This window comes from Xiphophorus maculatus, chromosome 1 (genome assembly GCF_002775205.1).
Source record: "Xiphophorus maculatus strain JP 163 A chromosome 1, X_maculatus-5.0-male, whole genome shotgun sequence".
In the NCBI taxonomy this organism is placed as follows: Eukaryota; Metazoa; Chordata; class Actinopteri; order Cyprinodontiformes; family Poeciliidae; genus Xiphophorus; species Xiphophorus maculatus.
The window spans coordinates 25,157,395-25,445,752 of record NC_036443.1 but is presented as its reverse complement, the minus strand read 5'-3'; the positions used below and the strand labels follow the sequence as shown (position 1 = coordinate 25,445,752).

At 37.1% G+C, this 288,358-nt stretch overlaps 14 protein-coding genes across 27 annotated transcripts; 9 read left to right on the top strand and 5 right to left on the bottom strand.

Moving 5' to 3' along the window:
* Positions 1-3,923: 3,923 nt before the first annotated feature.
* Positions 3,924-17,806, bottom strand: LOC102218352 (tyrosine-protein phosphatase non-receptor type 1-like). The gene is made up of 10 exons (XM_014468732.2): positions 17,730-17,806; positions 17,330-17,608; positions 16,145-16,235; positions 15,033-15,133; positions 11,457-11,555; positions 11,222-11,359; positions 10,093-10,302; positions 9,225-9,386; positions 8,977-9,137; positions 3,924-4,835 (listed from the first exon to the last, which is right to left on the bottom strand). The coding sequence occupies exons 2-10, from the start codon at positions 17,384-17,386 to the stop codon at positions 4,586-4,588; spliced, it is 1,269 nt and encodes a 422-aa protein (XP_014324218.1). The 5' UTR covers positions 17,387-17,608; positions 17,730-17,806; the 3' UTR covers positions 3,924-4,585.
* Positions 17,807-19,935: 2,129 nt separating this feature from the next.
* Positions 19,936-34,575, top strand: klhl12 (kelch like family member 12). 3 transcript variants are annotated; one of them, XM_023331962.1, is made up of 12 exons: positions 19,936-20,232; positions 21,794-22,020; positions 23,990-24,143; positions 25,284-25,501; positions 27,037-27,186; positions 27,304-27,418; positions 27,502-27,608; positions 28,979-29,174; positions 29,288-29,446; positions 31,373-31,471; positions 31,539-31,725; positions 33,762-34,575. In XM_023331962.1, exons 2-12 carry the CDS (start codon positions 21,838-21,840, stop codon positions 33,886-33,888), a joined length of 1,695 nt encoding a protein of 564 aa, XP_023187730.1. In that variant the 5' UTR covers positions 19,936-20,232; positions 21,794-21,837; the 3' UTR covers positions 33,889-34,575. The 3 variants fall into 3 exon arrangements, with proteins under 3 accessions (XP_023187730.1, XP_014324225.1, XP_023187727.1); XM_014468739.2 differs by having other exon boundaries at positions 19,936-20,449; XM_023331959.1 differs by lacking the exon at positions 19,936-20,232 and adding an exon at positions 21,449-21,714.
* Positions 34,576-35,934: 1,359 nt separating this feature from the next.
* Positions 35,935-43,127, top strand: LOC102218092 (tubulin alpha-8 chain-like). The gene is made up of 5 exons (XM_023331973.1): positions 35,935-36,026; positions 37,696-37,921; positions 38,832-38,980; positions 40,043-40,723; positions 41,876-43,127. The coding sequence occupies exons 1-5, from the start codon at positions 36,024-36,026 to the stop codon at positions 42,161-42,163; spliced, it is 1,347 nt and encodes a 448-aa protein (XP_023187741.1). The 5' UTR covers positions 35,935-36,023; the 3' UTR covers positions 42,164-43,127.
* A 3,954-nt stretch (positions 43,128-47,081) lies between these two features.
* On the top strand, positions 47,082-78,957 carry LOC102217839 (lysine-specific demethylase 5B-B-like). 2 transcript variants are annotated; one of them, XM_023343714.1, is made up of 28 exons: positions 47,083-47,591; positions 51,302-51,379; positions 51,626-51,748; positions 51,845-52,015; positions 53,504-53,560; positions 56,521-56,658; positions 56,771-56,864; positions 58,548-58,666; positions 59,602-59,760; positions 61,179-61,298; positions 61,391-61,549; positions 61,675-61,856; positions 63,632-63,794; positions 63,874-63,993; positions 64,470-64,664; positions 64,778-64,959; positions 66,187-66,311; positions 67,467-67,617; positions 67,705-67,819; positions 68,516-68,871; positions 69,171-69,309; positions 70,132-70,311; positions 71,351-71,512; positions 72,579-73,064; positions 73,149-73,233; positions 74,724-74,932; positions 76,500-76,769; positions 77,999-78,957. In XM_023343714.1, the coding sequence occupies exons 1-28, from the start codon at positions 47,439-47,441 to the stop codon at positions 78,134-78,136; spliced, it is 4,629 nt and encodes a 1,542-aa protein (XP_023199482.1). In that variant the 5' UTR covers positions 47,083-47,438; the 3' UTR covers positions 78,137-78,957. The 2 variants fall into 2 exon arrangements, with proteins under 2 accessions (XP_023199545.1, XP_023199482.1); XM_023343777.1 differs by lacking the exon at positions 53,504-53,560 and having other exon boundaries at positions 47,082-47,591.
* A 3,072-nt stretch (positions 78,958-82,029) lies between these two features.
* Positions 82,030-97,864, top strand: LOC102226994 (ras-related protein Rap-1A). The gene is made up of 9 exons (XM_005798894.3): positions 82,030-82,102; positions 84,243-84,379; positions 87,772-87,859; positions 88,427-88,495; positions 88,591-88,647; positions 88,731-88,871; positions 92,498-92,641; positions 94,267-94,386; positions 97,136-97,864. Exons 3-8 carry the CDS (start codon positions 87,803-87,805, stop codon positions 94,354-94,356), a joined length of 558 nt encoding a protein of 185 aa, XP_005798951.1. The 5' UTR covers positions 82,030-82,102; positions 84,243-84,379; positions 87,772-87,802; the 3' UTR covers positions 94,357-94,386; positions 97,136-97,864.
* A 1,592-nt stretch (positions 97,865-99,456) lies between these two features.
* Positions 99,457-109,525, top strand: LOC102217589 (XK-related protein 7-like). Its single transcript, XM_023344409.1, has 3 exons — positions 99,457-99,997; positions 104,166-104,365; positions 105,373-109,525. Exons 1-3 carry the CDS (start codon positions 99,465-99,467, stop codon positions 106,332-106,334), a joined length of 1,695 nt encoding a protein of 564 aa, XP_023200177.1. The 5' UTR covers positions 99,457-99,464; the 3' UTR covers positions 106,335-109,525.
* Positions 109,526-113,431: 3,906 nt separating this feature from the next.
* Positions 113,432-127,232, top strand: LOC102217337 (CDK5 and ABL1 enzyme substrate 2-like). Of its 2 annotated transcripts, XM_005798940.2 has the most exons (9): positions 113,432-114,142; positions 115,217-115,309; positions 118,881-118,958; positions 119,119-119,218; positions 120,293-120,461; positions 120,545-120,642; positions 122,376-122,482; positions 122,933-123,137; positions 126,219-127,232. In XM_005798940.2, exons 1-9 carry the CDS (start codon positions 113,592-113,594, stop codon positions 126,357-126,359), a joined length of 1,542 nt encoding a protein of 513 aa, XP_005798997.1. In that variant the 5' UTR covers positions 113,432-113,591; the 3' UTR covers positions 126,360-127,232. The 2 variants fall into 2 exon arrangements, with proteins under 2 accessions (XP_005798997.1, XP_023193615.1); XM_023337847.1 differs by lacking the exon at positions 118,881-118,958 and having other exon boundaries at positions 113,433-114,142.
* On the bottom strand, positions 126,556-137,945 carry LOC102226736 (proteasomal ubiquitin receptor ADRM1-like). Of its 3 annotated transcripts, none has more exons than XM_023337855.1 (10): positions 137,528-137,945; positions 136,105-136,329; positions 135,911-136,027; positions 135,036-135,159; positions 134,874-134,960; positions 133,931-134,030; positions 133,619-133,857; positions 131,957-132,114; positions 131,758-131,860; positions 126,556-128,398 (listed from the first exon to the last, which is right to left on the bottom strand). In XM_023337855.1, exons 2-10 carry the CDS (start codon positions 136,312-136,314, stop codon positions 128,289-128,291), a joined length of 1,248 nt encoding a protein of 415 aa, XP_023193623.1. In that variant the 5' UTR covers positions 136,315-136,329; positions 137,528-137,945; the 3' UTR covers positions 126,556-128,288. The 3 variants fall into 3 exon arrangements, with proteins under 3 accessions (XP_023193623.1, XP_005798950.1, XP_023193626.1); XM_005798893.3 differs by having other exon boundaries at positions 136,105-136,332; positions 137,528-137,944; XM_023337858.1 differs by having other exon boundaries at positions 136,105-136,288; positions 137,528-137,944.
* Positions 137,946-138,943: 998 nt separating this feature from the next.
* LOC102226477 (oxysterol-binding protein-related protein 2-like) lies at positions 138,944-152,724 on the bottom strand. Of its 3 annotated transcripts, none has more exons than XM_005798892.2 (14): positions 152,628-152,724; positions 152,202-152,353; positions 152,000-152,111; positions 149,654-149,729; positions 149,344-149,478; positions 148,098-148,195; positions 147,823-148,005; positions 146,957-147,064; positions 146,799-146,888; positions 145,820-145,940; positions 144,148-144,270; positions 142,635-142,758; positions 142,464-142,554; positions 138,944-140,987 (listed from the first exon to the last, which is right to left on the bottom strand). In XM_005798892.2, the coding sequence occupies exons 2-14, from the start codon at positions 152,236-152,238 to the stop codon at positions 140,885-140,887; spliced, it is 1,401 nt and encodes a 466-aa protein (XP_005798949.1). In that variant the 5' UTR covers positions 152,239-152,353; positions 152,628-152,724; the 3' UTR covers positions 138,944-140,884. The 3 variants fall into 3 exon arrangements, with proteins under 3 accessions (XP_005798949.1, XP_023193599.1, XP_023193593.1); XM_023337831.1 differs by having other exon boundaries at positions 152,202-152,239; positions 152,628-152,723; XM_023337825.1 differs by having other exon boundaries at positions 152,202-152,401; positions 152,628-152,717.
* A 1,589-nt stretch (positions 152,725-154,313) lies between these two features.
* LOC102217083 lies at positions 154,314-173,541 on the top strand. 3 transcript variants are annotated; one of them, XM_023341661.1, is made up of 10 exons: positions 154,314-155,067; positions 156,263-156,487; positions 158,938-159,096; positions 162,193-162,264; positions 162,829-163,887; positions 164,585-164,692; positions 165,902-165,951; positions 166,682-167,771; positions 168,699-168,872; positions 172,789-173,541. In XM_023341661.1, exons 1-9 carry the CDS (start codon positions 154,435-154,437, stop codon positions 168,852-168,854), a joined length of 3,552 nt encoding a protein of 1,183 aa, XP_023197429.1. In that variant the 5' UTR covers positions 154,314-154,434; the 3' UTR covers positions 168,855-168,872; positions 172,789-173,541. The 3 variants fall into 3 exon arrangements, with proteins under 3 accessions (XP_023197429.1, XP_023197435.1, XP_023197423.1); XM_023341667.1 differs by lacking the exon at positions 172,789-173,541 and having other exon boundaries at positions 158,938-159,078; positions 168,699-169,111; XM_023341655.1 differs by lacking the exon at positions 172,789-173,541 and having other exon boundaries at positions 168,699-169,111.
* c1h6orf226 (chromosome 1 C6orf226 homolog) lies at positions 171,104-173,541 on the top strand. The gene is made up of 2 exons (XM_023341673.1): positions 171,104-171,420; positions 172,640-173,541. The coding sequence occupies exons 1-2, from the start codon at positions 171,185-171,187 to the stop codon at positions 172,920-172,922; spliced, it is 519 nt and encodes a 172-aa protein (XP_023197441.1). The 5' UTR covers positions 171,104-171,184; the 3' UTR covers positions 172,923-173,541.
* Positions 173,542-179,147: 5,606 nt separating this feature from the next.
* On the bottom strand, positions 179,148-202,575 carry LOC102216828. 3 transcript variants are annotated; one of them, XM_023340973.1, is made up of 26 exons: positions 202,520-202,575; positions 200,110-200,244; positions 198,754-198,899; positions 196,722-196,887; positions 194,407-196,112; positions 194,046-194,172; positions 193,254-193,307; positions 193,065-193,102; positions 192,656-192,805; positions 191,392-191,445; positions 191,142-191,291; positions 190,964-191,071; positions 189,639-189,768; positions 188,022-188,141; positions 187,893-187,937; positions 187,738-187,817; positions 187,015-187,127; positions 185,052-185,235; positions 183,822-183,906; positions 182,901-183,046; positions 182,737-182,827; positions 182,486-182,634; positions 182,315-182,400; positions 181,163-181,232; positions 180,957-181,075; positions 179,148-180,420 (listed from the first exon to the last, which is right to left on the bottom strand). In XM_023340973.1, the coding sequence occupies exons 2-26, from the start codon at positions 200,231-200,233 to the stop codon at positions 180,279-180,281; spliced, it is 4,383 nt and encodes a 1,460-aa protein (XP_023196741.1). In that variant the 5' UTR covers positions 200,234-200,244; positions 202,520-202,575; the 3' UTR covers positions 179,148-180,278. The 3 variants fall into 3 exon arrangements, with proteins under 3 accessions (XP_023196741.1, XP_023196738.1, XP_023196748.1); XM_023340970.1 differs by lacking the exon at positions 202,520-202,575 and adding an exon at positions 202,330-202,481; XM_023340980.1 differs by lacking the exon at positions 202,520-202,575 and adding an exon at positions 201,223-201,294.
* Positions 202,576-231,972: 29,397 nt separating this feature from the next.
* LOC102216568 (nucleolar protein 4-like) lies at positions 231,973-274,232 on the top strand. 2 transcript variants are annotated; one of them, XM_023340641.1, is made up of 11 exons: positions 231,973-232,415; positions 252,182-252,337; positions 256,640-256,751; positions 258,575-258,684; positions 261,358-261,499; positions 262,646-262,926; positions 264,222-264,407; positions 266,030-266,218; positions 266,304-266,426; positions 267,928-268,117; positions 271,640-274,232. In XM_023340641.1, the coding sequence occupies exons 1-11, from the start codon at positions 232,074-232,076 to the stop codon at positions 271,873-271,875; spliced, it is 2,067 nt and encodes a 688-aa protein (XP_023196409.1). In that variant the 5' UTR covers positions 231,973-232,073; the 3' UTR covers positions 271,876-274,232. The 2 variants fall into 2 exon arrangements, with proteins under 2 accessions (XP_023196409.1, XP_023196412.1); XM_023340644.1 differs by having other exon boundaries at positions 232,074-232,415; positions 266,307-266,426; positions 271,640-271,875.
* An 11,309-nt stretch (positions 274,233-285,541) lies between these two features.
* On the bottom strand, positions 285,542-287,872 carry LOC102226225 (pancreatic progenitor cell differentiation and proliferation factor A-like). The gene is made up of 5 exons (XM_005798891.2): positions 287,726-287,872; positions 287,061-287,142; positions 286,906-286,983; positions 286,726-286,819; positions 285,542-285,924 (listed from the first exon to the last, which is right to left on the bottom strand). Exons 2-5 carry the CDS (start codon positions 287,113-287,115, stop codon positions 285,795-285,797), a joined length of 357 nt encoding a protein of 118 aa, XP_005798948.1. The 5' UTR covers positions 287,116-287,142; positions 287,726-287,872; the 3' UTR covers positions 285,542-285,794.
* Positions 287,873-288,358: the final 486 nt, after the last annotated feature.

The following is a 288,358-nucleotide window of genomic DNA, read 5'->3' as shown; positions in this document are numbered from 1 at the left end:
AGCTCCGCGTTACGTTCAGCCTTACATCTGTTTGTATAAAACCCACATTGGGGACCAAAAAACGAAAGTGTTTATCTATTTCACCTGTTTCAAGAGCGGCCAGAATAAATATTGGAATATAAAGTCCAGGTTTTAGAGGCAAGGACATTTTAATTTAAATAATAGAAAAAAAAGAAAATGGAATGAATACTAGAAATGAATGGAAAGTGTGACAAACCGGCCAACACTTCAGCTCATGCTAAAAAAAACAACAAAAAAACATTTTCTTACTGCAAAACACAAGGTTGTTTTGCAAGCATAGGTACAAAAGACGAAAACAGGAAAGAATCCAAACCAGAACAGAATATTATTTGACAGCAAGAGGTCGTTTGTACATCTCAATAGAGCCACCGTGTGGCGAATTCAAAGCATTACATCTTGAACTTCAGGAAGAATTTAAAACAATATCGCCCCCCGATGGAGTCGGTAGGTTAGAGGCAGTATGGCAGGCCGTTTTAACATAAAATCGGTTTCACAACGTTGCCGTTCCAGATATCTGAAATTAGTTATGAGATCACATATTTTACGGAATATGTATCAGGGCCATTGAGGGGAAAAAAATCTTACGTTTTTCTCAGAATTCTGACTTTTGATCTCAGAAGTTCAAAGTCAGAATTATATTTTTTGTGTGGCACTAACCCTCTTCCGGAGATATTAGTTAGTCTAGACATCTCTAATTATATTCTGACTTAGAAAAACACTTAATTGAAGGATCTGATTTCTCAAATTTGCAATTGAGATATGTTGAAAGGCATTTGTAATCTGTCAAAATTGTAATCGACTTGTAAGAACAATTCAGAGTTTAAATTTAATGCAGGTATCTTATATTACCAGTTGGAGTTGTCAAAATGTAGTTGCACCTTGTCAAAACAATTTTTTTCAACAACTGGAATGTAATTACAGATGGCAAAACGAAACCGATTTTATGGTAAGGGTTGCCATACCCGGGAAACCACAGAGAGAAAACTACAAGCCAATCAGAACCTATCACTACAAACCACGTGAGAACGTTCTGACTGCTTATTGGTCAGATGTGTCCGGCGGGAAAAAGCGCATGTAAAAGCAAAAGCTGTGTTCCGAGAAAAACAGATACCTTTTTGACATAACTAATTTATTTCTGAGTGTTTTTAAAAACTAAATTATAAATGTAATTCTTAAAAACATGTGGTACAAAAAATAGGTTTCCATTTCTGAACAGCTATTTTGCATTCGTCTTAGCTCTGGTCGATGTAAGTATACCACATACATCGACCTACTTTTACTCAAACATAAAACATTCAACTCAAATAATAAAATAATCAACCCCAAAAACTTCGAAACTCTTGTCTTATGAAAACGCAAAGGTGCAAAACCTTTTATGTTTTATATCTACAATGATACAAAATTGTACTTGGAGCAGATAACTTTAAAAAAGGAAGCAAAGTTTGTTTTAAAATACTTTTTGCAGCAATATTTTTAATTGATATTAAGGAATTATTGACTTAAAACAAGCTCCAATATCTTGTAAGTTAGTTTAGTTTTATTTCAAATGTGTGAAGAAACTAGACAAAAACACCTAGATGCTTTTGCAGTGTAGAGAAACCCGATGAATGGGAGAGTTGATGATGTTTCCTCATATAAATCTGAAGAAAAACAGGACATTTTTTTCCTTTGTTTTCTTTATTAAAAATGAAAACAACAAATGTAAATAAAAAAATACGTTTCTAAGCTCAGCATACGTATAGAAAATGGGAAAACGTGGTGCAATTACTGCACAGGTGCTGAGGTTTTAATCTGTTAAAGCAGAAAAAGAACTCGGCACACTTAAAACCTGATCTGAAATATATATATATGCTTATATATAAATTTAATAAGGGTGTGTCCTGCAGCCAGGACGTTCATACATTCTAAGGAAAGGTACAGCTGTCGGACAAAGTACTGAACTCTGTCTCGTCCCAAAGGTAAACGAATGGTAGCAGCTCAACTAATCTCTTATTTGGACAAATCCGTCGATTCACAAACGCAACATGCTTTAAAAAAAAAACAAAAACAACTAACAATCATACAGAAGAACACGGCCAGCTCAGGCTCACACCATGACACGATGAAAAATCACAGCAGTGCATCATTTTCATCCCTGTGCTGGTGTTTGATTCTTTTTTTTTTGGTTAGTTTTAAAATCCCTGGTCCCACGCTCAACCTCAGAGACCTACACATACCTCTCTACAAACTAAAATATCACTGAAAAGTTAATTTAGCTCAGTAATTCAGTTCACAAAGTGATAAATATAAAGTATTTCATTTGATTAACTTTCATGACGAACTGGTAAAAACTAGTGATGCACGATATATCGGCACAAACATCAGTATTGGCCAATTTTAGTCATTTTATAACATATCTGTGTCCGATAAATAAAACCAGGCCGGTATTAACAACCAATATTTGCTTTCATCTTGTTGGCATTCATTTCTGTCAAAACGGTACAGAAATATTTATAATATCAGTAAATACTGTATATCAGCAAGATTAGTATCCGATGTAGATATCGTCCGAAATTTTTGCCTCTGTGCATCCCTTGTAATACCCCCAAAACTCAGGTTCAAACTGCACAATCACTGAGACGACTCCTATCTTGCAAAGTCATTGGCACATGGTTAGGTTGGAAAGTTAGGTGGAAGGAAAAAGAGTGGTAGAAAATGTGCACAAGCAAGTCTAAAGTCAGAGCAGAAATCTTTGAAGACTTTAGAGCCCAATGATAAATTCACACGACCAAAGCCTCAACACGGAATCTATGAAGTCAAGAAGAACTAAATCCTGATGTTAAAGTATTTTCTTTAAAACCTTGGCAGAGCCACAGGCTCATCTTACATCACATATGAGTTTGGCTTTTTGAACTGAATTACTGAGATGAACAAACGTCTTAATGATATTTTCATTTACGTAAAAGGACACCACACGTCCTTTTTTTTATTGCTGGCAAGTTGGGTGTGAGCTACTCTGACCTTTCGCTTGCTTTACAAGGCATGTCAGGTACCTTCAGGTGAGGTTTTTACATCGACTGTGAAACTACGGATAGTATGTAGAGCCATGTGTTGTGATCCATCTCAGGATAAAAATAAAATAAAATAAAAAAATAACACGATTCTACCTGGAAACTGAAGACACGTCACCCAAAGAAAATGCATCTAGTACGTACTGTAAATGCTGCATTAATAGATAGTTCCCACAAGACCGGACGCAAGTTACCCCGGAATGCGCCATCTTGGTAGGCGACCGGTAAACAGAATTACCGATGCTTAAATTAGTCTTTTTGCGTGATCAGATCAAATATGATATGGATTGTTTTTCCTCTGGACATTAACCAGCCACTGGTTCGACTTCCCTTTTGGAAAAACCTTCAGTTTTACTTTTGGGAAGTAAAGCTTACATTTATGTTTGCAAGAGTTTTTGCAAACAATGTTTATGGGCGACGCCATGTTAAAGTACAGACTTCTTAACTTCTTAACCTTTTCCCAAATAACTGGAACACAGCATGAGTAGCAAAGTTTGCTCACCTTAACAGGATGTAATGAAAACTTCTTTACTGTTTTATCGCATTTGAATTTACACCCTTAAATGTAATAATATCCAAACATCGTTTACATCACCTACGCATAATTAATAAAGTGTTAAAGTTGCCTCTGTACTATCAAGATGGTGGCAGAGAACCAGGCTGTAGGAAGTGTGACGTCATGTGGGAACTATCTATATTTTTAACCGAATAGATTCACAAACGTACAAATATTAGGGCCATACTAAGAAAAAAAATAAAATTACAAGAGTAAAGTCATGTTACAATAATAAAGTCGTAATATTTTGAGAATAACGTCATGATATTGCAAAAATAAAGTTGTAATATCAAAAGAATAAAGTCATAATGTTAAGACTTTATTCTCGTAATTTTATGACTTTAGTCTTAGCAATTTTTAAATTATTTTCTAAGAGTGGCCCTAATATCCCGTCGTACAAAGGAATACAAAAAGTATAACTAGTGTGCAGAGATCATTCAAAATCCACACTTTCATTCATAAACTCTTTGTGTGAACAAAGCTTCTCCCTTAGTGACTTGTTTTCAGTCCAGCTTGATCAAAATCATGATCTGTTACTAAACGTGTTTAGGATAAAAATGGAAAAACATTCAAAGGTGTCATTTTGGTAAATAAGAAAGAAGAAGCGTGTAAATTAGGCAGAGGTGCTCAATGCAAACCCCTTCGCCTTAGCAGACTGACGTCTGTTTTATGTTGCGTCTGCGTTTGGGTCTGCGCACGCACACACTCACAGCCCCCCCCTCACACACACACACAAACACACACGTACATACGTTTATTTAGGATGTGGCACCTGAAAAAGCGAGGCCCTGAGCGTTGGAGATGGCGTACACACAAAGAAGGTTTTGGGTAAAGGGAGGCAGCTGACCGTTTACAACATGATCACAGGCGAACCGCGTCGACGCAGGCTGACCGGCCAGCCGAGTCCACATCATGGAACAAAAGAAAAAAAGACGACAGGAAGGAGGAAGGACAGACATCAGTGGAAATAGACGCGATAGAAAACGTAAGCGCTGAGGGCCAGCGCCGTGCCCAGGCACACGTGGGCCGTCAGAGGGGACCAAGCCCCCTTCTTCTGCTCTGCTTCATCCGTCTCGTCCTCCCCCTGCTGGGTTTTCCTCGGAGGGTCGGAGGTCAGGTCTTTGATTCCCACAGGCCCGTCCCGTCTGTCCGGAGGCGGCTCCGGGGCGGCTGGGTTTCTGTTCCTCAGCTCTGTGTCTCCTGTAGACCTGAAAGACCAAACCAGAGGGACAGCAGAACAAAGGTTTAATTTCCCTTTTAGGCGATTATGATGGTAACTGTCCACTTCAGTTGTTATAAAAATCTAATATCACTTAAAAGATATTTGACTTGGTAATTTAATTTAACCTTCTGTCTCTTTAAAAACTCCTGCTCTTTCTGAAACTTTGCTTTCAGCACGCCATCACAACAATGCTCCTCCATGATGCCATTTACAGCCGTTCTTAGCTGAGCAGACTCATAATGCCAGCAGGTATTACAGGTGTTTAACATACATTAAAGAATCAAAGCAAAACTCCATGTATGTTTTAGATGAGGGGGCAGCATTATGACATTCCCCTCCTTCCACAGTCACTTTCCCACTTGTGGTAAATCTCACGAGAAAGTTTGTAAACGGCTTCATGGAGAAACGTTGTGATGAAGGCGAAGTGCCAGAAAGAGCAGGAGCTTCTTAAAGAGACAGAGTCCCAATTTCAAAGTTAAGTTTGATGACATGCAGCATTTTTTTAATAACAGCTGAAGGTGATGCAGTTACCTGATTCTGCTATAAAATGAAACGATTTGCCTAAAAAACACCGGCACTTTAAACAGTTTGGAAACAGCCTTATAAGATTTCGTATGATATTAGGAAAACATGTGATAATATTAGAGAAAGTCCTGACTAAATCTACAAATAATTACAACATGTTACTTCCTTACATAGAGGCTTAGTGCGGAGTCAATGATTTACTAAAAAAAATCTTGCTTTGTGCAACGTCTGCTTCTCTGCTAAAAACATATAAATGCTGCATTAATCATAACGTTGAGCTTGAGTCTAAATAATTATCCAACATTTATTGGAGTCCAGGCACTTCTTCATGATATGCAAAATATTGAGATCACAATAAATGTGCATTATATAAATCATATACAGTACATAGATATGTAGATATAGAAGTGGTCGCTGAAGACAGATAAATGATGCAGCATCGTTTCCTCTTAAACTTTACAGGAGAAGCAAAGAGTGTTTGATTTGTTTTCCACGCAGCTTCTCCATTTTGGTTTCATTTCTGTCTGATGAATAATGACGATGTAAAATCTGTTGTGTGTTTCTGAACACTTGTGGTTAAATTTAAATCAACTTTCGTATGATATTAGGAAAACATGCGTTAGAGAAAGTCCTCACTAAATCTACAAATAACTACAACATGTTACTTCCTTACATAGAAAGGAAGTAACATGTTGTAATTAAAACCTGATAAAGATCAAACCGTTTTTATTATCATGACCTGATATGTTAAACCTAATTTCATTATTTTTTATGTAAGTTACAAAGTGGCTCTGATGGGGAACAATAACACTTTACATGTTATTAGCTTTGTTTATTTCAAACATAGTCAGAATATCATAATATAAAATTTTGATAACTGTTTGAAAATGAGGTATAAACTTTTTTCATATGTCTTACTTTTTACATATTGCTCTTTATTTGAAGAAAAAGTATATATACAAACTTTTTATACAAAAATCTGATTGTTTCAACAGAAAGTTAATTTAATTCCGTTTTAATTTCTATTTTAGTTAAGTGTGGTTACTATGACTTACAGCTTAAGATTTTAGCTTCTCAGACACAAAAGACTAATTTAAAATGTCAGCAGAAAGTCACCAAGTATCACTGCAAACAAACAAAGCTGGCTTAAAACAAAGTGTATTGAATGAAAGTTAAGTGGAAGGAAAACATCTGGTGGAAAAAAGCATCAAGTGAAACATTTTTGTCAAAAACCCACAAAGACGACTATTCGTCACAGGAAGTGTCGTGATTCGTCGATGTCAGAATCACATTTAAAATCTTCGCCACTAGTTTCCTCATAGTATTCTTATCAAAACAACAAAGATAAACCATCTCAGGTGCAGCCGCCTCTCTAACCATCTATTGTCCTTACTGCTGCTACTCTTTGTGTCAAAAATGACTGCATGCGTCTTGTCTATGTTTGCTGATTGGCCCACAAAGCCAGCCAATGGCGAACCAAATTTAATTAACATTTCCAAAAATATTCTGATTCAGTAGTTTTCAAAGTGAGGGTCGTGGCCCCCTGAAGGGCCACCAGAAGGTCTTAAAGGGGCGTAAATAAAAAATTGACTGAATTGAAATTTTTGTAATCAAAATCTAGTTTATTGTTCCAATTAATATAAAATATATGCAAAAATAATTTGTTGAAATGTTACTTCCAGGTTCTTGTTTCTGATTGGTTGCTCTTTAAACTAGCGTAGCTACTGTAAAATTTACAGAAAAAGACTGAAGTATGTAATAATTATTGAATAATAAACAATCAATTAATTAATCGCACGGTAAATTAAAACAAGCTCAATAATTTCCATTTGTATGATTTATTGTTTTTCTTGTTTCTACCAAAAACGACAATTTTGTTTACAGAGGCTTCATAATTCATTTTATTTGTTGTTTTGCTTATTTGTTTTGGATATTTAAAATATCTTCCAGTTCCGGTTTTAAATATTCATTCAAATTTAAAGTTTATTTACCTTTGAGAATGTGTTTTTGCATTATATTATGTCTTTAAAATGGCCTCAAAACAACAATATTATAATTTATCGCAATAACTTATGAGACAATTTAAAATTTGTTACCATGGCAGGCCTATTGAACAGTGAATAAAAAGTTTGTGAACCCCTGCACTAATTTCCAGAATTAAAGTAGATCTGAACCAAGCAGCAGAATGAGATTCTCAGATTACTCAGAGCTGCCATCTTTTTAAATCTTATCTATTCTGCTTTTGGCCGCCTCGGTTCCTGCAAATCAGTCCGACTTGAGAAACAGGTAGACCGGGAAAAAACAGAAATAAAGAAAAACTAGTGTGATAGATGCATGCACCCATGATGGCATTAATGAAAAACGGTCCTGAGGAAAGGAAAGAAGATTATGAGGCACATTACCTAAATTAAACTGACTCTGGATGCCTTAGTTGGAATAAATCTGGATTGTTAAGAAATAAAATAAAGTAAGAAATAAAATAAGTCTGTTTGGGTATTGTCTAATTTCTACAGACAAGAACAAACCCTTAATAATAATTTACTCAAACTTCACCAGATAATGGCGATTTAATGCAAAAAGAAAAACTCTGCGTCTCAATAAATAAGAATATTATTGATTATTATATCAGAAACTCAATTTCACAATGTAAAAAGTGAAACTGATGGTTCCTTACACACACAGAGTGACATATTTCTGTTCATTTTCATTTCAATGATAAACACAATGATGAGGAAGTGCAGACATGAAAGTTATCCGGCAGCTATTTACCTCCCGGCACGAGCCACAAAAGGTCATTTCCAAAGAAGCCTGTTGTTCACAAACCGCAGTGTCCAAGCATTTCCATGGAAAGTTCAGTGGAAGGAAGAAGTACCAAAGGAGGATGGCGTAGCAATTTTAAGCAGAGTTACGTCTAAAGAATAAGCTACAAAATTATTAAAAAGTTGATTAATTTTGGTAATTTAACCCAAAAATATATAGGTTCTCTACACACAAAGTGTTTTTGTTCTTTTGGACAAATTTTGCTAAAATTTTATTACAGGAATGTTATATTATCTAGTGATAATGTTATGGGCACAGAGACCCACCACAAGCCAACAAGGCCATTTCCAAAAAAAAAACTTGCTGCTGTAAAAAACTGCTGTATCCAAGCATTTTTATAGAAAGTTAAGTGGAAAGAAAAAATGCTACGACCATATAAGGGCCTAAACAAAACATGAAAGTTGTCCCACAGACAACTGCACAAGCTAGAAAAGATATATTCCAAATAAACTTGCTGCAGCCAAGAATTTCCATAGAAAGTTCAGTGGAAGGAAAAAGTTTGATTTAAAAAAAGTACCAAAGGAGGATGGCATACTAATTTTAATTTCTAAAATTACATCTAAAAATAAACCACAATATAATAAAAAGGTGATTAATTTCAGTACTTTCACCCAAAACTATATTAGATTCATAACTTACATGTAGGCGATTTTGGCTTAAAGTAAATTATTGTCCAATTACAAGTTCCTTTTTTTCTAATTAAATTTAAAAATAACTCTGAAGGTTTCCTAAGTTATTGAGATGCATGTGTAGATTTTTAGGCCCGTATTTCGGATGTTTACCTCAGTTGGGAAGTTTCCACACGGTGGAGGAAGTCTATGTCATCTGGGAAAAAACATGGCTGCACTCGGCCGTTGTAAGGGTCTCTGGGAGGAGGAAGAGGAGGCGGCGGGGTGAACTCTGGAGGATCATCTTCCTCATTCGACAGCTCTTTCCATGACTCCTTAGAAAAAAAACAGACATATTCATGTTATTTTTATTAATTTAAGAAAACATATTTAAAAAAACTCAGAAGGGAAGAAGAACCTGCCTGGAGAGAAGTGTCTCCTTTGATGTACTTGGCACCTTCAATCACAGCAAGGTAGGAGAAGCGAAGCTGGTCTGGCGTTTGTATCAAACCCATTCGATAACGACGCATCTCCAGCAGCACTTCACGGATCCGCACCGAAGACGGGTCTTTACGGAGAGACATCTGTAAAAATAACAGAAATACACCGCTTTTACGTCTGTAAAAATAACATTTAAACGTCACTTTTACGTCTGTAAAAATAACATTTAAACGTCACTTTTACGTCTGTAAAAATAACATTTAAACGTCACTTTTACGTCTGTAAAAATAACATTTAAACGTCACTTTTACATCTGTAAAAGTAACAAAAACGCCTTTTAAGATCTGTAAAATTAACATTTAAACACTGCTTTTACATCTGTAAAAATAACAAAAACGCTTTTTAAGATCTGTAAAAATAACATTTAAACACTGCTTTTACATCTGTACAAGATAACAGCTAAACAGTTTTCAGACTAACTGAAATAATAGCTAAATACCATTTTACGTCTGTAAAAATAACAGCAAAAACATTGTTCTTACATCTGTAAAAAATAACAGAAATATGCAGTTCTTACATCTGTAAAATTAACAGCAAAATGTTTTACATTTGTAAGAATAACAGCAAAACAGCCATCTTAAATTAGTAAAAATAATAGCAAAATGCAATTTTTACATCTGTAAAAATAACAGAAATATGCCTAAATTACATTCGTAAAAAAAAAAAAATTTAAAAGCAGCAAAACAACATTTATATTTCTGTAAAAACAACAGCAGTTTATAGACTAAAACTTTGCCTTGTTCTATTGAAAGCATTAAATTACGACTCTGCTGATGAGTCTACACAAACCAAAAGGAGGCAGGTGTCCACGAGACAGAAGGTCCCGGAGCGTCCGATCCCAGCGCTGCAGTGGACCACCACCGGCCCTTGCTCCGCATTCAGACAGCCCGATTCGCGCACCTTGAAGAGGAAGTTGAGGAAGGAGGCTGGAGACTCTGGGACCCCAAAGTCAGGCCAGGTCGTGTAGTGAAAATGTAAAATTTCACGCGTCTCCTGAGTCTGCAGGGGCAGATCAGAGTGAAAACGTTCAGAAGAAATCCAGTGAATGAATGAAGGACTTTTTTTCTTTTTTTTTTGCTATGCAAATTATTTCTCAGAACTGAAAATGGCAAAGAAAAGCTGCAGTTTCAGCAAATGAAACTGAGAAAACATGGATAAGAGAAGCGAAAAGATGAAAATTTGTTTCATATGATGTTTCAGTTCTTCAGTGATCAGCTCACATACGACTTTATAGGAACGAACAACAGGGTTTCTGCAGGCTTAACCAACTCAAATTTAACACTTTTTAAGACTATTATGAATTATATTTAAGGATGGGTGTTAGTGGCAGCGCCCCCCATTTTCTGGGAAGCTTCAGCCGGGCCAGCGGATCAAAAATGTGACATTTCTGCAGTCTATCTGAGGCTCCTAGCAGCAGCTTCCTGCTTAACCCCCAAAGAGCCGAGCTTTTTTTTAACAAAATCCACGTAGCATCGTACGGGTTAGCAACAGTTAGCAGCTATTTAGCAGCAGCCTCAACGACGACGAAGTATTAGAGACATAGTGAGAAAAAAAATCTAATAAAATAATGAAAATTAAGTCAAAATATTGTGAGAATAAAGTCAAAATATAAAAAAACTGTAATTTTGTTCTAGTATTAATCTTCTATAACATTATTCTCATAATTTTATATAATTTTTTATTTTCTAAGACCCCGTCGTAACGTCTGTGGCGACTCAAACTACACAGAATACACAAAATTTCATTTTTCTAAATTAATTTTCAATCTTTTATTTTAGAAACAGGAGTTTAAGACTTCCTGATTATGCACAGACACCCTCAGCAACAACAAAAGCCATCATCACAATGTAGATTAGCATCATTAGCAGCTGGCATGGAGCTTCTAGACTCATTCTGATAATCGTGAGGAACAACTCACAGACAGATTTTCCAGCTCCAGCTGTCGGACTGTGTAGTACGATTTGATGTCCTCTGAGACGAGAGTGACCTTGAAGTTGGTGTCTTCAAAGATGACATCTTTCTCCTCTCTTTGAGGCCAATATTGGGCACATTTGATCTGAACCCAAAGGAGAATGCAGGTTATACACAAGAAACCTGAAGAAAAGGAAATGCAGAGAGACGGAGAGTTGATTTGAAAGCCAGCTGGTGCTTACAGAGCCTTTCTCTATGACCCGGTTCAGCATCACGACTCCGCGGGTCCTCTGCTCCCAAACCATCTCCCAGAAATGACCACATGTACTTGGAAGGGGTCCCTAAGAACAAACGACAGAAAAAACAACCATTTCACGACGTAAAATGGCAAATATTGTCTCACAACTTGTCTGATCATAAATCCTTTTGGATTTAGTGTTTTTACGAGAAGCCTTTATTTGCCTAATTTTATGCATTTGTTTTGTTATGAAAGCAGGCATTGTTTCTTTTGTGTGAAATTTTAATCAAACTTTTAGTTTCTGTTTAACACTAAAAGGAAAATGATAGAAAACACTGCTAACAAATCTTCCGATCCGAATTGGTAACTAAACTAAGTCCTCGGTTTAGGGCGGGCATTTATTGTTTATCATGAAAAACTTCTTATCATGATAAGAATTTCGATGTATTATTGTCTCAATAAATTTCACTTAAATATATCAAGTGAACAACAAGTATTATCGAAAATTTCATTTTTACCATTTTCTCCACTGTTTGTTTCACAAAACTATCAAATATCAGTAAATTCAAAAATATGATTTAATGCAGTTAGTGTGTGCAGTTTAGTGATATAAATCACACTTCTTCAAGTGGCGTCCTGAAGAACGTTTTAAAATGGAAATGCTTTTCAGAACAGTATTTGTGTTTGTGGCGCTACGAATGCTATGCCATACAGTTACCAAAAAAAGCAATAAATAGCTTTTCTGCCAAAAACATTTTCATTATCACAATAATATTCTTAAATTCATTTGACAAAAAGAAGACGAGTTGTTGTGCCAATTACAACAAAGTTCTGCAATGAGCTGGGCACAGGCAGTGAGAGCAGCAAAAAAATAAATAAAGTGGAGAGACGCCTGTAGAACTCAACTCCAAACTATTAGTAGAAAATCCGCCTATTTGTTGATTTTTCCATAAAGTATATCTAAATATTTGAAAGAAAATGCAGCTTGTGAAGCTAAAATACCTAGCATGCATCTTGACACACTATTGGCTGGCGTTTGCAAAGCAGCCAATCCATGAGCTCCATTTATGTTCCTTGGCGCTGATTGGCTGAACCTCCAACAGTGGCGATGAGGAAGAAAGTAGATGTTAGCTTCTGTGCTAGTGCTAACACAGTTTCCAGTGCGGGTATTAATACATATTTGGTGTTTAAACTATTGAAATACGCATTTTTAGAGGGGACTTGAGTATTCACAGATATTAAATATTCGCGGGTTCGCAGGAGTTCACTGTATTAACCAAGAAAGTTGTTACATGATTTCCTGTAAAATTTTATAAATTACTTTAAATTGTCCAAGTCAGCTTCCATTCACTGTAAATGAGGCTGGTTCAAACACAATCTGATAGAAAATAAAGCAAAAACTACAAATATGGCAGCAAGAACCAACATAAAACCTGCAAGACCAAAAAAGTTTAGTATTTTTATACATGTTTCAGGGTTTAAAAGTTACAAGCGCCCCATGAGAAAGGAAATGCCCACAACCCGTTCAGCTAAATTTGAAGATGGCTCTGATCTAATCCAGGATACAAATCAGGTCCAGATTAACCTAATATCTAAATAATCTGAGTCTCAGATTAAGCTCGACTCCTAATAAGTGTTGTTGGTGACTCTGGTTTTACTCCTCGGTTAGTCGTGAAGTCAGATCTTTCACTTTTTATGACTTCCAGAGCAAAAAGAAATGTCTGCAGCTTCCTGTCCATCTGTGTCATGTGACACTTTGTTCAGATATCCGCTCACAGCTCCGAGTTTGGTGCTGCAGTTCAGACAGTCGTTAAATTTTACAACCTTAACAGCAAACCGACGACTCTATGACGCAGGAAAACAAATTTCTTCTACACATAACTAACTGGAACTGAACTGAAACAGGTTACGAACCAAATCATCAACAAGCCAAATCAAAACAGGCAGCATGCTAATGTTAGCCTAGCTCAGGATCTGTAACCTTTATGACCTAAGAAGGCATTTTGTGAAATCAAAAAAAAAAGCTTGTTCAGAGCCACAAATGTCACAACTTTTTTTTTTTTTTTAAAGCATCTTATACATTTAGAAAAGAAAAAAAAATTAAAGATTTAAAATAAAGACAAATAAAGCTTTGCAAAAGTAGATGGATATGTTTTTTTTCTCTGCGGTCTGGATAACGATGTAAAATTAAGCGTCCTCTCTGAGAAACATGGTGGTGGCAGCATCATGGTAGAAAAGTTTTCCAGCTCTAACCGAAGCACAATGTGGTCAGGGTACCTGAACAGAAATGCAAGCCACACTTTTTAGATTTTTATTTATAAATCATTTTTACCACCATGTTTCCTTCCTCTTCCATAATTATTTGTATTTTTGTATTTGTTGCATTTTTACTTCCACAAGGTAAAGAATAGATTAGAATATTCTCAACATTCTTTGAACATAATACTGGAAAAGTTACAGTGTGTATTTTAAATGAAGTTCAATTTATTTTTACATAGAAGCACAACTAATATCATCTGAAAGAGCTTTACATGGCAAACAGATCTATATACAGAATTCAGTTCATGCACACCAAGAAATGTATGTGTAAAACCATACTACTATTTGGGATTAAACGATTAATCGTGATTAATCGATTATTGGAAAAACCTGTCAACTAATTTAGTGATCGATTAATCGCTAACTGGAGTACAGACTCAAAAAAATGCCTTTTGCTGTAAGAACAACACACTCAGAGCAGCAATTAAGCCAAAACTGTACAAAAATCTCTGTATTTTGCATGTAAGATTAAAAACAAAAGTTTGTAAATATGATTTACCAGAACTCCTAAAGTGGTCAAATTTAAACTTCACCTGGTTCAAATTCTGTTAAAAAACACAAATCTCCTATTAAGCACCATTTTCTACCCAATTATTAATCAGTTAATGCAAAAATTAACCAACTAATCTACTAAATAATCGGGTGTGCATTAAAGAGATGCTGCTATTGCATTTCAATGTCAAATTTATTTATATAGCACTTTTAAAAAGGTTTAAAACTGCACCAAAGTGCTGTACAAAATTATAATAGAATAAGTTGATGGAAAGAGAAAGAAATAATACTTATATATATATATATATATATATATATATATGATAAAATAATGAGAGTAATAATAAGTAAATAAAGTAAAAAAAAAAAAACATCACAACAGGAGAATTACAGTATCAGGCCTCAATTAAATGCCAAAGAATAAAAATTTGTTTTAAAAAGCGATTCAGGCAATAAAGTGTGAAATAAAATTTGTTTGTTTTGTTTCTTTATAATGCTTTTCTAATCTTGCATAAAAACACTCAAGTGGTAAAATGAAAGATCTGCACAGTGTAAATGTTTTTATCCGATTAAATCAATTCATTGTCCAAATAATCATTAGTTGCAGCCAATATGTCACATAATCCAATGTATTCTTACATTTTACTGAAAGGTTTGCTGGTAGCTTTTAAATTACTGTCAGGCTGTGCAACATTACAGATAAGTTTTATTATAATACAAAGACATATTCTGAGTAAAGGCTACGCATTGAATCTCCCTGGATGCTCACCTGAGTAAGAATATATTTCCTCTGCGCTTCTTCTGCAGTTATTAGGCTGGCGTTAATGTAGTCGTTTGGACCCAGCTGCAGGCAGATTCTGCTGTGGTCAACTGCAGAGAAACAAACAAAAGCAACAAGAAACTTCATCTGGTTTTTGTTTTTCCAATTTTAAATCGATAACAACCGTCCCACACAGCGTCCTCCCCTGGCTGTGAGAAAAGGGCGTCGCTGGACGGGACTAAAAACAGACACCGTGAGAATCTCACCCTGAGAGGTACCAGCTCAGGGAACGTTTTGAGATAAAAACGTAAACAGAACTACTTAGTTTCGGGTTCCTCATTTTCACATCTCGTTAAATGCGAATATGAAAAACCGTAACTATTTGCAACGCCGACTGCTCAATTTTGCACGGCTCATTCAGTGTGAAGAAAAGAGGAAACCACCAAAGATCAAATTTTAAACTCTGTTAGCTGCTTAGTTTATTAGATAATAATGTTGAACAATAATATATATATGTATGATTAGGAGGAAACATAACAGTAGTTTAATGGAGAAAAGATAATGAAGCAATAAAGTATAAGAAGTGGATTTTCCTGTTTCCTATTAAATGATTTGTGAATTTTATTTCATTTCAACCAAGTTTTTAAAAACAAAACAGACAAAAAACAAGCAATCAGTATAACAAGAGAAAACATGAATACATAACCAAGAAAAAAATAATTAGCTTAGCACCACTTTTCTGTTTGAAAAAGAGTAGAAAAGAGTAAACACTAATTTAATGAAATATATTACTTACCGACTCTCATAACAAGACAAGAAAATCTACTAGCCTTTAATAATATAAATTATTCTAATACAACGTCAGAATAATTACCAACTCCTTGTTAATTTAACGCATTAGAAAACATAAACTTGGGTAAATTTTGTGTAAAATGATTTTTAAAATAGGATCAGGACTCTACCTTTAAATAATTATTACTCTGCCAGAGGAGAAACGGGAACAAGCAGCTGCAACGATGTTATTGGTCAAATGAAAACACGACGCGTCTCAGTTAGCATGGATATTTAAGTGGTTTTTTTTCTAAATCTGACCAGGTGAAGAAAGGTGTAGAGCAACTCACAGGGGCTGACGTCCCGGTAACGGTTCCGAGTCTTGTTTTCGGGAAATTTGGCAACCTTGCATGGTAATTCACAAGATTGCTGGCGAATGTCCTGTGGCAAAACAAACCAAAAAAGATGGTTGTGTGACTCTTAGTGTGACTGCAAGGTTTGAAAAATCTAAATTTATGCATGTGTGCAAAGAAAGTCTTGTGCAGGGGGGAGGAGGTTCTTCCTTCCTAAATTTTGTACTTGTCAAGTTTTTTCATGTTGAAGAAGTTTATGTAAAACATAGAAACGTGTAGCTCACAAGTTTACTAAACACTCATCATGGGTATGAATATATAAAATTTAGTCCTTCTGATATTTATTTTAACCATTCTTTTAACAGGGTGAGATGATTTTAACCATTTAAAGTTCTGACACAGCCAGTTTATAAAGTCCCAATATACCCCAAAACATAAACCTCTAGTTATATAAATCTTTTACAAAGCAGAAATTTCCACAATATCACAGATTGGCCTAGTTCAAGGCCTGTTAATTATCATGATTGATTGCAGCTTGTAGCTTCTCAATACATCATAAGCTGAATTAATCAATACTGAAGGCTATGGGCTATCTAAAATATTAAAGGTAAGATAATGTGAGGTAATTTTATTTATATAGCACATTTTCAGTAACAAGGCAATACATTGTGCTTAAACAAATGAATAGTCATTTCTGAACTCTTACAGATTGAAACAACTGAACACAAGTCGTTCAGATGTGACACCAATGATGCAACAGAACCTCTACAACTGACCTCAACCAGGTCAAAAAGGTGTAAACTATGCATAACTATCCGGAAAAATAATACGGTTTTTGTTTGTTTTTAAGCTACTTAAATTGTAAGATATATAATTATCTTACAAAACTGTTAGAATAAATAACTAAAAAACCCAAATTAATATAGCATCCACGGTTATTCACATGTAAAACGTGCATATGGCGAGAAAAAACAAGTCATTAGCTTTAGAGAAGGTTTCTGTTGACAGAATAAGATTATTAAATGAGATTAAAGACTACAGATTAAAGCTCTGTGATGGGACGTACTTCAAAATACATACATACAGCAATAACAAAACATAATAATAATAAGATTGTCCCTAAAACATGAAATCTTCGCCCTCGGCTTAATGTTTCCCCACCACGATCAGCACAGTTCAAACCTCATATACGGAGTTCCAAGTCCCATTTTCGTCGATTTCCCAAAACTCGGCTTCCATCGCTGCCGCCCGTTCTTGTTCCCGAACCCGAAAGGTAAAACCGCGGCTTCCCGGTAACAAAGCCGTAGTAAACTGTAGTTAAGCAATTTCCTGCGTTAGCTCCCAACTGTCCGGCTGCTGGTAGCTAGCAGTAGGGCTGCATAGATCGCTGCCTCGGCCTGTTCTTTAGCGGAAACACGCCGCTAGCTCCTCCTACGCAGCGCAGCTGCCGTCCTTGGCTGGCTAAAAGAGAGCAGAGTGGGGTTTTAGTAGAATTAGCGAGCTTTTCTGTGATATCCGAAGTTGATTTACAAGTTCTCGTCATATTCGGAGTACAACTCCATTAGTAGGAGGATCCGTTTACCATTCTTACAACAATGGCACAGACTGACGTGAGAGGGCGCGCGGAGGCATCTTGCTTCTGGAAAGAAATGCGTACGATTTGTGAGGGAGCGCGCACGCAGGTTTACGTTGAGTGGAAAGGTTACGTCGTCGTGTCCGCCATATTGGGAGTGGAAAGTTCGCTTTGAAGGCAGTATGTTTGAAACCCGATTTGAAGAATAAACTTTGTGTTTATTTTTATATTTAAAAAAAAAAAATATATATATATATATATATATATATCAATCAATCAATCTTTATTTCAGACACAAAAGAGGTCCATAGTAAAACAAAAAGAAAAGAAAAAAAAAACAAAAAGAGACATGACAGTCACTGAGCCACAAATAAATGATGACGCCAATGTTTCCACAATCTTGAGAAAAATCTCGCTGTACTAAAAACAGGGTTTACTAAAATTGCTATTATATTATTGTATGACACGGGTAATCTACACATACATTTATACATGAGATTCCTGAGCGCAGCTGCACATGTGGGAACAGCGTTATGTGCAAACATGTGGCTGGCACTGCTCCATCTAGGCACTTTGAGTATATATATATATATATATATATATATATATATATATATATATATATATATATATATATATATATATATATATATATATATATATATATATATAAAACATTATTATGTTTAATAACATATGCCACATTTATTAAACGTAATTACACCAGTATTGGTAGTATTATAATATTACAATAGTAATATTGGTAATGTACTACAATTATTATATATTGGCAATATTGATAGCTTTATAATAATATTACTATTTTACTATTATAATAATATTAATTGCCAGTATTGCTGGTATTATAATACTACCAATATTAATATTATTATACAACCAACTGGATGTATTATAATACTGTTATAATTTAAACATATATTATGTTTAATATATGGCTCCTGGACATTAAGTATTACAATACTACCAATATTGGTAACATTATTAGCAACAGTGGTAGTATTATATATTGGTAGTAATACTACCAATAGTACTATTGATGGTATTGTAATACTACCAATATTTATAATAATATATTGGTAGTATTACTGATAGTACTTAAAATATATTTAGTTCTATAATTTTGTTGCAACAAATGAAACCAGAAAAATAGACAACACACCACAATTTTTTCACTCACTAACATTAAATCGAATTTTAAAAACGTCAATACAATACAATTTTATTTATAAAGCACTTTAAAACAACACCACTGGTCAAAGTGCTGTACACTAAAATAATTATAAGACAAATAAAAAAAACAACAGTTAACAAATTAAACCAACATGTCAAGCTGACTCAAAAGCCAAAGGAAAAAAAAGATTTAAGAAAAGATTATAAAAGAGGAAGTAGATCTGCCTGTCTGATTTTCAAAAGCAACTTTTTCCCAGGTACTCCGACTTCCCCAAAAGACAGTCCAAAAATATATATGTTTTATCAAAAAGACCAACCTTAATGGTTTTAAGTCTTAAGTGTGTATATATATTATTGAATTAGAGCCAATGTATAAAGAACAAAAATAATAGGAAGAGTACATTTCCTCCAAAAACTCATTAATTAATGACTGAAATTTTTTAGAAAAAGACAAGGAACTTTCTAAGTTTGGAAAATTGAAAAATTTATGAAAAAATGTCAGAAATGTTCATGTTTTTTCTAGAAAATTTCTGACATTAATCTCAAAATTTGAGTTTCCATAGTCAAAAATGTTTGACTTTTGGAAATGTTCTCAGTTTCAACTTTGGAAACTCAAACATTTCCATATTTTTTCTCAAAATTTTCTGAGCTTAATCCAAAAAAAATTTTTTTGATCTTTTTCTAGCAAATATTCTACTTTTTAAACTCAGAAATAGTTTTTTGGGGGGGGGGTTGTTGTTGTTTTTACAGAACATTTCTGAGATAAATCTCAAAACTTCTGAGTTTCAAAAGTTGTTTTGTTTTTTTTTACCTTTGGACTTTGGAAACTCAGAAATGTCCATGTTTTGTTTTTCTTTTATAAACTTTTGTAGAAAATTTATTCCTCCTATATTTTTTTTCTACAATAGATCTTTCAAACGTGCACAACTTTGTCTCACCAAAAGTGCCTACCACAATATGGCGGCCACGTTTACGTCCGTCCCTGACGCTCATGCGACGTCTATTCTTCGATCTCTATGTCTGTTTACGTCCCATCTGAGGAGTCGTTGCTGCTGCTGCTGTTTCTTCTGGTGGTCGAACTGTGACCTGCTGCAGCTTAGTTTGTATATAAAGATCGTGTCCGAAATAATATGAGTTTAATCTGAAATTGTAGACGTTTACGTCCCCGACGAGGCCGAACGTGGTGTGAGTTGACAGGGGCCATGACAGATTAGACTAATTTGACAGCCTTCAAGAGCTGGGGGGGACTTTGGTGCTACTAACGTTAGCTAGCAAAGCAACTTAGCTTAGGCGCTTTGAATCTGCCTTACTGCCACGACAGGTATTATGCAAATTCTTGCCAAGTTGTTTGTGTGTGTCGCTTCTTGTGTTGTCTTCCTGGGCCGTGCAGCCCTCTTCATATCGCTGTGCTTTCCTGAGTTTGTTGTCTGGCGTTGGCGTTAGCCGTCAGCTGTCGTTGACTGCTGCAGACTGTTAGCTCATGTGTAGCTATAGTTATTGCCTCCCAGTGGTGGAAAAAGTGTTCAGATCTTTAAACGGTAAGTTGTATCTCAACAAACCCGCATGCAAAAAGGATTGAAAAAAAATCTTTATAGTTTTTCACTAGAGGAATTATGAGTAGGAAGTAATCCTCTCTATATTTTTATGAATAAGTTCGATTTTGTAGTTTTTCAAAAGTATTTTGGATGCTAAACAGTCTTATTTTGTATATAATAAGTACAGTTGTAACAACTAACAATTTTTGTAACTTGTAAATTGGTTGGATTTTCCTCTGCAAATGTAATATCAGATATAGGGCTGCACAATATATTGCAAATACATTGTCATCATCGCAGTGCAAGTACAGTATGTGCAACATTAATATATCAAAAATAACTGTTTTGAGTGCAATAATTGTTGGCTAATTTATTCAAAGCAGGGATGGAGGGCTCAAGACTGACCTCAAGCTGATTTTTTTCTTGGTCTTTGTCTTGGAAGAACTGGCCTTGACTCCATTCCTGATATAGCAAATCTTTGTTATTCTCTTACTGCTTTTGTGTTATTTATTTTTTATTTATAATACACCTATTGTGCAATGTAAGCTGATGAATTCACTTTATTGCATGTGTATCTAGATTTTATAACTTAAATATTATTAGTTTAATACCAAGGAGTAGTTTTGGTTATGTAAATTAATGTTTTTACTTTAATTTTTGCAGTTTGGGTTATACAAAAAAAAAAGTCCTAAAATATTAGTCTAACTAATTGAATCATTCAATTTTGGTCTTTTCAGAGAACCGACTGTAACTCAGTGACTCCATGTTTCCTGAATTTGGAATCGTAGATGAAGATGAAGAATAAATTTTCCTCTTAAAAAACTCAGAAATTTTCTAAAAAAATATTTTTAAAAAAGAAAGATAATTTTTTAGCTCTAAAAGTAAAAAAAAATTCTAAACAAAAAAAAAAAAGAAAGAAAACTGTGACATTAACTTCAGAAATCTTCTAGAAAAAAAGAAAATTTCTGAGTTTGAAAAGTTGGAAATTTTCTAGAAAAAATTAGGAAATTTTTATATTAATCTAATTTAAGCATTTTTCATGCTAATGTAATATTTAGCAAAGTGGAAAGAATTCTTACACCAAACTCAAATGCTAAAAGCACAGATAACAAAGAAAGGGAAGAATAAAATAGGCATGTTTGGCAACTGATATTGAAGATTTTTTAATATCATGCAGGTCTAACAGACAAAAATTATATTTATTGCATTCACTAAAAGATGAATGTTTCTGTATATCACAGGTTAAATGTCTCTAAAGGAAAACCCGGGTATGTTAAACTAGTTTTGTAGCGTTGGGTTCAGTTTTAATTCATCTTTTCTGATCCTTTTCCTTTGGTTTTCTTTCAGATTCCTGTGGTAGTTTGAGATCCTTGACGGATTCCGGTGGCAGCATGGCTCCCAAAGACATCATGACGAATTCCCACGCCAAATCCATCCTCAATGCAATGAACTCTCTACGCAAGAGCAACACGCTCTGTGACATCACTCTGAGGGTGGACAGCACCGATTTCCCGGCTCACCGGATCGTCTTGGCCGCCTGCAGCGACTATTTCTGTGCCATGTTCACCAGCGAGGTGAAAATGTTTTTCTGTGTTACAAAGAAACATGATGGCTGCGCACCAACTAGGCAAAACTGGAGAAAAAAGTTATGATAAATTTAAACAGAATGGAGTGTGAGAGAGCATCGTTATTCACACATCGTTATTCACAATATGCTTTGTAAAGATGTCCGTGTTTGATAGATTTCGTATTGCATATTTGATTTTAACCAAAACAAAGAAAGAAAAACATACAGGTCAGCAGTAAGGCTCCGTTCACAAAACAGCGACTCAGGTCCAATTTTTTTTTACCCCCCAACAAATTAGATTTGTGTCACTAAATCGCATAACTGGATAAGGGTTTGGTTGCTATGAGGCCAATAAAGATTTTTTTTTTGAATATTGAGAATGGTATAAATAAGTTCCAACTTATTTATACTGCTCTTGATTTTTTTTATGTAAATGAAGTTTGATTTCCTTTCAGAAACAAATAAAAAACTTACTTTTTTTTAGCTAAGGTGGGTTTAGAAAGTTTATTTACAATAACGGTTTTGTTGATGGACTTCCTTCATTATTCCACTTACTTTCTGCAATACATTAAACAACCATTAATCATCATAAATAATGTATGTGAGAATGTGGCTGTCTTATTTATTAGTTTTTTGTTTGTTTGTTTTTTTTTTTTTTTTGTTTTTTTTACCAGTTATTTGTTAATTCTTACATTGTGTGTGAATTGTGAGATAGTTATTTTTTGTTTTTAAGCATATGCACTGACTGATGGCACCTTTTAAATTTCGTTGTCCTTGTGACAATGACAATAACGATTTATCTATCTATCTATCAGTACAACTGTCAGTGACACAGCCCCATAGCATGATGCTGCCATCCCCATGTTTTAAAGTTGGAACTGAGTTTGTATTTTTCAACACTTCATCTTGACGCCTCCAAGCATACTTTTATCAGTGAAGTGAAATTTATACATTTTTGTATAGTTTGACCCTAAAATCTCTCAGGAGGTATTTTTTCATCTTCCTGTTGGTGGCTTTGCATTTCAGTCAAACTCAAATGTCTCACATTTGTAACTGGACCCGTTTTCTTGTTCAAAAATTCAATACTTCCTCCATTGATGACAATGTCAGTGTCGCTGCAGCAGGTGTCAGGCTTGGTAGTTCCTGGCTTGTTTCTTATGCTTTTCTCTTAATTTTTTCAAACAAATTTAAAAGGATATTCAAAAAGGATGACAATCCCAAACAAACATTATAAGTCGCAGTAGAAAAAAAATAAACCAAGCTGTTGGTTCCTAGTCAGTGAAGCCATAAGTTTGATGCTCTCCTCTTGCAATCTACTTGATCACAAAAAGAAAAAACAGCCTGGATCTTCTTAAGGTTTGACTGTTGATTTCAAAAATAAAAACGATAAATTATCCACAAAAACAATAAAGACTAAAAGAATACGAGTGAGGTCATTAAACTGTGCTTCTATTCCAACTCCTATATAACTACACTCCAAAACCTTGTTAATTATCTAATAAATAAATATGCAAATTTGCTAGCGGGCCTTTGTATAATCTCTAATATTTAAAATCCTTATGCATGAGAGCTTTTAAACTGTAAATTATCAAACTGTACACATTTTATTCACTTTTGAGTAATCGTTTTAATCCTAACATACTTAAATCATGATAAGAAATATGAGTTTCTGTAGAATAGGTTTCTACACAAGCTAGCATAAAGCTTTTGGAAAATCATGAACTCGACAAAACTGAACATTTGAAGATTATGCTCAAAATACAAATGTAAATTCTACCAATTCTGGGTGAAAAGTGTGGTCAAATGTGGCAGAAGCTTGTTTAAGCCAATAAAATGCATGTAGTCAACATCCAAGTTGCTTTTAGCCAAATGTTAATGGGGTTGGACTTATATTACTGAGCATTAAGGTGTGTGTGGATCTTTTGGTAATAAGTTAAACTAACCTCCTAATGTTATATCTCATTGTAAACCTGCAGCTTGCAGAAAAGGGGAAATCTTTTGTCGACATCCAGGGACTCACGGCATCAACTATGGAGATCCTGTTGGACTTTGTGTACACAGAGACGGTGCTCGTCACCGTGGAAAATGTGCAAGAGCTGCTCCCTGCAGCATGTCTGCTTCAGCTTAAAGGTACCTTTTGTTCATGGATGATTGTTCCACTTTAAATTCAAAGTTTATTTGATACAGATTGCCTTTTTAGTATCTGCACAGGTTATCCTCAGTTCCTATTTCCCATGGCGATTGAAAAGGTTTAGAGAGTTTCTTCAGCTGTAATTAAGCGGTAGGACTTCTGTGGCATTGAAACTATAATTAGATTTCTCTGTGATAGTGATTAAACTTGGCATCATTTTAAAAAAATAAAATTATCTCTGCTCTTCCATACTCGAGATTTAAGTCATTTGCTCATTAATCGATAGATTTATCTGTCGATTAATCTATCGATACAATTAATCAGATTTTTTTATCGACTAATTTGTCAATAGATTAATTGATATATTCCAGCATTAATCAGTAGATTAATCTATCCGATTATTCTACAGATTTTTAACTTAACCACTTAAGACTTTTTTTTATAAATTATTAGAAATACATTAAAACACTCAAATAAACAATCAAATTCCTTTTTTAAATTGGAAAACAACGCAATAATACTTTAGTGAAGCTAAAACGATACGACTTGAGGAGTTTTGGCTAATACATTTTTATAGATAAAGGTGTTTTAGAATAGAATAGAATAGAATAGAATTACTTTATTCATCCCAGCAGGGAAATTACTTTGCAGTTACAGCAGCATAGAGACAAGACACACAAAAACCACCACTGAGTAGCAATTGTAGACAAGATAAAATAAAAATAAAATATAACATGCTGTCAATATAAAAAGCAGCTTAGAGCAGTCCTTGCAAAGATTCAAAAAATGCAGATACAGTATGTATATGTAAATGTATGTACAGCAAGTGTGCCACAGTGCAGTTGTGCGAAATTGGACTGATTTGTGCAGAACAATGATTTAGCTTTTATTGTACAGTGAGATAATTGCAAAATGTATTTATTCTTATACAGTTTTGGCTTGTTTACTGTTTTTCTTTTCACCAAATGGCTTTTAAAAAAAAATCTTTATAGTCCATTTAACGATTAATCAATTACCAAATTTGTTGACAATTATTTCACTAATCGATTAATCACGATTAATCCGATTAATCGTTTCAGCCCTAGCAGAGATCTGTAATGACTCTTGTTTATTTGCAAACACATTTCTGTTTTGCTCAGGAGTGAAAAGGGCGTGCTGCGACTTCCTAGAGTCTCAGCTCGATCCGTCAAACTGCCTGGGGATTCGGGACTTCGCCGAAACTCACAACTGCCTCGACCTGATGCAGGCCGCAGAGCTCTTTTCCCAGAAGCATTTCTCCGAGGTGGTTCAGCACGAGGAGTTCATGCTCCTGAGCCAGACAGAAGTGGAGAAGCTCATAAAGTGCGATGAAATCCAGGTAGGACAGCTTCAATAGCAAGGTTTCTGTTCTGCTGGGCATTTAAGTGTTAAAAACCTGCACTAATATTGTTGACGTAGTGCAAATTTAGCCTGATATTTGCAGCTTTCTTACTATCTGTCAAGAACTTGTGCAGGAAAAGTGAACAGCAAGTATCAACTCGCTTTAATCTCACCACTACCCACCTCCCCTCCTACCATCCACCCGCCATCTTTGGATTTGTGGATTGGCCTGACAATGAAATTGCAGAGGACTGAACCTGATTAAAGTTTGCCTTTGTGCTCAGGAAATTCCTGTTTCCCAACCACATGCCTTGTTTTGTGAAAACACAGTTATTACCACAGGATGATTTATAGATCATCAATTGTGTTGAATTATCTTTCCTGGGATTTTTGTTGGTTTTAAGAGAAAACTAGACTACACATGTGAAAACACAGTCACGGATAATTTGCACTCAGTCAAAGCGGACTCTGTCATCTTTGAGGATTTTAGGGCTTGTTTCACCTTTGGCTGATTGCACTGTTACATGAGCAGATCGTGCTTCGCTTGGTGCAAGAAAATGATTGAAATTACGGCAGTCCGGAAGATCTACAGACAATCTGTGTGAGAGAGAAAATCTGCTTCATATGAAGATTTTAGAGAAAGAGAAAAAATCAGACCTTAACTTAACAGTTAGTTACCATGAGCGACGTGTGAATGTGAAATGAATAAATAGTTTGTGGTTGCAATGCGACAAAATATGAAAAAAAATCTAGAGGTAAAGACACAAGCTGATAGTCTCTCTCTGTTTCAACTTTATGTTGACAAATTATAAATTTTGCACATTTTTATACTTTCATTTGGGTCTCAACTGCTTCTAAAAACAGTCCAAACACATAAAAATAAAACACCCAGCTGTTTTTCAGGCAATAAGTTACAGCTTTTTGATGTCTGGAAAATGAGCCGTCTCAAAAACCTCACTAGTGTTAAGTCACACGGAGTAGTGCGCCGTTACCGAGCAACTCACACAGAGTTGCAGCACGTTTGGTCAGCTGGTTTTACCGCAATATATGCTGTACAATAGCTCCTGGAAAAGACAAGTGTTTTGTTGTTGACTTACCATCCAGAAACCACTCACTGCATTCCTGTTGGTTGTGCAGGAGGCTCTTCTAATGCTTTTCAAAGATGTACGGTTGTATAATTACGCATCTGTTTGCAGCCATTTCCACATGCGAGTGTAAATGTTGATTTTTGGTGGCGTGGCCAGCAGCAGCTTATCTACATTTAAAGTGACAAGAGGCCATAAAACAGCAGATTAAACTAATTATCTAGGAATGGTTTTGTGCAAAAATGTAATAGTTCATAGAACCATCCTAACCTGTTTAAGAAAGCATAATACGTCACCTTTAACAAACTTTAGCTTTTTGCGTTGTTAAGTTATGTGTAAATGACTGCATTTCGTTTTTATGCAAAATTACTCAACATTCAGCTCCTTGCGGTGGAACAGCTTCTCTAAACTTCTTCCTTTAAGATGTTCTGCTGTTGTTTGTGTCCAGGTGGATTCAGAGGAGCCTGTGTTTGAGGCCGTGTTGAACTGGGTGAAGCACAACAGGAAAGAGCGAGAGCCCTACCTCCCAGACATGCTGGAGTTTGTCCGCATGCCGCTCCTTACCCCCCGCTACATTACAGATGTCATTGACGCTGAGGTGAGCCAGGCGACCTACAAACAGATTGTTGTGTAATCAGGCGCCCAGCGTCAGATGAAAGATCTCCTGCTGAAGCATTTATCACACCATAATTAAACAGGTTTTCACATGTTTTAGCCTCTCATTCGATGTAGTCTGCCTTGTCGAGACCTCGTTGATGAGGCCAAAAAATTCCACTTAAGACCGGAGCTGAGGAGTGAGATGCAGGGTCCTCGCACACAAGCCAGATTAGGTAGGAATCCTGCTTTCAACTGCAATTTGTTTAAGTGCACGTCTCTGATTTTCAAGCATTTTAATCACACTGTTCATTCTTAGGTGCCAAAGAAGTCCTGTTGGTTATAGGTGGCTTCGGCAGCCAGCAGTCGCCAATAGATGTAGTCGAGAAATATGATCCCAAAACCCAGGAATGGAGCTTTCTGCCTGTGAGTGTTAAAATTTTGAAGAAGCAGCTTGATGTTTTAATTCTCGGGGGGATGTAAACAATTAATCGACTTATGATTAATGGTTTGTTTATTGAAGCCGTCGATAACAAGGGACAGAGCAGGCTATACTTCTTGAGAAAACTAAGATCCTTCCGGGTTTGCAACAAGATGCTGCAGATTTTCTCTAAGTCTGTTGTTGAGAGCATCATCTGTAGGGGCAGCAACATCAGAGCCAGGGACCTAAAAAGGCTCAACAGCCTGATAAAGAAGGCTGGTTCTGTTCTGATTCTGTTCTGGGGACGACTGTGGAACCTCTGGAGATGAAGATGCAAAGTAGAATTCTTCATAAAATCAAGAAGGTTATTGACAGCCATGACCATCCTCTTCATGAAACTGTCTTCAGTCAGAGGCTTCTTCAGATTTGCTGTAATACAGACTGCTACAAGAGCTCTTTCCTGCCAACAGCCTTCACCATCTAAAATAACTCTTTGAAGAATCTGAATTAATTAATTATAACAACTGTTAATTTACTTTTGGGATCATTAAAGTACTTTTGAATTTAATGTAATTATTATATTAAAATTACTTCCGATCGATTAACTGATAGCGTCCGCTTAGATCTTCTTTTAGGGTTGTAGTTTGGCCGCCATCCAGCAGAGGGCGCCGCTGGTGATTTTAAGCGGAGCAGTCGATACAGGATACAAGATGGCGAAGCCAAATCATAACGGTAAAGAGAAATGGCCCAGAGTCCGGTGTGAGACGGAAAAAGCACTCGATGCGGTTCTGTTTTGAAAAATAAACACTTAAAAAAAACCTCCTCAAGTTTAACATTAATAGCGCTTATTCAGCGCAGGAGCAAAACGGAACTGCGTCAACGGCTTTAAAAAGTTACTAATGTGTTATGAAGGCGAGGATGTGAAAACAGAAAATATCGCAGAAAAACTGATGATTCTAGTAAACACGGTAGATTTTGAAGACTGTCGTCAGTTAATGAACTTCACTAAGCAGTTTTAACATCGGATCCGCCACAGGCTGTACTTCTGCTTGAGCATTTTTCTGTTAATTGCTATGCAATAAATACATCTACATTTAATAATGTGGAAAAAACATAATTTTAAATTTATTCAGTTAGTATTTAATACAGTTGAGTCAAAATAGTCTTAAATTTTATATATTTATTTTTAAATTCAGCATAATATGAAAAATTTTGCCCTTCATGTTATGCAAACTTGGTCAGCCTTCTTGATACAAGAGAAAACTAAAATTTTAAAGAAAATGTCCACTTATCAATTGATTAACCCAATCAACTTAAGATAAACTTATTAATTGATAACTTGTATCCCTAATGCTGACTTGTGTATCCAAACCAGAATATCGCCCGTAAAAGGCGCTACGTTGCCACTGTGTCGCTACACGACCGAGTTTATGTGATCGGAGGCTACGACGGTCGGTCGAGGCTCAGCTCGGTGGAGTGCCTGGACTACACCGCGGACGAAGACGGCGTTTGGTACACCGTCGCCACCATGAATGTACGCCGCGGCCTCGCTGGGGCCACGACCCTGGGAGGTAAATATTTTCAGGTGGTTTACCATCAAGATAATTCTTTAAATAATCCGCTTCAGGAATAAAAAAATCAATAATTTATTTACTCAGCAGTTATATTATTTGGCTTTCAACAGATATGATCTATGTTGCCGGTGGCTTCGATGGCAGCCGTCGGCACACCAGCATGGAGCGATATGACCCCAATATTGACCAGTGGAGCATGCTGGGAGATATGCAGACTGCTAGAGAAGGCGCTGGCCTGGTAGTAGCCAGTGGGCTGATCTACTGTCTAGGTATGGTGTTCATCCCTAGACTTGGGGCAACTGTAGCTATGTGGGTAGAGTAGTCATCACAAGAGTAGTCGTCTTGTGATTGGAAGGTTGTAGGTTCGATTCCAGCTTCCTCCTGTCATGTGTCAGTGTGCCCTTGGGCAAGGCACTAAGCCCCAAATTGCCTACCGATCTGCGTGTCGGTGTATGAATGTGTGAGTGTTTGTGTGTGCGACTGGGTGAATGTGACTCTAGTGTAAAGCGCTTTGATAAGATAAGATCATTTTATTAGTCTCCCATAAGAGAAATTTGTCTTGGAAACAATTAAAGCTCATCCAAAAGGACAGTAACCATAAATAAATACATAAAAACAAAAAATACATAAAAGTACAAATGTCAGATCGGCAGTACATCCCCATAACCATTTCCATTCGCATATAATACATCCTCTACGTGCTTGAGTGGTCAAAATGATTGGAAAAGCGCTATATAGGTTCAGTACATTTACCTTTTACCATTACCATTTCATAAAATGTCTTCTTACACCACAGTTGTTATATTGTTTGCCTTTGAAATGCAGGTAATTCCTCAAAACCTGAACTATATTTAGATGGAGAAAAATGTGTTTTCTCTTTTTATTAATTTTTAAAGCGGAACCTATTGTGCAAAATTCACATTTTGCAAATTTTTAATCCTCCATTTGGGTCTTTACTGCTTCTAAAAACAACCCATGCACCTAAAAAAACAAACACCCAGAATGTTTTTGTAAAATGAGCCATTTCAAAAAAACCTCCGAAATGTAATATCACAAATAAGCAGGCACTGCCCTTCACCTAGCAACCCCAGCTGAGTCCAGCCTGTTACCTAGCAACCCAAGCGGAGCTCCAGCATGTTTGGTTAGCTGGTTTTACCACTGTATGCGCCTATACAATGGCTGCTGGAAAAGACAAGTATTTTGTTGTTGACTTACCATTCAGAAACCACATGCTGCATTCTTGTTTGCTGTGCAGGAGGCTCTACTAATGCTTTTCAAAGATGTACGGTTGTATAATTGGTTATCTGTTTGCAGCCATTTTCAAATGTGAGTGTAAACGGTGAGTTGGGGGGCGTGGTCAGCAGCATGTTATTTGGATTTAAAATGGCAAGATTCCCTAAAACAGCTCAAAGCACAACATAGTCAGAACTGTGCAAACTAAAATCTCATTATCTAACAGTGATTTTGTGCATAAAATGTAATGATCATGTTTTGTGTAGCTCATAGACATATCATAAGCTGTTAGAGGAAGTGTAATAGATCACCTTTGAAGTAAAACATAAAAGAATTACAGTTGACATGGACAGCCCTTTAAAAATAGTTTAGATATCGAATAATCTAACATTCGATATCTAAATGTTAGATATTGAATGTTAGATATCACTGCTACTTGACCATTAGTTCAGTGACAGTCCTGTTCTGTGCTGAATATGTCTGTAGACACTTTGGACTTCTCTTCTGTTGTGTATATTGCGCCAATTTACAACAAATGTCGCCACAAGGCACTTGGCAAAGCAAAAAAGTAAATTTAATCCAATCATACTGACAAATTCCAAGTCAATTACATACATATCAACTGATCGCAGTTATATAAAAAAGACAGTCATGTTGAGTTTATTATTCAAATAAACTAAAATGTTTTCTATCTAAGAAAACTCAGCAGATTGCATCAAGTCATCAACTTGCGGCATTCACTCCTCCTGGACAAACAATCTTGCGTTGTTTGATTGACTCTGCAGCAATCCAATGTTAACAGCTGCAAAGCTGTGGAACTGGAGTGAAAAAAATCCAGATCCATTTTAATATATGATAAAATGAAAAAGAGTAAAGACAATACAGCTTTAGAAACATATAAAGTTGTTATAAATAAAACCAGTTATAGATCACATTAATCTAAGCAGCTTTTCTCTTTCCAGGTGGTTATGATGGACTAAATATCCTAAACTCAGTGGAAAGATACGACCCACACACGGGTCATTGGACCAGTGTGACACCCATGGCCACGAAGCGGTCAGGTGAGTTATGAAAACAGATTAAAACATGAATTTTACTCCTCATCTGACACATCCAAATTGTCTTCAGGGGCTGGTGTGGCGCTACTTAACGACCACATTTATGTCGTGGGAGGGTTTGATGGCGTTTCACACCTCGACTCGGTGGAGGTTTACAACATCAGGACAGACTACTGGACCACTGTGGCTAGCATGACGACGCCACGGTGTTATGTAGGAGCTACTGTCCTCAGAGGACGACTCTACGCCATCGCCGGGTGAGATTAAACGTTCTTCCCTCTGTATACGTCTCAACTTGGGAGGGATTAGTTGTCCTTTTTAATTTCACCTTATTAGCAGTGGCGACTACATTTCCGCTAGTTCATTTTCTAGTTGGGGCTGTTGCTAACTTTTAAAACGTCTAGGGCACTTAGCTTCCCATAAGTTAATTTTTATGTTTAAATTCTAAAAACGCTAATTTACTATCAGTTGAATAAAGTTCAATATCTGAATTCTTCAAGTAGTTAGCTGTTTATATTTATGCTCTTATTTTGAAGCGGGTGACGACTGCTAGCGTAACAGTTCTGTTTCCTATTATTTCGTCTCTTTTTTTCCAATAACTGTATTTCAAATTAGAATTGTACAGAAACAAAAAATATATGTGCACTATATTAGGCATTGTAGAACATGTATGTAAAAAAAAAATATGCTGGAGCGTGAGGTTTGTTGCCTTCAAGGGAAGACAATTTGAATTGAAGTTAGCGCTTTAGCATTAGCTTCCACTAAATAATGTGCTGGTGTAGCGCTTTAGCGGAACTCATGTTTATTATTAGCGCTTTAGGGTTAACGTTTTAGTTAGCGGTTCCCATCATTACTTATTAGTTATGTTTTTTGTTTTAGTAAATCTAATGTGTTTTTTAATATTATTAGTGCGAGGGGGGGTTATATAAATGACTTGTAGTAGTGTTTTTTTTCCATCAGATAACCTGCGCTCAGACTGACCTTGTTCCTGCTTGGATGTAAAAGACTCCCAACATTAATTTTGCTCTCAACTGCGAGGCGCCAACACTGGAAGCATCAACTAATATCTCCACATAATACTGACATTAGTTTGGCTTTAGTCAAATCACAGAGCAGAGTCACGCTGGGTGGTACATGTTGTATTTTTTGCACCATATAAGCTTTCACAACCCCTGAAGCTCAAACAAAGTCTTTACACCCCTTTTGTCTACAGTACTTAAAGAAACAAGCCTCCTCCAAGCGGAACTTCACAATGGTTTAAGAGTAAATGGGTTTTCTTCACTATTTAGTCTATCTGTGTTTTACTAGAGGTTCATACTACAGCTGAGATTTTCAGAGCATGTTGCTTTATTGAACAGAGAAGGCCTAAACTGTAATTTATTATGTACTTTTTCATGTATTTTAGGTCTTTCCTTCTACTTTTTTCTCAATTATGATACAGGGTCTTTAATGAAGCAAAGCGATGCTGACAAATACTGAGAAAATGTATGTAAACTTCTGATTTTGAAGACGATGAATAAATCTGTATTCTTTAATTATTTTATCATTAGGAAATAGAAATAATTTTGGTCATTGTAACTGGCTTAAAACGAGAAGTTTGAAGTTTAAACTTCAGACAGCAAGAAGAAAATTATATGTGTATTTTTATTCTGGTTTCAACAAAAAAAAAAAAACATCTTACAACCTACATTTTACACAGTTTTGTACTTCTATTTGTGTCTCTACTGTTTCTAAAAACACCCAGCCATTTTTGTTCGTCAATAATTTAATGTTTTTTGTTGCTTGGAAAGTGAGCCCTTTCAAAAAAACTCCTGATTCTTAAGTCACAATGCTGTTACCTAGCAACCCATGCTGAGCCCAGCCCATCACCTAGCAACCGGCGGCTTAAAAATACCTCATTCTGAGACAATGAAATCTCATTATCTAAGAATTATTTTGTGCAAAAAATGTAATGAACATGTTTTGTTTAGCCCGTGTTTTGTTTGTTTAGCCTAACCTGTTCAAGGGAGCATAATAAGTCACATTTAAACAGAAATATTAAAATTACGTAACAAAGATATAACTACAAAATAAGTTTTCAAATGGCAATTCAATTTATTAAGTTAAAAATATCCAGACGATATTCAGACTAATAAAGAAAATAATTGCCTCACTGTTAAATTCTAAATAAATTGTAAATAGTCCAATTTTTCAGGGTGTTCATTTACTACATGCAGAGCTGTTACTGCCTGACATTTTCAGAAACAAAGTATGAGTGCATACTGGAGACTCAGTCCCTCTGTTTTTCCCCTAGATACGACGGGAACTCCCTCCTCAGCAGCATCGAATGTTACGACCCGGTTATCGACTCCTGGGAGGTCGTCACCTCCATGGCAACCCAGCGGTGCGACGCGGGAGTCTGCGTTCTGCGAGAGAAGTAACCCCCTGGTCCAGAAGAAGGACGAACACAGGAGGACAGGCAGCTAGACGTTTTCTAAAATGTCACTACTAACAGAACCACGAAGGAAAGGATGCTAAGTTTCCAGAATATGCAAGCAGAGGGTTGGGACTGCGCTACAGAGATTGAGACTTTGCGTCACTTTCAAGGAGCCCATCTCCACTTGCATGAGTCTGCAGTGGTGTCTGTTGTCACATGTGAGATTATTTTTTCAGAAGTGCAATATATTTTTACCCATCAAAAGAAAAACTGTGGAGCTGATTAAGACTCCTGCTGCTATTTGCCTTATAACTTTCACCTGCATCAAACACGTTGCCTCCCATCTGACTGATATTACATTGTCTTATTATGGAGTGAACTGATTCAGCATATGCATGCTCATCAGTGCGCAATAATGAAAATGGGACTTTTAGATGGAAATCGCTTTGACACAGAAGGTTTATTTCTTTCATTCAAGTTATATTTTGAGATGAATATTGGTTTAGAAAACGACTGAACTGTGCTATTTTAATTAGTTGGGTTTTTTTCTCCAATTCGGCAACATTGAGAGATCAAGGTCTTACATATCAGATGCATGTAATTTTTTTAAAGATTTAGACAGACGTGTAGGATACAAAGCCTGAATGTCACTGTTGTCTGGAAAGCAAAATAAAAGTTCTCACAAATGATAGATTTGGGAGACAAAATGTTGCATTGTTGATTCACACAATGAGTCAGATAGGATAACATTTCAAAACAGCCTTAAACAGTCAGTGCATTTCACAAAGTCAGTTACTCAGTGTTTTAACTGTCATGCAGTCATAGCACAAATTCCCTTCATATTTCTTGTTTTAAATGGTAAGTGTTTTTGTTGGGTTTCTGAGGAGACACTGTCAGAAAATGTTCTCAAGCATTTTAATTTGGTAAAATCCACATGAAATTTTTATTTTTAACCTGCAAGTGCTGTGAACTATCTGTCAGTTTGCCCTCTGACAGATTTCTCTGAAACTTCATCTGCTACCATCTTATTTACCTTTTTTGGGGGTAAAAAAAGGTAAATTTATGTATGTATGAATACCAAAAATCATACATTTTGTTTTATTCCAATTCAAAAATAACTGCCCCTTCTGAAGGTTCAATCCGTTTTTGCAACCATATTGCATAATATCAAGAAACATTGTCGTCTGTATTGATAATTCTTAGATACACCAGTCTTTGAGGAATTATTTCTTAAGTTGTTCTAGTTTCACTTACCTCATACATTAGCCTTACAAATAGACCTAATATTTGCTTATTTCTTCACCTTTTGTCTAGTCAAAATCAACAATGAATTTCTTTTCAAAGGACTTGGCGAGTTTTCCCAGCGTTGAAGTTCTCTAAGGTTTTGCCCCAAAAGAGGCAAAATGAATAAGTTGCAGCAAATAAAAATATGTAGTTGATACTCAATCTATCTCATCAATATATAAATTAAAAGGTTTAGGTTTAAATGTGGAGTTTAAAACATAAAATGTTCCAACACTAATTAAGTCCCAATTAATGTTGGAACCTAATTAAAAAGTTTAGGCCCCAACACTGAGCCTTGTGGTACTCCACATTTAATGTTTGAGCTCCGATAAGTCTTCAATAAACTGTAAAAATGATTTTCTGGTTAAGTATTCAACAACTTGAGAGCTACGACTCTTTTTCTTTTCCCATAACGCTGTTATTTTAATATAAGTACAACAAAAGTTACTACTCCATATTTTTTATAACTGTTTAGATTAACGGAAACTCCAAACTATTACATTAAATTCAGATATTTGTTTTTTTCTGATTCTCGTCCATCAAGCTTTTCTGATGCAAAGTTTGATAATGAATGAAGATTTCAGACACTTCCACGAACAAAAGCGAAGTTCTGCGTATTTTTCCTGACGTCTGCAAGTGACAGCAAGCCTTAAACGCGACCAAAACGGCGCTTTGTGTGTGAGAAGTGGAATGATGTCGTTCCCTCCCTCCATCTGTCTGCTCCCTCCTCCTGAAGCCTAAAATAAAAAGCGACACACAACGCCGCGCCGAGTAGGATGAGACGCATCCCAGGACGTTACAGGGCAATTTCACTGTCTGCAAAATAGTTTTCTTTCGTCACCTGGATCAATCAACATGGTAAGAAAAAAAAATATGTTTTTTAAATGCATCATTCTTCTGTTTATTTTCACTGAATTACCTGGTTGCAATATGTCATATTTTATCCAATCTGAAAATGTAATGACACCAGAACTACACTTTACTTGTGAATGTGCAAGTTTGAGGAGAAAACTGTTTTACATTTTAATCCTTCTGAGTCTGGTTGTTTATCTTACAAATGTCATTCAACAGTGAAAAATCATCTAATGGGATGTTCTCCCTCCAGAGATGACAATAAATTCTCAGCATGTTGAAACACGACTGCTGGAAGCGCTTAGAAAAACATCAGACTGCTGTAATAAAGCTGGTCTGTGCTCGACTTTTTTTTTTTTTTTACTGTAATCCAAATTACTGAATGCCATTTGTTTTTATAACTTAAAAATGTTTGTACATAAATTAGCGAAAAGGCCCATCTAAAATTAATTCAACTCAGTTTATTTATATAGTTCCAATCAGAGGTGGTAACTAGTTGTACTCAGTTGCATTTACTTGAGTAACTTTTTTGAAAACAATTTCAGTTAGGAGGAGTTTTAGAACACAATACTTTTTACTTTTACTTGAATAAAGTTTCTGAATACTCTACTCACTGTGAGTAACTTCATCATCAACAAACATATTTTAACCAAAATTCATCAGACAAGAAAACACACCTAGAGTTTATGGTAGAGTGGGACCTCTTGTTTATACACAAGCTTTGTTTTTCTTGTTACTTTCTATTATGTATTTGAAGGTCAAGAAAATCCAGTAAGTACTATATATTGTCACAAAAAGTACCTAACCTTGTTCTAACACATGACAAGGTTATAAGTTAGAACAACATATAACCTACACACACACACACACACACACACTACCTACTGTAAATATTTGTTTAGTAGTTTGAAGTGTTTCTTTCTTCCTAAATTTACAGTGTTGTCAGAGTTTATAATATTTTTTTTCATTTCTGTTGTTAAAGTATCAGAATTTGCACATGATTTAAGACTTTGTTTTCGTCTAACATTTTTAAATGCAGTATAAAATCAGGTGCTATGATGAGACAGTCAAGTGACCTTTTTATGAAATACTTTTTTACTCTTAATTGAGTAATTTCATGAGTCGCTACTTTTTACTTTTACTTGAGCAAAAATATTTTTAAAGTAGCAATACTCTTACTTATGTAAAATTTTTGGTACATTTGACATTTTTGTTTAGAAATATTCTGTAATGCCCGCTTAAATTTTCTTTGTGTGCTTATTTTAATTAAATCCAACCACACAATGCAAATAAATAAGAAAATGATCATTTAAAACAATTTTCCTTTTTTCAATTTATTTTATATATATAAATAAAATGTATAATAATTCTATCTACATTACATTATATAAGTATTTAAATAAAATAATTCACATTAAATACTTTTGACAATTGTAACATTTTAGTTATTCTTGTGTCTTTCTTTACCTTCATTTAATATTTAGTATATTTGTTTCCTCAGGACTACACATGGTTTTATTTATTTTTATATATTACTCATCTTTTGGTGCTTATGAAGCAGTTATTAGTTGCCCATATCCTTATTCTTAAATGTTTGTGTTGGAAGTGACTGATTTGTTTTTTCTGTATTTTTTGCTGCTGGAAACGTTCGTCTTCTTTACATTTTCCTCCACAGAGAGAGTGCATCTCCATCCATGTGGGCCAGGCAGGCGTTCAGACAGGAAATGCATGCTGGGAGCTGTTCTGCCTGGAGCATGGTGTCGGTCCTGATGGTGTTTTCCTGAACGGTCCTGTGGCTCCGAATTGCCGTGAAGATCCGTTCAACACTTTCTTCAACACTGGGAGTTTTGGTCGTCACGTTCCCAGAGCGCTCTTCGTCGACCTGGAGCCCACAGTGATCGGTGAGCAGATCCTTACAGTCCTAATAGTATTAAACTAATTTTAATTTTCACTTCCTGCCAAAGGTCTGATTTGCAAGTTTCTGTCATGAAGACAATATATCGTGGACAGGAAATCTTTTCCCTTCCTCTTTTCTGTCTTCTCACCTGAAGTTTTAGTTCTTTGCTACAACACATTTTCAGAGATTACTATGTTTATTTAATGTTCTTGGTAAAATAAATCTCTAAAATTTCTCTGATTAATTGATTTTGTTGGCTGAAAGTCAGTCAGAGGGAAAGTAGCTCAAAAAGCCCACATTTCATGTCTTCTCCAGGGCCGTTTCTAGCTTTGTGGGGGCCCAAAGCGAGATGCTGTTGGGGACCCACAAAAATAACTTTTATAAATAACTTTTCAGCAAGATAATGGAATAAATTATTCCTTAATACTGATGGAAAAAGTACTAGTTCTATAGGCAGATTATTTCACTTACAACATTTTAATAATCTCCCAATAAAACTAGTACGTTTTCACCAATATTATGGCATTATTTACTTAAAACAAGCTCCTATATCTTGCTGAAAAGTAACAGATAAGTTAGTTCTGTCTAATTTCAAGTGTACTGAGATATTTGCATTAGAAACCAAAAATACTCGCTAAGACATTGTTTTTGAAGTGAAAACATCAATCCTATATATGTCAAGAAAAAAGACAAATTTTGAGAGCTTAAACATTTCTGCTATAAAATCTGAATAAACAACTTGCGAGACACAAAACCTTGAGGACTGGATTTTGTGACAGGATATTTTTTTGTAGAAATTTTCTGAGGTTTTTTTGCAGACATTTTACCCATGGTTAAAGCAGCCAGCTGAAATGAAAACTAAAACAGACATCCAGTTAGATTCTGCCTTTTCTGTATTTAATTTTTCTCTCCAGACGAAGTGAGGGTTGGGAAGTACAGAGAGCTCTTCCATCCTGAGCAGCTGATCTCTGGAAAGGAGGACGCGGCCAACAACTACGCTCGAGGACATTACACCGTCGGGAAGGAAATCATCGATGGAGTCATGGAGCGTGTCCGGAAAATGGTCAGTAATTAAATGTGGGAGTAGCGCTGGACAATGCATCAATACTTTGTAATAGACACGTGATCAGTATCAATAGATAATACATTTGATAGAATATTCAATATATAGAATATTGACTGAACTCCTTTTGTAGAACTGCGCAGCATTCTGGAAGATGTAGGCAGAGGAAAGGCTTTAGCCAGCTAAGGAAGCTTAGTGGCATCACCTACCTCACTCACTCTTAGGTTGCCTAGCAACTCATTCATTCTTTGGTTACCTAGCAACAACCTGCTGAGTTAACTTGCACAGCAGCAGTATAAGGTTCCGCCACTTTGTCTCATAACTGCTTAAAAGTAATGCGACCTGTATTTGATCTTTTCATGACAGTCTGAACAACACAGGTCGGATTCTTTTCAAATGCGACCCAGGCCACTTGGGTATCCCATTCGTATCCATTTCAAATGTGACCTAACGTTCTGGTCACATTCATCTGACCTGAACGTCATTGATACTCGACAAACATCACTATTCTGCAGGAAGAAAAACAACCATGACAGACTGTAATGAGGATTAAGTTGTTAATATGCTGCTCCGGTTGGTCAACAACTTCAAATGTGTAAGCTATCCTCCACCCTTAGCATCCATGTTTACTTCTGCTGAGCACTTCTTCTTTTTATGGCGATTGGCAAAACACTGAGAATGCAGATGCTATTGCGCCCTCTACTGTGCATGCGGGACACTTTCAGGTCGTTTGCCCGTTCACACTGGAGATCACATACAGGTTGCATATATTTGAAAGAGTGAACGGCCACGGCAAAAAAACCCAATTTGACAAAAAATCGGAATTGGGTCACTTCAGACTGCAGTGTGAATGCAGCCTAACAATAATTTAGAGCAAACGATGTAATGAACAAGTATTTTATAGCCCATAAACCTATCCAAACCTGTTCAAGGAAGCATATAGGTCACGTTGAGGTTTGCAACAAGATAAAATGTGAAAAAGTTCAAGTCTTTTATTTTACCTACTGATACTCCTGAATGATTGGCCGTACTTTTTACCAACTACTGCCTTTATCTTCTCAGACGGATCAGTGCACAGGCCTGCAGGGTTTCCTCGTCTTTCACAGCTTTGGAGGGGGCACCGGCTCCGGCTTCACCTCCCTCCTAATGGAGCGTCTCTCACTGGACTACGGCAAGAAATCCAAGCTGGAGTTTGCCGTCTACCCAGCACCCCAGGTCTCCACTGCGGTGGTGGAGCCCTACAACGCCATCCTGACCACCCACACCACCTTGGAGCACTCTGACTGTGCCTTCATGGTGGACAATGAGGCAATCTACGACATCTGCCGCCGCAATATGGACATCGAGACTCCCGGTTACATCAATCTCAACAGGCTGATCGGTCAGATCGTTTCCTCAATCACCGCCTCGCTTCGCTTTGACGGGGCTCTCAACGTTGACCTGACGGAGTTCCAGACCAACTTGGTCCCGTTTCCACGTGTCCACTTCCCGCTGGTTACCTACTCGCCCATCATCTCGGCTGAGAAGGCCTACCACGAGCAGCTGACCGTGGCGGAGATCACCAGCTCCTGCTTCGAACCAACCAATCAGATGGTGAAGTGTGACCCTCGTCGCGGCAAGTACATGGCGTGCTGCATGCTGTACAGAGGGGATGTTGTCCCGAAGGATGTGAATGCCGCCATAGCTAGTATAAAGACCAGACGCTCCATCCAGTTTGTTGACTGGTGCCCCACTGGCTTTAAGGTTAGCTCCACAGGACTAAGCTTAGAAATAAAACAAAAAGTATGGAAATTTGTTTCTTTCCCAACTTTGTTCCAGGTCTCATCTCTGTCTGTCCTTCCTTTTTATGTCCTTTCTTCCTTGTATCCTTAATTTCTTCTCTTCATTTTTTTGCTTTATGCTTCCTTCATCCCACCTGATTTCCTTATTTCATTCCTTCCTTCCTTTTTGTACCTTTTTCCTTTCTTGCCTGCCTGGCCTCTTATTCTACCCTCCCTTTCTTTATTACATCCTTCTACCATTGTGTCCACCATCCATTTCTTCCTTGTGCTGTTCTTTCCTTCCTTGTACCCTGTGTAGGATGTGCCATCTATGTAGGGCACAAGGAGTTCTGTTACTGCTTTGTATCATTCTTCCTTCTCTTTGCTATATCCCTCCTTTCTGCATTCCTTCATTCATTCTTTCCTTCCTTCCTTCCTTGTGTCCTTGCATCCTTGACCTACCTGCATTCCTTCCTTGCAAGGAACAATACCTTCCTTGTTGCAAGAAAGGAATGAAGGTAGACATCTTACCTTCATTCCTTAGTTGTCTCCTACCTTTATTCCTTCCTTGTGTCCAACCTGCATTCCTTCCTGGTCTACTTCTATTTGTTCCTTGCATTGTTGCTTCCTTTCTTGTGTCCTTCCTCTATTACTGCCTTGTCATTCTTACTTTTCTTCACTCTACCTTCTTTGTGTCCTACCTCTCTGTTCCTTAGTTGTGTCCTACTACCATTGCTGCCTTGTCATTCTTCCTCCCCGTCCTTCCATTCTTGTCCCACCTCTGTTCCTACCTTGTTCTTCCTTCAATGTGTCCTACCATCCATGTGTCCTTCCTTGTATTATTCTATCCTTTCTTTTCTTGATTTTATCCTACCTCCATTCCTTGCATTGAGTCCTCCCTTTTCCTTCTTTTTCTTGCTTCCTGTCCTTTATGTCCTATTTCCTTGTGTCCTTCTTTCATAGCCTGGAAACTCATTAATTTTCATGTTTTTATTTTTGAAGGACTGGAAACTCTTAGACCTTGAGTCTAGACAATTATGGTTCTTTATCAAGAAACATGGAAGAACCTTTCACCACTATAAATATCCGAAATGTGACTCCAGATCTCTTGTAAATGTTGTCTTCCCATCCACAGGTGGGCATTAATTACCAGCCTCCGACTGCGGTGCCCGGCGGAGACCTGGCCAGTGTCCAGAGGGCGGTGTGCATGCTGAGCAACACCACCGCCATCGCTGAGGCCTGGTCCCGCCTCGACCACAAGTTCGACCTCATGTACGCCAAGCGTGCGTTCGTTCACTGGTACGTGGGCGAAGGCATGGAGGAGGGGGAGTTTGCCGAAGCCAGAGAGGACCTGGCCTGTTTGGAAAAAGATTACGAAGAGCTGGGTCGGATGAGCTCCGACTCTGAAGATGAAGAAGTTTAATATCCAGATATTTCTAAATATTTTCCAAGCTGGAGCTAAATAGAAAATATTAGAGTCTTGTAAAGTATTACTTTTCCAAGCCTGTTGTTTGAGAAGGCACAAAATGAAACCGGATTTTAAATGTACTTTGAAATGAACTGAAGTTAAATTTGTTTTGCAGGAACACAATTAGATGCTGCTTAAGGAAGGTGCTAGCTTCATCATTTACCTCTAATCCCACTATTGTAAGACTCATTCAGAAATTCTAGAAAATTTTAACTAAAACCACACAAGATACTTCATAGTTTAAAACCTACAACACTGTTACACATTACTTTGGTATTAAATCTGTTTTTTGAGGGGGAAAGTATGTACCACCTCTGCTTTTTAATTTCTTCTTTTTGCTTTTATATCACATTTAAATTGTCAAACAAGACAATTCAATTTTAGACTAATTCAACTTAAATGTATACAAAAAGTTATTTTTAATGATGAATTTATTTATTGATGAGGAAAAAAACTCTTATGGAAGCGCTTATCTGCCACGGCTTAGAAATTAATGCAAAAGCAGTTTCTCTCGTGATAAGATTTTAAAATACATCCCCCTTATAACTTCTTACTCTTTCTTCTAGATCAAGAGTTTCCAAAATTTTCCAATACAGCCCCATAAACACAATTAGCTTTTGGTGGGGGTCACCCCTTTTGCAAACCCACAGACAGTGCTACAAAATATTTAAAGAAATATGAACTTTTCTCATATATATTCCCTATTTAATAACTATTACATTCATTTAACATAAATGCTGCCTCATACCTTCTAATTTTAGTTGGCCATGAGTTCTTACGGTTTTTGCATAGACCTTTCCATTTCGGGCTTGCTAGCTTAACCAGCAAAGCAGCTTGGAACTTTAAATGGCAGCCAATCAGAAAGATGAGAACGGTAAACATTTAAATAAATGATTTTAACTTGTGTTTTTTAATTATTTAAAAATAGATTATATTTTAAGATAAAAATATTATTAAGAATTTGTGATTAAAAGATATAAAATTTTTCTGTTTCCCTCTAGCTTTCTGAGGCACCCTAGCGCCCTCTGGTGGCTTCCATTTTAAAAACACCATTCTAGACATGACCATTCTCATTTAAACAAGAGCATATTTTGGTTTTGACTATATTTAAAACTTGTTAAATCAAGACCAAAAAACATTAGTTAAAAAGAGAATGTTTCTTGTTATGATCAGTTTTATGTCACAGTTTCCTCTTTTAACAGAAGAGGAAACTTTTGTTAAAAGAAAGTTATACTGCTCATATTTGTTTTCCTAGGTGTGGGTGTTTAATGCTTTCCTTGTTTCTTTTCTTCTTTCTTTACTGTTTATTTTCATGGGGACAAGTGATGAATATAAACAAAAACATAACACCACAACATTTGTAGATGTGATGTGATTTACTAGTTTACACTTTAAAGATCATAAATTATAAAATGTCATACATAACATAGATCCTAAAATAAAATTCAAACAAACCACAATGAAAAAAGGGCAGTAATTTCTCCCTAATCCAGTTATTGGTTATGCCACCCTGCTTTCAGGTGTTTTCAGTAAGTGGCGATGAGTCTTTTTTTACATTTCTGTGGTGGGATTTGATCCTCTCTATTTGGCAAATTTGTTGCATTTCAGCTGGATTGGAGAGTTTTTGGGTGTGAGCAATCTGTTTCAGATGATTCCACATCTTGACCCTCGAATTTTGGACTTATATTTTGTTTTTTATTGGCTTTAGATCATTGTGTTGCTGCATAACCAAAATCTATTTGAGGTTATAGTCTTGTACTGATGGCCAGGCATTTTCCTGGGGGGATTTACTATTTTATCTTTCATGGTCCTGCCATTACACCTGACCCTCAGACCATTACACTACTTGTCTTACAGTCTGTACAATTTTCTTTTTCTAACATGTTGTCTTAGTTTTATACCAGATGTAATTGAATACACACTTTCCAAAAAGTCCCTCCTTGGTTTTCTTAGTCATCTTAGCATTTTCCCCCCAAAAAGCCTTTTGGGAATTAGCAAGACATTTTATTGGAGAGTTTCAGATGGACCTTTGTGTTCTTTTTAGTCAGCAGAAGATTTCCCCTTCATACTTTTCCATGGATGTAGTATTTGCTCAGTTCATGATTCATCCAATCACAGCAAGTCATTATAAAGCAGCAATGCAACCCCGAACCATCATTGCTATCACATATGCCTTTGGTATGGTGTTATTTATCTGAAAGTCTGTTGTAGTTTTGTGCCAGACGTGATAAGAAACCCACCTTCCAGAAAGATCCACTCTGTTGCATTTAGGGAAATGTGATCTTTTTCGTCCAAAATGACTTTGGCCTTTAAACCGTCAAACTTTAGACAGCCCTATTTTAAAGGCATCATTAAAGGTGACAAGTACTATACCATCTGTGATTTTGTTTTAAAAAAATAACAAAAAAACATGTATTTCTTAACATGAGATTTTCCCCTGCTGTAAATATACTCTAAGTTGGATTTTCTATGTTTTGACAGTATTAAATGATGCTACTCCCTTTTAAAGTGCATTACTCGTGTTGGTCAGCGATGCCAATGAATGCCGTCAACACTAGATAGCCAAATGTCAATAAAGTGCAAGTTTTACCCCACAGAAGGAGTTTACAGTGAAGCCAATTGGAAGGTCATCACAATATGTATGGAGATGGTTGACAGAAGGCCAGTTCATTAGTTAAAATGGTGAGATCGGCTGCTTATATGGTTTGGAGATGACCAACAAAAAGACATAATGTTTGAAGGCTAAATTAAAGTTTCAAGTCAGGAATGCATGAAATGAAAAAACAGAAGGTTTTTGTGGTGAAAGAGGACAGATGTGACAGAGGTGTTTTCTGGAAATGGAGAGAGATGGAGGCGACTCCTTAAGAGAGCAATCAAAGGAAGAAGTAGTAAATGTTTTTGTCAAAAGGTAGAACAATGAACAGCAGCAGATGGTGAGCTCTGACCTGAACATAATGGAGTCAGTCTGAAAGGACAGGAAGAGACTGACTGACTGAATCCACTGAACTGACTTCTTTGACATGTTCGACAAGTCACAAGAAAGACTCAATCAGTTTGGTGGTTCTTTTAAACTCATCATTGGTATGAACTTTTTTTTATTTTAAATCAATTAACACACACAAAACAAAGTCCTGTCAAATTACAGGAAGTCTTGTGTACATTTGTGAAATATTTTGTTTACGTTATGATGTGTTTAAGCCAACCAACTGCTTTGCAACTGAAAAACGTGTCTGTGGTTGTTCTGCTGTTCGGCGGCAGATGTTTCCAACCGTTTGTGAGGAACAACCAATCAAACTTCCCACTCTGGCTATTTAAACAACGAGTCCCGGCCAGCCTCTGAGGTGTCACCTGCTCAAGATCCATCCGCGAGAAAGTAAACATATTACATCTTTTTTATTATTCAAATTACTTGTATCCCAATCCGTGTGTTTTAATTACCTATCTTTATGAATCGACACGCCATTACTGTGCGTTGTCACCAGCTGCCAGTTTCAGGTTATTGACGAAGTGGAGGAAAAGTTGGGAGTCGTTACATCTGCTGGTGTATTACATAGATTTTACACTCATGAAAAGGCGTCGCCTGGTTGGCTGATCGTGTAATGACGAAAATCAAGAATCCACAAGAAACAACCTACCATCCAAACTGTATCCAAGTAAATAATATGTGTAAAAATATTCATCTGAAGTGCTAAGGTCATATGAACACATCTTGAAGGATGTACATGTTTTAAAAGTGAAAGTAGAGTAAAGCCACGATGCATAATGCCAATTAAACATATTTTATATTACTCAGTAATAAAGCCACTTATTAATTCAGAATAGAAAAACATTTGTATTATTACTGACTCATATGTACACATATAGGGCCTACTACTGAATAAAAGAAGGAATTGGTCTTAGTTTAATATATATGTTATCATCATCTATGTTTGCAATTAGACAAAACATTTTTTAAAAGTTTTTTTTAACAAAGTAATCAGTTTCCTACAATCTGTGCATAAGACTCAACAAACATGTGGAAGAAAGTGATCTAACCAGATGAGAGAAAAGCTGAATACCACAGTTAAACATGGTGGTGGTAGCATCATGCTGTGGGAATGTTTTATAACAGGGATAGGAAACCAGTTTCCATATCAGAGTTGATATTAAGATACACAGACCCTCAGGTAAAATTTCTAATAAATTAAAAATATTACTGAAAAGTTCATTTATTTCAGTAACTCAATTCAATAAGTGAAACAAATCATAGGTTAATTAAACATAAGGATGCTTTCATACCTTTATTTTTCTTAATTATGATAATCTTCTGCTTACAGTTGATGAAAATATCCACATTTGAAATAATATTACATAAAGTCATGACCTCCTGCACTTAATAATCTATGTTTACAGAAACGCCAAACAATCTAACTTGGGTCCAGGACTGTAGCCCAAAAGATGTACACCACACTTTTAAGATTTTCCTCTTTTTAAATGTGAAAAGGACAAGCAAGGCACTTTATATTAGTGAAGAATGCTAATAATGAAACAAGAGAAGTGTCCAAACTGAAAACGTTTGGTATTTTTTTCCTATGGGTGGGTGGGTTTCAAACTAAAACAACTTTAATTTCATTGTTATTAGCTAGTTATTTCGAAACTGATTTGATTACCATTTTTAATCAAACGTTGTTTTTAATAATATTTTATTTGTAACTTTTTAGGACTTTGTAACTGACTCGCTCTTTCACGTTTGGGTGTTGCCTAATGCATTATGAACCTACTAAAATACCTTAATTTCATCGCACTTCTACTAAACAACTGGATGTATTCTTTTCCATTATTACTATTTACCACGAATAAAGTCAAACATCTTTTAAGGAAGTACATTGCAAAACAATTAAACGCCCGTATACAGCAGTTATTACAGTGCAAGACTGCAGAGAGTGATGTATCTGCCGAGCATCACGTAGAACAGTGCGGTGTCTAGTTTTTTAGGCGGACGTGCTCACTGCCTTGGAACATTCTCTTCACTGTGCGTGGATGTGTGTGTATGTGTTTCGGTTAGATGTGTGTGAGAGTGTAATCTGCCTCCTCTCGTGTTGATGTCGACGCGCTGCAGGCCGACTGTGACTGGTGAATAACCGGAACAAAAAAAATAATAAAAAAAATTAATAAAAACAACAAAACACCTTCAGCCTGACCGCAGCACGCCGATCCCCTGAGTCACAACTCCGCTGGGTCCCGAACGACCATGAGCCTGCCTCGGCCGGACGAGTTCAAGCCTCCCCCGGAGTGCCCGGTCTTCGAGCCCAGCTGGGAAGAATTTCGAGATCCTTATGCTTTCATCAACAAGATCCGGCCCATCGCAGAGAGGACGGGGATCTGCAAAGTCCGGCCGCCGCCGGTGAGTGCGCCGAGTTGTTTTATTCGGTTTCTGAGGGCGCGGATGCTGAGTTAGTTCGGCTTTAGATGGACCGAGCGCTAGGATTTAAAGGGACTGTTCAACATGGCGGATACACACCGCGGTCCTCATTCTTTGTGCTGCAGCCGTTAGCTTCTTCTCATTTACCCTGTCCTAACCCAGATATACTGCTCTAGTTGAGGTGTACTAGCAGTCGTGTGTTTGTTGCGGGGTGTTAAATCCGGATTATAGTCGGAGGTCAATAAAGCCTCGGTGGTGGTCCGGTCATTGATCCTCTCTGCTGGCAGGCTAACCTTAGCTATACCTGTCATAATGAGGCTATCAGCTTTGACACCAGCAGCTATGCGGAAGCTATTCGGCTCCTGAAAGCATAACAAGAAAATACGGATGATAAAAATAAAGTGAATGACATTTGGCTTCATCTTTTACCGTGTTTGTCCTTTTAATGGCCTTAAAGCCATGAAGCTGACTTTCATAATTATTAATTTATTTAGTTGAAGAGCATCCACAGAGTGAGTCCCATCACTTTCATGGTCACTTTCTAACAAAAACCCGACCCAGAGTGTGTTTAATTTTTAATTCACACGTTAATATATACATATTTTTAACTGTTATGTAAGATGTTCTTGTTAAGTATGGATTTTTAAAAAGTGGAGGAAAAAAGTCCATCCTACTAAATCAAGTTATGACCTTTGAAGTATTGCTAAAAGCGCAATATTGCTAAACATTTTATTGATGCAGGCTATAATGATATGAGCAACCACATAATCAGCCAGGGTTCATGTATGAGCCTGTGTTGAAGGGTGTTGTCCTCCATGTTGGCTTTGTGGTAAGCTGGACTATTGAGTTGAGTCTTCCATCTGGCCATTTTGTCTGTCAGTGGGGGATGTTGGCTACAGACTTAAAGCAAAGAACTTGGGGCTCATTTTGTTACTTTGGGTGTTTTTGACACTGTATATATATATTTGTTTTTTTTAAAAAAGAAGTGTTTACATTACAAAATGATCTACAGGGTTGTGAAAAAGTATATCCTCCCATACAGACTTCTTGCGTTTTTATTGTTTTTGTCCCCCTTACGCAGATTTTAACACCAGTTGAAGATCAGCTGAGTAAATAAAACATGTGGGTTTTCAAGTTAAGGTTTCATTTAAGCTAGATGAACCATTCTGAGCCTTTGTGAAAAAAGTAATCAGTCACTAATCCAAATAATCTGGTGACAACTATGCAGAAGAACATTGCCCCATTCTTTTTTTGTGAATCGTCTTAATTTAGCCACACCGGAAAGTTTTAAAGCATGAGCAGCTTGTTTAAAACCATGGCAGAGCAGATATAATTCTGCGATTTGACTCAGCTGCTACATAACTTTAGCTGCTTTTTTGTTTAGCTATTCAGTGCTAGACTTGGCCGTGTGCTTTCAATCATTGTTCTGCTGCATAAATCAAGTCAGAGGTGAGTAGAAGACCCAAAACTTGTACTCACGTAAGAGTAGCATTTCGTTTTTGTCCAGAACAGTCTGTAATGTTATTTTACACATTATATTGTGTAAAATAAAGTGAATGTGAACGGAAGCAGCTGGAAGTCTCACTTTTCTACGTACAAGCAGATGCGAGCAAAGTGCCCAAAAACTCAAATAAGAGAACCACTACTTCCACATATTTTTACTCAAGTAAAAGTAAAAAGTAGCATTCAAGAAAATATTCAGCTAAGAGTAAGAAAGTATTTAGTAAAATAAAATTAGCATTTCAAATGTAATGTGTACTTAAGGTGACCTTGAGTGTTGAGTGTACAAATAAAATGTGCTATTATTATTATTATTATTATTATTATTATTATTATTATTATTATTATTATTATTATTATTATTATTATTATTAACTGATCATAGCATTTGATTTAATACTTTAATTATGTAATCAGACAGAAAAAATCTAGTTATGTGTAAACTCTGATATTTTAAAGCCTAAAACAAAAAAAAATATAGATAACTATTACAAATAAACATGTTCAAGCTGAATAAACACTTTTACAAATAAATATATTTCAGTATAAAACTTACAAACTAATACTTACAGTATGTAATGCATATTTATGTTCAAACAAGGTAAAAATACTTCCAGTTTTCACTTGACCTCCAAATAATATTTGGATAACAAAGCTTGTGTACAAACAGGAGGTCTCACTTTAACATAAAGAGTAGGCCTGCATCTGGTGCATTTTTAGTTAGAATATGTATATTCTTCATTCAGTGAAGTTACTGTCACTGGGTAGAGTATCCTGAGATTTTACTCAAGTAACTATATTTATTCTTCATAATAATATTACTAAAGTAAAAGTAAAAAGTACGTAAAACGACTCCTAAAAGTAAATTTTTTTCAAGTACCTCCGCTTAAGGTGAGTAAGGTTTTCCTATAGCAAGTCATTACACTTAATCGTCCCAGAGCATTACACTACTACCACCATACATGACTGTCTGAAGGTTTTTCTGAAATATTGTTAGTTTTATTCCAGATTTAATGGGATGCAAACCTTCGAGAAAGTTTCACTTTTGTCTCATCAGTCCACTAAAATTATTCCCTGGACTCCAGCAGTCTCTCTCTATCTTATTGTTAAATACCATACCATACCATACCAACTTTATTTATAAAGCACTTTAAAACAACCACAGCTGATACAAAGTGCTGTACATCAAAACACAACATAACAATAAAAAAAACATAAAATAAAAACTTACAGTTTAAAAACAAAAACAAAAAAAAAAAAAAACATACAATTTAAAACTAGATCCCGCTAGAGTTAAAAGCCAAATAAAATAGATGGGTTTTAAGACGAGCTTTAAAAGTGGACAGTGAAGGGGCCTCCCTGACCTGCAAAGGCAAGTTGGCAAGGCAAGGCAAAGGCAAAATCATGAACTCTGACCTTTACTGAGGCAGGTGAGGCCTGCACTGTTTTTTTAGATGTAGTTTGGCATTCTTTTGCGACTTCCTGGTTGAGTCGATGATTGCTCTCGGAGCAGTTTTTATAGACTGGCTACCTCTGGAAGGGTTTCATGTTTCCTTTATTTGTCGATAATGACTCTCACTGAGAATCACTGGAGCTCCAAAACCTTAGAAACGACTTTTTGACCTTCCCCAGACAGTCATCTGCTCTTAAATCTGTTTAGATTGGGGCATGCTTCTTGACGGCTTTTAGCCTACTTCATGTTTCTAGACAGGTTCTATTAACTAATTTCCTAAATGTACACATGTAATTCTAATCAGGCTTGCTTGATTCATAAAGCTTTAGTCATTTTAATTAATAAAATTCTATTTTAAAAACTGCATTTTGTATTTATTCAGGTTATGTTTGTTTAATGGTCTGGACAAATTGGCAGAAATAAACTGTGTTAGGCGATTAGTACTGTTTATGTTCTCTATCAGCTGAAATAACCAATAAACTATCAATGTTTTAGTTTATACGATTATTTAAATCCAAAAAAAGCCTAGAGTTAGAGTTTAGCGTAGCATTCCTTTAAGTTTGCAATTCAGAGCAAATTCAAAAGTTGCTTCTTTCTTAATAGCATAAAAAATATTTAAGCAATAGTTTTGTTTGTTTACGCCTTGGGCTGGGTGTAAAGATGAAAGGGTGAATCCCGTCTGCAGGCTGCCAGCTATCATGACCTCCATGTTTCTTTATGTGTCATTGTTGCTCTTCAGGACTGGCAGCCACCATTTGCCTGCGATGTTGACAAGCTTCACTTTGTCCCTCGCATCCAGCGGCTCAATGAGCTGGAGGTGAGTTTTGTTTTTCAGATTATGTCAGATGTGATTTTACTATTATCGGTCTCTGCATCTTTTTGTTTTTTATTTATTTGTTTATTTTTAGATTTTAGGTACTTTAAAAATGTTTTTTAGCATAAAGTAACATTTTTTGGTAAGAGGATAATGCTTTTTCTATTAAAAAAAGATACTTTAGGTCATCATACTGTGATTTTGGAGGAAATAAATATAGATTTTTTGTTTATTTTTGTTTGTCTATAGGCACAGACGAGGGTCAAGCTCAATTTTTTGGACCAGATTGCCAAATTTTGGGATTTGCAGGGATGTACCCTGAAGATCCCTCATGTGGAGAGGAAGATCTTGGACTTATATAAGCTAAACAAGGTGGTTTATTCCACCTCTCGTTATTCACAAACAGATACAGTATATCTCATAGAGTTCAGAAACAGACACCACTGACATGACTCTGTGCCGTTTCAGCTCGTTGCAGATGAGGGGGGATTTGACATCGTCTGCCAGGACAGGCGGTGGACCAAGATCGCAGTTCAAATGGGCTTCTCTCCCGGCAAAGCCGTCGGTTCACACCTGCGAGGGCATTACGAAAGAATCCTCTATCCTTACAATCTGTTTCAGAGCGGAGCTAACCTGCTGGTGAGTTGCACGCATGTATCGGCATGACAGCAATCTGCAGTCATCATCTGAAATGATGCTGTTTGTGAAAAATGTGTAAAAAAAAAACAAACGAAACGAGCAGAATCCAAACCGCTGTGCAAAAGATTTCTGTGTGATTTGCTTTGGAGAAAAATATACAGTATGATATCGTTTCTTTAAGATAATTTTGAATTCTGCATTTCTAAGTTTTTGGTTTGTTACTAAAAGTGTGGATATTTAGTCAAGTAGGCTCCAACTGCAGAGGTCTACCATTCACCTAACTTCGCATGTCCCTGCACTCTCACTGTGACTCTCAGATAAATTTAAGAAGTCATATTTAATTTAATTTTAAACCGAAAATGCAGTTTTTAAACTCTGGTCTGATTTATGTGCAGGGTGCTTGAAAATGCTTGAATTTCAATTGATTTTTTCAAGGTTTTTAAAGTGCTTGATTGCTGTATAAATCCTTAAAAGTGCTTCATATTCGAACTGCACTGTTTTGTACTAAAGTGTAATCTTACGTTTGATTAAAAGTCTAAATTTGGAAAACATTACTTACAGTTGAAACCAGATATTTTTCTACATGTAATATGAAAGTCTGAAGTTAAATCAGACTAAGCTTCTCTTGTTTTTAGGTCAGTTAAAATCACCAAAAGTATTTAATGTGATATAAAATTTTGTTGTATTTTACCTTTACTTTACCCCTGATCTAGAACAACTGAAACAGTTTATTTGTTTTATTTTACTCCAAAATCTTTCATTAGAAATGTTAGAAAACTGGAATTTTTTTTAGAAATGCTTGAATTTTACTTTGGGAAAAGTTTACAAACCCTTAATTTTGTCGCAATAAATCAATTAATTACATGATAAATTAAGACAAAGTCAATCACTTCCATTTACGTAAGTTAGTGCTTTTCTCTTTCTACCAAAAACTGGATGATGAAAGTCTTCAGTCTGGTGTTTTGGTCTCAACTAGCCATTTTTTTGAAGGACAGTTTTGTTTACAGAGACTTCATAGTTAATTTTATTTGTTGTTTCTGTTGTTTCATTCATTTATTTTGGATATTGAAAGTGTTTTCCACTTCTAGTGTTAAATCTCCTGTTGTAAAATCAGTTTAATCTGATTTAATGTCTGTCTTTTTAATCATCCTATCTAAAAATCTGCTTCCTACCGTAATTTGTCCAGCATTTTATGTATCAACGTTATACTACATATAAAGAGAATGTGTGGCGTAAATCTAATGTGACAGAAATCAATGTGCTTTTTTTCTTCTCTGTATAAATATAATTAGTTCAGGGTGCAGGAACTAGTACACTCTGCCGCTGGAGCCTCTTGTTATAGTTTAGTGTCTTGTCATGACTTTAACTGCATTTGCACCGTAAAAAACAAAGAGAGCTTCTGTGATATTTGACTTAAATTGGTTCCGTGTGGCCGCTTGGACAGGTCACTCTAAAATGTTTTATTACCAAAGCTCTCTTTTGCCTCAGGCACAAGAACCAGCTTCCAAACTGATGCGTTTGGAGGCTGATCCTGACCTTGAAAAGGTACGTTTGAGTGACAATTACAAAGCTGCTAAAGCTTGAAATGCATGTCCTGTGTGGGTGGCCGTTGTGCCATACTTCCAGCTTGACTCGGCTGTATTTGTTCTCAAGCTACCTCAGTGTTACCACGTGCATCCAGCAGCCGCTGTGGTTTTGTTTCTGTGCCAGGTAGAAACAAGGTCAGAAGTTAAAACTTTGTGGAGTTCTTGACTCTTAGAAAGACAGGAGGAGGAGTTTTACTGTTTGAAAGCACAAAAAGACTCTGAAATATCAGTTAATATAAAATCCATTCATCTCTCCACCTGTTGTCTGAACCCGCAGAGGAGCTGGTGCACGTAATATATAATGACTAGCAAAAGTATTCACCCCTGTTGAACTTCTCATGTTTCAGTCGCAAACTTCAGTGTGTTTTAACTACATTTAATGTAGCGATGGGACTTGATTTAAATTTTTAGTTAATTGCATTTTAATCGAAATACAGCTCTGGAAAAATTAAGAGACTACCTAAACTGATCAGTTTCTCTTTATAGGTATATATTTGAGTAAAATGAACATTGATCTTTTATTCTATGAACTACTGACAACATGTCAGTAGTTCAACATGTTATGTTATGGTTTTATATCAATAAAATCATAACATAATACATGTTATGGTGAAAATAACAAAAAAGACACAGTGCTTTCAGACCTCAAATAATGCAAAGAAAACAAGTTGATATTCATTTAGAAACAACAATACTAATGTTTTAACTCAGGAAGAGTTCAGAAATCAATGTTTGGTGGAAAAACCAGGAGGTTTTTGATGGGGTTCAGTGCTGTGGGCTCTTCCTTTTTTCCAGAGCTGTATATCGACAAAATTAACATTTTAAATAAAAAAAACCTTTTGTCTGCTAAATTATTGAGTAAATACACATGTGGGATCAACAATAAAATATATTTGCTGATCTTTATCTGTTATTTAGCTTATTCAACCATCAGATTGGTGCTTTCAAGAGTTTCTGGAATCCCTGATCGTTCATACAGAGCAAAAATACTAAATCTTACCAAGTATTTTTGTCTAGTTTCTTGTACAAATATCTTCGTTTTGTTTTATTTCAAATGTTCTAACTTACAAGTAACTTTTCAGAAAGATGTAGGAGCTTGTTTTAAATCACTAATTCCTTAATATTAATGACGAAGTATTAGTTCCATTGGCAGATTATTTCATTTATAACAAGACATTGTCCCATGTTGTAAGTGAAATAATTAGCCAATAAAACAAGTACTTCTTCATCAATATTAAGAAATTATTTACTTAAAACAAACTCCTATATTTTGCTGAAAAGTTACATTTATAAGTTAGTTTCTCTTATTTCAGGTTTACTAAGATATTTGCACCAGAAACTAGACCAAAAATACTTGGTTAGATTTTGTGTTTTTGCAGTTTGTAACATAATACTTATATAATTATTACTTAAAATATATTGAACTCTGAAGTTGTGAAGTCACAAAATGTGAAAAAGTTTAAGCTGTGTGAATCTTTAGTTTTTCTGCTATTTTATTTTTTTAATTTCCAGAAGTTAATATCTCATCTTGTTTGGCTGAACGTTGTTTGAACTATTTGTCCTCCATTGTTACTTATTAAACCTGAAAAGTTAAACACCAGGTGAACCAGGCCTCAGCACAAGCCTGAAATTATTTTATATTTGACATATTTGTCTTGTTTGAGGTGCCAAACGCTCATTAACCACATCCTTCTTTTGGCCTTATTGTCTTCTGGCTTCACAGCCAGAAGACATTCCCCTAACATTACAACTTTTTTCTGGTAATATTGATCCTTTATTCCCGAATAATTTAGACTTTTTTGCCGTATGATTTTATTTTTATAATTTTTGACTTTGTTCTCATAGTTGTAAGAAAAATTGTACTGTGTATATAATATATTATGGTAGAGTTGACATGAATTCAAGGGTCAAATAAACAGAAGCTGTCAAACAAGATGGCCGTCCTCTGAACTATGGAAACCCCAGGAGTCCATTGGTGGAAAAAAAATCCAGTATATGAAGATTTTCCCAAAATTAAATCTTCATAAACTAAAAATATAAAATTGATTTATCCTATCACAAGTACCTTCACCAATTGACTTTTTAAGTATCACAATGTAAAATCATACCATTTACTGCAAAAACACAAAATCTTAAATAATTTTGGTTTAGTTTCTAGTTAAAATATCTTAGAACACTTGAATTAAAAATATGAGTATTTTTATGAGTAGATTTTAAGCAAGATATATGATTTTGTTTTAAGCTAATAATTTCTTAATATTGATGATAGAAGTACTAGTTTCACTGACAGATTATTTCTATAATTTTTTTGTTTTATTTTTTCCCCCTCCCCTCCAGGTGGTCTTTTTGTGGGCTCTAGTGTCCCTTATATGAAAGTAGGCTGACAGGAAAGGAGGTAGGAGGGGGGAAAACATGCAGCAAATATCGCCGGGTCCGGGAATTGAACCCGCGACGGCCGCATCGAGGACTCAAGGCCTCCAAACGTGGGTTGCGCTAACCACTACGCCACCACAGCACGCCAGATTATTTCTATTATAACAAGACAATTTCCCATGTTATAAATGAAGTAATCTTCCAGTGGAACCAGTACTTTTCCATCAATATTAAGGAATTTTTTTCACTTAAAACAAGCTCTTATTTCTTGCTGAAAAGTTACTTGTAAATTAGTTTTGTCTTATTTCAAGTGTACTGAGATATTTGAAGTAGAAACTGGACCAAAGCTTCTTGGTAAGATTTTATGTTTTTGCAGTGCATAGACTCATATTAGCAATATCCTCCCAGTATCTTCTGACTTGTATCTCGTTCTGTCCATATTTATAACTTCCTCATGTCTGTATTTGCAGGTATTTCCTGTCAAACATGCAAATCCCTGCTCATAGCCAGCAGGTTTGGGTTTTAAACCGACTTTGTTTCCCTCAGTGTGTCCAGAAACCCGACCAGTCAGTGGAGAAGATGAGCGGCGAAGAGCCCAAGCTGCAGGAGCTGATTCAGAGAGCGCCGGCCCCCCCGCCTGATGTTTGCCCAAGCGCTCGCCGAGCCAAGCGCATGAAGATCGAGGTGAGAGTCGCTGCGGCTTCACTTTTCACCGCGGGTTCCAAGAATAGCTTCACAGTGTTTTTTACTGTTTGAGGTTGCCTCTAGTTTCACTTCTTGTTCTGTGCTGGTGCAGACTACCTGTGTGAAGACTGAGCCAGGTGAGATGGGGGATAGCAAGCCCAATCTGAGGAGGAGGATGGGCTCTATTGTCGTAAAGCAAGAACCAGGTCAGACTCTTCATCTCAGACAGCAAAAAGTAAAGCATGTAACTGATTTAAAGCTGCAGTATGTAACATTTATATAAGAAAATATGTACTTTACATGTTTGTTAAGACTGTCACTATGTTGTGAGACAGATGAGCTCCTCTGCCTGCTCCCAGTGCTCCCAGTGCTCCCAGTGCAATCTAGAAACAACCAATTAGAGCTAGCATAGCCTGTCAGATAAACAGTTTACCTGTAACTGTAAGTTGTTTCTCCACCATTAGCACAATTAGCAGCAACTACATGAGTATGATTTACAGCGCTAAGACCCTCCTCTTTGCTCTGATTGGTTGTTTTTGGTCGGGAGCGGAGCATTTCTTCAGACGGCAATAGTAGCTCAGGGAGGAGGTCGATCTTTTCACAGACTATCTGTCTCATGTTAAACTGTTACGACATGGTGACAGTTTTAACAAATATGTAAAAAACAACAACAACATTTTATACAAAAATTACCTAAAGTCATATTCAATAAATATGATTATTTAATACTTAGTTTTTTCCAGTAACTCCAGAAACACATAATATAGATAAATTACATAAAGCTTTATCTCTGTTATTTATGATGATTTTCTGCTTCCAGCTAATGAAACTTCAACATTTAAGATTAGAATGTCATAAAAATAAAAAAGTAAATACATAAACTTATTGAAAAGTGTTTAATACTTGCTTAAAGGTTGTTATTTTCAAAGCGTTCCATTAATCTGACAATCAAGCCACATCAGAAACAATATTCTGATTTATTAGCAGGTGCTTGAAATCCTTGCAAAGGTGTTGTCAAGGTTTGGAAAGTGCTTGATTTATCTATAAAGTCCTTGAAACTGCGGAGTTTTGTAATATAATGCGATCAAACATTTGATTAAAAGCCTAAATTTGGAAAACCTCACTCACAGTTCAAGACAAATATTTTCATACACCGAATAAAAAGACTGACACATTTTTTTTTCACTCTCTGAAGTTAAATCTGATTAAACTTCTCATTTTTTTAGGTCAGCTATAATATCCAAAATTATTTCTGTTTGCTAAATTCCAGAAAACTTAGAGAGAACGTTTAAAAAAAAAAATCGTAACGATTTTTCTACATTGTGTTTAAGCATTTAATTTGAGCAGCCAGATTCTTTATCTTAACACTTTTTGTAAATATTATTTCAGTGTAATAAACATTTTTTTTATTCCTAATTATATTTTAATTTATATTATCCCTGCTGCAGAATGTAGAATGTTATGACCAGGTAATATCTGGCAGGTATTATTAATAACAATAATAAATGTTACATAATAGTGAATTTAAACTGTCTTATTTAGCTCATTTGTATTGCTTTTATCTCCATGGTTTGGTGCTGGAAAAGTTTGAAAACTTACCTTGAAAAGTGCTTGAATTTTATTGTGGGAAAAGTGTACGAACCCAGGACTAAATATGATAATATTTTACAAGAACATTCAGAAATGACTGACAGGGAGCTTCTACTTCCCAAAATGTAACAGGATCAGTATAATTTACTATGAAATAGACATACAAACTAAGAAAGTATAGCTAAAGAACATTTTATCAGATTTTAAGTTACAGTTTGCAAATAAGGAACTAAAGTGAATTTATATCTAAAATATGAAAGCTGCTCTTTGTAACGTTGAGTTTTCTTACTGACTTGCAGAAAAACCGATTCCCATTCTAGTGAAACAGGAACCAGTCGAGTTTAAGGAACCAATAATCGAAGCAGACAAATTCAAGTCCCGCTACAAGAAGATGATTCCTCTCATTCCTCCGAGTCCAGTAAGTAGAAACATCCTCAGCCTTGAGAAGTTCAATAGCTGAATAATTGATGATGATGAAAGCTTCAGTTGAACGTCAGATACCAGCGTTCATCAGCCGCCTCATGAAGGAAACGTTCACTATTATTCCTCTAGAGATATACACAGTCTGTCATAGTTTCCAAAGCTCAGAGGTTCAACAGCTCTGGTTTGGAAATGGAAATGTCACAATTAAAATGATGGATAAAAAGCCAATCATCATTGTACCATTATTAAATGGGAACTATTGTGGAAAATTCCCTTTTTGGACGTTTTTGTACTTTTATTCGGGTCTTTGTTCCTTCTAGAAACAGTCAAAAAATGTCCTTTTGGTTTCTGAAAAACCAGCCGTTTCAAAAACCTCCCAGTCACAGTCAGTGGGTGCTGAGCTCCGCCCACTTCATTATTAGAAGACAACCATGTTTGGTTAGCTGGTTTTACCCCCATATGGGGAAAAAACATGTTTTGTAGTTTATTTATCGTTCAGAAACAGCTACTGCTGCTTCCTTTATGGTTCTACTTCTCTGATCCTGCCAGGAAAAGTCCAGAAATTTTCAGAATTTAAGTATTTTCCAGAATCAGTTACTACTGACTATGGAACCAAACTCTAAAGCATCCATCCGTCCGTCCGTTCGTTTATTTATGTGAACTTTGAACATATGATGAATTACATGCAGATCTCTTAAAAACATCTAATTGTGCAGCTGATCTGCTCAGTTGTTGAAGATAATTTCCATTTAAAAACAAAGTGAGACGTTTCAAACCTTCTGGCTTTAAGCTGCTGTGGATCTGAATGGACCAAAGTAAACTCTGTAATGTCTCATCTCTGAAAAGCCTGCTTAAAGTTCAGCAGACGTTTCATTTTTTTTTTGTTTTTTTGTTTTGTTTTCAGTTGATATATCTGCCTTTGTCTCCCAGGTGGATCTGGTAGTGTGTCTGGTGTGTGGGAGTGGCGGCGACGAGGAACGGCTGCTGCTGTGTGACGGCTGTGACGACAGCTACCACACCTTCTGTCTGATCCCCCCGCTGCACGACGTCCCCAAAGGAGACTGGAGGTGCCCCAAGTGTCTGGCTCAGGTGACACAAACAGCACATGATGTCAATACACTGTTTATATAGAACTGAAACAAAGTGGAAATAGAAGATAAAGTTACTTTATTATATAGCAACATGTTTATATGTTAGGAGGCAAAAGTAATAAAGAACCAACTGATGTATTTAAAGAAAGATATTTGATTAAAAAAATGCAGGTTTTAGCTGTTTTTCAGATATTTTTGATGGAATAATGTCACTAAATATCCTCGAAAGAATGACTCCAAAACAACCAGTAATACTTATTTAGAAATTTTTGGGAACCTGTGTGTATTTTTCAGAATCAGTCGTAGTTTATTGTTCACTATTTTGAGCCAAAGAAGAATTTTGACATTGACTTCAAGCGCTCACAGCGTACAAACATTAGGTTTTAGGTTTGATTTTTTTATAGCATTTTTGACAAATGTCAACCTCCCATAAAAAAAAAATGTGTTCATTCACTTTATTACACTTTATTGTTATTTGTTTTTAAACCTAAAAATTCTTTAAACTTAAGAACACATTTTCTATAAGAGATTTTTTTTTCAAAAGATCATGTAACATTTGCAGCCCTCAACAAGTGATTGCACAGTTTTGTTATAAAGTCCATTGTTTGAATAGCCTAAATTTTGAAAGTGTTACAGTTGAAAGCTAACATTTTCATATATTTAATTTAAAAAAAAATTTTTTCCTCTCACTGTCTGAAGTGAAATCAGACTAAGTTTATTTTGTTTTAGGTCAGTTAGAATGACTAAAATTCATTTATGAGGCATAAAATTTTGTTACATTGTACCTGCTGTAGCATGTCAGATATTATCACAAGACATGATTAATAACAGTGTAATCCAAAAGTGTAATGCTGGAAAATTCTCAAAACTTACCTTGAAAATGTTTGAAAAGTTCTTGAATTTTACTGAGGAAAAAGTGAACAAACATTGATTCAGACTTAGTTTCACTGTAAAACAAAATCTTACCAAGTATTTTTGGTCTAGTTTCTCATGCAAATATCTTATTTCACTTGAAATAAGACACAATAACTTTCAAGTAACTTTCCAGCAATATATAGGAACTTGTTTTAAGTTAATGATTCCCAAGTATTGATAAAAAGTATTGAAAGAATCAAATGATTATTCCACTTACAACAAGACAACCAGTACCTTTTCTTCAATGTTAAGAAATTATTGACTTAAAACAAAGTCCTATATCTTCCTGAAAAGTTACATGTATGGCACTTTTGTCTTATTTCAGGTGTAATAAAACATATGCAATAGAAACTAGACCAAAAGTACTTGGTGACATTTTGTGTTTTTGCAGCTTGGAGTTTCCATCTTATTCTGAGAGGCATTAAAAGCTTAAAGTTTTTATATTGCTGTGTTACATATTTAGGATGTAAACATAAAACCGGTATTTAATTGCACCTGCAGGAATGCAGCAAACCTCACGAGGCGTTCGGGTTTGAACAGGCACACAGGGACTATTCTCTGCGTGCGTTCGGCCAAATGGCAGATGCATTCAAATCTGACTACTTCAACATGCCGGTTCATGTAAGTCTTGTATTTTCCTATGTAAACATCCTCATCTGTGTTGCTTTAAGCCTTTTTAAATTCAGATTTCATCCCTCTGGTGCTGGTGACAGATGGTACCCATGGAGCTGGTGGAGAAAGAGTTCTGGCGCCTGGTTGGAGCCATCGAGGAGGACGTTACCGTGGAGTATGGAGCTGATATCGCCTCCAAGGAGTTTGGAAGCGGATTCCCCATCCCAAATGGAAAATTTAAGGTTTCCCCAGCAGATGAGGTATTCTCTTTATGTCAGAGGAATTGTGAGCAGTTTTGATTGCATTTCTCTGCTTTAATCCAATTTATTACGAAGAGGTGGACTTATTACAATATCACATTTGTTGTGTTTTTCGTCTTCTGCAGAAATACCTCAAATGTGGCTGGAATCTGAACAATCTGGCGATGATGAACCCATCGGTTCTGACTCATGTGACTGCTGACATCTGCGGGATGACGCTGCCCTGGCTTTATGTTGGCATGTGCTTCTCCTCGTTCTGCTGGCACATTGAGGATCACTGGAGCTACTCCATCAACTACCTGCACTGGTACAAATACAAAGATACACTGCAAAAACACAAATACAGTTTGACAAAGGAAACTCAGAATTTTGCTGAAAACACAAATGTTGTTAAGACAAATTATTGAATAGTTGATTTTTTTCGGGAGTCAAATATCTGAAAATACCCCAAACTTAACATTATACCAAGTAGTAGTAGTAGTAGTAGTAGTAATAATAATAATAATAATAATAATAATAATAATAATAATAATAATAATAATAATAATAATAATACAAATAAATAATAATAACAATTCATAATAATAACCCTTTATTAACCAGATAAAAAACATATTGAGATCTACAATCTCTTTTTTAAGAAGGACCTGTTAGCACTGTTTACAAGTATCAATAAAAAGAAATAAAATTTCAATCCTAACTTTACTGGACAGAAGATGAGCACATTCCTGACACACTGCAAATACACAAAATGTCACTAAATATTTTTTCGTCTAAATTATGATTAGTATACTTGACATAAAACAAAACTAAAGTACAAGTAACTTTTGAGCAAGAAGTAAGAGGTTTTTTAAAGTCAATAATTCCTTCATTTTGATGAAAAATGTCCTATTTCACTTATAACGAGACCTTTCCCCATGTTATAATTTAAATAATCTGTCAGTAGAACTGGTATTTTTTATCAATATTAAGGAATTATTGACTCAAAATGTGCTGAAAAGTTACTTGTAAGTTAGTTTTTTATTTACTTTTGAGGTGTACTAAGATAGATGCACAAGAAATTAGACAAAAATACTAAAATTTTGGGTCTTTGTAGTGTAATCATTTAATTCAAGTGTGTAGAACATGGGACACACACTGCAAAAAACCACCAAATCAAGAATTATTTTTGTCTAGTTTCTAGTGCAAATATGTTAGTACACTTGAAATAAGACAAACAAACAAGTAACTAAAAAAGTACAAGTTCCACTGGCAGATTATTTCAGTTATAACATGGGAAAATGTTATGTTATAAGTGAAATAATCTGCCAGTGAAACTAGAACTGGGTTGCTAGGTGACGGGCTGTATTTATCTGGGGTTGCTAGGAAACGGTGCAGTGCCTGGCCCTTGTTCATGAAATAAGTTTTTAAAAAACCTACCAGTGGAACTAAAACTCTTTCACTAATATTAAGAGATTATTTACTCAAATCAACTCCTATATCTTGCTGAACAGGAGTTAATAATTATTTTATTTTGATTTAAAAAAAGTACTAAGTTCATTGGGAGATTATTTCACTTATAACATGGGAAAATGTTATGTTATAAGTGAAATAATCTGCCAGTGAAACTAGAACTGGGTTGCTAGGTGACGGGCTGTATTTATCTTGGGTTGCTAGGAAACGGTGCAGTGCCTGGCCCTTGTTCATGAAATAAGTTTTTAAAAAACCTACCAGTGGAACTAAAACTCTTTCACTAATATTAAGAGATTATTTACTCAAATCAACTCCTATAGCTTGCTGAACAGGAGTTAATAATTATTTTATTTTGATTTAAAAAAAAGTACTAAGTTCATTGGGAGATTATTTCACTTATAACATGGGAAAATGTCATGTTATAAGTGAAATAATCTACCAATGGAACAAGTACTTTTTATCAATATATTAAAAAATTTATTGTAAAGTTACCTTTAAGTTAGCTTTGTTTCATTTCAAGTGTACTGACATATTTACACTTGAACTTAGACAGACAATCTAACATTTTGTGTTTTTGCAGTGTTGTTTCCTTATTGCTGCTTTATTTGTGATGCTGTTGTTCATGTTTAGGGGCGAACCGAAGACCTGGTACGGTGCTCCTGGTTTTGCTGCCGAGCAGCTGGAGAAGGTGATGAAGAAACTGGCTCCAGAGCTGTTTGAGTCCCAGCCGGACCTGCTGCACCAACTGGTCACCATCATGAATCCCAACACTCTGATGGCGCACGGCGTCCCGGTACCCGCTGCTTTAGTCATCACCTCGGTCTGTTTCACATCTCCTGAATAAAAACCAACAACTCGTCTCTCTGCTGTAGATTTACAGAACCAACCAGTGTGCCGGTGAGTTCGTCATTACGTTTCCCAGAGCGTATCACAGCGGCTTTAATCAGGGCTTTAACTTTGCTGAGGCGGTCAACTTCTGCACCGTGGACTGGGTACGTAGCTTTACTCAGAAATACTTATTTAAAAAAAAAAATTAGAAATAACAAAAGGAAAACTTCAACTTTAAAGACAACATGGTGGATTTTCTGGAATGGCCCAGTCAAAGTCATTCTGATATATAAAGATAAGTGAAAATTTTAGTACTTTAAGAATAAATATGACAACAATTCTTAAGTAACAAAAAATAACAAAATCAGGCAGAAGATTTTTGTTTCCAAATTAGTTTCTTTCAATAAAAAAACTTATACAATTTTAACAAAAACTGCAGGTGTGTGTCTGTGTCTGGTGTATTTTTGGTTAAAACGTGCTATTTTTTCACTCAGTGGGTAGAAAATCCAGAAATTTTACTCAAGTAAAAGTAAAAAGTGCAGTGAAGTAAAGATAGTCTTTAAAGTATTTTTTTTTCCAAAAATAAATGTTACTTCTTATTGACTAATTGGAACTTGTTTTTTTGTGGTTGTACATCCAGATGCCCCTGGGCAGGCAGTGTGTGGATCACTATCGTCTGCTGCATCGGTACAACGTCTTCTCCCACGATGAGATGGTGTGCAACATGGCCACCAAAGCAGAAACTCTCAACGTGGTTCTGGCCTCGGCCGTTCACAAGGACATGGCCCTCATGATCAAAGAGGAGCAGGAACTGAGGGACAAAGTCAAGAAAATGGTACAGTGGTTCACATTTTCTATAAAACCTACAGATTTTGTGCCAAAAATTAATATTTCCTAAAATGAAAAATGTAAAAATCATATTCTGTTGTTTTTTTTCAACGCCATTAGGGGGTGGTGAACTGCAAGGAGGCAAAATATGATCACCTCCAAGATGATGAGCGTCAGTGTGCCAAGTGCAGGACCACCTGCTACCTTTCCGCCATCACCTGCCCCTGCAGCCCAGGTGTGCTGGTCTGTCTCTACCACATCAACAGCCTCTGCTCCTGCCCCGTCTCCAACTACACTCTCAAGTAAGAACTGCTGGAAAAGCTTCTTCTCTCTCAGTGTTAGTGTCGCTGTTAGCACTCTTCTTCAGGCGATCTATCCTCCTAATGAAACTGTCGCTTAGATCAGGGGGTTCCCAAACGTTTCAATGCTGCGTTAGCTTCTGGCCCTCAGCAAACCCACAGAAAATACTACAAAATAGCTAAACATCAATTTTTAGAATGTTTTTTTTCCCTTTTATTCACTTTTCAGTAATTATTTAATTCATTTTGCGCACTTCAAAAGGACAAAATATTACCAAGTATTTTTGGTCTAGTTTTTAGTGCAAATATCTTAGTTTATTTGAAATTCGACAAAACTAACTTACAAGTAATTTTTAGCAAGATATTGTTCTATGTCAACAATTCCTTAATGTAGATGAAAAAGTACCAGTTCTTTTTATTGATTATTTCACTTAAAGCACTGGAAGAATGTCTTATTCTAAATGAAATAATCTGCCAGTAGAACTAAACTTTTTTTCATAAATATTAAAGGAATTACTTACTTAAAACAAGCTATTGTGTCTTGCTAAAAGGTTACTTACATGTTAGTTTTGTTTTATTTCAATTGTATTAAGGTATTTGCACTTGTAACTAGACGAAAATACTTAGTAAGATTTTGTGTTTTTTGCAGTGCATATGTGCTGCTTCATGACTTCTGATTTTAGTTTTGATGAGTTTTGAGGTGGAAATGTATTTATCAGGTTTGTGTTATAATATATTATATTTTAAATTTTTCCAACATAATCCCCTCTTTTGATTATTAAAAATATGGAATATTTTATATTCATCACATCAAATTTTATTTAATCTCCACAGTTCCTATGTTTTCTGCAGCAGGGCTGCTGGACGGTTCCTTCTGTCTTTTTTCTTTCCAGAAACTTTTCCATTTCAGGATAGAGAATCAGCTTTATAAATTTGACTGGCAGCCAATCAGAAAGATAATCATGGCAAACAACATTCTAACAAGTTATTTAAATTATATTTTACAATAATGATAGAAAATCAGATATTTTATTTTTAAAAAGTCATGTAATTTTTATTTATCCTTTTTGTTCTCATCTTAAATCCAACTCCCTGAGGCCTTCCTAGCGCCCCCTGGCGGCCGCACTTTAAAAACCAATGCCTTAGTTATATATTTTCCTCTAAAAGTTGCTGCATCATGGATCTGCTGCAGTTCCAGAGCTAAATGTGGAGTTGTGTTTGCTCCTTCAGCTACAGATACACTATGGATGACCTGTTCCCCATGATGAACGCCGTGAAGCAGCGAGCCGAGCTCTATGATGAATGGGCCTCTCGTGTCACTCAGACTCTGGAGGCCAAACTGGAGAAGAAAAAAGGTGAGTAAAACAAAACGTTAAATAAGTGAAGCAATAGTCTCAGATATTTAGGTTTGATATCTGCTGTTTGTGTTAATCTAAATCTAAATTAGCTGCATTTTTTTCCATGATATGAGCTGAATGAGCTGGATTTGTGATAAAAACTAGGGATTTATCGTGTTTTCTTTTATCGTGATACAGTTGTTATCATGATAGGAATTTTGATTTTTCATTGTCACAATAAATTCCAATTAAGGATGTTTGAAGTCCCCCCAAAAATGTCTGTATTATTATGATTGTTAGTTGTACTACACTTCAAAATCTTGGTAAAATTTTGTTTTTAGCGGAGTAGTACAACTAACAATCTTGGCAATTTTAATCTAGTTTCTACTGCAAATATCTTAGTACACTTGAAATAAGACAAAACTATCTTACAAGTATTTTTTCAGCAAGAAGTAGGAGCTTGATTTAAGTCAATAATTCCTTAATATTGATAAAAAGGTATTAGTCAGAAGTGGAATACTCTGCCAGTGGAACAAGATATTTTTCCCATACTATAATTTAAAATGTCTTGTTCCTCTGGCAGATTATTTCACTTTTAACTATAACTCTTTCATCATTTTTAATAAGTTATTGACTTAAAACAAACTCATATATCTTGATGAGAAATTACTTGTAAGTTAGTTGTGTCTTACTTCAAGAGCATTAAGATATTTGCATTAAAACCTAGACAGAAAAATGGTAAGATTTTGTGATTTTGCAGTGTTTTGTCCTCTGTTAGTTCAATGAGAGTATTAATAAATATCAATAAATGTAAAAATGTGATTAAATGCAACTACTGTGTGCAGTTTAGTGATGCAAATCACACTTTTTTATGTAACTGATGTCCTAAAGAAGCGATTTATAAATGTGAATGTTTTTAAGTATCAGTATTTTTGTTTGTTGGGCTACAATTCTTGTCATGCAGTCACAGCCACAAAGTTTCCTAAAAAAAGAAGTAATAAATAGTTCTTATTGCCACTTTTATCCTCAAAATAGTCCCACAAAATACTGTGATAAAGTTTTTGTCCATACTGCCAACCCTTAGCTGTGTTTCATTCCTCTGCTGAAAACATTTCAGTGTTGGGTTGTGAAGGCGTTAATCAGACGGCGTCTGACCCGTCGTTCTCTCCTCAGGTCTGCCCGTCTTTCGCTCTCTTCTCACTGAGTCAGAGACCAGACTGTTCCCCGACAACGACCTGCTGCGGCGGCTGCGGCTCGTCACACAAGACGCAGAGAAATGCGCCTCGGTGGCTCAGCAGCTGTTGAACGGCAAGAAGCAGACCAGGTAACATTGTTATAAAAGTTAAATTTGTTTATAGGTGTTCGTTCCACTGTGTCAGCATTATCAAGTTGAGTCTCCCTGTTGTTCCAGGTATCGGTGTGGAAGTGGAAAATCTCGCAGCCAGCTAACGGTGGAAGAGCTCAGCTCCTTTGTGAGGCAGCTGTACAACTTGTGCTGCAGCCTCCCGCAGGCACCTCAGCTCAAGGTACGGCAAGGAAAAGGAACATTTCGTGTAGTTTTTTTACGTTAATGTCACAAATAAAATATTTTTCTAGGGATTTTATGTCGTTTTTTTTGTAAAACAATTGTGAAAAAAATAATAATTTCAGAACAAATCAAAACATTTTTGGGGGGTAAAGTTTATAAACTACAACACAAAAACAAGAAAAATGTCAAGAGTGAAACTGAAACTAAATTATCAATTCTATACTGATATCAAATTGATATTATTGATATTTTGGATTGATCTGCCCACCTTTAGTAAAAATGGCTCTTTGGATTGTAAAGTTTGCTGTCTTCTGTGTGGTTTAGGTTGAGTTTTATCCTGGGGTATCAGAGTGAAGGGGTCAATGCAAATACATATAACACTTTTCATTTTTTAATTAGTAAAAAAAAAAATTTCTTAAAAACATTATATTTAACAATTACTGACCACTTTGTGTTTGTTACATAAGATCCTAATAAAATACATTGAAGTTTGTGACAAAAAATGAAGGAAGTTTATGACCAGCGGCAGCAGTGACGCCTGCAAGAGGGGGCTGTTGGGGGCCTGGGACCCCTAGAAAAATAATAAACAAAAAAAATTAAACAAGGTACTACTATTGTATACTACTGTGTGGGTGTGTATGTATCATTAAGCAAATGTCAAAAAGCAAAATAATTAATGCTTCTTTTCATTTAGGAACTCTTGAATCGGATTGAAGACTTCCAGCAGCACAGCGAGAAAGTCCTGGTGGAAGAGTCTCCCAGCGTCGCAGAGATCCAGAGCCTCCTGGACGTCAGCTTTGATTTTGATGTGGACCTGCCGGAGCTGCCGCAGCTCCGGGAGCGGCTGGAGCAGGCCAGGTGGCTGGAGGCCGTGCAGCTGGCCAGCGCCCAGCCCAACACGCTCACCTTGGAGGCCATGAGGAGACTCATTGACCAGGGAGTCGGCTTAGCACCGCATCCGTCCGTGGAGAAAGCCATGGCGCGCCTCCAGGAGCAGCTCACCCTGTCGGAGCACTGGGAGGACAAGGCGAGCAGCCTGCTGAAGGCCAGGTGGGCGCAGCACCACCTGATACATGGCTGCAGCCACTTCTCCGTTAATCTCTATCCATATTCTGCTAATGTCGAAAAAAATACAATTTCTTTTTAAAGATACATAATTCCTGGAACAAAACAACTTTTCAAAAGTTTAACAACAAAAATCTCAGGTTTTAAACTGTGTTTGCAGCACCTTATAATTTTCTTTGTAGGAATCCTATGAATGAAGCAGAAACACATTCATTCATATCGTCTGCTGCTAAATAAATAACATGGATCTGACTGAAATCGTGATGTTTTATTTCCATCACCAGGCCGCCTCACTCCATAGAGACTCTGAGCGCTGCTGCTGAAAAGGCCTCCGTCATCCCAGCTCACCTCCCAAACTGTCTGCTGCTGAAGGACACCATCAGGAAAGCACGGGAGTGGCTTCAAGAAGCCGAGGAGCGTCAGGTGAGGAAATCCTTGAAAATACTTGAATTTCATTTAGGCGTTTTCAAGGTTTGGAAAGTGTTTCATATGTTAGATTAAAAGTCTAACTTAGAAAATGTTACTTACAGTTGAATCCAAGTATTTCTACGCACTGGATAAAAAGACACACATTTTTTTTCACACATTAACTTGTGTGAAGTTAAATCAGATTAAGCTCTTCTTGTTTTAGGTTAGCTGGAATTACCGAAACTGTTTCTATTTACTAAATGTGAGAAAACTTGGCAAGAGTATTTTTTACAGAATTTTTTTGTATCTTTCTTTGTATATTTTTCTTTGTTTAGTTTGAGCTGGAAAGTAATTTACGTTAATATGATTTGCTTGGATTGTTTGAGCATAATGAATATTTATTATTCCTAATGACAATCAGTGACTTATTGATCTGCATAATTGAAATAGATGTTGGCTTATATGTTTTAAGTGAAGGACTGTTATTAAAATTTGGAGATTTTTTTTTGTTAAATTAGTGTTTTGTTCTTGGATTAGTCAGATTTATAGGGTATAATTTTGTGATATTGTTATGTTTGTCATATTTTAGTTTACATTGTCCCTGCTGTAGAATGTGGAATACTATCTCAAGACATTTTTAATAACATTGATAAATTATGTAATGTAATAATGAATTGAAATGCTGATTTTTAGTTCATTTGTTTTGTTTTTATCTCCAAAGGTTGGTGCTGGAAAAGTTTGAAAACTTACCTTGAAAATGCTTGAGAAGTGTCTGAATTTTACTGTGGGAAGTGTTCAAACTCTGAGTTTTCCACTCAAAAGTTGTGCTTCCTTCAGGCCAGCGGCTGCATTTTGATGGCGGACAGCCTCTCCGACATGCTGCTACGAGGACAAGCCATCCAAGTGCAACTGGAGCCATTGGACCGGCTGGAGTCTCTGATGGCAGATGGGCAGAAGTGGAAAGAATCTGCAGCCGCAACTTTCCTCCTAAAGGACTCGACTCTTACATTGCTGGAGGTATTATTGTACGGATTATAAATCCACACAAATGTTTTCTTTATCTACTACATTTTACTGAAACATGTCCATATTTAAAATCTGTCAGAAAGTGAATGGATGAGGTTTGAAATTTGTTGCGTCCAGAAGTGATCTGAGCCTCTGGAAGAGCCCAAAAACACAAAATATTACCAAGTAGTTTTGGTTTAGTTTAGAAATAAGACAAAACTAAATTACAAGTTGCTTTTCAGCAAGACTTAGGAGCTAAATAATAATTAATTCATATTGACAAAAAAGTGATTTTTTTATTAGTGACATAATCAGCCAGTGGAACAAGACCGTTTTTGGCAACATTTAGTTGATGGGGTGTGCATATGACTGATATGAGACTGTCATGAACATGAAGGAGTCCTCATAAATGTTTGCATTTGTTGTCATGAAGTATCATTTGATAAATAATGACACTTCTAATGCAAAGGTGCACTAAAAGTTGCATTAAAAGTTCACTAAAAGTGTAAACTTTGCATTAATCAGTAAATAATGACACTTTTAATGCAAAGTTCCATTGAAACTTGCTGTAAGAGTCAATTAAAAGTGTCACCTTTGCATTAAAAATGTCATTATTTACCAAATGACACTTTATGACAACAGTCATAACAAAGTCTCCTTCATGTTTGACAGTCTCCTCTCAGTCTTATGCACAACCTATCAAATAATGTGTTACCCATTTTTTCCCATATTAAAGGCTAAAAGTTCTAGTTCCACTGGCAGATTATTTAATTTATAACAAGATAGTTTCCCCATGTTAGAATTGAAATAATCTGCCAGTAGAACTAATACTTTTTTATTAATATTAAGAAATTATTAATATTAAAACAAGCTTCTATATCTTGCTGAAAAGTTACTTATTTTTGCCTTATTTCAATATTTTTATTAGAAACTAAACCAAAAATACTTGGTAAGATTTTGTGTTTTTGCAGAGTAAATTAAACACAACAGAGGTATTTATTATTTGAGTCATCAGTTTTAATGTTTATCTATTTATGTTCTTTTAATGCAGGTCCTGTGTCCAAGATTTGAAGCTGGAGCTGTCGGTTCTCCGAAGAGGAAGGCCAAGAAGGGGAAAGAATCCCTGAAAAATAACAAAAAGAAGCCCACACGACTGAACTCTCTCAGCGATGTGGAGAAAGCTCTTTCAGAGACCAAGGACTCTACCTCTGCAGTGAGTACAGAAAATCCCATGGAAGTTGTTTAAAAGTTAAATTCATATATTATATAGAGCATTACACACAGAGTTAAATATTTGAAGTGTTTATTTCTATTCATTTTGATAATTATAGCTTACAGCTAATAAAAATGCAACATTCAGTATCTCAGAAAAGTAGAATATAACAATAACTTTTCTGAAAGGTTTGCCCATGTACGCTACAGTAGACGCAGTCAGTTTCGCTCCTTTTGTATCACTGCATTTATGCGGCGTGGCGTGGAAGAGGTCAGCCTGTGGTTCAGCTGAGGTCTAATGGAGGCCCAGATTGCTTTGACAACTCCCTTCAGATCATCTGCACTGCTGGGTCTGGTGTCTCTCTTCTTCCCCTTAAATATTAGTAAATGAAAAAAATGCAGAATGTGCCATTTTTTTCATCATTAATTGCTAATCACACTAAAACCTGTGTGCGACAGTTTTCTTTTAGCAAAAGAAGCATCAGTACAATAAAACAAATCTATCTCTAGGTCTCCTTGAGTTTTCTGAATGTTCAATATTAGTTGAACATTCAGAATATTATCTAAGCTGATTACAGGTTTAAATTCATTAACCGCCCCAATACCTAACAACCCAAGTGGAGCTCCAGGACGTTTGGTCAGCTAGTTTTACCGCTGTACAATGGCTGTTGGAAAAGACAAGTGTTTTGTAGTCAACTTACCATCCAGAAACCACTTGCTGCATTCTTGTTGATTGTGCTGGAGGCTCTACTAATGCTTTTCAAAGATGTACGGTAGTATAATTGTGCATCTGTTTGCAGCCATTTTCACATGCAAGTGAAAAACTTTGAGTTGGGGGGCGTGTCCAGCAGCAGCTTATTCTGATTTAAAGTGACAGAGGCCCTAAAATGGCTCAAAATAGACAAAACTGACCAGACTGAAATTTCTTAATCTAAGAATGATTTTGGGCAAAAATGTTAATGGATATGTTTTGTGTAGGCCATAGATCTATCCTAACTTGTTCAAGGAAGCCTAATAAGTCACATTTAATCTGTGCAAAAATAAAACTGATTCATTTCATTAACCAGATGGCGACTCTGGAGGAGCTGCGCGTGAGGGAGATGGAAACCTTCTTCAATCTCAGGGCGGCGAACGAGTCGAAGCTCCTCCCCACAGCGGACTGCATGGACCTGAAGGTGTGTTTCTGCCAGAAGGCGCCCATGGGAGCCATGCTGCAGTGCGAGCTCTGCCGGGACGCCTTCCACAGCGTGTGTGTCAGGGACCCGGCCGAGTCGCGCGAAACTCAGCCGTGGCTCTGTCCGCACTGCCACCGGTCCGAGAAGCCCCCGCTAAGCAAGGTCCTCTCCCTGCTGGCGTCCCTGCACGGCGTAGGCATGCGTCTGCCAGAGGGCGATGCCCTGAACTATCTGGTAGAGAGAACTCTTAACTGGCAGCACCGAACGCAGCAGATTTTACAGACGTGTAACCTGCCGGAGTTAGAGGAGAGACCGGAAACACCTCCAACACTAACCCACTGGGTGTCGGGCTGCGACAACACCCACAACAACACTCAGGTCTGTCTTCGGTTAGTCGTTTTCTTTTCCCAGCCAGCAGCTAGCCGCGGATGCTAATTCTTAGTTTGATGTTTCTTCTTTCAGGCTCCATGTTTGACTCCAGAGTGGAACAGGACAAGCCACACTCAGACCGTCTTTTACACCGAGCAGAGATGCATCCCACTGCAGGGTCCGTGTTCGCTCAGTTCAGACTTCAAATCAGAAGCTTGTTCTACACACTTAAATTAAATGACTGCACTGCAAAAGCACTAAATTTTAAAAAGTATTTTTGTCTAGTTTCTAATGCAAATATGTTAGTACACCTTGAATAAGACAAAACTGACTTACAAGTAACTTTTCTGCAAGATGAATAAGCTTGTTTTAAGTTAATGATTCCTTAAAATTGATTTTTAAAAAGTAGCAGATTTTTTTTCTCTTATAATAAAACATTTTTCCCATGTAATAAGTGAAATAATCTGTTACATGACCTGGTACTGTTTCATCAATATCAAGGAATTATTCATTTGAAACAAGCTGCTACATCTCTGGGGAAAGTTACCTCTTAGTTAGTTTTGTCTCATTTCAAGTGTATTAAAATATTTGCATTGGAAACTAGACCAAAAATAAAATGCAAGAATTTGTTTTTTGCAGTGCAATCATTTAATTCAAGTGTGTAGGACAAGGGACACACACTGCAAAAACACAAAATCTTACCAAGTCATTTTTGTGTAGTTTTGTAGTGCACATATGTTAGTGCACCTTGAATAAGACTAAACTAATTTACAAATAATTTTTCAACAAGATATAGAAGCTTGTTTTAAGTCAATAATTATTGATCATTGATTTAAAAAAATTCAAAGCAGTAGATTTTTTCTGATGTTTTGAGTGAAATAATCTGCCTGGGGAACTAGTACTTTTTCATCTATACTAACTCCTATATCTTGCTGAAAAGTTACTTGTAAGTTAGTTTTGTCTTATTTTAGGTGTACTAAGATATTTGGACTAGAAACTGGTTCCACATTTTTTTTTACTTCTGATACCGATACTGATATCTGAGGTTTAGTATCGGCTGATACCAATCCAAAACAGATTGTCAGCTTATTTGACATAAAACGTTTCTTTTTATAAACACAGCCATAAATGTACCGAAATGCAAATTTATTACAAATTTTGCACCAGTACAGCACACTACACAATTGGTTAAACTTGTAAAAACAGCTAAACTTTAATTAATTCAACTTGTGCAATTATGAGTAGAACAGACAATATAAGAAGAAGCTGAAACTGATAAAACAATAGGTTGACTATTTACATTTTGGTCAAACATGTAAATATAAAATGCAACAAACTTTCTTTCAATGGTTCAAAAAGTACAGTAAATTCTGACCATAATGTAAAATAAATAATAAAACATGGAAGCACAAAGCAAAGAATTAGACTGAATAGATCTGCGCTTATTGATCTGGCATTGTCACTAATACCTAATCTAGAATTTTTTTACAATATCAGGACTGATACAGATATCAACATTTGATCGGTGCATCTCTACTAGAAAACAGACCAAAAATACTTTTACTAGATTTAGTTTGTTTGCTCAAGAACTGCAGTTTGAAACCGCTGATTTAAAGGAGGAATCCTGTACATTTAGCTGAACCTCTCTCTGTTTTTTTTTTTCTCCAGGCCTGAACTGCGAGCTAGAGGAGCTGATGGTGGAGGGGCTCCTGCTGCAGGTGTCGCTGCCGCAGGTCCAAAACCTGTACCACATCCTACTGGACCGAGCCAACAGCCAGCACTCCAACAGAGCCGCTTCGCCGGCCGAGGAGGAGCCATCAGAACACAGCAAACACATGCAGTTCATCTCTCAGGGAACAAATATGGCACTGAATGAGGTAAAAATAATCAACCTCAGCAAATAAACCAAATATAGCTACGGTCAGCACTGTTTGTTATTTTAATAAATTGATTATTAGTTTTGTTATCGAAACTGATGAATTCCTGACCTATCCCAGGGAAAGATTTATTACAAAATATGGCATTTATGATGTTAATTTTTCTTTCTTTCTGTCATTTTCTTTTTGCCTTCTGTTTCTATCCATTCATCTATTATCTGGTATTTCCATAATATTTTAAAACTGCTTAGTGCTGACACAACTGACATAAAATCATAGCGAACTTAAGTATTTTAGATTTTTAAATGATGAATTCTGTGTAATTTTCCACCATATTGTTTACACTACAAGTATATAACTTTTCAGCAAGAAATAGCAGCTTGTTTTAAGTCAGTAATTCCTTAATATTGATGGAAAAGTACTAGGTCTACTGCCAGATTATTTCACTTGTAACATGGGAAAAATATCTTGTGTAAATTAAATAATCTCCCATTGGAGCTAGTACTTTTTTATCAATTTATCAAACTCTCCAGGAAGATATAGGAGTTGATTTGAGTAAATGATCTCTTAATATTGGTGAAAAAGTCCTAGTTCCTCTGGTAGATTATTTCACTTATTTCATGAGCAAGGGCCAGGCACTCCACTGTTACCTAGCAACCTCAGCTGGGCCCAACCCGTCACCTAGCAACCCAGTTCTAGTTCCACTGCCAGATAATTTCTTATCTCCAAGTTATAACTGAAATAATCTGCCAGTTGAACTAGTACTTTTTCAGCAATATTCAAAAATTATTTACTTAAAGCTAAACTAACTCACATGTAGCTTTATTTTAAGTAAACATTTTTTCAATATTGATTAAAAAAGTAGTTGTTTTTTTTAATTTTTTATTTAACAATACATTTTCTCATGTTATAAGTTTAATAATTTGCCAGTGGAACTAGTGCTTTTTTAAGTAAGTTTGTTTTGTATAATTTCAAGTGTACTAAGATATTTGCACAAGATATTAGATCAAAAATTTTTGGTAATATTTTGAATTTATGCTAAATTATTGGGGGGAAAAAGTACATTTTCAGATTACACATCAAAAATACAAAATCTTACTACGGACTTTTGTCTAGTTTCTAAAGCAAATATTTTAGTACCCTAGAAATAAGACAAAACTCACTTTCAACTTACTTTTCAGCAAGATATAGCCGCTTATTTTCAGTAAATAATTCCATAATACTGATTTTTAAAAATGCCAGTTCTACTGGCAAATTATTGTACTTATAACAAGACATTTTTCAAATTTTATGAGTGGAATAATCAGCCAGTGGTGATATTTTTTTCATTAACATTAAGGAATTATTGACTTAAAACAAGCTCTTATGTCTTACTGAAAAGTTAATTGTAAGTTAGTTTTTTCTTATTTCAAGTGTGCCAAGACATTTGCATTTTAAAGTACACTGAAAATACTTGGTAATATTTTGTGATTTTGCAGTGAATCTGCCTCTTTCCTCATTAATAGTTTCAGGTGTGTAACAGAGTTTTACTCTCGGTGAGTTTTATCGGGACTGATTCTGTTTTCAGGACGGGAGCGACGACACAACGGACGCCATGACGGCCTCAGAAAGGAAGGCGAAGAGGCGTCTGGAGAGGGACGGTTTACCAGACGCAGAGAGCAGGGGGAAAGATAAAAAACACTCCCACAAAAGACAGAAGGTGAATAAAAAGAAGCTGCAGCACCGGCCGGCTTCTACCTCGTCCTCACCGCGCTCCGACTTCTCCCAGTCCGACGACTCTGACGAAGAAATGGCCGTGTGTCCCGCTGAGAGCTGTCTGCTGCCCGAAGGAGACGAGGTGAGACTCTAAAGTGATCACTTACACTGAAGGGAGGGAAGCCAGTTAAAATCGTGTATATAGGTGCTTAAAATCCTGGAAAATTCTTGATTTAAAATTGGGCTTTCAAGGTTTGGAAAGAGCATGATTTCTGTATCTTGAAAGTTTTTGATATTCAGATTGCACAGTTTTGTGATAAAGTGCAATCTAACATTTGATTAAAAGCTTAAACTTGGATATCACGTTATTTACAGTTAAAACCAGATATATTCATGCACCTAATAAAAAAATAGTTGTATATTTTTATCACTGTCTGAAGTTAAATCTGTCTAAACTTTCGAGATACAATCATCAAAATTTATTTTATTTGCTAAATGCCAAAAAACTTAGAATATTTTTTGTAACTTTTTCTAATCTTCTTTATATGTCTTTGTTTAATTTGACCACAAAGGTAATTTATTTTTATACAATCTGTTTGAATTGTTTCAATATAATGAATATTTATAATTCCTAATCGGGAATAATCAGTGAATTATTGATCTGGGTGACTGAAATAAAGGTTGGCTTATATTTTGTAAGTTAAATAGCATTATTGAAATTTGAGGATTAATTTATTTTTTTTACTTTTTTTGTATTTTGTCTTTAAGCATTTAATTTGAAGAGGAAGATCATTTACTTCAACACATTTTGTTTGGATTGTTTCAATGTAATGAATAGTTATTATTCCTGTTTAATGTAGGATACTATCACCAGACATTATTAACAACAGTAATGAATGATGTGATATATAACAATGTATTGAAGCTGTCTTCTTTAGTTCATTTGAATTGTTTTTATTTCCAAACTTTGTTCCTGAAAAAGTTTGAAAACTTACTTTGAAAAAGCTTGATAAGTTATTGAATTATATTGTGGGAAAAGTGTTCAAACCCTGATTATACAACCATTGAACCATCATTATTGTTTGTTTTAGTGAAAGGCAGAAGCTGCACAATCTTTATTTGATCAGAATAAACAAAATATAAAACATATATGAAAGATTTTTATTCTTTTACTTATAAATCAACTTGTGTGTGTTTCCTTCCTTCATAAAGTCACATCAAGGCCCTGAAAATGTTCTCGGGACAAAACCACAAACTGATTGAGTTGCAAACAACAAAACCTGGGACGTTTAACCTCACAGATCAAACAGTTTTTCTTGCTAAAACTGATTTTTTTTCCCCCTGTGGTTTCTGGTCCTTGTGCCGCTGCAGGTGGACTGGGTCCAGTGTGACGGCAGATGCAACCAGTGGTTCCACCAAGTCTGCGTCGGCGTCACGGCGGAGACGGCCGAGAAGGAGGACTACGTTTGCGTCGCGTGTTCGCTGAACGATCGACAGACGAGAAAGTGAAGAAAATGAATTTTTAATTATTTTTTTTTTAAGTTTTTGGGAAGTCTGCAGGTCCTTGGTCCGTTCCTGAAGCGTCACTGATCCTGTCCCCGTCCCTCCCCGACACAGTCCCACCTGTCTGACCCTTTTGTAACAATGGTGCTATCTCCTCTTTGACTTGTCGTCCAGAACTATAATGTCTAGGGTTTTTTTGTATTTTTACATATATTATATATATATATTTCTTTCTTTCTTATAAATTGTTTGTGGTTGTCTAAATGGAAAAAAGAAACAAAGGACATTAAGTGTGCTGCATGGGTCTGCATTTCATCGGCACAACGGAGTCTTACACCACGATACCCCAAGTAAAAAGCGCTAAGGATTAAAATTTATCTTCTTTGGAGCCTCTTTGCATGTTTCACAGAGTTATGGGGAATAAAAAGAAGTTATTAACCCCAGTAAAAATAACTATGATTGCTCTTTGTTTTTCTTTAAACCTCGTTGTTTAGTCCATGCATCTTAATATAATTATTCCCGTTTTTGTTTTTGTAGAATAGGTTTTATTTATCTGAGCAATATTTGTTTTGTTTTTTTTTTTACTTTGATGGCTTGATCTCTGCCAAGTTGTGTTTTTAGCGATGATGTTGATGTGATGTAAAGAACGTTACGTGGACGGGTTACGGCTGCGGAGACGTACCAGAGCACGCCGAAAGAAAAACAAAAATAAACGAAACACGCAGCTGACATGCAGATCCGCAGGATGGTAACCGCGCATACGATAGAGAGGAAAGGTGAAGATGTTACAATTTATATTGTGGAATAAAGCCCTTTTGTTCTATGGAGAGGTTTTCTCATTTCACTTGGTGCAAAAAAACATCATAAATATTCTCCATTTATGGATTAATTCATTACAGACTGCTGCAATTATTTAAAAAAAAGATTTGAGTGAACAAGTTTGAATTTATCATATTTATTCAGTTTTTTTCTCCTGATCCACACAGTAACAAACATTTAGCTAAACCAGTTGAGAGAACTGGAAGGTTACTTTTTTTTTAATAAAAAGTGAAAAGATATATTTCTTAAATCATTTGCCATTTTTATCTCCTCGGTAATAAACAACATCTTTATAAAGTACCGGTAGTCTTAATTTTGTAGAAAAGGAGTTTTGAATTATTGTTGATCCAAAATATAATCATAGTCTGTCAGTTGTTGTATTAAATGACAGATAAATATTTTACAAAACTTTTTGGGGGAGCTTATTATGATGGAGTATTGAGGCTGTATTAAGAAAAAAATAAAAACATAAAATTACAAGAAAATAATCATGAGATTCTAACAATACAGTCGAAAAAGTCACTAAAAAAATAAAAAATAGTATGAGAATAAAGTCAAAATACTATAACAATAAAGTGAAAATAATATGAGAATGAAGTCAATACTACAAATATAAAGTCAATATAATACAAGAATAAAGTTGTATTACAAGAATATAGTCATAATATTATGATTTTATTCTCCTGTGACTTTATTCTCATATTATTTTGACTTTATTCTTTCGTGACTTTATTCTTGTAATATTATAACATCATTCTCATAATTTTATTTTTAATCTATTGTTTTAGCGTGGCCCTAATACTGTGTCTTTGTTTATTGTCCTTGTTTTTCTTCTTTTTTATTTTTATTTTTGTACTTTTTACAACAATGGCTGCTGGTTTTAGCATGTAGTGTAATAAATGAAAACAGGAACATTAATAAAACAAGCATGATTTTGTCTTGTACCTAATTACAAGTTTAAAAAGATTTTATTTGTCTGTAAAAAAATATAAAATTAAACCTCTTGAATTTGCTTCATTATTGAATTGTGGATGGAGGGGCCAATTAAAATCATCCAGAGGCCCACTAATGGCCCCTGGGCCACACTTTGGAAATCCCTGATCTAAACTCTTGAATAAATACTTACACCCTACAGGTGTTGCAACAGAAACCACATTTATGTAGCCGTTGGCTGGAATAACTAAGGCTCCCTTACAGGCTCAAGCTGAAATTCTTGTATTGGTCAAATAGAAGCGAAATCACAAAAATTAAAATAAGACGTTTTTGATTTAGTTTTATTTATTTGCTAAATTAACCATTCAAGACTGAACGTTTCGACGACACAGGGAAATTCCCAGTACCGTAATTCCACATCACTTTGTGCTATCTGAAAAATTCCAACGGTTTCTGAAAGGGGAGACGTTGCGTTTTCCAGTCAACATTGGGTTATTACGGTAATTTCACTAACGCCATAGCAGGAAGTGAAATTAATCTGAACTGAGTTCATAACAGCTTCCATTTTAATTAAAGTAATAATAAATGTAAACAATACGAGCAATCGAATCTCAGCACATACAGAATTAAACAAAGATATAAACTAATACAAGGAAATTATTTAAAAGAAAGTATACTTGCATAAAAAAGTTACCAATATTTCCATATACCATTTAGTTTTGTCTGTTGCATTTAGTTATAATTATTTTTGTGCTCATAAAGTATTAAACAGTTCACATGGTCAATTGGGTTAAGCAAATTTCAAAACCAGTTCTGTTCTTTCGGTTTTGCTCTTGGTATCTTCATTATATCTGGTTAATGACCGGAGTTGTTGCAAGATCCTTGTTTGCTGACTTGATTAAATAAGGGCAGGAACATTTTGTTTTGAAAGCATGGCAACACTCCCTCTGCAGAGGAGCTAATAATATCCTGCAGTCATAAGAATATGAGCGGCCTCAGTGATAAACCCAACTCCCATATTTAGCCAGTGGAACAAGAAAGAAATACTTCAAGGCTAACTCATCTGATCCATTCAGTCAGAGAACAGAGGACAGAGAAGGCCAGTCGGAAAGGAAATTTCTACTCATGATGTGACACAAACAAGCATTACAGAGGAGAGGTCAGAGGTCAGTATCAAAAACCATGAAATGTAGTTTCTAAAAAGGAGAGCCAAGCAGTGCAAAGCAAGAGAAGCACAGGAATTTGGAAGGAAAACAATAAAAAAGTATCAGATCCTGTAGAGGTTTTCTAGCTCATCACACTGAGAAGTTTTCATTTATCAAGTTTTATATTTAATGAAATTATTTAGAAAAGTGTTGAGAATTGGTTATTTTTCCAATTATGTCATTTATATATAGTACATTTTTATTTTAGCCTTTAAAATACCAAAATTTGCGCATAACATTATGTTTTTTGTCTGTGTGATGACATCAAAAATTATGTTGTGATGTGTACTAGAGTAATTTCTTAGAGTGCTACTTTTTACTTTTACTTGAGTAAAAATATGTGTTAGTAGTGCTACTCTTACCTGAGTAAGATTTTTTGGATACTCTACCCTCCTCTGCTGAATTGATTGTACAAAGTGAGACTTTCAGCTGCTTCCATTCACTAGTGGATGGATCAATCCAAAAATATTGATAAATTTCAGTTTCAGACTCTCTCTTGAAAATTTATTTCATTTTTGGGTTCTGAACTCTCAGTAAAAAATGTTTTGATTTGATTTGCAATTTATTTAAGACAAAATGCTAACAAATTTGTTCTGTATTTTGTAGCCATCTAAAAACGTTGTCCAAAATTCTGACCCAAATTTTAACAGAATAATTCAAAGGAAAAACCAAACAAAAAATCCCCTAAAGGTTAGAAATTTGATAATATATTTTACACAATATAATGTGTGAAATACACATTATATTACAAAATACAGCGTTTGCTGTCACGGTAGAAATGAGACGCTGACCTCCATATGGATCAGAATAACAACACTGATCCGCATTATTTTTCTGCTGCTTTTAAATTCCTGAGTGAAATGCCTGTTTGTTAGGTCTCCACGCTTTTATCCGGAAAGTTCATTTCTATCGTAACTTGGATCGCTCTGATTGGCTGCTTCTGCTCCAATAGCAGCCACAGCCGGAGCTCTCCGCACATTCAGTCTGATTTAACACACTCACATAGCGGAGCACGGTGAGTCTCTTCAAAAAGCTGATACATCTGGAAAAAAATAATAATTTCAAAGCTAATTATCTAAAGTGTGTCTTTGTTAGATTAGTAGTTATCGTGTGAGCTTGTGTTCGTTTCCTAGTCCTTATTTGTTTATGACTTATATCCTCAGTTGTAGAGAAGCAGTGCTGTGGGTAATATAGCTTAGCTATGGCTAACAAGATAGCTAGTGAGTAACTGACGAGTTCTCGACGCAAACTATGTTTTCGCTTCAAGTAATCGTATTTAATTATACCCAAGTGGTCTTCAAGCTTTTAGTGGTTTATCCGCATACCGATGTTAAACACAATAATGACTTGGAGCTTAAACTTTTGGGATAAGCTAATAGTTTCAGAGGAGTGACTAATGCTAACTGGCTAGCTAGTTAGCACCCCATTTTGGCTAAAAAGTACAGAAAGCCCAAACTGCGAGCCAGACACCAGGAAACATAAAACTCTGGCCTTTGTGCTTTGAGGAAGTTTGGTTAAAATTAGTTACCACCTTGAATGCTGCTAACTACATTTCCAAATATATTTACAAGGCTACCAATAAACGCCGTTAGTTAGCATTTACCTGAGTGTGCTAACTAAATGCTAGTACATAAGTTGTCAAACTTTTTCCTGGTCAGCTACTTCTAGTTTCTGTTTACCCCGTCTCAGACTTTGCGATAAATCACGGTTTGGTGTGCTTGTTTTTGTTTGCAACAGCTGTGGATTTTTAAACGGTGTTAAAGTCTCAGTGTTGGGGTTTTTGAAACTAATAGCCACACCCTTCCCTTCCTTTCGAAACCAACTACGGTACAAGATGCGAGTTCATTTTTATTGGTAACTTTACAGCTGCTCTAACTTTTGGTGTTTTCAACTGAGCTCCTAAATGAGGAGGTTTATAGAAATTGTTTTAAATTCAGATAGAAGTGTATCTGATCGTTTGAGTCGAGCTGAAATCCCCCTCCCTCCTCTGTCGCTGACACATGATACTGTCTGTAAGCTGAAGATGTTGTCCCCTTTCTTGCCACTGTGGGAGGAAAATTAATACCTTTTGTTATAAATGGTTCAGATCAGCCTTTTTTCATACTGAACGTACCAGACAGCTTTAGTAATTTGAGAACTTTTGTAATATAAAGTTACAACATAATTTTAACTTTGTCTAAATTAAGATAAAATGTGCAACAAATCATGTTAAGATATAAACTAGTCATCTGTTTGTTCAAATTATAAAGCTAAACGCAATGCCATTGTTTTTTTAATCATTGAGTAACTATTACACTTAAAGTTTCCTGTACATTTAGCAATGACATGCTAACAGAAACATATATATTTGTATCTTTACATTTGATACTGGTAAGCATGAGCTTGAAATAGCTGTTTATGAAGATTAATTTTTTTAAAAACATCTTTCACAAATGCACTCTTTGGGCTTCCGTAGTTCAGAGTGATGCCAGTCTGCCCAGTGACCTGTCATTTTGATTTACAGGCATGTTTTACAGCTTGTATTAGTTGTACTTTGAATTCAGGTCAACTCCCAGAAGGGATGATTGGCGGGATTGGGGGGCAAGTTTTTGAAAATATTTCTGTCATTTATAATTTCTTTTTAAAATGGATTTTAAAAATGTATTGATTAAAATCAGATTTGGTAGGAAAAAATATCAAAAATGTTATTTTTAAGCCATATCACCCAGCTCTGCTTATTTTAGATATTTATTTACGGTCACGCCTACCACTCTTTTTGCTCCAATCCTTGATTTATCACACTACCAGCTGAGCTATCTCCTTAAAAAGCAGCTTTTTTATTCGCTGTTGCTTAATGGTCTAACAAAACCCTGCTTGATTTACATAAAGATGACAAGAATTTTTAATATCAGCCTATGTATCAACCTACATGCCAAACATGAATGGATTAGAGATGTGAGGATAAGTTTAATTATTCAGTGCTAAATTCAGGTTCCTTCTCAAACTTGAAATGTTTTATCTTAATTTTAGCATTTAATTGTAAATGTTCTCAGCCTCAGAATAAAATGATCCCAACATTTTAGTAATGCTCACTCAGGTTTACCCCGTTTGTAATTCGATTATTATTTGTTTGTGTATTTTTTTGTGCTGACTACTTTCTTATTGTTTACGTTTAGGAGCCATTTGGACAGATTTGTTCGGCTTCGCTCTCTGGTTCCTCTCTACATCTCGTTGGCATCAGTGAACCTGAGGATCCATAGGGCCTTCTTCCCCAGATGTAGAGGGACTTTCTATCATTACAACTGTGTACAAGGTAAATGAAGCAGCTTTATTAGAGTAAATGAATTTCCTGGTGGTTGTGAAAGCCTTTCATCAGTTTTACATTATCTCACCAAAATTTGGAATTAAATTATTCATTTACTATTGGCAAGAACATAGAGACTCCTTATTATGAAAACTAAGAGCGGGCGTGGTAAAAAAAAAAAAAAAAATCGCCAGGCTCTGATACGCCTACCTCATTGTGTCTCATTTATAGTCAGGGGAACATTTCTGGTACTTATCTGGTGTAAAAATGTAGAAGCAAATTTGTGACTTCTACTTTAAGAGCACATGGCTCATCAGCCATGTGCTTTTGTTACCTTTCTGTGCACCCCATCCTCTGTTTTTGTGAGCGTTCGTCACGCGTACACTCTCTGATCTCTGTTTTCTGTCTGTGTGGCGTACTTGAGTAGATGAGAGTCGTCACAATGGCTCTTTGTGAAGACTGCTGTGTGCCTGTCTCTCACTGTGGTGCTTCAGATGTCGTAGTTAGAATTGCTAATGCTGGCCGATTGCGACAGAGTGGGTTTTGTATTGTTTGTCGCCGCATTTGACAAAGATCCTACTGACCTAGCATAATTATTACATTCAGAAGTTTTAAAACAGGATTTTACTGTAAATCTCTCCCCCACTTTGACATTTGATGCTAGAAATGTACATTTGTTTGTTTTAAGTTCAAAATTATGTCCCAAGATGTTTTATTTGACTTCATGTGTTCAGCTTATGTAAGTGGACCATATCATGTGTCATTCTCTTTTTTATCACTTGATATGTGTCAGCATTTTGTTAGAGCTTAACCAGGAAATATGTCTACAATTGTATTGTATTGTATGGTTTATTCATCTCTACAGATATGGAAACAATGAAGAGCCCACTGCATTGAACCCCATTGAAATCCTCCTGGTTTTTCCACCAAATCTTGATTCCTGAACTCTTCCTCATTTAAAACATTAGTATTGTTGTTTCTAAATTAATATCAACTTGTTTTCTTTGCATTATTTGAAGTCTGAAAGCACTGCATCTGTTTTGTTATTTTGACCATTTCTCATTTTCTGCAAATAAATACAAAATTTTTGCTTGGAATTTCAGAGACATGTTGTCAGTAGTTCATAGAAAAGAAGAACAAAGTTCATTTTGCTCAAACATATAGCTATAAAGAGTAAAATCAGAGAAACTGATCATTTTAAATTGCATCTTAATTTTTTTCAGTATTATTGCTTAGTCACAGCTGTATGGTTAAATCTCAACAAGCACTAAACTATTACAAAGATTTACATTTTTAATTTGCATAAAACACTCGTGTCTTTATTATAAAATGTCGGTGGCAGCTTCTTTTTGTGCCAAATCTTTTTTCTAGGCCATTCAGTGTTTCTAATGTGTGTCAGGCTGATGATAGGTTACTCACTGCGACCTTTTTCTTCTGTATTGCAATGAGATGAAGCTATTTGTGAAACTGGAACACTTAACAAGGGCTTGAACTTCGGTGTGAGATTGCAGGTGCTGCAAAAAATTTATAATACTTAAATATTTCACGCTGATTTACAGTGGTGTCACTTATTTATTTTCATTCAGTAAAAACCGCCTCAGAAAAGTCTGTTATTATGAGCATCAAGTTACGTTTAATCATCTAAACTTTACGTTTCACAGCAACCAGACTCATTGTTTGATACTCACACCCAACCATTACTTTAACAAAGCTTGCGTCTGCTTGCAAGTGAAGCTAAAATGGCAAACTTAATTAGATCTGAGCTGCTGGTATAAGAAACTGAAGGAGGAAGTGAAAGAAAATGAGTCAGAATATATTCTAAAATGAATACTGTATGCAGAAAAATCAACATTGTCATCATTTTACATGATTTTAAATCTTGTGGTGTGAAGATTATACTCTTTAGTCCTGTTTCAGAAAGCTGCTTGATCCATAAGACATCAGTTAGGTCTGGTAAGACATTCTGTTCATCTCAGAAGGTGTTTGCCTGCGATAAACAATAATGTTGTCTTGAGACTATTGTCAAGTATTTCCAAGACTTTAAATGCTAATAAACTTTTAACACTGGAACTGGAAGACATTTTAAATATCCAAACTAAACAAACAAACAACAAATAAAATAAATTATGAAGTTGCTGTAAACAAAATTCCTAGAACCAGACTGAAGACTTTTGTCATCCAGTTTTGTTGAAAGAGAGAAACAATAAGTTATTCAAATGGAAATTGACTTCATTTTAATTACTCATGTGATTAATTGATTTATTGCTTATTGTAACCGGTCTATTGAAGATTTATTTATCTTCATACCTCAGCAGCGTTTTAGATCTATGTAACCACTTACAATTAAACAAGAAGTTACCTATGAGCAGCTAATTAAGAAACTGACTTATATTAAACTAAAATGTGATCAAATTAGTTTGGTTCCATTGTAAGCATGTCGGGCTGCCAGACTTTTCTTGCTCCCCGCCAGGCTAAACCTTGTTTATTTAGATTTGCAGTGAGAAAATGTTGATGTGAGCACATATATATTTGTGAACAAATAACATGTGCTGTTTATGTTTACATCTCATACTTTTCATCTGAATTTGCAGTTTGGTAGAGTTTATGTAAATGAACCACACCAATCAGCCAATCACAGAGAGCTTTTTCCCCCCGTCCAATCAGAGTATTTCTTTCAAATTCTGTATTTGCTTGGCTAACTTACCACAACCAGAAGATCAAAATGCTGCATGAAAAGTCAAACATCACTAAACATCACAGTAGGATTTAGAGAAACAAAAGAAAACTTTATACAATAAATACTCAAATTTTGCATCTTAAGAATACTTACTCAAGTATTCTTAATCATCATTGTCCATCTTAATACATTTTATTTTAAAATTTCACATTACTTATTTAGGATTTAACTGAAATGCAAAAAATATTCATTTGAGTTGCTTTTTTTGGTGTGTTTACCTTTTCTAAAACTCAGATGTTGGTGTTTAAGTATTCTCAATAGCGTCTTACAATAACATAAAATTACCATGTCATATTTCTTATCAACTTTAAATATTTGTAATACAAAAACACATTTTAAGTTTTTACATTTATTTTCAGTTCTGACTTTTTAATTTTGCAAAAATAAGCAAGAATAATTCAACAAGACAATATCAAGGAAATATCATGATTTTATGATTAGTTCACTGTCCTCAAAGTGCATCAGACACTTTGTTTTTCCAAACTATTTAAAATACTTGTATATATTTTGAGTCATAGCTGATCTGTGATCAATTCTGGGATATTCTCAAACTATCTTTGTCATATTTCAGTACAGTCTTTTCCCCCTGTCTATGTCTGTGGAAAGGTGGAGAATGTCTCCATCTCTAAATTTCTCTGACTGATTTCTGTCTCTGTCTTTTCAGATTCTTGTGCTGTCCAGTGAAGTCGCCCACCATGCGTGAGTACAAGCTAGTCGTGCTTGGATCAGGAGGTGTGGGGAAATCTGCGCTAGTAAGTATTCCTTGGAAGATCATTACAAATGCACTGCAAAAACACAAAATCTTTCAAGTATTTTTGGTTTAGTTTATAGTGCAAATATCTTAATACACTTAAAATAAAGCAAAATTAACTTACAAGTAACTTTTCAGCAAGATTCTGGAGCTTGTTTAAGTAAATAATTCCTTATTATTGATGGTAAAGTGCTAGATTTTTACTAGAAAATGTCTTGTTATAAGTGGAACTATTTATTTTTTTAGCAATAGTAAGGAATTATTAACTTAAAACAAGATCCCATATCTTTCTGAAAAGTTAGTTGTAAGTGAATTTGGTTTTATTTCTAGTGTCGTAAGATATTAGCACTAGAAACTAAAACAAAAATACTTCATAGGATTGTGTTTTTGCAGTGTATCCAGCTGTGATTTGATTTAATTGGCTTTTTCATTTAAAGTCATAAAAATAGACAAAGTTGAGACAAAATCGATGTGAAATTTTAATAAAGGTTACTGTATTTTGTTAAAATATCATTTAGCACAATTTGGTTACCACTTTTAATTTAGTGTTGTTCTTGGTTGATTCCAGACAGTCCAATTTGTGCAAGGCATTTTTGTGGAGAAGTATGACCCTACTATAGAAGACTCTTACAGAAAGGTAAGGGTTATATTAAAAAAAAAACTTCTTGATGCCTCCTGAACATTATTAAATTCGTCTGATTACCTCTAAATTCTTCTTTTCTGACATAACAGCAAGTTGAGGTGGATGGGCAGCAATGCATGCTGGAAATCCTGGACACTGCTGGAACGGTGAGTCTCGTCTGCCGCTGCGTTTGGCTTAAAGAGGCCCTACAGGTTGCTGATGCTGTTTCTCCTCTGCTGTTGCTCTGCAGGAACAGTTCACAGCGATGAGAGACCTGTACATGAAGAACGGCCAAGGCTTTGCTTTGGTGTACTCCATTACAGCACAGTCGACATTTAACGACCTACAAGACCTGCGGGAACAAATCCTGCGAGTAAAGGACACCGAGGATGTGAGTGCAACACGTTTTTAAAACTGACAGCCAAACAATCGGAAATCTGAACTCTTTCTGAGAACAAATAAAGGCGAAATTCACATTTTGTACTTTCTTACACTTCCATTTGGGTTTCTACTGCTTCTAGAAATTCACCAAACGCTTAAAAAAACACTCAGCCCTTTTTTTTTTTTACAATAAGTTAAAGTTTTTTAGTGGCTGGAAAATTAGCTGTTTAAAAAACCTCCCAATTGTTAAAAGTTATGCTGTTACCTAGCAACCCTAGCTAAGCCAAACCCTTGTTACCTAGCAACCCAAGGAGCTCCCGGACATTTGGTCAGCTGGTTTTACTACTGTATGTGCTGTACAATGGCTGCTGGAAAAGACAAATGTTTTATTGTTGACCTAACCTCCAGAAACCACTTGCTGCATTCTTGTTGGTTGTGCAGGAGGCTCTACTAATGCTTTTTAAAGCTGTACAGTTGTGTAATTGTGCATCATTTCACGTGCGAGTAGGGGGTGGGAGAAATGAACTTAGAATTTTATTTTGATTTTATCCTATTCTTTTCTGAATTGGCTTCGTTTTTCTGATTTATATCACTAAATAGCTGCACATTTAATCATATTATCAAATTTACAGACCAAACAGTGGAGAAAATGATAAATAACATTTCCAAAAATGTCAGTTTAGGGTTTTTTTTTCCAATAACATTAATGCAATTTTTTAAGACAATACATCAAAATTCTTAGGAAAAATTTCATAATAAATGATAAACGTTAAATGCTAACCTTTAAGCGTGAACTTAAACGTTGAGTTGGGGGGAGTGGCCAGCAGCAGCTAATTTGCATGTAAAGTGACAGGAGGCCCTAAAACAGCTCAAAATAAGCAGAATTGAGCAGATTAAATCTGATTATGTAAGAATGGTAAAAAAAAAAATGTAATGAACATGTTTTGTGTCGCCCAGAAACGTATCCTAACCTGTTCAAGGAAGCATAATGGGTCGCCTTTAAGACTCCTGTAAAAGTAGGAGCTATGTCGTCGTTGTAGAAATGACTCTGCTTACATCTTTTTGCACATCAGTGTGAACCCAGCAGGCTTTAAGTTCATCCCCCACCTTAGACTGACGGCTGAGGGGGACAGCAGCTTTGGGAGGAAATGTCAGAAGTGCTGCTAGATGCTATCTGCCTCTTTCAGTCTTTGTTTCTTCACCTTTTGATTCAGGAAGGATGTACACTGAGCTGAATCTAAGCTGTTTTTAGTCAGAACAGGATGATAAGCATCTGATCTTCTCAATTCAGTGTCATTAATATAATCCACAATTTTAAATTGTTACTGTTTTATTAAACTGTTGACTTATTTATCAATTAATCTGTAGAAATGGCTGATTGTCAAGGTATAAAGTGCCACTTCCTGTGTGACAAAAATGAATATTTGTTTTAATTTTAGCCACAGTTTAACAGGTTGTGGATGTCAAGTATTGTAAAGCCAAACAGGAATCAGAAATGTTTGTTCAGTCATGAGTGCAACTTTCTAAAAACAACAAAAATCAGTTTTTTACTAAACTATTTGTTTAAAATGTAATTATAAACCTTCTAATTTTCTCTTATAGCATTTGTACCTATAATAATAATGTATTGTTTACACGTTTGACCTGGTTTAAATTAAAGGAAAACACTAAAGAGCTTTTAGGTCATACAAGATTATAATGTGTTGATAATGATGGGCACATTCTATGTATTGCAGATCTGTGTTTTTTCTCATATCCTTTAATTTTCTGTTCTTCAGCTTTAAAAACTATTTTTATTGTTGTAGGAATGAAACAGTCACTGTCATTAACTTATTAGTAATCACTGTCCTTACAGAGTCTTGCCATTTTAAAGTCAGTTTAAAATTAAAAATGTATTATTTTATAATTATGTTGACATTTTATCTCTTATTTTTATTGGAGGATGCAAACCTCATGTTGATTTATTTCCATATATGGTGGAAATGAGTCAAATAAGTACCAATAATCCAATCTCACCTTTGAGCTGGAGGTATGTTTATAAAGCTTTCCCTTTATGTTGCATATTTTTCTTTTCTTTAACAAATATGACCCATAGAAATTAAGGGAGAACCGACAGCTGCCAGCAGTCGTGACATAATGCGAAGTACTTCTTAGGAAAGCAAATGTTGACAGTGATAACCTGCATGAGTCACCCGTAGGTGTGTTGATCTCCGTCTGTGCAGGCCGAGGAGCCTGTCTCACTGGTTGTTGTTATTATACGTAGAAATTGAGCTCGTTTATTAAAACGCATCAAACTGTGGATGTACGGTTGACCGATTAGCGAACTTCACTCCCGGTAAACGAAGACGTGATGGTTGTTATTTATTAGCCAATCAGAACCAGGCCCAAAAGATTCGGTTTGCTTCCTAATTTTTGGTAAGCGTTGAAATAATTATGCAATCCCAATCAAGAGGCAATAGTTTTTGTTTAACAACACTTTCTTTAACAAGCTGGGAGTAAGAATGAATATGAGTTCTAAGGGAAAAACTGAAGCGGTCAACTCACAAAGATTCATCTATTTGTGTATTTTTTTTTGCACATATCTCCAAATTATTTACAGAAAATCCGTCTGTTGTTTTTTTATTTTTATAAAGGGTATCCAAGATTTTCTAAAGAAAATACACTGGAAATCCAAAATACCTTGGTTCAATTAGGTGTGGGAATTTATTGTATCGTTTATCATTTATCTTAAAAATTTGGATTTATTATAATAAAATCCAATTAAATTATGTTTAATCCTCCTAGACCGAACGCGTCGGTGACGACACAGCCGAATTTGCAGTACCGTAATTCTGCGACACTTTGTGCTATCTGAAAAATCCCAACGGTTTCTGAAAGGGGAGACGTAGCGCTTTCCAGACAATATCGGGTTATTACGGTAATTTCACTCCCGCTGTAGCAGGAAGCAGGTTTTTCTTTGGTTTAATCTAATGAGACACTCTTTCAATAGACGGTAAATTGCAAAAATAACTTGCTAGATATTTTTGTTATTGAGAAATGGGCCAATATATTTAATTACAGGACATTTAAAGAACTTCGAACAATTAAAATTTCCAGGCGGAGATTTGAAACTCAGGCCATAAAGAGTTTAAAAAAACCAAAACTGTCCTTAAGGTCGAGATTGTTTATTTTTTTCACTGTATCAAGAAATATCAATAATAATATCAATATCAGAATAAGTACAGAATCGTGTGGACACTGAGCAGTCACCACGTTCTCCACTTTCAGGGTTAATACTATGACTCTGTTCTGTTTTTTCTTTACATGAAAAAAGATAGGAAACTGAAAGTGCCGAATTAAACAGGATTCACCAATCATATAATTAATGTATAAAATCTAGCACTTGAATAGAACCATAATTAAATTTTACTGGGATTAATTTAATTTATTTGTAAGGGTATTTACATTTATTTCATTATATTATGATAATCTCTTCAGGTAAAATTAACACATTTCACCAGTATTAGAAACTTTCTTCACTGCTGTTGGAAGCATCTTGAATATGATTATTGGGCAGGTTTATTTTCATGAGCCGATGAGAAACCTTTTCTGTTGCTACATGACTTTAGTCTTTATGTATTTATTCTGATCGATCAGGTTCCGATGATCCTGGTGGGGAATAAATGTGACCTGGAGGACGAGCGCGTGGTCGGGAAGGAGCAGGGCCAGAACCTGGCCCGCCAGTGGAACAACTGTGCCTTTTTAGAGACTTCAGCTAAATCAAAGATCAATGTTAACGAGGTAAGTCCGAAATCAACGTAGAAGATGCATTTTGTATAGAAATGTTAATTTAAAAATGCTTTTCAGTTTTCAGTGAACTAATGTTTGCGCTAAATGCAGGATTCATCCAAGTGCTTAAAGTCCTTAAATGCCTCAATTTCAAGGTTTGGAAGTGCTTGATTTCTTGAGAGAGTTTAATATTCAGACTGATAAAGTGCACATCTAGTGTTTTATTAAGGCCTAAATTTGGATATGATGTTATTTACAGTTGACACCAGATATTTTCATAAACCTAATAAAAAAAATTCTGACTGTCTGAAGTTAATTCAGGCTAAGCTTTTCTTGTTTTAGGTTGGTTAGAATTAGAAAAAGTATTTGTTTTTGCTAAATGCCAGGAAACTTAACCAGAACATTTTTTAAAGATTTGTTTTTTATGTGATTTTTCTTTGTATATTGTGTCTAAATGTTTATAATTTATTTTAACATCATTTGTTTGGATTATTTCAATGTAAGCAATATTTATTGTTCCTAAATATATATTTTAATTTACTTTTTCAATACAGTTGAATGTAGAATACTATCACAGGACAAAATTAATAACTATAAATTAATAAAATTATATCTGAACTGCATTTCATTGCAGTTTGCATGTGCAACTGAAGTGTTTCCATATTTTCTTGTTGAATCAAATGTTAAATTAAAGGATTCTGCTTTGCACAAAAACTGATTTCTGTTCTAGTTTTTCCGTTTGGATTGATTCAATGTAATGAATATTTATTATTCCTAATAGTTCAAATACTTTTTGATGTTTGTAATTGAAATTCACATTGACTTATATGTTATACGTCAAACAACGTTATTGAAATTAGGGGATTTTTTTGGTAAATTTGTGTTTTGTTCTAAAAACAGTGAGGTGTGACAAACATTTCTAAAACTGGACATTTTCACTGTTTTAACACTAAATCTTAGCAAGTATTTAGAGTTCTAGTTTCTAGTGCAAATATCTTGGCACATTTGAAATAAAACAAAAACTAACTTATCAGCAAGATATAGACATTTGTTTTAAATAAATAATTCCTTAATGTTGATTTTAAAAAGTGCTTGTTTCACTGGCAGATTATTTAACTCATAACAAGATATTTTTCCCATGTTGTAAGTTAATTTATCTGCCAATGGAACAAATACTTTATCAATATTTAGGAATTATTTACTTTTTAAAAAGCCTCTGTATCTTGCTAAATTGTTCCTTATAAGTTTGTTTTATTTCAAGTGAACTAAAATATTTGCACTAGAAACTAAACCAAAATTACTTGGTAAGGTTCTGCAGATTTAAGTGTTTTTGCAGTGTTATATTTTATTTCACCTTGTCCCCGCTGAGGAATGTAAAATACTCTCACAAAACATTAAAACGGTAACAAATTATATCATATTATTGTATTGTAACTCTTTATTTTTTAGATAATTTGTATCGTTTTTAACTCCAAAGTGCTGGAAAATTTAAAAACATACCGTTAAAATGTGTGAAAAGTTCTTTAATTTTACTGTAGGAAATGTATATAACAACATTTGACAGTGATTTATTCCAGGTTGCCCAAAATTCTGTTTGTATGTAAAAATCTAAGCGAATCCCCGTTTCTGTGTTGCAGATTTTCTATGATCTGGTGCGACAGATCAACAGGAAAACGCCGATGGAAAAGAAGAAGACAAAAAAGAAGTCGGGTTGCACGCTGCTCTAAAAACGCTCTCCCACGGTTGCTCCAGGCCAGGTGAGTGGGAGCTTGGACCGAATTTATTCCAGACGTTCGCATGGCTGCCGGGCTTTCTGAGCTCCGGGTTGTTACCGAACATTTAAAACACGCAGCAAACTGACGGAGTATGAGTGAAGCTTTTTTCCTGTGAGCAGAAATATTTTTATACTTTGAAAAACAGAACGTTTTAGGAACCAGAAAACTTCTGTAAAATGCATAAAAATTAGCTGCGATTCTCCGATCATTTAGAGCTTGGTCTCGTTTTAAAGGCAACATTTTGATTATTTAACCTGCACTGCAAAGCATATTGCAACGGTAGCTGCTAATTTTTTAACATTTTTTTATGTTGGACTAGACTAACTTTTATTTTTCTCATGTGAATTATTTAACAAATGAGGCATTAGATCAGTTTCTCAACTTTTTGGGCCAGTGCCCCCTGTCCATTATCCAGGTCCCTCATCGCCCCCCATTAAAGAATTTGTAGGCTTCTTTGCACTGAATAGTATTGTATTATTAATATTACTATCACTATTGTTCCCAGATAAATTATTTTTCTCTGGGAATTTTTTATTTTTTTATTTTTTTTACCCCCTACGGTGCGGTCAGGAAGCGTATCGATGGAGAAAAGCAGACTGACGTAAACCTTTTAAAACAACGGAAAAAATCCCGGTATTTTGATGATTAAAATTCAAAATTGCTGTGGTACAACTACCGTTTCATGCCGGATCACTTTCAACACTGATGTTAACTATATAAAACAAACGCTCTCTATGGTATCACCCATGGAGGGATTTCTTTATATAAATTGGTTCATTTTTCTGAGGGATAAACGAGTGTATCGTGATTTTCGTCATTACATGTTTATAAGAGCGATATTCCGTTGTCCTTCCATGGAAGCGTTCAGAAGATCAATAAAACACTTTTTGATATAAGTTGCTTTGACATGATCACAGCACTGCCAAAACATAGGTACAAAAACCCTCCATAAAACATAAAATATCTGACAGTCAGACACCAGACAAGTGAATCACATCAGTTGGTGTAACGCTGAACTGATGCTGTGAAGCTACCAGTAGCAGGAGAAGCTAACAAACGCTGAAGAGAAGGAGAGCTGCCATCGATACAGTTGCAGCCAGGCATGTTTTAATGTTGCGCAATACAGTTTTAGCAAGTTGCTCAAAGTCTGGGCGTGCTGTGGTGGCGTAGGGGTTAGTGCGACCCACGTTTGGAGGCCTTGAGTCCTCGACGTGGCCGTCGCAGGTTCAATTCCTGGACCCTGCAATATTTGCCGCCTGTCTTCCCCCCTCTTCTTCCCCCTTTCCTGTCAGCCTACATTCATATAAGGGACACTAGAGCCCACAAAAGACCCGCTGGAGGAGTTAAAAAAAAAGTTGCTCAAAGTCTAAACTGGTATTGTAGTGTGTAAAGTTTACCTTCGAGCAAACGCCCCCCGCCGTCCTCTGAACGCCCCCTGGGGGGCGGTATTGTCCCAGTTGAGAAACGCTACCTTAGATGCAAGCCTTTACTACTGCAAGTTCAAACTCGATAATAAAATTTATTTGGTTTTTTTTGTACAGGTTTTCTTGACTACATTAAATACGTCTCTATATGTATAAACTTAAAAAGGTTTTAATTCCTGAATCCTTCAACATTGTCATACAGAAAACTAAAAGTCACCTCAAGCGTAAAATAAAAAAATTCTATGTTAATGCATTTTATGTAATTTGTTAAATAAATTATTTGTTTTTTGGCATCTCAAAATTTTTCTAATATTGTATTAAAAAGGCTCCATTGTTTAAATCAAAAATCTACAAAAAGCTCCAATTGTTAATCCAATTAATTGTCAGGATAATCAATAACTAAAATAATTATGAGTTGCGATTAATGTTGACATTCTGAATCAAACTCATAATTTAGACCACGGAGTTAAAATCATTTGAATAATTTTTTAAAACCATTTTTTATCTGATGTAACTAACAAATTAATCAAATATAGATGTCACATTTGGTGTTGGTTTAACAAATATAAATTCTCATTTTCCATAAACAAAACCCAGTTTCATTTGATCATAAATTAATTATTTAATTGGAGCAAATTTCTTAAACATGAAATGTTATTTCTGGATCCGTTATAGCAAAGTAACAATAACTTTACCTGAATAAAGATGTGATAAACAAGGTCTGGTGCTTTAGCTATAAAATACACCAAACAGCTAGCTTTTCTTTTTGTTATGAATAAATCTTTATGGAGCTTTTTGGGAGCCAAAATTAATATAAAAGTGTGTGGGGGGCCACAAAGGGTATTTTAAAATAAACTCTCTTTTTCTACTCCATAATAAACTAAAGTCGAATTTTAAATCAAAGGTTTTGTACAATTGAGTTGTAAGACGGGCACAAATGTCTGTATTTTTGTTTTTGGAAGGTTGTTTTCTTTTTCTTAATTGATGTGAATGTGGCAACAAATCAATTCATTCCATGATAAATTAAAACAAACTCAAAAATTTCCATTTGCATGATTTGTTGTTTTTATCTTCCCACACTTTGAACACCCGTGATCTAAATAAAAAACAAATTAATTGTACATTTTGAAAATAATTGATTATCTGATCAGAAATTATTATTGAGCATTTATTGAGTATTTAAAAACTGTTCTTTTAACCCTCCGCTGAGCTAATCAGACTAACGGCATGAATGAGAGTTTTCAAAGTGAATATTTCATATTTAATTTTATTTTATCATGACGTTGTGTTTCTGTTTTTACCTGCAGAATGATGAACTGTTTCCCGGTGGATGGTGCCAGCATTCCAAGTCCTCTCCAGAGCATTTTTGAAAAAGGCTGGCTGAGAAAACCACACCATTTGCAAAACAGCAGAAGGCACATACTTTAAAGAAAAAATGTTTTGCTTTTTACTGGCAGAGAAAATCAACCTCTTCTTGTATTGTCAAGCCTGACGACAAAATATATTTTTCTTCTTTTTGGTTTTTTTTCTCCGAGGTGTCTTTTCTTCTGGAAATAACAAAGTAAAAGAGGAAACTGGATTTGAATCCTTTTAAGGGAACTAATGAGAATTTTATTATGAGTAACAACAGTCTTTGGCATATTGTGACAATATATTTGTAAAGGAATCCATGTAAAAATGTTGATCTTCTTGTACAATTCTGCACTAACTTTGTCAATGAAGATGCATCATTGTCCATAAGTTACTCGCTCCTACTTACAAGGATGTGTATTAATAACATCTCTCCTAAGTGACTTTGTTTTATATTGAAAGCTGCAAGCCTTCCTTATTTCCCATAATATATTCTACTTCCATTTTTGCATAATAAAGTTAAGGAAATTAGTATTTTATAGACAGATGGGGTAAGGGTGCGCTCTGATTTGTGTCGAGGTTGAAAACGTATTGTACTAAACCACCTCTAATACTGCTTCTTCTTACCCTGTCACAGATGATTTTCCAGCTTTTATGAATGATTAAATTTTAGTACATTTTCATTACTCTTGTTTTTGTTGTTGTCCTTCCTGTTTAAGGAGAAGTTTGCCAGACTGAAAGTGTAAGAGGAGCGTTTCCTGCTGGCAGAAATGACTCTGATTCAGCAGATTAGGATTGAGCTGAGAGAGGAAGCAGCAGCAAAGAGGAACCCAGACTTTTGGCCTCAACAGCAGGCAGGATGTGAAGTAAAAAGCAGAATCGAAAACTGACTGGGGGATGAGCTTGAAGGCTCTAGAGCGGATGTGATCAGATGTTTAGAGCATGTCACCATATTGAGTCAAATTAATTTGGGACTTTATGAAACGTTGCTTTAAGGTAAAGCTGCAAATGGTAGGAATGGGGGAAGGAAAAGTCAAAATACAGTCCTGTAAGCTTACAGACAAAAAAATCTATCAAACCTTGAAAATATGACGTGCAGGAAAAACAAATTATTTTACCACCTGGAAAACTTTAGAGCAAATCCGAACAATAGCACAGGGGATTCTGGGTAAATATGATCAGGAGAAATGGCTTGCTTTCTTTTGCCAAAGAAAACAAAGGCAAAGTCCTACATCTAAAGTTTGTTGAAACTATTTGTTTTACATTTTTGTTAATCGGAAAGTTGCACTCAGGCTCACCTTCTACATTCACATCAGCTGTTTAATCCGCTTTAATCCAACTCTAGTTTGCTTCTCTATAAAGTCTGGTTCGTTTGGGGGAGTGTGGATGAGTAATCAAACTGTGATGTGGACCAAAAAAATCAAACTCCTAAAAACCTGGGTCTCGGTATGGTTGACGTAAAATCTGGTGCTGTTTAAATGCAGAAGTAAAAGCAAAACGAACCAGAGACCGCTCCAAAAGCAGGAAGTGGACTGCAACGCAAGGGATTCTGGGTGAATACAACCAAAGTGAACATGAGAGTCTACTATTACAGGGAGAAACGGGCTGTGGTCTTTATAAAACAGAAATCATTCAACTGCTAAAATTTGCCGCTACTGTTTACATTTTATGAGGAAGGAAGTTATGCTGGTCTTCTTCTGAGGTTATGGCCTTTCCTTCAGTCGTTGTTGGTGCAGCGCCACTGCAGGCAAGGAGGGGAACAGTTGATCAATTAGTTTGGATGTTTGATACGGTGCAGTGTGAAAGTGAATGCACCAGCTGAAAATTTTGCAATTTTGGTCCCAAGTCAAACAGCCTACCGGACTATCGAGTGTGAAAACATCCTAAAATAGAAACAAAGAAGTGATAAAAAGTAAAAAAATAACTGAAACTAAAAGTCCAAAAGCCATATCAGTAACAATTTAGTATCTAAAATTTAATATCCTCCAAGAATCGTTTTTATAGTGTACAGATTTCGCTGAATTTCCGTGTAGTAGATGGACTCAGACCCCATGTTGAACAGAACCTTCACTGATGCAGTGAAATCCAGTCTGATACCGTTACACCAGACCAGCAGCTTTTTGTGCCTTTAAATTGAATTAATCTGCATTAAACCCGGTGATTGATCAGCGGCGGTGGCTCCCCGCCCTCCTTACCCGCTCCTCCTCCCCTCACACGCGGCCCTACTGGCTGCTCGCCCCCTCCCCCTCGCTTCCATCATTTTCCCATCTCTTCCCCTCAACAAACATGGCCGCGAAATCTGATGGTGCTCCTGCCTCTCCGCGAAACGAAATCCCACCCGAGTGTCCCGCCCGGTCCGAACCGGCACCGCCGGAGCGCTGCGTGAGCGAGCACCGGTACAGCCTGCAGGACTTCTGCTGGACCCTCTGCGTCCTGCTGGTGTTTTTCTCGGACGGGGCCTCAGACCTGTGGCTGGCTGCCGACTACTACCTGCGGAGGGAGTACTGGTGCTTCGCCTTGACTCTGGTCTTTGTGATCGTCCCGTCCGTGGTCGTGCAGGTGTTGAGCTTTCGGTGGTTCGCCTATGATTTCACGGAGTCCGTGGAGAGCGGCACGGCGGCGGCGGCCGTGGTGGCGGCGGCGGCGGGCGCAGAGGGAGGCGACTTCAGCACCAAGGACAGCGGCGAGTGGGGCGCTGGCCGGGCCGCCGCGGTGCTGCCGGGGCCGACCGGCGGGGGCCGAGTCCGGGGCTGCTGCAGAGCCTTCATGTGGGTCTTTCAAGCCCTCATTCACATTTTGCAGCTGGCGCAGGTCTGGAGGTGAGTCGGAGATCCGAGAGGTTCGGATCGGAACACCCTGTCTCTGGTTTTTGTGTTTAAGTCCAACATCTCTTCCCACCTGATCATTGTGGTGCCAATGTGGTTTGTGTCTTTTGACATTTCTCCCAGGTTTACATGGGGATTAAACTCCACCCTCTCCTCCTCAGCCCCTGGCCTCCTTGGAAAATTAGAAACACATTCACATGGACTATTCCATTGATTATTCCGACGATTAATCGAGTAATCAGACATAAAATATGGATATATTCTGCACATTTTTCATTTAATTACTAAAAAATGCAAATACACAATTCAATTTGGATTTTTAAATAATAATAATAATAATAATAATGAAAAAATTATAGCCTAAAATGCAACAACATGGCATTCATTAAATGTACGGTTGATCATTTGAAGCAAAGGATTCATCTAAATACTTCTAACATCAACATGTGAAAAGCTCAGGTCTTTCTGCTTGTCTGCAAAGTCCAATATCTTTCCCCACTTTTTTATTTAAACCTGATCATTTTGGTGCCAAAAGAGGATGATTGTGCTTTGTGTTGTTTGACATTTTTCCCTGGTTTACAAGGGGATTAAACTCCACCCACTCCATTTTGCCTTGGGTCGCCACCTCTTGGAAAGTCATAAACACATTCACAAGTATTCTATTGATTGTTCTGAAAATTAATCAAGTAATCAGACCCAAGAATGGGCCATATACTGTAGAATTTTTTATTTAATTAGTCACGTTTCTTTTTTATAATATTAAACATATATAAGGAATTCAAATAGACAAATCATTTGTTGTTAAGCAATTGTATTGCCTACAATGTAGGCAATACAATTCTTAGCATTTCATAGCATTTCTTTACTGTACACTTAATCATTTGTTGCAAAGGATTCATCTGCAGGTAAATATTTTTAACATCAACGTGTAAAAAGACCAACTATTTCTGCTTGACTAACATCAGGGCAGTGTAGGACTAACCTGTTTTTTTTTTAATTATTATTCAATAAATAATTAATTAAGCACAAGGTGTTAAATAGGACAATTACTAACATAATTTGAACCAGGTGAAGCTAAAACTATGCCACTTTAGGAGTTCTGCAACGTTTTTACAGAAAAAAGGGTTTTCAGTCCAGCCTCACTTTATTTTGGTAAATTATCAACTTTAAAAATGTTTATATTTTCTGTTCAGTTTTGACGTAATTATTGCGCTGAGTGTGTTGTTCTTTCAGAAAATGCTGTTTTTTGAGTCTGTACACTAGCTTTAATGATTAATCAATTACTAAATGAATCTATTGATTATGATTAAATCGATTAATCGTTTTCACTTTAATAATATCATTTTTGCAACCTTTTTTTGACTTATAAGTCGCACGTTAGTATACTTTGCTCTAAAATATTTAGATCTGAACCTATTTATGACACATGCAGCCATAAACTCCCCAGATGGACAGTAGTAGGTCTGTGGGTCAACAACTCGGTCAGTGATGGTGAGTCGGGGCTCAGGCTTAAAGTCCTCTGATAGGTTTTGACAGGCTTGAACTACTGCCAGTTCAAAGAAACATTCAGTTGTATGACGGGTGTGAGGCAACACTCCCATTATGAGACACATATATATAAATACTTGGCATTTGGTCATGTTAGAGAGGGAGAACTTGGACTCATATGGCTTGATTTACCTGTAGAACAACACAGTGTGTGTGCTTCTGTGCCTTCTCGCTTCCTTCCTCTTGAGACAGCAGTATTGATCCCATACATCCGCCCGGAGACTGAGACTGAGTGAGTGTGTCCAGGAGCACATTAAAACGTTGTGGCAGCACAGAATTACCGGTAATGCCATTAAAGCTGTTGTGTGTGTGTGTGTGTGTGTGTGTGTGTGTGTGTCCTGTCTGAATGTTGAAGAGGATTAGCGCTGTGTGTTTTACCTCGAGCTGTTAACTCGCGAATGATCTGTCACTGATACACATTTAGTCAGGTGAACTGGGATCAATTGAGGCCTGCAACCTGAACTGAATGTCAGCTCACATGAGATGTGATATGGGAGGGTTGTGTCATGGATAGAGTGCAGTGAAACCATCTGTGAGTCTTTGACCCTCATTACTCCACATATGCACCGTTCTCTCGTTGTGTGTACATTTCAAGGATCGCTTTGTCTTGAAGAAACTGAGACAAAAAGGGGTTACAACAATTTTATGTCTTACAGGCCTTAAAAAGTCTTAGACGTGTTTACCTAAGGCTACGTTAACACAATTCTGATATTTTATTTATTTATTTATTGGTGCAGTCGTTCACATTTCCAAAGACATTCGACTTCTGCAAACGACCTAGAAGAGTCCCTCATGCGCAGTAGAGTCACAGAGAGCGTGCTTAGTGTTTTGCTAGCCGCCATAAAAGAAAAGAAGAAGAAGAAGAAGAAGAAGAAGAAGTGCTCAGTGTTTGCGGAAGTAAACATGGATGCTAACGGTGGAGCATAGCTTGTGATTTTAAAGTTGTTTTCCATCCGGAGCCAGCAAATTAACAACTTAATCCTCATTATCACCCGCCAAGTTTATTTTTCTTCCCGCTTGCGCGTATCAGGGCGCAGAATAATGACGTTTGTCGAGTATCAATGACGTTCTGGTCGGATGAATTTGAACTGGCCGTTCAGACACGTTCAGACCACATATCTAAGTAGCCTGGGTCACACTGGAAAAAATCCGACCTGGGTTGTTCAGACTGTGATGAAAAGATCACGCACAAGTTGCAATAAGGCAAAAAAAAAAGTTTACAAAACAACCAGGGAAATTAGAGGTTTAGAATTTATATAAGAAAAATTATTTAGAGGAAACTAAGTGAGCAAGATGTCTTGAAAGTCAGCAAAATCATTAAAGCTAAGCTAAAGATTAGCTCTGCTTCAATAGCATTAGCAGACGAGCAGAAGCTAATTCCAACTGAAAAGAAATGCATTCATAAAATAATCTGCTTTTATTTGTAAAAATGTTAAACGTGTATCCTTTTTTCCTCACTGCTTCTACTCCTTTGTGTTGTTCTTCGATCACATGAAAAGCAAATAAAACCCACTGAAGGTTGTGACTTTAATACGACAAAATGTGTCACTGCACACCGTCTCTGGTGGTTCGCTAGTCTCTTCTGACTCTGTTTCCCAAGGCAATTACAGACATTTACTGCTTCAGTGCGCTGAAATTTATCAGCGTTTTTCCAAACATGTCCAGTTAAGGTGAAGTTTGTCATTTGAATTCAGTAATTTTGCATAAAAACAGCATTAATTTGGATTTGTTTTGTTCTGTTTTTGTGACAGTTTTTCCTCTTTCTGCAGCCTTGGTCCTTTTTTTAAAGGGAAGAGATTAAACACAAGCTCAATATTCCTCTTTCTGATCTCAGCACAGAAAATATAACTTTAGAGAGACTGAGATTTCAAAGGGGTGTTCAAAGTGAGACCCCGGGGCCATTTTTCTAATTTCTGAGATTGATCTAAAAATTTCTGTATTTTCTCTAGCAAATTTCTGACTTTTCAACCACAAAATAAGTTTGCTTGTTTTCTTCATAAATTTCAGAGATTACTCTCAAAATCTTTTGGTTTTTTTGCAGCAAATTTTCAGCTTTTTAAACTAAAAATTTTTTTTATTTTGTGTTTTTAGAACATTTCTCAGATTAATCTAAAAACATTCTGAGTTTTATCTAGCAAATTTTTGATTTTCAAACTCAGAAATTTGTTTTCCTTGAACATTTCTGAGATAAATCTGAACATTTCTGAGATAAATCTGAACATTTCTGAGTATTTTTTTTATTTTGGAGCTCAGAAATTTCCATGTTTTTTTTCTAGAAAATTTCTGAGATTAATTACCATATTTCTTAGTTTTTTCTAGCAAATATTCAAATTTAAAACTCAGAAATTTCTGGGAGGTTTTCTAGAAGATCTCTCTTAGAAAATTTCTGAGATTTATCTGACTATGTCTGTGTTTTGTCGCAAAATTTGGACTTTTGCAGATCAGAAAGTCTCAAGTGTTTTTCTAGAAAATTTCTGTGATTTCTGAGATTAATGCAAATTTATTTGAAAAAACTAAAAAATTTGGAGATTAAGTTAAAAAATGTTTGACTTGTAAACCTTTTTAACCTGTAACTCTCACCATGATGGTATGTGAATCTTCCTCTGACGCTCAGGTACGTCCACGCCTTGTACTTGGGGGTGCAGAGCCGTTGGCATGGCGACCCCGAGCGGCGCCACTACTACTGGCGGATGATGTTTGAGAGCGCGGACATCAGCATGCTGCGTCTGCTCGAGTCCTTCCTGAAGAGCGCTCCTCAGCTGGTGCTGCAGCTCAGCATCATGATCCACACCAGTCAGGTTCTACCTCTTCAGGGTGAGTGGGCCTCGTTGACCGAACACCACAAACACCATTACCATTCACAGTTTGACAGATGTGAAGACGAAGACGATAACAGACCCCAGACTTCCTGGTTTCACTGGGATTTTATGTGTTAATTAGACCAGGAGTTCTCAAACCTTCTCGCCAAAAGAGCTTTAACCTCTGACCCCCTTGGCAAACCCAAAGACAATACAACAACATATGTAAAGAAACATCAACCTTAGAATGTCTTTCATCCACTATTCCATAAATATTACATTCATTTAGCATAACTGCTGCTTCAATCACACCACATTAGAAAATCTCTGAGATTAAGCTCAAAGTTTTCAGAGTTCAGTTCAGAGTTTTTTTCTAGTAAATTTTCCACTTTTGGAGTTCAGAAATTCCTTGTTTTTTATTATTATTGTCTGAGATTATTCTCAAAATTTCTGAGTTTTCTCTTGAAAATTTTAGACTTTTCAAACTAAGAAATTTCCTTGTTTTTCTAGCAAATTTCAGAAATTCATCCAAAACTTTCTAAGATTTCTCTAAAAAATTTTAAAGTTTTCAACTCAGAAATTTCCACATATTTAGTAGAAAATTATTAAAATTAATCTTAAAATTTCTGATTTTTTTCAAGCAATTTCTGTTTCTGAATAATCTCAGAAAGTTTCTGGACAAAGTATTGTGAGAATTTTTTCTGAGTTTGACTTTTCAACTCAGAAATGTGTAATTATTTTTCTAGAAAATTTTATCAGAGTAGTGAGAATCAGAATTTGTTTTTTTTTTTAAATCTGACATTTTTGATTAAAATTTTCAAGAAAAAAACTTTCCAAGAATGTTTTTTCCCAAAAGTAAAACATTTTTACACTTTTGGATCTCAGAAATTTCCAAAAGTGTTTTTTAGAACATTTCTGAGATTAATGGAAAAAATTCCAGATTTTTTCTTGGCAGTAAATTGCTCCTCTTTATTTCTATCTAGTTGTCCCTATTACTACCCTGTTCTTGTCTCGTCTCTGCAGGGATTTCTGCCTCCGCCTCGCTACTGTCCCTTGCCTGGATGATCTCGTCCTACCAGAAAGTCCTGAGGGACTCGAGAGATGACAAGCTCCCCATGACCTACAAGGCCGTGATGGTCCAGATCCTGTGGCACCTGTTCACCATCGGTGCCCGGGCGCTGGCCTTCGCCCTCTTCGCCTCCGTGTTCCAGCTTTACTTTGGCATTTTCATCATGGCGCACTGGTGCATCATGACCTTCTGGATCATCCAAGGCGAGACGGACTTCTGCATGTCCAAGTGGGAGGAGATTATCTATAACATGATGGTGGGCATCGTGTATATTTTCTGCTGGTTCAGCGTCAGAGAGGGCCGCACGCGCTGCAGGTTGCTCATCTACAGCCTGACGGTGTTCGTGGAGAACGTGGCGCTCACCGCCGCCTGGTTCATGTACCGCGGTGCGGCCGAGCGTCACGGCGGCCCGGACTTCTACGCCGTCGTCATGGTGTGCATTGTGGCCAGCAGCTACGCGCTTGGCACCTTTTTCATGTTTGTGTATTACTGCCTGCTGCACCCTGACGGCTCCATGTCCGGGTGGGGCTACATAGCGGAGAAGGAGGTTCCCGTGGAGGTGCTGGCGTCACCGACCTCCAGCCTCCCACCGGATCTAATCGGCAGCCCGCCGAGGACCCTCCAGAGAACTAAAGGCTTGGACAGGGAGCCTGGGGTGGACGGAGACGTGTTTAAGGTGCGCCCTCTGCGGGGCGCCAAGCCCCCTGTGCCTCACCTCAAACCCAGGACAGAGGGCCCCGTCATCCGAATAGACCTACCGAGAAAGTTATACCCGGCATGGGACGCTCATTACATCGACCGACGGCTGCGTAAAACCATCCTGGTGCTGGAGAGCGCAGCCCCAGTGACGCCGAGGATTCAATACCGCTGCCTGAGCACAGCCAAAGAAGTGATGGAGTACGAAACCACCGTGTGATGTGCCGGAGTTGCTGTGACTCAGCTGGACATCCCGCCTTAAAGTGAAGATGGCAGGAGGAACTGCTGTCAATGCACAGTCTGTTTCAGCTCCGCGACCTCCGATTGCTCTCTGTGCTGAAGAAGAGAGAGGTGGAGGAATGCGTCTTTATGTTCTGCTAGAAAAAAGAAGGGTTTAAAAGAAATTATGTTGTGTATAGGGCTGGGCGATAAATAAATTTTTATAAATTTTTTAATATTTAATTTCAAAATTGATAAATTGTGGAATTAAATATGCACTCCTTGGTGGCGTCAGCGTGCCCAAGCATTTTGTTTCTTGTTTTATTTGGATTTTGGAATCAGGTCTTCTATGTAGAATTAAGACCAGCCCACAAATTTATTTTTTAATTACGAGGATAAATTCATGTTTTTCAAACACAACAAAACAACAGAAAAATTAAAATGAGGAATGCTGAGCATCTTGCGAAGTTATACTTTGGAATAGGTTTTAACAGATAATACTTAATAGAAATACTTAACCTTATAAACACATCAGCATCAAATTATTATCAGCAGCAGGACTTTGAAATAGAGATGCAAACAGTTACACGACTTATAACTAATTGTCGATTAATTGTTTCAGATTGCTAATAAAGTTAAACCTTCTTTTAGCGTTGTAGTTTGACCTCCATCCAGCAGAGGCGCTGCTGGTCATCCTTAGCCGTAGCCATTGATCCAGAAACAAAGATGGCGGCATAGCATAACAGGAAAGAGAAATGACCCGAACACAGTCCGATGTGATGCAAAATTAACTTTATGCGGTTTTGTTTTGAAATATAAACACCCGACAAGCTTTTTAAGTTTCACCTCAATAAATTTTGTTTGGCCTAGTTGTTTTTTCCCAATTAAAACGACTTATTTTCAGATGTTTTTTCTGTAAAAATTGTATTTTTATGTAGCTAACTTTGACTATATTCTCGTAATTAAACAAAAATTCTCATACCCTAATACTCCGTGGTAATCTTAAGGGATGATTAAAAAATATTTTCTATCACTTGTAATTTCTTTAGCGAGAAAAAACTAATCGGAAGTCTGATTTGATATGAAAAGATCGGAGATTTCATTTTTAAAGCCATATCGCCCAGCCCTAGTCGAGTACTGAAGGTGCATACTTTGGTTTCTGTATCAGTTCTCAGGTCATGATGTGGCACAAAGAGGTGAGGGAAAAGCACAGGCAGGCAGAGAAATGTTAGTTCCTCCGCCGTGAGGGAAGCACCAACCTCTGCAGAGACAAGCCTTGAAACACGCAGGATTATTTATGGCAGCTACAACACCGCTGAGTGAGTACGTGAGGCTGATCAAAATTTAAGCCTGCAAACAACCCACAAGATCCACAGCGCAGGTAGTTTTCTTGGTTATTGTCATTTTTCAGTAGCTTTTAGTCACGTTGCAAGAGAAGAGTGGCGTGTAAAAGCAACAATTTGGGCTGAATGTAAAAACTGTGGACAGTGTGAATATTTATTTCAAGGCTTTTTACGCATTTTCATGCTGTTAGTAGGATTTTCAACATTCCTGTGGTTCTAGTTTATTTTTATTTTTTTTAGTTAAAATTGAAAGAAAATTTGTTTACAAGCGGGCTGTTATATCGTTCATTTCTCTTTTAAGAATGAAAATGCACTGAAAAACAAATATCTTGTGATTTTTATCATTTTTACGGGGCATAAATGTGATGGACTTTACATGTCCAAATAAAAGCCCATCTTAAGCAGCAAAAGCTACATGACAGATATATTTAACATGTAAATTATTGTATAATGAAGAGGAAGTTTTAGGGACACTGGTGTTTGTTATTGTTACTGTACTGATACTTTCTTAAAGGAACTATCTTAAAAAATGTAGAAAAAAACTAACAGTTCCCAATCCTGAAATCCAAACATCAAAGCTATGGTAGTAGTGATGGTAAAGACACAAGATTTAGTCTTACTTTGAATGCTTTGCAGCAGATTTCTTGACATTTTTTAATATTAAAGAACAAATTTCCAGAATTCTCAGTAATTATAATCCCATTTTAAAAATATGAATACTAAACAGTCAGAAAAAAAATGGAGCCTGCAACAACCAGAGATGGATGATATATTGGTAGTCGGATGGAAGGATGGATGATGAGACAGATGGACAAATGGATGTTCTTGATAGTTGAATGGATGGATGGAGGAGATATTGATGTATGGATGGATGGATTAATGGATGGATGATTAGACAGATTAATTGATAAATTAATGGGTGGATTAACGGACAGATGAATGGATTGTTAGATGGATGAACAGATGAATGGTTGGATGAATAATAGATGGGTGGATGGTTGAATGGATGGATGGTTGGATAGATGGATGAATAATTAGATAGATGGATGGGTGGATTCTTAGACAGATGAACAGATGGATGATTGGATGAACGAACAGATGGATGTTGGATGGATGGATGAACAGGTGGATGGTTGGACGGTTCATAATGTGTTTCAGATCCTCTAAATCTCTTTGTGTGTTTTAGTTTCCTCAGATTGAACTGAACTGAACTGGATCTTTTCCAGTCCACCATCTGATCTCAGTACGAGCTTTTTAAACCCAAAGCTAAAGAAAACGTTTGTTTCTTAAATTACACCCAACAGGTTCTGACCCAAACTCTTACCTGGGTTGTTTTCCTTTAGTGCAGATAGAAAATGGACATTTCTGAATTTTGTGTTTTCGGGGTGTGTATTTGTTTGTGAGCTTCACACACGAGTGAAGATGGTGGGACTGAACAGGGGGATTATGGGTAATTAATCTGAAACTGTGTCACTGAGATGCTTCGGTTCTCTTGTATGATCTCGGTTTGTTTTCCCAAATGACTCTGAACAAAATCCACCTCCCACAGAGACTCTTTTTAAAATTAATTTTATTTTTATTTGCATTCCCTGCTGCGGCTTCCTGGAAGCCGCTCAGGCTGTAGTTACGGTGCTAAAGGTTTGAGTCCATCATGTGAGAACCATAAAGTGAACCATAAAAAGTGCTTGTTGTGGCAGGACCTGGGCAAGGCTGTACCTCAGAGACAGAGCTGGAATCAAAAAGCCTTAAGCTGGTCGTGTCAGACTGTTGCTGTTCTGATAAATAAAATAAAAACAAAAATTGATCAATAAGAAGGTGATGATAATTTCATTGTGGTATTGTTGCTAAAATAAAGAGCAATGTGTTTACCTGAGTTTCACTTTTCCTGGCTGATTTAAACCATAAACGTATCACAACTCTGGTAGGATGTTAAGTCGGTTTAAACTTAATTAAATTATTTAATCAAATTACCTTAAAAGAATTAAATGGGGTAATTATAAGTAAAAGTACCTTCAAGTACACAATAAAAGGATGTTTTTGTTTTTCGTAAACAAATACCTGCACAAGTTTAATAATAATGTGAATAATGTGGAGATTGAAGAATGTTTGCAGACATTAATAAGCTTTTATAATTGGCTGAATGGATGAAAATTCCCCTCACTAAGAGGATCTATTATTCAAAATTCACAATTTACGCATTTTTGTGCTTCCATTTGTGTTTCAACTGCTTCTAAAAACAGGCAAGCTCTTAAAAGAAAACAAACATTTTTTGAGAATAAGTTAACTTTTTTGGTATCTGGAAAATGAGTCGTTTCAAAAACCTCCTGATTGTTAAAGGGGCAGTATTAAGTAAAATTTACCTTTTTGGGCTGTACATCATGTTGTAACAGGCGTGTCCAAAGTGTGGCTCACAGGCCATTTGTGGCCCTGGAAATAATTCAGTTTGGCCCCAGACCACAACTCAAGAATCTTTTTAAAAATAGATTGAAAACAATTGATGACCCCAAAAATTGGAAATTCTGTGTTTACAAATTTAAGGCAACAGTCCAAAGTTTGGATTTTTAATTATGTACATATTTCATTTAAAAAACTGTTTTACAAATTTTTAAGTCAATGAATTTTGTGGCCCACCAGTAATTTAAATGTGCTAGTTTTGGCTAAGTTTGGACACCAAAGTATTATAAGGTTATTCACTCCTCAAAAGCATACCTTGATTCTTTCATGAATGCTTAAGAAATGCTTTAATCTACCATTCTCCCACGCAGCTCCTTCAGACTAGCCAGCAGCAATTAGCAAACACCTGATGGAACTGTATATCAGCTGGGCTCAGTATAGGGGCTGCTTCTCAGTTCAACGCTGTTAGAAATGTTGTGAAAGGGTTAATAGAAGAGCAACGTGATGACTTCCTGAGAGCAGGATTTTCTTAAAGAAACAGATGCTCAATTTCAAGGCTTTAAATTACAGTCAAATTTATTTTAAGTCATATTTAATAAATAGAATTTTTATAGCAACTGAAGTTAACATAATACTGCTCCTTTAAATCACATTCCACTCTGTGAAATTAGAATATAATTTATGCCTACACAGTAGAAAACAAGGTTCTAGTGCATTAAGAGTTAATATGGACTAAATGAAAAGTAAGATCCAAAAATAAATCTCTAATCGTGACCAAGAAGATGTTGCTGGAAGGAAACAGGCACATTGCAGCCGTCACTGATAACATGCGGCTGCGTGTAATTTAAACGAGCGGAGCAGATGCTCATCTTTAGTTCTGCAGGAATGCACAGGGGGACACTTTGGGTTTGGTGATTATGAAGCTGTTTTCCAGGGTTAAAAGGCATCTGTCCTCAGAGCGAAACAAATGCAGATCAGCTCATTAATACACAGGGAAAGGAGTCTGGATCCTAGTCCAACTGGAAATTCATGGGTGAAATTGTAGAGAACAAATTGTTCAGCTATACGAAAAATAATTGATTTTCCTCATAAAATTCATAGTTCTCATAAAACTCAAGCTGTCAGAAGAGCCGGAGGATGTGCAACAATTGGAGGTGGTTTATTTTATTGCATATGTTTAATTAATCACGACAGAAATGTGCCATTAATTACAGCGTAGTTACATTTATGTCATATGTTTTATTATGCCAGAAAGTGAAATAGTTTTTGTCGCTCTTAAAGGGCCAGTGTCTTATATATTTTCTTGTGTTCCCTTGTTGAACACCTGATTTTAAAGAACTATTCGCATTTGCTACAAGGCAAAACAACTGCAAAAACACAAAGTCTTACCAAGTATTTTTGTTCCAGTTTCTAGTGCAAGTATCTTAATACACTAGAAAAAAAAACTAACTTAGTTACAAGTAATTTTTCAGCAACATATAGGAGCTTGTATTATGTAAATTATTCCTTTACATTGATGAAAAAGTTGAAAATTGGCAGATTATTTTACTTATAACAATAAATCTCCCCATGTTATAAGGGAGAACAAGTTCTTATATCTTGCTGAAAAGTTAGTCTATTTCAAGTATCTCACTAGAAACAAACCAAAAATGAGCTTTTGCGTTTTTGAAATGATCCAGTGAAGATCCAGTATACAATGAAGTAGGGACGACAGACAGTCACAGAAATACACAACATAACTGACTTATTACACTTTTTGGCATGTTGACAAAATGGTAATTAAAGTTTTCAAGAAATTACTTTCAGTTTCATTCTTACAACCCAACAACTGTGAGTCCTAGATGAAACTCCAGGCCAAACTGTCACACTAAATACTGTTATTAGTTTTAAATACCAAACAGTTGATTTTGCAGTTTTTATCTGACAGTCACAGGTTGAAATGCAACCGACTTATTCACAGGTTCCAAATAGCTAGGAGGTGCATTTGGTTTTATGGTAAGCGTTGATATGAAACCGTGTTTGAACATGACTGAACGGGCTTCAGGTCTACTGATCGTTAAATTAGTGCAAGGAAACAAAACAACTACAGCTGTACACTTTAAAACATAAGACCTTTTCCTAACAAGATGATTAAAGAGTTGGTAGTCAGATATCGATGGTTTATGATACAAGAAGGCGTTTATCAGCTGTTCGGGCTTATCTTGAGGGTCGCACATTTAAGCAAGACTTTTTAGCTCGTCATAATTACAAAACTGTATTTCATAGTCATAACTTTGCTACCTCATCATTACAAGATATATTTTTTACACAGACATGCACATTTTCAGAAGAGTTGTTTTTAAAGCAAACAGTTTAATGTGACAGAGCATTTAAATAACTTAAAAGATCCCAGGATGATGTGTATAAGTTACAAATTAATAGTTACCACTCTACTTCACTCAATTTGTGTCATACAGATGGATTCATTTCTAAAAATATGTCTATAACTATAACTTGGCCTGAAACTTCCAATAATTCAAACAACATTCTGCCTGTTAATAGAATAGAAGTATTTTATTCATCCCAGCAGGGAAATTACTTTGCAGTTACAGCAGCATAGAGACAAGACACACAACAACCACCACTGAGTAGCAATTGTAGACAAAATAAAAATAAATAAAATATAACATGCTGTCAATATAAAAAGCAACTTAGAGCAGTCCTTGCAAAGATTCAAAAAATGCAGATACAGTATGTATATGTAAATATATGTACAGCAAATGTGCCACAGTGCAGTTGTGCAAAATTGGACTGATTAGTGCAGAACGATTTAGCTTTTATTGTACAGTGGGATGGCATGTGGCAGGAAGGATTTCCTGTATCTGTCCCTACGACAGCGGAGCTGGAGCAGCCTATGTGAGAAGGTGCTCTGCTGTCTGTCCACTATGTGGTGGAGAGGGTGCTGTTAGTGGTTAGTGGTTAGAATAAAAGCCAGCTAATTGACAAATTAAAGTAATTTTATTTTACCTAGTTTTCAACTTTCTTTGTGTTTCTAACGTTTTTTTATTATTATTTAGGCCTATTTTTATCGGCATCTGGACTTTGTGAGAGACAAGTAAGGGTCCAATAATACAGTTTTAAGGTGCAAATTATGAAAAGACATATTTGATCTATGTCACTACATTATCAAAAAACAATAAGGAATCATCATTCATTACTTGAAGTTCTCAAAACTAACAGATGTATTTCAGTTGGTGGACCATAATAAACACTTTATGGAGACTAATATTTAAAATGGTCCACGTATTTCAGATATTACCTTTAAAATATCAATTTTTGCCTGACTCCTCCCTTCCGGTGCTACACCCAATCAACTGCCGGCAGCGAGGGGATTTTCTGAAGTACCCAATCACCTACGCTTATTTTCAAGGTTTAAGCTGCATAATTAGTTTAACAACCAATCACGTCTAAGTGGGAGTGGCTAAACTGCATTTACCGGTACTCGTTGCCTTTGTGCTCAACAGCTGCATTTTCAGAGTAGAATGGCGACCGCTCTGTGCGGTCTGCAGTCTAGTAACGGTAAACAGACGAGAGCTCGTCGAGAACACCGGAGGAAGACAAAGGACTCCCTCAGGAGACGGGCTGCTATTTTCTTCCTCAGCAATATTTCTCTCGATGGAAGACCCCAGGGTCAACCTACCGCTGGAAATGCCGACCAAAAAGCCGGCGAGGAGACCGGACTCGGGGACGGAGAGGGCGGCGCGGCGGTTAAGCCCCTCCGGACGGATAGCGGAGGTCCTGTCAACCAGGTGACAGACCCCGCAGCGGAACCAGGGAGCGGCTCGTCCTCCAGTTTACCCGGGGGACTCGGTTTTGTCCGGCCTTCGTTGGTAACGTCTCCTGGACCGACTACCACCAATTCTGTGGGACCCAACGAGGTATTTTTAGAAACCTGCGGCGCGGGAGAGATGCAGCTTCCGGGTATCCCGCTGTCTCCTTTGACAAGCGGACACCAGCCCTGCTCCCGGGCCAAATCAACGCCCGCCGTCCTCAGCCCGACCCCGGCCGGAAACTCTCTGGATTCCCGGCAGAGGTGAGGCTTGTTGTCAGTGTGTCACCACGGAGCACTGTGGGCCTCCAAACGGGCCACTGACTTCCGTATTAAATGGTTTTGATTCGCTCTACCAGGGGAATTCACTCATATGCTCCAGATTGTCTCCTATATAAATTATCTATAACATTAACTGTTTTGATGTTAAGTTAGAAAACTGTGTTCATTCCCCCTTTTACTTACCTCCCAAAGGCTGTTGTATAAAGCTACTTTTAATAATAACAGAACCTATTGAAGGCCGGCCCGATGTATAAGTAAGCCTATAAACGATTAATAAATTAATCAGATTACAAATTAAAATGAGCTTCCATCCTAATGATTAATGTTTTTGAAGGGCAATTTTGTTTACAGAGACTTCATAATTCATTTTATTTATGGTTTCAGTTGTGTGAGTTTTTGAAAACTGTCTGTTTATTTATTGTTTTTGGATATTTAAAATATCTACCAGATCCAGTGTGTAGTGTCCTGAACAACATTAACATTTATTAGTCTTTGAGAGGGAAAAGTTGCACTGTTATCCCATTATCAATACTTGAAAAAGTACTCAAAACAACAATATTAATTTTGTTTAGTCTTCATAATTCATAATATTTATTGTTTATTCTGGATATTTAAAATGTTTTCCAGTTTAAGTGTTAAATGTTCATCAGAATTTAAATTTTATTCATCTTTGAGAATGTGTTCTTGCATTATTCTGTCATTACCGTTATATTACCTGTAATCGGTCTCAAAACAGCAATATTATCATTTATCACAATAACTTCTGGGACAATTTATCGCCCAGCAAAATTTGTTGTTGTGACAGTCCTAATTATTTGTAATTTTTTAAAGAAAAAAAGTGAGAAAAAAAATTGTTAAAATTGTAAATCGAATTTGGTATAAAAAATAATCACATTTTATTTTCAAGCAATATCGCCCAGCACTGTGGGCCCCAAAGAAAATTCTGCTCTGGGTTTCAATTAATCTTTGGCCGGCCCTGGAGCTGCATCACATGAATGTTCTGGGTTTGCCTGTGAAATCGCCCAGTAAAGCCGTCTCTTTCTATTTTTTGTGCAGGCAGAGGAACATTTCTGGTTCTCCTGGACCCAAGGTGCCAAAGAAAGTCCACTTCATCAAGAGCATGAGGCAGTATGACACAAGAGGAAGCAGGTATGTCTGCTTTAAAATCACATTTAATGAGCAGAACACAGAAAAACTAAATCTGTTATAATATTCATGAGGGTACTTTGGTAGCAGCAGCATAATGCTCCTGCATAGAGTTGTTGTAAGCTGATTAATTCTGGTACAGAGGCTACAGAGAAATAACCGGGATACACAGCTGCTGTTAGGGGATTGCCACGGCGAATTTAATCACCCTTGGAAGCTCAGCAAAAGCCAAAAGAGGTGCAGTGAGGAAATCTAACACTGTATTGCACCAGCGGTAAGGTTATCCCGAAGCAAGAAGGGGCTTAGATAACACACTGTTGGTGTCCGATTAGGCTGGTTTCTCACACAACTTCAGAAAAGTGGATGCCATGAATATTTTGGCTTTACACATGATTAGATATTTACCTCTACTTTTCATACTTGTCATCATCTCCTTCATATTCATCTCCACATGCTTTCGTTTGTTTGTGTTTATCCTGCTGTTGAGTGCAAACTAAGTGATCCTAAACTGTCCCACAGGTTTGAGTTTCTGTTTTTGTCCCGACGGGAAGCGAACCCGTTTAGATTGTGTAAGTTAAAGACCTCAAACTCCAGCAGATGCTTGTCAGCTCTGAAGCTGTGGGTGTTTATTGGCAGGTTTTTACAGCAGCATGTCTTTGTTGTCTTATGAGGAGCTAAAGCCGGTGTGTTGTGCATTTACTAGTTGTGGTGGTGTCATAAACACTGGGAGGAACTAGTTTCTCCACATTTTACTCCGTACAGAAGCTCTATAGAGTCAGAGTGTGTTTGTTTATGTGTTGTGTTTCAGCTGATTTGCCTCCAGCCTGTGTCTCTTTACCAAAACAACTCAGTCTCAGAGAGTTATACAAGATATAACTAAAAAAAACAAAACACTTCTAGACAATTTTTTTACAGACAGAAACAATTCTGATTGGTTTTAATTTGTTTAAATGCTTCACTTTATCAGGTGTGCACATCACCTCAAAGACAGCAGCTAAATATTCAGTTAAAAGATACTTTATTTATTCCGAAAGGGAAGTTAAATGTCATGCAAGCATCTTTAAAGAGTCGTTGATGGTGATGCTGTGGGCAGGAAGGTTCTCCAGTAGCAGCCAGTCTTGCAGCGACCCTAAAGAGGCCTCTGACTGAAGACTGCTTGTTGCTGCATAGCAGTCTCATGACATGCTAACAGCTCAATTTCTGGACAGCAGAGATGATATTTCACTGCTAATCCACCTAATTTGATTTTGTTGCCTCAGATGTTGGAGTAGGAGATGGAATCAATTAAAGAGATGGTTTGGGATAAACGGGATACATCTAGAGATAAATTTGCGGTCCTAGTTTATGTTTTATTTGAGCTTTTGAGATGCTAATCGGTTTCTCCCACTTGTAAAAACAATACCTTGTTGCCATGGTGACACATCACAACAAACGTCCCTAAGTAAAAAAAGTAAGAGAAAAATCCTTCCTGCTTCATGGCATCCAGAACAACAGGGACTAATTGTCCATACATGCAACGCCTAAACCAAAAATACGACAAATAAAAATGTACAAAGTCTATCCCATCATGAGCTGCAGATTTCTAGAATTGGATTATAAATATAAATATCATTTATATTCTATCTCGGCTTGTTCCAACCTGCACAAAAATCATAATCCTTCTGTACATATATTAATTTTTAAATCTCCATTCAGCTCCGTTATACAGTAAAATAAAAAAAGTAAAATATCCTTTTTCTAATCAACAGTGAATAAATACTACAAAACAATATTTACACTGCAATGTATAAAAAAGTACATATTTTATAATGATTAGCTGCTGTCTGTTCTAAATTTGACTGATGGCAAACAAAAGTTTGAAATTCATGCATGTGAAACAGAAAGTTTCTGAACCTTCTTTCTCTTTCAGTTTTGTCTGGTAAGAGGCCCCTGATTCAAATAAACCTAACCAAAATAAAACGCTTCGCCTTTATGTTACAATTAAAAACAACAATAACATTAGCAGAGTGCTTCTCTGTTAAAATACAGCTGCTTTTATAGTTAAATTAAACTCTTTGCATTGAGAGGTTGACTTTACCTTTGTGCAGCTTAAAATGTTGTTGTTTTTTAGTGTTTTAATTGTAATAATTACCAATAAATTTTATGGTGAAATTCATAAATTTGGTTTCCAGTAGAAATTTGAACACACAAGAATTCAGCACAGAGACACTTTCCCTCAGAAAGTCCTCCATACATGGTGGAAAAAATATATAATTCATGCTCCACATTTCTGTGAAAAAGTAAATTATTAAGGTGCATAAATGTAAAAAAAATGAATAAAACAGCACTTTACGAGAGCGACTTGACTTCATTTGACCTGCCGAAGACTTTGTGAATATCTAACCCGAGGCTGGTTGGTGTTTGGCACTTTCTGAAGATCCAGACCTCATTATTAGCTCTGTGACTTGACTGTGATGGTGAAAGTGAGCCTGGTGTCGTTGCTTTCAGTGGTTTTTCACAGCCGTGTAGCTTCACTAGAAACCGTCTCTAGATGTGGCTCTGTGACTTATTTCTGTGTCATTGCTAGGGATGGGCGACATGGACTAAAAGTCCAACAAAACATTTATTTATTTTGATAATACTGATGATAAATGCTAATTTAATGTCTATTTTGGTGGTTATTTGATTGGGTTGTGACTACGGCTGCAAGTGTTTAAGTTATCAATTATTCTGACGATTAATCAATTAATCGGATTTTTAAAAATTGCCATAATCTGCAGACTTTTTGATGCAATTTTAGAAATATATTAAAAGCTGCAATAAACACATAATTCAACTCACATTTTAAATAAGAAAATAAACATTTTATTGCCTAACATGCAGTTTTATGTCATTCCTTTAGTGAACGCTTGATTTATTTGTAGCAAAAGACGCATCAGCAGCAAAAAAAATGTGAAAAACTCAGAGTAAACATAAATTCCGTTTAGGACTAATCTGGTGATTATATTTTGAATTATTTCATAGCAGAAGGTGCTTTAATAGAGATTAATCAACATTACTGAAATTCATGACAGTTTAGTTATGCAGGAATTGGCACAATAGCTAAATTTTAAGTAAGTAAGCAGAAAAAACATATTTACAGATGGGGTTTTTTTATCTTAAATGCTTAAATTGTATTTTTTTTGTACAATTTAGGTTTAATTACTGCTCTTAAGCAAATAGTCATTTTTTTGAGTCTGTACAATCAAATTAACGATTAATTGATTACTAGATCAAGTATTGATTATTTCAATAATAGATTAATCTGATTAATCGTTGTGACTGCAGCCCATAGAGTAATATAAAGGCTTCGATATTGCTATTGGTTTCTGCTCTAATGGAGAAAAACATAAAATTTGATTAGTATTGATCTCAGTAATGTGTAGTTTTCATGTTTTGCGTATAAATTTAAATTCCCATGGCCTCTCAAGGTGATTGCCCATCCCTGGCCACTGCAGCTGATGTCTGTGGTGTGTATCCTGGCGGTTCTTGTCGCTGCTGTCTGTAGACTGACACTCCATCTGTTCTGTCTGCCTGTTCACGCTGTGTCCTGCAGGATCATGCTGATTTGTACCAAGCGATCGCTTTATGCTGCTTTCTCAGTGCTGCCCTATGGAGAGAGAGCTCACCTCAGGTACTAAGAACGCAGCTACCTCCTCTTCTCCCAGCAGGGAGCAACACCACCCACCCTCACTTTTACGTTCTCATCATCCACCCGTCTGACCCACGTCATTCTCGGAGGAGAGCCTGGTTGGCGCCGGGAATTACGTAGAAATGTTTGTGTGTTTGAACAGTGACCCGAAGCTGGACGCTCAGAGGCAGAGGCTGTCCTCTGTGGTGGCTGCGGATCTGCTGCCGTCGCTGGAAGGAGTGGAGCTGGGCGCCACCGGAAAGGTAAGCATCCAACCGTACATCCAACCGTACAACCAACCATCCAACCGTACAACCAACTAACCATTAATACAAACATCCAACCGTACAACCAACCATTCATACAAACACCCAACCATACATCCAACCGTACAACCAACCATCCAACCGTACAACCAACCATTCATACAAACATCTAACCGTACAACCAACCATCCAACCGTACAACCAACCAACCATTCTTACAAACATCCAACCATACAACCAACCATCCAACCGTACAACCAACCATCCAACCGTACAACCAACCAACCATTAATACAAACATCCAACCGTACAACCAACCATTCATACAAACACCCAACCATACATCCAACCGTACAACCAACCATCCAACCGTACAACCAACCAACCATTCTTACAAACATCCAACCATACAACCAACCATCCAACCGTACAACCAACCAACCATTCTTACAAACATCCAACCATACAACCAACCATCCAACCGTACAACCAACCATCCAACCGTACAACCAACCAACCATTCATACAAACACCCAACCATACATCCAACCGTACAACCAACCATCCAACCGTACAACCAACCATTCATACAAACATCTAACCGTACAACCAACCATCCAACCGTACAACCAAACAACCATTCTTACAAACATCCAACCATACAACCAACCATCCATCACACAACCAGCCAATCTGCACATCATCAATCTGTCCATCCATCCATCCGTTCATACAACCATTTATTCATCCATCTATCCAACCAACCAACCAACTCATGTGTATTCTGTAAAATAAGCTTTAGTAATTAAGTGCAAAATCTGCAGATTGTCTTTTTTTTGTCAGATCTCCTGATTAATAGTCAGAATAATTGATTACTAAAATAATCATTAGTTGCAGCCCCCAGCTGTATGTAAACATCTGAGCTGTATAGTGTGAATTGGAGAAAATCCATAAAAAATTCAGCATTCAGCATCCATTTTTTGTTTTTTAAAATCCTTATAAAAGTTTTAGCTTAGTAATTACAATAACCAAAAAAAATAAAAGATAAATGGTACAATTTCTCGTTTTCAGACGGTGTCGTACGCTCAGCTTCTGTTCCCGACCAACGCCTTGGTGAGGCAGAAGAGCTGCAGCGTGTTGGAGAGCTGCACATCTCAGACTCCTCAGAGTCGTTTCCGTGGCAACGGACAAAAAGGCTTCACTCCTGCTCGTCCAAACAGCGGCACACCGCAAGACCCATGTATGACTCCAAGCTTATGCACACACACACACACACACACACTTCCCCCCAGCTCTGATGGTTCTCTGGATTCTGTGTTGCAGACATAGAGGAGGTCGGGGATTATGACCCCAACCTGCTCAGTGACCCCCGGTGGCCGTGTGGGAGACATAAAAGGGTTCTGATATTTGCATCATATGTGGTGAGCAGAGCTGCAGCTTCCTTTTTTTGTTCCTGATTATCTCTGTGGAAATAAAAACAAAAAAAGTGTTAAATTGTGTTTATTTTTTATTAGATGTAAAAGAAAACGCTGCAGAAATCAAATTACATTTTAATTATTTAATGAAGTTTTGATTAAATTCTAACACATTTCATCAAATTAGATTATAGAGTTAAAATAAATCTAATTCCCCTGCAGTTTGAAGAAAAGTTAAGACAAATCCTCACAAGAGGCCGAGTTGAATTGTTAAATTATGGACTTTTGTTTGTTTTTAAAGGGATCTATAATACAAAATTCACATTTTAAATGTTTTTGTAATGTTATTTGGGTTTCTGCTGCATCCATTTTTGGTAATAAGTTACTGTTTTTGGAATATTAGCCATTTCAAAAACCTCCTGACGCTGCCCCGTTACCTAGCAACCCTAGCTGAGCCCAGCCCATCACCTAGCAACCGAAGCAGAGCTCTGGCACGTTTGGTCAGATTAGGATAGGTCTATGGGCTTTACAAAGCATGTTTATTACATTTTTCACACAAAATTATTCCTAGATAATCAGATTTTAGTTTACTCAGTTCTGCCTGTTTTGAGCTCCTTTCAGGATGAGGTGTTTTAGGCCTCCTGTCACTTTAAATCCAAATAAGCAGCCGCTGGCCACACCCCAACGCAATGTTTACACTCACATGTGAAAATGGCTGCAAACAGATGCGTAATTATACAAACCGTACATCTTTGAAAAGCATTAGTAGAGCCTCCTGCATAACCAACTAGAATGCAGCAAGTGGTTTCTAAATGGCAGCCAACAAGAAAAACTCTTGACTTTTCCAGTAGCCATTGTACAACGCTTAGAGCGGTAAAGCCAGGTGACCCAACATTCTAGAATTCTTCTTAAGTTGCTAGGTAACGAGCTGGCTTGGATTAGGTTGCTAAGCAACTAGAGAGTGCCCATTGAATGTGACTTAATCAGGAGGTTTTTGATATGATTCATTTTCCAGACACTGAAAAATATTAACTTATTACCAAAAAACAGCTGGATGATTTGTTTTTTTTAAGCACTTGGTTTGTTTTTAAAAGCAGCTGAGACCCAATTGAGGTATAAAAATGTGCAAAATGTTAATTTTGCATTATACCTTCCCTTTAAAATTTGTGACAAACAAAGCAATAACAGTTAATCTGTAAGAGCAAAACATGTTAAACATAATATGAACAGAATATAACTCACACAGAAGGTCGTATCCTGGTTTCTCTTGACCATCTGGACTCTCTGAGGTTGGTTGCAGAAATCAGGATACAGGTTTTATTTGACTTGTAAATCGTTCAGTCAGTCCGCCGAGTCTTTACAACCTCTGGAGAGAGAATACCTCCTTTATGCCGCGCTCATGTGATACTGTATCCTTGTTGTGTCACGTGGCAGTAACCTTTAGCCCTTAGTGTGTGTGCGTTTGTTTGTAATACCTTGTGGGGACCATTTTCCTGACACAGTACGTTGTGGGGAGCGAAGCCTGGTCCCCACAAGGGAAAACGCTGTTTTTGGGTCAGGGATTAGATTTAGGACTAAGGTGTGATTTGAGTTTTGGTTAGGTTTAGGCTGTAGAAATGAGTGGAAGTCAATGGAAAGTTCCCACAAAGATAGCCATGCAAACGTGTGTGTGTGTGTGTGTGTGTGTGTGAAAACCGCAGGTTTGTATTGAGCTGCTGGTTTATTTCCCGTCTCTGCAGACGACCATTATTGAATACGTGAAACCGTCCGATCTGAAGAAGGACATGAATGAAACCTTCAAGGAGAAGTTTCCTCACATCAAGCTGACACTGAGCAAGATAAGAAGGTGCTTCTCTTCTTCTGTGGTTTTAGAATCGTCCTCTCTCAACATGATCACACTGCAAAAGCACAAATTTTGACCATGTAAATATGGTCTAGTTTCTAGAGTAAATATGTTAATGCATTTGAAATTAAACAAAATTAACATAATTCCTTAATATTGATGAAAAACTCCAGTAGCAGATTATTTAACTTATAATAAAACATTTACCCCATTTCATAATAGAAATAATCTGCCAGTGGAACTAGTACTTTTTCATCAATATTAAGGAATTACTCACCTAAAAAAAGCTCCTGTATGTTGCTGAAAAGTCAGTTTTTGTCTTATTTAAAATTCGATATTTGCACAAGACACTAGACCAGAAATACTTTTGTGTTTTTGCCGTTCCGACCGATACAATTTACTCTTTGTTTGCAAACAATGGAGTAACTGTGACTTCTTCTTCTTCTCTGCCAGCCTGAAGAGGGAGATGAGGGCCGTGAGCGAAGAGTGTGGCCTGCAGCCGGTCACCATAGCGATGGCCTTTGTTTACTTTGAGAAACTGGTACTGCAAGGTCGCCTCAACAAGCAGAACAGGAAGCTTGTGGCGGCCGCGTGCGTTCTGCTGGCTGCGAAGATCAGCAGCGATCTGCGGAAACCAGAAGTCAAGCAGCTCATTGATGTGAGTAAACAGGCTAACGGCGCTAACAGGATCTGATTTAAAGACTGCAGAACCTTTAATAACTAGACCCTGAGCGCTTCATTCACCTCAGGGGTATTTTCTAAACAGCTTCTCCTTATTATCTTGTGTAGTTTATCTGAACAAAATGTAATTTAAGAGCTGGATGATCTTATTTATATGGTGAACCAGAGAATGTAAAGATGTTTAAAGGTTTATATGCATCAAATTTACATCAATTTACTAGGCTTCATCAACAGCCTTGTAATTAAAACAATCTGGTTCTTTTTAACAAAAATACTCAAAACTTTCTCAAAATGTTGTGTTGCAGCTACAGGCAGAAATATTTGTTCAGTCATTATCATGTCTCTAAAGAGAAGCTGCTGTTTTGGGGTTTTTTGATTTTTTTTTAAGGTGGATTGCTCACAAAACGACTTGCGTAATAATTAAAAATAGGTCTGCGACTAATGATTAGTTTGGTAATTGATTTTTGTATCAATTATGGACGATTAATTGCATAAAAACGGACACATTCTACAGATTTTTCTTTTACCACTTAAGTGTTTTATACAGTATTATAGATATAATAAAGGATGCAAATAAACTAGTTGGCTCATTTTTAAATAAGAAAATAAACATCTTGTTGTCTAAAATACAGTATCATACAGTTCCTTTAGTGAACGCTTGATCATTTGTAGCAAAGGATTCGTCTGCAGCTCAAAGAAAAACTTCTAACATCAACATTTGAAAAGCTCAGGTCTTTATGCTTGACTTAACATCAATATAGTGAATTGCTAATCTGTTGCTCTAGTGCAGGGGTCTCAAACTCGTGGCCCGCGGGCCAACTGCGGCCCTCGGGACGATAGTTTGCGGCCCCCGCCTTAATATGAACATTTAATGTTAGTGCGGCCCGCGAGTTTGACATAATTGGCACTTTTCAGTGTTGTGTGCGGAGCTGAACGAACTTACCAATCACGGTGGAGTATATTGCTCTCGGGGGCGGGACATCGGCCGGGCCTATTTGCATTTTCTGTTTGTCATTATTTGCATGCGGTACATGCGCAATTTCCGTGGCCGCTCCCGCTTCACGTGCTTCAGCATCCAGTCTAGACCCGGAAGTTGCTGATCAGTGTAACGTAATTAAGGTTAGGCGCTGTAACGCTTGGGTTGTGTTTAAGGGAGGAGAGGAGGCGGCAGATTCGTCAGAACGGTCAAAAACTCACAACCACACTGGTACTGGGAATTCCCCAGTGTTGTCCTTTAATAAATACGCTCTTCACCAACCTTACAAAGCCGGTTGAACGGCTGCTATATTATCAGACATGAAAACGTAGCAGCGTCCAAACAACCCGTAACATTACTGAAAAGTTAGGGAGCTAACATGTCCGACTAGCACGTTTCTCCCACGCTCTCTACAGAGAAGCCTTGGCGCATACTTCTGACATCATTAGCAATACTAGAGTATCTTAAAGAGACACTACACAATTACGTCTGTTACAAGCGCCTGACTACGGCCAAATATGGTAATAGGCAATCAGAAAGGTTCGGCTGAGGAGACCGTGTGTGTGAATGCGGCCCAGCCTCACCCAGACTCTCAAACGTACTCTCCAGCGGGTAAATTGAGTTTGAGACCCCTGCTCTAGTGGTTAATAGAAGATTTATGTTTTGTTTTTACAGAATTAGTACCAGGTGAAGCTGAAAATGCACCATTTTAGGTGGAACATATTTAAAGATAAAGGAATGTTTTTTATATCTTTTGCACAGTTTTGGCTTAATTACAGCTCTCACTATGTTCTTTCAGCAAATGGCATGTTTTACAGTCTTTATACTCCAATTATTGATTGTTGAATCATTCGCTTATTTAGTTATCGATTAATCAGTTCATCACGATTAATCTGATTAATCGCTTCAGCCCCAATTAAAAACTGCAGCACTGATGATCTGCTTATAAAACAGTGGAAACTATTTATTGTCTTTAATGCATTTACTTACTTTAACAGATATGTTTGTCTCTAACTGAGAATTAACAAAAATCTGATTTCTGAATGTAAATAAAATGTAAAATAGAGGCTTTAGATGTTTCTTTACACATCAGTAACTGAGTCTATTTAGTTATTTAAAAGCAAACACTGAACTTTTACCCCATAAAAATAACAAACTGAGTAATTAAAATCATTGCTTTAACTCTAACTTAACTTTAACGTTTTTATATCAGTTTATTTGCTCCAGACACAGCAGGTCATCTAATGATCTCCACTTCTGACGCGTTTTTCTCAAACTGAGCTTTAAAACTCTTCCAGGATCTTCACTGCTGATTGGTTTAGGCTGCTCTACCTGTAGTTTCCATGGCAACGGCTGCTGCAGGAGAATGAAAGCTGCGACTCAAACTAAGAGACGGAGTAGTAACCATGGCGACGGGGTTCAAAGTCTTGACATGCTGTTTGTTGAATGAAACGATTTCTTACGTTTGATCGGCCGTCCCACAAAGTCATGAAATTCAACATCAAATGCAGTGATTTTTAAAAAGTATGTACACCCCCCGTCCCATCGCAGAAACAAACTTTAATACGTTTAATTAGGATTTTATGAGGGAAGGAAACGAGATGCACAGTTTTTAAACTTTGTAGAAATATAAATATTGAAAATGTTGAGATTGTTTAAGGTTTTGAAACTTTAAAGTCTGTATTTTAAAAAAGGCTTTTGTATTTATTTTAACTTAAACATTCTGAAGATTACCTTTCAATCTCGCTTTCTTTCTTTTCCATTTTTCTCTCCTTTTACCTTTTACTTTCTTTTTGTTCTTTTTCTCTTTCCACCTATTCTTTTTCTGTTTCTTCCTTTCTCTCAGAAAGATATTTTTCTCTTTGTCTTCTGTGCTTTCATTTTCAGTCTGTTTTGTTTTTCTCTATTTCTCCTCTCTTTACTAAATTAATAACCCTCTCAATAAATCACACTGAAGTGTGTGCTTGTAACAACATTTTGAGAATATGTCTCTGTCCTGGTTTGACTGGATTAGTTCACCAGGGTCGTGTAGTCGGTACCTGAAACTTTTCCTCTGCGTTTTGTCTCCTGCTGGACGAGCAGAAGCTGGAGGAGCGTTTCCGGATCAACCGGCGGGAGCTGATTCCTCTGGAGTTCCCGGTTCTGGTGGCTTTGGAGATGGGACTGTACCTCCCAGAGAGCAAGGTCATGCCGCACTACCGCCGACTGGTGCAGCAGGGTTAGACGGGCCGCCGCAGGACCGGACCCGTCACCTTTTATAAGCTGTGCTGTTTGAAATAAATGATTCTGTTTCTATTTATTTTAAATGCGAGGAGGGGGAATCGTTTACATTCTTTGTCAAACACTGTAGGTCGTGAGCGTCTCGAATGTCTTTTTGTACGTGAAGATCCAGTCATGCGCTCTATGTTAGAGATGTTCATTCGGCACGTTAAATGTGCTTTTACTTTTGGTTTCTCGTGATGCATCTTTTTTAAAACACCATAATGTTCTTAACTTGTATTTACAGGTAGTAGTGGCTGTGATTTGTGTGTTTTTAAGAGGCAAAAAGAGAGAAATGTAGCTTTGTGGATTTTTATTCTACAGGCTGTTGTATTTAAACTTCAAACGATAGATTTTTTAATTGGGTTTCTGACACTGTGAAGCATTTTTAGCTGTGAGAACAAAACTCAGAAGGCTGAGAAGTGACCTTTAATTTAATTTAATCATCTTGTCTCACAGCGATTCATATTTGTATTGAAAACAGGATGTTATTGTGGCAGCTCTGACTGGTGTTGGTCGTCCTCACGTGCTGTAATACCACAGTGGTGTCACATTTAAAAAAACGTATGTATAGTATTTACTGTTTGATGTAATTCTGCAGGGATTTGTTTCGTTTGTCTTTCAGTTCTCAGGAATTTAAATTAATTTCAGTAGCTCCTAAAATCCAACCCAAAGAAGTTTTTCCATTGGAGGTTAATGGAAAACAGCTGATTGTAGTTTTTTTCAGTGCACATGGGTGGATTTTAACATTGTATCTCCTAAGATTTTAGCATTTGTGTGAATATGGTGAAAAAGTGCCTGAAAAACCACAGTATCAGTAAAACTGTCCAAACATGATGATTTTAGTCTTTTTATTTTTTCCCAGTTTTTTTTTTTTTCCCACAGACACAATTTTTTCAAACACTGCGTCTCCAGATAATGATGACCTCATTTAGACGTGATTCAGTCAAATGTAGTAAAGAGAGTTTGAACTAAACATCCAAATCTGCAGGACGTGTTTAAATCTAGCATATTAAGTGTTTATTTTATTATTTCAGGATTATGAACAGAAAGTTACTCTGGTCTAATCCAAAAAAAAGCTTAATTGGAAAACTGTGTTTTTCCAATCTTTTTCCACCCCAAAATCTCCATGGTAACCATTCAGCTCTTCATTCTGAGCTGCAGCTTCCAAATTTTCCCCAAACTCCTTCAAACTAGCCAGAAGCAATTAGCAAACACCTGGTGGAGCTGCGCATCAGCTGAGCTCATTATAGGAGCTACTTCTGAAACGGTGGTAAAAAACGCATGGCTCCTTTATTAAAGAGTTCACAAAGGAGCCATGTCATAATGACTTCCTTCAGAAACAGGAGTTTTTAAAGAGGCAGAGGCCCAATTTCAAGGAGTTAAATTACAAAGTCAAATTTCTTTTGTCATATTTGACATATGTAGCATTTTTATAACAACTGAAGGTAATAACGTTACTTGATTGTGCTATAAAATGTCACCATGTGCCTGAACAACACATACTTCCCCTTTAAAAAGGCAGAGGCCCAATTTTTAAAACGTTATATATCAAATGTCTGGTTTTCCCTCCTGGGGCCGCTGCCTCCACCACCTAATCTCAGGTAAACAGATGATTCATGGATTTTTAATCCAATTTAAGACAGGCTTTACCCAATCTGTTGCAAAACAAGCAGTCATTAAAGCATCAACAAAGTTTTAATTTAGATTTTACTGCCTCCTGGAATAAGGACAAGTTAACATGGTGAGACAGACATGGAGTCATGTCTACAGATGAGATCAGCTGAGGCTGGAGCAACAGTTACCACATCAAGTCTTTAAGTAACAGAAACTAAGCAGCAACAGGTAGATAAATAGGTATAAATAATAGTGTTAGCCTTCCTTAAAGAGAATTTAGTCCAAACTCATGTCTTCGTCGTCGTCCTTCTTGTCTTTGGAGTCGCTCTCCTGGTCTGACTTCGTCTCTGTCTCCGTCTCCATTGCTTTGGCAAAAGCCTCCACATCTACAAGAAAACGTGAGCAAATAGTATTAATTTAAATAAAACATCTTTGAATACGAGATTAAAACACTGAACAAGGAATAAAGGAACAATTCAGGAAAAACGAATGAGTTCAAACAATCTCTTCTATCAACCATAATGAGTAAGAGTCATTTCCCAGATTCTTCTAACCGTTCAGGCCAGACAGAAATTTAAAGAGGGGCGGCAAAAGCAAATGAGATGGATTAGCAGCGCTTGCCAACAGCAACTTGTTTCTGTGGAATATCGTCTCTGCTGCCCAGAAAATGAGCTGTTAGCACATCATGTCATAAAACAACCGTCTTCAGTCAGAGGCCTCTTCTGATTTGTTGCAAAACACTGACTGCTAGTGGAGCTTCTTCCTGCCAGCAGGATCACCATCTGCAACAATTCCTTTGGGATAATAAAGTATTTTATAACCTTATAAATTACCTTATTCAATTATTTCAAATGAACCAATGAAAGGTGTATTAAAATTATTATTTTTAAAAGAACTTTTAATTTGATAAACAATCCTGATCTGAAAGTATCGTCTAATTTTTTAACATGACTCTATATATGAGTCTAATGTTAAGTTTCTCAATAAATGAGCAAAGAGGAGCAAAGTGCACCGTCATTGTTGATGCTTCAGCACCTGCCAGCAGGTGGTGCTAGTGTAGCATAAAAATAAATGAAGACCAAACAAACAAAAAAAACGCAATAAGTACTATAAATATTGTAGTGATATCACAGATTATTCAGGTTAGGGAAATGTTAAATTAATGTTTTAATGTAAAATCCTAATTTGCAAAAAAAAAAAGTATAGATGTTAATTGTTTTGTTCTAGAGTAAAAATCACAGTTTAATCTTTTTAAATCTAATTGGAAACATAAAAACATTTTGAGCAGGTCTTCAAACGCCCACCAACCACAACTCAAGAATAAATCAGGACAAAACTACAAGTTTTAAACTAGAAAATTTCGGAAGAAATTTAGCCGGGGCCTGCCGAGGCGCGCCCGTGGGGTTTGGGCACGGCGTCGTCGCTACAAATCGGCATCGACGCTAAAGAACGCCGCGACGTAATCAGTGGCACGCGGAGAACCGCAAGAACGTTAAGCGAGGTGGACGTGCACCATTCGGTACGATTTAAAATGTTGTCAAGGCTTTTATTTTGGAAGTTTTGTTAAACTTCATTTCAAAGGGACAAACTAATCCCATGCGTAATAGTCCTTGGGTTAAAATAGTTATATAATGCTCAAAACACAAGTAGCTGATGTAAAAATATTCAAGGCTTTTATTTTGAAATTTTCAGTATGCTTCATTTTAAAGTTCCGAACTAATACCACGTGTAAGAGTGCTTTGGATGAAAAAGTCACATAAAGCCAAAAACAGCAATTAGCTGATGTAAAAATATTCAAGGCTTTTATTTTGAAATTATTATTATGCTCCATTTTAAAGTTCCGAACTAATCCCATGTGTAACATTGCTTTGGATGAAAAAGTCATATACGGCCAAAAAGAGCAATTACGTCATGTAAAATATTCAAGGCTTTTATTTTGAAATTTTCAGCATGCTTAATTTTAAAGTTCCAAACTAATCCCATGTGTAACAGTGCTTTGGATGGAAAAGTAAAATAAAGCCAAAAAGAGCAATTACGTCATGTAAAAATATTCAGGGCTTTTATTTTGAAATTTTCAATATGCTTAATTTTAAAGTTCCAAACTAATCCCATGTGTAACAGTTACTGAGTTAAATCAGTTATATACAGCCCATAGCAGCAAGTAGTTCTAAAGGCCAGTTCAGTCCTGATCTGTTTCAACTGAGGATAGATAGAACTACAGCGATGCGTATTTGTAGTCCTGACCACCAGCCAATAGCCTCTTGAGTTCCGTTGCTATGGTAAATAATGGTCTCAGCAGGTGTGAGCTGTGAGTCATACATGCTCAAACACACAATTGTGTGTTTGAGCCTACACGTTTTACTGAAAAAAAGCATTGGAAACAAATCCTTCGTGTTCGGGAACCGTAATACATATTCGAAAAGCGTTTCGAGCGTATGAGAGGCCTATGTGTCTTCTGCTATAGTCCCGAGATTCATATCTGTACCTCAGTCAGAGCATTTACAGTGATGAGAGAAAGAAATGTTGTGCCCAGATCTGAAATTCTATTCAAATACATGGGAGAGAGCCTCAGACAGCCTCAGAAAATCCTGTCGCATGACTTTGCTCTGAAGCACCGTGACAGAAAACCGTACGGTCTAGATAAATTTCGAAAACATTTTACCGGAGCAGACAGGCGTATCAATGTCAGGACCGATTTTGATACTAATCGTGCGATATTTGTGGGCGTGATGGCGATTTCAAAAATGATTTGGGCTGAAAAAGTTGTCTTCATCTCTCACTCTAAGCAGCCAGAGACGCACTCTAACTTTAGGAAAAATGAGAAACTTTGGGTCGCTTAGAGGCAAATTGTGGACAAACCGTAACTGGTATCGACGAGCCATCTTCACTTTCGAAGAGATCACAGACGTATCTACAAAATGAAATTTGAATGGCATTTCTAGGTGAAATTGTGACGACATAGAAAATCCTCAAAAATAGGGTATTTCTAGGATTTTTCCCATTGACTTATAATGGGGTTTTTTTCGTAGTTTTTTGCGAATTATGTCGCCACGTTAAGCCCAAATCCCACCAAAAGTAATAGCTGGAATGGCGTGAATTTTCTGCACGTTTTGATACCTCATTTGTAGGTGTGCACCCAGCGGTACGAGCCGCATTAACGGTTACGGAAGAAAAATAAAGAAGAAGAAAGAAACACTTTCTCCGACAATAGTAATAGGTTCCTGCCATTGCTTTGCATGGCAGGCCCCAATTAAAATCTATTAACAAAAATGATCACAAAGTGACTATTGTTTCTGGTTTCCTTCCATCGTCATGGCAACAAGGACCACATCTACTCATCGACTCTAAATTTCACCTAAATCTGCTTTTAATTGCTGCATTAAAACTTGGCTAAATACAGAAAGTGTTTTATGATGATTAGTTTTTAGTGTTCAGTTCTTGCTACTACTTTTCAGACAGAAAAGTTGAGGCAAGTTATTTATCTTGTTCCTGGTTACTTGTCTTTTGCACAGAGGTTCAAATAAAGTGTTTGAACTTTATTCAAAGTTTTGCTTTTAAAAACTTGCTTGAAATAATAAGATGAACAAAATTAAAATGTTTAGTTTATTGTTGAGTAGTTAACAAAAAAAATGACAATATTTTTTGGTGATTTTAGTTTTTAAAAAGGACATTTTCCGACCCGCTTTTAAGCAGATGATTTTGGAGAACATTGAAAAGTTTGGGCACCTCTGGTTTAGAGACTGACCTCCTTTATTGGCAGCATCTACAGCCTCAGCTGGGAGACCAAACTGGTTCATCAGAGGCCCCAACTGGCCGGACGCCAGAGCGCTGCTGAACATGCTCATAGCCTGAACAGACACAAAAACCAAACACAAATGTTAGAGGTGAACAAAAACGAGCCGAGCTCACGGTTTTAATTCCTGATCGGAGGACGATGTTTGTACCTGCTGGAACTGAGGCGAGCTGAGCGTGTTGTGCAGCTCCTCTGAGCTCTGCGGCAGCGACTCGCCGGACGGCAGGTAGGGCGTCAGTCTCTGCTGCACCTCCGGGTTGGCCAGGATGGGAGCCATGACCTCAGGGGTCAACACACTGGCCAGGTCCACTGCAAGAAACAAACACACCAAAACTGGTCTTTATCTTTTTGTGCAAGACATTGGCAGCAAAACCTTTTGAAATGCTTTTTCCCTTTCTGGCATTTACAAATTCGCGACACGACTTTTGCCGCTGAGCGTTGCAGTGAAACACAGCAGCTGTTTGGGTTTTTACAAAGTTTGATGTTTTAGAAACTCAATGAGGCTTTTTTCTGATTGGATGGTTGAAAATGTTATTGTTCCCACTTCAATTTGGTCAATTACTAAAGTATAAATCAAAAGGTTCAATACAAAGTTACACAAGATTTTTACTATAAGGTCAATTTTTAAATGAAAAAAACCTGTAAAACAGTAAATGTAGGAAACAGCAAATGTAGGATAGATGGATGGATGGATGATCAGATAACTGGATGGATGGATGATCAGATAACTGGATGGATGGATGGATGATCAGATAACTGGATGGATGGATGATCAGATAACTGGATGGATGGATGATCAGATAACTGGATGGATGGATGATCAGATAACTGGATGGATGGATGATCAGATAACTGGATGGATGGATGGATGATCAGATAACTGGATGGATGGATGATCAGATAACTGGATGGATGGATGATCAGATAACTGGATGGATGGATGATCAGATAACTGGATGGATGGATGATCAGATAACTGGATGGATGGATGATGATCAGATAACTGGATGGATGGATGGATGATCAGATAACTGGATGGATGGATGGATGATCAGATAACTGGATGGATGGATGATGATCAGATAACTGGATGGATGGATGATCAAATAATTGGATGGATGGATGATCAGATAACTGGATGGATGGATGATCAGATAACTGGATGGATGGATGATCAGATAACTGGATGGATGGATGATGATCAGATAACTGGATGGATGGATGATCAGATAACTGGATGGATGGATGGATGATCAGATAACTGGATGGATGGATGGATGATCAGATAACTGGATGGATGGATGATCAGATAATTGGATAGATGGATGATTAGATAATTGGATGGATGGATGATCAAATAACTGGATGGATGGATGATCAGATAATTGGATAGATGGATGATTAGATAATTGGATGGATGATTAGATAATTGGATGGATGATTAGATAATTGGATGGATGATCAGATGATTGGATGGATTTATGGATGACTAGATAACTGGATGGATGATCAAATAACTGGATGGATGGATGGATGATCAGATAATTGGATGGATGGATGGATGACTAGATAACTGGATGGATGATCAGATAATTGGATAGATGGATGATTAGATAATTGGATGGATGATCAGATGATTGGATGGATGATCAAATAACTGGATGGATGGATGGATGGATGGATGATCAGATAATTGGATGGTTGGATGATAAGATAATTGGATGGATGGATGATAAGATAATTGGATGGATGGATGGATGGATGGATGGATGGATGGATGGATGGATGGATGGATGGATGTTCCCCTCCTCACCTCCCTGGCTGCTGGCCGGGACATTCATGGTGGCCAGGATGCTCTGCAGGTCTCTGAGCTGGATGGGCTGCGTGGGATTGGCTGCGGCTGCAGCAGCAGTGGCAGCAGGGATGGAGAGGGTGGAGGCTGTGGGGGAGGGTGAAGAAGTGGCCAGGGGGGTGATGGGAGTGGTGGGCACCTGGGTGGAGCCCAGCCGGCTGGGGGTGGAGGTGGAGGTCGGCGTGACGGCGGTGGACGGACTGGAAAACAGGAATCAGATCAGAGTCAGCCTCCATTTGAAGCTGCTTCTATAATGAAAACACACTGAGGCACCTGGTGGTGGAGTTGCTGACTGCAGGAACGCTGCTGCTGCTGCTGCTACTGCTGCCCAGGAGGTTGGCCAAGCCCGGCCCGGCCAGAGCCCCCAGACCGCCTGGCATCAGGAGAAACACACATTACCACTACGGCTGAAAGTTACCAATTAATTCATCCAACCTTGATCAAATGAGCGGCCATTTTCTTAAAAACCTGAGCTTTCTCTTGTGTCAAGAGGACCGGCCATCTTTCCATAACACAAAGTGCTACATTTTTCATATGCTAAATTTAAAAAATTTAAGAAATGTAACATTATTTTGTGTTAGATGTATTAAAAATCAAACTGAAAAAAACAGGAAATTGTACTTTTCTCATATTAGAGTAGAAAAATAAAAAAAGTAAAGATGTCCATTCAGAAGCACCGTCTGTTGTTGCTCTTTAAAGAAAGTTAAAACTAAGCTCCATGAAGTGAATTAACTCACGAAAATCATGTTTTTCTCCCCACCATGTTTCCATCTTTCCGCGTTACACCTTTTCTCTCATCACGTGGTCTTCGTAGCAAATCGGTTATTTTCATTGATAAAGTCGACGGGGTTCCGACAGGCAGCTCAGCTAAATGAGCGCTATTAAAGATTTAATGAATTTGTCGAGTGTTTATATTTTGAAACAGAACCGCATAATGTGTATTTTTTTCCTCACACTGGATTCTGTACGGACCGTTTCTCTTTTCCGTTACAACATGGCGGCGCCACCATCTTTAATGGGCTTCAACGGCTCCACTTACGGATGACCAGCGGTGCCCTCTGCTGGATGGTGGCCAAACTACAACACTAAAAATACCGTCTAACCGGACTTTATTAGTAATTTAATCTGACAAACAATTAAATGACAATTAATTATAAATTTATTGTTTACATCCCTAATTACAACAAATTATCTCCACACTGCTGCCTTCACGTACCGATCCCCCCCAGTCCAGTTGGTCCAATGAGCTGCATGAGCTGGTTGTGACTCATGTTGCCCAGAAGGCTCTGCAGACCACCCTCACCTTTAGAGAAAGAGAAGAAGGAATAACAATCATGCAGAGCTGAGGGTTTATCATCATAAAGTTTAAATATTTTACCTCCCAGTGCAGACAGGTCGTGTCCTCCGCTGCCGCTGCTGCCCAGAGCGCCTGGGATGGGCGGGTTGTTCAGGTACTCGTTCACTTTGCGGCAGTACTCATCATCCTTATCGTTTTTCGGTTCCTGAAAACAGAAAATAATATCTGGCACACTACAAATTTTAAGTAACTTTCATTGCTGTCATAAAAGTATACACAGCTTTTGAATTTCATGTGACAATTCTATGCAAAGTGGATCATTGGTAAGTGGAAGAATGACCATCTTCAATTTTTTAAACAAAAAATATTTGAAAAGGGCGAATGATCTGATTAATCCACCCTTGTATCTATTATTCTATTGATTAATTGATTAATCGGATAGAAAAAAAAACAATCTGCAGATCTTTCATTTAATTAATTAAGCTTTTTTTTTTATACAATACTAGAAATACATAAAAAGATTCAAATAAACAAATAATTCAATTTATTTTTTAAATAAGAAAATAAAATTTTTATTGCTGAAAAAGCAACAACACATTTAGTAAGTCTGAGCCGGGTGAAGATAAAACTATGCCACTAGAGGAGATTCGACTAAAATATATTTACAGTTCTGGCTCAAATACTGCTCTGAATATGTTGGTTTTTTGAGTCTGTATACTCAAGTTAACAATTAATTGATTACTAAAGTAGTTGCCGATAATTCCAATAATCAGTAAATCACGATTATTGCAATGAATTGTTTTCGCTTTTTAAAAAATTAGCTCAACTTTTAGTGGAAGTGCCAAATAGCATGAAACAACCTCCAGACAGTCTGTGGAGGACAATTGTTGCCAAAAATGTTCCAAGAGGAAATTAGTGATAAAGTCAATAGAGTTTAATGTGTTTTGGCTTCAAACCTGCATCCAGAAGAAGAGTCTTTTAGAGCCGGCTTTAAACTTCAGCACGTAAACCCGTCCGGTGGTGCACTGGTTGACCCGTTTAAACTCACAATCATCAGGGAAGATAATCAGGTCCTAAACGGAGGAATCAAGGTGACATTAGAAAACCCAGGTGCAGGTCAGTTTGGTTAAAAATCCACTCTGTCACCTACATCATCCACATTTCCGGTGGTGCGATCCTTCCAGCAGAAGTGGATGAGGGAGTCATCCGTCTGCTGGATGTAGACCTGACCTTTACGCTTGTCGGGGGTCACCGTGCTGCCCTTCATCGTCATCTTACCGGCCCGAAACTCCACCAGGTATTTGCTGGAGGAGCCGCGGGAGCCGGACACCAGGCTGGGGAACAGAGCGCCAGACGCCATGATGAGGAGGACGGTCTGCTGCAGGAAGTGAGAGACAAACATCTGGAAGGTGGTACGACTCCACAGCTCTGCTCGGAGGTTTGCATGAACTCTGCATCAACATGGACGTCTTGAGATTGGTTTTGTGAGAGTTTTTTTGCAGGATTACTGTTTATAAAACTACAATGGTGTTTTAGCCATTGTGGCTAGAAGAAAATGAGTCAATTTCCACCTATAAATCACAAAGATTTTCTAGAAAGACAAAAACATTTGACTTTGAAAAGTCAAAAATTTGCTAGGAAAAAACTCAGGAATGTTGAGATTAATCTCTGAAATTTGAGGGGAAAATTTTTTACATTTCCGAGTTTCAAAAGTGGTAGATTCCCCCGCCCCCCAAAAAAGCCCAGAACATTTCAAAAAGTCGAACATTTTCAACTTTTCAAACTAGGAAATTTTCTTGTTCTTTTTTTCTAAAAAAAAAAACCCCAAAAACTTTCTGACATTAATCTCAAAATTTCAGAGTTTTTAACAACCTTTTTCAACGTTTCAAACTGAAATTTCCTTGTTTTTTCTAGGTAATTTTTTTAAAAAACAATCACAAAATGTAATTGTTTTGCCATCAACAAGAAAGAAAAAAAAAATTACCAAATTTTGGCAAAAACGTACTCCTCTTTTTTCTATGTAAACTGACCCTAATATGCCGTTATATGAAACAAAAATATAAAATAACTGGTGCAAGTTTAAATTTCTCCAGTCCGTGGATGGACATTTAACCTGAGGAAATATCCTATTTCAATTATATAAGCTTACCAACGCGGTAAAATGAATTTTGCATGCAAAATACTAAGATCAAGTCCTCTGAGTGAGATTTAAGATGTAAGATTAAGAATGAAAACAGGTTTGATATTAAAAAATATAAAAATACTTCTGATGCTTAAAGTCTCATGTGTTTTTGTTTCACAGCTTTATCTTGGTCGGACTATTCTGTGGAAACTGATATACGAGTGTGAATCCAGCTGGAAGCAGACTTGTCCCAGTTCTCCCATAAAAACAGATGAACTGGAGCGGAGTCCTGCCGCAGACATGACTCTGCATCCTGCATACAGAGGTCTGTTTCCAGCTCCGAGCCGTCACCGCTCAGCTACGGCTTCACATTTCATCTCCACCGACTTACCAGGCAGCCAGAGCCGTAATTCAGACCAGAAACCGGGACAAAAACACAATTTATACTCACATTTCTGTCGGAATTATCCTTCAGCTGCAAAACCACCGAAGTCTGCGACGCCTGTTGTGATTGGCTGACCAGCGGAGGAGCTTCGTTCTGATTGGCTCAACCGAGCGTCAACATGAGGGCGTTTAAATCTGCTGCGCATGTTCGGTAGAGATAACAGAGTTAGGTTGACACATCAAATTAATAACATTTATTATAGCGCTGGCAGTGTATTACAATTAAATTAGACTAACACCAAACACATCAAACTAAGAGATGAAAGAAGGTTAATAAAATAAATTTATGTTATCATTATATTTTTACTACCTAATTAGTTTTATGCGTGTTTTACATCAGCAGCTGCATGAAAATAAATATAACCAATACAAATATTACTCCGAGGTTAAACCAGGCTAAAAATGCACTAAGATGCAGATTGTTTTCTAAATTAATTTCTTATTTTCCTTAATTGTGAAAGATACTGAAAACAAACTTTAGACAAATTAGTGAATAAACAAAAATTTTTACAAATCATATTAAACTTTGATTATTAAAATGTAAAATATTAACAAAATGCTATTATCGATATTTAGATTTGTTAAAATTGGATTATATGGAAGTGATTGCTTTATAAAATGTAATAAATTTGACAATCAAAAGTGATCCAAAAGGCTAAAAACATAACCAAAAATGTTTTATATGATTTTTTTAAAATTAAATACAATAAATAAATAAAATAATTAAATTAAAGCTAACAAAAAGACAGATAAAACATTACATTTAGACTTTCAAAAGCTGTGAAAAAATACACCAAAACTTGTCATTTTTTTCTTATTCCTTATTTAAAATAAGATTTTAAAAAAAAAGTTTTTATGTCAATATGTATTTTTTTCCTTTATACCTTAAGTATATGGAAAATAATAAGTACATAATCTCAAACATAACACCAGCTAAAGAATTTAACCTTAAGTGAATACTTTCAAAATAAAAATAAATGTATTCTAGGGCTGATACAAAAAATCAAAACATTTTAGAAATAAACTAATTTAGTAATTGATTAATTGTTAACTGGAGTATGTCAGATGTAAAAAAAAAAAAAAAAAAAAAAGCCATTTTGCTGAAACAACAACACTCCAAATGCAAATAAGCCAAAACTGTATAAAAATATATACATTTAGTATTTAAGATAAAAAAATAACTGTCTGTAATTCTCTCCAGTTCAGGCTGCATCCAATTCCATTTCTGTAAAATAAAAAAATCTATTCAGCATTGTGGAGAAATAAAAAATAAACTACTATATACAAAAAATAAATTTAAAAGAAAAGCAAACAAGAGAAAACAATCTATTTTCTAACTGAAACACCTATTTTTAAATAATTGAAATCTTACTAATTTTCTGATTGAAACACCAAGAAGACCTAAAAACCACAACGAAGCAGCTCATTTTGTAGTCCATAATTTATTATTTAAATATGCTTGTATGCATATGGTTTTGTGTAACAGTATGAAGGGAGGAGGAAAAGAACGAACAATGTAAACATTATCGACAAAGTAAAGAGACACGGGGGTAAAAGGATGAAAATATTCGTCAGATTGAACCTGCAGGCTTCGAAAGTGCTTTAAAAATCAGAGTAAAGGGAGAAATCTTACTGTACATATAAGTGCATAGGACTGTGAGCGCTCAAATGCGCAGTTTTTATGCTCAACAGCAACAAAAATCTGCTGCAGCATCTACTTTAGTGTTTTACTTTCAGCACTCAGTGTATCTGAAGAGGAAATTAGAGTTTGAGGGTTCACATTTCAGGAGGGCGGAGAGGATGGATCGGTTTGCATAGGTTCACGGCGTCTGCAGCGTCCCGGGGTCACGAGGCCAGACTGAAAACGAAACTCAGACTTCTACATGGAAACTTAAAGCTTTGTCTGTCATGCAGTGCTGCGCCTCTCCTTTTAAAGCCAGAGCACACAGACGCTTTCAGAGCAACATTTCCCTTTTCTTTTGATTCTGTTGTGTTTCAACTAAGAGACAGTTTGGCATCATTTTAAAGGTGCAAATTAGCTTAAATTCTCCACAAAAAACACAAAAACACATCCATGCCAACATTCTGCTCCGTACGGAGCCCCCTAAGGGACATGGGAGATTTTTTTCTTTTCCCTTGAAATAATGTACTGGTCCATTCACAACTGAATACTGAAATATTTTCTGCTGTAATGTAAGATTTTTGTAAGGTTTATCCATGTGTGTTAATATCTCTTTGTGAGATATCTGAAGTTTTCTTTCTTTTTCTTTAACGATACAAATGCTATGTCCAAAATGCAAAAGCAAAACAGGTCAAACATTCGTTTTACATACCTTCTAAGAAATAAACAGAAACTTTCTCTAAGGAGGAAAGAAAAATACATCTAAACTATTTTTGAGTTATTTTCATGGGTAATAAAGTAATCTGAATGTTTTGATTGTGTCTTTCGATTGGTAGTCTGATTGGTTTACAAACAAAGATTACCAAAGATCTAAGAATGTTTTTGTATAAAAAATAGACCAAGGTGTGTTTACTAATTTGTCGCGAGAGAACGCAAAATATTATTTTTCATATGTCCTCTAGGGGGCTCCACAGCTCCACGTTTAAAAGTTTAGAAAAAGAAGAAGCTTAATAATCATTTAGTTTTCTTAACTGGTTTTCTGACACTTTATTTTTTTCTGTTGTGTTTTTCAGAGCATAGAGGTGAGAGGCAGCCACAGTGTCAAAATCAGATTTTGTCCATAAATGTTTCTATACTCAGTGCAGGAAATCATTATTTATGGCTCTAACTTTTCTATTAGCATCTTGGTGAACATGCAGGCACCATTTTATTTTTTGTTCTCTACACACAACTATATATTTGTACCGACAAAATCTGCTTACAATAAACGTAAACATGATTAAAAGCAGCCTTTTAAAAAATCTCTATTCACAGAAACACTTGTGACATTTTAAAGATGCGTAGTGCTGAATAAAATAGACATCTAATGTCAGAGTTGGTTATATAAAAGTAGCAGATGTGTTTAAATAATCCCTGATATTTAAATGCAACATGAAGTGTTTGTATGACCTGAACTAAAACGCTTCTGCAGCTCGTTTGTGCTCGCAGAGCTCACACTGGTGGCTTGTTTAAAACCCTTAAATGGCGAACGGTTAGCGTAAGTAACAATGAAGATGTCTGATGTCAACGTTTCTCTAAAACTCTCCTGCAGAGCATGTTCACAGTCGCTTAACGGTTTGCTCCAACAGAGACACAGTGCCGGTCTGAATAACCTGCCCAGTTTTCAAGTCGCAGAGATTTGAGATGCCGAGAAATAAAGTGAACATTTTCCAGAAGCGCAGAGAGTTTCTCTCTTTTTTTGTGTCAGTAAATGTTGGGACAGTCCGTGTACTTCCTGTCAAAGTATCCGCCTGTGTACTGCCAGTCCTCAGCTCCGGTGAAAGGGTTTGTTCCCATTCGGAACCACCTAAAGGGAAACAGACAAAACCTGCCTTTAGAGAGAAATCAAAAGTTCCTGGAGATACGAAAAAATTTACCTTTGACCTTTCTAAATAATAATGCCACTACAGACGTCAGCGAACGTTTTAACAAAACATAAGAACTGAGTGAAGCTCTAACAAAATGGATGTCAAATGCTTGTGAAGCAAAAGTTTTTGTTTGTGCCGCTATCACTTTAAAGATTTCTTAACAAATTCAAATTTAATTGTATGGGCACACAAACACAAATTATCACCAAGTATTTTTGTCTAGTGTTTTGAGCAAATCTCTTTTTACACTTGAAATTTGAAAAACTAACTTACAAGTAACTTTTCAGCAAGATATAGGAGTTTGTTTTACATCAGCATTGATGAAAACGTTCTAGTTCCAGTGTGAAATTATTTCATAGATAATAAGACATTTTCCCCATATTATAACTTGAGGCCTTCCACACAGACTCACTTTACTAATATAGGAAGTTTCTTGACTTCCTATATTAGTCATATAGGAAGTTAGCAGCCTATATGACTAATAAGGCCATATAGGAAGGCGACTGATTGCACTGGATTTTATTTAGGGGTATCAAAGTAAAGAAGACTGGCAGCCATAGGCGCCGGAACAGGGGGAGAGGGCAGGGGGGGGGGGCAACTTTACGTAGCGAGTCTGTGTGAGTCCGTGGAGGTGCGCACGCCAAAGCCTAAATGTTATTGGTCAGTTTACTTTTGTAAATTTGGCGCTTTTTCTGTAAGCTAAAAAATGAATGAGTGGAGTTTGAATCCCCCCGTAGTTCTAAGATTGGTTGTTTGGATCCTGCCAGAGCTTTTTACCATGTGTGGTTCTGGTGGGTCGCCGGTTTATGAGCTTTGTGTGTGTGGGGTTTGGCGAACTGAAGAGCTGACGGGTCACCCAGTTGGACAACCGTTTCACCCGCTACTGGTGCGTTCACACCGATGGTGTAACGATGACAAAACCTTCATACAAACTCTGCGTTTTAATACCGTCGATCTCTTGTATTCAGCTGTTCTTAGGTCGGCTGCAGGAATTTATCCGTCGTTTACATTTCTCCAGGTTTGAAAATGGAATAAAGTCCATTCTGCCATCTAAATGCTCTGTGTGAAGCTGCCTTCTGCATGTTCCTCACCGACAACTTAACATTTTTTTCTGATTATTTCCCACCAAATCTCTATGACCGCAGCGCATTTAATAGCAAACGATCATCAAATCTAGCCAGACCGCAGCGCATGGTAGACCCAAAAACATTGTCCTCTAGGTAAGGGATGTTTACTGTTTACTTCGGGGCAAATTGCAACAAAACCACTGAATTGATTGACAGGTGTCATCATATAAATTGAACAAGTGCGCGCGCCTGACATTCAAAGTGCGCAACAGAGGTGACGAAACACCCCATGAACCCCCCAAATCAAAAATTAATCCAGCGCCGCTGCTGGCAGCTATTAGCTCTGACCTGGTCGACCACTCCTCGTCATCCTCTGATCGTTCTCTGCGTGCAGCCCTCTGTTTTTCCTCTAATCGCTCCTTCTCTGCACTAGCTAAATCTGAAGAAAGCAGAAGAATCAAGAGTAATAAAACGAATTTAATTAATAAAACATCAAAATGTTGTTCTTTGTTTACTTACTTATGTCTCCATGTTCCATGGCTCTAATGTCGGGCCTGAGCCGGCAGTCCGTTGGCGCCAGCAGCCTCTCCATCCTGGGCTCCAGCTCGTTTAGCGTCACAGCAAAGCTGGTGAAGTTATACATCTGCCAAAAAGAAAAAACACAAGACGCCTGAAACGTTTACACTCACTGGGTCAACAATTCCCCCAACAAACCAAATGAACTCACTACAGTCAATAAAAAAAACTAAAAATGTGCTCCAGAAGGACACAGTAATAACTTCACAATCAAGCCAGGTTTAATAGCCAAGCCAGCCCAAGGCATTTGAGAGATAGGAGGCTGCGCAGGGCCTCCACATCACCGGGGGGCCCCCAAGAGCACCAAACAAGCATTATAAAATATATACAAGTTTAAAATAACATTGAACAATGCAAACTAAATGCTATTACACATGAAAATTTTTTTTCTATATTGTTTTATAGTTGTTACACAAATAATGGTGAACCTCTGTTGATTAACCAGGATATCCCACTTGTTTACTGTAAATTTAGTTTTTATCAGTTGATGTTACGTTCAAATAGTTAAAATAATATTTTAAACGCCAACCTGCATTTCAAAATCTAAATTTGTTTTTAAATTTGTTATTCCTGTAAGGTTAAAATAACCATAATAAAGCTGGTATGATGTAAGCTAACTATAAATGATGCTAAGGATATTTAGCTTAGGAATGATGGTTTGTGGGGTCCCAAATGAAAATCTGGGCCCCAAAAATGTGTGGAGCACACGTTTTCGAGCATCTACTCAAAATTTATATGGGTTCATTGTGCATCATCTGCGTGACTATGGTAGCAAATCTCACTGCTTGTTATAACTTGAGCTAATGGAAGCATGTATATATTAAATTAGAGGGAATTCAGGAATGAGCCTTGTGGTACTCCACATGTGATTATTATCATTTTTGGTGAAATGTTACCTATTGATACAAAATCGAATCAGTTCTCTAGGTAAGACTCAAACCAGACTCCAACCCAGCTCACTTTTCTAACATTTTCTCAGACTTCAGTAATCGGTTTTATGTTGGGGTGTAAATACTTATCTCAGATTCAGCAGTAAATGACAAAACAAAACGTTTCACATCCACTGAAAATATGTATAAAAAAAGATATTGTGGTTTGTGATACAATAATATTGATAGCATCAGCAAAATAAGCCTCTGTTATTAAAGATATTGATAAAGTCCAATCAGGTGATAGAAGGTCGACTTAGTAATTGTCTTTATGTGGCTCTGAATGTTCAGAGCCTTCAGAGCTCTATTTTTCATCTATTTTTTGTTTGAGATGAAAAATAGACGATGAATCGTCAGTAATTTTTACTCGAAAGTGCAGAAAGGATGAACCTGCCCTGCTGGCAGGTGCTGAAGTTCAGCGCTGACAGATTGATAACTAATCAATTAAAAGGTGAACACCTTAAATCCTCAAAATCAACGTCAAAACGTTTCTGATTCCTGTGATGAAAGCAGAGCTTAGCGCCGACCTGTGCTGAGTGACTGGGCCGCGGCGTTACCCTCCACAGTAAGGCACTTCCTGGTATCACCGTCACCGTATCCTGAACTTCTGGCAATTCGTCGTCCTCCTCCTCCACTTCACAGCTACGTTCCTACACACACAGAAAGATTAAAAAAAAAAAAAAAAAAACACGTTACGTTCAAACCGTCGAGGCCAAACCAACCGAGTGGACGGTTCAGTGCAAACAGGTGAATCATGGGAACTACGGTTACCACAAACTCAACACGTTTCAAGCAACAGCGACATGTCATTGCAAGACAACATGGTTTAGGAGCTGGCAATGATCTAATCAAACAAGTACACTGTAAACATAACTAGACAACAGCAGCAGCACACTAGAGATATCAAACACTCTGTTACCTTACCTTACACTAACGCCACTGCGTGTTATTGTGAAAGGAAGAAATACCGTTTGAGAAAACAAATTCAGTGACATGTCAAACAGGTTACTGACAATCGAATGAGTTTACAGAAACGCTCCCTTCACGCCGGATGGAGACCACGCAACATCAGATTGTTGGAAACGTTTTGCACATGTCCAAGGTTTCCCCCAGTGTATTATAAGCCTGGAGGGCCATCAGGCTTCACTTGTGTCCCCACCAGGCTTAGCATTGTTTATTTATTTAAATCTTTTTAAAATGTTTGCATCTTCTAAGACTTTATAGTTGGTGTTCAGGTATTAATTTTCCAGTCTTTCAATAACATATTTATCGAGTGATATTTTCAAATTTCCTGTCAACTTTAAACATTTTATAACTCAAAAACACGACGGGCTGAAACAAACTCTCCAACTATTCAAGAGGCTTGATTATTAAAATTCCTCGAGGAAAATTACCTGCCTTGAAGCTTCATTAACTTAAGTTTTATTATTTAGCGCACCGCGTTCCGGCCGGGTGATTATTTATGTTGCGCAGCGCTCTCACTTCTGCCCAGGAGTTGTTGACAAAAGCTAAGTGTTACCAGCATAATGTCAAATTTTCAAGTTCGGTTCAGTACAGAAAAGTAATTGTAGGGATGAACAAATATGAAATTAAAAAGTTTTATTTAAAAGTAGAAAAGGTTACAGTCGCTGGTATTACATTTTTAATCCATAGGTGAAACAAAGATTTTGGATGCTGACTGAGAAGTGAGACTTATCTCTGTTTATTTCCAGGTCACTCTGATCATATTTACGGTTTTTTAATAGATCAATAGATGAATAAGAATAGTTAAAGTTTTGATTACCTTTGACAATTCCAGAGGAGGAACTTTAAAACAATAATCCATATTTTATGGTAAAAACTTTTACAGTTTATTTTGTTGAAACCAAACACCTTCAAAGCAAAAAATAAAATTATTTCCATGGAGGAATAAATATTTTTAGAATAAATCAATAGTCATAAAAAAAGAAAAAGTTTTAGCTGTGACATTTATGCGCTAATTTGTGTTGGTCTATAACATAAAGGACCAGAAATACAAGAGAAATAGTTCAAGTGTTGTGAATATTAACAGAAAAAAAACTTTTTTAATATAGCAAAAGCAGTAATTTAGTCCCAAATGATTAGCGAGCAGCCGGGTCTCCAGCCGGAGTGAAGGGAGGCTTTTCTGCTCTGCAGACGATCACAGGTGAGAAAAAGCAAATTGGCTCAAAGGTTTCTTACCTGCTTCTTTGGGTCGCTCCCCGTCTTCTTCTCTGCCTTCTTCTGTGTTTCATAAAGCTTGGGGTCGATGCTGTACATGCACTCTGTCCACTTCCCGTAGATGACTCGTCTCTTCTTCTTACTGGTCCAACCACAGCGAAACGACCGGTTCAGAAAACAAACAATCACACTTTATGCCTCACAGACTGGATTCAGGAGGGCTGGGCGATTCGGCTGTAAAATATCTTTTTGATAAAAATTTTAAAAAAGATTTTCTTTTTTTAAGAAAAAAGATAGTTTAAAAATATTTTTTTAAATAAAATTTTAAAAATAAATCTTATTTAATTTCTTTAATTTTCTCAAAAAGGATTTTCTTTTTTAGAAAAGTAATTTATTTTATAATAAAGAAATTGCTGATAAAAATACTTTCACAAGCAGCTTCTGTGGGTTGTACGGAGTTCGAGAATTTGTGTTAATTATGAGAATGAAGACAGAATTTTAGCAGAATAAACATACAATTTTACCAGAAGAACATCTTAAAATGTTGAGAAAAAACACATTTTAATTAGAAAAAAAGACTAGTGATAAAGATCGATCTGTGTGTGTGTTTGTTTTCAAAATAAACTCAAAGTCCTGATACGAACAATTTGATGCTGATGAATTTAAAAATTACATATTTCAGTAAAGTGTATTGCAAAGTGTAACTTCTTATTTGCCATTCTAATTTTTTAAATATTTTTTAAAGGAGCTCCTGATATCACGACTTTATTCTTGTAATATTATGACTTTTTTCTTATAATAAAAAAATATTTGTAGCCTGGCCCTAATACTTTGTCGTCGAGTTGACCTGAATTCAAAGACCAAATAAACAGAAGCTTAAACAAGATGGCTGCCTTGGGCAAGCTGACAACACTCGTAACTATGGAAACCCAAAAAATAAATGAATAGATCAAATGGATTAATCGCCCAGCCCTGGTACCTCACCTGCTCCTGTTCTCACCTTCTGTCTTGGATAAATCCCTCGACTTTGTGAAGATCTTTTCCAAACATCCCACATGGTTTAAAGTTCAAGATGCATTTATCTCCAGTGCTGAGGAAATCAAGGCAGCATGAGGGATAAATACTCATAAGAAGCTTTTCTAACATCAGTAACTGTACCTGTGGTTGACTATTTCCACTGTTCCGTATTGTTCGATCCAGAGTTTCCCCAAAATGATGTTATGGATGCAGCACATTGGATTTGTCCAGGTGTACGCCTCTTTATGTCTACGGTAAAAATGCAGCATCATAAGCACAGTCTTGATAATCCAAGAAAGAGCCAAACTTTCACATTTGGATTAAATATAAAGCTGCTTCCTGAACAACTAGCATCATATTTAGCTAATTCCTCCTGAAACCAGGAGGAATTAGCTAAAAGTAACTCAATCTGAAATTATTGAGTTTGAGTGATAATCATCAACTAATGTAGTAATCGATTAATAGTAAACTGGAGTACACAGACTCAAAAAGAAAGCCATTTGCAGAAAAAAACAGCATATTTAGAGACATAATTAAGCTAATTTGCTTATTTGTTCAAAATATTTTTGCAATAATGCATATTTTATTTGTATTAAAATACGCAAATAAACAAATCAGGTATAAGAAAAGAAACATTTTATGACCTAAAATGCAATAATATAGCATTTCTTTAGTGAATTTGAACTCCTCAATGCCACTTGAGGAGTTTTGGGTGAAACATAATTGGAAACAAAGGTTTAAAATAAAAAAACATAAATAATAAAATGTTTCTTTTCTTATTTAAAAAAATGAATTATTTGTTTATTTGCATATTTTTAATATTTTATAAAAATACTGTGGTTAAAAATTAGTGGTTAAATGAAAAACCTGTAGAATGTGCCAATTTTGCTCTGATTAACAAATAGAATTGCCAAAATAATAATCAGTTGCAGCGTTATAAAGTAAATAAAATCAACAATATGCACAATACAGGCAAAAATTTATTTAAAAAATGAGTAAATGCTTACTTTAATAACTCCAGCGTCATTGTGCCTTTAGGCTCAGCTTCAACACTTTTACCCCAGAACTTCAGCTTTGGGTAGATGGAGCCATGAAACTCAAACTCCTGCTTCAGAGACTGAGCGTGGAAGGCACTGATGGGGGGATGATGGCTCACCTGCTCAGAGATCAATCTGTATCCTTCATCCTCCCTAAAATAATAAACATACAAATCAATTAGAAAACAGGCACAGAATATTAGAAAAGCTGGTAGATATTACAATAAATATATCTAGGGTTTTACCTTATCAGTTCATACGTTTCCCCCAACAGAGGGTTAAATGGCTTTCCAGTTCTCTCCCATTGAGATGCTACAGCGGAAACAGCAAAGGCAGCAACAACCTGCCACCCACATGAGGACTGGATCAGAACGATTTTCACCGATCACGCTACTTCACATCTGACTTGCATAATAAAGATAAAGATGGTGTAAGAAAACAAAGTCTCTGCCTCTTTAAAATGTGATACGCTAGCTAGCGCTAGCTAATACACAGGTTAAAAGAAGCTGTGTTGTAAATCAGAGATTTCAAATATGTCAGATTTTCAGCTTCTGGGTCAATGTTGTTACAAAAACAACTTTTTAAGTAATTAGATGCATTCACATGCTATGCAGATGCTCTGTCTGCGCTAATGAAGAAACACACCTTGTTTTTAATTATATCAGCTTATAATTACTTATGTTTTTATTTATTTGTTTATTTTATTCATTTACAGTTTAATGTGAATATGTTACATGTTGATATTAACAAAATATTTTGGATAAAAAGGAGAACAAATATTGATCTTAAGCACAAAACACTCAATACATACAAAAACAACAATAAAAGATATAATATCTATGTAATGATACTGCAGTTTTAGTTCATATATGTTATTACGCTTTGATAGAATATTATGTTTCATTATTTCAATAAAGGTCAAACTTGACCTACTCTTACTTTTCTTTTTTGACTAATTTTTCTACAGATTTGTTCCATAAGCATTAATACAATGTGACATTTGTTTGTTTGTCTTAAATCTGTAATTATCGCAACTTATGAATACATTTTTTATCTATTTGGCCACTGACTTAAACGGTGCTAAGAGCATTTAATGTTCAGGGATTAAATATACATAATAATAATTATTAGAAAAAGAGAGTAATGCTTTTCTGACAAAAAACGCTACATTTTACACCCTTCATCTCAATAAATACACATTAAATATAATCGGATGGGTCATAAATGATAAAATAAGGACTTGATCCTGGATAAAATGTATTTGTTTTCTTCATCTTTGCACCAAAACCAAAAATTTGTATTTAATATGTCAACATACCTTAGAAGAAAATAAGCAGTGATTTGTTCCATAAGAAAAAAAAAATCAGATTTTCTCACGGATCATTAAAGAAAAGTTTTCCAGGTTTTGGAGCCAAACAGCTCATCTAGGTCAGTTTAATTTGTGATTAAACTGCAATTATTTCCAGAGGAAATAAAAGATAAAATCCCTACCTGCATGCGGTCGACGGCGTCCGACAGGCTGCAGGCTTTGTGGATGAGGTGAGTGTGCTCCATGTACTCCGAGATTCTCTGGAGAAAACTCAGCGGCTCGTTAAACACAACCGGCATCGCGATTTTGGAAAGCTCCTGCGATAGGAGACAAATCAAATTCATTCAAAATTATGGCAAAACATTGTCAGAAATAACTGGAAATGTCACTTTTTAACAATTACGAAATAAAGTTGTGAGAAAACTTTAACATTCACACAACTCTGCTACCGTTTGGATGAGTTTGGGGTTTTTCGCAAGGCGAAGGACTCACCATTCCAATGCATTTCTTCAATATGCTCCACACACTGAAATTGTTCCTGGAGATTGTTTCTGCAGGCAGGGCTTTCCTGGAGCACATTTTGACAAAAGGATATTAAAAAAACTTATAAAAAGCAGCCAAAAAATTTTTAAGAATCATTAGAGTCAAGCTGAGAATTATTACTTTTAAATTATGAGAATAAAGTTGTAGGACAAAAAAGCTGCAACATTACCAGAATAAATATTAGGAGAATAAAGTAGTAATTTTATGAGAACTCCAACACAAAAACTAACTAAAATTAAAATGAGGAATATTGAGCATCTTGTGATTTAATAAATAACTTTATACTTTTGTATCAGTTTCATAAATAAGGAAATATTTAATGTTTTAACACATCAAAATCTAATTATTATCAGAAGCAGGACTTTAAGGCTATTGTGAAAACAAACTTGTCGTTTTGGTCACATCAGATCTCGACAACTATCACAGCTTTTTTCTCCCATTTGTATGCATTTATTCTGATAATATTATGACTTTATTCTCATAATTAAAAAATTTATATATCACACTTCATTTTAAGTAATGGTAGCTCCAATTGTATAAAAACATAATTTCTTTTATCCAGTTCAACTTAAAATACACTAAAATGTTTTCTCAAATCAAAACTTGTTTGAAGACATTCCTACATTCAAACAGTTTACAGATTACATTTGTTATATAAGATACTACCAACAATTACCTTCTGTTAATACAAACATTCAGACATTTTCTGAATGTTTGTATTAATTATCACAAACAAGCTAAAATGTGAATAAATGAGTAGATAAAGACAGATTAAAAGCCTTCTTTATCTCTGAATGATTGTGGCTCTCTAGGGATTCTTCCTGTTGCACGCCAGGCTGTTTATAATAGTCACGGCCATATTTTGTATTTTGGGTCTGAAGGAAATCTCATTCTATAACCTCATTGTGTTGTAAACAAAACCCGACTGAATACTGCGACACCGCGCTCTCTGCATGCACCGCCGCCTGTTTATTTTTACACTGTTTCCAGGAAAGCCAACTCGGTGGACTCCACATTGACTGTTCAAATATCTTCTTTATTTATGTTTACTGTAACAGGGTATTTAGTTTTTAATTAGTTTTCACTTTGGAAACATTCAGCTTGCTCCTTCTTTCATATTTCAGCCTTTAACTCTATTTACGGTAAAATAATTTACTACTTTTTTCTGCCAGAAACCCACATATAAGGTTTACTTTAGACACGACTCTTATTCACTAGATTAAAACATTTCTACGTCACAAGCTAAATTACTCCAAATAATCAGAGCAGCCGCTGTAAAATGTAAATCGATCAAGTTTTTAAACTTTTATATCAAATATGATGTAAATAAAATCAGATCAGAGTACAAGAGTGAGACAAACATTCACCCATCCAAACCAATATTGAACCAAAAATAACAACCTTCAAGCAAATATTAAACATACCTTTAACTTAGCCCACACTTCTATATTCATTTTTTTAATTGATATTCAGATCTTAAATGTTGTGTTTTCATTATTTGTAAGTGAAAAATAAATCATAATTACCGAATAGAAAGGTTTTAAAACATTAGTCCCTGTGTAATTACATGAAAGATGCTGAAATAAATTAACTTTTCAATAATATTCTAATATATTAAATGAGTCTGTTCATGTTACATGTTACTCTTTGGGAAATCAATATCTTGCCTAAAACTTCTAAATGAAGCTTGTTTTTGACAAGTGATTGGATTTGTTCAGCATTAAAATATTAGTCCTAAAGTATATTGTACTGAGTTCCTTTAAATAAGGCTAAAACAACCCGTTTAGGATCTATTTTAGACCAAAATAAATGGAATATTGACCAACATATTTGATGTGTGGTGATGATTACAAAATGTAACATCTGTTATTTGTTTTTACAATTGTTGACTCTACTTTGTGTTTTCATAATGTAAAGCACTTTGAACTGTTGAAATGTGCTATATAAGTAGACTTGATTGTTTGATTTAAGTATCTAGAATAGAAAAAAAGCAAAAACAAATTCAAATCTGTGTATAAAATTATTGTAGATAAAAAGCAGCTTTATGTTGCATGATGAACTCATATAAATTGAACAAAAAAATGGCCAAATTAATATAAGGAGTTCATTCATTGAGATTCAATAATAATTCAATGCAAACTGCTGGAGTTCTTTAGACAGAAACACTTTGATAACACCAATTTGATCAATGATTTGATTGAAACTACTTTTTTTTCTTACTGTAATTGGATTCAGATGATGGGTCCATGAGTTGGAGCAATATAAATAAAGTGAGTTGAATTGATATTCTCTCACCTGCGCTCCCACAACCCGTTCTCCTGCGTGCTGCTGCCATCGGTCACCTGTTTGCTGTCAAACACCAGGGCATCTTTGAAACTGACCTCACAGGAATCATCAGACTCCAGTCCTGGGAGTTTCAAGAAACAGAAACCCATTTCATTCACTGAATCATTAGGAGAAACCATAGCGATGCTACGCCCCTGTTAGCCAGTCTCACCTGTCTCAGCGTCGAAAAATTCCTCCTCGCTGTTCATACTGAGCAGAAAAAAAGGTAACAAAATGTTACTCAGCAGTCATGTTTCCACCGACGGTCCAACGTTTCTGCTGCCCCGCCTCCCTGCGAGCATCACAGACGGCCACAAACACGACCTGTAACCCGGACAGTTCTTTAAAACCACTTGGTGGAACCGAACATCGCTGCAACAGAGGTTGTGACAGAGACAACAACACGTTTTTGGTTCGCCTTCAGCAGCAACGCTCCTCACAAAGTCTCAGCTAACGGCTAACTAGCTACTAGCATCGCATCTGGAGACAGTTAACAGTGATCTGGACCCGAGATTAGCTCGTGGCACCGACACGTTTACACGCAAACACGTGTCAACACTCTGACACGAACAATTACACACTGACACGGTACACCTACCTGTTAATTTGTGTCAGTTTGGCCTCGGCTTACATAAATAACTGAAAAGTGTAGCGCCTCTGGAGCCTGCCGGAAGTGGGTGGCAAGGACACGGTGATTGGCAGAGCCTCCAGCCAATCAGGTCACAGCTAGGAGATGCCTAGAAATAGAAGGCAAAGAGCTGCTATTTTAAACTCACATCAATAATAATAAGACATGAAAATGGAAATGTATTCCTCCGCCAGGCTGAATTTTATTCTTCAGACATAAAGAATAATATTTAATTTTGTCGACATCTCTGAATAGATTTGAAGTAAAAATAACTAAAATCAGAGTAGAAATACTTTGACATTTTTAGTCATGTAAAAGTTAAAAGAAGCAAGAAATTACTCAAGTAAGAGTGAAAAAAGAAATCAAATGCTGCTCAAGTACTGAATAACTGATCAAAAACATTAATCATTTAATATTTAAAAATTACATCATCGAAAGGACCCAAATAGTTATGTGGGAATTTTGGTATTTTAGGGACCAAAATTAGAATAATTAATATAAATTACATAGTTATAATATAACAAAATAGGGAAAAAATACTTTTTCCATAATTTCAGTTTTTTTCAATATAAAACTCACGAAGCTTTAACAAAAGCTGCAGGGGTGTGACATTGTCTGGCAAATTCTAGTTAAAATTTTGTTTTCATTCAGTGAAAATACTAACAGCGGAATATCCAGAGATCTTACAAAAGTAAAAGATACTTCTTAATAAAATAACTCAAGTAAAATATACAGCATAGTAAGAATACTCGTATAAGTCATTCCTACCCCCCCAAAAAATCAAGTAAACGTAATTGAGTAAATCTACCAAACCTTTGTCAAAATAAATACCATGAATCTGAAGAAACAGTGAATAAAATAAAAATATTTTTTTCTTTTTTACTGATGCCCACTATATTTATATTTTAGGAAATGTGCGCCTCATTTATTTTAAAAATTAAAGGGCTTGAATGACTAAATATTTTCTTTTTTAAATCTAAATCAGCCAGAGGGTTATGAATATTTTTGTACTTATAGATCTTATAGATTTATATAGATCTTATCTATATACAGGTTAAGAAAAAGTCGCTCAAAACTCAGTGAATTTCAGAACAAATTAGTCTGTTTATGAATTAGTTTGCTTTCATTTGTTGCAGACAGTGTGGGTTTTAAAATACTGACACCACTACAAATCTTCATATTCCTCTGAATGTAAAAATTGTTGATGGGTTATTGTGATGGAAGCTGTTCACCAAACATGTAGAAAGTAATTATTTAGTTGCTTGTTTGTTTTTTAATAACACAAACATTTTCTAAAAGAGGCTGAACATGCAACCTTATTTTAACAGGAAATGAGTCCAGAAAACAAAACTCTGTTAAAATAGAAAATTTTCTCAACTATAAAGACAAAAGAGAGGATTACCAATACTGAAAACGTTTGGATTATCCTTAAAACTATTCAGAGATTACATTTCCAAACCCTTTACCAGGATATGAACATGTGGAGTCATGACTCAGATATTGAGTCATTTGTTTTTGCCGCAAAGAATGTTGAGAATAGTGACTAAAAATGATGGGAAGAACCAATAATCACCGTGCACCGTTTTATTTTGCAATGTAACCGGAAGTCATTTCCCCCAACACGATTTATTTCTGTCTTTACGCGCGGTGGAAAAGTTTCAGTCTTGGAGACGCAGAGCTCTTGGCCAAACATCCTCCAGCAGTGAATTTTGAGTTATAACACTGAAATATGGTATTTTCACCCCGAAAAATATTGTTTAAAAACTAGAAGAAGAGAATGACTAAAGACGATAAAAGCGCAAAGTCTGCGCTCCGCAGTCAGAAGCAGTCCAGGACGCAGCAGCAGCAGCAGCAGCAGCAGCTTTTGGTCCAGAAGAAGAAGAAGAGACTGACAGGTGAAGAGGACACACAGTCCGGTCAGTGGGAGAGTAAAGCAGACATGAAACCAGCCGGACCGCAGAGAAAGCAAGCGGGGAAACCCTCTGGATTCCCCGCGGAGAGCCACCGGAGCCCCGGCGCGCAGAGGAAGCTGTCGGACGCCAGCAACGCCTCGGAGGATCTGAGCAAAGACTCCGGCTGCCCCTCCGGGAAGCAGTCCTCCTCGGACAGCAGCTCGGAGGTCTCCGACTGCGCCTCGGAGGGCAACAAGCGCGACTCTCCGAGCAGCGATAACGAGTTAAGCTGGATCGACGGCAGAGCTTATGAGAGCCCGGACAGCGGGGGGACGCGCCAGGACGCGCCGTGCTGCGCAAAATCTGCGGCAGATAACTGCGCACTCCAGCCTGATGCGGCGGCGGCAGCGGGACTCGGTTCGGGTAAAACAGCCTTCATGGATCTCCTGACGGGGGAGACAACCGAGGAGCTGCAGAGGGAGATTGAAGACTTGAGGTCAGAGAACGAGTATCTGAAAGTAAGTCGGAGCTCAGTGCGCTATTTATAATGTTTTTAATTCCCTTTGCTGATTTTCGTTTGGAATAACTTAATTAGCAAATTTGGAGCATCTTTGAGTTAGTTTATTCTCCACAAACTTCAGATTTCCAGTATTATTTTGCGAAAGTAACTCTGCTTAAAATTTAATGGCTATATATATATATATATATATATATATATATCACATCACTAAGTTTCTCTTTTTTGTATATCTTAAATTGTTTGCACTATTTTTGGTGTTTCCTTTCATTTCAATGTACATGTGTGGCAAGTAAATTCTAATTTTGGCATTTCGGTCGTCCTCTCTCACACGTCACAACTCAACTATTGATCACAATATCTAAAAACCAATAAAGATGAAGTTATTGGCATATTTTCTTCTAAATAAATGGCAATGAAACGTCAGGTTTTACTGTTAATTTGTTTATTCTCCATAAAAATGTTGGATCTTGTGGTCAGGGTTGGTGGGAAACCTTCAATTATTGTTATTTTTAAGTTAAAACTTGAACAACATAACTTCTAAGTAAAGATTGAATGTATAATAAACTTCATTATTTAATAATTATTTCTTCTTATTTTTTGTTAGAAAACCTTGTATTTACGTAAAAAGCAAAATGAAAATATGAATCTTAAACTCCTTCCTTTCTTTAGACATTGAGAATAAAAAAACATATCTTCAAACTAGTTCTGTCACTAGAATACATTTTGCTGGACCTAAAATGTTCCTAGAAGTTATTTTAATAAACAATAATATTGTTGTTTTGTGTACTATAATGATAATAGCACAATAATGCAAGTACATAATTTAAGATCAATGAACTTTAATTTCTAATGAATAATTAACACTGGAACTGGAAGACATTTTAAATATCTAAAATAAATAAATCAAAACAACAAATAAAATTAATTATGAAGTCTTTGGAAACAAAATTGCCCTTCAGAAAAAGGAGCTGGTTGAAACCAAAGCACCAGACTGAAGAATTTTGTCATCCAGTATTTGGTAGAAAGAAAGAAAAAAGAAAAATCATAAACTATGCAAATGGAAATTGTTACATTTATTTTCATTTACCATGCAGTTAATTGATTTATGCTTGAAACTTGACCAAAAAACAGATTTTTTTCAAAAAAGCCCCTTTATTTTCCCTGAATCAGACCGGCTGTGTTGTTTGCCGCAGGATGAGGTGGAGGAGCTTCGGTGCGAGATGCTGGAGATGCGCGACATGTTCCAGGAGGAAGAGGTGTACCAGCTGCAGGAGCTGCGGCTGCAGCTGGAGCAGGCCAAGAAGACGTGTCGCATCCTGCAGTATCGCCTCCGCAAGGCCGAGCGGCGCAGCATCCGGGTGGCTCAGACGGGGCAGGTGGACGGGGAGCTGGTCCGAAGCCTGGAGCACGACATAAAGGTCTGAACCCAGCAGGAATCAGTCTGAAGTGATTAATTGTGATTAATTGTGGTTAATCAATTATTGAAATAACCGTCTACTAATATAGTTATTGATTAGTCACTAACTGGCGTTCAAAGACTCATAAGAAAGGCCATTTGCTAAAAAAACCCCAACAAAGTGAGAGCAGTAATGAAGCCAAACCTGTAAAAAACATAAACATTTTTAATTAAAATATAAATAAAACCCCTGTTTTTGTAAATACATTCTCTCCAAAACTCCTCAAGTGGCAGTTTTAGCTTCCCCTGGTTCTAATTCTGCAAAATAATCTCCTATTAAGCATCTTTTGCTATTATTTGGTTAATTCAAAAAATAATCAACAGATCTGTGAAAAAATCAAGGTGCTTTGCCTTCTCCCAGTACAAACTAGAAACAACCAATCAGAGCTAGGAGGCGGTTCTTAGTGCTGTCAATCACTCCTGTGTACTCTCCCTCCTTCTTTCTGCTAAAGATATTTACCTGACGGTGGATAAATGGTTTTTCTGTAATAGTAAGTTGTTTTTCTGCCATTAGCAAGTTTAACAGAACGTGCATGAAGTTGATTGGCAGCGCTAAGACCCGCCTCCTGGCTCTGATTGGTTGTTTGTGGCCGAGAGCGTTACATTTCTTCAGACAGTAATAGTAGCTCAACGTAGATGTTCAGGAGATCAATCTTCACAGATTATCTGTCTCATGTTAAACTGTTATGGTGACAGTTTTAACAAATATGTAAAAAAAACAAACATATTTTCATAAATGTTACATGCTGGAACTTTAAATAAAACATCTGCAGAATATGCCAATGATTTATCCGATTAATCATCAGAATAATTGTTAGTTACGGATCTAAAAACTAACTAAACCAACAGTAAAAGCTCAAACTTTTTCTGCGTGAATCATCAAATTGACTTTCAAAACCTTTTCTCCTGTTATTGCTTTTATTCTGCATACTTGCTCATACTGACTGGAAGAGCTCAATCAGTTGACTGTAGCCTGATTCATGGATGTTTGTGCTGATATAAAGTCGTTCCCGCTGCTCACCAGGACCACAGTCATGTCATTAGACTAAAACAGCCTTCTCATGCATCCTGTTTATATTTTTAACATACAGAATTGTAATTAGGCGCTGACTTGCTCTCCCATCTACCAGAAACATGAAAGTGTAGCGACTGTTGTTGAATGTTTTCAGTGCGGTGCCTGACCTGACTCTGACTCCCCCTCTGCATTCACTCAAATGGAGAATTCCCGTCACAAGAATTTCCTTGTAAAGTGTGTCAGCCAAGACCAGCTGCTGCAGAAACCGCGCTGCACGAGCTCATTAAAAATAACGACACTACTGCAGAGTGGAAGCAATCCACTCTGCTTTTTCCCTCACTGGAGTTGCCGGTGTTACACCAGATTCTGTTACCACTGCATATTGTGACGCTGTTGCATTTCAACACTGTGCTTCGTCAAAAACATAAGCTTTATGGGGCCGGGGGGGAATAAAAAAATCCAAACAAAGAATCATCAGTAACATCTGACCGCTAATATTATGACTTATCATATATTGTAACCACAGTGTAACTAGTAGTAACTAGTTACATCTACTTAATTACATTTACTTGAGTATCGTTTTGGAAAAAATTTACTTTTAGGAGAATTTTTACTACACTGCACTTTTCACTTTTACTTGAGTAATTTTATCATGAAGTATCTCTACTCTTACTTAAGTAAAATTAGTTTTAACATTGTTTTAACCAAAACTTCACCAGACAGACACACACCTGCAGTTTTTGTTAAAGTTTTGTAAGTTTTTTATTGAAAGAAACTGATTGGGGAAAAATATATATTTACCAGATTTTGTTATTTTTTTAGTTACTTATATAAATTACTGTTATTTTCACCCTTAAAATACTAAAATTTCCACTTAACTTTATATTCTGGTCCATCTGATTATGTAATTTTTAAATATGAAATGATTCTTCATAATTTGATCAGTTACTCTGTACTTGAGTAGACTTTTTTTTAACCAAATACTATTTTTACTTTTACTTGAGTAAAAAGTATGTTGAAATAATTCTACTCTTACTTGAGTACAATTTCTGGGTACCTTGTTCATTTCTGACTGTAACTTATAGTAAAATACAAAATATTTAAACCAAACTGTTTCTGCTGCCTCTCTCCTTCCTCCAAAGAGTAAAAAATAACTATCGGATCACTAATACTATAACGTTACATTTTATTATTCAAAGGAAGGAGAGACTTAGCAGAAACAGTTTGGTTTAAATAGTTAGTATTGACTAAATGCCAAATATTTTTAAAATATGATACGTGCTGTAAGTATGGCAAAGTGTGGTGGAAAAACTGCAACAGCGCCCCCTACGGTCACAGTTGTTACACAGGATATGACGTAAGAGCTGTTGCTAACCATCTTTTCGTTTCGCTCCCAGGTTGCGAAGAGCGTCTCCCTCCGCCTCTACAACGAGCTGGAGGCGGTGCAGAAGAAAAACTCCCAGCTGGAGTGGGAAAACGAGATGCTGCGTGAGAAAACGCAGGAGCTGGAGGTCGCCAAGCAGGTCCTGCAGAGTGAGGTGGAAAAAGCCAGAGAGGTGACTTTTATTAAAAGTCACCAGTTTAACCATAAAATTGCGCAACGTGACATTTCGAAAATAAATTTGCTTAAACATAGAGCATATAACTTTTAATTAAAAAATGTTTATATATATATATTGGCTAAAAGTATTGCCATGGAGTGACAGTAGGTTATGAGGCAGATTTCGTCAAACAAGATGGCCGCCATGGACGTACTCAGATCGCTCTGAAGTATGGAAACCCGAGGAGCGCATTGGTGAAAAAAATACAGATTTTCCGACAGTTAAAGCTGCAGGTTGTAACTTTTATGACGCTGTCAGTCAACGTCATGTAGTCGCTGCTAAATGTGCTAGTGGCGGAGAAACAAGTTGCCATTACAGGAAAACCGTTTATCCAGAGTCATCTGTACTTAACTAGGCTAGCAGTCATGACAAGCTATGTACCGAGAGAGGGCGGAGGAGATGCATTGTTTTGCAGATTATCTGTTGCATAACAAACTGTCAAAACATGGTGAGAGTTTTAACGAATATATACAAATCTTTTTTTTTTAAATAAAATTTACATACTACAACTTTAAGAAATGATAATTAAAACAAGCTGCTACATTTGATTGCACTTTAAAAACACAAAATCTTACCAAGTATTCTTGGTCTAGTTTTGATTGCAAATATGTTGACATACTTGAAATAAGACAAAACTGACAGCCAGATATAAGAGCTTGATTCAAGTAAAGAATTCCTTCATACCGATGAAAAAGTACTAGTTTCACCAGAAAATGTTTTCATTTATAAGATGGAAACAATGTCTTGCTAGAACTGAAATAATCTGCCAGTAACTAGTACTTTATTTGTTTTTAAAGAAATATTAAATTAACTTAAAACAAGCTCATATATCTTGATAAAAAGTTACTTATAAGTTAGTTTTGTCTTATTTCAAGTGTACTAAGGTGTTTACACTAGAAACTAGACCAAACATACTTGGCAAGATTTTGTATGTATGTTGTTTACATGAAATATTTTCATTTAAATTTATACATAAGTTGCTCAGTACATGAGTCACCTTTTTACCAAATACTTTTTTACTTTAACTTAAATATTTCCTTGGACGGTTATCTTTTACTTTTACTTAAGTAGAATATGTTAAAGTAGTGCTACTCTTACTTGAATGCATTTTTTGGGTATTTTGACCTCTGCTTGTAGAAAAGTGAGACTTTCAGCTGCTTCCATTCACTCTCGCTCTATTTTATACAATATAATATTGTCATAAAGGCTGTTCTGGTAAAACAGTAGGGCTATTCTTACTCCTTACTCAGCCCACCCCTGTCTGACATTGGTGATTGATTTATAGTTTCCAGATATACATTAGATCAGGGATGCCCAAAGTCTGTCCTTGAGGGCCGGCATCCTGCACGCTTTAGTTCTCTCTCTGGTGGTAGTAACAACCTTTTCAGCATGTCAATGTTCTTCTTAGGCCTTCTAACGAGCCATCATTGGATTCAGGTGCGTTAAACCAGGGAGAGAACTAAAACATGCAGGGTGCCGGCCATCGAGAACCGACTTTGGGCACCACTGCAGTAGATGAAAGTAAAGCTTTCAGCTGTAATAAACGTCCATTTTTGTGGTCAGGCATCATCCTCTCCGTTACCCACCACCGCTGCACCCATCCAGCCAGCTGTCCCCTCATCCCTGGGTAAGGCGACCCTCAGTGATATGAGAGGAGGGCTGGGCGGCAGCTGCTTGGTGCCGGGGATGGGTGAAGCAGCCCGTTGGTATGCTTGGGCCAGAACCCTGAGCACAGCTGACACAGTCGCCTGAGATGACAGAAAAAAAGGCACAGAGATTACAAAAATAGACCCTCTGTGACTTTCTGCCGTTCTGCTTACAATAAGCTGGGCTAAATCTGGATCAGGACGTATTATGGCATCCAGAAAGGCGTCGGTGCCCGCATGCACTGACCCAGAACCTCCATCAAACGTTGACGATTCTCCAGCACTGAACCGTTAGGCTGAGTTTTACCCATTTAGATCCCTCGACCATCTTGGAGGACGGTGACATGTGTTCGGTTTAATCCTGGATTCAGCACTTTGGCTCTGAGACAGCCGCTAGTCTCTTTGATCCCAGCAGTGAAATCCACTTAAATTACCTAATCCAGGGGTCTGCAACCTGTGGCTCTGGAACCGCAAGTCGCTCTCTGCGACTTCCACAACGGCTCTTCATAATCTTTGGCTGGAAATAATGAAAGAATAAAGAAAAGTTTGGCAGTTTTTCTATTTTTTATTGCATTTTAATACAGAAATAATTAGATTAAAAGTCAGAATTCTGAGAGAAAAAAATATGAATTCTGACATCAAAGTCGTAATTCAGAGATTTTATTTTTTTAATTTTCTCTCTTTCATCACCTAAAAATAGAAATAAAATAGCGACTTCGCACAAATAACAAATTTCCTACTGTAAAATATTCATCAAAAATTACAAGTTGTCTATTTCTGAAACATCATGCTACGCTTGTGGCTCTAAACAAGTTTTATTTGAGGGCAGAAATCTCTGTATTTTAAAGGTTGCAGACCCCTGACACATTGCAGAGAGAAGTGAAGGAGAACAAACATTTCAGGAACTGAATCTGCTGTTGTTTCACACATGACGTGGTTAAAAGTTTAAAAAAATCAAGTGGAACTAGTATTTTTTTTCATCAATATTAAGGAATTATTGACTTAGAAAAAGCTCTTATATCTCACTGAGAAGTTACTTTTAAGTTATTTTGTCTTATTTCAAATGCACTAAGAAATTTGCACCAGAAACTAGACCTAAAATATTTGGTAAGATTTTAAGAAATTAATTTACTCAGTAAGTCAATACTAACTTTTTCCTGCCAACAGTCATCAGTAGCTACAATAACTCTTTGAAGAATTTGAATTCATTCATGACTTACAACATTTAATTTCCTTTTGTGATCAATAAAGTATTTTTGAATTAGAATTTAATTGATCTTAGTTTCTAAAATCAAAAAATCAGTAAAGTAATTAAGCTACGATGCCTGTAGGTTCAGTGAAGTATCAGGATGACTTAAAAGTTTCTGCTGAAAATCTCAACTGAAGCGTTTCTTTTCTTTCTCAGAGCACGTTGAAAAGGAGAAGCATCCGATCAACGGTCAGCAAGGCAGAGAAGCGACTTTCTCAGCAGATTGAGGTATTTTCTTCTTCTGAAACTTTCAATACTTAGTTCTCATGAGACATCGCACTTCTGTGAACCTTGTAACTGACAGCCATCTTGGTAGGCAGTTGCTATTGAGTTGCTATGACAACAGTAATCCAGCCACCAGCTTTGAACTAAGCTAAATTATACATAGATCTCAAGTGATGTCAACTTTGTAGCTGACAGCCATCTTGGTAGGTACCATAACTGGCATGACAGTTGCTATGACAGCAAGCCACAAGATTAGAACTAGCTCTTGCCTCATTTCGATCCAAATTATAAACAATAGACGTATATTACAAGTATTACTCAATTACACCTCTGTATAAAACAAGAATAAATATCAGTGCTATTTACTACAGTCCTTACTGTGGAACTAGCAAAATTAGCTTAGCTAATGTAGCTTTTATCTGAAAGCTAATAGGGACATGTAACCAATGTGTTTGTTAAAATGTACTTACTCACATGGGTCCACTATGCTTTGCACTGTTTTTGCCTACCAAGATGGCGCGGATCACTTCTGTTTCACTTCTGTCGTCTCTGATTGTCTCGTTGAAGGAGGACAGCACTGACCTGAAGTGCCAACTCCACTTTGCCAAAGAAGAGTTGGCTCTCATGTGCAAGAAGCTGACCAAGCTGGTGTCAGACAGCGAGGCCATGCGAGAGGAACTGGCCCGATACCAGTCGACGTACGGAGACGTAGACATCCTCCCGCTGCCTGAGGGCAAACACAGCTCTGCCCATGGCAGGGAAGCAGAGGTCAAAGTTCATTTGAAACTGGTGGAAGAAGAGGCCACGCTCCTGAGCCGCCGCATCGTCGAGCTGGAGGTGGAGAACCGCGGCCTGCGAGCGGAGATGTGTGACCTCAGGGAGAAAACAGGAGGAGAGGAAGACACTGCTGATGAGAATCCATCGCTGACTGCAGCAATTAAAGATGGAGAAATGAAGAACCAGAGAGAGAAACCAGAGGAAGGACAAGGGAACGCAGGGGGAGAGTCGCTCTGCAGCCAATCGCAGACGGACAAGCAGATCAGCAAAGGTCGGGAAGGTCCGGTGGGCGGAGAGCAGGAGTCTCCATCCAGCCAGGAGAGAGACGCTAACCAGACAGCTAGTGCTACGCTTAAAGAGATGGCCGCCAAAGACTACGAGTTTCTGCTTGCTCTCAGAGATCATGCCTGCATTTTATCTTCAGCCATTCAGGTTCTGTCGGTGCCGCCCAGAAACGGGCACAGCTCCCCTTCGTCGTTTTCCCTCACATCTCCGATGGACGTGACCCCAACCGTCCAGGCACAGCGACATCTAACGGAGACGCTGGAGCTCCTGCAGGCCATGCTGCTGGCCTTCATCGAGAAGATGGATGCTCTCCTCAGGGGCGACGAAAAGGACCCTCAGAAGGAGGGACTCGCTTGGGATTTTTCCTCTTTTCTCTCGGCAAACTACGAACGTTTGAAGGAGTTGCATGTGGAAGAAGTCTGCAGCATGCAGGCGAAACAGAAAGCGAAGCAAGGGGAAGTCGTGGACGGCCGGAGGGATCCGAAGCTGCAGCTGTCGTTGCATATTCTGTGGATCCTTCATCAGTGGTGCAACGTCAGAGGAACCAATCTGGAAGGAAAAGAGGTACAATGGAAAACAGATGAAATATTCAAACCTGTGGATTAATTGATTTATCAGATTATTTTTTTAAAACGGCACATTCTACAGATTTTTCTGCAGGTGAAGCTGAAACAATGCCACTTGAGGAGTTCTAACTATTTCTATCCATTTATTTACTGGCTAATCAAAGAATACTCTCAGCTCTACACTGTATTTATGATAAATTAATTTCTAACACCTGAGCTTTTCACATGTTTTTTAGCTGCAGATGCATTCTTTGCTACAAATGATCAAGCGTTCACTTAAAGAACGCTATTTTATTTCATTTTAGGCAATGAAATGTCTATTAGTTATTTGAAAAATTAATTGAATTATTTGCTTATTTGCATTTTTAATGTATTTCTAGGGTTAAGTTCAAGTGGTCAAATGAGAAATCCAGTTTTCTTAATTCAGTTAATCGTCTGAATGATTAGTAAAATAATTGACTAGGTGCAGCCCTACTTGAGGTATTATTTTTTAAGTTACTCTACATTAAATGTCTACACAACTTTCTCCAGAGTCTTAAGTGTTCCTTGGTCTCCGTGGTTTGTTTCAGATTTTACTACTTACATATTTTCACTTTCCTTTGCAGCATGGCAAAGTGAAAAGTTGTCAATTATTGCATGTTTTTTTTTTTTCCAAGCTTGGTTAAGAACGTCTCGTTTTCTGTTTTTATCCCCAGTGTAGAGATAAAACCCTGTCAGCGCTGCTCGGGTTGCTGCAGGACCTCAGCGCCGAGCTTCGAGATGACAGCAAGGCGAAGTCGGCTGCGTGTGAGGAGGCAGCCGAGGTAACGGTGCCGCTCAGACTCCAATCCTCCCGCTGAGTGTGAGGCTGTCTGACACAGTGGGAAGTCCTCCCCATGATCTCTGTCTCTCTGCCTGCTTCATGAGAAGACTCATGCCAAAGTATTTAGGGTAATCTCTTGTAGGAGCTGCAGCCAACCGGGACAGACGTGTTCAGATATACAAACTATATGCAGGAAAATTCTCCAAATGGAGCTTTTCTGCTTTGCTGTTCACACCTGATTTTTATATTAAGCATCTATAGCTTCAAAAATTGCATTTTATTATTTATTTTTTCCCTCTTTCTGAGAACATTTAGTCTGCAGTGATGAAAAGACTCTAAAGGCATGCCAGCAGCTTTATGTGGCAGCGTTTCAGCTTCAACTTCAGCAGGATAACATGCTGATAATGTGACTTATCACCATTATTGCTTTTAGATTCGTTTAAGTCGGATTCGTGATTACGGGCTGCACTATCAGGGAGGATCCAGAAACACAGAAAATGGGGTTTGTAGACTTCAAGAGCCAGCCTGGTTATTGACAAATATTAACAAAAAACTTTTATTACTAAGAAATTACTCATTAAGCTAATTTCCCAGGGAACCACATGGAGAGTCTGAACTCATAACTGGTGGGTCTCCAGAATGGCTGCTCATACATGTGGTCAATTATATACAAAACAAAACAAAATATTAACATAAATACTATATCTAAAGACATAGTACATTTAAATAATAATTAGCAAACTAAATTTGTGCTTTAGTTTTAGTCTTTAAAGTTAGCGCTTTAGCATTACCATCCGCTAAATTCTATGTTGATATTTAGCTTTGCCTTTAGCACAACTAGCTTCCTAGTTAGTGGTGCCCACCACTGCCGGTTTGACTTCCTTGTGTCGTAACTAGCTTCGTATTGGACTGTATATTCATGCATTTATAGAATTGGACAGATTTGCTTATACATTTTGTATCAGATTTATAAAGTATATTGAGGTTATAATTCTGTAAAGTGGTGCTGGACAAATAAATTGAGTAAAAAAATGCAAAATAGCCCTGAATAAGGCAAAACCTTATTCCCATTTGAGGGAATTGGAGACTTTAAGTGGCTAACATGAGCAATAGATCTGCATTCAGTTGGAATTTAGCTAAAAAATCAACAGTTCAGATGAAGCATTAATTTGCTTTATTTGTTTAATTTGCTTTCTCTTTCTTTGCTCAGCTTTCCGTTGGTGCCGTTTTCCATGATGGGCAACATGTTGAAGATCGCAGGTCGGTGTTTTCCTTTTGTTTGTAATGCTTTGCTAGCAATGGTAAAAACTACGACAACTAGATAACAAGGTCAGGAAAAAGTTTTAATAATAAAAAATGGTGACAGAGAGGGAAGTGGGTCAGTTATGCTAGCTTGACTTTTACAACCATAAGATGTAGAAGTGGTGCAAAATTCAATGCGTTTTGGTTCAGTTAAAAAAAAAGGCGACCTAAACAGCAACTCCGTTACTGATTATAGGTAGAGCAGGAGTTTAAATTAGCTAATCAATCACCTGTGTGTTCAGACAATCACTTATTAATAATCGTAAAATAAACATCAAACCTAAAACTGTAACAGACTGAATATTCTGTTCTTTGTGTGGGAAACGTTTGCGTGTTTTTTGGTGTTGAATAATGACACATTAGTGGAGCTGTTGTCAGTCAGTTGCTATGGCAACGAGACACAGAGTGAGAGATGAGAAGAACAGGAATGGTTTTGAGTTATTCTTCAACGGTTATTTTCCCTTTGCAGCGGCACACTGCACTAAATAAATAATACCTACATCTCCAGGTTTCATTTTGTTGCGCAGCTACGGATGCCAAGAAGAAGAGGAGCCTTTTTGCCCTTCGACATTGTTCGCGTGTGCGCAGTTTCCAGATGTAAACAATAACATGCAACATGTCTGTAAATAATCAATTAATCGCGATTTGTCCGATTAATTGTTTCATTTTTCGCTTGCTGCTTCCACAGTATCTGCAGACTTCGACAGCTGTTTTCCCCACGCGGCCCACGAAGGAAGAACTGGTGCTACCTGAGCCAGGAGGCGGCCCAGCTGGACCGAGACGATCCGGTTAAGACATGGGACCACCTAATCATGCCTCTCAGCTTCCCTGGTCTCAATTTTGAACAGATGTCGACGGAGCGCAGCCACACCGCCCCAGAGAAGACAACTTTCCGTATCTACTACAGCCCCCCGTCGGCCCGCAGAGTCCAGCTGGCTCAGCTGAAGCAAAGCCCCGCTGCAGACCGGGCATCCGTGGAAACCTCGTCTCCCTGGTGCACGCCGCCGACATCCTTCTCTCAGCTCTGCCTGGGGTCCTCCGCTAACCTGAGCGACGACATGAAGGAGATCACGGCCGGCTGGAGGCAGACGGTTCACGCCGGCTCTCCGGAGAAGAAAGGGAGGATAGCAGGCCGCTGGGTGGACGTAGCCTGCTCAGGTACACAGACCCACACGAAGCCGCAGATGGTGAGCGTTGGCCAGCAGACAGATGAGACTCAGGGGTTGAGAAGCGGCTCCTCGCTGGTTTCCGCTCGCTCCCAGCACATCTCCACCTCGCTGGACGGGTTAGCAGGTCGAAGGAGCTCCACTTCCTCCCCCAAACCGTTTCGCAGACATTCCTCATCTCCTTCCTCACCCCCCAGTTTGAGCTCATCTTTGTCGTCCTCCGGCTCCAGAGATCGAGGTTTGTGGCACCCGTCGCAGCAGAGCACAAACGGCCTCACCTGGACTCGGCAAACTGGTACCAGATCAAACCCAGCCCAGAACCAGAGCCCCTCCAAGCTGCCCACCAGATCTACCAGCGCAAACCGATGCGGCTTGGTGACCGAGTTCCTGCGCCGGGTGAGCGGCCGGACGGACAGAGCCTCTGCGGGGTCGGGCCAGAAGACGAAGAGCGGGCTGAAGAACCTGGAGCGGGCGCCGACCAGACCGCTGCAGAGGAACGACAGCGTGACCCGGATCGTCAACCAGAGGTTCATTAAGCAGAGAGAGAGAGAGGAGAAGGGAGGCAGCATGAACCAGAGAGCCAGAAACAGTCAGAGCGCGGCCGCAACAGAGGTGAGGAAAGAAACATCGTACCACCTCCGGCGGGGCTGGGCGATAAATAGGTTTCATCAATTTCTTTTGGTTTTTGAAGATAACATTTTTCAAAATCTGAATTTTTGTTACATTAAGGGTGTGGATTTCAGCACATCCAATGCAATCATCTTGTTTCACAATTGTGTTTTACAGCTTCTATTTATTTGGACTTAGTAGGGCAAATGTGGATAAAAAAACCTCAGAAATTTTAAGATTAATCTCAGAAATTTTCTAGAGAAAAACAAGAAAATTTCTGAGTTTTGAAACTCAAAGGTTTCATATTTGTGGAGCACTTTAGAATCTATAACACTAAAACAGCGGCCGAATAATTCCTCATAAATTAGGGTTGGCATAAAACACTTAACTGTAGGTTTCAGACTTTAAAAAGCTTTTGTTTTAATTTACTTAAATCATTATCAAAATAACATAGCCACTGAAACTAACAGCTACAGTGAATTTATTACGCAAAATTCACATTTTCCGTGTTTTTAATACTTTTATTTGGTTCTCAACTGCTTCTAAAAACAGCCCAAGCGCTTAAGAAACACTTAACTGGTTTTTACAATAATTTAATGTTTTTAGCTATGTGGAAAACAAGCTGTTTCAAAAACCTTGAGTCGCATTGGACAGGCAATGTGCCGTTACCTAGCAACCCCAGCCTTGCCTGGCCCCGTTACCTAGCAACCAAAGCAGAACTCTACTCTATTTCCATTCTGGCTTCATGTTTGTTTAATAAATATTGACAAAGTGGAATATGTTGTTTTTAAATTACCATCACAAGAAGGTGTAGCTCCTTTTGACGCTTTTTGTGATGGTAATTTAGAAACCATTTAAATTACAAAATACTGTTTTTTTGTTGTAATTTTTTTTTATTTGGAACTTCTTTCCTTTATTCTGTCTGACCAGGATGGAAACTACGACTGCAGCTCCAGCAGCACTCTGACCTTCTGCTTCGCTCGTCCGTCTCGTCAGAATCAGAGGCCGACGTCCATCCCGCCCAAACTCCAGCGACACAGATACTCGGCGCCAGTGGGACCTGCTGCAGACTCCAGCTGTGGCTGAGAAGACCGAAAATATATGGTGCTTTTTTAGATTAGAAAATGCCAGATAAGAACAGTGTAGGAGGGTTTTCATAGTTACTGTACAGCTGTTTTAAAAGGCAAAATCTGTTTTGTGTGGAGTGTTTAGGAGAGCTCTGAGCAAACTGTTGGTGCAATCTGAATGCTCATCTCTTTTTATAAGTGACTGCATTTACTTATCTTTTAATTAATTTTTGTATTTTCTAAATTCTATTCAATAAATTTTTGTTCAGACCGTGACCTATTATGCTTCCTTGCACGAGTTGGGATAGATACGCGATATACAAAACATGTTAATTACATTTTTTACACAAAATAATTATTAAATAATGAGATTTTAGTTTGGTCAGTTCTGCCTATTTTGATTTCCTTTCAGAATGTGCTGCAATTTTTTTTTTTTAAATTTATAGTGAATTACCGACAGCTGTGGCTGCAAGAATTTCACCGTATAAACACAGATTTTTACCGTATTTATTCTGTAAAATTCTGGCAACCATAGCTGCTGGTATTTTACCGTAAATTAGAGAATTTTTTTTGTACAGTGTACTTAAGGGCATCTTGTTCACTTTAAAAACAAATAGCATTGACACTCGCATGTGAAAATGGCTGCAAACGGATGCCCAATTATACAGCCGAACATCTTTGAACAGCATTATTAGAGCCTCGTGCACAACCAACAAGAATGCAGCAAGTGGTTTCTGAATGGTAAGTCAACAATAAAATATTTCCCTTTTCCAGCAGCCATTGTACAGCCCATACACAGGTAAAACCAGCTGACCAAACATGCTGGAACTTTGCTTGAGTTGCCAGGTGACGGACTGGGCTTTGCTTGGGTTGCTAGGTAACGGAGCAATGCCCATTGAATTTGACTTGGCATTTGGGAGGTTTTTGAAACGGCTCACTTTCCAGACACCAAAAAACAAAAAGTGTGTGTGTTTTTCTTTTTAAACCTTTTTTCTTTAGAAGAAGTTGAGATCCAAACAGAAGTACAGAAACACACAAAATGTGAATTTTGCATAATGGGTCGTCTTTAACCTTCAAAAGTCTGATTACCTCCCAGTCTTTACAGGACGTCTGCTGACTGTTTACGCCACACGCTCCTAAAAGGAAACGTCACCTTCTGAGAAGTTAATAGGATGAGATTTCCTCACTTGTTGAGGTCACCACCCTCCTCTCCTCCTGCCTCTTTATCTGTTTGACTCTTTGCTTTCAGTGATGGGGAAAAACAACAAGCAGGTCGGATATGAATTTCTGACTCTCCCTCAGACCGATCTGCTCAAACACTTACCCCCCTCACTCAACAGCTGGTCGGCTGCGGCCAACGATGGCGCCAGCACTGAAGCGCACAATCACACGGGGGTCAGATTTCCGCTCAACCACACGTGCTTAAGATCTACGATTTCAAACAAAACATGCTGAAATATCTGCTTTTCATTAAACACAACAGTGTGAGGAGCTACTACAATGATTAAAAAAGACAAATACTTTCTAACCCATATAGTAACTATTGGTTTGTTTTTTTAACAAATCACTGCAGAAAGATGAATCCAAGCCAGTAATCTAAAGTAGTCTGCAGTAGTTTTTATAATATAATGGTAACACATTGCAACTAGTAACTTGAACATATTTTATAGCAAACATATGTGTGCAGTGGAAGGAAAACTACAAATGACTTTTTAATTTTTAAAAAAAATTCAAATTCAGAAATACTTTATTGATCCCGAAAGGAAATTAAATATTGTTGTAACTCATTAATTCAAAGTCTTCGAAGAGTTATTGTAGACAGTGATGGCTGCTGGCAGAAAAGATCTCTTGTAGTGTGGTCTGTATTACAGTGAATTCACAAATTAAACTTAATCAACATAATTATTTCTTTAACCTCTTATCACTAAGGATGTTTCACATCTGATATTCTGGAAAACAAATAATATGTTTATTTACTAAGAATTTTAATAATATCACATGAACAGTTTCAGCATAAATTAATCTCAATATTTTAAATTGTGTCAAATTTAAGATTTAAAGTAGGTGGCAAGTTTACTTTGTAAAAGGACTAACACTAATCTTATACATTATAGTATGATTCAAGGATCGAGTTTAATCATTTTTCATCTTTAAGCTTGGTTTATTCTCTAAAACATTTTAGCAATGCAGATTTAACTAAATCTGTATTGAAACGCTGTGAGTGGAGATGACTGTACCAAGGGGACGAGAGGTCCCAAATCTTCTCCCTCAGTTATGCATTGAGTTTCGGTGCAGTACCACATCTCACCATCGGTGTCGCTGCAGCGGAAGCAGTGCGGTTTAAATCAGATGAAGACCTTCTTCGGCGCATTGGTCATCAGGAAGTTTTCTGTTTGTGTTCACCAGGTGAAGCTTTTGTATATATACATATATATTAATGAAGCTAAAGTAAACATGGAGTCCGTATTTTCCCGGTTTGACTCCTATAATTTCGAGGCAGATGAGCGTTTTGTCGACGGCCTGAAGACTTTAAACTACAGAGACCAAACCGAGCTGCTAAAACTGAAGTTGTTCTTCTATAACAGGTCAACTCTGTTGTGTTTACCCACATATCCATCCTCATATTTATTAACTTATTTTGTTTTCCTTAAAGCTGCTAGTACACCTGCAGTGTTTATTAGATTATGGAGATGCTTAATCTTTCTGTTTATTTTGTTAAAGTGATTCTAAGCTACACATTTTATACATTTTAAAGTATAAATATGGCTTGCGTCGTCTGCAAATGAATAAAGATAAACGTTACAATTAAAAAATCGCAATCATTATTCTTTTCTTTTTTTTTTTACTTGTTTGAGGCAAAAATAAAATAGTCAAATAAATGGATTGAAGATATGATGGAAAGCTGTAACGGATACATGAAAGAAGAAGAAATAAACATAAGTGATAAAATAGAAGGATGTAAAACAGGAGAAAAAAATCGTACTTGATCAGAAACAGCAAAATATACCTTTTAAAACAGGTGGAAAAAAATCTTAAGATATCTTGCAACATTTCTCTCTTTCACCATACATCCAGACAAGATATTTAAAGAGGAGCAGCAAAAGCAAATGAGGTGGATTAGAAGTGCCAGCCAACAACTGATAGTCATCCAGGAAATATTACAGTCTTTAATCAAAGGGTTCTGCGTTAAAACCATATTAGATTTCCCTTTTGTATTAATAAAGCATTTTTGAATTTAACTGAAAAAAGGAGACAAGAAGGTTGATCAAAAATAACACAAAACTGTTAATCAGATATGCAGCAGAACAACACATCAATAAAAAAGGAAAGAGCAATTGAAGAAAAAAATCTGATAAAATGGAAAACTCTCCCTAACATACCAACTATAAAAAATAATCGTAAGAAAATAAGATCAATGTACCCCTAATTGTGATGTTATCTACTAGTCTTGGTTGATTCCATATTCTTTTCTCTACTAAATATGAAATATCATAAATGAATTATTGAAAAGTTTGTTTTGCAAAGCCAGCATGTTCTGGTGTTAAATAAAATATTTTTGTGTTATTAAGGATCCAATAGTTCTGGGATTTTATGGTCCGGTAGGCTTGAGCTGCTGATCAAACTGGGAATCTAAAATACCATAATTAGTCTCAAACATTTGTTTTTATAGCTATTCATAATGTTTATTCTGTTTTATTTTGCTACATTAGATGTTAGCAACCATAAGTAGTATTTGTTTAAATTAATTCTCCTTTAACTGTGGCATTTTTCTTTTTTAAATCCCTCCTTTATGTCCGTCTTCAGGTTTGTGGAACCAATAGATCAGCAAAGCTACAAACAGTGGATCTCTCTGTCTTGTAACAACCAGCAGGACCAAACTGCTCAGTCAAATCCAGATTCAAATGAAACAGAAACGTCTGCAGACGGAGAAACGAAGCAGCTTTCTTTTGCAGAGGTGATGCAGCTGGTTCAAGAAGGAAAAGAAGTGCCAGGAGTGACGAAGCCGGACGTCCAGCCCAGCAACCAGAGTCCCACTCCGTCTCAGATGCAAAGAGTGCAGAAACCGTGGGAAACTACACCATCATAACTGAACTTCCACTTAAAAACCAGTGTAAGATTTAAATGGCTGAAAAAATTACATGAACTCCAAAAAGGTTTTACCAAGTAAGAAATCCTAACAGTGTTAATCTGTCGGATGCTGTGGAATCAACAGTCTAGCCATTTTTTTGTGGTAAGACTAAGAAATTAAGTTGTTAATTTATTATTTTTTACGCTTTAGTCAGTTTTACATTGACTTACATGTCCTTCAGTGAGGTTTTGTATAATGCCTGAACTTTCAGTTTTCAGTCTTTTCCTCTTTTTTGTGTGTCAATTTTCTAAAAATAAAACTTGGGAAGAAGAAAACACTGATCTAAAGATAAAAGAAATGTTCATGCTCATCCGTCTGGTCCTGTAAATTTATGCAGACTTTATGCAGGCATCTGAGAACATTATTTTGTTGTGAAACTGCTCCAGCTATAATCTGTGCCATGAATGATGCACTCTGTAACAGAAACTGCAAGTAGTTAAGTTAGAAATTGTGTCATTTTGTTGTCCCAATCTGTGTGCTCATGTAATAAACATAAAAGTTCAACTTTGTACATTTTATACAAAATCTAGATGAGGTGATATGGCTAAAAAATAAAATGTCCGATTTTTTCTTACCAGATCCAATTTCTTGTTTTAACTGATATTTTTTCTTGCCTCCTAATATAAAAAAATAAACGACAGAAAAATATTTTCTGTAGTTTCCATATGTCGTCACGTTTTCGGAAACTTTGTAGCCGACAGCCATCTTAGTGGATACAGTGACTGCCATGACAGTTGCTATGGAGTTGCTATGACAACAGTCAACAAGCCACAGACTTACGCCTCGCTCCTATCTAATTTATGAACAATACAAGTATATTACAACTATTACTCGATTACAATTTGAGTACTCTACGCACCTCTGTGTAATACTAAGATAAATATCAACGATATTGTAGTACTTACCGCCAAACTAGCAAAACGAGCATAGCTAATGTAGCTTTTTTCTGCTAGCTAAGACGGACATTTAGCCTAGCTTTGTGTTACTACATGCACTTACTCTGCCAGTCACCAGAACCTTGTTATTCATATGAAGAGTTCGTACGTCCTTTATAAATCAGTTGAAACTTTGCCTGTATGCGTCCAAAGATTTCAGGCTTAACTCCTCCATGGTATAGCACTCTGTGTTCACTAAATAGTGAACTACGTCATAGTAAGAGATCGGAGGCAGCTTGTCCACATCGTCTAACAAGTTTCCATTATTTGTCTCAGCAGCGATTTTGTTGATATATCTTTCTCTTGCACATTGATCAAAAATGTCAAGATACTTTCTGTTTGTTTGTCTTGAAACCATGAAGTCATATTCCTTGCTCCATGCTTACCTACTAAGATGGCGCGGATCACTTCCGGTTCAGACTTGTGACAATCATATTTTTAATTCTAATTACGAGAATATAGTCATGATATTTGCAGAAAAAATATGCAATTTTAAGATGGAGTCAACAGGATCTGATGTGAGCATCACATCAGTCCCTGCGGTTTTCTTCAGAATAGACTGAATAAACCAAACCAAAGTATAACTTCACAAGATGCTCAACATTCCTCATTTTAATTTTTGTATTCTCATCAAATTAATACTTTATTCTGGTAATATTATGACTTGTAATACTATAATACTAGTATATTACTGGTACTTGTAATACTGGTAATACTATTCTTGTTCGGGCGTGCTGACATCACTGAACTATGGAAACCCAAGTTGGTGGAAAAAAAAAAATCCTGATTTTTCAGAAATTAAATCTTCAAAAACCAAAAAGCTGGTTTAAGGTGAGGTCAGTCGTCAAGTCAGGATTTTACAAAGTTAATCTCACTTTGTGTGTCATTTACAGTTACATGTTCTCCTAATATTGTTTTAAAAACCAGTGAAACCATCAGAGAGAATTTCATACTTATGGATGAACAATAAATGTTATAATCTGGCTTTTAGGACTTAACAGCAAACAGAAAGGTAAATAAATAACAAAACCACACCTTCTATGATGAATCCCACAGATTTATTTATTGTTTCACATGAGAATCAACTAGCGTTGTTTTTTTTTTTCCTACGTTACTTTAAAACAAACAACTGAACAGTCGACACGCTACTGAGAAACCCAGCTTAACTGAGGTGATGTTAAAACTGAGTCTCCTAAGGGACAAAACTAAAAGTACATAAAAAAACATCAGCACCATGAGTGCAGCACCATCATACGAAGAGCGAGGTAAGCGTGTCATTTCAGTGCATCCTCTCATGCATCCGGAACACACTGAAATGTTTGTCAAACACATGAAATGACACAGACCCACTTCCTGATTATGCACCATTACAGTAGATAGCATGTAACATGTAATGTGACCAAAAACAACAACAACAAAAAAATCTGATTTAAGCCCACAGGTTATTTTTGTAAGTTTAGGAGTTCAGAGCTTATTTTAAACTCTGAACTTATGTTCAGAGTTTAAAATAAAACAACATAAATCCTGATGACAATGCATGACTTAGATGGTTTTCCTGGAGCATAAAATGAAACTTTCCATGTCAGGTTTTTGGCCGCAACATCATTTAGCTAACAGACAAAAGTATTGACAATAATTTGATTATTTTTGAGATCTGGATAACAAAAATGTTTTGAAATTTGAGACTTTATTCCTTTTTCTGTCATCTAGGATAATCGATATGAAAGTTTGGGCTTATATCTGCTCTTATGGCTGATAACTGATATTTACAGATATGACAAATTACGTTTCTCTACACTTTTGACACTGTGTAAAAGTAACCACAGAAACCACACTGCAAAAACACAAAATCCTACCCAGTGATTTTGGTCTAGTTTCTAGTACTAATATTGTACTATACTTCAAATAAGAGAAAACTAACTTACAAGTATCTTTTCAGTAAGATGTAGGAGAAAAATACTAGGTAAGATTTTGTGTTTTTGCAGTGTATATTGCTTCTCATCCCATAATGCTTTGCTGCATCACTATCATGGTAACATGACCAAACAAAAACATGGATGAAAAGCAACAAGATTAGTTGTTACCATCAGCCCAGTTTTACTTATACATACATTTTGACAAAATACTAACATCTGCTGGTGCTGATATATTGTACAAATAAAAATGTTCCTATAAAAATAGTAAAAAAAAAACCCAAACATTTGCTTTTAGGTAATAATGGGTAAAAGTACATTTAATTAAAGTAGAGATGCAAAATATATCAGCACAATGGTATTGGTCTGATAACTAAAAATGTGCTAATATTAATTTCCATCTTATTGGTGTTTTTGTGTGTGTTGGATGAATAATGATATTCATCCAGTGCAAATTTTCAAATCGGCACAGACCAAATTTGAAGATTACAAAAAAGCCAAAGTTTACATATAATTCATCAACTGGGTCTGGTTTAAACTTCACACTTACTATTGATAGTCCTGGTTTTATTTTTAGTTTTTAGAGTTTCAGGAAACAAAAACATCAATGTGTATGTATTTTATCATATTCGAAATGTTTTGACACGTCGAGGTTTTGCAGATTTTCAAATGGAGCTGATCTGAGTTTGTCCAGATGCTAAAAAAGCTTTTAGCAAACTGACGAAATAGAAAACAATTTTATTCCCTCATTGCTTATGAAACATACAGTTTTCCACTAAAATATCCAAAATCTTTTAAAAACCTTTTTTTAAAATCTAGAAAGCTAGAGTGTAGAATCGCGTCATATTCAGAAATTGAAACGATTATTGTAAAATCTTAAAATATGTCACTATGAGAGTTAAACTGGTGGAAAAATTCAAGTTTTAAATCAAGGATTGACTTTTAGCAGATTATTTTCCAAAACACATCAATCAAGCATTTCAAGTATCAAATTTAAGGCTTTCATTATTTTCACTGCATATTTTATGTAATTATTTTCTGTCTCTTTTTATCAAACCGAAGAGAAACCGTTTTTTATTTGTTTACCTTAAAGAATACTAATAGGGTAAAAATGATAACATGTTTTTTATTGAACTAAATCTTGCAAAATTTACATGATTTAAAAATTAACCAGGCTGAATGTTGATTCAGATGTATGTAAATTGTAACATGTAGAGGTGGAGAAAGGTCAATAATTTTCCACATTTCTGATGATCTATCTTTAAAGAATTTGATAAAATTGTTTCCTTATTTGCTTTTTTCCATCAGTTAACTGGAATTTTAACCATTTACAATCTAATTTATGCTTTTTATTGAATAAGCTGCATATTACACCTCAAAGCTATGTGTATTATTTCAAAGCTACACTCATATTTAGCTTTTATTCTGCATTTTGTATTTATTTCAACACAATTATGTGGCTCAACTGGTTAAGTAAGAAAACCGTTGATACAGTACTTTAAGCTCAGTTCCTACTTTAGATATTTACTGCAGCAAAACTCTACAACTAAAATATTGTTAACAGTCACAGTTCATTTTTGCATACACAACAAAAAGTCCTTGAAAAACACAAAAATGTAAGTAAAAATGCAACAAATATGAGATTGTTTTAAGAGAAAACGTGGCTCCACGCTGGGATTAATAAAATGAGTTACACAGAAAAACCAGAAAGTCAACAAATTTCATTTTCATTACATATATATTGATATATAAAAACTAAACAAACTGAAACTGCTGATTTAAAGTCAGGGTTGAGGTAGAGAGCGAGGCCTGCGCCACAAAGTGAGTGCAGTGGTTCTTTAGGTCGTCCTTCACACTGGATTAAAACCAAACCGGGACAGAAAACGGGGGGATACTGGTGAGATGTTTATAAAAAAAATAAAATAAAATGGCAGGTTTATCGGATGCTAAAAATGAAACTACAATAAATCAGTTTAAGTTATTTAATCCTGTAAAGTTAAACTGAAAACAAACAATGTGCTAGAAGGAAAAGTAAATAACAGGTATAATCTGAAAAGTTATTTTTAACTTTTTCTCCAGTTGTTTGTTCAACGAGAGCATCAATATATATCAGTAAATGTAAAAATATGATTACATGCAGTTACTGTGTGTAGATTAATGATATAAATCACACTTTATATCACTAAATATAAGCCAGTTTCAAATGGGAATGATTTTTTCTAGAGCAGTGAAGGCTGTAACATGCAGTCACAGCCATACAGTTACCCAAAAAAAGAAGAAATATATTTCTTCTTTTAATCATAATTTTCATCATTGTAGAACATATCAAATATCAGGATAAAATTCTACGTCGCCCAGCCGTAGTGAAAAAACCTGAACTGGATTTCAGGTTGATCACATCCACTATAATGAACCCAGGAAGACTTAGTGCTGAAACTGAATCAAATTTGCTTCAACGAGAAAATGTGCAGACTGTAAGTCACATGCCAAAACTGTAACAACATTTCATCACCACAGCCTGGCATTTTAACAGTTCTGAGAGCCACTGCAGCTTTCAGATGCATTCCTGCTGCAACACACCTGAATCAAAAATAGATCATTTATGTGGAGATAAATTGGGGCCATAAAATTTGTTAACGTTATTTTTAAGCTGAAAAAATAATCCTGAAACTGGAAAAATAAGTTTAAAACTACTTTTCAACTTGACAACAGAGCAACTGGACAAAAATATTTCCTGCTGTTGTCATGGTAACTGGAAATGTCTTTAAAACATATAATCTACAGTTACCTGTTTATCACAAACAGGGTGAGAAGTTTGAAGCTACACAAAAAACTTTAAATCTAAAAAGTATATATATACATATATATATATATATATATGTATATATATATATATATATATATTTTTTTTTTTTTTCAGTTTAAAATATATTTTACAGTTTCAAATTTTTTTGTGTTCCAAATTATTTTTTGGGTTCAACATTAATTTATTTCAAATACTTTTTTTTTTCAGTATCAATTATTTTTCAGTTTCAAACCTTTTAGTGTCAAAATTATCTTTAAGTTTCAAAATATTGTTCAGCTCCACATACTTTTTGTTTTAATGTTTTATTTTTGTGTTAAAATGTTTTTGTTTTAAAATTATTTTTTCAGTTTCAAAAGTAATGTTTCAATTTAATTATTTTTTCATTTTCCCAAACTTTTTTTTTTTACCCCTCCAGGGTGTCTTTTGTGGGCACTAGTGTCCCTTATACGAAAGTAGGCTGACAGGAAACGGGAAGGAGAGGGGGGAAGACATGCGGCAAATATCGTCGGGTCCGGGAGACGAACCTGCGACGGCCGCGTCGAGGACTCAAGACCTCCAAATATGGGTCGCGCTAACCACTACGCCACCAAGGCACGCCCCATTTTCCCAAACTTTTCTTTAAATTCAATATAAAGTGAACAATCTTTATGGCCCCATTTGAGCTCCATAGTTTACCTCCTCAACATGTCATTGAGGTCTGCAGACGCCTAGTTAACACTCATTAGGTTCAGTCGTGTTAAATCATTAATCAGGACATCGGTTCTTGCGGACTGACATTGAACAGTGTGTTAATTGCATTGTAAAACTGAAATTTTCCAAATTTGTCCTGTTTTTGCCTTGTTACAGTAGCAAATGTAGGTCATCTGAACCTTAGAGGGGTCTCAGACACAGGGATAAAAATATATGTGATAATTAATCACAGGAGTGAGCTAAACTTTGCTTTAAGCCGCAATAAAAATGCAAAAGCCATAGATAAGGCCTGGAAAAATAATTTTTTAAACACCTGGATATAAAAAAGAAAAGCTAATTAGGATAAAGTATCTGATTGCAGATTAAAATGGACAAAACATCAAGCAGGAGTTAAAAATTAGCTTTTTGGTCACATGATTAATCTAATCTCAATAATTTCTTTAACATAACTGCAGATTAAAAAGTACTTTATGATGCTGATTTATAATTGTGTTGTGTTTATACAAAGTTAAAAACTGTGTGCGGTTAATAGTGTTTTTAAATAAACTTATTTTGTTTCTAAATCAAATCATGTAGCAGATTGCTGCTTTTCTAGTCAGTTTGTGCTGTTGCCATGGCGATGCAAAATTGTAAACATGTCAGTAGTGATGAAAAACCTGAGCTAAACCTGGAGATGTGGCGCTAATTGTCTCATCTCACTTTGTGACACAGGCCTGTGTTCTGAGTAACACCATCGGATCGCAGCATAAAAAAACAAAAACAAACAAAAACACAAATAAGTAGAAAAATAAAACATGTAGAAAGACGACCCTGGCTGCTGGCAGTCAAAGGGTTAGAGAAAGTTAAGAGACAAAACGCCAAACTGGATCTAAAGGAGAAAGAAGCCCAGAGAATCTAAACTATTAAAGCACCAAGAGATAAGGCGTTGGGTTTACCGCTGCTGATCCGCCTCAGGATCGCCTCACTGCTCCTATTCACATTCAAAATAATCCTTCAGCGGCGCGAATAAGTGGCGAATCACGGGAACGCTCCAGGAGCGACCCAGAACCTTCTGCCTTTGCATCCGGCTCATGTTGTTCACATCAGTGTAGTGTTTGGGGAAGCCAAAGATCCTGAAAGAACAGAAAACATTCTTAAAAACAGATCAACGGTAAATAGACGTAACCGATATGAACACCTCTTTAACTCATCTTTGTTCCCAAATAAAAGCTAAACAGTAATAACAAAAGGTTTAATCTCATAATTTATTTGTCTTGCAGAACTTGAGCCATCTTATAAAAATTACAAATAGGTAGAAAAAATAACACATAGAAAGATGCGTCTTTTTACATAGGAAAACTAGTTTGAATCAAACTTTTTGTGTCAAAACACAGTGTAATCATTTATCAAAGTTGAATAGTTTCTAAGTTAATGCAACTTCTTTTTTTTCCCCCTCTTCATGATGCTTTTTAATTTTTGTATTGATACAATGTATGGTCTGGGATATACGGTAAATGAAACCCAAAACAGATGGAGTCTTAAAACCCTAAAACACTCCAAATATCAACCACTGCCATGCTGGAGTGCTGCCACTCCAGCATGGCAGTGGTTGCATTATGGTGTGGGACTGTTTGGCAGCTGGTGGTACTGGTAAACCAATGACACTCACTGTTCCATTTCAGTGCACCACAAGTAGTCCTCCTTTCCGTTCATGGAGACAGGAAGTGGCCCCATCTTCCCTTGCCTTATGGAGTTAGACTTTGTTGTGATTGTGCGAACTTTATCAAACTGCAAAATCACACCGTTAAAAAAAGCACAATTCAAACTGCAATGAAAACAATATGGAAATAAAACACATAACAAACATGAGGTTACCTTTGCCGTCCGACCAACTTCCAAACAATCCTGCAGAGTGACCTTATCATCAAGAGAGGTAGCCAGAGGTCTGGCGGAAAGCAGACAAACTTAATTTATATTCAACTTTAGAGCAGAGTTATGTTCAGCAAGGCTGCAACTAACAATTATATTAGTTATCGATTGATTTATCAATTATTCTGATGATTAATCAGATAAAAATAACGTGTACATTCTGCAGGTTTTTCATTTAAGCCTTTCTTATTCAATGCTATAAATTAATGAAAAGATGTAAATAAAGAAATGATTAAATTTCCTCTTTAAATAAGAAAATAAACATTTTAGTTCCTAAAATGCAATAATATAACATTCCTTCAGCGAACATTTTATTATCTGTTATCATTTTGTATCTGTTATGGAAAGAAAAGCGCTCAAAAATCTTATGTCTGATTAAGTATTATTATATATTTCACCAAAAAAATAAATGATAAATCAGCAAATTATTGTTTATATGTAGTTTTTTTTCTTTTTAAATCACAAATCTAATTTTGGGAGACAGTTCTGCATTTTTCTAATTAACATTTTTGAATCCTGAACAATAAAGTGTAGAATTATTTGTTGTGATCATAAGGGGATGCAACAAAGGATTATTTTAGTTATCAATTATTCTGACAACTAATTGATTAATTTGATAAGAAACTGGCACATTCTTCGTATTTTTTATGTCAACTTTTTTTATACAATATTAGATCTACATTAAAATATGCAAATACACAAATAATTCAACAACGCTTGACCATTTGCAGCAAAACAAATAAATAAAACTTCTAACATCAATAGGTGAAAAGTTCAACCCTTTCTGGTGGACTTAACATCAGTACAGTGTAGAGAGATTTTTTTTACTGAATGTGAACCAGTAAATGTTAAAAGTACGACACTTAATAAGACAAAGAAGATTTTTTTTTTATTTTAAATGCTAAATATATATTTATATATATATTTCGGCTTATTTGCAGCTCTAAGGGCGCTATTCTTTCAACAATTGGCCTGGTTTGAGTCTATATCCTCCAGTTAACGGTTAATCAACTACTAAATTATATTTTAATAGTTTACATTTAATAGTTTCAGCTTTAACACATGGTAAGGAAGGAACGTGATTGGATTAGAACGCACCTGCTCATTCCAGGTATGTTTCCCCAGAAGTATCGTGCTCTGTGAGCAGGGCTGACTTTCACTGCATCAACAAGCACTGGGTTGCACTGGGAGCAGAGCAGAATTCCCATGTTAAGCATCCACATTAACCACAGCGGTTTTACCTCCATCATGCTGTTTAAAGGTCTTCACCTCCAGGAACCTGCAGATGTCGGTTTTGTCGTGGGCGCTCATCAAAACCACGTTCTCAAAGAGCCAGAAGAATGGACGGTTGTCGTCCTCCTTTGGCTTCAACAGGGTCAGAATGCGGTAGAACTCGAAAAAGAGTCTCCCGGTGCCCTCTGCAGGAAGAAAAGGGAGGAAAAATGAGGCAATACATAACAACAATCAAATCTCAATAAACTTATCACCCCTTAAACTAAAAACATAATTTTTAGACGTACCAAAGAGTCCTTTTCTCAGTGGGTTGACCATGGACAGGTCGTTGCATGGGCTGCCTCCGATCAGGAGGTCAAAAGGGCCCCATTCAGCCAGCTTAAGCATACATAGAATAACTTAAAATCAGTTTTTTGTGTAACCTAACTTCAGCTTTAAGTGAGAGTCTCACATGTTTTCTTGTAATGGTGCGGACGTCGTTCACATATTCAATCTTCCCCTCGTGCTTAATCATTCCCACAACAATCGAGTCATCACAGATCTCAGAAGCGATGTATCTTTTGATCTTGAAGCCCAAGTCTTTGAGCACCAGATATCCTGTCGCAATGTCAAAGCATTCATTATTAGCTTTAATGAATGTTTTTTTAAGCGCTTGGTCTGTTTTTATAAACAATATGCTTCCTTGAAGAGGTTAGGATGAGTTTATGGACAAAAAAACCCATTTAACAAAATTATTCTTAGATAATGAGTTATTTTAGGGCCTCTTGTCACTTTAAATCCAAATAAGCTTCTTCTGGCCACGCCCCAACTCAACGTTTACACAAAATGGCTGCAAACAGTTGAGCAATTATATAGCCATCTTTAAAACACAAACATCTTTTCTGAATGTTAAGTCAGCAAGAAAACACTTGTCTTTTCCACCAGTCATTGATCAGCTCATAAAGTGGTGAAACCAACTTACCAGACCTCCTTGGAACTCTGCCTGGGTTGCTAGGTAACGAGGCTGGGCATGGCTGAGGTTGCTAGGTAACGGGGCTGGGCATGGCTGAGGTTGCTAGGTAACAGCGGAGTTCCAATGGAATTCGATTTAATATCTGGGAGATTTTTGAAACGGCTCAATTTCCAGGCACTAGAAAACATTAACTTGTTGCCAAAAACGGCTGGGTGGTTTTTTTAAGCCCTCGGGCTGTTTTTAGAAGCAGTTAAGACACAAATAGAAGAATAAAATTGTGCAGTTTCCCGCTGTAATCATAGATCCAACCCTTTAATCAATAAAAAAGACACTTTTGTGTAGCTCAAGCTCAATTATTGTCACACTGACACAGAAATTGCTTTGTGTTTTCATATATAAAAACATCTACGGGGAACCTACCTGTTGCAATCCCATCAAAAAGCGAGAGCACTTTGAGTGGCTTTCGTTGATCAGCAGGGATAGATGGGTAAATCCTGTGAGGCTCCTGTGGTTATTAAACCAAAAGAAAACAAAAGTTTTACAGAGAAAAAACTCAATTTCTTCCAACATTTATCAACAACACATTAGATCCAGTGGAGAGCTTTTAGGAAAACAAAACAAAACAAAAAAAAACCCTTTATTATCAAAGTGACATTATATTGTAATTTCTACAATGTAATGACAATTAAATAGAAATTGCAAAAATATTCACCGCCTTCACTGCAAAACACAAAACTTTACCCATTTTTTTGGGTTTAGTTTCTGATGCAAATATCTTACTACACATGAAATAACACAAAACTAACTTACAAGTAACTAATTAATTAATATTGATTACAAAAAAACACTAGTTCCTCTGTCAGATTATTTCATTTATAACAATAAATGAAATAATCATTTGTTGTCATTGATCAGCTCATAAAGTGGTAAAACCAACTTATCAGACCTGCTTGGAACTCTGCCTGGGTTGCTAGGTAACAGCTGAGCAATTATACTGTTACCTAGCAACCCAGGTAACACTAGGAAACATGAAAAAAGTTTCCTACAAAACACCAAAAGAAGCACTTCCCTTCACTAAGTTCAAGTCTGAAATAATTCCTCAAAAGAAAAATAACTTGAACGTAAAGAAATGAGATGTAGATGTTCGTGAGCTTTCCAGAAATCTAAAATATTTGCACTTATAATTAGCTTTTCTTATGTTTTATAATTTAATTTGATCTATTTATTTTATGTTGAGATGCTTTTAAGTACTTTAAACATTTTCACTATTTGTCTTGTACAATTCTAGTTTAACTAAAGAACTTTATGTTTATTAGTCAATGTTGCCTTTATAGACTGTAAAAAATAATAAACCTGTAAAACTGCATTGCTAAAATACAATGGGTTTACTCTGGTTTTATGCTGGTACAGTAGAGAAAACAAAGGTAAGCAGACCAGTGAAACCAGTTAGTCCGGAGTCCTGGGAGGGTTCAATGCCCAACATTAACAGCTCACAGCTGACTGCACCCATGCAAATATACTTGTTAGCATTTTATCTGCCACCATTCAAGAAACAATATTTTACAATTTCAGTACAAAGACAAACAGTATGAATGTAAAATTAGAAGTTTTTACCAAATGATGCACCATCATGTTTAACATGGTACTTACAAACTCCATGGCGCTGTTATTAGTGAATAAATCCTGAATTTTGACGCTCCAGTCTGGTCTCAGTTTGAGGTTTCCGTCGCACTGCGATGGATCACACATGAAGCAGCTCCAGGGGTCGATGTCTTTCAGTTTGTCGAAGGTTCCTTCGGCTACCAGGATGTCCAGGCAGTCCTTACAGAAACACCTGGACGAAGAAACAAAGATGGGAGGTAAACCAACTTGAAAGGAGAAGAGAGAAATGCTCTAAGGTGGACGAGACATCTTTGAGAAAACAAAAAAGATAAAATTACACTCCAGAAATCGTAATTAATCAGAACCACCAGAAGATGGGAGTTTTATTTAGATAAAAAACGATACTGAAATATGTGAGATAAAGACATACTGTGGCTGTCAGTGTATCTTTGCCTTTGACCTGACACACAGTCCAACACACATTCATGACCTCAATATGTTCCCTTAAATGACTTTCAGCTCTTGACTTTGAACATTATTATGTATACAGACAAAACACACTTTCTTTCCACAGCTTTTTACAAAGCTATGGTGATAATTCACCATAGCTCATCATTTATGTTTTGATGAGAGACATGAGATGTTTTTCTTCTGTAAAGACAAAGTACACAGTGTGTTGGCAGTAGATGGTCACTGGCTCATTGTGACAAAGAACTGAAGGTGCTGACAGGAACCATCCAACCTGGATCTCCATGTTTGTGTCAACTGATCATCCTGGTCCGTTTCTTCTCATCAGCAAAACAAATGCAAATCCTCAATGACGGATTTGTAAAAGTGAAAATGTATCCAATATGCGTTCTAGAAAAATATACGTAAATGTGTAATTAATTAATTAATTAATTTCCTCCTGAAGCATAATTTTCTCTTTTTTTTTGTACATTTTGCCAAGTTGCTGAAAGTTTAATTTGGATTCATGAGACAGACCAAAACAAAGCAGTGCATAAAGTGGAGGGAAAGAAATACTAACGGTTTTGCGAAGAGTTAGGTTATAAAACAACGTATCAAGATTTAAACATCTCATGAAGCTGTATTCGAGCCATCATTTGAAAATAGAACTCTATCAAATTCAGCCAGAGCTAAAGAGAACGGTTTGCTTAAAGGATGTTTATGTGTTATAATGGTCTAGTCAAAGTTCAGACTTAACAGCAACTGAGATTTTGCTGCAAGGCTTCAACACTGATGTTTATAAACACTCCAATCAGGTCAGGTTTGGTAAAATGTGTAAAATGAATAGAGGGGTCCCTAAAGACTCGGCTGTCTTTGGAGCAAAAGCTGGTTTCATAAAGTATGGAATTGTAGGGACAGTTGAAAAATAACACACCACACTTTTAAGATTTTAAATTGAAAACCTTTTTGAAACCCATCTTCTGCTTGACAGTTATACATAACATTCTGCTGATCTATCAAAACATTTTTTATGCATTTTGTTTTGTTGAACCCACTGAGTTAAAGCTGAAAGTCTGAACTTCAACTGCATCAGAATTGTTTCATTTAATCAATGAACCGGACGTTAGAAAATGTTAAAGGATATCTTAGCCTGTAACTTGTATGTTTATCATGACCTGCAGCATTTACAGACCCAAGAAATTATTGAAAAGTTAAAGTAATTCAGTGACATAAACAACTAGATAAAACACATTATGTAAAGTAACTACACATAGCCTTAATTTCTGTCAATTATGATGATTTTCTGGTTACATTTAAGATTAAAATATGACATCAGACCAAATAAATAACATTTTAATACAAAAATGAGAGCACTACGAAAAGTAACACTTGCCTAAAAGGTTATTTTCAAAAACTACTTTTAGTCTGACAAACAAATGAATATTTACATTTATTGACAGAAACTCTATTCATCAATAATCTTATTTGATTCCATTTATTTGCCTTCTGTGTTTGTTTCATGATATAAAAGCACTAAAAACAGAGTGAAGACTTTTGTGTTTACCTGCAGCAGCTGGCGTTCCCACACAGAATGACCTCCAAGCCCGCGCAGCAAACCGTGCAATACGACTGGTAGCCATCTTCATCGTAACGATACAGCGTCTCTGTGAAGTTCTCCTGCAAACGGAGACATTTCAAGGTTTCCCCCAGAAAACGTGCTACGCCCGGTGGTTAGGACACAACAGAGAGGATTCTTCTGTTGTGTTTTTGAATTAAAAAAGGTTTAAAGTTGACAGGAAGTTTGATAATATCACGTGATAATTATGCGTCATTGATAGATTGGAAGATTAATACCTGAACATCAACTATAAAGTCTTACAAAATGCAAACTTTTTTTTTTTTTACCCCTCCAGGGGGTCTTTTTTGTGGGCTCTAGTGTCCCTTATGTGATAGTAGGCTGACAGGAAAAGGGGAAGGAGAGGGGGGAAGACCTGCGGCAAATGTCGTCGGGTCCGGGAGTCGAACCCGCGACGGCCGCGTCGAGGACTCAAGGCCTCCAAATACAGGTCGCGCTATCCGCTACGCCACCACGGCACGCCAAAAAATGCAAACATTTTAAAAAGACTTAAATAAATAAGTAATGCTTAGCCTGGTGGGGGCACAAGCAAAGCATGGTGACCCGCCAGGCTTATAATACACTGAGAGAAACCCTGGATCTGCTGTTGAACTGAATATCTAAACTCCCGGCCCGGACGCATAAAGGCATCAAGGTGGGTTGTCAGATTACCTTGCATCTTAGACAAAGACCGCCTTTAAACAGGGGATGCTGGACATCGATCTCAGATGATGCACAAGACAAGCAGAAATCTGAAATAAAACAGTGTGTTATTAAAAAAATAAAGTGTATGTCTGAGACTTTAAATCTACAAATTGCAAATTTACCTTCAATTGTTTTGCCTTTTTCTTTCACCTTTTCTTTCAGTGATTCTGTAAAGAAAATTATGAAAAGAAACCACATGTAAGAAAACAAAATTAATGTTAAATAACTAAAATGCTTCCTATATGCCAAACCTCTATTGTAAGGGGTGTTGGGGGCTGCTGCCCTGTTTTTATAGACATATTTTCGTTTTGGTGGAGGTTGATAGTCGGAGGAAGGAGAGTCGCTAGGATCTTGATTTGAAGAGGATTCTTCTAAATGAGAGGAAGAAAAAAAACATTCAGGAAAAGCAGAAATGTTTGAGACACAGATGAAGTTATAAACAAAGACTCTCTAATATTTAACACAGAGTTCTGGAGTCAATCATTTCACAGCAATGAAGCTTACCCAAAGTCGGCTTTGGTGTACAGAATTAGCATCTGTGTAAGACAGACCGTCATGTTGTGTAGTTGCATTTATTTTCCAATACACCACTAACTAGTTTAGCTAACGGTAGTTTTGCTAACCCTAAAGCACCAACCCTAAACATTAGCTCCGCTAACACTAAAGCATTAGCTCCGCTAACACTAAAGCACTACATCAATACAATATTTAGCAAAAGCTAATGCTAAATCGTTGATACCTTCCGTGTCCTGAACTCTTATATGTTGTTATATGTTTTTTATTATTTATGGTAAAGGTCATAGTCACACCTCCAAAAACCTGCAACTAAACCTAATTTTCAGATTTTATCATCTATCTTAAAATTAAGTTTTAATGCTCAAGCTATTCAAATTATTTTCCTTGAAAGACTACAACCTTCCAGCACTAATTTGAGTTTGATATTATAATGTACATGCTCTAAAAATGCCCTTAGATATTGTATTTAAGTTTGTCTTGTTCTCTACTGTCTGTTTTATGTTGATTTTGTTTGTTTCTTGTTTTAAGTAAAGTTAAAAACAGAACTGCTGGTTAAACAGTCTTCACCCACTTCAAAACAAAAGCATGAATATAAACATAACTCTACTTGAAGAAATCTTAATCACCCAATAACCAGAACTTCAACAGAGATATGTGGAAAAATTAGTTTTGGGGAATCTAACTGCGCTAAACATTTTCAAAGTTAGCAAAAGCACCAAGTGAAGAATTAGCTCTGCGGTTAGCACATTGGCAGAAATATGACCAAATGTTTTCTCTTTGCTTAACCATCACTTCAAATAAGAACAAAAAACAAAACTGAAACGAAAATAAAACTGTGAAATTGAAATTAAGAAAATACAGAGTGAAAAACATGAAAAATATGCCAAAAACATGCAATGTTTTTATCCAATAACATTGTCAATCACAAATCCATATTCTTCTCACTCTTCTCTTTTCTTTCCATCACTTATGTAAGTACCAATAAAGACTCAAGACTAGAAAATATAAATAATTTGGTGATTCTAACTGAAACAAGAGAAGTTTGGTCAGATTTAATTTCAGAAAATGAGAAAAAATGGTTTGAGTGTCTTCTTTTGGTGTATGTAAACTTCTGGTTTGAACTGTACATTATTGGCATGCAGTGTGTGAACGCATTGGACTTCGACGATTACAGCTCACCAGAAACTGCATCCAGGCAGCCATTGTAACTGCAATATTGTATATTTATGACGTAATTACGACAAGTCTGAAATATACAATTTGTTATGTGGTTATTTTATGCTGAAAAAACTCAAGAGATTGAAATGTAGAGATTTAAGGTAGAAGGAAAAACATGTTGCCATCAATTTTACCAAGAGGTGCAAATCCCTTGGCTCCTGTAGGCAGAAATCCTTCAGAAGCCCAATCTACCATCATCTTCAGCTCTCGCTCTTTATCACCTTCTGCCTTAGAAAAAGACTTCCCAGATCGTTCAGCTGCCAACTAGAAAATAAAAATTATATGAAAGTCAGAAATAAACATATAATGTTAAACTTCACAGGAACAGGTTGGTTTACAGATAAATTTATCGCTGTGAAATAATCAAATTCATTCCAAGTTTGTCACTCTAAATCTATTTAACTTATGATTATTGCTAAATTACACACGAATCATAACTTAATTTTAACTCTTGTCTAACAATCCTTGGAAAAGTAGAGATAATTTTGACAAAAAAAACACAGTAGTAATATTTTGCTTTATAATAAGAGTAAATATAAGAAAAACTGCATTTCCTGTTTCAAAATAAGAGCTCACAACACAGAATTATTTGTATTTTTAAGCTTTTTGATTGGATTTTTTTCCCAATTTCAAGCTAAAAACAACTGATTAACTGATTTTGTAAGGACACCGTTATGCCTTACAAAAGCATATACAGCTCTGGTAAAAACTAAGAGTCCACTGCGCTGAACCCCATTGAAAACAACCTGGTTATTCCACCAAATATTGATTCCTGGGCTCTTCCTGAGTTAAAACATTAGTATTGTTGTTTCTAAATGAATATAAACTTGTTTTCTTTGCTTTATTTGAGGTCTGAAAGCACTGCTTCTTTTTAGTTATTTCACCATTTCTCATTTTCTGTTAATAAATACTTAATTTTTGTTTGGAATCTCACAGACATGTTGTCAGTAGTTCATAGAATAAAAGAACAACATATAAAAAGTAAAATCAGAGAAACTGATCATTTTTAGAGGTCTCTTAATTTTTTTCCAGAGCTGTATATTTGGTTTAAATATCCGGAGATTCAACTAATTTTTCTATTCGTCTTGAGAAAACAGCTCAAGCTCAGTCAGATTTTATGGAAAGCATTTCTCAAAGACAATTATTGCCATAGATTTTTATGTCTAGCACATGGATATTCATTGATCTACACCACTGTAAATCTGGTTGTATGTTTAGGGTCACAGTCCTGCTGGAAGGTTAACCTTTGGTTCAATCTCAAGTCCTTTCCTTAAACTTTAAAACTATGCACAATTTTGTGTCAGCTGTTTTGAGCCATGGTGCAGATTTCAAGTTGTGAGTAAATAATGCAAAGGGAAGGAATGCAGATAAGAGCTAAAAGACATAACAACCATTGAGGAAAGTGAAAACATTCCCTTTCCATGCTGGCTGCGGGTAACAACATGTTTGTTCTGATTACCTCACAGATTTGGTAGATGGCGTCCTTATAGACCGGCAGACTGGCAAAGGAGTTTTTGCAGAAGCACAAAGTGAAGAAACTAAATGGCTTCAGCCTTTCTGTGCTGACCTGCAACAGAAACCCGACACTCAGTTACAAATAAATATTAAAAATTAAAACTGGTAGCAGCAGATTTTACCTCTGAAAACATCCCATCGCCGAACCATTCCACCCTTCGCATGCCTGGAGGAGCGTGCTTGGATTTCCATGGCATCACCAGTCCAGGCCACATGGACATCCCAGTCAGTTTCCCCCACACCAGTTCCCCCACAGAGAATCCTTTCCCATCCTGCAGAAAAACAGAAGAAAAACAAGACAGAGACATTTCATAAAACCGGGTGTCCGGTCTGTAAGTTAGATCAACCACACTGTCAGAAATGGATAATTACCTGGTATTGACCTTTGGATGGAGTGTTTTTACTGGACGGAGAGATTCCTTCAAGCTTAAAGAAATATCAATGAAGTCAAATTATTACAACTAACTTGAAAAACGTGTAATTTTTCTATGGTAGAAAGCTTTAAGTCGGGAGTGTTGAACTCAGTTTTATTTTGGGCCACATCAAATATCTAAATGTTTTTAAAGGGCCAGAATGTATTGATAAAACCCATCGAACTGTTAAAATATCTATAAATAGCTATTTGTTTTTTGATTCAATAACTGTTGCTTAAAATTTAATAATTTTGAACATATGTTCTCACTGATCAATTCATCCAGGATTTTGTTTTTTGCCCCCCCAATCAAAGTCACAGATTTTGTGGCGCTAATTTAGGAATATCTGTAAGGAATTTTAACAATATTTGCACTAATGTATGTTGTTTTTATTAATTGCCATATTTGTCTTGGACAATAACTCGACATCAAGTAAAGCTGAGGCAGCAGTCATTCAAACCCAATGTTTTTGGTCAAGTTTGAGAAAAACAAATGCAGTAAAAATGTAGGGATTTGTTGATTTTGTGTGAATTTTGAGAATTTGTGAAAAACTGGAGGGACTAATTGATGTAATTTGGAGTCTGGGGGGCCACAAAAAAATCTCCAGTATGCCAGATTGGCCCCCAGGCACTGAGTTTGACAAATGTACTTTAAGCAGTATATGCTCCAGTTTTGTTCACAAAAAGTATTTATATTTTTATATTGAATGTCTGCAGTAATTACTCAGACCCTCCAGGATGTTGTGATGTGTGTTTTTCTGATTGTTGCAGCCTAAAATCACAAATTTTGCAGTACTTTTTCCAAAAAGTTGTGATTTTTAAGCCTTAACATAATCTTAGAAAAAAGTTTAAATTGTTGACCATAACCTTCCCAAGACGGACTTTAACATAATTAATACTACAGACGCAACAATCCGATATTTTCTGTATCGGTGATGAGATTGGAAAAAAAAAGAGTGAACATATGGCCGATCCAGAAGGGCAGATCTATTCCATCTAATTCTATGCTTTGTGCTCTGTGCTTTACTTTCTGAGGGGTTTGAAAGAAGGTTTGTTGCTATTTACTTTCACACGTTTGACCAAAGTAATCAACCTCTTATTTTAGTTTCTTTAACATTTATTTCGCATTGGCTCTTATACTAGTAATTACACTGACTGAACAACTTAATATTATAATGGTTCCTGCAATAAATAGCTCTGTATGTTACAAACAGGTATACCTACCTCTTCATCTATGGAGTCCGCACCACTTTTGCGGCCTTTAATTAGGCCAATGGGTTTGGACCAGGTACCAACACCAGCCTGAAAGACTTTTCGGGCCTGTGGTTTCTGGCGTAAGCTGCTCTCCCAGCCATGACCTCCCCTCCAAACTCCCTGAGACAAAACACACTCTCATTTCTTATCCAAATACCATGCACATGCAAATACACAAACAAAACAGGAATGTCTTGATGTAGGACAACCAAACGTAACAGTATACACTGATCAAGAAAGTCAGATAAGAGGTTTAAAAACTGGATCACTGGGGGGAGATTCAGATGTTTCTCAGGTCCAATAGCAGAGTTTAGATTTGCATTTATGGTCTATAATCTAATCAAAGTCAGATAAGAAGCAAATAATAAACATACATTACCTCATGTGACAGAGAGCCGTTTATCAAACCATCACAATCTAAAGAAACAAAAGGTACTTTATTACTGATGGCATCAGACACTTTCAGTGCTTACTTTTTAAACTTTGAAGGCTAGAAAGATTTTTTAAATGTTATCAATAAAAATTTATTTATACAGGTATTTAGGCTAATAAACGAATTCATTTTTACCGTTTATTTTGATAAGGCGGACTTCACAAGGCTTCAAATCGAAGCCATTCAAAGCTGGAAAAGCAAATCAATAGATAAAATATGACAAAATATGATTCTAAAACATAAATCATAACATAATGACAGAAATGTGATGTTTTTCTAGGGATGCGAACAACCGACTTACGATTAATTGTTGATTAATGGTGTATAAGACTAAAATGAACTGCAATCAATTAACTAATAACCTCGCTTAGATGTTATTAGTCTAAGCAGACATTGTGCTTAGTGTTGTAGTGTGGAAAGCTTCCAGCAGAGGGGGCTGCTGGTCATCTTTAAGCGGTGCCAGTTGATACAGAAACAAACCTAGCGGGGCCATACCAGAACGGGAAAAAGAAACGGTCCAAACAGAGTTTGGTTCGGGTTGCAAAATGCACTTCATGTGTTTCTGTTTTGAAATATCTTAATTCATTCAGCAACCTCAGAGGTTTCTTTTTATTATATTTTATAAAAATGTCTGAGTTTAATAATGTGGGAAAACCACATTTTTATCCAGTCAGTATTTAATACAGCTGACACAAAATAATGTTAAGATTTAAAGATTTTTTTTAACTCAGCATATTATGAAAATGTTTTCTTAAAAGACAGTCGGCTATCTTGATACAAGAGAAAATTCAAGTATTTCAGAAAATGGCCACTTATCAATGAATCATTAGTCAATCGATAAGATCAATCAACTTTAGATTAATTCATTAATCGATAACTTGCATCCCTAATTTTCATTCATCTGCTTCATGGAGGATCGCTTTGTACCGGCGGCGTAAAGGTGGAGGTCTTTTTTGCTGCCGTTAGTGAGAACACGGTCAGGTATGACCTCACTTTCGCTTTCTGTGACGCTATCACTCTCAGAACACGGAGCAACATCATTGTTGTCTAAAGCCTGAAGGAAAGAGGACAATAGCAGTTATTTAGTTGAAGCTGCAGTTTTTATATATTTGTTAAAACTGCCACCATGTCGTGACAGAAAATCTATGAGACAAATTATCTGCCTCATATAATAGTTTCATGACATGGTGGAAGTTTAAACAAATATATGAAATTTTTTTTTATAAAAGTTACATACTGCAGCTTTAACTGTAAAAGTTACAATATTTTAAGGAAGTTGTTGGAATACCTGGGATAAAACATGTTGAGCATCCAGTGGAGGACATGGGAATGACAGCAGGGTCAGAACCAGCTTCCTGAACACTGAGGTGAGCTTTGTGCCTTCAAGTACCCTCGCCCAGTGATTCTCCAGTGTGTCTCCATTCACTCCCTGGTTACTCCTCTCCTCCTCCGCCTGCTGATACTCCCTGAACTCCTGTTTGAGCTGCCTGACCTCCTCAGGGGAGCTGCAGACTTCCAGCTTCCTCCCAAGCTCCTCCATGGCTACATCGGTAACCTTCAGGCTGCTCTCCGGGTTTAGCAGCTGAGCAATGTTTCTTAGCACCGTGTCGCTTAAAGGCAACTCCTCTGCGATGCAACATGTTGCTGCAACATAAAACAGCAGCAGCTCTTCTTGTAGCTGTGGCAAAACCTCTGCAGCCTTCTCTGTTTTTAGGAAATCTTCCATGTCTTTACCACCCAGATTGAGGTCTGGGCCTGAGAGGTGGTGCTTCTTGTTTTTCAGGATTTGAGCATTGTGCTCGTTGAGGTAGCGAGCGGCAGCATTGGGCTGAAGGAAGCGAGACGTGTATGTGCTAAGCAACATGCTGGCTTCTTCCAGGATGAGTGGCATCTTAGCCCAGGACGACTCCTGAATTTGCTTTTGAAATGTTTCCAGTGGCTTTAATGCGTAGTCCAGCAACATAAACATCGCCTTGACTTTGGGATTCTTCAGCTGGGAACACAATGACTTGCCTTTTTCTTCATCCTCAGGACAGGAACTGAAGTAAAGTATCAAATCACTCCATATTTCTGTCAATTTGGTGACCAGCTGGTGGAATCTAAGGCAGCTGATGCTGAGGTAAAATGGCTTGCTGTTTTTAGTGATATCTGAGTCGAAGAGAGCCTTGAGGTTGTCGTTCTTCGTAGAGCAAGAGGAGTAGTGAGCATACAAGTCGACCAGCAGCTCCTGGATTTCACTGGGGAGCTCCTGAACCCCAGCGTGATACGCAGCATCAGCAATAGTGTACAGGCCTCCTAAGGCTATTATGTTCGGGTTCAGCTCCCTGAGATGTGAGCAGATTTGCTCCGAAGCTTCACCATCACCGGGGTAACAAACAGCGAGGTTATCGGTGGAAAGCTCGAGTCTTTTCAAGGCCTGCACCACCGCCGCTGCTGTTTGGTCTCCGGCTCCGTCCTCCGACTCAACAGCGTCCAGAAGACAGATGCGGTGACCAGAGGACTCAGAGTCGAAAAAGCCCAACAGAACGACGGCAACAGTGTCGTCATTTCCAGCTGCCAGTGCTTCGTAAACGTAAACACAGTAAGGAGTGCGGTTGCTAACAGCGACGAGGTCTTTGGGGTACTTCAGCCCCAGTTTACAGCGTGCAAAATGTCTGGAGACCTGCTCGCCTTTAGCAGACCCGGTGTAGCAGCGGTTGAAAATGAAGCGGACAGCCGCGTCGCTGCAGGGGAATCGCTCGCCGACTTCAGTTTTATTTTGACACATTTGGAAATCTTTTGCCCTTTTTTGGTGTTTGTTTGTTTCCATGTGCCGCTGCAGCTCAACAGCGCCCCTCCTGTACGAAGCCAGGTTGGTGTGGCAGATGGAGCAGTAGGTGTGCTGCTCTCCCAGGGGGCTGGGATCGGCCCAACCGTATTCCTCCTTCCACTTTTCAGTGTACGGAAAAGTTTTAGTTGTCCTTTCAGTGCCGTTTGTTTCCATGTCTGAGTTCTCTGAAAAGACAGAAGAATTTGATTATACTGAAGAGGATTAGGGCAACTGAAAAAAATTAATTCTGACTTTGTTTTCTCCAAATTTTGGCTTTTTTCTCAGAGTTCTGAATTTTATTTCAGAAATCAGACTTTAATTTAAGAATTTTGACCATTTCCACAGAATTCTGATTTTCATCTCAGAATTTAGATTTTGTTTCTCAGAATTTTGACTTTTTTCTCAAAACTCTGACTTTAATCTGAGAATTTTTACAACTTTCTCTGTATGTTGACATTTTTTCTCAGAATTGTTTGTGCACCATCAGGCAAATCCAGCTTCAAAACTCAAATCTAAAAGCTTTCAGAGTGGATCAAATGGAGGTTTACAAATCCTATAACAGAGAAGAAACGGTTATGTTATTTTTTCCCCAATGACATGATGAACATTCACCTAAGAATATTTATTGTTTATTTGGATGTTGACATACATTGACGCAGAACTAGAATCCCGAGTTTAAATTATGAGGAATAACCAAGAACGTTTCTTGGTTGCCCTAATCGTCTCCTGTAAATTAAAGCCAACTAACCCCTTTTTCTTTTATTACACGGAGGAAAAAAATTAAAAACGGGTACCTGAAGATGGTGAAACTGGAGCTATCTCCTCGCTGTTACAAATTGTTGCTTTCACAGGAGTAGATTCTTTATTTTTTGTATTTTCTGTGTAAAAAAGTTTTAACCACTTCATGAACTCATAGCAGGTTTTGAAATCTCCCTCTATGAGCCCGTCAACTGGGATGGTCTGTCACAAAACAAAAAGACATGAGAGAATTTAAAGACATTTTACAGAATCTCGCACAATCATTTATTCCCCTTGAACTTTTCACACTTTTTCACATTTCAACCACCAACATCACTTCATTTAGTGAATGTATTGTACATTTTCCAGATTTTTATTTGTGAATAAAACATTTTTATTTTTATTTTTCCATTTTCAGCTGAGATACTTTGTTTCTATAACATAAAATCTCAATAAAATACAACAAGGTTCCTGGTTGTAATGAAATGAAAAAGGAGAAATTCAAGAGGTGTGAAAACTTTTCCAAGGTGCTTCCTGAAAGAATTGTTTGTTATGAATACACTCTGATACACTCTCCCTTACCTGGCGTCCTTAATCCCATCCATCGGACAAATCTAGGTTGTCTGAATTCTCTGCCTTTTACTCCTCTTTAAACTCTGCCGGTATCCATTATGACGCTTTTATTGGGCAGCCTAGAGCTCCACCTTTTGATTGACACCGCATTCGACCAATAATGTAATGAAATGACTTTTCCTAAGCCAATAATATCCAGAGAGCGACTTGAGCTCATTTCGACATGCCTGTATTCTTTCTGGAATATTTCTGACTGGTCAACTCGGAGACTAAATCTAAAGCCACAGATGTGTAACCAACACGTGTCTTGTCATAAGGATATAAGGCATTTTGGGGTTTGCTTTGACATGAATCCACCAGCTGCATGCGTAACCACGTGTAATGTGTGCGTCTAAGCTGCGTCAAAGTCAGGCTCTGTGCGCCCTCATGCGTAACGGCGTTTACAGGACTTTTTCTCACCAACGGAGAGCCTCAAAGAGACACGTTGTCAGAACGTGTCAAAACTGGATGTATTTCTTCAGCAGAACTTCACAACTCACGGGAGTGGACGATTATGGCCGTAAAAGTGCTGACAAGTTTTGGATCTGAGAATAAAGGAAACTTTTAGTCATCCGCTGCTCCTGTCATTGCGATGTGGGTAGAGCGTACCAAAGAGCGAGAATGGGGGGAGAAGGAGAGGTGGGTTAGCGTACAGTTAGAGGGGGTGCAGGGACTGGTAGCGTATCGCAAGAGGGGGGATGAGGTCTCACTGTACACTAACCACCTTTCCATCCGTCCCACCCCCGCTCTGACGGTGGCGGCAACCTCCTAAATGTTTCCCGTATTCTCAAATCCAAAACTTGACAGATATGCTATTTTATTTATATAGTTCTAAGTAATTTCCACTATCAAAGGATTCCTCTGGTCAGAATCTTTTATTAGAGCCCTCAATGATGACTGTATGTTGAAGCACTGAGGAGTTACAGTCATTTGAAGTTTGTATATCAGGTGTTGTCCAAGTGTGCCATTTGGAAATTCCAAATGGCACACTTGGACAAACACCTGTACATCCTCAAAAATAAACATGTCCAAAATGACATTTCTTTTTGTGCTATTTTGATCAATCTTGAAATCCACGAGCAGAATACTTTATTCTACAGATTTATTGTATTTTCCAGTTCATACATTCAACACTCAATGTGCATTTACAAGAAATAAAAATGAAAAATCTGGGTGAAGCAAAGTTTTTCAATTTCTTTTGTGTTACGAAAGTACAAACTACTTACAGTTAAAGTATTTTTGACTGCAAAAATAGAAAATTTAGCTTGTCATCTTCATAAAAAGGCCAAGCTTCTGCATGTACTAGAAATTGTTCAAGAACAGCAGTTGATTTAATTTGGGTATAGCTTTTCAGGCGCTTTTGGTGATTTTGGTACTGCCAGTGAAGGGGTTAAAAATGTCGGCATATTCCTTGAGAACAACAGTACTTTTTTCCCATAAAGAGTGAATTTTGTTAATGCAAACACAGATCCATACCTTTTTAACACCCTTCAGTTTGAAGGCATCCTGAAGAAGACTGAAATTGTGCCTGAAGTCTTCTTTACTCTGTGCATCAAACTTCACCTTAGCCATGTCAATGGAGCCAGGAAAAGTGCAGTCCATCATCTGACACTGGCATGCACCTGTTGAACCACACAAACAAATTTACAAGCTGTGACGATGGAAAGCAGGAAGGGCATTTGCAATAATGAAATCCAAATCATGGTGATAAAGGAGCCTCTTAGTATTGTGTAAACCAGTTTTTTAAAGCCTTTTGGTGCTTGTATTGCTTTAAGGTAGACAGCAGCAGAACCATGGTTTGTACTATACTTGTATTTATCATTTTTGTTCAACTTCAGCCTTTAATATCCACTTTGCAATCACAAACTAAGATAAATCACATTAAAATGACTCCTCATGAGATGCAAACTCAAAATAAAGCAATTATTAGGCAATGTTCAATCTATTAGACCAACTTTTAAACAAACCCATAAGTTGACATGGGGGTTGTAAAGTGAAACAACAACTTCCCTATATGGTTTAGAGAAACTATGTTGCACAAAACTTCTGTTATGAAGTGTGTAGAATTCACTTTAAATGTAGTATGAACAAACTCAGTGCTTAAATACGTTACAGGGTGTTCAAAATGTATTTTTTATAATTCTATTTTTTACATTCGATCAGGTTTCCTCTTTGCTTTGATATTGCCTGTTGATTTTTTTAATGGTAAAATCTTCCAGTTAACCGTCTGTGAACAAGCTGCTCTCCTGCTTTCTGAACTCAGTGCATTGCTTTAAATATTGCAATAACAATTGTTTAATCTGTGTAAGTCTCTCTTCACATGACACAAACAGGAAGCTGCAAGATCCAATACAGTTTCTCTCCTATTGTGAACATTTTCATTAAGGGTGAAAAAAAAACCAATAGCTTTTTAGGTAAAACCCAGAATTGTTAGGTTGAGAAAATACCATGCATAGCCACCCACAAAAAAAAAGTTTTGCAAATAAAAACAGGCCACAACTGTTTAAATTTGAAGAACATTGCGTGGCTGACATTGCACCAACAACAACTAACAGGTGTTGGGAGCTGAAAGTGAGGGACTCTAATGCTGATAGAAATGGCCTGATCTGATAAGGTAAGTCACAGGTGATCCAACACCTGATTCAGGTTATTGAATTATCTCCTCAGAACCAAGTTCTTGCTAATGATGCAATTATTATTAGTAACATTTAATGCGTGCAGAGCGCCTGATCTCAAGGACTGGAGTTGTCCATGCCTTCACCATGTGATAAAAGTAGGCTAAATGAATATGATGAGCATGAAGTGACCAGTTCATATGCTGTAATTAATCACCTGTTCCCATCTCTTGCACATTTTTGAAGTCTGTTTTGAGCAGCCTGTTGATCCACGACACCACATAGAAACGGCTCGACTTGTCACGGATGGAGTTGGGGGTCACAACCGGAGAACCTGCCATGTTGTGCGTCTCTTTAAAAAAATGAAGAAGAAGAAATAAACATGTATTAATTTAATTCATCTGAAGGTAGCATTCATGCAAGGTAGTCACAGATCTGCTATAATTGGCTTAATTAAGAATTTGGATCTTAAGGTTGTGATGTGAACAGAAATATTTGGGCAAAAACATTCCTGGGCCACAGGAGTTAACAAAAACTGGATTTGTTGCACCTTAGTATGTTGAAACAAAACAAAGCATCTAGAAATAGTTTAGTTTCGTTAGTGGTGCCCATAGTTTTTTTATGTCTGCTTTTATATTATTAAGTGTCAAGTGTCCAAGACAAGACTTTATTCTAACTAATAATAGACTTATCCCTTTGAGTTTAGTAGGGCATGACAACAATATGTGAAATATTAATATCACACAGAAAAGTCTGGCGTGAAATAAATGTAGGCGAATATATTCCAACTGTTATGAACACAAATTTAACACAAATAACATTTCTCAACTTGCTAAAGTTTGCTGTTTGGTGGAAGTACAGATGAGAAAGTAGGAAGTAGGAATATATCCCAACCGGGATCATCTTCGCAATATGTACTAGGGATTTTAAAACATATCAGTATCAGCCCGATAAGTAAAACTTTGCCGACAAACGATGTCTATTTCCATCTTGTTGCCGTTTCTGTTTCTGTTTCATTAGGACAGTGTGTTAGTCATGTGACAGTGACGGTGAGGTTGCTCAAGATTGTAGAGCGTTTAATTGGATAAGCAATGTCAGAGGTGAGATTGTTTTTTAACAGTGTCAAAAGAGTAGGGAGTACATTTAATGCCGTTAACTGCCATATTAATATTGGAAATTTCCACGTCGGTGCATCCCTAATATTTACCAATGTCATCACCATCACAAGACTTTCTGATAGTCCTACGTTTTTAATGAAACCGGATGTTACTACATTAGACAATAAAACAGGAAATTCAGGTAAGACCAGTTGTTACAGAGCTGCTGCTACCTTCTTTGGTTGCTTCAACACCACTTGTTGCTTTGGTTCTTCCAGAAAACAGACCAATTTAGCAAGAAGGTGTTCTAGGATTTTGTAGAAGAGGCTTTCCACGAAAAAGAGTTTTAACACCAAAACTTCATGTAAACAGACGTCCCTGTCACTCGCAAATAAACAAAAATAATGTTAATATCAGTATTGCCTTCTTTTACTTTCTTTTTTTTAAGCTACCTTGCTTCCATTTACGGTCAGAAAAGACTTGTACTGCAATATTTTTGGTTAAGATAAATATAAAAATAAAAAAACCAAACATAAGTAAAGAGAAAAGGCGTCACTTTTGGCATTTTTATCACACGTGGTTGCTACAAGTAATCACTGGCAGGCTTGGCTGGTGTTGGCTCTGCTCTCTCCATGACTGGTGTCTGAGGAGGGGGTTGGTGGGTGGAACAAGGCCGTTTCCTAATCTCCTTTTGTCTGAATGACCACAGGATAAAAGCTGAGATTTCTTCAATCCAATTAAAACGTTACTATTTGGTATTGCGGTTTAGTCGTATCTGGATCTCCCAGCTTATACACAGAAGGAAACCGCAGAATGTTTTATCGGAATATTGCGGGACACGAGTCATGATGCTGCGGGATATGCCCCCTCCAGGCCCCCTGCCAGCTCCTCAATGTATGGAAAGCATGTGTGAAATCTCGCGTTATCTTTCTTGCCGCGAACTTCTTCACGACACACAACTTTTACTACCACAAAAACACGAGTTTTGGGCTCCCGTTCAGTTTAAGATCCTACTGTTTTTACGACAAGACACAAAGAAAACAATTGTGAGCGCAATAGTGACAACCGCGCCAGCTTGTATTGAATGTTGTCTCTCCTGGTTCAGTTTCCACATTTGTAATATCGACACATTTCGCAGTGGAGCACCAACAGTCCGTGTTTCCGTGTGAAGAAAGCGATGTTTATCTTTTCATAAACTATTGCGTTGTAGACAGGGATACATTTTACAACCATTTTATTGACGTGCACGCTGATACGGAACGCAAACGCGACATTTTCCCACTAACTTGCTTTAGTAAACAAAATAGGACTGACTTGTAGTTACTCCTAAGAATTCAAACCTTTCGCGGCTTGCACTGCTGGTTACGCCGGTCTTTGTTGGTGTTGCCTACAGACAACCGGGTTCACGAAAAGCCAGAACAAAGAAATGCACTCACTGGAGGGTATAAAAATAAAACTATTCTACAAGGAAAATGAAACAAAAACGGCTTGTTCTGTTATTATACTGTGGTTATATGATGGCAGACTTACCACGGCCGCTTCCCTATAGATACAAGACGGTCCTCCCTTTACTCCGTCAGTATTTTGGATGACCCAATAGGATGTTGGTTAAAAAAAAAAAAAAGGTGCTTGCCACAGCCCACACCCCTATAATTACTCTGTAATCGTCCTCACACAAATGCCGAATAAGGGAAAACAGTAACTAATTGACAATAAAGTTACCTCGTCCGTTTAATTCTTAGTATAATAATGATTTCGTTTTTTTAAAGCTACTTCTGTCGAAAATAATGTTTTACCTAGATATTATTTCATCAAACTTTTGAATTTCGAAAACTAAAAAACAAAATCGGTTTGGTGTATTGGCATACTACGTACATTTATTTCAACCTTGCGCAATGATATCCATACCCGATATGCGTCGCCGTGAGGCTAATATGTGGCTACGAAAGTGTTAGCGTGTTATGCTAGCACATAATCACAAATGAGATAATCGCGGCCGCTCTTGATGTTTGCTTTTCGTGTCTGTTTGTTTTAGACGTTATTCGTAATAAATGTGTTTCACGGCCAAAGCTTATCCAAAATAACACCTGCATAGAACAAACACTGCCGAAAGCAAACCTAAATGCTGTCATTAATTATTTCCATACTTCCAAAACGAAATTTGATAACTCTGCCGCTTGTACCATTGTGTGCCATATATGTTATTAATTCCAGCCATTGCGTACAATGAACATGATAGGACAATACACAGTGTATCTAAATTATGTAACCCAGTGGAGATAAACCGTTCTAACTATTAACAATACGGCTGCTATACAATTCCGGTTTTCATGGTTTAAAATTTCGGCCGTTAGAACTTTCCTTTCTGCCGCGGCCATTTTGTGACATGGTCACAACACACCAGACGCCATTACATGTTCAGTTCAATGCAAGATTGACACATGGGGGGAGTTATAAGAAATCATCATCATCATAACAAAAAATTAAAAGAAAAAACAAGCGAAAATGCTTTGTTTATCATTGAATGTTGGTACTTTTATTTTTGTATCAAGTGTATGTCACATTTGTACAGAAATTCAATATTACAGAGTACCAAGTTGGAAAAATTAAACACAGTGCCAGCACCCTCTTCTATGTCACTTGGCATGTTGGATTTTTCTTGGTGTAGTTTATACTAGCAGGTTGGATTCTTTTCTTGCGTGTGAATTGTCAGGTTAGAGCTTCAACTTCTGAGATAAATTAATAGAGCACCATATTTGTTTGGAAGTCAGATTTTCTAAGTTCCCAGTCAAAAATAGTTTGTTCCATTTGTTGACTGAACTCGGAAGTTACAACTTCCGAGTCGAGAAACCTGAGAAGTCGGACTTCCCAAGTGGAAAGTCTGATAATTTTTCTAACGCTGACTTTAAGATCCAATATGGCTGCTCCTCACATCAACAATAGCAAACTGGTGAAAACATGGTCATTTTACAAGCCACACTTGTAAGAGTGTCTGTAAAACTAATGTTACATGTAGGACCTGCAACTCTATAAGGTGCATTTGCTATACATGTGGAAAGTACAGCTTAAAACAATGTTTGTTAGAGGTACTACTTACAACGACTACTTAGATGTCGTCATATTGTAATTCCTACTTCTCCACCATTAACTCAGGTGTGACGTCATTTCATGCTCCGAGTTCTGACTTCTGAGGCAATTGGAAAGTATCAGAATAAAGCAGGAAATTGAAGGTTCCCAACCTTCCGAGTGGGTTCAATTAGGTGGCCGAAATTTAAAAAATGTAGTTAAAGTTGCCTGTTTAAACTATTTACTTGCACTTTTGACAGTTTGTCTATAAATAAGCTAGACATAACGATGTACAAATGCTGTTCAAATGGTACTTCAAAGTGTTAATGTATTTGAACTGTAGGAAAAGTAAAATGTTGTTGCTAAAAGTGGGTAGCACTCCAACAGTTAGCAAAAGCTTGTTGAAGTGCTAACAAGCACGGAGATCATGTGCAATGATCCCCAAAGTACACTCTATACTGTAACATAAAAGTTTGGAGATTTTTGCCTTCTTTGCTGTCCTCATCACCGTGTGTGGAAGATGTTTTTGTCCAATAGTGAAAAGAGGCATAGACTTTTGTGTCACATAATATTTACACCTCAGCAAAACAAAGTTATGGATTGCAAATTAGAAGTTCCTATGAACTCTGATCAAGTCATCTTTTATTAATAAAATTAAAATAATTATTAACAAATCTTAATTTGTTGTAAAAAAAACAAAAATACTTTTAGTTGTTTGACTGACAATACTTTCTTTGAAATATGGAGTATTTTTGTCCTGATAGTATTGTAGTACTATGAGAAACAGAAGACATCCTGGAGTTAATGATTGCAGGTGAACACATGTTGGACTAAAGGAGAAACTACTATATGTCACTCGACGTTCTTCTTTTTAATCCCTTTTATTTCGACATCCGCGGTGGATTGAAGCTCACAGTGGGTTCACAGGGTTAAAGGTCAGGGTAGGCTTTGTTTGTCTTGCCCATCCTCCAAGAAGCAAGGGTCGCCAGAAAGTAAAGAGAGACAGAAGTCTTCACTTTCTTCAACAACACCTTTTAGTTTTGTTGTACTAGTTAGAAATGTTTGAAGACTCCATGTCAACCACAGTGTGAGTGTTTTTATGTCAATATTAAAAACTGTTGATATTTGTTGTGATTTCTTTCGGTGGATTATGTGTTTCGTCAGGATGTCAACCAAAGGAATACGAGACAAAATGAGAGAAAAAGATTCACCTCAAGTTAAGTTACTTAAAAGCTTTGGTTGGCAACTTTATTTAAAAACTTATTTAAAATAATAAGCTTCAGAAAGTAATATTAAAACATGTAAGCAAAGCTCTGATTCTTGTTCTGGTGCAACAATTAATGCATCTGTAAAGCTGTCCTTCCAAAGAGATTTTCCCTCTTATCTGTCAGATTGTAATGATTACATTATCCTGTATTTGTTCAGACTGATTATAAATATATTTAGAAAATACATGAGACTAAAAAAAGACAAAGGTGTGCAACATGTGGTGTATGCCACTGGACAAAAAATATGAAGGGAAACTATGGCAGGAGGAAAGTGGGAAAACAGTTTGCTTTAAAGAGGAATAAATTGAAAGAAATAGCCAAACTTCTTCATTAAAACTTTGGGATGTTTTTTTTTTTATGAAAGGATGCCTGACTGAACTCCAGCACATGATCAAATATTCACAGAGTACAAAACAAAAGTGAAAGTGCTTTTGTTTTTGTCATTGCTGCCTGCCTTTTTCAAGCTAATTTGTTGTGTCAGAGTGCAAAATAGTCTACCTTTGTTATCCTTTGTAGAGTTCTCAAATAACATGATTTAAAAAAAAAAATATTGATGTAACAGCTGTCCTTCAGCATGTCGTTATCATTCACTAAACCAGAACAGGTGAAGCAGACGGTAATCTGCCAATAGACATCCATTTAATGAAGCCCCAAACAAAAAGGAAATGAAAAACCTCTGTAAACATGAAGGAAGTTATATAGATCCCATGACATTTCATTAACCAGGACAGGAATACAGTCAAAATGACGTTTTGGAACGTAATCCATTTTATCTGTCTACACAATTACTGGCCACTTTATTAGATACATTTATTCGATTTAATTCAGTTTATCAATATAACTCAAAACAAATGTCGTCTTTAAAATTTTTAAGACTATGGACAAACAAAGCCTCTTATGGAGCCCAATATGTGAGGTTGTACATGCAGTTTGTAAAATATATGATATGTATGATGTATGTGATGTGACTCGCACTGGAAAATCTGAATAAAAAGTTAAAAAAAAAATAAAAATCCTGTGTGTTGCTCATGTGTGGTGTTAAACTGGTTCTTGGATCAACTTACTACAATTTATTATTTATCAATTTATTACAATCTGCTGTTGCAAAACGCACAGGTTTCATTTCCCCACATGAACAAAGCAGAAGGAGTTTATTCCATCTCAATGTAAACATTTCTGTCCTCTCTGAATTCTTCTTTCAGACACAGATGCATGTTTTCCCACACAGATTTCTACTGTTTTCTCCAGTTAAGGTTACCTATACCACTTTCTCTGCAAGCAGAGTTTATATACATGGAGAAAGGAAGCCTGCCGTTTCCTGCCTTGACGGAGTCGGTTACTGTAAAGAATGGAAAAGCTGGGCACTCTAAAATTCGCTTCTGCATTTCGGGTTCCCGCTTTGGCTGTTCCAACTTTCTGACTATTTCATAAGCTGCTTATCTACTGCAATATTAACTATATCCATCCCTTAACTTTACAGAAACAGTTTCAACAGAGTGAAACTCTTCAGTGAGCAGCAGATGAAACACCATGGAGGAGAATAGGGAAACTGGTTTGACATGAAAGTAGGTAAATAGTGATTATATTACAAATTTTCATAACAAGGTCTGCTTTGCACAAAAGCATGCTCCGATGTCTTTTTTCACACACCTTGTTGAATCTGTTGTGTGCATGATTAAAGGCAGTTCTTTTTAAATAAGAGAGATTGTGAAACAGGAATAAGAGTTGCATATGAACATTTCCTTACAGCAAACATTACCAGATTATAAAAACATATAGTTTACAAACATCCCCTTGTGAAGTAGTCAGAGTTGGATAATAACTAGTTATTTACTCAATTACATTTACTTGAAAAAAAAAATACTTTTAGGAGTATTTTTACTACTAAAAATAGTAGTAATATTACTTGAAAAACTAATCTAATTTTTAACATAAATAACAATGAATATATATTTTTAGTGCAGGAAATAAAATTACATTTGTAACACTCACAGACTATCACAAAATTGATAACTGAAACATAACTTTGTAATCAAAAATTAAAACATACCTAACAAAAGAAGAAATTAGAAGAAGTTAACATCAGTCCAGCAGTTTCTGCCACAACACATTAAATAAAAAACATTTACTTAATGTTTTTTATTTAAAAAACATTAAATAATGTTTAATGCTACATTATTTAGCCTAGTTTGTTTAACTATGCTAAACAAACTAAGCCTAGTTAAAGGCTCGTTGGGAGCAATAGTTCCCAACGAGCAGCTAATAGCAGTTAGCAGTAGTGCTCAGCAGTTAACAATTGTATAATCAAACAAAGGTAAAATCCACAACATTAATAATGATAACAATTAAAAACATAAACCAAACATAGCAAAAGTACTCATGAAACACTGTATGTGATTACATTTGTTTAAAATATATGTTAAAATATAATACCTGTAAAGAAAACACAGATCTGATCCTAATACCAACCACAGTTACCAATGGCAACAAAAAAGGGGGCGGAGCTGTCAGTTACTGGTTACTATGGAAACCACCAACCGTCAAGAGCAGCGTAACAGAACTTAATACACAAATATATGTCTGGAGAAACAACTTCTTTACTAAACAAAATAGATTCAAAGAATAAAACAAATGTTTTGACAAACTTCACGTCTATAACATTGTTAAAATAAAAAACCCTGTTACATTAATTTTAAAGTCTTCTCTAGAAATTCTTTGAGATTTTTTGGCAGGAATTTACTCCTCCTTTTGTTTTCCTATCTACGACGGCCGTAACACGCTGTCTTAGAAAAGAAGGTCAACATGAGAATTGAGGGGATCAGGCTTAAAGGACCGGGCCTGACCAGTGCAATCAGATGTGTCACACATCCACAGCACAGTGGATGTCAGTGCAGCCACAGGAGACCGCTATAAGTATGTCACAGCCGATCCGGAGGCTTGACAAAGAGCTGCTGAGCTTTGAGGCAGCAGGGAGTGATTATGTCTCTCCACCTTGAGCCTTTAACAGCTCACAAGACCAGGCGGTAGTGCAGGGAACAAACCAGCAAAAGAGCCGGGGCGGCACTGGTGGATTCAAACACGTCTGAGAAGGAGCCGGTGGTTGACTGAGGCAATCTGCTCCCATCAGGTGAGAGCCACCGTTGAGCTGGATGGTTGGCGGTTGGCTCGCAGACCAAACCTGAAGTATGGGATCTGGCAACTTTGGAGCCAGTTTGTCATGCCTGTCACTTTACGGAACAGATGTTGTGTCGCAGATAAAGTACTTATCAGAGGTGGTTAGGTCAAGAGGGGGGTCATACATGCAATAAATTTCTTTGTGTGATGCCGCCATGTTTCCTTTGGGCCCCTGGCAGCTTTTCCTCCCGCTAACAAGTTCCCAAAAGCAGAAGGAGAAGTACCAGATCTTCCACTGCTTCAATTAAACTGCTGGGCCTCAAACTCCGTCCCGGTTACTTTCATTAACCGCCGCCTCCACAATTAGCACCAATCCCATAAGATAACGTGTTAAATTTATCTTTTTTGTAAAGTTATATAGTCAAACAACACCAATAATCTGCGTTATTTAGCCAACAGAAAAAAATGTCAGCAGTTTTCAAAGTCAAAATTTCCCTATGTTATTCAATAATTTATCTTAAAGTTAAAACAAAATCTTTGAATAGTAAGCTAAATATTTAGTTTAAAAACTGAACTCCAAACTGACCATTTAGTTAGCACCTAAACATTTATCTCACTAACTAAATAGTTTGAAGCTAAACATTTAGCATATGAACTAAATATTTCGTTAGTACACTAAATATTTACGTTCAAATTAAATATTTAACTGAATATATAGGTTAAAACTAAATATTTAGCTTGATGCTAAATATTTAGCTTCAAACTAAATATTAGGTTTGTTACTTAAATATTTAATTTGGAGCTTTATATTTAGTTTGTAAACTGAATATTCAACTACATATTTGGGTCTAAACCAAATATTTAACTTCAAACTAAATATTTAGCTCTGTTCCCAATAGCTTGAAGATAAATATTTAGCTTGCTAACTAAAAGTTTAGTTTGCTTATTTTTTTACAAACTAAATATTATAACTGACATTTTTAAATTAATTAATGACATGGTAACAATATGACTGAAAAATGTTCCCTAATCCTTTTCTTATTACAGGCTAAATAACCTAAATTATTGTTAAGTTTATACTTTGTAACTTTTCAAACACAGCATAAACCTAGCTTTTTATGTATATGGTACTTTTCAACTTTATTTGGCTATTTTCATGTAATAGTATGATAAGTTGTCATCATGTAACACTATGATTTCCTGTTACCATGGGTTACATAGATCACATGATAGATAGAGGTCCATTTATCTTATCCTCTCTTCAGTTAAACTGTAATATTTTTATTTAATCACCTTATTAGATGTACCCAAAGGTGGGATTATGTTACTTCAGCAAGATTAATTTATGACAAAAGCTATGAATGTATGTTTACTAAAGTGTAGCCATGGTTCCTTTGCTGGCCACACGGGGGCAGCAAAAACACATAAACTGACATAACTTCTGCTTGATTTCTAGGAACAAATGAATGCGAGACAAAATTTGTGCATATTTACACATTTACATTATTATGAGCAAATCTATGCATTCTGGGGTTTTTTCATGGTGATTCTGCTCACACAGACAAAAATATCAAAATTACAGATTCAAATCTATAATAAACATATATATTCCTGTTATTTATTTTTCTTTAAATAACGCTGACATTTGTGACAAAACAAAAGCGTGGTTTACTGGAAAATTACATGACAGACACATTTCTACACAATTTGTGAAAGAGAAACTATAAATGGTTTTCAAAACTGGTAAAAATTAAACAAATAAAAACGTTGTAAATAAATTTATTTCTTGATGTCTCAACACTCAGCTGATCTCTCGTGCAGTTGGGATATTTTGCTTACTGTGCTGCTAAATGTTGCACAATAAGTCCGGAGGAGACAGAGATCAGCAGTGAGTAATCTCATCAGTTTTTCTCATGACAGCATTTTCCTCATTTCGGCTCATCGACACCAAATAGGAGATTCTTTTGACAGAATAATAAACAGCGTTTCAGATTAATATCCTTGTTTGTTGTTTGCAGTTGTATATTAAAACCAACAAGCTTTAAGGCCAATAGTTTCTCTTTTTAGCTGAGAAACTACTGCAGCTGACAACAGAGTAGTGAGTTTCGCAATGATTTGAAACCTGGTAAATAATTTAGATGTAATTCAATGTCATCTGGGAAAGCTCAGGTTTTGTTTTTCACAAAGAAAATGAGGAATTCAAATTCAGGCAACATTAGGAAAACTTCAATAAAACACAGTTTTGACCTAAAACAGTTTAATAAACTAATCCTACATTGAGCTGTTGATTATAAGTTACATCTGGTTTCCTCTTCATAATCAAACTCTGCCGTATGTAAATAAACTGAACTGAATTTTAGTTGCTTCCTGTTCAGACAAGGGAAACAGAAAGTACACCCTCCTTCATGTCTGAGGTCCCTCCAGATTCTAAATGTATTTACAAAAGACACATTTTTCTGTATTATTATATTATATTATATTCTGTATTCTGCATTATGGAAAGATTTTGCCAAAAATGGAAGATCTGCTCATAAAAAACTAAATGCAGTCTAGACCAGGGGTGTCCAAAGTGAGGCTGGAGGGCCATTAGTGGCTGTTGAACTGATTTTATGGGTCCACTCAACTGTAGTTTTAAAATCATAAAAGCTTAGCAGATGTCGACAAAGATAAAGACTTTTTATTTTTAATCAGAGTAAAATTTTTCCCAACACAATTTTGTTTCAATGGAAAATATTAAATACAGCACAAAATATTCATCTTTTTACAACCAAACCTGTACATTTACACTAAGACTTTGAATAATTTGAATTAATATGAGTTAAAACAGCATTAAATTTCCCTTTGGGGTCAATGGATTTGAATGTATTTATTTAATTAAGTACAACCATCTTTATCTACTTGAAAGCATAATTTGCTGCACCTAAATCATCTTTTTTTTTTTTTTTTACTAAACTCCACTAAATACAGCAACTGTTTTGAAAGAAAGTGACCCAAATCCTATTTTTATAACTGAGAATAAATGTATTCAGTTGAGTCCAAAATAATTTGAAAACTAGATTCCTCTCTTTTCATACAAGAGAGGAATCTAGTTCCTCAAAGTGTGAAAAAAAAAATCATTTTTAAAATCCTGGATAAAATAAAATAAGACTACTTTATCTGCTTCATTTTAGTTTATTTTTTGTTTTAGTTTTTGACAATTTTGGCCAACGTTACAAAAAGTTTGGACACCCCTGGCCTAGAGGCCTGCATACAATTTAAAAAGAAAAGCCTCAGAACGGTGCTGCTATTGAAAACCGTTGATTTAACAAAAATAACTCCAAGAGAGAATCAACAACTCATCCAGGAAGTCACAAAAAACCTCACAGCAACATCGTTTTTCACAGTTAAAGTCAATAATTACGATTAAGCAATAAGAGATGCAAAAAAACAAACGAATCTCTCTCTTACATTTTGTTTTTGGCTGATTTAGAGCCTGGATGACCTGCAGTGATCGGTGGATTTTCTGTTAGTTAAGCTAAAACATATGATAAATGTCTCCAAAAATATAAAAAGGAGGTATTTACGTATGTAAGCTAGTTAAACTTTAGGAAACAATTACTTTCTCACATAGGCGCCATGTTGGGTTGAATGGCTTATTTTCTCTTACTACATTAGAACATATTTTAAAAACTAAATTTTCTATTTTCCATAAATTCGGGTTATTTTACTCTGATATACTTTTTTTTTTGAATGATTTTGAACATTTCAGTGTGACAAAAAAGCAAAAACAGAAGAAATGCTGAACACTTTTCACAGTATTTTACGCTTCCAAATACCTGCTGCTGTTCTTCTTCTTCTCTGTCTCCTCTAGATATTTACATAATGACAGAGACAATAATCAGTTTTAATGGAAAATTGACTAAATATTCACAAAGCCCTTTTGAGCACCATATGTTGCCAACTGGCGTGCTGTGAGAGAAATTTGATGCTCTGTTTATGGATTCGTCTCTTTTCCTGATGTCTACATGAGGCAACACGTTTTGCACTGCAAAAACACAAAATCTTACCAAGTATTTTTGGTCTAGTATCTACAAGATATCTTAAGTAAAATAAGGCAAAACTAACTTCCAAGTAACTTTTCAGCAAGATATAAGAGCTTTTAAGTAAATATTTCCTTAATATACATTAGTAAATTAATAGTTCCATTCAGATTTTTTTACTTATAATTTGGAAAAATGTTTTAAGTCAATCTGCCAGAGGAACTAGTACTTTTTCATCAATATTAAGAAATTATTTACTTAAACAAAATGCTTTCACGCAGCTGAAAAGTTACCTGTAAGTTATTTTTGTCGTATTTCAAGTGTACTAAAATATTTACAATAGAAACTAGGCCAAAAATACTTTGTAAGACTTTGTGTTTTTGCAGTGTAGCTGATGATGACTTTGTTTTTTTTTTAGCTATTTTGCACCAAGGTTTGCATAAAATTATGTTAGAAGTAGATTTTAAAGTTGCTGATCAGTTAAACTGTACAGCTTTATCGAACTGATATTTCATTTGGAGTTATCACAGAAATATTGATCGTGTCCTCCTTCCATAGTTACATTATCCTCTCATATGAAATAACAAAACTAACTTTGAAGTAACTTTACAGCAAAATATCGGAGCTTATTTTAAGTCAAAAATGTCTAAATATTAATTTAAAAAGTACTAGTTCTACTGGAAGATTATTTTACTTATAACAAGACATTTTCCCATTTTAGAGGTGAAATAATCTGCCTATGCATCTTGCATTTTTTAACATTAATATTAAGAAATTATTGAGTTAAAATAAGCTCCTATATTTTGCTTAATAGTTACTGGTACTTGTAAGTTAATTTTGTCTTATTTAAATTGCGATAAGATATTTGAACTAGAAAAAAGACCAAAAATACTTACGACTTTGTGTTTTTCCAGTGTAGTTTTGCAGCAAACTCTGAATGAAATGATATTGGAAGTAGATTTTAAAGTTGCTAATCAGTTAAACCATAAAGCTGAAACATGCGTCCTTTATCACGTTGACATTTAATTTTAATCGTCATAAAAATATTGATTGTGTCCTCCTTCCGTATATTACATTATTCTCCCTTTGCTCTGCATATGAAATAAGACAAAGTTAACGTTCAAGCAAATTTACAGCTATATACATAAATATATATATGATCTTATTTTAAATCAATAATTTCTTAATATTAATAAAAAAGTACAAGTTCCACTGGCAGATTATTTTAATTATAACAAGACATTCTCCCATATTAGAAGTAAAATAATCTGCCATTGGAACTAGCACTTTTTAAAATCAATATTCAGGAATTATTGACTTAAAACAAGCTCCTATCTTGCTGAAATGTTACTTGTAAGTTAGTTTTGTCTTACTTCAAGTATGATAAGATATTTTTTACTAGGAACTGGACCAAAAATTTTTGATAATATTTTGTGTTTTTGCAGCTGGTGATGACACCAACGTATTGATCGTGTCCTCCTTCCGTAGGTTACATTATCCTCTCTGCTTTGGATCGTGAGAGCTTTTCCACCCCCTCAACAAAGTGATGGGAACGGAAGGGTGGGGCCCACGATCTCCAGCTAGCATCAGCTCCCATGCCAATCTGACAGGCTTAAAGAGGAGGAAGTGATGCGTTTCCTGTCCCCCCCTCCCTTCCTATTGTGTTCCGTCCTTCATAATTAACTGCTGATCACCCTCCAGAGACACACACAGGCGTAAAAATCTATGATCTCCCTCCATATTCCTCTGCTTCCTGTTACTTAGTTACCAGTTGCCATCATTATCCTGGGCCGCATCTGTTTCCATGGCGACTGTGCCCGTTCTGTCGTCTCCTGGCTACCTCTCGGCAGCGAGGTCCCGATGGCCTGCAGCCACCCCGGGCCCTTGACCCCGCAGCTCGGTGCCCCTGCCTGGCGGAGCCGCACGGCTGTCACTGCGTGTTCACGTCCCGCCGCAGAACGCCGCACCGCTCCAGACCACCCGAACCCAGAACTTCTGGCCGCTTCTGCCCGTGGCGGCTGACAGGACGGGGAGTCACAGCCGATAAATATGCAGCCAGCATGAGCAGAAAGAGGCGACAGTAAACAGAGGTGTCAGCACATGAGGAGGGAAGCAGACAGAAAGATTTAGGTTTTTATTCCATTTGGGTTTTTAATTACAATCTTCATATACTCAAGGCCTCATCATCGTCAAGAAGAGCTGCAAAAGCAAACAGTTCATAATGTAGTTTTATTAAAGCGTCACAGAGAAATCAATATGTCATTATGTCAAATTTCACACTGGTCTCCGAGTGAAAACTAAAATCTGGCCATCATGTAAGTAGATTCCTAATACTAGTAATAAATATATGTACAATTTAATTTGTTATTTTATTAACATTTTAATTGGTTTTGTTGGTAACTGCAGATACATCAGAAAAATTCCTTAATAATAAAAAATGTAGATTTTACTGTGCAGTTTTTAAAACAAACTGAATACAGTTTGAGTTAATCTTTGAATGTATTGTTTTACTAATATTTTAATAGATTTTATTGATCATGTAATTGCAGATTTATCAAATTTTGATCAAACAAATTCCCAATAATAAAAAAACCCAGATAGTTTTATTACATCTTTTTATTTATTATTTTATTAATATTTGTATTGATTTTATTGATTACATAACTGCTGATTCATCTTATTTTTGATCAGAAAATTTTCTAATAATTAAAAGAATAGATTTTACTGTGCAGTTTTTTTTTTAATTTGAAGATAGTTTGATTAAATGTTTTAATTTATTATTTTATTAACATTTTAATAAATTTTATTGATCACATAATTGTAGATTTATCTTATTTTTCTAATATGGCAATAAACATGTATTTTTGTCTACGCTATATACTGAAAAAAAAATTAATGGAGCTCAAACTTAAAAAAATTACTTGCCTTTTTTTTTTTTACATGTAATTGAGTCACATTTTTTTTCTTTTTAACATAAAACTGAATTAAATACAAAAAATACAGAGTCACCTTCCTAAAATAATGGCCAGTCTTTTTTCTTTCTTTTTTTTTTTTGCCAAAAGTGGCAACAAAAGAAAAAAAAACAAAAACAGAAGAACAAAGCAAAAAAACAACAAAAAAAAAACACTTTTGGCAATAATGACTTTGGTATTTGAGTTATAATGCTTATTTAAAAAAAGAGCTGCACTTACCCGGTTCTCCGTTAGGGGGCGGTGTAAATCAAATCGTTCTCTTCCTCCCGCTGATGGACGAACCGGGCCGAGCAGAGTGAACCTAACCGAGGCTGATTCGCCATCACTCCTCCTCAGAGTGTCTGCCTCTCATCCAGTCACAGCCGTTTCCTCTCTGCCTCGGTTTCCCTCCTCTTCCTGTTTACAGGTGGTTTGTTCTTTTAACACCACAGAACCAGTGTAAAAATGTCATTAGGACATCAATAAAGAGTCCTGACAATAACAGGAAATAATAATAATACAGTCACTTTATTAAGGCGTCACTGAAGGTGGAAAAAGGGAGCAAATTTCTGCCACAAAAATTTTGAGATAAAATTGTTTATTTATTTATTTAGTTATTTTTAAGCAAAAACAAGTATATCACTGGGTTACAAAAGTCAAAGATGTGCATAAGAGAAATAACTTTTTTTTAGATTAATCTAAAAAGAAATTCAAGAAAAGATGGAAATGTCTGTGTTTTAAAAGTTGAAAATTTGCTAGAAAAACCTGACAGTTTTTAGTTTAAGCTCAGACATTTTCTAGAAAACAAAACAAAACAGAACATGTCTGAGTCTGAAAAGTTGAAAATGTTTTACTTTTACAACTCATAAAATTCCACGTTTGTTTCTGGGAAATTCCTGAGATTAATGTGAACATTTCTGAGTTTTTTCCCCTCAGTAAATGTTCAACTTTTCAAGCTCAGAAATGTTCTTGTGTTTTTCTACAAAATGTACAAGATCAATCTCAAAAGTTTCTCTTGTAATTTTTTACTTTTATAGCTCAGAACAGTAAAAAAATTAACCAAGTTTCTTAGTATAAAGATGTTTACTGAATAAACAATTTATTAATATTTTGTCTAATGTTCAATATGTCCTAATGACATCACTCCTCAGTATATGTAAAATACTGATAGTTTTCTTCTGCATCACAAAGATTTAGTGCTGCTTTCTGTGCTGCCCCATAAATCTGCTGTATGCAATATGTCAGATATGGAATAAATGAACAATTCCATTCATTTATTTATACTAAATAAAGTATATTACTTTACTTAGAAGTCAATAACTTTTACATAGTTTGTTTGTTGGATTTTGTATAATTTCCAGTTAAGTTTATGATCTAAAACAACCTCTAAAATGTCAAAAATATGTCATATGCATAAACTAGGGAGTTTTTTTAAAGCATTAAGCAGTTGAAAACAACTCAGTATCACAACATGAGACGATTTTACACAAAGAATAAAATGTCTGAGAAACAGAGGGACGCGTTTCCAGCTGCTTTTATTTGCACTGACTTCAAATTTCCCAATAAAATGAACATTTAAAAATAAGAACGTTATCCGGTCAATGTCCTGAGAATGATTGTCTAAGACTTCTAACACAAGTTTTACTTTGTTTAATTTATAAAGGCAATAAGCTTAAAATTATACACATAATAAATGTTTACTTTAAAAAAAATATGTAAACCTGTTTCCTCAGAAAATCAAGTTTTCAAAACTTAAAAATTATATTCTGCGCAAGCTGGACATTTTAAGTTTACACAACTCGACTAACGTGGTAATTTTAAGTGAGCTGTAATAGTAAGACCAAATTATTTATTCTTACTTAAAACATATATGCAATCGCATTGCCTCAAAATTAACTGAGTGAAATTAACTTGTGCAATTTTAGTGAGCGTAACTTGATAAATCTAAGTATGTTGTACTGAAACGGCAACCAGACAGGAATATTTTTTATTTAAAACTGTTTATAATATATATATTTATATATTTTTAATATAAAAAGACACTGTTTCTGTTTCTTTAAATTGGCTTCTCTGATGATAATAAAAATATTTAACAAGCAGAGGAGGGAAGAGTTCCCAGAAATTGTATTCAAGTAAAGGTAGCACTACTTCAAAATATTTTTACTCAAGTAAAAGTAAAAAGTAGCCGCACAAGAAATTACTTAAGTAAGAGTAACTAAAGTACTTAGTAACTGATAAAATAATCTTTTAATATTTAAAAATCACTTTGTCAGACGGACCAAAACATAAAGTTAAGTGGACATGTTTGTATTTTAAAGATGAAAATGACAATAATTCACATAAACAACAAAAAATAACAAAATCGAGCAAAAGAAAAGTTTTCCAAATCAGCTTTTAATAAAAAATGTATGAAACTTTAACAAAAACTGCAGGTGTGTGTCTGTGTCTGGTGAAGTTTAGGTTAAAACATGTTTGTTTTTCATTCAGTGGGAAGAAAATCCAGAAATTTTACGCAAAAGTAGAGATACTTTATAATGAAATTACATAAGAAAAAGAAAAATGTACAGCATGGTAAAAATACTGATAAAAGTAAATTTTCTCAAAAGAAGTTACTGAAGTAGATGAACCTGAGTAAATGTAACTAGTTACTCTGCACTGTTCTGAAAAACCCATCCTAGATTAACCGACAGTTTGGAGTCCTTAAACATCTTAAAGCTAATTTTTGTGACAAATAAAAAAAGTGGTTTCATTAATGGCAGCTGCTGCTGCCGCAATGCATTCTGGGATACGTAGTTGGACAATCAAATACTTAACTTTTTTTAAACTTATCAAGCATTTCTTTTAATCCAAAGGTTCACACCACTTTTTTAAGATGAGTAAACAATTAAGTTCACTTTCAATCTTTTATTAAACAGAATGTTTTGTTTTACAGTGTTGCAGCAGGAAGGACTGGTGCACCTAAAAACAGATGACATCACGATAAAAGAAGATTATGAGGTCATTTTGACTTGTTCAGTCAGCAAGCTGAAGCCTGGGCTTTAGGTACAAAGTGACTTAACGAGAACAAACCGTTTTAAATTTCCTCAGGTCTACGTTAAACGTTTTTCAACAAACTTCATGAAGGAAAGAGAGCGACAGCAGGTTTGATCCTGAATCTGAATCTTCTGAATGTTGTGGGTTAAATGAAAGTAACAGTATTTAACCTGGAGAAGCTCGTCTGAACGTCTTGTTGTGACTTTCCACTGAACAAACAAACTGAAGTGACACGAACTCAATATAATTCACTAATTAGACTTCAGTGATTTCATTTCTCAGGATAAAATTTGAGTTTATACACCGTTTTATCACAAAGGCGGTCTATAAATACCGCAGGTATCAGAAGCTTGCAGCACTGTTGCTATGGAGCAGAAACCTGAGGAGCTCTAAACTGCAGCAGCAACATTTCTGCAGCTTATATTAAACCAGAGAGCGCTTGATTATGGCAAAGGTTGTGCAGGAATGAAACCCCATTCCTACACAACAGAGATCACAAGTTACGGAAAGTTTTACACCGAATTTCTGAATCAGTTGCAGAGTAAGTCTGCGATCACCTCGGGAGTATTTGAATGTTTCAAGGATTAAAGAGCAAATGTCTGACAGATTTAGCAAAGCTGCTTCATGCAGCAGACTCGATGACTGCAGCTGAGTTTTATGGTCTGCATGAGGGGCTGATGGGACGGCAGCAGCTCAGGAGGCTTCACTAAAACCTGAAAAGTGCGTCTGAGCTCTCTACGCTGCTGGAGATGATTTTTAAAACTGATGGTTTAAATGTAAAAACTCAGAACTTATTTTCTGTCTCTCCATGGAAGTTTTTATTTAAAACATTTTTATGTTTTATTATCCGATGTTACCCCTGTCCCTTAAAATAAAAGATTTACTGATTAAACTTTAGCTTTAATAACATAAAGCTACATATTTTTTAAAATTTAATCAGTAATACTTTTATAACAAATTTATGTCAGATCATCATTTTGTGGTTAATGTCAATTTGTCATAACAAAGACATTTTGAAGAATGTCCACTTTGTATTAAAAGTGTCATGATTTACTGAATGACACTTTATGACAACAGTCATAAATATTCATGAAGACTTACTCATGTTTATGACGGTGTTATGTCATGTTTATGACAGGTGTTATGTCATGTTTATGACGGTGTCATGCCATGTTTATGACAGGTGTTATGACATGTTTATGACAGGTGTTATGACATGTTTATGACAGGTGTTATGTCATGTTTATGTCAGCTGTTATGACATGTTTATGACAGGTGTTATGTCATGTTTATGTCAGCTGTTATGTCATGTTTATGACAGGTGTTATGTCATGTTTATGACAGGTGTTATGTCATGTTTATGTCAGCTGTTATGACATGTTTATGACAGGTGTTATGACATGTTTATGACAGGTGTTATGTCATGTTTATGTCAGCTGTTATGTCATGTTTATGACAGGTGTTATGTCATGTTTATGACAGGTGTTATGTCATGTTTATGACAGGTGTTATGTCATGTTTATGACGGTGTAATATCATGTTTATGTCAGCTGTTATGTCATGTTTATGACAGGTGTTATGTCATGTTTATGACAGTTGTCATGACATGTTTATGACAGGTGTTATGTCATGTTTATGACGGTGTTATATCATGTTTATGTCAGCTGTTATGTCATGTTTATGACAGGTGTTATGTCATGTTTATGACAGGTGTCATGACATGTTTATGACAGGTGTTATGTCATGTTTATGATGGTGTCATGTCATGTTTATGACGGTGTCATGTCATGTTTATGACGGTGTCATGTCATGTTTATGACGATGTCATGACATGTTTATGACGATGTCATGTCATGTTTATGACGATGTCATGTCATGTTTATGACGGTGTCATGTCATGTTTATGACGATGTCATGTCATGTTTATGACGATGTCATGTCATGTTTATGACGATGTCATGTCATGTTTATGACAGGGTCATGTCATGTTTATGACGATGTCATGTCATGTTTATGACAGGTGTCATGTCATGTTTATGACGATGTCATGTCATGTTTATGACAGGGTCATGTCATGTTTATGACGATGTCATGTCATGTTTATGACAGGTGTCATGTCATGTTTATGACGATGTCATGTCATGTTTATGACAGGTGTCATGTCATGTTTATGACGATGTCATGACATGTTTATGACGGTGTCATGTCATGTTTATGACGGTGTCATGTCATGTTTATGACGGTGTCATGTCATGTTTATGACGATGTCATGTCATGTTTATGACGATGTCATGTCATGTTTATGACAGGGTCATGTCATGTTTATGACGATGTCATGTCATGTTTATGACAGGGTCATGTCATGTTTATGACGATGTCATGTCATGTTTATGACAGGTGTCATGTCATGTTTATGACGATGTCATGTCATGTTTATGACAGGTGTCATGACAGTCTTATTCACAACCCGTCAAATAAAGTGTTACCAATAAATGTAACATTATGTAGATAAGGAGTGGGAACATTGATGAGTTTATACTTCCACCCACTCTATTAAATATGTACAACACAAGTTTTGAAATTATGCTCCTTGCTGTATATGCTTCTATACATATTCAAAAAATAAACAACCTTTTTTTTTAACAAAACTCTTTTGTTTATCTTGTTAATACTTAGATTTTTTTCTCTCTTTTATTTATTTATTTTTTGCATAAATGTATTTCTAACCACTTCAATTATAAAGAAAATGTTTCCACGAAAATGTCAAGGTTCATTTCACTTGAAGAGCTTTTATATTTCAGACTCACTTGTTGAAAAGAAGTTGTCATCACTTTGATTTTGCCACATAAAATTATACATTTTTCTTTTTTTTTCTTTCTACCAAAATCTCTGATTAGTAGTCTTTGACCCAATGGGTGGTTTGTCATTTTGGTTTTAGGAAAACGGTAATTTATTCAGGTTAATTCTGCAGTTAAATAGAAAATATATTTGTTAAAGGTTTTGATTTTAAGTCGTGTCATAGATGAAGTGAAAATCTATCGTGAAACAAAGAAAATGAACACAAGGAAGACAAATTTCTAAGATTATTATTCCTGCTTTGTCTCGACTATCATAAAAACCTTTTTTAAGTGTTTGAATAAAAAAGATCTTGACCGTCTCCATTCAGTTTAGAAAGCTGCTGCGAGGCCAAACACACTAAAGAGACACATTTCTCCAGCTTTACTCCCTTTATATGTCAGAATTAGTTTTAAATTCGACTCTTTTCTATTCGAGCCGTGCGGGGTCAAGGTTCTGCCTCCGTCTCTGACCCTCTGGAGATCTTCCAGTCAAAAGGTGTTAATGGTTCCACCAACACATTTTAAGGCAGAGGGAATAAATCCTCCATGATCTTGGAAAGATTTACTCCCATCTTTGCGCTGCTATGTTTCTTTTAGAAAGGAGTCAAATAATTATTTATTCAGACTGGATTTTACGCTGTTATTAATATTTGACTTAATGTTTTTAACCTTTGGGATTTTTTCTGTAAACCACTTTGTATTTTTTAGCCTCCTGTGAAAGATGCTATATGAATAGAGTTTATTTACTTACTCACTAGAAGAGGAGGAAGTCAAGAGAAAAGAGAGCAGCAGCCTGAAGACCTCACAGACCAGCACCCTGTCAGGAGATTTAAAGGAGCAGTGTTATGTAAAATCAACTGTTTTCAGCTTTACATCATGTCATAATGCTATTTTGATTCTCTTCTAACCTTTAAACACAACTCAAAACTCATCTGTTCAAGTTAGCTTTCTCACTTTAATTTGTTTTAGTCATTTCGTGGTTTTGTGTCTTTATAGCCATTTTCTTTACCGTTTTAATTTGTGTTTTTAATATTGTAAAGTGTCTTTGGGTGTTTTGAAAGACATCAAATAAAATGCGTTATTATTACTATTATTATTATTTGCTCAAAAACATACCTGTAGTGTTTCTTTGATTCTTTCATGCCAGGTTTGAGAAGTCCTTTAATCTCCATGGCAACTAGCCAGCTGTGGGTAGACCTAGCTCCGCCTTCGAGGCGCAGCTCCTCCTCAGAGCTGAAGTTCCCCACTCTGCTCCTTCAGACTAGTCAGTAGCAATTAGCAAACAGCTGGTGGAACAGCACATCAGTTGAGCTCATTGTAGCATATTTCTCAGTAAAAACGCTGTTAATGGAGGAGCGACGTTGTGATGACCTCCTGAAGGCAGTGTTAGAACTAGTAAGAGTTTAAAGAGACAGAGGCCCAATTTCAAGGTGATAAACCACAAAGTAAAATTTCTTTTAAGTAATATTTTATATATAAAGCCTTTCATAACAACTGAAGTTGTTATAAAAAGTAGCATAGCTACTCAATAATGCTGTAAAATGTCGGTATGTGTCTGGAAAGCACATAATATCGCCCCTTTAAGATTAGTCTCTCCGTAATTCACCACAGTTCTCTTTTAGAGAAATGTGGCTCCATGCATTTTTTGCACTATTACTGTAATAGAGTCAAAGGGGCCTTGGTATCCATCTTACACTGTGGACAGGTCATTAGTTAATCAGAAGGCCAATAAAGACCGAACAAAAACATTTAAACTTGTACTCACCAGCCCTGTTTAGTCCGCTTTCATCCAACTCAAGTTCGTTTGCCGGTTTGTCTGGGGACAAATGTGGATTTTACTCTGATACGACCAAAAAAGTGACGTCTGCTGCGGTTTGAATGCATATTTCGTTGCAAGCGGATCGGGGACCGCTCCAAAAGCAGGAAGCGGATTATAGTGCAGGGCATTCTGGGAAAATACAACCAAAACAAGCGCTAGCGGTAGAAATAGCTTGTTGTCTTTTACCGACAAAAAAGGAGAAATCGTGCCGCTAAAATCTGACGCTACTCCATTTTTGTTTACATTTTATGAAGAAGGAAGTTGCGCTGGTCTTCCTCAGAGGTTTTTTGTGTCGTTACCTTCGATCGTTCTTGGTGCAGCGCCCCCACAGGCGAGAAGGGGAACAGGTTTTTCTAAGGGATTGGTTGGTTTTACACTGAAAATGTAACAAATGTTGCAATTTGTTCCCCAAATGACTCGACTATACCGGACTGTCAGGTGTGAAAACACCCTTAGTCGATGAAGGAAACTGAAAAACTCAATTATGAACAGGAAGAACTTGCAGTTAAAGGCCCAAGGATCCCCTTTACCTCCAAATCACCGCTGGTTCAGCTCCTCTACCATCCTCCATTCATATTATTCTTCAGGCAAAACTAGATCAGGTTTTATCAGGACCGGAGACAAAGCCCAAACCTTCACCTATTTCCAAGCTACATGAAACCAACATGATTCATAATCAACACATTGTCAGTTTGTGGCCTTCATCAGAGTTATCAATTCAGGAATTATTGTTTTGGGGGTTTGATTTCCTCCCAGAATTCAAAACATTAGTGTTGAGTTTGGTGGCGATAGACACTGAATTGCCCGTAAATGTGTGTCCTTGTCTGTTTTATTTTAACTATCTCTGTGTGAAACATTGACGTTGGAAACAGGCTAATTTTACAGAGACGACTCAGAGTGATCCACTCAATCCAGATGAGTGTAAACACACACATTTCTGCTTGCTTGTTTGGAGCACAGGATTAGATTCTTTCATGTGGGGTCTCTCAGTGTGAGACAGTCTCGACTGTGGCCCTCCGGGACAGAAGTAGTTCACCTCATGGGGATCGGAGAGCGCTCAGCGGGAGATTGTGAGCATAATTAAGGCATCTTTGGCTCATTAGGAGCGAGGAGGCATGACCCCTTCTGTCCACAGGACTAACAGCTGAGGAGCACGGATGGTGGCAACGATCTCTGCTTTAAAGCTGCAGTTTGTAACTTTTTTTTAAGTGTTTTTTTTTTACATATTTGTTAAATCTATCACCATGCCATAACAGTTTGTTATAAGACAGATAATATGTGAAAAACTCAAGCTTCTCCACCTCCTCCCTGAGCTGCTATTGCCGTCTGAAGTAATGCACCAGACCAAAAACAACCAATCAGAGCCAGGAGGAGGGGCTTAGCGCTGTCAATCATCTTTGTGAACACAGCGGTCAATGTGCTAATGGCGGAGAAACAACTTACCATTACAGAAAAACCATTTATCTGCCGTCATCAATGACCATGCTAAATAGCATTAGCATTCCGGATGCTGGCATTGCATAGAGTTTTTTTGTGAATTTTTGTCAATAAAATTCACATTTTATTGACATAAAATCTTTATTCACATATAAAGATGTCAGCAAGGAAAACATGTTGCTGTTTAACTTGTATTATAGTTATTTTTTATCAATTTAATTCACTTCAAGATAAGTACTTTTAGCTTTAACTTGTTTTGCTTGTAAAATGTTGTGGCATTTTTGTGAACAAACTAAAGAGTTAGGAATCTCTTCATTGCAGTTTGATAAACTAGGGGCCCCGAACAGCATCACAAAGCTAGAGACGGCCCTGCATCCTACCTTCATAACTCTATTAATCATCAGTGATGTTTGTTAGCTCAGTAATTTCAGTGTCGCAACCCAATAACCACATTTGTAGTTCATAACATTCACATGAAACAGCTGTGCAATAAAATTTGACACAAATAATCAAACTGCGTTTTGAAACAGTTTATTTCATTTAGTTTGGATAACATCAACCCAACGGTACCATGTTAACCCAAACTGGGTCAATAAACCTTAGTGTGTTACCACAATGTGTTACTTATAGCTTAGCTTCATGTTTTCAGGTTACAAAAAAAAAAAACAGGAACTTCAGCAGAGTCTCTCAGATTCTAAATCTGTGATCACTTTTCACATTAGAAATAAACATGTACATCTGCAAACTAACAGATACAGATAGCACAAATAAACTGGAGACATAAAACCTCTCTTTAAAAAGTTACTGATTAATTTAAATTCATTAAAGCAACACAGAAATCTGAATGTCTGCTAAAGTGCTTGTACTTTCTGAGACAGAACAACCAACTTGGAGATTTATCACAATTTCAGCTTTTTAACGACAGAAAATGGTCTAAGAGAGATTGTTTTCTACAGACCTGATAATTTCACTGCCTATACTTACTACCTTGTAATATTTAAAATCTCACACAAATTGCCTCTCTGATGTAAAAAACAAAGTTGTGTTCTTAAGCTTTACAGTTGCGGCCCTCTGTGTTACGAAATTCGCAGATGTCTTGACCTCAAAATTCCTCAAAAAGTTGCAACCAGGAAGTTCTTGCAACACCTTTTGGGGAAGTAGTCATTTGAGCAGGAGAATCTGTGTCCTGCACTGCAAAAACATCAAATCTTACCAAGCATTTTGGTCTAGTTTCTAGTGTCAAAATCTTAGTACACTTGAAATAAGACAACCAACCAACTTACAGGTAACTTATCAGCAAGGTACAGGAATTTGCTTTAAGTCAATAATTCCTTGATAATGCTATAAGTACTAGTTATAAGTGAAATAATCTGCTTTTGGAAAAATACATTTTTCAATATTATAACCCAGATATTTAGGATTCGTCTGTTAAAGCTTTGTTTCACATGCATAAACTTATAATATAGGAAATGTGTTGTTCCACTGGCAGATTATTGCACTTATAACCACTTTTATGTCAATATTAAGAAGTTATTGAACTAAGGGGGCATTATTATGCCTTTCCAGGCACATAGTCCTATTTTATAGCATAATCAAGTAACTATTCTACTTCCAGTTATTATAAAAATGCTAAAATGTGACTTAGAAATTTCACTTCATAATTTAACGCCTTGAAATTGGGCCTCTGTCTCTTTAAACCTTCCTGCTCTTTCTGAAACTCCATCACAACGTCGCGTGTTTTTACTAGCATTACGCTAAGACGTAGCTCATATAATGAGCTCAGTAGATGTGGAATTTCAACAGGTATTTGCTAATTGCTGCTGGCTAGTCTGAAGGATTTCCGTGTGGAGAAAGCTTAGAAACTTAGAAACTGCAGCTCTGAGGAGGAGTTGCGTCTCGAAGGCGGAGCTAGGTCCACCCAGTTGTTTTGCCCAGTTGAATGGTTGTCATGGAGATTAAAGGATTTCTCAAACATGCCTGAAAAAAACAAAACAACACTTCCAGATATGTTTGTGATGAGGGAATGACATTATAACATGATGTAAAGCTGAAAAAAGTTGATTTTTCAAAATGCTGCTGCTTTAAATCAAACTGCTCCATCTCACTGAAAAGTTTTGTTTTGTTTTATTTCAAGCGTAACAAGATATTTGCACTAGAAGCTAGGCTAAAAATACTCTGTAAGATTTGATGTTTTTACACTGCTCTTGCATGTGAAACAAGAAATCTTGAATATTTGGATCTTAAAGCTACTCTTTGAGATTAAAGCAGGTGCAGCAATGCAGCTTGGGGAGCCTGTAGTTCAGCTTGTATGCAGGCCAGTCCTGAGTGAAGAGACAACATGGAACCAAATGATGAAATCAAATGAAATAGCATGGAAAGGCCTTCGTTCTTCACTCCGCTCCCTTCCGCATATAATCCGTCTGTTGGACAGACACAAAAACAGGTTGGAGCTCCGTGCTTCTTGCAGCTGACGGCGTGGAGAGCGACTGATCACCCAGTCGAGGTGGGGCTTCTTGGCCCAGCGCGCGGCCGTCTGAGTCAGGATGGAGCGATGAGGATGGGGCATCCCACTCACCCTCTGCACGGCCGGAGACACTGCTGCTCTGCTGTCATGGAAACAGCAGCAGTCACCACCACCAGCATGGGCCCATGATGCTCACACACACACACACACACACACACACACACACACACACACACACACACACACACACACGCACACACACACACACACACGCACGCACGCACACGCACACACACACACACACACACACACAGGGAGCAAAATGAGATATTCTAAGTGTGCTGCTTCTTCCTCAAACATCTGCACACATTGAAGCAAAAGCAAAACGCCTCAGTGGCTGCTGAAGCCTTTAACATGCGAGACAAACAGAAAACACACGACGCCGCTCTGATTCGTCTTTCTGACTGGGACACAAGCTCCACAGGTGATAATTCACGACTCATATGTGCTGGTTTTTATTCATAAATCAAGGTGTAAACTCCTCATGAGGATCAACAATACTGATTTATAACAACTGTCCCACACAGAGTCTTGCAGAAATATTTTAAATCTTACACATTTTGTCCTTTATCAGGTAATTTACAGGGATTTTATATGACAAACTAACACAAATGTGTAGAATTAAAGAATGGATAGAAAATGAAAATGGTTTTAAAAATCGTAGAGTGAGACATGGTGGTGGCAGACTGATGCTAAGGGATGTTTTCCTTCAGTTTTAGGAGCAGGGAATCTTAATCAGAGTTGATAGAAAGATAGTTGAGCAATAAAACCAGTTAGTAAAGATTTCAGACTCCAAACGTTCAGTCAGTCTTATAATGGAATGATTTAGATAAATATATATACACACTGCTCAAAAAAATAAAGGGAACACTCAAATAACACATCCTAGATCTGAATGAAAGAAATATTCTCATTCAATACTTTGTTATGTACAAAGTTGAATGTGCTGACAACAAAATCACACAAAAATCATCAATGGAAATCAAATTTATTAACCAATGCAGGCCTGGATTTGGAGCCACACACAAAATTAAAGTGAAATAACACTACACGCTGATCCAACTTTAATGTAATGTCCTTAAAACAAGTCAAAATGAGGCTCAGTATTGTGTGTGGCCTCCACGTGCCTGTATGACCTCCCTACAACGCCTGGGCATGCTCCTGATGAGGTGGCGGATGGTCTCCTGAGGGATCTCCTCCCAGACCTGGACTAAAGCATCCGCCAACTCCTGGACAGTCTGTGGTGCAACGTGACGTTGGTGGATGGAGCGAGACATGATGTCCCAGATGTGCTCAATCGGATTCAGGTCTGGGGAACGGGCTGGCCAGTCCATAGCTTCAATGCCTTCATCTTGCAGGAACTGCTGACACACTCCAGCCACATGAGGTCTAGCATTGTCCTGCATTAGGAGGAACCCAGGTCCAACCGCACCAGCATATGGTCTCACAAGGGGTCTGAGGATCTCACCTCGGTACCTAATGGCAGTCAGGCTACCTCTGGTGAGCACATGGAGGGCTGTGCGGCCCTCCAAAGAAATGCCACCCCACACCATTACTGACCCACTGCCAAACCGGTCATGCTGAAGGATGTTGCAGGCAGTAAACCGCTCTCCACGGCGTCTCCAGACTCTGTCACATGTGCTCAGTGTGAACCTGCTTTCATCTGTGAAGAGCACAAGGCGCCAGTGGCGAATTTGCCAATCCTGGTGTTCTCTGGCAAATGCCAAGCGTCCTGCACGGTGTTGGGCTGTGAGCACAACCCCCATCTGTGGACGTCGGGCCCTCATACCATCCTCATGGAGTCGGTTTCTAACCGTTTGTGCAGACACATGCACATTTGTGGCCTGCTGGAGGTCATTTTGCAGGGCTCTGGCAGTGCTCCTCCTGTTCCTTCTTGCACAAAGGCGGAGGTAGCGGTCCTGCTGCTGGGTTGTTGCCGTCCTACGGCCTCCTCCACGTCTCCTGGTGTACTGGCCTGTCTCCTGGTAGCGCCTCCAGCCTCTGGACACTACGCTGACAGACACAGCAAACCTTCTTGCCACAGCTCGCATTGATGTGCCATCCTGGATGAGCTGCACTACCTGAGCCACTTGTGTGGGTTGTGGAGTCCGTCTCATGATACCACGAGTGTGAAAGCACCACCAACATTCAAAACTGACCAAAACATCAGCCAGACAGCATAGGTACTGATAAGTGGTCTGTGGTCCCAACTGCAGAACCACCCCCTTATTGAGTGTGTCTTGCTAATTGCCAATAATTTCCACCTGTTGTCTATTCCATTTGCACAACAGCAGGTGAAATTGATTGTCAATCAGTGTTGCTTCCTAAGTGGACAGTTTGATTTCACAGAAGTTTGATTCACTTGGAGTTATATTGTGTTGTTTAAGTGTTCCCTTTATTTTTTTGAGCAGTGTATATATATTTATGTGTTTCAATGGCCCAGTCAAAGTCCAGAATTAATTTCAATCGAGAATCTTGCATAGTTTAAAAAGCGATGTGCACAAACAGGGGTGGATTTACAAGGAAAAACTGGGCTGGAGCCAGTTTTGGTGCCTTATCAACTGCAAAAAAATATTCTGTTAATCAAATTACATTACGTTTGCAGTCATAAATATCAGCAGGTACGAACTGATGCATGGTAGGTTTAATATGGCTGTCACTCAACAGCTCCATGTTGCTTCCATAGAAATCTACCATAACTTCATAACTGTAAAATACTTGAATATTGTTTGTATTCAGAAAAATCCCAAAATATAAAAGGGACAGTACGAAGTGTTTTCCAGGCTCAAAGCGCCATTTAATAGCAAATAAAATAACTATGTTACCATCAGGTTTTATAAAAATGCTGTATATTTCAACCATAACATAAAAGAAATCTGATTTTGCTATTTGAAGGCTTTTAATTGTCTCTTTAAAATCCTCCTATACTCTTTCTGACACTCCACTTCAGCAATCATTTCAACATTTCTCCACTAAGCTGTTCTGAGGAGCGTTGGACTGAGAAATAGTTCATATGATGAGCTCAGCAGATGTGCAAATCCACCAGGTGTTTGCTAATTGCTGCTGCCGCTAGTCTGGAGGAGCTGTGTGGAAAAGGCTGTCAGAGGAGATTAAAGGATTTCTGAAACATGCATGAAAGAATCAAGGCAACACTTCAGGTATGTTTATGATTACAACATAATGTCAAGCTTAAAAAGTTGATTTGATCATAATACTACCCCTTTTAGACAACTCATCTGATATCGGCCTATGACTTTCACGTGAAGTGCAAGGTTTGAAAAACATGCAAAAAACAAAAAAAAAAGTCTTTGGGTCCCCAAAATTGGGAGTCCTGGGATGGTGACCTGTTAAAGTCTGTCCCAGTTCATAAACAATCTCGTCCCCCGCAGAGTTTATCACTGTAGGCCTTTAATGCTCAGGTCCGATTTTTTGTGAAATCCTATTTTGTTTTGCATGGCTCTGGATTTCCAAATATATGAGACTTGTATGTGATCTCCTAACGCGAACTGCAAACAACCTAAAAGTGTCCCATATGTGCAGGAGAGGACGCAAGACCATCACAAGCAGCAAGCGGGTTCAGTGTTTGAGGAAGTAAACCTGAATGCTAACAGTGGAGCTCATCTTGCGATTTTAAAGTTGTTGCCATTATTGTCCACAATTGTTTGTTGTTTTTATTCCTGCTTTGTGTGTCTGGATGCAGAAAAGTGACGTTTGTCGAGTATCAATGACGTTCAGGTCAGATGAATTTGACCTCACAGGTGACATTTGAAAAGATCAATTAAGTTTCAGATTTAGAACCACATATCCAGGTGGGCTGGGTCGCATGTGTAAAAATCTCACCTGTGTTTTTCAGATTGTCATGAAAAGACCAGGTACCGGACGCATAAGGACAAAAAACTGGATTTGGGTCAGTTCAGGCTGCAGAGTGAACATAGGCTGCACCCAGGCCAGCAGGAAATGCAATCTAACTGAGCTCGATTTGTTCTGAGAGGAGGAACTGGCAAAAACAATCCATCTCTGCGTGTGCAGGGCCGACATATAACCCAGCAGAAGGCGGCTAAATTAAAACTATGCATCATTTTCAGAGTTGGTCGATCACATAAAAAAGTACTTTAAGTTTGAGGTTGTAATATGACAAAATGTGTATAAAGTTACCGTGGTGTGAATGTTACCATGACTTCTGCCACACTTTCATAAATGAGTGTTTTTCACCGGATGATTTCTTCCACCTGCCCATGTCTCGAAATCGGACATTTTCCTCCGCGCCTCCATAACGCTGCCTTTTCCTGCAAATTAGCCAATAGTAGAGGTCTGCGTGTGCTTTCCTGCGTGTTAGCGGGGATCCGCCAGCAGCGCAGCGCAGATCCCATTCAAACAGGTGTGAGGAGCAGAGACGGTCCCAGGTGGCGCATGTTGGTCGGATACGTGGCTGCAGCCTGGAGCCCGCAGGAGCAACGGCGTGAGCATCTTCGGCGCTTTTCTGAGGGCTGAGCAAGCCGCATCCGAAAATAGTGTTGGCTGTTAGAAAGTAGGTCGATAGGAACTGAAAGCGACGGTTGTTTCCACGCTTTTGTCTCTGTTCTTTGTTGTTTAGCGAGAGGACTGTGGTCTCTCTCTTTTTTCTTCTTCTTCTTCTTCACAGCCCACCCTTGTGTGTGTGGAGCCTTTTTACGCACAGGTGGGAGAAACCCGCTCTGCGTGTAGGACAGCCCCCCCTCCTCTTCTCTCTCTGCTCCTCAGCGGATGATATGAGGAAGTGACATTTTTTTTTAACCGCTGCGGTTCGGGACAGCTCGGCTGCTCTGCAAACAGGTGTTCCGCTTCTCCGGGTCACTTTTCACCACGAAGCGTCCCAGAACCTGAAGGGAGGCTTCTGGGTTCGGGACAGCCGCGGGTTTAGGGGGGGTGGGGGGAATAAAAAAAGCCAGAAGAAGTCAGCTCTTTATTAGCCTGGGCTGCCTGATCGGGCTCAGACGGAGAGAGAGAGAGGAGAGAGAGAGAGGAGAGAGGGGAGCGATGGCAACGAAAAAGGCGTGCGTGGATGCGCCCAAGAGGAGCCGGAGTCCGGTCGTGCTGGAGGCTGAGATGTTCCGAGAATTTCAGGACTGGTGTCTCCGAACTTACGGGGACTCCGGCAAGACAAAGACCGTCACCCGGCGAAAATACAACAAAATCATGCAAACACTGTTGCAGAACGACGAGCCGGACGGGGTGTACGTGGACAACAGCCACATCAACGCCAAATTCAAATTTTGGGTGAAGTCCAAAGGCTTCCAGGTCGGAACCAACGTTCTGGGGGAGCACAACAAGAAGGGAGCGCCGGGGAAGCCCGTCCTTTACGTCCCGGTCAAGTCAACGGTAAACTGTATTTTTTTTGTGTGTGTGCATGTTTGCGTTGCATGTGTGTGCGTGTGTGTGCGTGTGCTAGTGTGTGTGTGTGTGTGTCACGAACTGTCCCGCTGTAAGTAGTTGCCATGATGCGGGCTGTGCCCACGCACCCGATAAAGGGGAATAAAAACGACAACTTGTGTCGCTTTTGTGGTCCTGATGAATCGCCACTTTGTCCATATCCCAACCAGAACAGCCCCGCACACTCTCCACTCTCATCCCTTGCTGCCATAGCAACGCCGGTGCCTCCTGGCGATGGCAATTGCAAAAAAGAGAAAAAAAAGAAAAAGGTAGGCCATCATGAGCGCCAGCGAGGTTGAAGTCCTGTCAGCAGCAGGCTTCAGAGAGGGAGAAAATTGATTATTTAATTATAAATGTTTATTTCTGCTGGTGTCTCGTGCAGCCCGGTGTGGTGCGCGCGCACGTGGATGCAGCGGCATGTCGGTGGGTCTGCCAGGGTGCACTCCAAGTGTCTACACGGGCTGTAACGCCACTTTATGGACTGTGAACATTTCGCTTTAAACGTCTGGCTTTCATCCGGTGACGCGCTGTCCCGTCCAAACCCGGAGCTCGTGTTTTTTATTTTTCATTTATCTGCTTAATAAAAAGCGACGATGTGATCCACAAACTGTCACGCATGAGACGTTGTTTTTTTTTTTTTTTTTTTTTTTTTTTTAGAGGATGTGATGCTGTGTACAGCGTTGCGTTGTCACCCCGCACCTCATTGTCCTGGGCAGGATGCGGCTCGGCTCGGCAACTCGTTGCTCTGGCAACACCTGTGTGCAACCCAGGACAGCCTGGCGCTGCCGCATTTTATTATCTGGGCCACATTCCGACATCATGAAACGCGTCCCGTCATGTTTTTTTTTATTAAAGGTTTCTTGCGCGTAAATTGGTGACCACGTGAATGGAGAGCGGGGATGGTGTGTGTGTGTGTGTGTGGGGGGGGAACAAAAGGCTCTGCTCGGGACTGAGAGCGACCCACGCCCACAGTTGGTGCTCAGACTTGGTGATAGGTGGTGATGCTCCTGTCGGGTCACATCCGTCCCGCTGTGCGGCTGCGCGGAGCGTGAAGGGTTAAATCACAAGAAAGCTAAACATGTTCTTGACGGACTGTCATCCGGTGGTTTGGGGTGAGAGGGGGGCCGCCGCTGTGCCATCCGACAGACAACCACCATTTTAAATATGGGCGCCTTCGGGGATCCAGCCATCGTTTTGTGTTAACAAACCGGACCGGATACTGGCCCGGATTAGAGACAGAGCCGTTTGATTCGAGCTCGGCGGCGCTGATCCCCTCCACAGGTGTTTTACCTGTGTGAATGGACGATTGAGATTTGGGCCAACCGCCTTCGCTAAACTCCTCTAATCTCTGCAGGATATTGTGTTTCCCTGTGGGCAGGTGTGCAGGTGCAGATGGCGCCTCAAACGTGTTGTTGATTAGCTTTTTGTTGTTGTGTTTTTATCTTTCCTGATCTAAAATCCTGCCTGACATACATACATAAACCAGAGACCAATCACATTGATGTTATGTATAAAAAAATCAATGTGTATTTTGACATTTTTCACATTTTATCACGTTGAAAACCACGGATTTCCCCCCGATTTTTAGTAGTTAACCGACACAAGCAGTTGTAAAGTAAAACAGAAAAGATTCGGGATTTTATTTTAAAGTGTTGCATTATTTATAGATATAGCAAAAAAAGATTTGGACATATAGATGAGTTCAAACTCATTTTTATTTTGTACCCAATTCAAGATTATGAACGTTCTTAAAGAGTCGAATTAATTGATCAAACCTTTTAACAAACTGTAAAAAAATATTATCACATAGCTGCGTTTTGATAAGTGCTTCTTAAAATTAAATAAGATTTAAAATCCTTTCACACTTATCAGGATTTTAAGATTGTTTTTGTGATTTTTTTATTTTAAAATTACAGATGTGGAGGTGCTATAATTTAGAATTACATTAAAGGAGTTTAGCAATATTAGCGCCTATGTGACTTTGTGTAACTGGCCATATCGATCAGTGATCGATAACTGGAAAACAATGAAGTCTGAGGCTAAAGTAAGAAATACTGCCACCTACAGGTGGGAGTTGCAGTCACTTAAACCCAATGTTTTTGACCATTTTTGCGGAAAATTTGCGTTTAAGTCACAGGTATAATAGCGCGAAAAATGCGGGAATCTGTTGATGTTGCTTGAATTTCCATGATCACAAAAAACCACATTTATATCAAATTGATTGATTGTAATTTGACGTCTGGAGATCTGACACCCGGGCCTTGAGTTGTGATCTAGGGATTTAATATATTTTTAACTAATAGCTCAAGCTCAGTCAGATTCGTGTTTTAGTTTTGAGACTTTGACTGGACCATTTAACTCATAATATCTATTGATCAACGTCATTTCATAACTTCTGAACAGATTTTCTTCCAGTATTGATTTGTAATTAGCTCAGTCCATCTTCCCATCAATCATAATCAGCTTCCCTGTCCCTGCTGAAGAAAAACCTCCCCACAGCATGATGCTACCACCACCATGTGCCTTATGGACGAGATGCTTTACTAGATCATCGGCCAATAAAAGTTCAGTTGTGGTCTCGTTTAGGGAACTTGTACCGTTTATCATTGCACCAAAAACTAAATGTAGTGTCTGGATGGTTACTTTTCCTATTTTATCCACTGCTGATCACAGTAGAGGAGAAATAGATGCCAGTATCTTTAAAAATATGATTAAATGCAGTTATTATGTGCTGTTTGTTCTCTGCACCTGTTGCCAAAAACGTTTTAGCATTATCACAATTATATTTTGAAAATATAGTGATAAATATTGTACAATATTTACCGTCTCTTTGCTGACTTTAGGCAATCTTGCCGGATTACCAGAAAGCCCAGATTAGTATTATAATATAGATTAGTATATTATTATTATTATTATTATTATTATTATTATTATTATTATTATTATTATTATTATTATTATTATTATTATAGGACTAATAATTGTCCTTCTGACAGATTCTCCCACTCTGAAGTTACACTTGCAGCTCACAAAATATGATGCTGCCACCACCGTGGAGATCATTTTTGCTCTCATCAGAAGAGCTGCTGGCAGGAGATGAAATGTTTACACGATAGAAAATCTTGTAATCTGTCATCCTTAGAACAAAACTGGCCCGATTAGAGGCAGAAGAAAGCCAGAAGTCTGCTTGGCTGATCGGCTCATCTCTAATGAGAATAGATCATAAAATCACAATAAAGGCGTTAAAACTGAGATCATAGTCAATAAAAAGAAATACATAAGGTAAGAAGAAGGAAAAAATCTATGTTTAATTTAAATACTTGGTATACAAGCTAATTAATTAAAGCGATAAACTAAACAAAATGGTATCTAAATGGTAAATGGAAACAAGTCCGAGTTCTTGCCAGAAATTAGGTAGATAATTACTCAAAATGAGGTTAAATTAAGAACAGATAAAGTTAATTACTAAAAGTCTGCTCAAAGCCAAACTTTTAATAAAGTCTGACTGATATTTAAGACATATGTTTTAAATATCAGTGTTTTCCTTTAAAATCTGCAGCAGATATCTTTTATGAAAAGGAAACTACACATCTGTATTTTGATGACATATATATATAACATATTTATTCATGTTCTGATAGTATAATATGAGACAGATAATTTGTGAAAAGATTGATTTCCTCCACCTCCTCCCTGACCTACGATTGAAATTAATGCTTCAAACAAAATCAACCTATCAGAGCCAGGAGGCGGGTCTTAGCACTGTCAATCACTCATGTACTCAGTGTGCTCATGGTGGAAAAACAACTTTCAGTGACAGAAAAACCATTCACTGATGGTTATGCTAACTAGTGTTAGCAAGGGGTGATTGACAGCTCTAAGCCCCGCCTCCTGGCTCCCCGGCTCTGATTGGTTGTTTCTAATTAGCACTGTGAGAAAGCAGAGGGGCTTGATTTTTTCAGAGACTATCTGTCTCATACCATACTCATACCTGAGTGACAGTTTAAGCAAATATATATGAAATATATACACATTACAAAAGTTACGGCAGCTTTAAAGCCTGGTTGACCACAGCAGAGGAGCGTATCGTTGCTGGGTCAGACTGTAGCGGGCTGAGAAAAGCTCAGTCCTCTCAAAATAAAACGTATTCTGCTGTTTACTGAGGGCAGAGCACATGTTTTGCAGCTAATATCATAAGGCATCGGGGGGGAAGCCTCCCCCTGACTCAGCTCCACTTGGGAAATTTAAACAACAAACAAAATATCAGCCAACACAAGCTGCTCCTAATGATGACTCAGAGGCCACAAATCAACCAATTTACTTGCATGTTCGTGCATCAGGAAAACACGACTCCGGCTTCAGCTTCTGTTTGTGGCTTTTATAAATAGGCTGTCCTGGGCCAGTGGAAAAGTGACATACACGTGCAGACAGACCCACACACACACACACACACAGAGAGACGCAGCGGTCGGTGGCTGCTCGCAGCGCTGCAGGGCCGGGGGCGTCTCTCTGCTCTCTGGAAGCCCCGCTGCAGCTGCTTCCAGGGTGTGCCAAGTTTCTGCATGGGGGCAGGACATGACAGGAGGCCGGGTGGGGGTAGGGACGGATCCTGGCTGATGTGAAGACAGAGAGGGTCTCTTCTGCGCGTCGCTGAGACACACAAGGGCGACTTCAGTGTGCGGCGGGACAGAAAGGGCAGGACGGCCGCAGCGCATCGCAAATATATTATTTTTTCTTTCTCTCTGGGCTTTTTTTTTCTCTGAGAATCCACGCAGGCCTCGGTGTGGAGATGCAACCTCGTTTAGCTCTCATTATGTCCTGATTAGGGGATGCTACAGAGGAGGAGGGGACCAGACACACACACACACACATACACACGCACACACACACACCCACATTCAGACGCAAGCCTTTCACCGAGTGCAGCCAGTTTCAAAGGAAACACTTAAACGCCATGTGCATTTTCCTGTTGCTTTCTGTTGCCATGTCAACTGAAATCTGTAAAATGTTTTTCATTTCTTCACATAAAGAAACGCGTCCCGTATTGTTATCAGGCCTGACGCTGGACTGGCCGACAGCCGCTCAGCTGACGGACAGAAACATGTTTGTTTACCTTCAATGATGCGTTTGTTTAACAAACAGCCCCAAGCTGATAGCGGCAGATAGATATGTTGATCAGTTTTATTGTTTTATTGTTTCTGTCTCTCTTGTTTTTGATAAATTGAGCTGCTTTATCTTTAATCTGCATCACTGGCATTTTGCCCATCAATATTTTGGTTTTCAACTCACTTAATTCACACTTATTCCTAAAAAGAAAAAGAAAAAAGTCAGTTTCACTCCCCGTTTGGTCTTTAGACAAGTTTAATTCCAGGTTGGAATGTGTCTGTGGTTCTAAAGCATTACAATTTTAATTTTATGAAAGTTTTACAAACAAAACTAATTTACCAAAATTCACAAACTGTTCTTAAAAGAAGTTGCATGTACGTAGTGTAAGAGACAGATTTTTAAATAAAGTTGACCTACGTCCATCTAGATGCCTCAAAAGCAAATGGTCAAAAGACAATTTCAGCATCAAGTCTTTTAGACTTTCAGACTCAAATAAATTTAAATCAGCTCCAAAGACAGTGTTGTACTCAAATGAGCTGGAATTTGATTAGAAAAAGCAGAACAAAATCTAAAAATGTGAGGAATTTTGTATTGAAATCTGAAGGAACTCTGCTTTCAGCTGCAGTATTTCATGCAGACATGCCCTGCAAAGGATAGTGACGGGAGCTGGAAGAGTCAGTCTGTTCAGCATCTGTCCCACAGCCGCTGCAGGAACAGGGCCTGAACTTTTTCAGACTCCTGACAGCCTCTGGATTAACTTTTTGAACGGCTGCTGTCAGACAAATACACCTAGTACGTTTTATGATTGCAATGACAGTAATTGTTGTTTTTAAACTTATTTTGTATTTTTCCATATTTCTTTTTCACAATGATCTTCACTTGAGCTGGTGTGGAACTCTGATGTAATGATGACGTGTAGTAAATATATTTTGGTTTTGTTGTATTTACACAAAAATGTAAACAAGATTTTCAACATTGTGAAATTAGCACAATAAAAACAAAAACAAACATTATTTGTTCTTTTCCATATTGACTGAATTTTAGTGAAGTCAGAGGTAAAGTGAACTGGTTAATGTGTATTGTTGGGGAATGTATTTATAGAGCTAAAATAGAGGGAGTGCTTCTTTTGATGTATTTAAGGTGCAGGGGAAAAAGCGTATTTTTCAGTATTTTACCTTCTGATCATTAATTTTGATCTCTATATGGCTGTCCTTTAGTTTCTACATCATAACTAAGTGTTTATGTACTTTGAACAGAAAGAGCGCACAGCAACAGGTAGGGGAGGGCAGAAAACTGTATCACTCTACAGTCTATACAGCCAGAGAAAACTCAGGTGACTCCAATTCTTTATCCTGTAAAAAGAACTTAAAGTTTATGTGGTTTTGAAACCACAGTATTATATAATTTATATCACTGATCTGATGTACGCTATTGCAATGAAATGGCAGACATCCATAAGCTAATCGCTAGCTTGGCTAGCTTGTAAAGTGGCTAATTTTCTGCAGTGGACTGCGTGTATTTACGGTTCAGCATTCGTAGGTTTTTCTTCGGAACGTAACTCCGAATTATTCACGGAAAGTTCTGCCTAATTGTGGATTTATTTGGTAGGTCATATGTAAAAAATAACCAATAGAGAATGCAGCTTAGGAAGCTAAAATATCTAGGCGGCGGCGCAATGCTACTTAACATGCTATTGGCGGACGTTTGCAAAGTAGCCAATCCAGGAACGGCATTCATTGTCCATGGCGCTGATTGGCTGAAGAGCGTAGCCAATGAATCCCTTAGCTACGCTCTAGAGCCAATCAGCGAATACTGAACCGTAAATAAACGGAGTCCACCGTAGCGAATTAGCTTCTGCGGTCATGCTAAGATGGTTTCCGCTGTGTGTACTAATGCCTATTAAAGTATATTTGGTGTTTGAACTAATAAAACAATCAAATTAAAGCGTTTTTAAAAGAGGTTAGGGACTGTGGAGGCAATTTTACTGCTGTGAAAGAACTTTGATCCCTAACCCAGGAATACCAGGGATAAACTGAATTTATTTGCTGTGAAATTTGAAGATTTCCATCTGCACTTAATTGAGCACCTTTTGGTTTAAAATGAGTTCAGCTGAGTCTTCTACTGATCTTTTTTTTTTCCCAGATTTTTTGGGTCTAAAGGCCTTTAATGAATAGTAAATTGAATGGAAATAGGTTGGAGAAAAAAGCAAATAGCCTGAGCTCAGAAGTAGAACTCAACTGAATCCCCCTTTTGCAAATCTTTTATTTAAAATAAATTGTCTTATGATTAAGAATTAACAATTGAAAAAAAATTCTATCAGCTCAGCCACAAAAGGAGATTTTCCAAGTGCTGGATTCAAAATGGCATCTTCTTACGAAAACAAAGGTTTGTCCTGGGACGTCCCCTCCTCGCTTAGAAATCACAATGGCGGTTCCCAATCTTTGTCCTGGAAATTAGGCACCTAAACGTTGGCGCCTCACGTCAGATGGGATGAGGAACATCGTCATTATTATCTGATTAATTAGTCCGAATTTCCCCTGAGAGCCTGTCTTTTATGGAAGGGCCGCAGAGTCAAAAGAATACTGGCCCTATTAGCCGGCAGCATTTGCATTAATGCTGTTTTTGCATAGTGGATCTCCGGCGCTTTTGTCCTGCATTTTTTTATACTTTGTTTCTTTTTGGTCTGGCGGAGCTGATTAGGAGCAACACATGGTAAAATGCTCCTGTGGCTCTCAAAAGGATTCACACCCAGTTAAAATTCAAAGCTTCTGAGACTAGGAAAAATTCATACTTATCATTTTCACTTTTTTCTCATTCAATTTGAAATATTCTGTACCATTCAACAGAAACACAAATTATGTTGGTGGAAAACATAGCGTGAAAGTAGCAGTAATACGAGGTTACATGTGTTTGGTTGCCAAATTCAGTATTTAGTCTGATAGCAAATGTTGTCCAAATATATTGAATTATTAGGATGTGAAATGGGACAAAAACAATGCAAGTGGCCACTACAGTGGTCAGGTACAAACATGTTTCACATGGGTATGGTTTTCTTTTAATGATATGCCAAACACGTCTTTGGACATCGTGGCATAAAAGTTTGATACTTTCAGATCATAATATATTTATCTGAAAGGTTTTCAAAGATTTTAGCCAAACCTGTTTTATTTCTTAGCAACTTTATTTAAATTTTTGTAAATGTAGAACACAATCAGTGCTTGTTTAAAACTTTTACAGGTCTTTATTTTTAGTTATGTTGTTTCTGCCTGAAATCTTGATTTTTCAGTTGACTCGTGTCACATTAACGGTGGAAAAAGTTTGAAATGGATTTTTTTATGGTTTGAATTTCATAAATTTTGGTTTTTACCACTGGTGTTGTCCAGACCTGCTCTGAGTTTGGATGAGGCGAAATGTGCCAGTTTGATAGCAGGAACTCAAACTGATCGTTTATTTCATTTACAAAGCAGTCAAGTAAATCAAAGTTTAAGAATTTACTTAGAAAAATTCATTTAGCGGAAGATAAGTGCTCAAATTTCTTTTTCAAAGATAGCAAGGCGTTAAGCTAAAAATTAGCTCCGCTATTAGCGCTTTAGCGAAGGCATTCACTAGTAAGATTTTTTTCGGACAGTTGGACAGTTTTTTTCAGATTAATGAGATTAATTAATCTGAGATATAAAATCGACAAGACGATTTTTCAGTTGACTCATACACACCATACGTCACATTAATTGGAAAAAGTTTGGAAATTATTTTTTAATGGTCATTATTATCTGATTAATTAATTGAATTTCATAGGTTTTGGTATTTTAACACAGGTGTTGTCCAGACCTGCTGAGCTTTTCTGTGAACATGTTCAGTGGTGGATGAATTGGACTCTCACAGGAGGACTTAAAGATGAAGATGGGTCAGCTGGAGAGCAGGAACTCAACTCAGATTGAAAGTTTATTTCATTTAGTCGTGTTTACAAAACAACTAAGTAAATCAAAGTTTCAGAACTTATCTGGAAAAGTTAACTTTGTGGAAGATAAATGCTGTAAACACTTTCATAGTTTGCAAAAGCACTAAATGGAAAATTAGCTCTGCTACTAGCGCATTAGCAGATTAGCGAAAGCGGTAAAATTCCTCTGGGACAGTTGATTTTTTTTTTCAGGTTAGTGAGATTAACTTGGAGATATAAATTTGACAAGACCATCTATGACAACTGATTTATTTGCTTTTTAGTTGACCCATACATCTCTTTAAAAATGAAAAAAGTTTGAAAATGATCTTTTTAATGGTCTGAATTTAATAAGTTCTGGTATTTTACCACAGGTTTTGTCCAGAGAGTTTTTCTGATGTTGGAGCAGGAGCTCAGCTCAGATTGATCTGGAAAGTTTATTTCATTTGGTCGTGTTGAACGTAAACTCGGACTTACAGTAGGTGCGTGATGAAATCCATACTGAGTGTGTGTGTGTGTGTGTGTGTGTGTGTGTGTGTGTGTGTGTGTGTGTGCGCAAAGAAGGGGGGTCGCCGATCGCCTGCTCTGTGTTTCCTCCCTTCAGCGCTCTCTCTGTTGCCATGGAGAGACCGTTCTTTGCTTTCCCATAGGAGGAAAAATTAACACCATTTTTAACTGGCCCGGGGGCCTCCCCCCCGTGTGGGAGACAGTCTTGAGTTGTGCTGCCACGTGCACGCGCGCGCGCGCTCACACACTCCTTTTAAGACGACAATAATCTTCCCGCTGTCATTTTTAATACCTCTGCGAGGCCAACGTTTAACGAACTGGGACAGAGTAATGATGGCCTGAAAATGCCGAGGTGGACTCTGGGATGTGATGATGTATGAGGAGAGTCATTTACGTGGCGTTTTCTTTTTTTAAAGTCGGGGACTGGAACATAAACAGTGGCTGTCTGCAGGGGCCAGTGGGATACTGGGGATGTCACACACTCCATCAAACATCCCTCATCGTGGGAGCTGCAGACAGAGACGCACACACACACACACACACACACACATGCCCTCTTACGTGGGACAGTGAGGTCGAGCTCGGTGCACCTAATGTGGATTTAATGACGGGGCTTTATGAACTGAAGCCGAGTGCAGAGCATGATGGTGAAGAAAAGGAGAGGGAGTGGTTTCATATGTACATGAATCTGTGCACACTCTGTCATCCCTGATTTCAGTCATGAAAACCTTCATGGCGCACTGTACACAACAAACACACACTGGCTATTCTTAAAGTGGTCACTATGGCTCACTACCCAGGACGGACTGGTCTAGGGGTGGCCCAATTCTGCTCTAGACCAGTGGTGTTAAAAGCTGTGATTGTCTATAATATTGGCTTTTTTCTTAATTAAAAATGCAAAAATAGGTTTTATGTGAACTGTTTTATTTTTATTTGCTCAACACTTTATTTTAATGGGGACATATAATGCAAAATTCACATTTTGCACATTTTTAAACTTCCATTTGGTCCTCAACTGCTTCTAAAAAAACAGAACAAACACTTAATAAAACCTGTTTGTTTATTTGGCAAAATGTTAATATTTTTTGTTGTCTGAAAAACAAGCCATTTTGAAAATCTCCTAATTTATTAAGTCACACTGCGCAGGCACCGTTCCATTACCTAGCAACACCAGCAAAGCCCAGCCTGTTACCTAGCAACCCAAGCTGAGTTCCAACACATTTGGTCAGCTGAATGTGCTGTATAAAGGCTGCCAAAAAAGACAAGTGTTTTATTGTTGACTTACCATTCAGAAACCACTTGTTGCATTCTAGTTGGTTGTGCAGGAGGCCCTACTAATGCTTTTCAAAGAAATACATTTGTGTACTTGTACATGTGCTTGCAGCTGTTTTTACAAGCGAGTGTATTTAAAGTGAGAAGAGGCCCTAAAACATCTCAAAGTGGGCAAGATTAAAAAGATTATATCTAAGAATGGTTTTGCACAAAAAATTTTATGAACATGTTTTGTAAAGCCCATTAACCAAGGAAGCATAATAGGTCACCTTGAAAGGGGAGAAACATGTAAAATTGACTTTTTTTGAGCTTTACATCATGTTATAATTTTATTCCCCGATTGTAAACATATTCATATTCCTTTATTTAATCAGGTAAACCCCGTTGAGATCTAGTTGGAGGGTTACCGTACTTTGCTCTTTTCATGCATGTTTAAGAAATCCTTTAATCTCCATGGCAACCATTCAGTTATGCAAAACGCCTGGTCGGACCTAGCTCCGCCTTCAAGGTGCAGCTCCTCCTTAGACCTGCAGTTTCTAAGTGTCTAAGCTCACGGCCTCACAGAGCAGCCTAAGTCGGCTCCTTCAGACTAGCTAGTAGCAATTAGCAAGCACCTGGTGGAGCTGCGCATCAGCTGAGCTCATTTTACTACGTCTCAGTGAAGTAGCTTGTATGATGAGCAAGCTGTTATACAAGCTTGCTTGTATAAAGCAAACGTTACTAAAGGATCAATAGAGGAGCAATGTGGGGACTTTCTGAAGGCGGAGTTTCAGAAAGAGCAGGAGTTTTTAAAGAGACACAGACCCAATTTCCAGCCGTTAAATTACAAAGTCACATGTATTTTAAGTCATATTTGATATATACAGCGTTTTTATAGCAACTGAAGGTAACATATTTACTTCATTGTGCTATAAAATGGTGCTATGTGTCTGAAAAATACAGCTGCTTTAAAAAACCAGGATGTTTTAAGCTTCATGCATGGAGGGAAGCTGTTGGTGGGGCAGAAGCGTTCATAAGAACCAGGAGAAACAAGGTCTGTCCCATTTATGTGTTCATTAGCTGGTTGACAGATTTACTGCTGGAAAACGGGACTTTAAGAGGTGACCTGTTGTCACATCTGCAGTGAGATAATCTGAGTCATGAGGTTTGTTGACACAGCCATCTTTACTCCCCTCCTCTCTGAGCACACACACACCTGAACACACACACAGCTCCCTACTGTTAAGCTACTTATTGTGCAGCCTTCTCATGAGAATAAAGTCTCCATCTATCTGCTTATTTACTTTAAAAAAAAGTTCGGTTCAAAGCTCATTTCCTGCCTTTCTGATCTTTGGCTCGTCACACTCGCAATTTCTTGTGGGTCTCGTCGCGCCGCGGCGGCGTGCCTTTGTGACCCAGCTGCTTCCCCTCCTCTTCCTGACCTGCCTGTGTGCAGGACTGCTCCTCTCTCCTCGCAGCTTCAATGTGTGTGTGTGTGTGTGTGTGTGTGTGTGTGTGTGTGTGTGTGTGTGTGTGTGTGTGTGTGTGTGTGTGTGTGTGTGTGTGTGTGTGTGTGTGTGTGTGTGTGAGAGAGAGAGAGAGTGCCAGCGGGGGTGGGGGCAGCAGACTCAACCCCTCCAGTCTCCTAGCAACAGAGCGGTTTGTTGCGGGACAGGGGGGAGGCGCAGGCGATGGGGGCTGGTTGTACAGCGGCTGGGGAGAGCAAAGTCCTGCGGGATTAGAAAGCTGGAGAGGAGGAAGGAGGGACAGAGTTTTGCTGTGCTGTTGGTGATTAGTGATGCTACCATGTGTCGTTTGCTCCGTAAAGCAGCGTGCTGCTGAGGAGGCTAAATGTCTGTAACGCTGCTCAGTGGCGCAAAATATGGGTTTGCACTAAATGCGACGCAAAGGGGCGCTACGCTACAGGGGGCACCAAAAACAATGGTGGAAATGTTATTTCTATTCAGCATTTTCTGCATGTGAAGAAAATGCAGAAAATTCATGCATTTCTGCATTTTCTTAATGCGTTCAGAATTAGGTATTTTTCAGACACATAGTAACATATAGCCGATTTATCGACGCCAATTTCCTTAATGTTGGATATTGGTGATCGGCTCAAACTTAAATTTGAGTTCGATCTAATCTACCTCAGCAAAGATCTAAAAATCAGCCACTGTCCTCTTCTGCTCTCCTGTGAGAGACGTTTGACTGGCAGACCGGCCCACCGGATCATGTCTGCACGTTTGCAGGTAAGAATAATGACCTCATTGTTACCAACTCAGCGACTTTCGTGCTACTTTTATCAACTTTTCAGACAAAAAAAAATTGGCATCGGAATCAACAACTGTAATTGGCGATCGACCAGAAAACAGCAATGTTACCTATAAAAATCATATATGAGATATGACTTAAAGGAAGTTTGACTGTGTAATTGAAATGCTTTGAAGTTGGGCCTCTGTCTCTTTAAAAACTCCTTCTCTTTCTGAAACTCCGCCTTCAGGACGCCATCACAACATGGCTCCTTTATTAACCCTTTAACAGCGTTTTCACCAGCGTAGCACTGAGAAGCAGCTCCTGTAATGAGCACAGCAGACACACAGTTCCACCAGGTGTTTGCTAATTGCTGCTGGCTAGTCTGAAGGAGTTAGGGAGTCATGAAAGAGGGTGGCTTTGAAACCGCAAGCTCTTAGGAGGAGCTGCGTCTCGAAGGCGGAGCTAGGTCCACCCAGGCGTTTTACACAACTGAACGGTTGCCATGGAGATTAAAGGATTTCTCAAACATGCATGAAGAATCAAAGCAACATTCCAGGCATGTTTTTCATGAGGGAGCAGCATTATAACATGATGTAAAGTTGATTTCACACAGCACTGCCCCTTTGTGTTAATTTATAAATGATACGATCAATAACAGAGGTGGGGGGCCTGGGGCCTATAATGCACCTCAAAGTGTATAGTTACGGCCCTGATGCTGCTCAACATCTGAGATATTTCAGCGTCTGGCCTGAAAACCTGCTGAGGTTTAGCTGAATGTTTGCCTTCGCTGCAGATTTGTGTTTATGTTTCAAATTTCCTTTTTAGGCAAAAAGAGAAGACTTCGTATGAAACCTTCGTTTCTTTTAAGCTCATATTGCATAAACTTATTTAATTGAGTCATATTTCTTTATTGCTTGTTTTGTTGCTGTGTTTGTAATTTATTTCTTTGTTTTATCAAAAAAGCTCTCTAGTAAATGAGATCTGTTGTTTAAATGAAGCAACCTGTATAAATGAAGGTCAAATGAAGATAGAGATAAAAAACATCAAGAAGCTCATTTATTCAGAAGAACGTGAGAATTTTGTTTTAAGTTATAAATATTTGTTTTTGAATTTTATTATTACTTCTTTTTTAAATATCTTAAATTATTTTAATTGGTAGTTTGCTTTGGGTTTTTTGTATCATTTTAAAATATTATTTCAATGTTTTGTCTTTGTTTTTTATTTTCAACAAATGTTTAAAATAAATTCATGAATTTAGTTTAAATTTTTCCATTTATTTAATTCTGTTTTGACTTGTTTTCTAATTTTGAAATTTGTCATTGTAGTTTTAATAATTTCCATTTGCATTTCTTTTATCTTTTTTACTTTTTATAAAACTTCTTAAGAAGAAGAAAAGTTTTTTTGTCAGTTTGTGAGATACTAATCTGCTGCTCCCAGTTGTAAAAACAATACGTTGTTACCATGGTTACACTTCATAACAACGTAAACACATTTTTATATTATGAGACAGATAATTTGTCAAATAAAATCAGGCTCATAATGTAATATTAGGTTGTTTCTCCACCATTAGCACAGCTGCAACTCGTACATGAGCATGACTGAGAGCGCTAAGACCCTCCCCTGGCTCTGATTGGTTGTTTCTGACCGGGAGCATTTACAGACGGCTGTAGGACCTCAGGAAGGAGCTGGAGTTTTTTTTCACAAGTTATTGTGTCAGGACATAGTTACAATTTTAACATCTAAAAACCCTATCTTTAGAAAAGTTACCTACTGCAGCTTTAACTTTGTTCTGTTTTAAAGTTCCAGTGTTATTGTATAATGTAGTTTCACCACCAAACCAATAGGTGGCAGTAGCTACACAGAATCATCGACCAAGGATGTGTAAAAATAATATAAAAAGATTCTTCATCAAGTTGTCCTGGAGTGATGAAGCATTAACTTCTTAACTTATTTATCTAATTTCTTAATTTTGTTTAATTTTTTCTCTTTTTCCTAATGTCTTTATCTTGGATTTCTACTCCCATTATTTTTCCCAATTTCCTAATTTAGTTTTATTTTGTTTTAATTTCTTGTGGTTTTTTCTAACATCTTTGACTTGGATTTCTAATGACCAGTTTTATTAATTTCTTGGTACATTTTTTATCAACTTGATGATGTCATTTCCTGTTTGATTACAAACGTACTTCCTTTATTGGTCATGGCTTTAGAGTGTTTTAAGGACAGGAGTTAGTAACAAAACAAACATCGACCATGATGAAGACCTAGTTTGGTCTTAACTCTTTGGTCAGTCTTGTTTTTGTTCCCACTGCCCTGTAAAATATATTTTTTAAATCACTGTAGGTTTTCCTTTGATTGTTGCTGGAACCAGCTTGAGTTGCATTTTATTTACTTCAAGAAAGTTGAGTCCATACCTCAATAAACATCTTATGTATTCATTAATTTTGGGTTTTCTCACAGTATGCTGAATATATTATCATCTCTTACACTTCAACAGACAAAAGCAAGATACTCAGAGAATGATTTTTCCTGCAGGTTTATTAGAGAAAGTTGCAAAAGCGTTGCAGATGCTGGTCTCAATCTCTTGACTCCAAACCAGCAGGGTTGGTGTGTTGCGTATCGATTGAGGTCAGAGAAAATGCTCCCAGCTGAATATCCTGTGTGTATGTGGAATATTTGGTGGAGGGATGCAGCAGCAGCAGCAGCAGCGGGGATGTGGGTGCACCGCACACCCCACAGTCGTATGAGATTATCCAAATCCAGCGTGAATGGACCTGACACCATTGTCCCGAGCAGAAGCAGCAGCAGCTTCGGCGGCGGTGATGTCACAGGGGGAAAAAAGATGATGATACCTCCAAGAGCGATAGATTACAGCTGTGATGAAGAGGCGGAGGGTCACTATTATTTCATTTATTATCATTACGTGGCGGTCCGTGCTGACAGGACGGAGGGGCGGGGATGGGATGGGGGGGAGTACTACGGAGAGAGAGAGAGAGAGGGCCGGATTAAAAACAAACCCGCTCTGTGAGCTGGTTTTAGTTGCCATGGTAACGATCATTACCTCGCACTTGGGAGAGCAGGAGCAAGAAGGGAGAGAACAGGAGGAGAGGGGAGTTGGTGGAGGGGAAAGAAAGAGAAAACGACCGGGATGGGAGCTGCTGCGGGATGAAGGCTCGGGAGGTTAGCATGTTTGATGGGACAAGTTTTCAGTCACAACTTCCAACTTGAATCCAGAAAATGTCAGTTTTCATCTGAGATTTTGAGGGAAAAGAAGCACTTTACGAAGCTTAGCACCTGCTGGGACAGCCGCCCTATGCTTGACAAAATCAACATGTGAGAGGGAAAGGTGTTTATGTGTATGGAGATCCCCGTTAGCATCAGCTTCTTCCTGGAGTCAACTTACATAAAAAACATTATTAGCAGAAAGAAATCTGACTTCAAATAAAGTATAAAAGGTGACCAATTATGTTTCCTTGTACAGGTTATAATAGGTCTATGGGCGATACAAAAGATGAACAAAATTATTCTAAGATAATGAGATTTTAGTCTGTTTTGAGCTCCTTTCAGAATAAGTTGTTTTAGGGTCTCTTGTCACTTCAAATCCAAATAATCTGCTGCTGTTTGCCACGCACCCCCCAGACCCCCCAAACTCAACATTTACACTCACACATGAAAATGGCTGCAAACAGATACGCAATTATACAACTGTACATCTTTGAAAAGCAGAAGTAGAGCCTCCTGCACAACCAACAAGAATGCAACAAGTGGTTTTTGAATGGTAGGTCAACAACAAAAAAACATTTGTCTTTCTCAGCATCCATTGTAAAGCACATACAGTGGTAAAACCAGCTGACGAAAGGTGCTGGAGCTCCGCCTTGGTTGCTAGGTAACTGGTTGGGCTCTGCTGGGGTTGCTAGGTAACGGCGCAGTGGAGATTTTTGAAACTGCTACTTTTCCAGACACCACAAAACATTAACGTAATGCCAAAAATCAGCTGGGTGGTTTGTAGAAGCGCTTAGACCTTTTTTAGACGCTGTTGAAATCCAAATGGAAGTAGAAAAATGAGCAAAATGTGAATTAAAATAACACAATTAATCTTCTAGAAGTTATAAAGACAGACAGGCTTTAGTTTGAGATAGGGAAATATGTTAAATTTCCCTGAAATAAAAAAAGTACACCTTCATTTCACTCTCATGTAAAGCACAGACATTCATACATACACAAATATTAACTCCTTCTAATCCCACGTCCACTGGATTGGACATAATGTACATTTCTGAGTTTAAACCAATAAATTTCAACACTTCTTGTTACCGATTAGTTTCTTAGAACCAATAACACTGAAGTTTGAATCTTAATATAAGTGAACTTCAGCACAAGCATTGTACTGAAACTAGAGATTGAGAAGGAAGTGTTTACTTTCTATCAAAAACACAAATACCAGTAATAAAATTGCTCTTGGTGTAATTTTAAGTATTTCCAGTGATAGAATTTGAAGTCATTATTTTATCATTAAATTGCAGGATATTTTTCAAAGCTGAATGTCCAACCCAGTGGACATCAGGAGTTGGGATATGCTAGTCAATGCCTAATTATTTAGTGTTTCCATGCAACGAAAAAAATAAATACATCCGAAAGCATTTTATAGCTTATTTGTGATTTCACAATTCATTTGGTTATTTCTATGTTTTTATTCACATAAACTCAAACTTTATTGGAAAAGCTTTATTTCAATGAAGGTGGTAAACATTTGTTGATAAAATTTTTTATTTTTTGCTCTGTAGATAAAAATCTGTTCTGAATGGGTTAAACTAAATTATTTTCATAGTATATTGTCAGTTGTTTAGCATTAGTTTAATGGTTGTGGTAATGAGTTCCAGTCATCCATTGCTCTAAACATTGCTAGTTTAAGCTAGTTTTACATCTTAGCAGAGTGAAAGTCCAACGATGGGACCAAAGAGTTGTTTTAGAGGAAAACATGCGGGATCGGAGGCGCTGAGAGCCCCATGTGGTGCTGCGGATGGAGCCTGTTGTCCTGGCGGTGTGTCACATGACCTTCTGCCCGGCACACCTGCCCGGGAGAAATCAGTGGCAGTTTCTATGGCGACAGGGTCAGCAGTACGGGAGGCAGGATGGCTGCCAGAGGTGGTGGTAGGAGGGACTGCTGGTCTCGAGCCGTGTCAGTGGTGTTATTTTTAAACATGGCAGAGATGAGGGGATGGTTGCAGACCCAGCCGAGGATGAGACTCCTCCAGAGGATGGAAAGAAGAAGAAAAAAAATCTCAACTCGGCCGGAAGATGGACACTTTATTCTGTCTGCGTCCGCATGACCTATGACTCATGTGTCTTTAAGGTCACGTTCACACAGTTATTGATGCTCAATTCTGATTTGTTTTGCGTAAATTGAATTTTTTATTTTGTATTTTTTGCGTGGTCGTCCATAATACTAATAAAACCCGACGGCAATCAGACTTCCGTGTCAACTTGCGTACCTAAAGCGCCCCGCATGCGCAGAAGAACGCCGACGTCACTCAGCAGCGCACTGTTTACGGAAGTAATACTGGATTATGCCGTCTGTGGATCGATTTTAAAGTTTATTCAGCAGTATCATCACTAGGTCATAACGTCACGAATGAAGCCAAGGGAAAAAAAGCAGAATTTATTAAAAAGCAACGGTTTTTTGTTGAGTATTATCTTCAACATCTGTAGGAAAGTTTGCTTATATGTGTAGTCGCAACCAGCAGCGGTTTGACTCTAATGCGCTTTAGTGACACGAACATATTTAATAAGTTCATAATTATAATTGTCAGCCATTGTTCACAACCAGATTTACGGTGTCTGAGTTTTCTGGTGCAGAATTGTGATGTATGTCAAAACAATCGGATCTGCATCCGACTTAGTACCACACATGAAGTAGCACAGATCGGATTTCTTTGGGGGGTGAAAATATCAGAATTGAGCCGTTCAAACTTCCATGACAAAGTCTGATATGGGTCATATATGGGCAAGAAACAAATTTGGTTCGCATTTGTATGCTGTGCAACGTAACATCATAGATCACACATGTCAAACTAAAGGCCCGGGGGCCAAATGTGGCCAATTGTAGCTTTTTATGTGGCCCTGTGGACTGTAGACACCAAATTACATCAATTTCTCCAGTTTTTTGCCATCAAAATTTATGCAAGATCAATAGATCCCTGCATTTTTTCGTATTAGTCTATAAGTTCATTGCAAATTTCTACACAAAGCGACCGCTAACTCCCACCTGTAGGTGGCAGTATTTCTTACTTTTGTGACACTTTTGCTTCAGCCTTACTTGATGCCAAGTTATAATTTGTGGTCAATATAGAAAGTGACAAAAAGTCACATTTAATGTCATACATAAGTGCAAATATTTCTAATTTAGCAGGACAAAAACTGATTTTGATTGCAAAAAATCACAAACAATGTGAAAACATGTTCAATATTCAATTTTAAGAATGTGATGCAGAGACAGCGGTTCATTATTTTATCAGTTTTGTTAATGGGTTTTCGCAATACATTCTAGAACATTCATGATCTTGTTATGACCCAAAATAAAAATGAGTTTCACATTCCTGTCATGATTTACACCGACCACAGGCCTGACTACGAACTGAACTCTTGTTTTCGTTCGCATTTTCAGTGTTCGGATGGCAATTCGGCCCAGGACAACCCCTCCCTGAAGCGGGTCGCCGTTGTCGAGGACTTCTTCGACATCATCTATGCCATGCACGTGGAGATGGGCGCCGACCCGGGCCGAGCACCCAAACACGCAGGGCAGAAGAAAACCTACAAAGCGGTGAGTTAAAACACCAGCATGGATCTAAAATCAACTGCACACTCACATTCTGCTTCCTTTTGTCCCGTCCGCGGTCTTCAGTATGAGTGGTTCGGTTCCTGCTGATGGAAAAACAGGACAGTAAGCACATCCTGCCCCAGTTGGCTGCAGGTGCACAATTCAAAACCACATTCAGGAAAAAAATAAGAGGTTGTCCATGCACGAAAAATGTGCAATCTCCCAGATTCGTCGATTTGCCTGACCTACAAGATTTACTGAAACAGTTGCCAACTATCTCTAAATGCAAACCCAGTTGGGACAGAAGGGAATTATATGAATTTACTGATGAAATTCAGGCCTGAAGCCTCTCTTTAAACACATTTGAAGATGTAAAATCCAGAGAAAAAGTGATAAAATTCAAAGATGAGTGAGAACTGCTTCGTTATAAAGTAAGTAAACAGTCGTGTGAAGATTAAACATTTTTGCCCCATACATCCTGCACCTCACTTCCCTGACACGGCCCTCATTTTCACACAAGAAATTGAATTTAAAAAACACACAAGGACAGAATTATATTTACAGACTCAGACGTCATAGCCTGTATGTATGATTCTGGTGCTGAAACCATTAACTGTTGAAATAATCGTCAATAATCTTTAACGATTGATTAATCGTTAACTGAAGTATACAGGAAAAGGGCATTTGCTGAAAGAACAACAAAGTTAAGGCAGTAATTAGGCCAAAAGTATACAAACATTTTGCATTTAAGATAAAAACAACTTTGTAAATATTTTTTACCCAGAGCTTCTCGAGTGGCATAGTTTTAGCTTCACCTGATTGATCTCATAGTAAGCATTTTGTATTCATTTATTGAGGTATGGAGGCCTGTCCCAATAAACAACAAATCAGTTCATCGCACAATAAATGAAAACAAGCTCAATAATTTTCATTTGCAAAATTTATTGCTTTTTTCTTTTCTCTCTTTCTACCAAAAATTGGATGATAAAACTCTTCAGTCTGGTGCTTTGGTCTCAAATAACCTTTTTTCTTGAAGGACAATTTTGCTTACAGAAGCTTCCTGATTCCTTTTATATGTTGTCTCTGTTATTTTATTTATTTTGCATATTTAAAATCTTTTCCACTTCCAGTGTTAAATATTTATTAGAGTTTTAGGTTTATTGATTTTTCAGAATCTGCTCTTGCATTATTAAGGCATTACTGTTATATTACTTGAAAATGATCTCAAAATAACAATATTAATTTATTACTGTGACATGCCTAAATATGTATACAGCTCTGGACAAAAATAAGAGCCCACTCCACTGAAAGCCTCCTGGTTATTCCACCAAATGTTTATTTCTGTACTTCTCCTGAGTTAAAATATTAGTATTGTTGTTTCTAAATGAATATGAATTTGTTTTCTTTGCATTATTTGAAATCTGAAAGAACTGCATCTTTTTTGTTATTTCTCATTTTCTGCAAATAAAAACAAAATTTCTGCTTGGAATTTCAGAGACATGTTGTCAGAAGTTCATAGAATAAAAGAACAATGTTCATTTTACTTAAACATAAACCTATAAAAAGTAAAATCAGGGGAACTGATCATTTTAAGTGGTTTCTTAATTTTTTTCCAGAGCTGTATATATATATAAGTATATATATATATTTATCTTCTAAAGAATCCAGATCAACATTGGTTAGTCGATGTAACTTGATGATCAAATGTGGTTCAGGTCCTTTAAAACCAATTCAACAGCCCTTTAATTGAGCAGTCCTCTTGCTGTCCCCCTGGCTCTACCACCCTGAGTGGAGAGCCATATCAACCACATCAAAACCACCAATTAAAGATGAGCAACATCAACCTTTCGTCTTATTAAGCAGTTGCAGCAATCTTCTCCTCCATGTGGAGTTATACGTCTCCCGGTTATCTAATGCTCCTTGGTGACAGACGATGGTTGTAAAAGTTTGCAGGAAGACTACCAGTTAAAATATTATGAAGATGCAGACGCGACGGAGGCCATTTTTAATCCACCGTGGAACCGGCGGTGAACTATATGATATTTTTCACATTTAAAGCAGAGAATAAGACCAGCTCTGGGAGTACAATGTTTCATTTATAACATCAGGAGTTACCAGGGTAACAACCAGCAGAAAAACAAAGTACTTATGATGCTTTTTTTGTGCTACATAGTCCATATTTCTGGAACAAAGGCAGTCTGTTATCATGAAATCAGAGTTGTGGTCTTATGGTTGCATGTGTTGCCCTGACGGTGCAGCAGCAGATCTTTGTTTCCAGTCTCAGAGGTGCAGATGGGAGTATTGGGGTTGTTTAGGGTACCCCCTCCTCTCCTTCTACTCCACCAGGAATTAAAAAAAGAAAAAAAAATCTTCCTGCCCTGTAGAGAGGTCCTGTCACGTCTCATAGAGTGTACCCTTTTGAGGAGGCAGCATCTCTGGGGCAGGGCATAATATGGAGCTGTCACTGTGGCCTTCTGGGAGGTGCACGCTCCTCTGGGTGGCCTTTCCCTCCCCGCTGCCTCAAGGGGCCGTGAAGGGAGGGTGGGATGGTGGAGGCGGGCTGAACGGGACGGTGGGCACCCCCACCGCCTTCTCCATGGTCACGTGAAGGTCGCATTTTGCAGGAAAACGCCAGAGGGGGGTGACGCGGGGAGGGTGGCAAAGCAGCGGAAACAAAACCAGTGAAGGAGATGCACCTGAGGAAGATGGAGAAAACACAGGGTTTAAAAACCTTGAAAATGCTTGAATTTTAATTAGGTGTTTTCAAGGTTTGGAAAGTGCTTCATATTCAAACTGCACATTTTTGCAATAAAGTGAAATCTAATGTCTGATTAAAAAGCCTACATCTGGAAAACGTTCTTATATTTTTAATAAAAATTTTCTCACTGTGTGACGTTTAATCAGACTTGTCGTAGGTCAGCTAGATTCACCATAATTATTTCTATTTGCTAAATGCCAGAAAACATAATTAATTTAATTATTAAGTTTTAAAGATTATCATCACTTGTGGCCTTTATTTTGAAAGTAAGCCAACAAGTAAGGGAACAGAGAGAAGGAGGAAACACATGGGCAAAGGTAGGAGGGGAACTCATCATGCCAGATCATCTTTTAGAAATTTTTTTTATAACTTTCTTTGTATATTGTAATTAAGCTTTTAATTTGAGCAGGAAGATCATTTGCCTTGATACAATTTCTTTGGATTGTTTCAATATAATGAATATTTACCACTCTTAATGGCTCAATGCAGTGGCGCCAAAAGGTATGCCATACATAGGGGGCGCTGCGCAAGAGGGGCGCCAAAACAATTACTTAAAAATTATTTCTAGTCTGCACTTTCGGTATTTAACAGAAACATAGAGGTGTATATGAGCACGTATACACCTCAGAAAATACAAAGCTGCTCACCTTCTTAATGAATTATTGATTTCTGTAATTGAAATAAATGTTAAAAGTTAGACAACATAATAAAAATATGGAGAACATAACATTTTGTTAATTTTAGTTCACCTTATCTCTTTTGTAGAATGACAGCAGTATTTATGTCGGATATCAAAATCGGCCAACATTTTCATATTTACGCATCCCTAACAATTGCTTTAGTGTAGTTTAGAAAATTAACCGGTGATAATAATACTTTTTAAAAGTCAACAAGGCAAAAAATTACATAAAAGTCTGTATTTTTATCATCAGTTAATGAAATCCCCCTGATATCATAGGCAGAATGTGAAAAGTTGACAAGTACGAGGACGTTTGTGTTATGCTAATAGCATTTAGCCTTCGTTGAAAACTGATTAGCGGAAGTGAGAGCGGTGTGCAACACACATAATTATCCGGTCGGAACACACGCAGGGTTGCCAGATTTTTGACAGTTTCCGACGTAAAACCCGCCCAACTAAAAAAAACAAAACAAACAAAAACCCCATCTCGAATCATTCGATAAGTCGTCACAGCTCTAATGCTGAATAAATAAATGACAGCGAATTGAAAGTGTCTTTCTTTAATACAGCTGGATTGTTTTTAAATCCAAAGTTTGGTGCTGAAAAGGTTTGAAAACTTACTGTGATAAGTGCTTCAATTTTGCAGAGGTAAAAGTGTAAAACACCGGCGGAAAGGATTCGGAACTAGGTCGTCGGATTGCTCCGGTTCCGGCCTGAAGGGAGGATTCCTCTCCGTGTCATGTTGAGATAACACCTAAATCTGAACCCAAACGTCCACACGAACATAAAATAAAATAAAGAAAGAAAACCTCCTCCTTCACACAGTTGTAGTTCATCCGCAGTAACCCTCGCTTCTCCCCCGGCGCAGATAGCTGAGACCTATGCCTTCCTGCCCAGAGAGGCGGTGACTCGGTTCCTAATGAGCTGCGGAGAGTGCCAGAAGAGGATGCACATTAACCCCAGCACCGCGGAGTTCAAAGGTAAAAGCATCATTAAACACCGCTCCGTTTTTAACACCAATCACACACGTTTCTTAACGCCGATTCTTTCACACAATGACGCATTTATTACTTAATTATGTGGCAATAAATCATACAACCAGACTTCTCTGATTTATAATCGTGTTTACTCTATTAGGGTGCCTTAGCAGCATGGAGTGTAAGTTCTTCATCATCCTGTCAGACATTAAAATGAGCTGAAATAATCTAATGTGTTTGAATAGTTTCTGAATGGAGTTCCCATTAAATAAAACATGCGTATATCCATCACTGACATGATGTAACAAAGACTCGAGAGGATTGGCTCGCTGGGATTGTCTGAACCGCTGAAACGTGATCGCAGAGTCCCTCTAGTGGCCCGAGTGGGAACTGCAGAAACCTGCCGCGCCATTGTTTCCTTCCAGGTGTGACAGGCTGACAACAGAGGGTTGAATTTCTGCCTAACAATTCAAACTCACCTTTAAAATGCTGCCTGAACTGTAGTAAAGAGACACTTAGGTTAGACTGTGTTTGCTGCTGAGCTGAGAGGAAAACCGGCCGAAGCAGGCGTCAAGGAAAAGTGTTTGGCCTTTTGTTCTTTGCTCTTTTGTGAAATTTTAAGACATTTTCACAGGTAAGCAGGTCTGGACTGCAAGTTTATTTTTCTGTTTAGGAGTCGTTCTGCTGTGTGTCTCATGTGTGGAGTGGAGTTTTGTGTCGTCAGCCTGAGGAAAGCAAAGGTGTGTAGTATTTGAATAAAAAAAATCCTTTTGGATCTTGTAATTGCATTTTTTCTGACTCCATTACATTTATTGATGAAGAAAAAAAATCATGGTTTTTACCTTGTCCTCCTGTTAAAATTACATCAGAAAAATTACAGCAATTTGTTATTTAATCAGTTTTTTCTTTATCTAATAAACTTCAGAGCAGTGTCCAAACTTTTGGCTTTGTTTTAAATTGAAAGGCCTTCTGTTGTCCTGTTTTCGGTGGAAAATGCAAAATAGAGAGAGAAAAGGAGACAGCCTGGAAAAAGAAAAGCTTGTGTCCAGGATGTGTGAGATCAGCAGAGATGTCAACAGCTCAATTTCGTGTCCATTAAGTATTCTCAAACAACATGAGTTTTTTTCAACATTAGCATATTTTTATTAAGCAAATTTATTTTTGTAATTCCAGTTTGCGCAATTTTAAATGCGGCTTATGACGTATGAACAGGAGAGAATGAATAATAGCCGTGTAGAAGATGACCAGATGCTGCTGGCGCAGGTTGAAGGAAGTATAGTGAGGCCTTCTGCAAAAGCACACAATCTTACCAAATATTTTTTTAGTCTAGTTTATAGTGCAGATAACTTAGTGCACCTAAAACAAGACAAAACTAAATTACAAGTAACTTTCTAGCAAGATATTGGAACCGGTTTTAAAATAATTCATTAATATTGATGAAAAACTTCTAGTTTCACTGGTAGATTATAAGATGGGAAAAATGTTTTGTTTAGGAGAAATAATCTGCCAGTGGAACTGATAAACAGTCTAGTATGAAGATATGTCACTAAAATTTAACTCTAGCTTGATATTAAATAATTATTTACTTAAAATGAGCTCATATCTTGCTGAAAAGTTACTTTGAAGTTAGTTTTGTCTTTATTTCATGTGAACTAAGATATTTGCACTAGAAACTAGACCTTTTTTTTGCTTTTGCAGTTTGTTCTTAAAAGTTTTACATTTTTTTCCAAAATGTTACTCATGTAATTGTAACCACCCATCTCCGATAGAGTGATTTATCTCTGTATTCATGGAAGATGTGTGTTTTTGCTGCTTTTCTTTGTTAGAAAATGACCGACCCACCTCGCTGGTCCCCGACCTCATCGACTACAACATGCCTCTTACTGCCACCTACCTGAAGCAGATGAAACTGCAGTGCATGACAGCCACTGAGAGGGTGAGTGAATCTTCACATGCAGCAGCAAAATGTATATAAATAAAAGTCTTTAGGTTTATTTTTCCGTTAAAGCTGAGGGAAGAGAAGACTCTCTGTGCAGCTGAATCAGAGACGATTCCTCTCTAACTTTGGGTTGAACGTTAAACGAGGGGAGCAGCCCTCCTGCTGGGAGGAGGAGCGACGTGTAGAGGATTTAGGGAAGCTTTTATGACAGTGACGTCACGTGTTTAAGACCCTCCCACGTGTCGCTGCTGTGACAGAAACACTCAAGAACTGCTCTCACTGAAGTGCAGGGAAGCAGCACTTGGTCATGATGGTGTAGGCCTCAGTCTCGAACAGTTAGGATTACACAGTCAGGATGAGCCGGACTGGGATCTGTGGGTGAGTACAGGGGAACCGATTCCCATCATTGAGTTTTAATGGGACAGGTTTTAAATTATTAAGCTTTCAGGGTGGGATGTCAGCATTTCAGGAGACCTGGAGGAATGTAGTTTAAAGCTCAGAATGCTGCAGCTTTTCTTTGGAAAAGTCTCATCAATGCTTTTAAGATCTAGATGTGATGCAGAAAACTAATGTGAGAGTGAAATTTTGGAGAAATATTTTCATACTACATGGTTCATCATCGACTTCACGTGGAATATTTGTGATACATGTGCAAAGGATGCTGTAATCTTAACCTTTCCTAATGTATCAGTTGTCGATTCTTCCAAATCCTGGATATTAATGTTATGTTGAGTCGTTGTGATTAGAGACTCTCCTTAATCCAGCACGGCTCACTTGGTACCTAATAGAGCCGTCAGTGAGCATTCCAGTCCGCCACAAACCCTCTCAGAGCGGGATGGACTCGTATTCCCAGGGGTCCGGGCCTATTTGTCTGCTCGTGTGAGGGGAATGAGACGGCAGCACGTATTTCTGCTCCCTTCCAGCCACACAGTCGTCGCTGCGCTGCCTGTGAGCGAGACGCCAGCTGACACAGAACGGAGTGAATGCGGGTCGTTTGTAAACAAACCGGCCCGTTCCCCACCCCGTGTTGAAGAAGCTTTTGTTTTTGGTTTTGTCATGTATTTTTGAAGGTCGGGTCAGATTTGGAGTTGTTAAGCTTGGGTTTCCAAAACCTTACCTCAGTGATGGACTCGTGTTTTTTGTTGTGGTACAACAAGCATCTTCAGGGTCCCTGCATAGCGGAGTTAAAAATAGCAATGCTCCAAGAAACATAGTTAATACCAAGACTCCTGCAGACCCTCTTATATTCTCCTAATCCTCCTGAAAGCCAAATATTAAATTTCTATTTTCTGGTCTTGAACGAGCTGAAATATTTTCTTACTATACTTGCCTGTATCAATCAATCGATCTTTTTTGTACAGCGCAATTCAGCAACAAGATAGTTCAGAGGGCTTTAAATCGCACAAATACAAAACTAAAAAGCCATAAAAACACCATACAGTCACCAATTTGAGAAACTACCAACAAACATCACTATAAACATCAATACACATCAAATATGTTGATCAATGCTCCATTTATTATGTTTAAAATGGGATTCTGGAACAATTACTTAGTAAAACAAGGGAGTTTGAAGAAAAAAGTTGCAGTGCTCAAACGATTAATCAGAATATTTGTGATTAATCGATTATAGAAATAATCGCCCAATAATGTAGTAACTGATTAATTGTGAACTGAAGTATACAGACTATAACAAACACAGTTTTGCTGAAAGAGCAAAATAAAAAGTAAAAAAACCCACCATTCAATCACCAATTTGAGAAGCTAGTAGCAAACATTATTAATGCCATCATTATAAATATCGATACACATCAAATATGTTGATCAATGATCCATTTATTAATATTTATTATAAATTGGGATTCTAGAGCCATTATTAGTTTGCAAGTAATTAGTAAACAAGAAAGTATGTGGTAAAAAGTTATAGGGCTAAAACGATTAATCAGAATAATCGTGATTAATCGATTATGGAAATAATTGTCAACTAATTTAGTAACTGATTAATTGTGAACTGAAGTAAATTTAACTCAGATCAGTATTTAAGCCACAAATGAAAAAATATACATACATTTTGTATTTAAGATAAAAAATAAAAAAAACTTTTTCTGTAAACACCTTCTACTCAGAACCTCTCAAGTGACATAGTTTTAGATTTACCTGATTCAAATTCAGTATAAAAAATCTCCTATTCATCACCTTTTGCTATCCAATTATTAACGGGTTAATAAAAAAAACCCATCAACAGATCAGCCCTACACTGTAAAAACGTTAAATCAAGCCATAATGCATCAGATTTTCACGTTGACTTTAGAATAATTTTTTTGCTGCTTTGCTACAAATGATCAAGCGTTCACTAACGGAAGGGTAGGCAGTAACATGTTTACTCTGTTTTTTAAAAAGGCATTAAATTATTTGTTTATTTGCATATTTTTAATGTATTTCTAATGTATAAATGTGTGATTAAATTAAATTATGTACCAGAACTGGAAGAAAACCTGTTATAATCAGAGAAGCAATAGAATAAATCATATCCTGGTCTGTGCTGAAGTCCTAGTCAAAGTCCAGACCTGGTCTCCATTTAATCAAACTAAGCTTTGGCTACTTTTTGCAAAGAAGACTGGAAGTGAATATTTGGTTGTATTTCTGAGTTGCTTCCTGCTGCCTGATCAGGATGACAGTTCGGTGAGCAGCGAGGACATGAACAACGCTGAGCCCGGTTGGGTCGCAGCGGAGCAGCCAGCAGTGCCTGAACCGAGCCCACCCAACGGGGAGCGGCTCAGCAACCCGGCCGCCATCGTCAAAGAGGAGGATGGTAAGAGGACAGAGTGAAACATGTATTAAATCCAGTTTTAGATTCATTTATCAATATATTTTAAAATGACAGATGGAGAAAAAGGGAAAAGGAGGAAAAAATAAGGAGAGATAATAATAATAATAATAATAATAACAATAATAATAATAATAATAATAATAATAATAATAATAATAATAATAATAATAATAATGTTTGCTTTTTGATGAATAGCAAATTCTCAAATTTGCCAAATGCTTTTGTAAATTAATAGCCACTTGCACATAACTTATCAGCAAAATATAACAGCTTGTTTTAAGTAAATAATATATTAATGTTGATGAAAACAGCAGATTATTTCGCTTATGGGAAAAATGTGAAATAATCTGCCTGTGGAAGCAGTCATTTGTTTCCACAAGTATTAATGAATTATTGACGTAAAGCAAGCTGCTATATTGTGCTGAAAACTTACTTCTAAGTAAGTTTTGTTTTATTTTAGGTTTAGTAAAATTCTTGCATTAGAAACTAAACCAAAATTATTTTGTTTTTGCAGAGCAGGTCTAACTTTTCAAATTTAAACGTCTTCCTAAGCGTTTTTGCTTTACCACTTTCGTTTTTTTTATATCTTTGTTTATATCTCTTCTGCTGTAGAAATGACGTGAGCGGTACAGATTGTGCAGATTGGTTCTGTGCAGGAAACAGCTTGCCTGTTTCTAAATCCAGATAAATCCAGTGGGTGCTTGCTTCTAGGGTGGACCCTTGCTTCTAGGGTCCAAAGCTTTAAGAAGTGGAACAAAGGCCAGATTATAAACATATTCAGAATGGGGAGGATTGGTTTTCAGGATGATGGAAGTGATTCATTGGTCAAACAAGCATAAATAATGTGAAATACACTCACTTATCTTTCTTAAGAGCTATAATTCTCCTCATTTCACTCTTTGATATAAAATTCCCTCCTTCGACTTCAGCTTTTATTTATCCTGACAGCTGACCCTAATGCACACTTCCTTTACAAATCCAGAGCGCGCAGCATGAGGCAGGAAGCCCCTTACCCCTGCAGCAACTCCCCCCCTCCAGTGCTTTCTGTTGCAAACAAAGCTGAATTAATGCTAAAGGATGACAAAGCATTCGCACAGCTCATTGGTTCGTCTTCGCCCTCTCTGCCAGATGATGACTCCTCGGAGAGCGGCAGCGCCAACGGGCTGCCGGCCCTGACCTCGCCGGAGGCGCTGGCTGCGGGTGCGAACCCCCAAGATGGCGGGGCTTCCTACAGGGAGGTGGCAGAGAACGGGCTGAGCGCGCCGCTGGACTTCAGCACCACCTCGTCCTCGTCATCCTCCGAGGATCAGCAGCCGGTGAATCTGAGCGACAGACTGCTGCCGGCCGGGAGCTCGCCGCCGAACAGCTACGCAGCAGAACCCAACAAGAAGTTCCCCATCAAAACAGAGGTGAGGAGGAAACCGAGCTTCTCTCTGAGAGATCTCATTCTACGCTTGTAATTTATAACAACAGTAGTACTGAAACGATTAATCAACCTAAGTCAACTATTTAAATCAACCAGTTTAGTGATTGATTAATCGATAACATGCCCAAAAGTATTCGATTAATCGTTAACAGGTTAATCAATTACTGAATGATTCATCAAAATAAGTTGATTAATCGTTAACAGACTTAAAAGTAATTGATTAATCATTAACAGACTCAAAACAGGCCATTTGCTGAAAGAACAATATTGTTAGGTGAGTAAACAAGCCAAAAATGTACAAAAATAAATACATTTTGTATTAAAGATAAGAAGAAACCTGTTTTATTTGTAAATATGTTCTACTCAATACTTCTCAAGTTGCATAGTTTTAGTTTCAAGGTTTCAAATCCTATTAAGCATCTTTTGGTATCTAATTGTTATTTAGTTAATCCAAAATTAACCAGCAGATCAGCCCTGCACTGTTTTATGACGGCGTATTTGGGCTGTCGTAGATAGAACAAAAAGGAGGAGTACATTTTCACAAAACAACTCAGACATTTTAAGATTAATCTCAGAAATTGTCTAGAAAAAACAAACAATTAAATTTTGACTTTTCATGTATTTAGGGCTAGTTGATATGACTGAAAAACATATTATGATATAAGCCTTTCATATCAATCGATATTGATAACTATTGATTAGTTTTTGTTTTAAATATGTGAAATACTGCCAAACATTTGGTGTGACCTTTCATGTTTTATCCACAGTTTTCTCTCCAACCCGTTGTTTTTTACTTTTAAGTAGTTAAGAGGCAAAATGGCGGAACTTTAAACTGCTGCTGGCTGGTTACGCAGCAGCTTGTTGCTAGGTAACCAAAGAATGAGTGAGTTTCTAGGTAACCAAAGAATGAGTGAGTTGCTAGGTAACCAAAGAGTGAGTGAGTCAGTTAATTCCACCAATTTTGTTTAGCTAGTTGTTAGAGGTTGAGCGGCTAAAGACTTTCCTCTGCTTACATGTCCCAGAATGCCTTGCGGTTCTCGATCAGAGTTCAGTAAAATTATTGAATATTTTATCAGACATATTATCTATTGATATTGACCATGTGTCTATTGAGATATAATAAATTATTTATTGTCCAGCCTTAAATGTGTCATTATTTCATATTAAAGACTGAAATAAAAAATTTGCAAAATGTGCCAATTTTTTAATCCAGTTTATCGATTTACCGTAAGAATAATCAATAGTTTAATCAATAACATCATTCTGGTTTGTCTTCAGTCGCCTCCTTACAGGTCAGGGAGTTATGACTTGGTGAAAACAGAGCTGAGCAGGAGCGCTGAGGACTTGACCTCCAGTCGGGCGCAAATAATCGACGACGATGACGACGATCACGACGACCATGATGACAACGATAGGATCAATGACGCTGAGGGGATGGATCCTGAGAGACTCAAAGCCTTCAATGTGAGTATCCAGTCAAACTGATACTGCCAAACATGTCTGCCATATCAAGTGGGAAATCATGCAACTTCAGGAAACTAAGTTAAATCCATCCCCTTTAGGACTTTCTGCTAAATAACAGAACAAAATTGGACTGTTGGTTCACTTTTGGAACGTGCTGGATCAGTACTGGAGTCCTGCTCCCACATTAGATTAGCTGATGGGGCAATCTTAGCAAAACAGCTGTGTTTCCAACCTAAGGTCACTCACATTGAAAACGTGTTGGTACTGGTTCAGTTATTGGATGTCTTTAGAGCAGTGGTGGGCAAACTTTCTGCTCTGCATTTTGTTAGTTACACTGGATTAACAGTTCTTGTTAACCGGTGTTGAGCTCCCTCAGGTGGTTGTTTTATGACATTGTTTTGGCTGCCCCGAGAAAGTATCCAAATCTAAGATGGCCGAACATAATGCCGCGATGTTGAAGTGTTCAGAAGTTAAGCTGACATCAACAATGAAGTATTCCTGGTTTTGTACAACATTTGTCCGTAATTAATAATTTTTTAAGGGACTTGGTATAAAGCACCTTGTGTAGTTAAATAGTTTGATTTTAAAGTGTATTCTCACCAGCCTTGTTCAGTACACTTTAATCAAACTGTAGTCCATTTGTGTAGAAAGTCTGGTTCATTTCGGAGGTGTGAATGCATGACAGGACCAAAAAAGTGAGCTCTGGTCCACCTGAAAACCTCTGTCTTGATTCGGTAGAAGTGAACTTTGGCGCGGTGCGAATGTACAATGGGAATACCAACCAGACCAGAGATTGCTCCAAAAGTAGGACACCAACTGTAGCGCAGGGCATTCTGGGTAGATACAACCAAAACAAACTCTACAGTCTTTCGCTAACTGGAGAAATAGTTATTGGTCCAAAGACAGAAGAGAAATCCCACAATCACTAAACTCTGATGCTACTCTTGCTTTGTTTACATTTTGTAAGAAGGAAGCTGTGCTCAGTGTCTTCTTCAGGGGTTTTCATGACGTTTCCTTCAGTAGTTCTTTGTACAGCGCCCCCACAGGCAAGGAGGGGAAACAGGCTTTTCAAATGTTTTGGTTCATCTGACACAATGCAGTGTGAAAGCAAATCACAGCAGCTGAAAATGCAACAAATGTTGCAACTTCAATCACCAGTTGATCTGGGTCTACATACTATCAGGTGTGAAGACACCCTTAGTGTTTATGTGTCTTGTAATGAAATGTGTTATTACTTTGAGCTGGTATTATACGAAGATGAGAGAAATGCAACCCAAACTGTTCTGCTTGCTTTGTGTGATTTACTGTCTGATCCTGAACAAGCCTCAGAAAAAACAATATAACCGGAGAGTTGCAGAAATGCAAATGTGAGGAAAAAAGCAAACACCAGAGATTTTATCCACTGACTTTATTTCTACTCCTCCACCCACTGCCTCTCCTCTTTCGCTCCCCACCATCCCCGCCTCCCCTTTTCTGCCTTTTGTTTCTCACCCATCATTCGACCTCGCTCCCCCTCTCTCCATTCTTTCTGCTCCACATCCCCTCTCTCTCTCTCTCTCTCTCTCTCTGTCTCTCTCTCTCTCTCTCCATTTCCCCTCCCCCTTGCTCATGGCGTCTGTCAGATGTTTGTGCGTCTGTTTGTGGATGAGAATCTGGACCGCATGGTGCCCATCTCTAAGCAACCCAAGGAGAAGATCCAGGCCATCATCGAGTCCTGCAGCCGCCAGTTCCCAGAGTTCCAGGAGCGCTCCCGCAAGCGCATCCGCACCTACCTCAAATCCTGTCGCCGCATGAAAAAAGGCGGCTTCGAGGTAAAAAAAAAGAAAAAGAAAAGTTATCATCCCAGTTAAACTCCTTTATATAAAAAAGTATGAATAATGCTGCTAAACATGTCAGCAGATCCGTCCAACGCCCCCTCACCTCACCTCTGCCATGGCTGAGAACATCCTCGCTGCCGCCTGTGAGAGCGAAACCCGAAATGCTGCCAAGAGGATGCGGCTCGACGTCTACCAACCGACGGTAAACGTCTTGGCAGGCAGAGTGTCCTAATACACCCTGGAGGGATTTAGGAGACTGCACAACCATCAGTAACCAAAAACTGCACAAAACAAATGATGCACCGATGAGGCAAAACATCACGACCAATCACAAGTGAAGGAAACAGCATGGACGGCATCTTCACCATGGCTGTTGGGTTGAATACATTAGACAGGAAATTATTATTTCACTGCAAACGTATTTTTGGTGTAGTTTCTTAGTATACCTAACGTCAGACATAACTACCTTCCAAGTAACTTACCAGTAAAATATAAGAGCTTGTTTTTTTACTTTATGTTTATTGATTGTGTTTCATTTATCAATCACATACAGAACACAGAGCAGAACAACTGTCAACAAGAAGAAGTACTTACATTCTGACAAAGATGAACAGATACAGGATGAAAAACAACATGCAAATTTACATCCCAGTCTTTGGGTTTTTTAAACAGCATTTAAAGATAAGAGCTTGTTTTAAGTCAATAATTCATTATCTTGATGAAAAATACTAGTTGCACTGGCAGATTTTTTCACTTATAACAATTTTTTCCCATCTTAGAAGTAAAATAATTGGCAACTTCTGCTGGAGGGCAAAGAGCTGCTATAACCAATGACTATCATTGGTTTTAGCTTTCCAGTTGTCAACATATCGCGCTAAATCTTAAATATTTGTGTGATACATAAAAGAAAAAGGGACGCAGTGCTTTGCTAGTAATTGTCAATTCAATGACAACTAGATAAAGTTTTAATTAAGAAAAAAAATAGTGTTGGAGAGGGAAGTAGCTCAGTTATGCTAGCTTGACTTTGGCAACCTGAGCATCTAGATGTGCTGCAGAATTTGGTGTGTTTCGGTTCAGTTAGAAAAAAGACGGCCAACACACCAACTCTCTGACAGATCAGATCAGTAGAACAGTTTATTTTAGTTTTGATTAGCTAATCAATCACCGCTGTGTTCAGATGATCACTTATCAATAATTTCAAAATAAACATCAAGGCTGAAAACATAAAACTGTAACAGACTGAATGTTCAGTTCTTTGTGTGGGAATTGTTTGCGTGTTTTTTGGTCTTTGTTCTTGATACATTAGTGGAGTTGTTGTCAGTCAGTTGCTATGACAACCAGTCTGTGTGTAATGTAGCTGACATAGAGTGAAAAGTAGAATACAGGTTATTTAATGGTTTTCTGTGTTATTTTTCCCTTTACCCTTTATTAAATTAATAATACCAAGAACTCCAGGTTTTATTTTGTTAACGGATTTGTTCTATAGCAACAGCGCGGCTATGGATGAAAATAAAAGAATAGTCGTTTTTCCCTCCGGCATTGTGCGCATGCACGAAATTTCCGCATGCAAACCAAAACACGAAACATGTCTATAATAGAGTCCAAGCATTGACAGGTCATTCTTTTTAACAGATGGTCGTAATAATATGCATAATCTCTGTACATTGTTCTACCCAAATTGACAACAAGCGTTTTCCTCCCAGGACGAGCCCGCCTCCGTTGACAAACCCATCACAAGGGATCCAGCTCCTGTGGCGCCGTCAGGGTTCACTATTGCCAGCGCAGCTTTTGCCCAAGACCAACTTTACACCAACGGAGGCCTCAACTACAACCTGCGGGGATACGGGACAGTCGGCAGCACCCAGCAGAGCTCCAGTGCTGCACAAACCAATGGTGAGTCCAGATCTATGAACAAACATGGCAGACTGAGAAGTAATTTTAATGCTTTTTAACACCTGGTTCAATTAATTCAAAAGGACGTTAGAAAATCCGACCTCAAATGTTATCAACGTCCGTCTGTTAGTGTTTTTACAATTTTAAAACATTCTTGATGAGAAAGACGAACCTATATCGATAATCAGAGAGGAGGAAATGTTGAGTCACTGGTTGCCATGGTGATTCCTGACTTTTCTAGAGAGCTCTCGGTAGGACAGGCAAACAAGCACTTAAGCCTCGAATGAACAAGAGCTGGTTGAAAACTGTAAGTCGTTCTGAAAAACCTATGGAGTCAAGAGTTGTAGAGCTTTCTAATGGAGACATACGCAAATTTATATGTTCCTGCACCATTTTATACAGGAAACCTGAGAGATTAAAGACGCCATTTAATTCTAAGTTGAAAGCTGTGAGCTGAAACAAGGGGAGTGAATTAGAGTCTGAGCGAACATACTCAACGCTCTGAGAAGATTCAACACAAAACCATCAGTCCTACAGCAGCGGGTGACACACTGGGAAAAAAAGACAAAAATCCCTTCAAATGGATGTAGAAATTGTTGTGGTGGAGATGAAACTACGAACACCTGGAAGTATTTTTAAAAGAATTTGTAGTTAAATGTGTGTAATGAGTGTGAGACATTATCACTATGTAAGTTGGACATCACAAGGAAAAATCTTAAAAATAAAAAATGCAATAAACAATGACTGTAATAAAAAGTATAGCAGAGACATGTATATAAATTAGGGGTTGAACGACTACATATTTTTTAAGGTCGACTACATCATGATAATAGTCGAGTCGATGTCGACTAGTCGCGGTGACGTCATAGTGACGTAAGCGCAAAAACCCTTCACAACTACTTGGAGGCTTTATTAGCTATTTTCACGGCAAATATTGACCCCCCCCCACACACACACGCACACACACACTCTCCCCTTCTCCTGCTTTTACTAAGTCTATTATAGAGATTCTTCGTGAGCAGCGGGGAAAAGTTTGTTGCACAAAGTCGGGTCTGACTTTTTTTTTCTAAACACCGGCTGATGCAGATGATCTCTGGATAGTTACTGTAGGAGTCAAATTATCACACTGACTACATGGAGCTTTTGGAACATCACAAGCCGAACTTGTTATGAACGGATCCCGTTTGGTTACAGCTGAATTCAACGAAACCACCTGCTTCTCCTCCGCCCGATGCGCGGCAGGAAGCTCTGCTGACTCAGCAGATTGAACGATTTAAGATATTTTCTAGTCAACGTCAACATGATAAAAGTCGAGTCGATGTCGAGTTGACTAGTCGTTGTGACGTCATAGCAACGCAAGACGCAAAGCTTTGGAGTAACGTAGAGGCTTTATTACCCGTTTTCACGGAAAAATACGGCATTTACACAGAACAGCAACAAGTGAAACAACAAAACATCGGGATAGTTTATGATAAATAATAAGTTGCTGGGAAACCAACATTCAAAAGGAAACGCACATCTTTTAGATGGCATGTAAAAACAATAAAAAGAGGTGGCACGGGGGCGGGGGGGTAAATAAAGTTCACTCGCTGTCAATATTCTCTTCGCTAAGAGTTGTTGGGGGTTTTTCTTGGTTGACATGTAGGAAAACAAGGGCATCAACATGAGCCGGATGAAGGCTTGCCCGCTTCCTCGTAATGGTATTCCCAGCGAGAGAGAAAATCCTCTCGCTGGGAGTGCTGGTTGCCGGAACAGCTAAATATTTTTAATATTTAAATATTTTAAATTTTTTCGTGACAAAGACACTCGCGAGCCGGCTAAGTGACATCCTTAGCGGGAAGGGGGCGAGTTTTAGACGGCTTGTGTTTTGTAGTGGACTGCAGTTGCAACTCCATCTCCTTTTAAAAACACTGTAAAACCACAAATATGCATCCATCTACATATCATTTAAACTAATGTATTAACTTATTTTCTTGTGTCTTGTGACGTATACTGTGCTGTCAGATCAGCACAGGCTGTCACCACCGGCAATCACATGACTGCGACTAGTCGACATGAAATGTAAAAACTCGCGAGACGTCCTAGAGTCGACTAGTCGACTAGTCGACTAATTGGTTCAACTCCTAATATAAATGTATATATGCATGTATATAAATTGAGAGATTAGAATCAGAATTGCGAGATAAAAGTTATGATTATAAGAAAAAAAATGAATTCTGAGATTAAAATAAAAATTGTGACTTCTTTCAGTTTCCCTAATCGTCTTCCTTATTCAGCAGTACTCTTATATTGGTACCTTTAATTACATACATACAAAATGTTCTTGCTATTTGAACATACATGGACTAGTATTCTTTGGGTCTGACTTGACTTTCTTTATCTCTAAATTTTTATCAAATTTTGTCCATAAAATCCATTGTTTTGTTAGTATTCAGTTTCAGATTGGTGATAAATAAACTCTGTTTTCCTCTCTTAAACTTTGTACTTCAAACTTGCAATATGAAATAATAACCACAGTAGTATATCTCCTAAATATTCAATATTTTCAGCCTAACTTTACTTTCATGTAGTTCCTATAGTATAAATCCCAGCATGTTCTAATATTTAATTAATATATTTTCAGGTCTTACAGCTTTCGTTGTCCACCTTCTGCTGTTTTCACTGCTCACACCGTTACTCACACTTCAACCACATCCACAGTTTTAATGTTTAATCAGTTGTAAATGTTTCAACATGAAGATTTTACATAAAGCTATTAAAAAAACATGGGATGTGTCAAAGAGAACGTAGATAAATGCCAGAATGTCCCTCTGAGGCAATATTTTTAATTTTTAATCTGCCAATGATGTGCTCAGAAATCTACTTTATTTAAGATGTATGGAATAAATTGTGCAAAACGTTTTAGTTTTTATTCATAAGCAGAAGCAGTATTATTTTCCACTAAAGAAGTTATGCATTATTACGTCATTTCCATTAAATCAGTGTAAAAAGGTCTTCAAACAATATTATCGCTTATCGCAATAATTTCTGAGACAATTAATCGTTCAGCAAAATTTGTTTTCGTGACAGGCCTACTCATATCTGTCGACCTCAATAATTATTGATCAGTTTTTAGTTTCAAATATCTGAAATAATCCCGTGACTGTTCCTGTTTTATCCACAGCTTTCACTCCACAGTGTTGGTTTTGATTTTTAAACAATTATGAGACAAAATGGCGGAACTTTAAACTGCTGCTGCTGCAGTTACTCAGCAGGTTGTTGCTAGGTAACCAAAGAGTGAGTGAGTTGCTAGGTAACCAAAGAGTGAGATAGTCAATTGGTGCCAATCAACTTTGTCAGAGATTCTGGATCAGAGTTCAGTGAATATTCTATGTATTGAATATTGGATACGCTATCAGATGTATTGATATTGATTACGTGTCGATCGTGATTTAAGTTATTATTGATTTATTGTCCAGCGCTAGGATAAAGACGTGCTTAGTTTAAGAAGTAAGCCGAGTGTTCAATCTGTTACCTCCGCAGGTCCCACAGATCTGAGCATGAAGTCCGTCGGCCCAAACTCCTCTTCATCCTCCTCCTCGTCCTCCTCCGCCTCCAACAGTCACGGTCAGGGCGGCGGCGGTGGCGGGGCGTCCGCCCAGCTCAGCCCTCCGGAGGTGACGGCGGTGAGGCAGCTAATCGCCGGGTACCGGGAGTCCGCGGCCTTCCTGCTCCGCTCGGCGGACGAGCTGGAGAACCTGATCCTGCAGCAGAACTGAGTCCAAACCAGACCGTGCCAACGCCCTCCCCCCCTCAGCCTGTCCTCCTCTGTCTCTCTCACATCCTGGCAGACTTTCACACACAAAGACACGATCCTACACGAGCGATACCGCAGTGCATCGTGGGTAACGTAGGCATGGAACCTCCACTTGTTCCCACACGGCTATGTTCTGAAACATATCACGGGCTGAAACACGACGATTTATGCATTTGGTTGACCTTAGTGCCCTGCTTTGTGTAGCCATCCCATCAACTTCATCACACCAGTGGAAACCTCCATTTGTCTCAGGAAGCGATGATCAGAAAAAAAACAAAAAAAAAAAACGATGTGTACTGATGAGGTGTTGGATTAGTTTAACCCCAAAACATCAAATTAGCAATCAGCACCGTTATTTCTGGTATTAAACCGGAAAACGTGTGCAGTGCAGGTTTAATCGGGTTTTATTCTGAATCTTTAACACCGTGTTAACCTCAACAGCTGCTGATTTTACAACATACGCCAAAAAAATAAAATAAAAAATACAAGAACGAACGAAAGGATTAAACACTGACAAAAAAGAAGATCTGACAGATTTGCAAGAATGTCTTTAGCTAGGTTGATTTTATTTTCAGTAAATTTTTGTGTAAAACGCTCTATGGCAGGCTGTTAGTTGTCATGAGTGAAAAGGCAGAAAAATCTTAGGAAATGTGGGTCAGAAATCCATCCTGATGAATTAGCGAGTCGTTGAATTGGTGATTTATTCCAGTATTTCAATTCAAAGTGAAACTTATGTCTTATTTAAAATGATACGTTAATGTTTCTGATAATTCTCAAACATGTAATTATTCCAGTTTTTCCTTCCACCCAACTTTCCATAAATGCATAACTACAGCGCTGCGTGAACATGTACTATTCAAATGTTCTGAGAAAGTGATTTCTTTATTACATATACTTATAATGAGTCCCTCCAGGATTTTATGGTGACCTTTTTGTGATTGTTGTGGCCAAAAATGACAGATTTTTCAAATTTAAACTTAACATGATCTTACAAAAACATTTAGATTGCAGCACATAACCTTCCCTAAAAAAATGGATTTTAACATAGTTAATATTTAAAGTGCAAACAGGACTTTCAAGTAGCTTTTTAATGGAAAGTTTGGTGAAAGAAAAAAGTTTGAGAGCATTCTTGAGATAAGAATATTGGATTTTGTGAATCCATCACATTGAAAGATGCTTCAAATATGTATGGTGTGTAATTAATCTCTGAGTTTCACAATTTAAATTCAACTAGTGGAATAAATAAACTTTTCGGTGATGTTATTATTATTATTAACTGAGAGGCACCTCTACTTGTCAGGGAGAAAAAGATTAATATAATATTTAGACTGTTTGGTTAGGAACCAGTGCTAGAGGGAAGTAAAAGAAAAAGGTGCAATATGGAGTTAATTTGATTTTAAAATGAAGGCGTTTCACCTCAGCCGTCTTTTGCTCCAACAGTCGAGTTTGTAAAAACAAGAGATATCTAATGCAGCATTGTAGCCAATTTCAATGTTGTTGTTCGTCGTCAATGCTGACCTCATGACTGAGGCGCCATCAGTCGTTCTTGTTGTGACAGAAAGGACCTGGCAGAAAACGAGACTCGATGTTGCACGTCTTGTTTTACTTTTGCGTGTTTTGAAGCGTTTTCTATAGATTTCTGTTTTTAAAAAGACACAGAGTGAAGCTTAGGCGCGTCTGCTGCTGACAGGCGGCACACACTCCTCCTCCTTCTCCTCCGCCTCCCTCCGTCTGCCCGTCTGTCCCGACGACCTCGGCGGCGTCCCCGCGTTCTTCATCGCGTCCTGACACACGCTATTCAACAAGAAGCAAGAGACAATCTGAAGAAGATGCGATCGCATCGCAGTTTACTCTCCCGGCTTTCTGCTACGGTGTGTGTTTGTACAGAGTGTCAGAGCACAGACGAACATCTCCTACTGGTGAGTCACTCAGCACAAAAACTGTTTGTCTGTGTGTGTGTGTGTGTGTGTGTGTGTGTGTGTGTGTGTGTGTGTGTGTGTGTGTGTGTGTGTGTGTGTGTGTGTGTGTGTGTGTGTGTGTGTGTTTTCCAGTTGTCTTAATGTTGTGCTGATTTTGTGTTTGCGGAGTGGAAGTGGAATGACCCAGTTTGTACAACCTGTGAAGATTTGATTCAGTCGGCTGAAACATTCCTAACAGAAGCTGCGTTTCCATTACAAATGTGCGTAAATCTTCCGCTAACATCCAAAATACACAATTTCGCAACTGCGGTCTTTCCATTAGAGAAGAAATTAAATTAAAATCAAACATGAATAAGCTTGTTTACGCGATAAGTCATTTAAAAAACATGCCAGCGGCGGATGTAAACAGTTAAATGAGATATATTTATAATTCAATCGCCAATCAGAGGAGACGTCTGTGTTTTATTCAGGCGTTGGCGTGACAACCCCCCGCCTTCGTGGGAGCGGCTACATATGCGCATTTTGGGGATTTCAGAGATAAACTATGGATTTAACACGTTGGATGATACACAACTTTTTATGAACTTTTTATGCTTTGAGAGCTCTGGTGGAGCCAGCTGCAGATTGCCTGACAAAAACAAAAAAAACACGCCATCATCCTAATACCACTTCCTGTTGTCTTCTTTGTCGTTTCTGCTAGTAGTAACATCCGGTGGCTCATCATATGACTCGTGTGATGAGAAAACATTGTCTTCATTGCAGTTTTTAAAAAATATATCTATTTTGATATGGCTGAAAATCAAACCACATCTTAGTGGTTGTTTTTAAGAATGTTTTATCAAAAAACGTGAGGTTTTTTTTAATTGGCATGTTTCTACTAAACAAATTTTAATTTGTGCAATGCTGTCAATGGACTCGCCCGTGGTGCTACCAAATGCACTTATTACAAATGACAAAACTTTGTCAATATTCCACTAATGTCGAAAGAAATAAAAAAATTCAATTGTGATATTTCCATTTAATAAGAAATGCAATTAAAATCACCCATGAATAAGTTTGTTCGTGTGATAAATCATTAAAAAACATGGCACGTCATCATCCTCCAACTACTTCCTGTCTCCTTCTTATTTGTGTTTTCTGCCAGTAGTAACATCCGGTTGTTGATCATGAGACTCGAGTGTGTCTATTGCAGATAAACCAATTTCGCTAAGGCCATAAAATCACCTCACCCTAAAATTATTTTTTTGACGAGTTGTTTTCAAATTGCCATGTTGACTTTAAGCGAATTTATTTTCATAATTTCAATTTGCACAATTTTATGGTGAATGGAAACGCAGCTACTAACTCTTCGAGCGGCCACAAAGCGGCTTGCACCTTATCAATTAGTCTGAGAAGATAGGAAATATATTTCTGTATCTTTAAAACTTTTCACACGTGTTTTTCATCCGTCTGGTTTCCAAGTTGGACACACATGACCTAACGGTTCTTTTATTTGTCTTCTTATGACTGGGCCGAGCAACATTCCCATTTACTTTCTATCATATATTGCAAGTTTGGAAGCACTTTATAGCTCAGGATTAGGGAAATTTAAGATGGTGGCTTCAGCGTGTCAATACCTCATTTGAGATCTCAGCTTCAGTTCACACACAAATATAGCAAACATGTCCTTCTCCGTCCATGTCCTGTCCGAGGGGTGTTTCAAAACAGAGGCTCAGACCTAAACTCTACCTTAAAAAATGTCTGCAACATTTGTTTGGTGTGCAGTGGAAATGAAAAATCCATTGCAGGTTAAAAAGCAAGGTTTCTGTGATGTAAAATGAGACAAAGAGAAATAATCAAGGTATCAGTCAGGAGAAGGCTTCCTAAAGCATTAGATATATGTGGGGCTGGGTTATAATCAATTTTAAAGTTTAATCGAATTTTGGGGTTTTGAAGATTTAATTTTTGGAAAATCTAGATTTTTTTTTCACCAATTCACTCTGGCTTTCCATAGTTTAGAGGGTGGCCATCTTGTTTTACAAGAGCGTTTTACAGTTTCCATTTAGTTTTAATTTTGAATTCAGGCCAACTCTATGACGGAGGCTAAGATTTTTTTCTTTATTATGAGAATAATAAAGAATAAAGATTTTTTTCTTTATTATGAGAATAAAGCCATACAACTACAAAGCTGAAATAATACGAGAATAATGCCACAATATTATCTGAATAAATTAGTAACTTTAGGAGAATGAAGTACTAATTTTATGAGAATCTCAACAGATACATTTCTGAAGAAAACCAATACACATAATACATTTATAATAAAATTACTACCTTGCAGTTCTAGGGCTTCAAAAATCAGGACATTATAAAAATGATCTGATTGAAATCTAACATTGTCTATAAAAATACACAACGGATTCCATATTAAATGTGCCATTACTTATTAAAAGCTGAAGTAAAACCATATATGGAGGAACTAAGCACACCATTTGTTGCACGGACATTGTTCTTTGGTTTGCAAACCTGAGTTCAAGCTAACTAAAATGTTAGTTGCGCTGACCCCAAAGCACTAAACATTAGTTCTTCTAAAGCTAGCTTTTTCCTTCAGTTCCTGTTGTTTTCTTCAGTAGTTCTGGGTGCAGCGCCCCCACGGGTGAGGAGGGGAACAGCCTTTTCAATTAGTTTAGATTGTTTGACACAGTGCAGTGTGAAAGTGAATTGCAACAACTAAAAATGTAACAAATGCTGCAGTTTTTGTCCAAACCTACCAGACTATGAGATGCCGTTTATAAATGGGAGTTTGCATAGAGGCCCTCAAACCTTTTATTTTGATATTCCATTTCTGCTTATCGGCAATCTATTTTGCATATTAACTAAATATTTAGCTTGGATCTAAATATTTACTTATAGGCAAAATATTTAGCTATACACCAAATATTCCACTGAATATTTTGCTTACAGGTATGAGCTAAATATTTTAGCTTATTGAAAATATTTATTTTCAAACTAAATATTCAGCTTGCTATCTGTTTAGGTTGCTAGGTAGGTTATAGCTAAATATTTAGCCAACAACCTAAATATTAAGATAGCAAGCTGAATATTTAGTTTAAAAATTAAATGTGTTAGCAAAGTAAATATTTAATTTGGTGTTAAATATTTAGTTTTGAAACTCTATCTATAATTCTATCTATCTATTAGTTTTTAAACTAAACATTTAGTTTGAAATCTAAATATTTAGGTTACTAATTTGAAAGTTCGGTATATAGTTTGTAAACTAAATATAGCTTCTGAATTAAATACTTTATAAATGTATGAATAAAATGGTGAAAACATGACTTTAAAAAATAAAGATTCCTGTAAATTTTTTACATTGTAACTTTACTGTAAAAACAGACTCCGTTAAGATAAATTTTTATTTAATTAATGACAATGTGGGATCTGTTGTGTGTTTTTCTACACAGTTTAGGTTTAAATATTGATCTAATCTGGTAAATATCTGATCATTTTGACCGTCTTCAGCTCCAGAAGTGAATTTTTTTCTCCTCCTCTGGTATTTTTTGCGACACCCCTCAGGACGTAACCGCAGACGAGCGCTCACACGTCTTCCACGTCCCCCGTCCTGTTTGTTAGCGTAGCAGAACCTCTCCTCCTCTCCACCTGCAGCTCAGCGCCAGGCTGAGGCCCGTCCATCCAAACCAAACCCCCACCTGCAGATCGGCTCCCCGTGCCCTCTGACCCCCCGCTGAGCAAACACGTTTAGCTGTGTGCTGAAGTTACTGTGACCAACAGCGAAAAAACTTGTCGTCATGTTGTTGTTTTGTTATATTTCCCAACGACGCCCAATGATTTTTTGCTCTTTGTATTGACTTGACAATGTAATCTATTGGTGTTGACTAAAATGCCCTGGTAGCTTGTGGATTGCTAAAGTGGTCAGATAAATGTACTGTAAACCTGTACAAAGAGTGATAAAAGATGTTTTGAACCTTTTCTTTTTCTGTGGGTACAGCACTGTTAAAAAAATCAAAGTGGTTTTAGCCCTTGCCTGTTTTAACTTATGATTTTGTGATGGTCTGTATAACTTCTATTGTTATTTATATTATTTGAGTTGTTGCCTCTCCTGCACTGGTAAGAGACTGTAGCTCTGTGCAGGGGTTCGTACTGTAAACCTGTGTGAAGCTTTGTATTTTCCCTCTCTGGTTTTGGACTCAGTGAAAGTGTGATGTTTACATGTACAGTTTTTGAGAATATTTTGCGTTTTTTGTTTGTTTTCTGCATCTTATTCTTTCCCCCCCTCTCGCCCGCTCCTCTCATCTAGCCTCCCCTCGCCCTGATCTGTGTTCATTCGCTTAGAGAGTTTTTGCTTTCTGTTGTTTCACTGCATCGTGACCTCTCCGACGACTCGGTCACGCGGTCAGAGTGAGCCGTGCACGACGGCGTTGTGGTGGCTTCCAGCATTTAAAATGGTAATATTTAAGAGAAAAAAAAAACACAAGGGGGAGTTTCACAACTTCTCAAAGTGGACCAGCAAAGATTTATTAAGGATTAAGATGACTTTAACAGTTTTAAACCCTGTTGTGGCCTAAACAGAGTGAGCAGAGACTGGTGGGATGTCGGTACATTTATTATTCTACTATAAGTGCTCGTATTGACTTAGTATCCTGGCGTGTTGTCGGGGAAAACTCCTCGTTCTTAATCCGACTGGTGCCCTGAAAGGTTCACTTTGACCTGTTGTAACATCTCCTGGTAACATGAAAGCCATTCCCCTCTTCTGGCCTTTAAAGGGGAACCCATAAACCTCAGGAAATACTGATTCTCCGACTTTAGTTTTATCCACTACTTTCTTCTAAAGTGAGAGTTAAGTCTCTAAACTTAAAAAAAAACAACAAAAAAAAAACATTAACATTTATATGAGATGTCTATTGTTTTGTACATTTATCATTGTGATTTAAAGGTGGAGCTTTTTCCAGTACGTGTGACTTAATATTTTGGGTTTTTCTTTTTGAGTGTTTATTGGTATTGATATTTATTAATATATGTGAAACTACAAAAAGAAAAAAAAAAAAAGACAAAAGAAAAGGTTGGACCTTTTTTTCATTGGTATGTTTCATGCAAAACCGTCCAGGTGAGATTTTCTCCGCCTCTTACATATCACTAACGAGGGACCTGTGTTCGTTTGGAAATAGCGCTTTTTTTCAGTGTTGCATCAACGCTATGAAAAACAAAAAATTTTAAAAAACGGATAAAAATAAAAAACAGTGAGAAAAAAAAAACAGGAAGCAAAACAGTGGTTTACCAACTGCAGAGCTGCGAAGCTCTCCTCTTCTCCTGTGATGTCAGTAATTGAATAAAACAGTGCGATGAGCTATCAAACTGACATTAGTGTCCTGGTTTTTATTTTCTCCTTTTTTTTGTCTGGAAATATGTCTTGGGTTTTACCTACTGTCTAATGTATTATCTGCTTCCTACACTAGAGGGCAGCAGAGAGTCAAAATCAACTGTTGCCGAGGTAACGAGCTGCAGGAAACAAACCTAATGTTCTTTATAACGTGATTTACCGGTAGGTGATACATACACGAGTAAAATAAAGACAAATAAAAGGATGACACAACCAACAGAAATAGTTTGACTCTCCAAAGTCTGAAAGCTTGAAGGACATTATAGGTGAAAAAAACGTAACATTTGACCAAAATGCTCAGATATTTTGAGATTTATATCACACATCTTCATGAAAAAACAAGGAAATTTTTAGAAAGTCAAAAATTGGATATCAGTTTTTTAATTAATCTCTGAAATTCTGTTGAGAAAATTTGGACATTTCTGAGTTGAAAATTTGTGAGAATTATTTTTTATTTTTTATTTTAGATTAATCTCAGAAATGTTTTAGAAAAAGCAAGAAACTTTGAGTTTGAAAAGTCCAAATTTGCGAGAAAAAGAATCAGGAAAGCGTAGACCAACCTCAGGAGTTTTTTCCTTATGAAAAAGCTTCAAAAATCTAAAATGCCATGCAAATTTTTAAACCAATCTCTGAAATTTTTTTGAGGAAAAAAATTGAAATTTCTGAGTTTGATAGGTTGAAAATTTGGGTGAAAACAATTGAAAATTTTAAATTCATCTCAGAATTTTTTTATATGAAAACCAAGGACATTTCTGAGTTTGAAAAGTCAAAGATTTGTGAGAAAAAAACCTCGGAAACCTTTTTAGGCTTTTTAAAATATATAAATAAGGAAATTTCTGAGCTCCAAAACTTTAAAATTTGCTATAAAAAACTCAGAAATTTTCAGATAAACCTCAGGAATTTTCTAGAAATACTTTCAAATTTCCACAGTCCAAAAGTCGAACATTTGATATAAAACACTGAGAAGTTTTTAGATTAATCTCATAAATGTTCTAGTTTCAAAAGTAAAAAGTTTTAGACTTTTTAAACTCTGAAAATGTCCAAAAGTTGAACATTTGTGACTTTTGAAGCTCAGAAATGTCCTTGTTTTTTCTAGAACATTTCTGAAATGGAGCTAAAGGAAGAAGAACTTGTTGTGTTGCGGGTCGTTCTGTTTTAGTGATCTACTTTCTTCCGGGACGGAGTGTGTTCATGTGACCCGTTCAAGTTTCTGACAGGAATATTTGTCACGGCGGTTTCATCTGGGTCGGCTCGCGCCTGGCAGAATTCTCAGCTGGTTCTGCAAACAGCTTTGAGTGAAACTGGACATCGTGTTTCCCCAGAACCGGGCCAAGATTCCCGACCAACACTGACCTCATTGCTGCATGTGAACACAGTTTATTTACTTTAGTTCAGGTTTTGTTGTCCACCAGCTCCTATAGTTAAGAGAACAAAAAGCGAAATTCCTGGTGGACTTTTTAAAATTATTATTAGAAAAAAAGCATTTAAAAATTTTGAAAATAAAAATTAATGTTCCTGCAACATACAAATTTGGAACAAAAATTTAATTCTTTACAAAATTCACTGCATATTCAGCTAAAACATCTCTGTCCAGAGACGTTAATTATATGAAGAACTTGAACCAACATGACATTTAATTTACATTTTTAATCAATAAAGCATTTTTGAATGGAATTAAATTGAATACTTTTATAGTATTTAATCATATTAACACATGCAGAAGTAGAGCATCAGTCCTAAATAAAGAAATTAACTAGGGCTGCAACAAACAATTATTTTAGTTATCTATTAATTTATCAGCTATACTGACGATTAATCGATCAATCAGTAAGAGAAATTTGGTATACCCTGCTGATTTTTTTTGTTTCCGTATTTTTCATACAATATTAGGAATACATTAAAAGATGCAAAAGAACAAATAATTCAATTCCTTCTTTATATGAGAAGATAAACATTATGGGCTAAAATTCAACAACACAACATTCCTTTAGTGTTTTTTTATATTTTAAATTGAAAATGTTTATCCTTTACTTACAATTTTGTCTTGTTTATTTATCTAAGGATGTTGTAAATTTCCTCTTTTTGAGTCTGGATTTCCCAGTTAATGATTAATTGATTACTAATTTAGTAGACATTTAAAACATGATTAACCACATTTAATCATTCCAGTCCTAAACCGAACCAGCTTAAAATGAAGGGGAAACACATATTAATCGTGTTTATTGAGTAACTTTGAGTATTTTTTGGGTTCAGCACGTTTCAGTGTTTACAGTTCAGCTGTGAACCGAAAACAAAATGGATTCCCTGGATTCGTCTGAGTGACCTTTCACCCAGATCCTGCTTTCTGGTCGTCTTTTGGGATGAAAAACAGAATTAAATTGCTTTCATCTGAGTGATTAGTCACATTATTTGTGACAAAACTGATGAGAATTTTAGTTCCTGCATGAAAGTTTTATTTTCAGTATTTTAACATTTTATAGATTTTGACTTGTTGATTCCAAAATGTTTATTCTTTATTCATCCCTCGTTTGGCAGAATGATTTCTAAACAACATTTAGCAAATTATAAGACGTTTCGAGGGGAAATCTTTGAGAGCATAACATTTTTAAAAACCCCAAACAAAACAAGTGGATTGTTGTTTTTCTGTTTATAGAAGAAATATGGAACAAAAAAACCCAAAAGAGAGCAGAAACTATTTATTTATGTTTTATGTTGTTATATTTAGAGGGAAGTTTTAGTAAAAGATTTGACCACAACCAGCCTTTAATAGGATGTTTATGGTCTTGTTGGGGCCCGAAATGAAAATGAGTTTTAAGTCAACATGTGACAAAAACTCAAGAAAAAAACCCTGTAAACTGTAAATCAATTAAACAAACACTCTTTGCAAACACTATGTGTTTTTTGGGAATGAGCCTCAGCTAAATTCTCTGCAGATGTTGGTGTTGAAATGTGTTTTTGTTGAATTTAAGACCAGAGAACTTGGCCAACAGAAGGGAACACAAACAGAAAACACAAACACGCCGCAGCGGTGTGGGGCGATAAACCGTCACGGTGCCAGCATGCAGCTTTTTCTGTGGCTCGTGGGCCCAGGCGGGTCCATCCGTCCGGCTCGTGTTGCTGATCAAATATGACCCTAAAACAGGACGACACTTTAGACCCGGAACAGGAACGAACCTTTTCACCTGAGCTTAAAATATACAATGAGTCACTGAGTCTGGTAAAGCCGAGCTCTGCATGTCTCTTTCCTCTCATCTTATTTTATCTGGGCTGAATGAACTTGTGTGTTTGGGCCCCGGATGTCCGACCGTGCCGGGCCGGACACCTTTGGTCCAGATTCTTTTAGAGCCAACTGATGGGCACAAGCAGCCTGTGCTGCAGGAACTGGCAAGAGCTGTTCCCGCAAATAAGGCAGACAAAAAAATAATAATTTATAACTAAAAACAAAAGATATGATTGAACTACAATGTAGATAGAGAACAAAAGGAAGAGTAAATTCACACCCAAAAACAATGAAGATTTTGTTCTCCAAAAGTTCAATGTTTGTGAGAAAAAACTCAGAAAGCTTTAGATTAATCTCTGAAATTTTCTAGAAAAAACTTGGAAATATCTGAGTGCAAAAAGTAAAAAAATTTGCAAGACAAAAATCAGAAATCCTTAAATCAATCTTTGAAATTTTCTAGAAAAACAAGGACATTTCTGAGCTTGTAAAGTCAAAAATCTGCTAGAAAAGGTCAGATATTTTCAGATTTATCTCTGAAATTTTCTACAATTAGCTTTTTTTGGAACTTTAGTTTAGAAAGTCAAACACTGTTTGACTTTTGATAATATCAGTTTGAAATGAGTTTGAAAAGTAAAAAAAAAATTCTACTTTTGAAACTCAAACATTTCCACTTTTTTCTAGGACATTTCTGAGATTAATTTCAAAGTTGATACAGGAGTACTCTCTGTTCTCAGAGGAAGAACGATTCCACTGCAAAAACACAAAATCTTACCAAATATTTTGATCAAGTTTCTAGTGCGAATATTTTAGTATACTTGAAGTAAAACAAAACTGTCTTGCAGACAAATTATTTGTAAGTTAGTTTTGTCTTATTTCAAGTGTACTAAGATATTTGCAGTAGAAACTAGACCAAAATTGTTTGTTTTTTTGCAGTGTGGCAGCAGTAGGAAAGTTTCACAGACACCAAAATGTAGCTATGGAGAGAAAAATAACTGAGCGAAAACAAAAAGTTGTCAGTTGAAATAACAGCAAATAATACAAATCGGAGAGTAGTAAAAGAAAAAAGTGAGGAAAAAGTGATCAGTTTTAGTAACTTTCTTTCTTTCCTCCATCTCTCTGTGACTTTCAGCATTATGAACGTTTTATAACCTAAATCAGCTTTAAACGTCTCCACAGCTCCGTCCCTGATCCGTCTGCTGAGTCTCCATCTTCCATTAATTAACTAAACTTTTATTTAGGGCTGTCAGGGTAAATGTACATCTCACTTGGAAGATTTTTTTATTCTTAAAAAGCATTTTCTCTCTCCGTTTTACCCCAGAATGATGTCTGAACCGGTTCTGCAGCCAGAGCCAGAGAGCTGTTTGTGTTTCATGTTTGAACAGAGAAGTAATCGTTCAACAGGACTTTGGTCGGTCTATTCTTAGTTATCAATGTTCATTTTGGTAAAATGTTCACTGTTTGTTGTAATTCTCAGAATAACACGTACTGAGAATCAATGATTTCATTGATTTCTTTCTGCTGCCAGTATGGCAAGATTTCTTAGCTTTTAATGTTGCACAACTCTAAATTGTATAACGAGATTAGAAGACACTGCGACTCAAAACGTGCTGCTTTTCATGCAAATTAATCTCCAAGTAAAGCTTTTATATGACTGAATATTTTGGTGGGAGTAATCAAAATAAACAAAAATCAAATTATAGTTGTTAAATACGGGGTTAGTTTTGACACCGTTTGGATTTTTAAGTAAAGTTTAAGCTCTAAATTATTCATACTGGCTAAAATTTTAATCAAACTGAAAACTGTCTTTCTTTCTAATGAGACACGCCTCTCACAGAAGAAAATAGAATAATGTAAGGTATATTTTGTTTGGAAAATACAATAGAAATATCCTTTTTTGGAGTGCAAGAGGAAGAATAGCTGAAAACTTCAGTTAGATGTACAAAAACCATGTCTTGTTTAGTAGGGTTATAACAGAAGGGATTTTATAAATGTTTTTCCTGAGCAGAGAAACTTTATATCACCTTTCGGAAGGAAGAAACTGAAAAACTAGTGAATGGAGATTCCTAGGGTTAGGTTTCAAAGTTTATGGTAAGTTTTCACCGTTGCAGATATAGAAGTGGATCTTTCAGGTCAGACACTGACGTGGGACAATTGGTCTTCCTCACAGTTTTCACTCTCATTCATCCCAAAGACGATCAGGCCTGATGATGATGGTGTGGAAGATCATGACTTTGACAAAAAAAAACACAAAATCCTACCAAGTATTTTGGTGCAGTTTCTAGTGCAAATATCTTGAAATAGGACAAAAATAACAAATAACCTTTCAGCAAGATATAGGAGCTTGTTTTAAGTCTATATAATCCCTTAATATTGATCAAAAAGTACAAGTTCTTTTGGCAAATTATTTCACTGATAATATTATAAAAATGTCTTGTTATAAATGAAACAATCTTCCTGTGGAACTAGAACTTGGTTGCTAGGTGACGAGCTGGGCTTTGCTGTAGTTGCTAGGTAACGGCACACTGCCCGGCCGTCTAAATAAGTTAAATAATCTACCAGTGGAACTAAAACTTTTCCATCAATATTTACAAGCATTTACAAACGCCTATGTCTTGATGAAAAGTTACTTGTAAGTTATTTTTGTCTTATTTCAAGGCAAAACAAATTTGTCTTGATTTTTTTTGCCTAGAAACTAGACAAATACTTAGTACGATTTTTTTCTGTTGCAGTGTGTGTATTGACCACTTTGTATAATTAAAAACAATGAGGGACTTAAAGACACTTGGGTCCAGTAAGCACCTTGTTATTTGGTTCAAGTTAATCTTCCTGACCTTTCCTCTCCATGACGTCTTCCTCAAGCTGCTGACCCACATTAAAGCTAAACCAAGACGTTGCATAAACTGCATTAGCGCTTGAATTAATCGTTCCTAATCATGTCAGCGTTATAAACAGATTAAGTCCATTGTTGAGTCACCTGTGTTCTCTCTAGGTTATATAAGCCAAAGCTTTGAATGAGGGAAATATGATGTTTACAGAAAACATTAAGTTATTGTTTTGTTCTCACTATATAAAGGTCAACACATTAAAAAAAAAGTGGTGTACAAAAAAAAGGGGTGATTAGAATATAGTTTTATTGTCAGTTGTAATTTATTACAACATATGCATAAAAAATGTTTTTACATAGGAGCTTTTTCATAACTTTTGGTCAATATATAAACATACTATATACAGGCAAAAAGGACAGGGTGAGGAAACCCCATCAACGCAACCACCATCGTTACATCTCCATTGCTGGACTATGTGAGAGGTGGCAAGTGGATGGTGAGGAAGGTGCAGAGGAGGAGGATGAGGAGGAGGGTTGAGGACTAGGAGGAAGTTGGTGGCGGGGACATAGGTTCATGTTTTCCACCGTCGCTGCTTTCGCTGAGTTGTCTGGTCCAAACCATTTCCTTGGCGATGCAGGTCACCTGTCCGTTGGCTAAAGTGTATCCGTTCCTGCAACACAAACAAACCTTTAGTTTACCATCAGACAGCATAAAATGCTCCCATCCTGCAAAAACACAAAGTCTTACCAAGTATTTCTGGTCTAGTTTCTAGTACAAATATCTTAGTACATTTGAAATAAGCAAAACTAGTTTACAAGTAACTTTCTGCAAGATATAGAAGCTTCTTTTAAGTAAATAATTTCTTAATATTGATGGAAACATGCTGGTTCCACTAGCAGATGATTTCACTTATAACATGAGGAGAAATGTATTGTAAGTGGCCCTAGTATTTTTTCATCAATATTAAGGAATTATTTACTCAAACTTTCAAATTCAAAAAAACTTTATTGATCCCAAAGGGAGGTTAAATGTTGTTGTAACTCATATTAATTCAAATTCTTTAAAGAGTTGATGTAGAAAACTTAATATTGATGAAAAAGTATCAGTTCCAATGGCAGACTATGTCACTTACTTCATGATCTACGGCAGGGCACTGCACCGTTACCTAGCAACCAGCCAAGTCCAGCCCGTCACCTAGCAACCCAGTTCTACTTCCACCGGCAGATTATTTCACTTATACACTTATGCATTTTGTCCATGTTATAAACGAGATAATCTGGCAGTGGAACTTGTACTTTATTCATTGATATTTAGGTATTTACTGAAAACAAACTCCTATTTCTTGCTCAAAAGTTACTTATTACTTTTATCTGATTTCATGTGTTGTAGTGGAAAGTAGACCAAAAACACTTGGTCAGATTTTATGTTTTTTTTGCAGTGTAAGGTGATTACATCTGCATAAATCACTCACTTTTGATTTTCAGATCCATTTTGCATAGCGAGCTGGTTCTGCTTTGCAAAGAAGAACGAAGTCCACCAGTGACCGGAGTCTTGCCTCGGAAGTGCTACGAAGAACGAACGTTTATTTTTTAATTGTGATTCATTAAGACGCCATTTTGAATAAGTTTCAGCAATATGCCGCTTTCCATACCTGGATGGTGTGGAATAACCTCCCCAGTGTACTCGGCGCTGCCACAAGAGCTGCTGCTGGAGTTGGACCCGAGACGTCCTTTTGGAAAGAAACGGTAACGTTTCATTTTTGTACACTTATCCAAAGATAAAAAGCATCATATACGCATTACTTACGTCTATAGTAGTCATGTGTGGCGACGAGAGAACCGCTTGATGGAATTGATGCCATTTTCTCCGACTTTAAGTGGAAAATAACCTAAAGAGGAAAACAGACACGTCAAACTCAATTTCCATCTAGGAGCCTGTTCAGTTCAAGTTAACCCTCTTGACCCAGTTATGTTCACGGAGTTATAAAACAGTAACAGGTGGCGCCGAGTGTCAGGTTTCCCCAAACTCAAATTACAAGAATGTATGGGAGAACGTGCCCACGCGTACAGCAGGCTGGTGTGCATGCACTGGCTGCATGACACACTGGCTGTATTCAGACTCAACTTACAAAGTCATAAAAGAAATATAAATCCTTATTTTCTACCATTGTTTCTTGAAAAATGTGCAGAGACCAGAACCAGTTCAAGGCTGTACAGCTTAACAGTCTGAACAGCAGAAGGCTTATAGGGATTTCACTGACCTATGCCAACACTGCATGGCAAATGACACACAATCTAAAACAAAATAATGTCAATTTTGCTACAATTCCTTACATTTATTTATTCAGGATTAATTACAAAGGTGAACAATTGAGATTTTTTTTCCATGCAAAATAGTTTTAAAAAGCAAAAAAAAAAAACAAAACAATCATAAACATGAAAATATACTCTAGAATAATTATTTTAACTTGCCTTTAGAATGGGTGGATGATGCTTGCACCTGCTGCGGACGGCTTGCAGTAGAAGAGGGGGTAGATGCAAGCTAACTACGGCCCATTTGTGGACGAACAACCTGTGTGGACCGCTGTGGATCACTGCACTGCTGTGGTCACACAGGCTGGCCCACGAACGGCTTTTATACCAGCAGGCGCGTTCGTCCTCAGCTCGTGGGCGGGGCTTGAAACTTGAGGACGGGAACGTGCTACCCCCGCCCGTGACACGCATGAGGTGGCCACGGTGACACCAGTGCGCTTAGGGAGATTACACAGGCTTTACTTAACCCGACCAGTGCAGGACTTATCCCCGTCCCTGCTCTGAACCCAGACAGAACTAGAAAAGCAGTCATGCACAGAAATGGGCACCGGCTGAGGAAGAAATGCCTTAATACAGGTTCTCAAAAAGAAAATCACTCCAACCAGAATACCATATTCGATACGCATCACCTTCATGATACGTATCCCCGGTGGTCTAGTTAGGATTCGGCCTCGGTTCGATTCCCGGTCAGAGAACTTAAATTTTGTAATTTCAGAATAAATTAAACTTTATTGATCCCCGATGGGAAATCTATTTATTGACAAACTACTCCATTCAAAGCATTAGCAGCAA

Excerpts from the sequence above, each read along its gene's own strand:
- klhl12 (XM_014468739.2), top strand. The coding sequence starts at position 20,392 with ATGTGTAGCTATAGTTATTGCCTCCCAGTGGTGGAAAAAGTGTTCAGA. Across the intron at positions 22,021-23,989 it reads GTGCCATGTTCACCAGCGAG|CTTGCAGAAAAGGGGAAATC; the intron begins GTGAAAATGTTT and ends GTAAACCTGCAG. Across the intron at positions 29,175-29,287 it reads TGGGGCCACGACCCTGGGAG|ATATGATCTATGTTGCCGGT; the intron begins GTAAATATTTTC and ends GGCTTTCAACAG.
- LOC102217337 (XM_005798940.2), top strand. The coding sequence starts at position 113,592 with ATGGCGACCGCTCTGTGCGGTCTGCAGTCTAGTAACGGTAAACAGACG. Across the intron at positions 115,310-118,880 it reads TATGACACAAGAGGAAGCAG|GATCATGCTGATTTGTACCA; the intron begins GTATGTCTGCTT and ends TGTGTCCTGCAG. Across the intron at positions 122,483-122,932 it reads ACACTGAGCAAGATAAGAAG|CCTGAAGAGGGAGATGAGGG; the intron begins GTGCTTCTCTTC and ends CTTCTCTGCCAG.
- LOC102216568 (XM_023340641.1), top strand. The coding sequence starts at position 232,074 with ATGGCAACGAAAAAGGCGTGCGTGGATGCGCCCAAGAGGAGCCGGAGT. Across the intron at positions 256,752-258,574 it reads CAGCACCGCGGAGTTCAAAG|AAAATGACCGACCCACCTCG; the intron begins GTAAAAGCATCA and ends TTTCTTTGTTAG. Across the intron at positions 258,685-261,357 it reads GCATGACAGCCACTGAGAGG|GATGACAGTTCGGTGAGCAG; the intron begins GTGAGTGAATCT and ends CTGCCTGATCAG.
- LOC102218352 (XM_014468732.2), bottom strand. The coding sequence starts at position 17,386 with ATGGAAGCCGAGTTTTGGGAAATCGACGAAAATGGGACTTGGAACTCC. Across the intron at positions 11,360-11,456 it reads GGGTCATAGAGAAAGGCTCT|ATCAAATGTGCCCAATATTG; the intron begins GTAAGCACCAGC and ends CTTTGGGTTCAG. Across the intron at positions 9,387-10,092 it reads TGGACACCTGCCTCCTTTTG|ATGTCTCTCCGTAAAGACCC; the intron begins GTTTGTGTAGAC and ends TTATTTTTACAG.
- LOC102216828 (XM_023340973.1), bottom strand. The coding sequence starts at position 200,233 with ATGGCAGGTTCTCCGGTTGTGACCCCCAACTCCATCCGTGACAAGTCG. Across the intron at positions 191,292-191,391 it reads CATCCAAAGGTCAATACCAG|GATGGGAAAGGATTCTCTGT; the intron begins GTAATTATCCAT and ends GTTTTTCTGCAG. Across the intron at positions 185,236-187,014 it reads GGGAACGCCAGCTGCTGCAG|GTGTTTCTGTAAGGACTGCC; the intron begins GTAAACACAAAA and ends TTCTTCGTCCAG.
- c1h6orf226 (XM_023341673.1), top strand. The coding sequence starts at position 171,185 with ATGAAGACCTTCTTCGGCGCATTGGTCATCAGGAAGTTTTCTGTTTGT. Across the intron at positions 171,421-172,639 it reads AAGTTGTTCTTCTATAACAG|GTTTGTGGAACCAATAGATC; the intron begins GTCAACTCTGTT and ends GTCCGTCTTCAG.
- LOC102217083 (XM_023341661.1), top strand. The coding sequence starts at position 154,435 with ATGACTAAAGACGATAAAAGCGCAAAGTCTGCGCTCCGCAGTCAGAAG. Across the intron at positions 159,097-162,192 it reads AGGTGGAAAAAGCCAGAGAG|AGCACGTTGAAAAGGAGAAG; the intron begins GTGACTTTTATT and ends TTTCTTTCTCAG. Across the intron at positions 164,693-165,901 it reads CGTGTGAGGAGGCAGCCGAG|CTTTCCGTTGGTGCCGTTTT; the intron begins GTAACGGTGCCG and ends TTCTTTGCTCAG.
- LOC102226225 (XM_005798891.2), bottom strand. The coding sequence starts at position 287,115 with ATGGCATCAATTCCATCAAGCGGTTCTCTCGTCGCCACACATGACTAC. Across the intron at positions 286,820-286,905 it reads GGTTATTCCACACCATCCAG|CACTTCCGAGGCAAGACTCC; the intron begins GTATGGAAAGCG and ends CGTTCTTCGTAG. Across the intron at positions 285,925-286,725 it reads AATGGATCTGAAAATCAAAA|GAACGGATACACTTTAGCCA; the intron begins GTGAGTGATTTA and ends TTTGTGTTGCAG.
- LOC102226477 (XM_005798892.2), bottom strand. The coding sequence starts at position 152,238 with ATGAACAGCGAGGAGGAATTTTTCGACGCTGAGACAG. Across the intron at positions 152,112-152,201 it reads ATTTTTCGACGCTGAGACAG|GACTGGAGTCTGATGATTCC; the intron begins GTGAGACTGGCT and ends TGAAACTCCCAG. Across the intron at positions 147,065-147,822 it reads ATGACGCTGGAGTTATTAAA|ACATAAAGAGGCGTACACCT; the intron begins GTAAGCATTTAC and ends TTTTTACCGTAG.
- LOC102218092 (XM_023331973.1), top strand. Across the intron at positions 37,922-38,831 it reads CCTGGAGCCCACAGTGATCG|ACGAAGTGAGGGTTGGGAAG; the intron begins GTGAGCAGATCC and ends TTTTCTCTCCAG. Across the intron at positions 40,724-41,875 it reads GGTGCCCCACTGGCTTTAAG|GTGGGCATTAATTACCAGCC; the intron begins GTTAGCTCCACA and ends TCCCATCCACAG.
- LOC102226994 (XM_005798894.3), top strand. The coding sequence starts at position 87,803 with ATGCGTGAGTACAAGCTAGTCGTGCTTGGATCAGGAGGTGTGGGGAAA. Across the intron at positions 88,496-88,590 it reads TAGAAGACTCTTACAGAAAG|CAAGTTGAGGTGGATGGGCA; the intron begins GTAAGGGTTATA and ends CTGACATAACAG. Across the intron at positions 88,648-88,730 it reads TCCTGGACACTGCTGGAACG|GAACAGTTCACAGCGATGAG; the intron begins GTGAGTCTCGTC and ends GTTGCTCTGCAG.
- LOC102226736 (XM_023337855.1), bottom strand. The coding sequence starts at position 136,314 with ATGGCGTCTGGCGCTCTGTTCCCCAGCCTGGTGTCCGGCTCCCGCGGC. Across the intron at positions 134,961-135,035 it reads CGACCTGTCTGCACTGGGAG|GTGAGGGTGGTCTGCAGAGC; the intron begins GTAAAATATTTA and ends CTTTCTCTAAAG. Across the intron at positions 133,858-133,930 it reads GTCAGCAACTCCACCACCAG|TCCGTCCACCGCCGTCACGC; the intron begins GTGCCTCAGTGT and ends CCTGTTTTCCAG.
- LOC102217589 (XM_023344409.1), top strand. The coding sequence starts at position 99,465 with ATGGCCGCGAAATCTGATGGTGCTCCTGCCTCTCCGCGAAACGAAATC. Across the intron at positions 99,998-104,165 it reads CAGCTGGCGCAGGTCTGGAG|GTACGTCCACGCCTTGTACT; the intron begins GTGAGTCGGAGA and ends TCTGACGCTCAG. Across the intron at positions 104,366-105,372 it reads TCAGGTTCTACCTCTTCAGG|GGATTTCTGCCTCCGCCTCG; the intron begins GTGAGTGGGCCT and ends TCGTCTCTGCAG.
- LOC102217839 (XM_023343714.1), top strand. The coding sequence starts at position 47,439 with ATGAGCCTGCCTCGGCCGGACGAGTTCAAGCCTCCCCCGGAGTGCCCG. Across the intron at positions 64,665-64,777 it reads GGGACAAAGTCAAGAAAATG|GGGGTGGTGAACTGCAAGGA; the intron begins GTACAGTGGTTC and ends CAACGCCATTAG. Across the intron at positions 74,933-76,499 it reads CAAATATGGCACTGAATGAG|GACGGGAGCGACGACACAAC; the intron begins GTAAAAATAATC and ends TTCTGTTTTCAG.